The 288,358-nt window shown below is 38.2% G+C and overlaps 3 protein-coding genes and 1 long non-coding RNA gene across 8 annotated transcripts in view; 2 read left to right on the top strand and 2 right to left on the bottom strand.

Annotated features, from left to right (window-relative positions):
* Window positions 1-80,620: 80,620 nt before the first annotated feature.
* LOC135771348 (uncharacterized) lies at window positions 80,621-91,241 on the top strand. Of its 3 annotated transcripts, XM_065281550.2 has the most exons (6): window positions 80,621-81,142; window positions 82,697-82,829; window positions 84,056-84,290; window positions 84,411-85,490; window positions 85,587-85,755; window positions 89,945-91,241. In XM_065281550.2, exons 3-6 carry the CDS (start codon window positions 84,080-84,082, stop codon window positions 90,069-90,071), a joined length of 1,587 nt encoding a protein of 528 aa, XP_065137622.1. In that variant the 5' UTR covers window positions 80,621-81,142; window positions 82,697-82,829; window positions 84,056-84,079; the 3' UTR covers window positions 90,072-91,241. The 3 variants fall into 3 exon arrangements, with proteins under 3 accessions (XP_065137622.1, XP_065137621.1, XP_065137619.1); XM_065281549.1 differs by lacking the exon at window positions 80,621-81,142 and having other exon boundaries at window positions 81,149-82,829; window positions 84,074-84,290; XM_065281547.1 differs by lacking the exon at window positions 80,621-81,142 and having other exon boundaries at window positions 81,149-82,829.
* Window positions 91,242-115,528: 24,287 nt separating this feature from the next.
* On the top strand, window positions 115,529-118,061 carry LOC135770491 (uncharacterized). Its single transcript, XM_065280172.2, has 4 exons — window positions 115,529-115,999; window positions 116,262-116,333; window positions 116,434-116,568; window positions 117,267-118,061. The coding sequence occupies exons 1-4, from the start codon at window positions 115,693-115,695 to the stop codon at window positions 117,689-117,691; spliced, it is 939 nt and encodes a 312-aa protein (XP_065136244.1). The 5' UTR covers window positions 115,529-115,692; the 3' UTR covers window positions 117,692-118,061.
* A 4,840-nt stretch (window positions 118,062-122,901) lies between these two features.
* On the bottom strand, window positions 122,902-273,026 carry LOC135771347 (leucine-rich repeat and fibronectin type III domain-containing protein 1-like protein). Its single transcript, XM_065281546.1, has 7 exons — window positions 272,503-273,026; window positions 214,646-214,851; window positions 192,086-193,476; window positions 155,613-156,241; window positions 138,507-138,620; window positions 137,834-138,149; window positions 122,902-123,364 (listed from the first exon to the last, which is right to left on the bottom strand). Exons 3-5 carry the CDS (start codon window positions 193,462-193,464, stop codon window positions 138,553-138,555), a joined length of 2,076 nt encoding a protein of 691 aa, XP_065137618.1. The 5' UTR covers window positions 193,465-193,476; window positions 214,646-214,851; window positions 272,503-273,026; the 3' UTR covers window positions 122,902-123,364; window positions 137,834-138,149; window positions 138,507-138,552.
* Window positions 273,027-286,010: 12,984 nt separating this feature from the next.
* The window catches only part of LOC135771346 (uncharacterized), a 2,670-nt gene continuing 322 nt past the window's right edge, over window positions 286,011-288,358 (bottom strand). The window contains exons 2-9 of one of the 3 annotated variants that reach the window (XR_010542891.2): window positions 288,253-288,312; window positions 288,035-288,153; window positions 287,868-287,934; window positions 287,677-287,696; window positions 287,501-287,576; window positions 287,148-287,225; window positions 286,952-287,048; window positions 286,011-286,871 (exon numbers count right to left, since the gene is read on the bottom strand). This is a non-coding gene — a long non-coding RNA (uncharacterized lncRNA). The remainder of the gene's footprint in view (window positions 286,872-286,951; window positions 287,049-287,147; window positions 287,226-287,500; window positions 287,577-287,676; window positions 287,697-287,867; window positions 287,935-288,034; window positions 288,154-288,252; window positions 288,313-288,358) is intronic. The other 2 variants (XR_010542890.2, XR_012337170.1) reach the window with 2 other exon arrangements.

Genomic DNA, 288,358 nt, shown 5'->3' with positions numbered 1-288,358 from the left:
CTTTGTATTGTACTGTAAAATGGCTGCCAACTGAATTGTGGTAGCTGAGTTTTCATCTCCTTTGGATATTTCCTGGCACTGTGGCATTTGATTTTTGGAAAAGAATAAAATTTATTTTAGATGTCAAGTGTATAAAACAGGCAGATAATGACCTTTCAAATCCAAAACTCTACTCATTAAAATACATATTTAATAATTTCCCGTATTTACTCTGGAATCGTTTTGATAATTTTATAAGTTGGCATACGCACCGCAGCTAAATCACATTGTGTACACATACTGTTTGGTTATTCCCATGTGATCTTAAACTGAAATACCATAACATATAGACGCTCTTATTTAGACGGTGTCATTACTAGATGTGACCAAAGCGACAATCAATTAAAGGTATCTTTCCCACGTAAATATAATATTTTTCCTAACCAGCTGAAATTGTTTTTATTTCTGTGATGTCCCAAATGACAGCTCCGCCCACACAGAGATCTCATTCAATAAATTAATATTTAGAGTCTAATATGGAAATCAAGTTACTTAAAAAGAACACGCCCATTTTTACAAGATGTAATATACATCTCAGGTGTGCCTAGAATGTGTCTGTTAAAAGCGGAGTGCACAATATCTGAAAAACACTTTGGAAAAGAGAGTCGGGCCAACTACCAAAACACATTTGTAGCCAATCAGCAGTAAGGGGGGTGTCTACTAACCAACATCGTTGCCTGGGTTGCGTATGTGTGGGGAGGTTCTATCAACAGAAGGTCCAGATTCTATTGGGGTATGGGCGTGTTTGTTTAGGTGATTTTTTTTAATGTCAACATTGGCTTTCAGAGATCATGGACTCTGCCTTTAAGTTTCAGCTCAAAATACCCCACAGACAGTGGCGTATAGGGTCTGGGCATGCAGGGTATGCATGTGCAAATGTGCCCGGGCCAATAGGGGGCCCAGCCCTGGGCCCGCCCTAGCTTTTAATAAAACATTTTTTTTCAATTTAATTTTTATTTGTAGCCGCAATAAATATATTTTGTATGCATATCATGTGTAGTGATTTCTTATTTCTTCTCTTTGTCCGTCATTTCTTGTTTGCGTTATTTTTTTTTTTGCACTCTGTGGCTGGCGTAAACTACTACACCATAATTTTTTTACATGACGCATCGCCGCGCCAAAAAAAAAAAGAAAACACAGTGTGAGAGGTTACTATAGCGGCTATTGCCATGAACATTAAGGATGGACAAATATAAACATAAAAGTGGGGCCTTAAAGAGAAAAGAGAAGGCGGAGAAGTTAGTCACGAGTCAAAAACTACCCAAAACATTTCATTTTTCTTTATTTAAATCTACCCTGTAAAGTAAAAATATTTGACTACCTTATTAAAAGTATATGTTGTAAACAGACCTGCGCGCCACAGTTAACAGTGCCAACGGGCAAGGTTGGGGGGGTTTGGCTTAAGGGGGCCCGTAATTTTTTTTGCATATGGACCCAGGACTGAGCCGGCGCCAGACCATAACTAACAAGGGGGCATTTGGCTTCCAACGGGGGGCACGCAATAGCAACAATAACTTGCAAAAACAAGACATTAAAACAACAAATACAGTGCAAGCACACACTCATACAACTGTTACAGACTGTCAGCTCATTTCCCGTATAAAGTGCAAAAGACCACAAACTATGTGCAAAACTATTGAACTTTGACCGCAGCGTGACCGCAAGCTGAGCCCCGCTGCGCTCGCACTTTGCTCGACGCAACAACAAACCGCCCTCGCGCGGCGCAAACCATTGAAATGAATGGGTTTCACAGCGCAGCGCACACCGCGTCCTAGCTTTAAAAAAGCCGCTTTCCATAATCACATCGTAATGCTGTTAACAGTCTATAGCCACACTTCACATTTAAGCTTACGTAATTTAAAACAACGCTAACTTACCTTTAAAATAGCTGAAGACGGCGTGTACGAACATTAAACTTCCTTAAAACAGTGTCCTGTAGATTTGTAAATTCCACCTCGACCTCTAATCTCTGAGTTTGGGCCAGTCTGTGTTTGCATGAAGATGAAGCAGGCGGTGCTGGTTCATTCTAAATGTTCTAATATCCATATTTTACATGATCCATAAAATGCCGCGAAAAAACACGTTGCTAGTATCAAGTCACAAATATGCTAAAGACGTAAGACGGGTGAGACGCGGCAATACATCCAATCAGAGAAACTGGTCTATTTTAATTAAAGAAAATATATATCAACTATATTTTACTCATTTGATTACATTACAAGTCATGAAACATTCAATGTTTAATTTATTTTAATTATTCTTGATATATATTAAATTAATAAAAAATTTTGTAGGGGGGGGCACAACAACCTGTTTGGGGGGCACTGCCCGCGAATGCCCCCCCCCCCCCCCCCCCCGACGCCGGCTCTGGACTGACTTGCTACGCCACTGTCCACAGATCATTGTTTGTTTTCATGTGTGTACCTTTAAATGCAAATAAGCTACAGCTTCTCTCCGTCTTACCAACAAACAGTGAGCACTTTTGGTTAAAAATAGATCTGATCCCTCTAAATACAGTCTGACACAATAGGATATTTAGCAGCATTAACACTACAATGTGCTAACAAACACAGTTAAAAAAAAAGATTTTGGGTAAAATTAAACAGTCAGTCAGGCTGTGGGTGGGGCTTTGTTTGTGTAATATCACATTAACAATAGAATTAAAACAGCATTTCTAATTTGGTTTAATGGGTATTAACTCTTTCGCCGCCATTGACGAGATAACTCATCAATTAAGAGAAAACGCTTCCCTGCCAATGACGAGAACTTCCGGCTTTTCGCAATACCGCTATTATCCACCAGGTGGATAATAACTTCCGCATCTTATACAACCCCGGAAGTAGGGCCTCAAGTGAAAGAGAAAGAACTCTGTGTATGTTTTAAAGATCGCTCTGCATCTGATCTCTATCAAAAGTCCTTCACAAAAATGGAATTATATCAGCTTTTTGCTCAAAAAATTGTGTTTTTGAAGAAACCTACCCATATTTGAGAGGTGATAAAAAGAGAAATAATGAAGGTAGGATGAAAGGGTTTTTTTTAAAGCAGAGGGTCTGTTCTTTCATTTGATAATTTGTTTGTTTATATATTTAAAGAAGAACATTTTCTGGAAGGCATTAAACTTTTGTGAAAATCATGAAAAATGCTGTCGCTGGCTGGCAACTTTTAAAACTTTTTTTGCCACAATAAAAGCAGTAATGCAAAAGTTGCATTTGATCTCGAAAATCAATGACAACATGATGGTGTATTAATTACTCAATATGGATTCTTATTTTTTTTATTGTTGAATTTATTAATTTGATTATAGCAATTTTCTATGCTAGTACAGGAGGTTCTTTTTCAACCCCTAGCTAACATTGGCTTAATTTAGCACCCTCTTCTATGCGTTTCATTATAACTATGCTCACTAGTATGGTTTAATCTTAGCCGCTGTACTCTATTGCTTATAGTGTCCACTGATTGTTTTGTGTTTTCTCCTGCTTTTAAACAATTATGTACAATTAAACAATTATGTAAAGCGCTATAAGTAAAATTGAATTGAATTGATAGCAGAGCACTTACAGCGAAAACATTTTTAAAGCTGCTTTTGAATGTGTAAACAAAATATGCTGCCATTGTCACTACTGTTTACAAAAAAATGGATAACAACAATAATTTGGTTGCTAATACTAATGTATTACAGTCTTATCTACAGTATATTATAAGATGCTTTATTTTCTGCAGTGTCATGCTGGGTTGCCTTGCCCACACATAAAGCTCCTCAGGCATATTAAACATTAAACATAGACAGAAAAAGATTGTAAAAGATAAAAAAAAGTATATTAACCCTCTAGTTCCACAAGTAAAATCATAAAAAAGTGTCATCTTGGAAAGAATTGCAAAAGATATGCATTGTTTTATGCTCTTTGGTCGGCACGCCATTCTGATTGGATGTGATTTTGTTTGCCTTGCTCTCAGTGTAGACAGAAAAATTGCTTGTCACTGGAATCTTGTCATAACTGGTTACAACACGGTGCTAGAAATGGATTAGAGGAGTTTCACTAGTCTGAGGACAGGATAGTTTTCCCTAATCGGTTTTAACTCAATCACAAACCACTGCGGTTGATACCCGGTTTGCATATTTTCCATAATTCCTCCTACTGTATATGAGCTTGTCTCTCATGCTTCTCCTCAGGTGTCATCTTTTAAAAGCGGTTACGTATATACCTGAGTTCTTAAAAATTCTCCTGCCTACACTCCTGCTGTTTCCTTCATTCCACATAAGCTGTAGATGTGGTTTTCTTATGAAAATGCAAAACGGAGGCCTCTTTATTTTGAAAAATTCATGATTTCTCAAATTAGCCTTGTTAATAATTCAGCATTTGTATAAGCTGACTCTCGGAGGCAGGCAATGTGATTGTGCCTGCTATCCAGGGCCTGTTTGCTGAAATAGGGGCCACGTTTGCTCCACTGCACTGACAGCCAGTTTCTGGAGGTTATAAAGGGCTTCAGTATAATGAACTAGCAGAGGGAATGGCAGTCCAAAGGGCTGACCTGACTTATTCAAGTATGAATGCAAATGTACACAGACATTGACATGCTCACAACCCCTTGTTCACTTTCTTTGTACCCTTGCATAATGCTCTGTTGCCAGAGACCTCTTTTTGAGGGCATCTGCTAATGTTTACTAGGTGTAGAAGTTTCACAGACAAAGTGGTAAAGTGTTTCCCTCTTAAACAGTAACACATGACCTATAGACCTTAACCAGCCTGCGGCCAAGATTCCAAAGCAAGAGTATGAAAGATAGAAGTCCAGAATGTTCACTATGGAATGTTGATCCCAACATGGTTGTTCAGCCTACCAAAGAGAAAGAGAGAGATTCCAATATTCCATGTTTTTCAAAGTTATTTGTCCCGTGTAAACATTCTGGACTTTTATCCCTCACAGCCTCTCTTTGGAATCACCATGACAGCAAGTTGAATAAGGTTCGTTGTGTTCCTAAGGAGCGACAGAGAAACTATATTCATTTGCTATCTAATGTATATTGCACATAAAATTTGAGAAGCTGTCTGAAATCGATAGTTTGACTATTTGGCTTTAAGAAACAGCAGCCCGCAAAGTGGACCAGACTTCACTCCCAAAGTCAAAAGCCTGACAGTGAGACAAAGTGGGGTGCTGTGACTTCCACCGATGGCATCTACTGGTGATAGATCATAAGATTCCTTTTTAGCTCTAGGTAACTTGTCATGACTTCCCCAGCATCTTTCTCTAGGCCTAAACCCTGACAAACAGCACTTATCACTAGGCTAAACCACAAACACTTGTCTCAGCACTTGTTTGAGTATGTCTTCAGGGTTTGTTAAAGTGTTAACATATCATTCTTCTCTATAGTGAGAGAATAGGTGCTGTCAAAGGCGACCATCTGAGAAATGGACAGTCACATACATAGGTCAGTGCTGGCTAAAGGGAAAATGCATTGTTATCCTGTTTAGAAGCAGCAAAGGTGGCCTCATTTTATATTACTGTAAACTGGCTCTAAAAGGCTAAGGCCGGTGATACACTGGCGGTTTAGTTGTGTGGCGGCTGCATCACGTTTTCTGTGACTTTACACACCAGAACCGTGCCTGACGCGGCGCTTGCGAGCTCCTGCAGCTGTAGGTGACAAAGAGGGATGCCACCGACAGACCAGGCAAAAATATAAAGCCTACTGATAAAGATCACCATCAACAGTATTGAAGCAAAATCGACTAGGTTACACTTTATTTTGATAGTCCACTTTAGACATTCTACTAACTATAAATAACTTTGCAACTACATGTCAACTAACTTTCAATATTTTGCAACTATACGTCAACTAACTGTCATTAGAGTATTAGTAGATTGTAGGGGTTGGGGTTAGGGAAGAGGTTTGGGTAAGTGGAATAAGTTGACATGCACATGCAAAGATACTTATAGACAGTTGAATGTCTGTTGAGATATCATCGCAATCAAGTGTTAGTAGATATTAAGCAGACAGTTTACTAATTCTCTAAAGATAAGTAGTTGATAAGTAGTTGCAAAGTTACTTATAATAAGTAAAATGTCTAAAGTGGACTATCGAAATAAAGTGTTACCATAGACTATGTTTGACAGGTGCAATAAAAAAATATAATTTATTTATTTATTTATTAAATTACATTTACATCTGAATTTATGCCAACCTGTAGACTTTCAAACATCAAAATGTCATTAATTAATATGTATTTAAATATATTAAATATAAACATATTTTCTATTTTGCCTGGAAAGGCTTCCAACATGTTTGCGTGTCGCGTGAGAACTGGGCATCGCTTCTTTTTCTAGCATGCAAGCATTTTCCGTGCCTAAGACGTGCGTATCACACAGGCTGCAAGCTCTAACCTGCTTACATGGGAGCCGAATTAAAAACGGACACGCAGCTGAGACGCTTACGCCACGCATCCAGTGTGTCACCGGCCTAATGCAGTGGGTATATGATGTAAAGCCAGTTTAAATGTACTGTATGTGTTTTATAGAAGAAAAAAGCTACAAAAAATGTTTTGATCACTAACTTCGAAATATTAAAGGGATAGTTTACCCAAAAATGAAAACTTTGAAATCATTTATTCACCCTTATGTCATTTAAACCCTCAATGTCTATTGTTGTTCTTCAGAATTATTATGGGAATGGATGATGACCACCTGAATCACCATCCACTACCATAGTGACCAGAAAACCCTTGAAGTTTCAAAATGACCAAAAAGTGTTTAATAAAAAAATCCCACCCGACTTGTGTCATATATTTTAAGTGTTTTGAAGACATTTACTCTTCTACTTTCTTGTTGTGTGGATGTAGCTGTTCCAGTTGTTACACATTTTCCTACAACAACAGTGCAGACCTGAAGAATTCTAACACCCCCAAAACAAAATAGATGTGGTCTTCACCACACTTCATATCAAATACTGTATAAGATATGAGCTTGTAGTCCAACATGCAACCTAAGGGGCGGTTCACATTTTGTGTCTTTTGCTCGCAAATACATAATTTTTAATGTAGACCAGCGGCAAGCGTGCTTTTTTCCAGGCGGGTTGGCACAGCATTCAGTTGAAAATACTTCAACGTTTCAGAACGAGAAAAGCAGCGTGGTCACATCATTTGTGTTCATCAGAACAAAGGATTTAATAAATTTCAGTTTCTGTAAAACGATTTTACTTTAAAGCATTAGGCATTATTATAAACACTGAATTGGTTATTAAAATACCCAACATGACTGGAAGAACACGGATACGCCAAATATAATCCCAAATGAGTTTATTGTCGTCTTGTTTTATCTGTCAAAACTTCTTTATGTGCATGTTTTAGCAGCATATAAGGCTGTCTGATGACACTGACCCAACCTCTGGTTTGTCTGTCAAATCTGGACTGTCTCTGCACAAGGGCGCCCTCAGGCTTCATGTATGAATGAACAGACTATTGGAAATGTCAGTTAAACAACATCAGTGGCTAATATCACCATGTTTGGACTAAAAATGGAATAAATATTACTCCTTTCTTTAGAAATTTGAAGTAAACATATAAAATCAATTATTATTTCTCCAAACATGCACGCCTTTTAACCAAAATCCCCGAGGGATATTGTTTTGTGAAGTGCTTTCATGATGACCAGGCATTAGATTTTTCTCAATGAATGCGATTGAGGTTCATATTTTATTTTACAGGTATGAACTCCGATTTTTCTTTTCATAAATCATGACACAAATCTAAGCATTCCTGTCACTATAAGATTTTCTAAATAAAATAAATGTCAAATACAAATGCTGGAGCCTTAGACCTTTCTAATGATGTATTGTTTGTTGTGTTAAGTTTTTTTCTCCATTAAATAAGTAAACAATAACGATCAGCATGCATCAGAAAAGTTCAGAATGTTGCACAATAAATATATAACAGAAATATAACAGCTTGAACTGTTTTCGCATTATTGTATTATTTTAATTTCCGTTAAAGCGACTGTAAATATAAATATGCCTTTTCTGTAAAACCAGCCACTGTCTCCAAAACGATTTAATTTAATTTAGTGTTTGGGTTAGGATATCTAAAAATGTAAAAAAGTGATTCTAACCCCAAGTGAAAATGGTAAGAAAATAGGAAAAAACTATAAGAAAACGATACATAAAATGAAACGAAACAAACAAACAAACAAAAAAATAAATAAATAAAGTCATGCCATGGACACGAGAAACTATTTAGTGTCACGAAAAAGACATTCATGCTCAAGGCACGAAAAAACCTGAATTTCGTGCTATGGAGATGAATAAATTAAAACAATATTGCGTGACTATAACATAACTTTCTGTGAGATCAGTCTACCAGTTGGTATTTTCACCCCAAAATGGTGGATGCGCTACTAAAGCGCCACCTAGTGACTCTTTCCTGAAAATCATTAGAGTTTTAATGGAGATCTTTTGGGGTTCTATGCTCTAGGACAGGGATGGGAAACTTCGGTCCTGGAGGGTCGGTGTCCGGCAGAGTTTAGCTCCAACTTGCCTCGGCACACCTGCCTAAAAGTTTCTAGTATACCTAGTAAGACCTTAATTGGCTGCTTCAGGTGTGCTAAATTATGGTTGGAGCTAAAGAGGAGTTGCCCATCCCTGCTCTAGGATAACATGACAGCATTTTAATATAAAAGTGTGTGTTTGTGCTCAACTGAGGAAAGGAGGTCATCCCTACTGAAAAGACCAGCTAAACCCAACCAACCAGCTGGTCTCTCCCAGCCTGGCTTTATCTGATTAAGCTGGTTAAGCAGGCCGGTTAGAGGGGTTTTGGCCATTTTCATAGCTATTCAAGCTGGCCAAGCTGGATAAGGCTGGTGGGTCAGCATGGTCTGCCAGCTAAAAAAGTGTCCATCTAAAATTCCTCTAAAACCAGCTTGCTACACTAGGTTAAAACCAGGCTGGGAGACCACTTAAAACCAACCAACCAGCTTAGGCTGGTTTCAGCTGGTCTCTTTAGTATGTATAGTATATATATCTGAAATTGCATGAGAGTGAGTAAATTAAGAGAGATTTGTGTGAAAAGCTTGAACTATTTTGAGGCAAAACCATCTATGCCGATAAAGGAGCATTATGTCTGTACATGCTTTGTTAGTTTTAATGATTTTCCTTGTTCATCCAAGTTATCACTGTTGATTACTGCTGTCTGAACACAATCAATACAACCATTATACACAACGATTCACCGAATAGTAGAGTTACTTCACATAAAAAATAAATAAGATTTGGACTAACTTTAGTGCAGCCATTCCCAAATATAAAATAATATATATAATATGTTTTAAGAATCTGTTGTACTGATGTGATGACCAGTTATAGTTTTAGTGCTAGTAAGCCTATTTAGAGGTGCAGATAAATTTAAGACTTTGTGTAGACATATTTTATTATGAGTATTATGAGGTGGACCGCGAAAATTCTTGATTACAAATAGTGGTCCACACACACAAAAAGTTTGAAAACCCATGCTTTAGTGAATACAAACATTTACCTAGATTATGACCTTGACATGAGTTTTAAAGCAAATTGTCTTTCTTTTGAGCTGTCTCACATTGCTTAGACAGCTATCTTCTAAGACATAATCCCCTTTTAAACAATTTTATTTTAATTTACAATTTGGATATTTGTAATGGGGTTCCCGTGGCTCAGGTGGTAGATCACTGGGATTGTTTTTTTTTTTTTTTTGCAAAAGTGCCTTAGATGTTGAACAAAAATAAGATATCTTAGAATCCTAAGGATCCACAACTGTGTTCATTATCTTTTAAAACAACCATTGTGTTAAGATACACAACAACATTTGTCATGTGCCACTGCATGCAGACAAATAAAACACAAAAGAAACGTTTGTTCTGAGAGTTTGTTTAGAAATGAATTTCTTCTTCTGTTACAACAGGCCTTGGCATAAGAAACTGCATCAATAAGAGGCTTTAAACTTTAAAATGGTTTCTTTTAAAATGTTTTTCTTTTTCACACGCTTGCAGAGAAAGAGCAAGATGTGCATATTAAACAAAACTGCATCAGTGACACAGATGAAGATGCATGCTTAACTTTCTGTCACCAGCCACGAAAAATTGTCATTTTTTATCTGCTCCCTGCATACTATTTCTAACCCTATGTTGTGTGTGTGTGTGTGTGTGTGCGCGCGTGCGTGCGTGTCACAATGGCACACATTAAGATTTCAGTATATAATCCAGTCTCGAAACATTAATATTTCATCAAACTGCACAGAACAAAAAATACATAAAAAAGCTTTTATGAAATATGCATTACCTTTGGCAGGTGCGCATTTTATTCTGTCTATAAAATAAAACCACAAATTGGGGTCAGGGCTTTGTTACCTCTTTTAAACGTTTCAGACACTCAAAGCACTCGAGAATGAATTCATTAAAATGGTTGATGTTTTAAAAATGGATGAGGCATTATAAAGCTTGTACAAATTTACAGATATTTCTGGCTGTGAAAATATTCTGGTGCCACTGAACTTTTCTTTTGCTTTGTTTTACTGAATGGCTAAGAGGCAAGGCATATCTATAAATTGAATTTATTATATTCTTAGCTAATGACTTCTTACCAAAATTACACACTGGAAAGTTCCAGTTCCAGAATAGGTCACTAACAATACAGTTTAATTGGCTCAGGTTTGGTTAGTACAAAGAATACAAGATAAAAATACACTGATTCTACCACTGAGACTAACATATTATTAATCAGCTCTGTGGAATACTTAAAACTCATTTGCACATAAAATATGACTTTATTTCAATGAATAAACATGTTTGTTTTCACCGGCACAAGGCGAAAGCAAACACAATACATTGTCTTGTGTCATGTGTCCATGTCATATAAAAAAAATGACTTAGATCAAATATGAATAACTAAGTTAGCAATAATTAATGTTTAAAGGGGTCAAGGGCTCCTTTGTAGGTGTGAGCAAAAATTTGTCGTTTTGGGTGTGTCCTTTAAAATGCAAATGAGCTGATGAAATGCACACACTGATCGCAATGATGGTGGTTTGTTGTAATTGAAACTCAATTGTGCTGTCAATAATTTTTTCTTTCTCTCTGCACTAAATGGCAGTGCCGTGGTTGCATAATGCAAATTAAGGGGCGGTATTATGACCCAATTATAGCACTTAACTCATTCGCCATCAGCCTTTTTTTTGAAAAGTTGCCCGCCAGCATTTTTTGTGATTTTCACAAAACTTCAAAAAAAAAAAAAAAAAAAAAAATCTAAAAATATATAAACATACAAATATATCAAATGAAAGAACAAACCCTCTGCTTTCAAACAATTAAACAACAACAAAAAAAAAAAAACGTTTCATCCTATCTATACTTTTTTCTCTGCATATAAACTCTAAAATATGGGTATTTTTCTTTAAAAATATTTTTTTTTTAGCAAAAAGCTAAAATAATTTAATTTTTGTAAAGGAATTTTGTTAGATATCAGATTTAGAATTATTATCAAAACATAAACGCAGTGTAAAATTAATAATAATAATAAATTTTGCTTCAGTTTTTATAAATTAGGGAAGTGCATCTAGTGGATAATTGCGGTATTACAGATAACAATAAAACCTTATCAGTAACACATTTTTTTTTTTTTTTTGCAAATGTTTTCTCTTAAATGACGAGATATCTCGTCAATGGTGGGGAAAAAGTTAAACATGAAAAAAAAATCATATTTTCATGCTATGACCCCTTTAATATTGGTCATTTATTACATACAGTAATAGTTTGAGTAGCTTAATGTGTGAAATATTAGTGTTAAACTACAGTACTCCATTTTGTTCAGTGTAGCATACAATGCATCTACTGTATGGTCACCAAATTATTTTGTTGTGGACATTAAATATTCACTCGAAACATAAATATGTGCCATTTATTTATTTATTTTAAATAAAGACAAAAATAAGGAAACATAGAAACATTGATTATACTCATTATGAAAATCATTCTGTCCCTATTTTGTTTTTATTTCTAAGCTGGGCAAATAACAAAAAAAATCCCAGAAATGACCAATACATTTTTCCCGACCATTTTCCGACTACATACCAACAGTTACAAAAACTATTTTTTCCAGTGTACTGGAATAATGCATTACTCACTCACACTTTTCAATATAAAAGCCACGGCACTCAGCTAAACAGATTTCTAAAGACGAATTGAGTCAACACATCTAGAGTTTACTCTGTTACAGAACACCTTGTGTGAAGGTTAAATCACCTTCCTTCAATTTCCACCAACACAGACACCCACTAACTAAACTAAAAGGAAGTTTAAGGCCATCGTGTACAGATGATATACACAAAACATTTTGAGTGAATGATTTACGTGAAGGTCAGTGTACCGCGAATCAGGATTAAACCTCAGGAACGGTTTTATTTCTTAGTAAGAGCAGAGCAGAAGACCATTTTGCCCTCAGAAGTAGTTCACCAGATAAGATCACTTACTTAACAGGGTCCTAAGTCTGAATTAATCATGCAATGAAATGTACACCTCTCACCAGTGAAGCATAACCACTCTTCATCTCACCGAGGTCTATTATATGCACGACTTTTTGAAATAGAAGAACATTATGTTTCATAACCACCGTTTACAGGAGTCGTGATGTGCATGTGAAGAAATTTTTTTTTAAAGTGGAGCACAGAAACCAGGAAAGAATATAACCTAATTCTGTTTCGAAGCAAAGCACAAAGAAATACGTACGGCCTGGATGAAGATATAGCATAGCCAAAGGCTGGTTCATGTTAGTTTGTGGCCGGTTTCTTGAGACCCAAGATTGAGCCTGGATATTGCTTGCTTTCGGACAGAAACAAAATTTGAAGCCTGGAGGCTCTGCAAAACCCAAAGCTCGAGATTAAAATTGCTATAAAAAGTGGATTGGATACCATGGGATACACAAAACTGTTGTTTTGTTATGAAGAGAGCAAGGATCTGTGATCCTGGAGGACCACAGATGCAGAGGAGACATCGGATGCACGATGAGAGGGAAGATTTGGTTGTAGACAAATGCAGAAGCATTGAGGAGGATCTGCTGGTACTCTCCATGGGGCTGAAAAGAAAAGCCAAGTGTGTTTAATGGGTATCTCTTAGCCTGCTCAGGGCTTAAACAGGCTTAAACAAAACAGGCTAACAGGCTAACCGAAATAAACTTTACTGTAAATATATTCTGTACAAGTAACCAGCCAGAGGAAAGCGTTAATTCATTTAAAATGTAAAATATTGTAAAGCACAATTTATACTTCTGCGTCGAGTTTACGACATATAGTTGGGTACCTTATGCCGTACCCTGACATCCACCTCCCCAAAAATGTAAATAACATGTCTATACTGTAGTGATAATGGCAGATATGCTCAATTAATTTGAATTAAAAACGCTTTTGAATTTCTGGAGCCGCTCTGATTAGTGGATCTTACACGTTGTAATATCTACAATGCTTTGATAAATAAGCTGACAAAGGGGGGCTTCACATTTCACATCTAAAACCGGTTTCCTTCTTTCCAAAGTGTTTGGGTGCTCTCGTAGCATCTGCTGTTGTTAGGAAACCAAAGTGTTGCGTGATGTTGTGCCGAGCACCCACCGGTGGATAAAGAAATCAGCACCTATAACTGCCTCAATTCGTGGACCCCAAGTGCTGAAATTGGTCTGCCAGGACCCCTCCCCTCAGGTCAAAAACAACAGAGAAATAAAGCACATTTTTGTATACGATTTTCTGTTTACGTGCTCCTGTATAGCTCAGTAGTTGCACATTGCATTAACTTTGCAAAAGGACATGCATTCAAACCCAGGGAACACACATACTGATAAAAATGTATACCTTGTATAAAACGTCTGCCGGATTCATAAATGTAAAAACAAAGGCTCTTGCTTTATCACTGTGGGTTACACCAGTAACATGCCTGTTGAAACTGCCCACTAGTGGTCTGCATGTCGACGCGGACAACACAGAAATATAAATGAACATGGGCACGTAGCCTACACAGAGAGGGTTGGGCATAGATTAGACACAGAATTATAAATCAGATTTAATACATTGCCAAAAGCACATAGAGATGTAGCCATACTGACAATAAATATGCTCCAATGATTTATTGCAATGAAGCATTGCACAAACACTATTTTACGCAAAGCATAAGTTATTTTTAAATAAAAATAAATTAAATAAAAAAATACAAGTGCTGTTCGAAATAGACAATTTTTTTTACATTCATGCAATTGGCAGATGTTTTTATCCAAAACAATCTACAATGCATTACCAGGTATATTTATCAATGTATATGCGATCCTTGGGGATTAAACCCTTGGCCTTTGCGCTGCAATGCAGGGACATTTCATGTTACAGTTTTACACTTTATAGTTTATAGACTTATAGAAGGGATAGTTCACACCAGAATCAAAATGATATCATAAATCACTAACCCCATGTGGCTCCGAACCTGTAAGTCCTTTGATCGTCTTTGGAATACATTTTTAGATATTTTAGATGAAAACTGGGAGTGAAACATAATTTGTTGTATACACCACTTTTTAAATATATGGTAACAATTTATTATGGGGAACAAATATTCACTATTACCTATAAAATTTGCCTCAATAAACGTCTAACTTACTGCTTTAGGAAGGTAAATTTTAAGTGTAGGTATGGGATTAAGGGATGCAAAATATATGGTCATGGAGCATAAGGCAGTAATAATTTATGGAGCGGTTTCCCGGACAAAGTTTAGGTTAATCTAGGACTAGGCCTTGGTTATATAAGGACATTTAAGTAGCTTTTAAACACATACCTAACAATAAACAGTACTAGTGTGCATCTTAAGACAAAACAATGGCACTGATATGTAAAAATATGTATGTGGGCAAAGTATTTTTTCAAACATGCATTTTATTCTGGGACTAGGATAAACCCTGTCTGGGAAACCACCCCTGTACGTACTACTACAGTACTACTAATAATGAAAAACGTATCTAATGCAATTAAATTACTATTTATTATTGCCAAAAATGTAAATGCTTCGAAAAACTGCTCGAAAATATTACATTCACAATGAACAATTGTGCAAACAGCACATAATTGTTCTCAACATTGTCTCATTGAGGTTCACATATTTACTGTTAGTTTTGTTATTCGGTGAAGCAGGAGAATTTAAGGACCTAAATATTTATTCAGGGCATTTTCTAGGTCAAAACTGCATACTGTATATTCTCATGTCTCTAACTGAAGTCTTTGGTAAAACAAAGACATGGAAATAAAAAAAAAACATCTAGTGTGAACAGTTGGTTGTGTAAGATTGGAGTCGATGATGCGAGGGCCTATAAATACAGACTGGCAGCGGCGTTGCATCGTGGGCCAGTGTTTTCCCTCAGCCCACTCGGCTTTGTTTATTCCCAGCTGCTTGGCTTTATGTATGTGCCTCTGTACTGTTTCGACATTGCCAGTGAATCAGGAAACACAATGCACAGTTCTCTCCCCGGACCCTGTCATGGACACTAAACAGCGCTTCATTTCCCATAGAGGCAAACAAAAAATCGATTTAATATACAGTATTCCTGTTAGAGCATAGGTCCAACAACAACAAGGTTTTTGGTTTGATGCAAAAATTAACCATGGTTTTATTAATGCAAAAGTAAAGTAACAGTGGTTTCTTTGCATGTTAATTACGATAAAAAAACATGGTTTTACTACAACTTAGCCTGTAGCAAAAAAAAAGAAAAAGGAAAGTTGTGTTACCATTGTTTAAATAGTAACCATGTGCTATTGGTTCAGTATTAGGTGTAGTAAAACTACGGTTAATTTTTGTAAGGGAATTAATGCTTAAACTGACATACATAATTATGATGCTTTTTAGGTCAGAATGACAGTCGCCTTTTCAACAGCCTAAAAAAATGTAAAAACTAACATGCACTAACTGCATTTTGGCAAATATATACTATTAGAAAATGGTATGTGATAACTAGTTTATGTTTCTTATGTATAGTATTAATTTTATTTTAGATTATTTTAGTTTATATAGATGGTTTCATTGGATGCACGTGCATTGTCGTGGTTACGTGTCTGGACAGAACTTAACTTCTGTGCCCGGTTGCATGAAACTCCTTAAGTGAGGGTTTCCCTGAGGAAAACAAAATCCCTGAAGCAAGGGATGTCTTTTAGAGCGTTGCAACAAAGGTCTTAACTGTCACCCTTACCTAAATGTTTATACTGTACTAAGTATTTTACAGTAGTCTCTGCCAAAACACAGCAATAAAGAAGTGGTTGCTATAGTTACAAAATCTCAAAGCGTCAACAAATCAACGCACGCAGTTTAACAGACGGCGGATTTGTGTACAATGAACGTCACCAATAACAGACTGTAAAGTACCGCATTAAACCTCAAAGTAATTCAAACTTGAAGCACTTTGGATTGACTGACGATCAAACAGCTATTGTTAGAAATGCGCGTTGGTACTTCCTTTTCTTAAATAAACATAAAATCAGCCATTGGGTGTGATGTTAAGGTACCTGTTATAGTCCCTTAAGTTTTTAATGGAAAATGGGACTTAAGGATATAGCAGAACTTAAGGTAATACTTTAGCATTTAAGGGTTAATACTTATTGACAAGATTATGATTCCCTAAGTGAACCCTTAAAGGGACATTCCACTTTTTTGAAAATATGCTCATTTTCCAGCTTCCCTAGAGTTAAACATTTGATTCTTAATGTTTTGGAATCCAGATTCAGTCGATCTCCGGGTCTGGCGCTAACACTTTTAGCATAGCTTAGCATAATCTGATTAGACCATTAGCATCACGCTAAAAAATAACCAAAGAGTTTTTATATCTTTCCTATTTAAAACTTGACTCTTCTGTAGTTTTATCGTGTGCTAAGAACAAAGGAAAATTAAAAGTTGAGATTTTCTAGGCTGATATGTCTAGGAACTATACTATAAACTGGTGTAATAATCCAGGTCTTTGCTGATGTAACATGGCTGCAGCAAGTTATATTACTCACTGCCCGAAAATAGTCCCTGCCATTGAAAGTAACCAAGGGGACAATTTTCGGGCAGTGCGTAATATCACTACGCCTGCTGCAGCGATGTTACATCAGCAAAGTCACTGATTATTACGCCAGAATGAGATATGTTCCTAGTCATATCTGCCTAGAAAATCACAACTTTTAATTTTCTGTCGGCCTTAGTACACGATCTAACTCCAGAAGAGTCGAGTTTAAAATAAGAAATATATCAAAACTCTTTGGATATTTTTAGCGCGATGCTAATGGTCTAATCATATTTCATGGATTAGGCTATCATGGATTCCAAAACTGTAAGAATAAAATGTGACCAGTCACGAAAAATAGGGACACAAGTCGGATCTGGGGCATTTTGAGTTATTCATAGATTCTGAAAGTGCAGTTTCTAAGGCTGCGTTTACATTTTGCATTAACATGCGATCTCGGTGATCCGTTCACGCAGATCCGATCATCCGTATATCAGGACACGGCGCGTTTACATTTGTCACATAAATGTGGCTTCTGTATCTGGATGTGTGATCGGATCCCGTGCGGGGAGACGCGCGCTGGGTGGATAGCTGTCAATCAAAATGGGTACAGCTGTCTTTAGCCACATGATTTAGGGTTTTCGCGCTTTTGGTTCTGCCTGAACTTATGTGTATATTTATATTTTAACCATAAACTGTTGTTAGTTATGTTTCCTGGTAATTTTAATATGATTTAATTAAAAGAGCTAACAATTTCCTAAATTTCCTGTTCATAGTGCGTAAGAAGTAATGTAATTTACAAACACATATAAGTAACCTTGCATAAAACCAACACTGAATAAATGTATTTGGTTAATGTTATTATGGTTTGTACGTGTTTTAAAGTAACTTAAAATATGTTAAATGGGACAGAAACAGCCGATTGACCAGAAAGAAGCGCAACATTCACGTTGATATGTCAACATGGATACTCAAACATTATAACGATCCTGAATTCTGCCAGTAAATATTAAATCTCTCTATGAATAGGAACATATAACATATGCCTGAATAACTTAAATACAGTCAGCAGTGTTAAAATGCTTTTGAATATCGATTTATTAAGATACTTTTAAGCGTAGCTTCCATTGCTCCACAAATATGAATGCATGCGTCTCTCACCTGCGCTCCATGACCTAACGTCCTTTATTTTTGACAGCTGTCAGTAAGAGGAGATGATAGTGGGCAGTGTTTTTTGTGACGTTGACCTGTAAATGCAGATACGATTGCTGGATTGCGTTTACATTACACTGAGATCCGATCACAAAGCGTCCTCGACTACCTCTGCATCAGGACACACAGATCGGATAACATTCCGATCACAAACGCGTTTACACTTGTCTTTTCAATGTGTATGTGGACAACATCCGGATACAGGTCGCATGTTAATACCAAGTGTAAACGCAGCCTAAGCTGCACTTGTGTAACGATGTGTAACACATGGAAATCTGATAAGATTTGGAGAAGTTGTGGCCATTTGAATGTAACACATTCAAGAAAGAGAATGCTGAGAAATTTGAGAAAGAAAAAAGTTAACACTTTCCCTTTTCCCTGGCTGGAGAGACAATAGGGCTCATTTACATCTCATTTAGCTAAGCCATACCCCCTGTAAAGCCGTTTTGAGATACAGATGTTCTAGCATCATATGTAGTATTTTATTACAGAAGTCCAAATGAACAACATGCAAAAATAAAAATAATTTTTACCTTTGTGGGGATCACAAGTCAAATCCAGTCTGTTTCAGATGTGTGAATCATCCAATGATTTTTGTCCACAAATGCGCATAATCCATGAAATATGTAAGGGATAATGTAGAGGCAGCCGGTAGTTATTGGGAAATAAGCCCCGACAGTGTGATCAGGACCCGACGCGAAGCGGAGGGTCTTGTATCACACTGAAGGGGCTTATTTCCCAATAACTACCGGCTGTCTCTACATTATCCCGCTTATTACACGGCTACTTGCCACATAAGAAAAAAAAACTGGACATGAATATGAATTTGAAACATTTTATTGGCATATTTGTTTTAAATTAACATTTTTATCCTTCCGCGAAACTTTGCACAGATGCATAAAATGATCGTAATACCTTATTAAGATCCTCTGCTTCATACTTGTCTCCATGTTTTCTCTTTTAGCCAGTCTTTGAGAAGTTTTAATGCCGATTCTGTATTTTTTTGTGTGTTGGCTTCGTAGCTGTCATGCTCTATTTTGTCAAGTTCAGTCTCAGTAAGCTCTCTGTGTCTTGTCGTGGTTGTCGAGTGTTTGTCACAAGATGGCGCCAAACAGACAGTAATCTTTATTGATCTTTATTGGCGCGGAGCGATTTTACTCGTGCAAGTAGTCCGGCTATGCGTTATTATTTTGGAGCGGTTATTATTTGAAAAGAACGAACCTGCAAATGTCTCAACTCACCAATCAGAATCAAGCATTCCAGAGAGCCGTGTAATAAAGATATATATAGTCTATTGTTTACATCAGATTTCGCATGAACGTCTGGTAATACAATATAACATACAATCTGAGGACTATTTACATCATAACATGTAAGGGTATATCAGATTACACTCCGGTATTTGCGTTCCGTCAAACATGAACCCGCCTTCAAATTTTGTATTTAAAATAGGGAGGTAGTATAATAGATAATCCAAAAACAGCACCGTCGAAAACGTGAAGTCCTTAAGGGATGTTACCGATCGCTCGCTCGTTGCTCCATCAGCCAATGACTTCATGGAAAACATTGATAGACAAAACATGTAGCCAATTATATAAAGAATTCTACGATCTCTGTGTATTAAACTACTCCGTAAGATTTCTTGAAGAGCTCTCGCGGTACTTTGACGTCATCCGACTGCGGTGCCCCATAAAGTCAGTGACGCGGCTGACGTACGATGCGGCTGACTGTTATTTGTTCCGCCCCAGCTTCTTTTATTTTTCTTTTGTTTTGTGCGCCCGAGCTTTATTTACAGTCTGGGGAGACGCACGCTATGAGTAAAAAAACAAACAAAAAAAAACTAAGCAAGCATGTCTGAGGAACAGGGCAGCCACGTCACTACAGTCACGTGACTTCACGCTCGAGCCGGAAGAGAAGACAATCTGAATAAAGTCGCAATTCTTGCTATTTTTGGACCAAACTGTATTTTCGATGCTCCAACACAATCTCACTGACCCACTGATGTCACATGGACTACTTTGATGATGTTTTTATTACCTTTCTGGACATTGAAACCGTACATAGATTTTCAATGGAGTAGACAGAAAGCACTCGGACTAAATCTAACGTTAAAACATCTTAAACTGTGTTCCGAAGATGAACGGAGGTCTTCCGAGTTTAGAACGACATACGGGTAAGTCATTAATTACATTATTTTCATTTTTGGGCGAACTATCCTTATTTAGTAGTCACGCTGTTCCCTTTGGGGGCGGAGGCGAAAACACAAGCTTATCCAGTATGTAAATATACACGCAGACAATGACGCCCCCCGCTGCACGCTAAAATCTCCGGAAAAACAAGCCTATTTCAACCGCAAAATGTACGCTTTTAAATATACATAAACTGCTATCTCAAACATTGAGAGGCTTCTTCGTGATCTCAACTAACAGATTCTGCAATAAAACGAAAATCACAACTTGTGTCCCTGGTTTCCGTGACGGGTCACAAATGTTTAACTCTAGGGGAGCTGGAAAATTAGCATATTTTTTAAAAAATTGAGTGTCCCTTTAAGGTTTTTTTCTTGCAACCCAGTTTTTATTAAGGGTACCATTAACCTTATATTTAAGAGATTTCTTAACTTAGGGACTTTCATGCAACTGGGCACTGGTCTCTGTTTTAATGGTCTGACTGGTGGCTAAACTGAACTCTGAAACAAATAACTCATCAAAAGTAACAAATATTTTGTTTTTCTAAAGACGAGGGGAGATGGCGATCATGGATCACCTCTGTGAAGGGAGGTTTGACAAGCCAATCTGTAGTTAAAAGAAACAGTATGTAGGATTGTGGCCAAAACTGGTATTGCAATCAGAAAACTTGTGGCTAAAACTGGTACTGCAATCACACAACTGGTTGCCAACACACAAAATGACAACATAAACATCAGTTGAGGGCTGCAACTCCACTTTTTAAATGACAATATCCTGGCCAGACCACTGATGTCAGTGATATAAGTATTTGAAATGAAGATGATTTCTTAATGTCTAGTGACATATCAGGGACATTTTATGATTAATTGAAATAAACTTCTTACATACTGTTCCTTTAACATTGTATATATTATATAAAACACATTTTACACAGTAAAGTTAGTTCAGTTTTGATACGCTTTGGCTATGTTATGAACTAAGGTAATCTACTTGTTATTTATTTAGCTTGTAATCAGAAATAAACTACTGTAATAGGACTCTGTTGTTATTGATTCTTTGCTGAAGTTTACAGAAAGTTATGTTTGTTCCAAGAGAGCTGTTTGTTTATGTTATTACTGCTGAAACCCTCTATACAGTAGTTACCAAAAGTGATGTCCAGGGGGAAATTTTGTACAATATTTGCCTTTAATGCACCCCTAGGTTAGATTAAATCATCAAAATATGAAGTATTGGTACAAAATGGACAAAACACCAAACTATTCAGGTATGTTTTGGACACGAGAAGTTGGCGAAAAGGCAAACCACAGCATAGGGAATTGAAAAAATAAAAAAGAAAGGTAATAAAGTGTGTCAACTACAATTTTAGCTGTTATTAATATTTGTTAAACCTCTTTTGTGGTAGGCCTAATACTTTGTGGTCTTTGTGTCAAAGGTGAACATCAGTTTATACTCCAAACACAGCAATGCAATATGCATACCTCATTTTTAATGCATTTTTAATGAAATATTTGAAGCAAATATGTCAATTGTTCAAAATTGGCCACTGCTGTGTTGTGTGTATTATTGTTGTTGTTTTTATTAGGTATCATACATTAACTTTTTTAAGTGTAGTTATTTGCAATACATGCCCACGTGAAAATATTCTGTGGTATGCTTTAGTATTTATGGTAAACTGTGGTAAAAGTGTTTTAACCTTACTATATTAAAGAATACAGTATTTGCTATAGTTTATCAACTTATATACGCTGTTATTAATACTAAATAATACAGAAGTATATATACTACTATAGGGGACTACCATTTTAAATCACACAAAAGATTTCAAAGATTCAAACTAATATAAATTATTATAAAGCAATTCTCTTACTCAACATGTGACAACAATTTTCTGTGCGTCACCAAACTATTGTAATGGAAGTGCAAACAGTTGCACTGGCCAGTGCTATTTTCTGTGTACAGTGCAAATACAGTTTAGTTATCAGGAATAGGATACCATTGAAAAACAAATCTCACAGCTACTGCATCCAATGTACAAGATGATGCAATGATTAATTTACAGTGGTTGTACTATAGCTGCTCTGTCCAGTAAATCATTTCCCTCGGTCGCCTAAAGCTAGTGTTACCCGACACACCTCCACTGTCATGTATGCTTCATATAATCCTCAAGAATGCTTTCTGCACATCCCAGCCAATCCAATTTACTCCCAACTTACTTGTTAAGGTTTGGCCTGGAGTAGTTGAAGAATACGATGGTAATGATAAACACATACATGTATAACGCTGAGATAAGACAGGCGGAGCCGGGGCTTATCTAAATTGTAAGATAATGCATTTGAATCCAGCCTTTCCGGCGAATTCCGCAATGCATTTTCTAAGCCTCTAATGAAACAATATATCACCTCCTCTACCCACGTTCCTCAGCCCGGGTGCGGGCTTGCTAACACTTCAGCTTTCATCTACCAGACGTGGGAGATATTATTCATAAAGTGTAAAAATCAACTCAATCAGCTATTTACTTGCAAGCCCACCAAGTGAAGAAATGGCAGCCACAGGGAAGATATTACCAAGACCATCTATATAACCACAGTTTTAGAAAAAAACAACACTTTTTGCGCACGCTTCAATCAAACAAGCACATTATCACTCACTAGGTAATGCTTATGCACTCACAGATTTCTCTGATTTAATGGATTTCAGATTGCTCTTGCCGGAAGTCATCTGACATCTCGAAGAAGCAGGGTGGAGGTGATGTTTTTAAATAGCAAATAATAAGGAAAGTTTATGTAGAAATGACCTCAGTCATTACTGTCATGCAGTACTTTTATTGCTTTTAAATACAAATCTGCTGGTGATGAAATTTAATAAAGTACACTGTAAAAGTAGTAACATGCCATTGTTAATGTAGTGATTGTATACTATAGGCTACTGTAGTAAGGTTGATTTAAAAATATTAGGTAAAATTTTAGTTGCATTAAACCAGAAAGCTTAGATATTATTAGACGAAGCACATTTTAATGCATTTATCATCAAAGAATATACGAAACCTTCAAGAAATGTGCATTTCAACTTTAATAATTATATAATCTTCTTTATTTATGTGACTGAAAGATTAATTTGATTTGTGTTTAATTAAGAAGTCTCTTATTTTTTAACTAAATGTGGGCGGCGCAATCTTATTTTGTTATTTTGTGTAAGACTTCCTTTGAGCTACTGAAGCTAGTTGTATTGCGAGTGTGCCATTTTGACCGGCTAGTTAGTGTTTATTTTGAAATCCAGAAAGACCGGCATCATTTAGACAAGCATAAAACGGTAAATACAGTAATTTTTCAAAATAAAATAATAATATATGCTGATTTATTTGGTTTATTCTGCAGCTATTATATATTTGAACATAAATGTGATAACAGTACAGAATATATATGACATAAACTGCTTATTAAGTAATGTTAATAATAGTTCTCAATGTGTTTGCGCGTACTTTGATATGTTTTATATGTCAAATAAAAAAAAATCTTGGTCTTTTTCATGTACAAACACTCGACTGACTTTCATTTCATCCTCCCACTGGGTTATACATGGCAGGTGTAGTAAATATTTACCATAACTGCTTTAGTCATGTTTTTTGCGTGCTCCCACGGCACTGTTTTCTACTGGCCGGCTATTAAAATGAAAGTCTTTCCCAAAAAATGTATATACAGTATAAGAAGTGCACTCTGCTCTCCAGCTCTATACGTGGCGCTAAGAAGCTGGTTTGCCAACTGTTGTAGATAATAATGACATAAAAAAATTTAGGCTACGTCTGAAATTAAGGCAGCTGACTTGTTACCTCGCAATGACTTCGGCGGCATGAAAGAAGCTCCGGGAAACACTTCCTGACAGCCTTCTTAGGCAGTGTAACAGAATTCTGTTTAAAATATAAACAGAGGGCGCCTTTATGATAAGTAATCCCATTTTGGAAAACTATATAAATTTTTTACTAGAAATGAAATGGAAATGTATTAAAAGTGAAAATATAACTTTATTTACACTAAATTTATGGTCTAGCCGCTTTCTTGGCCACCATTTTATTTTTTCAAACTGGATCAGGCTTGAACAATTACATTCCCTGTGCACGCCCATGCATAGAATTGTGGGACAATACGATTAAGCTATCTCAGGAGATCAAAAGTAAACCAATTCGGACCGTGACTTGATGCCTTCATTTTAGAGATTTCAGACGCAGCCAATGTTGTAAATAAGTTTCAATTTCTTGAAAAAAAAAACTGATCAATTGGCTTCACAAGACGTCAGTATGTCACCAGGAGTTGTGTGGCTTACTTTCGGATTGGATATATTTGCTTTTTGAACTTTCAAAGTGGATAAAACATTGACTTGCATTATATGAATTTAGAGAGCAATGGGGTTTCTGCAAAATATCTTCTTTATTGTTTTGTTGAATAAATAATGTCACCAACATATCAGATGGCCAGAGGGTGAATAAATAAACAGCACATTTTCATTTTTGGGTATAATATACCTTTAAATAACACTTAAAGTAAAATAAAATGCTTTTAAAATGTTGCTAAATACTATAGTATTCTGTATTTCCCTTAGAGCATGTATCATGAAGGAAGTGAAACAATTAATCACTAAATAAAAAAAAAAAAAATAAAACTCTTACCAAAATATAGTAATTAAACAATATATATATATATATATATATATATATAATGATAATGTTTTACAAAAAGTAACACCATGTTAATTTAATTCTAATACAGTGATAATAGAAAGGTAACTAAGGTTCTTTAATTTATTAATACATATATAATGGACATGAGCATCTTTTTTGAATGCTGTATGACTGTATTGACTATTAATGTCCATATTGACTAATGTAGGGACACAGGCCAAGGTGACCCTTGAGATGTTACTGTTAGCTGAAAAATGCTCCATTCATGATATAAATAGTTTATTTATACTGTTACTATTTTAGCGTCCTGTGATGATGAGCTGGTGTAATCCCTGAGCTCGCTGTAAGTTATAGCTTACAGCACACAACCTAAAAACAGATGCTCTTTCAAGCACTAGATTTACAAGACCTGTACAGGACTGCGGTAAGTTAAGGTCTGGCAATACTAGGAGGTTCCTGTATTTATGTGGCACCACTGAACTGTGATTTGAAAAGAGCACAGGTAGGCAATTTATCACAAACTCAGGAGGGAGTTTATGCTTTGTGGTCACCTCAGGGCAAAAATGCTGGCCTTTGAAGATTTAAAATGCATATGGGAGTAATGATAATTCTAAGATTTAACAAATTCCTTTCAATGAATTTCCCTCATGCCACAATGTTTAGATAATATTTTGTCTCATTAAGGGTGTGTGATATATTCCTCTTACACACGGTTGGATTAGTCTTAGAGCGGGGTTAACGTTGAACCTAAGTTACAGGAGCTCCTGCTGAGGGTTGAGCCTCTGAAGGTTGATCATCTGCCTTCCTAAACGTGAACTAATAAACTGTTATTATGTATGATGACATTACAGCAATAGAGCAGCACTCTTGAGTGTTATATTGCTAAAATGATGTCAGATGTGCTATGACACAAATCACCTCATCTGGGACCGAGCACTTATTTGTTTCATGATTAAATTACAGATCTCTAAATGGACTTCATGGAGTGTAATTAAGTTCTTATTCCTGCATGTGTTTCTTTCTTTCCTATTCCTATTTCTAATCTGAAACCCATCAGATATTTTGAATGTGAAAAAGGTCATTTAAACAGTCCTCTTACAAGAACTGTGGCAGTAAAATGTTGTAGTGATGATATCAGATGGACAACAAAATGTAACTTAAAAGCATCAATGCTGTCAACTTACTATAAAAAATGTTTTAAAAGCATCACTATTGTTTAACACTTATACTGTTTATAAACACAATTAAGTCTACAATGAATTGTACTTCTGCTTTGATGCTTTAGTTTGCTATAGTATGCTCTGTAGCTCCCTTAAAGGGTGAACTGTGCCGCTTGATGCAGTAGTATATGCTCTAGTATACTCCACTTCCTCCAGAGCAATTAACGTGCTGTTTTGACGATGTAGTAGTGTTGTAGTCTAGTATACTAAAATATGCTGCAGTTCTCTCAGAGTGTTTACCGTCCCGCTTTGACACTTTATCATACTATAGTGTCACAGTGTAGTATACTACAATATGCCGCAGTTCTCTCAGTGTGTTTACTGTCCCGCTTTGACGCTCTAGTGTACTATAGTGTCACAGTATAGTATACTACAATATGCCGCAGTTTCCTCAGAGTGTTTACCGTCCCGCTTTGACACTCTACTATACTATAGTGTCGCTGTGTAGTATACAATAATATGCCGCAGTTCCCTCAGAGTGTTTACCGTCCCGCTTTGACACTCTAGTATACTATAGTATCACAGTGTAGTATACTATAATATGCCACAGTTCCCTCAAAGTGTGTGCCGTCCTGCTTTGATGTCCTAGTATAATATATTGTTGAAGCTTAGTATACTAAAATAGGCCGCAGTTCCCTCAGAGTGTGTGCTGTCCCACTTTGACGCTCTAGTATACTATAGTGCTGCAGCGTAGTATAGTAAAATATGCCACAGTTACCTCAGAGTGTGTACCGTCACGCTTTTAAGCTCTAGTATACTATAATGTCGAAGTGTAGTATACTATAATACTAAATGCTGCAGTTCTCTCAGAGTGATTACCGTCCCGCTTTGATACTATAGTGTCGCAGTTTAGTATACTAAAATATGCCGCGGTTTCCTCAGAGTGTTTACCGTCCCGCTTTGACGCTCTAGTGTACTATAGTGTTGCAGCTAAGTATACTAAAATAGACCGCAGTTCCCTTAAAGTGTGTGCCATCCCACTTTGACGCTCTAGTATACTATAGTGTTGCAGCGTAGTACAGTAAAATATGCCGCAGTTACCTCAGAGTGTGTACCGTCACGCTTTTAAGCTCTAGTATACTATAGTGTCGAAGTGTAGTATACTATAATACTATATGCCGCAGTTCCCTCAAAGTGTGTGCCGTCCTGCTTTGATGTCTTAGTATACTATAGTGTCGCAGTTTAGTATACTAAAATATGCTGCGGTTTCCTCAGAGTGTTTACCGTCCCGATTTGACGCTCTAGTGTACTATTGCAGCCAAGTATACTAAAATAGACCGCAGTTCCCTCAGAGTCTGTGCTGTCCCACTTTGATGGTCTAGTATACTATAGTGTTGCAGCGTAGTATACTAAAATATGCCGCAGTTAACTCAGAGTGTGTACCGTCACGCTTTTAAGCTCTAGTATACTATAGTGCTATAAGCTCTAGTATACTAGTAGTATACTATAATATGCCGCAGTTCTCTCAGAGTGTTTACCGTCCCACTTTGACGCTCTAGTATATTATAGTGTCACAGTGTAGTATACTACAATATGCCCCAGTTCCCACAGAGTGTTTACCGTCCGCTTTGACGCTCTAGTTTACTATAGTGTCGCAGTGTAGTATACTATAATATGCTGCAGTTCCCTTAAAGTGTGTGCCGTCCCGCTTTGACGCTCTAGTATACTATAGTGTCGCAGTGTAGTATACTATAATATGCCGCAGTTCCCTCAAAGTGTGTGCCGTTCTGCTTTGATGTCTAGTATACTATAGTGTCGCAGTGTAGTATACTACAATATGCTGCAGTTACCTCAAAGTGTGTACTGTCATGCATTTAAGCTCTAGTATACTATAGTTTCACAGCATAGTAAACTATAATATGCCGCAGTTCTCTCGGAGTGTTTACCGTCCCACTTTGACATTCTAGCATACTATAGTGTCGCAGTTTAGTATACTAAAAAATGCCGCAGTTACCTCAGTGTGTACCGTCACGCTTTGATGTCTAGCATATAGTGTCGCAGCGCTGTGTATTGAAATATGCCGCAGTTCCCTCAGAATGTGAACAGTATAGTACAGAATAATTACGTATAATACATATAATTCCCTCAGAGCATGATCTGTAAGGCTTAAGGATTTTTGATTCTTTCTCTTTTTGAGTTCAGGAACCAAGTCAAATTCTTTGTTTATGTCTCTTGCCTCTTTAGATAATGTGGTATTATTTGAAATAATTATTTAAATGTTTCAAGTTTCTGTTCTCCTTTGAAACGACTAAGTGATTGTTTTCTATTTTTTTACTCCTTGCATTGTGATGCGCATTTTACATGGGAATCATTTGTCCTGGGATTAAAGTGAGAAACTTGATCACAGAAATCAGAGCTGCTGTTCTCCAGCACGGCCTTTGTAGAATAAGAGGATTTAGGTTGCAGTTTAGCTCTGGATGATAGAGATTGTTTATGGTGACGGTGAACCTTCAGTAATCCCATTAAATACAAACTATGAGGAGGAAGTTAGCTCTGTTAGTTGTGTTTATTGTGTCCGGTTAAACGCGTTTTGTAATGAAAAGTAAACAGCTTGTAGTTAAAAGCTGGTCTCAGTATATGTGCAGCAGTCCTGTAAACTATGATCTATAGTGTTATAACATAGTAAAATAATTGTGTGGGGATTATGTTCTTGTGAAAGTGTGCAGCTTTTATGCGAGAGGCATCCATAAAGCACATTGTAAAGACCTCTTGTGAATTTGTATTGCAGAGCATTGAAAACGTGACTAGTTTGTCATCTTTACAGTCAATATTATAGTCATACATCAGGTTTAAAGCATGTCTATAGCGCATGTGAAAGTTTCAAACAACATTTCAACATATTTCTTTATAAGGGATAATTCACCAAACCGATCATAGGCCCCTATTTACTTACACAGTATTATGTTTTGTACTATGGAAGTCAAGGGGCCTCTGATCGCCATTTTTTGGGTGAACTATCCCTTTATAAAATGAACAAATGTTCAAGAAACAGAACAACAGTGTGACCCTGTTGAAATTTTGAGGTCATCTTTTGATTTTGGTTATGCTGTAATCCATAATCTATAGCAAGACGACACGAACATGAAACACCACAGATTGCCACTCCCTACAAATCCATTTCTTATTATCTCACCCACAACAGTTGTACCATGACAATCACTTCAGATCCCATTTTGGTGAGACAGCTTCAGCTAGCTCAATCTGAAATGTTTCACCCGGCACAGTGCTACAGAAAAGAACAGTCAGATCTAATCACGACCACAAAAGCCTTTTCAAAACTTTTCAAAGAGCAGTAGGGTTTTATAAAAGAAATTAATTTTCATGATTGTTCTGAAGACCTTATTAAGTTTAGGTTGAGAACGGTTATATTTTATATTTCTGAAAACACAGTTTAGGTCACATTTCAGGCCAAAAACAAAAGATTGGGTTTAGCCTAAAGAGAATCAAGCATTTTAAAATTTCCACGATAATTAAATAATCCCCACTCTGTACACTGCAGAAAATAATTGTTTCATATTGTTTTGTATGTTGTACGGTAGAGAGGTTTTGTATTATAGAGCCACTATTATTGGGAATAATGGAAATTACAATATGAATAAAACTCTAAAGTTAACTGTGCAAATCCAATACGGTAATCAAGATCTGAAAGGACAATGTGCAATAATGTAACTATTCAAAAATCTTAATGGACCTAAAAATTGACCTTTCATTTTGCAAAATATAATTTATCTTTTTAATTTTGCTATGAAATGTGACCAGGACATGCTTTAAATATGAATCATCCATGAAGAACCACAAACAGATTGACAAACTGCATTTTTTTCTTAAACTAGTATAAATGTGAAAGCGGGAATTGGCTAGCACAAAAGTTTATTGCGTGCAATTAGCTCTCCCTAATCAACTTCATGAATTTAATGACACTTGAAACCATGCGAGATGCTCTCTCAAGCAAGGGTCCAATGATCTGACATCAATTAGGCATTTCAGTTTAATTAACCATTACAGCGAAAGAAAAGGTGCAACCATTTGTCCAGAGATGAGCAAACCATAAATCAGGCTCTTAAAGAAACTCATCCACTTCGTTTTGCTTTATACATTTCGTCCAAACATGCTAAAAAGCTTGACGCAAGTAGTAATTAACCTTGTCGGTCATTAAAAGTAACAAGCATGAGGAATGAACAAAATTTGGCCCATTAAGTGTACTGGATTTAACTTAAAATATCCTTTCATTCTTCAGTCGGACTCTAGAGTGTAAATCTGTAACATTAAATGAACCGGAACCAAGATAATGCTGCTAGTATTTTGCTGTGTGTATCCGATGCAACCTTTTGTCTTTGGGAACTTTGATTGTGCTGTACGGGAAACTGGGAGACAGTCTCACAAGATTTGAAAAAGGCTTTACGGCAAGGACACTGTGATAGGAGGCATTGCTCACCGTGACAGAGGTGAATTTAGATGGCAGTGAGACGCTGGAGTTTCCCTCAGTAAGAGCCGTTACAAACCTTACCTTATTTCTGCTATAAAATATTGCATGTGATTATAAATTTGCTGTTAAATGTATCTACTCATACTGTAATGTCAGGCATAAGGGGATGGAAAGGTCCTCTGCGCCCCCAGGCTCTATTTTTCCAGTACACTAAATATCAACATCATTATGTAAATTTGGGGACGTGAAGTTTTGTTCAAGGTGATTAAATATTATTTACCGGATTTTTAATTAAAATAACCATCTATTTTTTTACCACAAATGAGTTACGTTGTGCTTAAAGGCACGATATGTCGAACTTTCAGCACTTGAGGTCGCTTTTTCCCAATAAAAAACGTGATGCGGTTGAGCTAATGAATTAGTTTTTATTTTTATTATCCACGTGAACGCGACTGATTCTCTTCCTCAATGGAACGTCAGAGCTTTGTTTTCCAGGGACGGAAACTAATGGCGACACTCGCATCTCCTGAAAAGGAGTTTTTACCTCAATGTTTGATCACATTATTTTATGCCATTGTAAGGTGCGGTTCACATCTCAAACCGCTTTCATCTTTCTTTCCAGTGAACTTTCAGACGCATCATTTTGAGAAGTGGAAATATTTTTAACTGGCTGTGGAGTTAAAGCGCCTGTAACAAAGAATGCGTCTACATTCGAAATAGCATATTTGCACGCGAAAGAGGCGAAAAATGTGAACCGCCCCTAAAAGGCACAACAGCTGTGTTAGATGATGTATTATAGCCACTTTCGCATCATGTTGCCATAGTTTCTACAACCAAAAGTTAAGGATAGCACAGATATTAAGTTACTAAAAGGGCAGTCTCGCTTGCCAGACCTTCAAAACTGCTGCTTTTTCTGGACAAAGCCCGCCCACGAGGCTGTTTAATCGACATGTCAAACAACCAATCACAGTTTGTTTAATCTATGATAACTGGTCATTATTATTCACATGAACACGACTGATTCTCTTCCTCAATGGATCGTCAGAGCTTTGTTTTCCAGGGACTGAAACTAATCGCGACACTCGCATCTCCTGGAAATCTGGTTTATTTCAACCAATCAAAAGACGACTTCGACATTCCCACAGGGATTCCAGGAAAGGGTACGATAAACATCAGACGTTAAGCCAACATTCTGTAGGCGTGACGTCTGAGGCTGAGGGTGACAATTACAAGGGAGACAAGGGATGAGCCATTATTTAAAACAATTTCTCTGGATTTACAAATCCTTGGGAACTTTTGGATTAATGTAAGTACACAACTGGTAGGAAACATATCACATGTGCTAGTGGTTTATGGATATTTTATTACAAAAATCTTACTTTGAGGGGAGATTTCATCCCTGCTATAACCTACATACTATAACAGAAGAAAAAATGTAAGTAGAAGAAAAGACATTGATGTTATCATACTGCACTAAAATAACAATGCTGCTGATAAGACAAAAGGTGTCACATTTCATTATTTTTTTCCAATTATTAATAACTGATGGGATTTTCTTATAACTTCACAACTGTTCGTAAAGGTCAATATGTTTTGTGAGGGTTTTGTAAGTTGGGTAAGATATTTTCATTTTATCTTGCCAAATGTGTTATCAGTTTATGACAGTTCGTGTCATTTTGCCGAAATAATTTCTGGCGAAATAATTAAACGAGTTCTCCAAAGACTTTTGTCAGAGAGGAAAGGTTATTTTACTCGTTAAAGTAGAAGCCATGGATTGTGATATTCACCAGAGATAATATAATTATAATTAGCACATATTCCTGGGTTTCTGCCAAATACGTAAAAGTTGTTTAATATTATTTAAAATTATTGATAATAATATTTGTATACTTTATTGAATTTTTTTCAAAATTATAGCAAAATTATTTCACTGCTTTATTCTGATTGGCCATCGGCAACATTCCCATACTATATTGCCAAAAGTTTTGGGACACCCTTCCAAATCATTGAATTCAGGTGTATCAATCACTTCCAGTGAAAGGAACTCTTAATGCTTCATCATACCAAGAAATTTTGAACAATTTCATGCTCCCAACTTTGTGGAGACAGTTTGGGGATGACCCCTTCCTGTTCCAACATGACTGTGGACCAGTGCACAAAGCAAGGTCCATAAAGACATGAATGAGCGAGTTTGGTGTGGAGGAACTTAACTGCACAGGAGTCCTAACCACATCTTTGGGATGTATTAAAGCGGAGACTACGAGCGAGGCCTTCTCGTCCAACTTCAGTGTCTGAACTTACAAATGTGCTTTTAAAAGAATGGTAAAAAATTCCCATAAATACCCTCCTAAACCTTGCAGAAAGTCTTCAAAGAAGAGTTGAAGCTTTTATAGCTGGGAAGGGTGGGCCAACTCCATATTAAACCCTATGGATTAAGAATAGGATGTCATTTAGGTTCATGTGAATATAAAGGCAGGTGTCACAAAACGTTTTGCAATATAACATCCAAAAGAGCCTGATCCGGGTACTGTGAATCATCACACGTGCAGTTAAAAAAAAAAAAATTCACTATATGCATATAAACATATATGACATGTTACAGTATTTACAAATGATTAAACCAAATGCATGTTCATCAAGTTTGAACTTTTTAAAATTCGTCTTAGATACGTTATTTTTCACTGGTACAGTTGAGCTATAAACATATAAAATCAATATTTTACATCCATATATTTACTTATGTGGCAAATTGCCATGTAATAAGTGTACATCTAGTGTACATCCACCAGTTGTTATCACAAATAAATCTCTTAAGGGTGATACAAGATCCGTCTGCTAACTGATTATTACCCTGTTGGGATTCATTCTGCAAACAACTGGCTGGCTGTACATTATCCCATACATTAAATTCTCCCATTATTTACTCCACAGCCTGAAGATTCTTCCTGAAAAACTTCATGGACAAAATAACAGCATAACATGTTGGTAGAAAATAATGACAGACTTTTGTGTGAACTATTCCTTGTGTCATTTCTGTGCCACTGGCGTGCTGTGCACCACATGTAATTGCAATGATAGTACCGTAGTCTGACACCTCTTCCGTCTAGACTCCAGATTTTGGTGTACAAAAAGGAAGTCCTGCCTCAGTGTTATGCAATTGCTTGAGAGAGAATTTGGGCAAGTTGGGTTTCTCAAAGAAACAGCGATGTTTACCACAATGCACTCTCAGAAAAAAGGTAAACAAATTTTTATAAAGGTCCCAATATGTACCATTTAGGTACAGATATACCTTTGAGGTAGTATGTACCTTTTAGGTACAAAAGTTTTTGAACGGGTTCCGCCCCAGTGACAACTATTCATGTACCTTTTTTCTGATAGTGTGATTATAGAGAAGTCAACCTCTTATAGGCTTACTTACTGTATAGATGTCTCTTTACATTAAACTTGCAAGATCGAGTATTTTAGCACTGGAAAACAACAATACAGTACAAAAAATGGCCATCCATTCCCTCCCTGCAAAACTGACAGGACTAACAGAGGGCCGACAGACTGCTGTTATTAATTGCCATCCCTGAAGAGAGAAACCAAACACTGAGTGAGCATTATAAATGTTCACCCTTTGCAAAAATCCTCCTTTTCTTTCCCATTGGACGTTACAAGTCGTTGCACAGCAGTATACTCCACTAAAAACATTTAGATGTCATTCTGAATTAATAAGAGCAACTACAAATAAAGGCAATGCTTAACAAAACATATTTTATTCAATCTTCTAGTCATTATTCATATATCCCAAATGTACTCACTCCACCTTTATACTCTGATAAGACCTAATAAAGTGGAACAGGGTCTCAATTGCAAAACTCACTAGATTTCGGAATGCTCCAGTTTATCAAAGGAGACCCAGCACAGTCTATTCAACTTCTGTCTAGTAGGTTTGAAAACGCTACAAAGGAAGTAATAGCGTTTCCTATTCTTTCAACCTATTAATGGGTTTCCTGTCATAGCCTGAAGTGTTGTAGAGAGGGAGGAATGGAGAAAGCAGGTCCATAATTACATCTGAAGTACCCCATTTCAAGCTGTATTCAATTATCTGGTTGTCAGTGCTAAGTTCAAAAACTGCCAAATCTAAAACTGTTATTAGCTTAACTACATTTACACAGGTAACAAATAGGTAATAGGTGTACTTTTGAGATATCATTTAGGGTCAGACCAGCTGAATTTAGAGTATCAAATTTGATTATGTCAGACAGGAGCAATTCAGGGATTACAGTATGAAGTGTGAGAGGTTGTGAATCAGTGACTAGCCAGTTTCTGATAAAATTTTGGTTTAAAGTTATTTATAAACTTGTTTTTACAATAAATTGAAGGTAAACTTTAAAATTGTGTCTAAACATATTGTAAATGTTCGAAATGTATTGCCCAAGCATGTCAAAAACACTGTGAACTATTTAGTACAAAATTGTGGATTTACACCGTAATTTTTTTTTACAGTATCCATTCAGGTTGTAGCTTTGTTTGAAAGTCAAGAGAGATGGCAGCTTTCACACAATATAGGGTGTTGTGGCAACGGGATGCAAAAATATTTATATTTTAAAAATGGTATATTTTTGCAACATGATCTCATGGCAAGCCGTGTTATAGTCACGGAAAATTGTATTAATTTATTCGTGTCCATGGCACAAAATTCAGCTTTTTCATGTCACTCAGCACAAATTTCTATAAATATTTTTTCATGTCCGTGGCACGACTTTCTTTTTTGTGTCATTTTATGTATTGTTTGCTCTTTTTCCCCCTATTTTTAAATCATTGTCGTTGGGGTAAGGATGGACTTATTTATGGACTTACTTATGTATTGTTTTCTACATGTTTTTCTTCTGCTTTTAAAACTATTCTCGTCTGGAGTTGGGGTTTGGGTTAGGATGTCTAAAAATGTAACAGAAAGTGATTCTAACCCCAACCCTAAGCGACAATGGTAAAAAAAAAATAGGAAAAAACTATGAGAAAACAATACATAAAATACTACAAAAAAGAAAGTTGTGCCAGGGACACAAAAAACTATTTATAGAAATCTGTCCGAGTGATACAAAAAAGACACAAAAGAAAAAAAGCTGAATTTCATATAGACACAAATAAATTAATCACATTTTCAATAATCAAAACTTCACGTGAGATCAGTCAGATTTTTTAAAAAGGTTTATTTTCACCTCAGTGTTGGGTCAGAAAGGAATGAACCCAACCCGTTTGGTTGTAATTCAAATTTTTATGGGTTGTTTTAACCCATTGAAAGTGTTACATGTTTTGTCATTGTAAACTATACTTAGGGCTGTCACAATGATTAAATAATCGTCTCATTACGATTATTTGACCTCATAGCTAGGGCTGTCACGATTATGAAATTTGGCTAACGGTTAATTGTCTGGTAAACTGTGACGGTTATGACGATTAATTGCCTCATAGTTGGCTTTGACGACTATGACGATACATTTTCTATTCTTTTTTTGACATTTAATTCTCTTTTTTTTCATGAAATAATTTTCACACATTGTAATTATTTAAATTAAATCTTCTGGCAGTAAATATTAATACGCATAACACATATTTAAGAGTAATTATTTAATGAATATATCTTTCAAAAACTAATATTTCGCGTTACACTGTCAGTTAAGGAGCGCCAACTGATACAGTCTCATTTATACACATGCTGCAGCTCCCCCTTGTGTTTTTTAAAGAGATGTGCAATCATTGCGGTGATCTGAAATCATTGCGATGGAGTCAAACAATTGCGATGATATAACTGATATAGCGTCTGCAACATTTAACAGTGTCCCAGAAGAAAGCCTTGCATTTGTTCTGTTACATCCGTGTAGACTGACTTGTTGTCCATAACATGAATTAAAGAGGCAAAAATCGCATATCAGATCAATTTACTTAATAATGTGTTTAACATTTAGTACCTAAAAATTTGGCAGCAAACTATCATATTCATGACACAATTATAAAAACTTTAACAAAGATGAAATTTTTATGTTTCATGTCTTTGTCAACTTTTTCTATACAGAATCCTTTGTTTGAATTTTAGTCTCATTATGATTAAAGTATCTTTGCCTTGATCATAAGTTTTACCTGTTGTTTGGCAGTTTCAGTGCTGAATTGCACTATGTACAATGTTTTTATTATGTATGTAAAACATCTTCGTTCAGATGCTGTGATGGCACTGAGAGGATATCCGATCTTTTTTTGAGCTGCATATCTTTTCATCCATTATCTGTATCAATTTTCTGCTTGAAGGAGCCCTGTTATCACAATAGCATGCTTACTTGACTTTGGGCCTCATCCAAGGACCTACTGACAGCATGTATGCACTGTTGAACACAGTAGGATCCTTTAAGTGTGATATTGACAGCATGGTGTGCTTTATAGCTTTGCATATGTAGGGAATTATGGTAAAATGTTTGGCAGGGATAAATAATGCTGTCTTTGGTGTTTAGTAAGTAAGCAAATGTTTACTTCAGTGTATATTTAAAGGATTTGTCAATTTTCTTAAAATAATCCAGATAATTTACTCACCACCATGTCATCCAAAATGTGTATGTCTTTCTTTCTTCAGTCGAGAAGAAATTATGTTTTTTGAGGAAAACATTCCAGGATTTTTCTCATTTTAATGGACTTTAATGGACCCCAACACTTAACACTTAACAGTTTTTTTTCAGTTTCCCAAACAAGGCATAAGAGTCTTATCTAGTATCATTTTTTACAATCATTATCTCCAGTCCTGTGATGCGCCAGTGCGACCTCACGCAATACATCATCACGTCAAGAGGTCACGGATGACGTATTGAAACTACGCCCCAGTGTTTACAAGTGTGTTGAAAGAGGACCGTTCCGACGTTGTTGTATGTTGAATGATACTAATTAATGTCTTTGTGTCAGTTTATTGTTTAAAATGGTCTGCAAATGTGCGTTTCATATATGTAACACGTGACCTTTCTACGTCACTACACAATTACGTGAGGTCGCGCTGGACTGCACAGGACCGGAGATAGACGAGATGTTGTGGTTTGAAAGTGCATATTTTTTATTTTTCTTGTCAAAAATGACAATCGTTTTGTTAGATAAGACCCTTATGCCTCGTTTGGGATCGTTTAGAGTCCTTTGAAACTCCATTGAAAAAAATGTTAAGTGTTGAGTTAAGTGTTAAGTGTTGAGGTCCATTAAAGTCCATTAAAATGAGAAAAATCCTGGAATGTTTTCCTCAACATAACATAATTTCTTCACGACTGAACAAAGAAAGACATCAACATTTTGGATGACATGGTGGTGAGTACATTAAGAAAATTGACTAATCTTTTAAGTAAACCGAGACCAACAAGACCTTTTGGTGAACTAGTCAACCACACTCATTCACACACTTTGTGTCTATAGCCTCTTGCTATTTTTTACTTTCAGTTAAAAGTTTGAGAAAACATATTCAATCTTTATTTATATATTTCCACATTATAAAATAATATTCAACTTATTGATAATATGGAATAGCACAATTATGTTGTGACTAAAAGCATCCAAAATGAATCAAAACTGTTTATAAAAGTGTAGTTATGCGTTAAAATTTAAAAAGTCACTCACATGGCATTTTATCAAAAAGTGTCTTGATGTTTCTCCTTGATATGCATTTTAAACAATACTGAAGTAGTTTACTTTTTTCTGGGCTCTTTTTGGTTGGTTTGTTTTTACTATTCAGTATAAAGCCCTTTTCACACAGACATTCCGTAAAATACACGGGAAAGGCATCCTGGATTTTTCCGGGATCGTTAGATTTTTTGTTTATTCACACTGCCAAGATTACCCAGGACCTGATGGTCCCAGAAAGACACGTGACCTGTTAAAAGTCCCGCCCTCTCTTCTACGCAGCATCTGAAGTTTGCATATTATTTATTATTTCTAAACCACTCGCGTGCATTTTTGTTCATGATAAGACTATAAAGGAGCGTGTGACGCACCGTTCTTATGCTGGCGAATGATCTCAGCTTCTGAGTGGATATTTGACGATATATCTTGTTGGGATGATGCGCGGGTATTTTCGTTTATTATAGCTCAAATGAGCACGTGACGCGGTATTCTTTTATGCTGCTGAATGATCTCCGTTTCAACGCAGTAAGTAACGAGCTAGCTTACCTGATATCTGCTTCTGTCCAGTTTGCTGACATTTCTCGTCGTGAATGTTGTAAATCCCTCATTTTAAAGAGTTGAACCAACTTCATGTTGCCATGACACGCCAGTCCTCACTACGGCACGTGCGTCATTGTTTATGCGTCTCATTTATCATTTCCTGATAACTGCTTCAATCTAGTTTGCAACATTTCTCGTGGTGAATGTTTATATGCATGTTATCTCTCATTGTAAGGAGCTGAACCATAACGCCAATTGCTGCATTCTTTCGGCTTCTTGTTCACACAGAGGGTTATCCGTGTATCTGACTAGGTCCTCTTTCCGGCAACGATCCCAGAAGATTATGGGGGACGAGTTTGTGTTCACACAGACGCTTGTCTGGCAATTTTACGGGTATTTTCTGGGACCAAAGGTCTGTGTGAATGGGGTTTAAGTCAACTTATGCATACCTTAATTAAAGTGTCTTGCCCAAGGGCATAGTAATAGCCATGCACGGTTTAATCCTCTGGGCTGTCTACCAGCCCAGAATTTTAACCACTATGCTACATCACCCTTACACAGCAAGGTATCAATAAACAATATGTTGCATTGTCATTGAATCCTCAAATATATCAAAGTTGGACATTTTAGGGAAGCACTTAAGACCACAATCCCACCTCTAATTTACATTTCACGTGTTTCCTGGAGAGCTACATTTCACAGACTTTAGGAGTTATCTTCTCAATACTGCAGAAATGCTTCTTACATTATACGAAGGCTTCACTCAGGCAGACCAGAAGTCTCTGTTCAGTTCATTTTATTGTTTGACCTCATTCTTGGATTCTGAACGCTAATAGACTACTGAGCTTTTTATGAGTCGTGCACTTTTGAGATGTTCATTTGCATTTTCTCTCTAAAAATGAATTAGCTGCCGCAAAACTCAGAGTGCAGAGGGGTTTGAAATTAATCACTCTATAGCCTTTAACTATCACAGTAAAAACTTGTTTTATTTTGACCCTCAACACTGAAACGAGAGTTCTTATCTTTCAATTTCAATTCTGCTTTTTGATAAGATAAGGCTAAAGTTTAATAAGTGATAGGCAGCACTCTCACTCTGAGTATTTCCACATTCTGGAAAGTTGGAATGTCCAGTTTCATACTTGAAAAACTGCGACATTTACATTTAGGTTTATGCATTTGGCAGATACTTATCCAAAGCGACTAACAGTGCATTACAAGGTATAAAACAGTAAATGTTTCTATGTAATAAAAAACATACGGGTCAACCTATGCATAGTCGCTACGCTACGCTGGTGCACACCTCCCCAAAAATGTAACAATGCATCAAATCTATGCGAACCACAAGCACTGTGTTTGGTATGCCAAAAACCCTCCCTCAGGTCAGAAAATATAGCGACCCATTTCCTTGCATGGGACAATTAAACAATCAAACGGACAGGGCACAGCTGTCAGGAGCAGAAATGTCAAGCACAACGGGTCGAATGCACGCTGCAGGGACCCGTCGAGAGTGATAAGGACTCTGATTATGAAGTCTTTCTGAGTCACAGGGTTCAAGTCCAAGTTAAGGCTCGAGTCATTGCTGTCAAAGTTGAGTCTCAAGTCTTCTTCAATTATGTAGAGTCGCAAGTCATTAAATTTGGGACTGGAGTCCGAGTCAAGTCGCAACTTCAAGTCATGTGACGGGTCACAAATAAATACTGGAAATGAGTCGGAATGCGCACTTCCTAATTTTAAACTAGAGGCAAAAGAAAATATAAATGTTGATTTTGGTGGAAATTGAGGTTTTCATAAAAAGAAGTACATTAAGCCCTTGTCTAGAGATCTGATGCGCTAAATAGTCATTTAACATCTTAAATGATCTTTATTTGTTCTGAGAGGTGTACACTGTCAGAAAAAAAGGTACAAAACTGCTTAATTTAATACAAAGATGTGTGTCCATACACTTGCGCGTCTGACATTTTGTTATCGTCTCCAACATAAATCTCTTTTCTTTGACTAAAACAAACATGGATTGTTGGTAACAGTTTACTTCCTGGGATTGTTGATGTAGACAAGACCGACATTATCAGCAGTAAGGGGCGTGTCTACTAACCAACTTCGTTGCCTGGGTTGCGTATGTGTGGGGCGGGTCTATCAAAAGAAGGTCCAGTTTCTATTGGGGTAGGGGCGTGTTTGTTTTTGTGATTTCAAATGTCAACATTGGCTTTCAAAGATCGTGCACCCCGCCTTTTAATGTTAGCATTACCAGTTTGTATATTTATTTCAGCTTCCAGGCATCAAGCAATGAAATGCCTTCATGATTAGAGTTCAGATATAACACAAAGGAATATCCGACACTCGACTGTGAATGGACTGATGAATTAGAAGCAGGGCCAGAAAATGATGTAGCATTTCAAAGAAGCCATACAGTAGTTCTTGAGGGAAAACCGTTCACAGCATGAGGGAAACCGTTCACAGCATGGTTTGTTGTGGCTTATTGCAGTCTATAGATCGTGTTCTGGGTAGACATTAGGAAAAAGTAAAGAGAGTGGGTGAAACCAGTGTTTTTCTGTGCGGCCATACCCCAGGGGGTTTCTGCAGGCCACAGTGAAGGAAATCCAATAATAAGCTTGCTCTGTGATGGGCACGCTATTGCCTATTATATTTGATCTCGGTCCAACAGCTCCTTAGTGTCAACCACTGGTGCAGACATGACCATCAGATCTCAACAGAGCTGGCCTTTACCTTCAAACCTGACCAAATCTCTGGGGAATTATCATAAAGTTACTCCTTTATGATAAAAAGTAGATGCAAATCTTAACATCTTATGTTTTCATCGGGATCTGTTTGAAGGTTCAAGGTGAGAAAAGAGTCAAAGAGGGATAAATAATGAACGTCATAGCAGATAATTCAATGAGATAAGACTTTAGATCTTTCAGGAAGCTTAAGATATCAAAAGTATGGAAATCAAGGAGACTTGATCTGTTGTTATACTGATAAAAACAGATGTAGAAATTATTCGAGAAGTGCACAGGATATTAAAGGCACTGTGAAGGAGTTTATCCAGAGAAAAAAATATCCTAAAACGACAATGAAGTCCCCTTAGAGGGCCATACAACTAAAAGTCCTCTGAAATCAAATAGCTTTGTGTGGTAAATAGACTAGGATTATGTACTTGCCCAATAACTGACTTCAGTTATATACAAAATATACAGATTGCAGATTATAACCTAAAGAGAATGTTCCCTATGGGTTATTTTTATTTTTATAACTTAGAGAGAACGTTCCCTTAACGTTCCCTGTAGGTTAGTTAAGATATAAAATATTTAAACATTTTTTTCATTATTAAATCAAACTTTTATAATGGATGGCCTTTATCCGGGCAGCACAGTGAATGCCCACTGCTCCATGTGTGTTCACTATTGCTGCTATCCATCTGATTTTTTAATTAAATTACCGGTAAGTGAAAACATCATTAACCTCCTGAGACCCGGGATTTGGTTTGATTTCTACCAGCTATTTTTGGGTTAGGAAAACCCAATAAATATTATTAAATATATAAACAACCAAATATTTTTCTTTGAACATGAAGCAGTGTATTTGTCCATATTTGTGTTCAACGGGTTCCAGTTTCACAGAATTAAGTATCATGGTCCAAACATAAAAAAAGTTTGATGTCCACATATGTGGTTAAATCCATTTTTTTCCTTTACTAATGCACAAGTCTGATGTGTGCGCTCCACTGCTACAACATCAGCTTCTGTGATTCGCTCTTCCAGCACATGCTTGCAAACTCGCTTCACGGTCGTTTCATTTTACCTCAGAGAGACTAACATTAATTTACCAATTTCTTGTCTCTCTTTGTCATTTAGTAGCTTAAATATGAGGGAAAATTTTTTAGTGGTTTTCAAATCAATGTTAACATCTATATGAAGAGAATATGACGTTAAAAGCTTTTGATTGATATAGCTAGGCGGCTAAATGCTGTGGTAAGATCAGTTAAAGTGAAAAAAAAATTATATGTAATTTTTGAGAGTAACATTCAAAATTGTTGTATCTAAAACCTAATTGGAAACGCTTAGGTTACTCACGTAACCCCGGTTCCCTGAAATAACGGGAACGAAGCATTGCGTCAGTTTGCTGACGCTATGGGGGAAACTCCTGTTTACTCCGTGATTGAAGCCTATTGGTTAACGTCTGTAGAAAATACAGACCAATGACGTTTGAGCCCGCGCGGGGGCGTGGCACACGTCCCTATATAAGCCGGTGAAATATGTCAAGAGCTCATTATTATTCGACTGAAGCGCGCAGCCGAATAACACTCGCTGCGTAGACGTTTGTAGCACGGCCAGCGACGCAATGCTTCGTTCCCGTTATTTCAGGGAACCGGGGTTACGTGAGTAACCTAAGCGTTCCCTTTCAATACGGTTCACTTCGCATTGCGTCAGTTTGCTGATGCTATGGGGGAACGTAATCCATTCCCGCCGTGCATACACAACGGACTGAGGTGCCCTTACCGGAGAGACACTGCATGTGGCCCTAACCCAGCATATACATAGCTCTAGCGAGCGCAAGTGTAAGCACCATATATGAGACAGTAATACGCATACAGTGAAGTTTCAAAACGCACCATGATGCACATATGATAGAGCACGAGACGGCGGGTTCCCTGAGCGCGCCGTGAGCTGTGCATGATTTATTAATAGGTAGCCATGACGGTGAGCTAGCAACGCACCGTGAAGGCATACAGAAACGCGGTCGCGTGAATCATTAAGCCGATAAGACCTGTGCTTGTAAGGCAGGGACATCCAGGCTATAAAATCTGACAAACGTAGACGGCGAGGACCAGCCGGCCGCATTACAAATGTCAAAGATAGAAATCCCCGTAGACCAAGCCCAAGATAAAGCCATACTCCTTGTGGAGTGAGCTTTTAAACCAACTGGACAATGTTCATTCAGGGAGGCGTAAGCCAAAGCAATGGCTTCGACGATCCATTTAGATAGCCTCTGTTTAGTGAGCGGCATACCCAAGGAATGTTGTGCGAAGCTTACGAACAGCTGATCTGACTTGCGGTATGAGGCAGAACCAGAACACGGACCGTGTATATTCTTAACGCTCTGACGGGGCAGAGCGTGTTCGGGGTTTGTTCGCCGTCCGCCGGCGGAAGGGCGAGAAGTGAAACCACCTGAACTCTAAATGGCGTGGTCAAAACCGGCGATAAGGGCGTGATTTGCCGTTATCGCCGCCACATACACTTTAAGCGTCGAGGGCGCGCGACCGCTGTCCAGCATTTCCTGTAGAAAGGAGAGAATATGCTCCACTTCACAGGTGTTTGGGTTTAAGTTTTTCGTCGTGCACCAGTCAGAAAAAATAGACCACTTTTGAGCGTAAAGGCGCCTGGTAGATGGGGCCCTAGCTTCAGTTAGAGTATTTAACACTCGTCCTGAAAGGCGTGATGGTTGCCGTTCAGAGACCAAACGTGTAGATTCCATAGCTCCGGCTGTGGATGCCATATCGTCCCTCTCGCCTGAGATAGGAGGTCTTTCCTCAGCGGTACTGGCCATGGTGCTGATGTTTTCAGCTGCCATAGGTCCGGGAGCCACGGTTGATTGTGCCAAAACGGGGCGACCAGAATTATCGCGCATTTCGTCTCTCTTATCCTCTGAAGGACCTGTGGTAACAGAGCCACCGGAGGAAAAGCATACAGAAGACACGCCGGCCATGTTTGCGACAGGGCATCGTGATGTCTCGAGAAGAAGATCGGGCAATGCGCGTTCTCGTCTGATGCAAACAGATCGATCTCCGCCCGGCCGAAGACGGTCCATATTCTCTCGACCGTCTGAGGATGCAGTCTCCATTCTCCCGGCGGCGGACCGTTGCGCGAGAGAATGTCTGCACCCGTATTGGCTACACCCGGTACGTGAGTCGCTTTTAAGAACGTACGTTCGCGTGAGCCCATAATAAAAGCCGTTTCGCCAGCCTGGATAGGGAGCGAGATCTCAGCCCTCCTTGGTGGTTTATGAACGAAACCACCGTCATACTGTCCGACCGCACTAGAACGTGTTGATGTTGGAGTTTCGGTCGAAAGTGTCGTAGCGCTAAGATAACCGCCCACATCTCGAGGTGGTTGATATGTAGCTGAGACAACTGGTTGTTCCACGCACCGAAGGCGAGCTCGCCGTCGCAGTGAGCGCCCCAACCCGTCGCAGACGCATCCGTAGTCACCACTTTCCTCCTGCTCACGGAGCCGAGCTCCGTGCCCGAGAGGAAAAGGTGAGGGGATGTCCATATCGAAAGCGCTTTCACGCAGCTGTACGTGATTTTGATTAATAAGCGGCCCGACAACCAAGCACGGGGCGGAACTTTCGCTTTCAACCAAAACTGAAGCGGCCTCATGAACAGCATTCCCAACGGTATTAGTGGGGATGCTGCTGCCATCAGACCCAGCATTTTTTGGAATCGTTTGAGAGGGAGATGTGAACCCGCTTTGAACGATGCCGCCTCGCGTCTGACCGTGAGCGCGCGTTCCTGTGTAAGCCATGCCCGCATTTTTAATGAGTCGAGCGTCGTGCCTAAGAACGCGATTCGCTGCGTGGGGGTGAGCAAACTCTTCTGGAGGTTGATTTTGAACCCCAAATTCTCCAAATGCTGGAGTACAACGGTCTTGTGCGCAGTAATTTCCCTCTCTGACTGTGCTAGAATAAGCCAATCGTCGAGGTAATTCAATATGCGGATGCCGCTCTGTCTGAGAGGGGCGAGAGCCGCATCCGCACATTTGGTAAATGTGCGTGGTGCCAGAGATAATCCGAAGGGCAGAACTTTGTACTGGTATGCTGTCCCGTCGAGCGCGAATCTTAGGAACGGCCTGTGACGTGGCGCTATCGGAATGTGAAAGTAAGCGTCTTTCAGATCCACTGATATGAACCAATCGCCCGGTCGAATTAACGCCATGATTCGTTTGGCTGTAAGCATTTTGAACGGCCGTTTGGCAAGAGCGCGATTCAAAACGCGTAGATCCAATATCGGTCTGAGGCCGCCGTCTTTCTTTGGAACGAGAAAATAACGACTGTAAAAGCCTGATTTGCTTTGATCCGCCGGGACCGTCTCTATTGTGTCTTTTAGTAATAAAGAACGCACCTCTTCCCTGAGGATCTGCATACGATCGTCTGGGACAGTGGTGTAGAGAACGCCGCGAAACCGGGGTGGTCTCCGAGCGAATTGAAGTGAATAACCGTGTTGGATTACGTTTAGAATCCAGCCCGGCATACCGGGGGTGGATTGCCAAACGTGAAATTTGACGGCGAGCGTTGATATGCTTATGGACGTTAAGCCGTGTGTGTGTGTTTGTGTGTACAGAGGAGGAAATTTGCTCTTTTTGTGAAAAGGTAAAAATTTGTGTTTCGCTGTTACAGCGAGGGTGTGTCCAGCGCCCGAGGGGACTGAAACACGCAGAACTTTCGAGGGCGGGCCGGCCGAAGCGGGACCAGAGCCTCTTTTCCTCCTCAGACTCTCTTCAGGGAGGCGGCGCCGGCGTCGGGTCCAGCGTAATCCGAGGACGGGGACCGCGGCGTCGAGGCGGGCCAGCCGGTCGTGCAGGACGCTGGCGCTTGACCTCCGGTTCAGCTCTCTGCTGGGGCTGAGCTGGTGCTGGCTTAGGGCGTTGAGCCGGCGGCGGTTTTGGGCGGCCGGTCTCAGACGCTGAGGCAGATCGTTTCGGTAGAAAATGCCGCATAGCCTGCGACGATTTCTGTGCCTCAGTGAAGCGCTGGGTGAACCCCTCCACAGCGGAGCCGAAGAGCCCCGACGGTGACACGGGCGAGTCAAGAAGGGCAACCCGATCCGTGTCCTTGATCTCCGTCAAGTTCAGCCACAGATGTCTCTCCAGAACAACCAGGCTGGCCATGGCTCTTCCTACAGCCTGAGTGGCGACTTTAGTGGCGCGAAGGGCCAGATCAGTCGCGCTGCGCAGGTTTTGAAAGGTCGACGGGTCCGGACCTGTCTCGTCCATGTCACGGAGGAGTTTTGCCTGGTATACCTGTAGCACCGCCATCGTATGGAGAGCGGATGCAGCGTGGCCGTCGGCGGCGTAAGATTTCGACGCCAGGGTTGATGTCAGGCGACAGGGCTTTGACGGATGGTTCAACTTCGCCCTCCATCCGCCGGCTGAAGACGGGCAGAGATGGGCGGCGACAGTTTCCTCGAGCGGCGGCATTTTGGAGTAGCCGTGTTCGTCAGCGCCGTCCACTACGGAGAGGACGTGGGAGACGGCGCTCTGAGCTCGGGTGGAGTGGGGAGCACGCCAAGATTTGGTGAGCTCTTGGTGAACCTCAGGAAAAAACGGCGCCTGCCGTTGGCGGGATGATTGACGGCGCCCGGGCTGCAGAAACCACTCGTCCAACCGGCTGAGTTGAGGCTCTGACGGCGGCGACCACTTGATGTTGAGCTCCGCCGTAGCTTGCGTCAAGATGCGGATGAGCTCAGAGTCGTGAGGACGCGACTCGGTAGGTTCATCAGCGGCGGCTGCGTGGGCGTCGTCATCCGAAGCCGCCCAATCCTCTAACTCCTCAGAGGATGACATCATTTCCAAGTTGTCACCGGACCCAAAGGAAACCATGCCGCTAGCACTCGGCAGGGGGCGTAGGTCCTCATGGGCGAAGGTGACAGGATGACGGCGGGGAGACAGAGCACGCGGGGGATGAGCCGGCGTGGACTCGGTCTCAGGGCGTCTTCCAGCTTCACGGCTCCGCTGCTGTTTAGGCGGGAGAGCACGGGAAGCCTTCCGTTTAAAGATCTCGAGGCGGGAGCGCAGCACCGCGATAGGAAGGAGCTCGCAGTGGGCGCAGCCCGCCTCGGCGAGTACGGCCTCGGCGTGGGCAGGACCCAGACAGATGACGCACTCCTTGTGGAAATCCTCCACAGGCAAAGGGGCTCGGCAGGAGCCGCAATGCCGAAGCGACATTATCTCAACGCGCTTCTGCTCTTTTAGATAACTCTCTTTAGGCTCACCGGAAAGCGGCAGGGGAACACGCTGGTGTGTTGTAGTCCGCTGCAGTGCTTGGATCGACGGCGAGTAAGGGCTTCTTCTTCGGAGCAGCGAGAAGGTTCGCGCTGAAGGAGAAAAGTAATGAGCTCTTGACGTATTTCACCGGCTTATATAGGGACGTGTGCCACGCCCCCGCGTGGGCTCAAACGTCATTGGTCTGTATTTTCTACAGACGTTAACCAATAGGCTTCAATCACGGAGTAAACAGGAGTTTCCCCCATAGCGTCAGCAAACTGACGCAATGCGAAGTGAACCGTATTGAAAGGGAACTAAGATCTGTAAAGTGTTTATTTATCTGTCAATAAATATCTGTTTATGTCTTCTATATCGTGTTGAAGTCACTATGTATTTATTTTATAAAATACGTTATCTAAATACAATATGTGATGCTAAGGTATTTTTTTAATAAAAAATAAGCTCCAGTTCATAATAAACACTGTTTAACGCATGATTTTTATTCTGATTATTTGCATTCAGGCATATCACAATAAAGAGGTTGTTATGTATGTAGTACTTTAATTTGGCATTTTTAGCAGGAACGGTACTAGGCATGCTGGACTGGGGGGCAGTCAGAATTTTTGGGTGGGCAGCAATTTCTTGACTAAAATAATTCATACACTAAAATGATGGATGTTTCAATCCAATTTGATTTTGCATCTGTATAATAATAAAGAGCCATTCATATGTCCTTTTGCACATTCAAATTTTAAATATAGATGCACTGCAAATGCGATTAGACTCATAATGATTTAAAATGTTATAATGATTACCCTTAATGTAGTTTTACACATTAAGTCACAGCTAATGTAATCAGGCAAGCAGGTGATATGAATGCAAAGCTTTACATATAGCTATATTTTATTAATGTGTACAGTGCATTTAATCTATTATTTCACTTATAGATAAATAAAAGCCATTCCTATACCAACCCCTACCCTACCCAACATATTATGCCTTTATTCTAAATAAACACTCGTTAGGCACTTTATTTCCACTTTTCAAACATTTTCTTCATTTAAAAATAAATAAATGCCTTTTCAATGTGAAATGTGATGATAAGCTATATTTTCAATCATTCTTGACCCTACAAGCTGCTGTTGTAACCATGCTCAAATATCACAACAAAGCACAACACTTGAAAGCAATGCATGACAAATTCGTCAAAGGTTTGCCGATAACAGCACCAAACAAAAGCACAAGCCTTAAAATACTGTAAGTGTGAGTTGCGACAAGACCAAAATCATACTGCTCATAACAGAGCAAATTAGATATTATAATATAACGCAACATTATAAATAGAAAGTTTTACCTTAACGATGGCCTTGCGGAGTGACAGCTCCTCCTGAACTTAAAAGTCAGTCGATTTTTGCATGTGAAGTTCTCAAACGCTGAATGACCTGACGAATTATGTTTATAAAACTGTCAAAATTTGATTTAAAAAAACAAAACAAAAGCACATTAAAAGCTGCTGGAGACTTGCAATTGGCTGTTGTATTTGAATGAATATATAATGAGGAGTCTAAGAAAGGATGAGGGGCTATTTTGGGCATGTTTTACTAGTAAAAAAGTTTCATTTTAATATGTGTTGTTACGTTTATGTAATACTAAATTGGCCGGAAATTTTTTGGGGGGGACAAAGGAAAATCTGGGGGGGGCAATGCCCCCCTAGACCCGGCCCTGATTTTTAGTCAAGAAAACTGTCCTTGGGAACCAGCAGGGAACATTAGGGTATCTGTTCTGGGAACCTTCTGGGAATATTCTCTGACGGTTGGCCAGGAAAGTTATCTTAACGTAAATAGAACGTTCCCTTTAGATTCCAGGAGCGTTCTGGGAACCCAACAAGGATGTTCTAGGAACATAACGAGAACATTCTATTTACGTTATGAAAACCTTTCTGGCTTAACCTGCAGGGAACGTTCTTGGGAGCGTTCTGGGAACTAAAAACTAACGTTCCCTTACTGTTCTGGGAACTGGAAATTGTTAGCTGGTTTATAGCTGAATCACCACACGTACGCATATGAGACAATGTTTCATATAGCCCTGGAAATAGAGAAAATATAAAGAGCCGCTTTGTACAGTACCCCATGCCAAAGAAAGAGAGCAAAGCTATTAATAATGATGGCAAAACCCATCATGCCTTCTGAAGCTCATTGCCTCCCTTCTTTGCCACCTCCCTGTGCATGCTGCTTATTCCTTAAGCAATCTCTGCCTCCCCAGAAGCCTAATCTGTGTCTGACGGAACCCAGCCGACCACCTTCACACGCCCTCAATGTGTCTTTCAGAAATACAGCCGTTTCCCAGAGTTCAGCAGTCTCGCTGGAATAATTACTGGCCCAAAGGTAAAAAGCTCCATTTATGTGCCTCTCATCATTTACACGGCAAGCAGTTTTGTGATACTGGGACGTCTTGACAGGCCGCGAAAACGGGAAGAAAGGTTCGCTCCTAAAACAGCAATCAAATCCCGGATCATCCCATTTTAGCATTAATCTCGGCATAAAACGTAGATCCAAGCAAATAATGAGATTAAGAGGTACTTTGATTGGAACTGGCATGTGATGAATTGCTCACAGCACTGCACACCTCTAAAGATAGATATATATGTATCTAAAGAAAATCCAATTACTCTGGGATCGTTGTTCATGGATAAGAAATTGGTATCAATGTTCAGCGATGATTAATGCTGCAGTTCGGACGGGCCAAAAAGGACCGTTTCCAATGGCATATCACACAGTCTGTATCTGATGTAGTATCAATTATTGACTGAGCCTCTGGCAGTTCAAAATGTTGTGCATTTCATTTTCGTGACTTTAGCCTTTATGGTAGCTGTGAATTTCACATGAGCTTTTATGGTGGTTGTGAATAGGCCAATGCGCGCTTAAAAAGCGCCTGCAGTATTATGCTGCTAAAAAGAATGTTATTTTGTGTATTTGGTTTGGATCAACCCAGTCTCACCCATGGCGTCAATATTTGATGACACTTGACCATGCGTCAATATGTTGACGCGGAGGGTATACCTTTCGCGTCATTTTTTGACGAACTGGGGACTTCAATACTATTAAGTCCGTTGCATTCTCTTTCCTATTTTCTTACCATTTTCGCGTCGGTTTAGGGTTAGATTTGCATAATGACATCCCTACCCAAACCTAACTCTAACCCCAACGCCAGGTGACAACTGTTTAATTTCGCGTACCTAACTCTAACCCCAATGCCAGGTGACAACTGTTTAATTTCGCGTACACTGTTTAATTTTGCGTAATCTAACCCTAAACCGACGCGAAAATGGTAAGAAAATAGGAAAGAGAATGCAACGGACGTAATAGTATTGAAGTCCCCAGTTCGTCAAAAAATGACGCGAAAGGTATACCCTCCGCGTCAACATATTGACGCATGGTCAAGTGTCGTCAAATATTGACGCCATGGGGTGAGACTGTGTTATTTGGATTGGTTAAGAATTGTTCTTTGGGCAGGCACGTATTGTGGATAGGGAGGACCGGGAGAGTTCCTGGTGGGCCGGACTTTTTTATGGCCACTAAGGCCGTTATTGTCATGCCACCAGGATGAAGGTTGCTGTCCCTAGGCTGCCAGCACTCACAGCAAGCCCACTTGTGTAATTTGCGGTTGGGAGATGTCCATCCCCACCACTTTATTTTGATTGTGTCCTGAGTCCTGAGCACTAATTGGAAGAATTCTTGCATAAGGGTCCATTAATATCTAAAGTGTATGGAAAACACAGGACACGCGCCGTTTTCTTCTGCTTCAAAATGTTTGCCTGTGAACACGACTTTTGTTTCAGAGGTGTTTATATTTGAATGCGCTTTATGCGTCTTATTCATTGTCTATTGCAAGAGTAAAATTAATCTATTAAACATTAACATTAAATTTGATGCAAAACATTAATCTATTCTATTTGATGCAAACTCATCAGTTTATTGGAAAAAAGTACATTTTATACCAATATGATGTTTTCTCAAGTAAAACAAAATTTTGAAAGTCTATTATATTTGTTATTTTTGACCCCAAGGTAGGCCTACCTTTGGTTATTTGGCAATATACATTGTCTAAGTACACAAAAAAAACAAAAAAAAACAAACAACATAAATAAAAAAAAGATTAATTGGATTAAATTGTGGGCAGGGTTTTCATCCAATATGAATGTGTGCCCCTAACTCATAAAAAACTGCTTTACACAGTAAAAATATATTGAGTTTGTCCAACTCAATTTAAAGTAGATGGCGGTACTCAATTAAGTGTAGTTGCCTCAACTCAATTTAATGCACTTTGAATAACTCTATTTAGTGTAGTCTGAATGAACAATTTAGTGTAGTGACAGAAGTGCAAACTTTACAACTTACCCCATAGTTGTAACAGGCAGGGGGTTAGTTGTTACACTTGCTAAAAATTTAGTTTGCAGGCAAATATTTCAATACTATTTTGTCTATATACTTGAAGTGGATATTGTTTATATATCTGTCTATAATAGACAGGTTTCCACACTGTAGTGCAATTATAAATGGATATAAATGTCTAAATATGTGAGAAGCAGCAGCACAATTATGACATTTTTTAATATGTGACCCAGTCTGTAATAACCATACATACTAGAGTTTAAAAAATCTAATTCTAAGATAATGAGCATCAAAGTCTGATTCAAGGCATTCATTTCATTATGATTTCAATCTTTGACGTCAACTAATTCAATCAATATTAAAGATATGAACAAAAATATTTTTTATAAGACAGGCACATTTATTTTGTTGGCAGCCAGCAATCATTTGTGTATAACTCTCTGGAAAACATTATACATTTCCAATAATTTGCGTGAGATTGTCTTTTGGCAGCGTGAAAAAAATACCAGAAAAACTAAATGCTCAACCTTGTGCAACAATGTAAACAGTCCGTGTTACAACTAACCCCACGTTAGTTTCTGCCCCGCGCACCCCTACATATACATTTTGTGTTAGACTAATTAAATATATATACTTATTGCTCTTAATGAGATATTTTAAATTAATTGAACACAATTTTAATGTGTCATTTCTAAGAAGGGTTTAAATCATGAATGAATATAAGGATTTTTATTTTTCCATCAGTTTCTCCTGCATACTCAAAAAATCTTGCTTGTGTATTGTATATCAGGGGTTTCCAAACCCATTTTTTTTTGCACCCCAACAGTAATCTAACGACCCACCATTTAAAAAACATAATAACAGAAATATAGGGAAAAAAAACACATTTGTTCCCTTTCAGTAGTTTTTGAAAAAGTTTATTTGAATAATATTAAAATACCTTATGGTAGGGCTGCATGATTATGGCAAAAATCATAATTGTTTAGGCTACTGTATTTGCATTGAATTGGAAATGATATATTTGAAAACCAAAACATTTGTTATTTTGGACGAGGTATTTGTTTCAGAGTTGAGTTTAGCAACTAGTCTGACCATTAAACCTATACAGACCGGAAGTTAAGATCCGCTTAGACGCGCAATTGCATCACCGCGCGTGCGTCTGATGAGACTGCTTAACCGAGGGGTGCTAATTCAAAATAAGTGGCCGGAGTGTCATGTGTGTGCTTCCTTTTATGTGTTCTATGCTCAAGAGATCCTGTGTGCATCACGTGTTTTTTTCAAAATAAGTGATTCCTGCACACACGTCAAAACCGTTTGATAAAAGAGATGCTGACGTTCACAAAATACACACAAGACACTCCCTTAACAGTACGCATGAGATTATGCAATTATCTGGCAAACACAAGCGTCTCTTTTATCATAAATCCATTAGACGCATCTGCAGCAGGCACTTATTTTGACAAGACATATGATGCACAAAGGATCTCTTGATGCGCAGAACACATATTTTGAAATTCCGAACCACACACATGATGGGCTACCTAAATGTTGTGACAAACTTTGCATCAAGCGTCCTCAAAAAAAGAAGTCACCGACCACGACCGGTCAGTCATGAACTAATGTGGGCCGGTCTAAGGCATGAAAATCCAGGGCTGGAAATGAGTCCCACTCCGGCCATCTACGGCTATGCATTAGTTTTTTTATATAGGCACACCTGACTGTTCAAATGTCTTAAAATAACCACTAGAGCATTGTGTTAGCAATATCTGTGGTAACCGTGGTAAAAGCATAAAAATCGACTCCGGTCCTTTGAATTATTTGAAAATAATGCACACAAGCAGTGTAACCTTGTGTGGATGTTACATGTACAAAACTCTGTGTAGCATGTTTAATTAAAACACAAGCAGCAGACTCTGACATAACCTTAGTGCACATCAACTCAAAACCGTCATTTCTCCCACTTGCGTTTAAACAAAGCAGAGGGACTCACCCACAGGCCATCCCCTCAGTAATCAGGACAGAAGTGGACAAAAAAGACGGATTAAAGTACCCGTTGTAAACGAGAACGTGTCTTTCTCGTCCACATGTGAGTCGATTGACCAAATACCAGGTATAAACAGTCCCTTATAGAATGCCTGTTGGGGGATCATCACAATAAAGTGTAAAAAGCAGACAGTCCACTAATACTCTAATGGCTGCTAGTTGGCAAGAAGTTACTTGTTAGTAAAATGTCTAAAGTGGACTATTAAAATAAATATTTTTTGCAAATGGCAAGTCTAAGAAATAGACAGAGGCTATTCACACTAAAGAAATATAAATGTATAATTAAAAGAATATTGTACAAAAAAAAAACACTCTTGTGATAAAATGTCACCTCATGCAACAGTGACTGCTTGTAGTCTTTTGTGCATGAATGATAATTTTTATGGAAAATCAGCATTAATGAGCCACTGTGGAAAAAAGAAAACGAAAGAATTTACAGCATGCCTGCTAGATTTTGACGAGATTCATGCACAAAGGGCTATAAACGGTGATTAAAAGATGATCTCATGGGAAGTCTGCATGCTGGATCTGAATGCTAACATTTAAAGGCCCGTATTTCGTGGCTAAAAAGCACATTACTTTGTGCATTTGGTGTAACACAATGTGTTCGCGTGGTTTATGGCTAAAATAAAGCATTATTTTATACATACCGTACATTTTTAGCAGCTCTGAGTCCCGCCCATCTGTAACAGGACGTTTTGTACAATGCTCATAGTTTTGAGAAAGCGCAGTGTGAACCGATTGGCCAGCTATACTATGCGTTGTGATTGGCTGAATACATCAATTACGTAAACGGAAATGTGACGCTCCTTGCCATGTTTTGAAAGATGAGCTCTCAAAGCAATAGTGAAAGTCATTCCTGCATGTAATTTCTAGAGAGCCACCATGCAGTATTTACAATTGTATGAAATTAAAGCAAAAAAAATATTTTTACTGTTAATATCATTAAACAATATTATGTATTGACCTAATTTCAAAATAAAGTAAAGTTGCATTGTTTATTTTCATATCTTAAGTTGTACTTTAAAATTAGTCTACATGTTGAGGTCATTCATGTTAAAAGCTGGATTCAAACTGTTGTCCCCTCTGCAAAATATGCAAGCACACATAGTTCGCGCTCCGGGCCACTTCTTGAGCATCCAAATTGCTTTTTGTAGCTTTGTCTCGTTTCAACAGCCTGTTGGTGTGCAAATAGCCACGTTGTGTGACTGTTTACACCCTCTGCAAACATTCACCTCGTAAACCCTGTAAACTCATTTCTAAACCTTTTACCTTACAGGAGATTTGATGTGAAATATGCCCTTACAAAAACAAACGATGCTTATTTTTTCACTTTTCAAATGAATCATGCCACCTTTGAATGAACAAATGGGCCACTACATATAATGCTTGAACCAAAGTGAAATTTCTTGGACGCTTTCCCCATCACCTTAAAGCCACTTTAATATCTACCAATTACCTTGATGTATTGCTGTTATTGGCAGCTTGTGTGAGCTGCACTTTTCTGGAATTTCATCAGGTCCGCAGAACATTACTTCTGCACCTACCCACATGTTTGATAAGGGGGTAAACGGTGTGACCAAATCAAAGCAGTCAGGAACTGTGGAAGATTGAGCGTTCTCATACCAAAACACACTGTACCCCACTTCAAAGGCGACACTTCATCACCACAGAGCATCGGTGAGGTGCGCAGAGCTCAGCAACTTCTACGCTGAGTGCAAATTTAAGAATCATCTCAAATGTCATCTTCGTGCTGCTAAGGTTATTTCTTTCTAACTCATTTCAACTTATTTCGTACTGTTTAGTGAAAATAACGTTAAAGAGCACCTATTGTCCAATTCATGTTTTTAATAATTTCCTTTGGTGTGTAAGTGTGGATTAGTACATGTTAATGATATGCAAAAGGTACAAACCCCAAAGTAAACAATGACGTGAGTTATCGTTTCTAACGTAAATCTCTTTTCTTGGAGTACAACAAACACACGGATTTTAGGCAACAGTTTTTCTTCCTGGGATTGATGATATAGTAAATTTATCATAATTCCTCCTGCTTCAGACTTAAAGCCTGTAAGTTAACTCCTGTTAGCAACTGAATCTTTCAAATTTGGAAAGGAGCTTCACATTTCCGGCTAACGTCAGAGGTATTCAGGCCAATCACAACGTACAGATTAACTGTCCAATCAGGGACAAATCCGTGTGTTTCAGGAAGAGAGGGATATCTGGGGCTACAAAAATGTACGGTATGTGGAAAATAATGTGGTTTTTAACCATAAACCATGGGAACACATTGTATTTTTACCAAATACACAAAAAAAAAAACGTTGTTTTTAGCAATGAAATAGGTGCTCTTTAAAGCTTAGTTACTTTTTACCTTCAACATTTACATGTGTGCTACTATTACTCTTCATTTATAAATTTTTTTTATTGTATTATTTCATTATTTCATTTTATTTATTTATTTTATATATTTATTTAAATTTGTTCCAGACACAAACATTCGATTTCAAAAAATTATTATTGATTATAAGATTATATAGTGTCATTAATAAAATAATATTACACTTTATTACATGGAACTCTAAAATGTTTGATTCTGATCAAGGTTTGTTATTCCGAGATAACGACTGCCTTAAATATTTACATATAACCTGGATGCTGCAAATTATTTTGACAGGTAAAGTTTATTATTTTACAAAATTAAATATAAATGTATTTTAATAACATATTTAACATAATATTTATAAATAATTCAACCAAATAGTTTGTTTGTGACATTTGAACCTTTTCTCTTATATCTTAAAACCGAAAGTAAACAGGTTTTCCTCGCAGAAGGTCTGCATTCATTAAAAATTGGCAAATGTTGATGAGTAAATGATGACAGAATTTTCATTTTAAAGTGAACTATCCCTTTAATGTTGGGATGTTTTAATCTATTGTTAGGTCAAACATAAACATTTCCTTATTTAACCCAACAGCTGGGTTTATCCCTTTTTGAACCTTTTTTGTATTGTGTACTGTACGTTAAAACCACTATACCATTTAAATATTTTTAGTATGAAAATGATTTATGTATATATATTTACAGAAATCAGTCCCTCAGTAATGTGTCATTTCACAATCGGCAGTTTAGCATTTAATAATGATTTTTTTTTTAGGAGTTTGTGCTTACCAGGAGATTATAAAGAAAACAAAGAAATAAAGTATGCACAAAGTCTGCCATTATGTTATGCAAATGTTTCCATCACAAAATAAATAATATTTTGAGATAGGATGAAATTGTGTTTGTTTATGATGTTTCAATAGTGAAAAATGACAGATTTTGTGATGCATCTCTACAGTTAGTAAACAGATAAAATTAGTGAGTTTGTCAATAGGGCCAACAGTACCCATGGTTGATGAAACATGCAAAATACTTCTCCAGTCTCTCTTAGTAATTCAATTTCCAGTTGTCTAATTGAAAATTCACACCATAGAGAACATTAAATGGGAAACTAAAACCGACTACAAACTTCAAAGTAGTTCACTTCATTTAGAAACTGTAACTCACTCCAGTCAGACATGACCTGAGCATCCTCCTCATAAAATCCTGAAGAAATGAAACAAACGTTGATATGGAAGCATCACAACAACCCATTCCCGTGAAATCTTCATCCATCTAATACAGCCCATTAGAGAGTCAGTGCGGTACCTTAATGCACAGAGCGGCTCTCATTAGACAGCCAAATGCAGTATTCTGATAAATTCACAGTAATGGCACATGATATTTTCTCAGAATCGTTTTTTTTTTTTGTGTGTGTGTGTTTTATTTGCCTTTAGTTAAAATAAAGAAAATATAAACCATAAAATCTAGGAAATGCAAATACACATTCCTGGTACACATCACAACCATTATCACAATTTTAATCTATTCGCTCCAGCAGACGGGTAATAAGCTTGGTCTTATTAAACCGCATGATATTTACCTGCTGTTAGTCACAGGTCTTTTAGAGGTAAATCATCTCTCTTTGACGCCAAATAATCGTGGTATAAGCAGCAAACTTCCCTGACTCATCCCCAGTTCTCTTTGACACAAGCCCTAAAGTTACAGCATGTCTATCATGTTTGATTGGCTTTGTGAATCCAACATTAGTTTGTTATTCAGTCTGGAGTCGAGTGAGTAATGAATGCCAGTGTTCTCCAAGGGCTGTGTACAGGTGAAACAGAAAGCCAATTTATCTAAAGAAAAAAATACATGAATTTTTCTTATTGCAAGAATCTGTAACTAACAAGATAAAGTCTGACATTTACAGGGTCAAAAGAGCTGTCGCCAACTTTTGAAAGCCATTAAAGGTGCAAACCATACTTTTGCCCGTAATACGGTGTACATTTTAGGACATCCTCAGACCTCAGTGTCAGATAAAACGCCATCGTGCATCGGACTTAAAAGCATCAGTTCTCAGAAAAACTTGGTCAGGACTAAAGTCTCGCAAATACGGTGAAACGGCCTCAGACTAAAAGGCATCACGTCTCCCTCAATCAGATATCAGGCAATATATTCATCTTTACCTGTCTCCATCTTTCAAAAAAGATTCTTATTAGGCTATAATATACAGAATTTTGTCAAACTTTTACAGCTTACATCAAATTATACAGAGGTATATGAGTGAGAAATGAAACAATTTATGTCAGGGCTACAATTAACAAAAAGAAAGTGAACTTTATTTACAGCATTATTAATGTAGTCACATAGGAAGTGTGCTTACACTCCCACTCTGTAGGTGGCACTGAGAGTATGGTTTGCCAACCGCAGGTAAAGCCAGCCTCTTAGCGCCACCTAGAGCGGGAACGTAAAGTGCACTTGATATGTTAAACTATATGGAAAAGCTATAGCCAAAGTGAAGTGAACTGACCCAACCTGACCCATGGGGAACTATGCAATGGAAAAGCTCCATACGGTATGGACAGAGATTTGAACCCTACTGTACATGTTTATATAGTACTGGCTCAATAACTGATTTAGTTTATTCTTAACCCAAAAAGTTATGGCAGCTTTAAAGCTATAAAGTGTTCGCTCTCAAGAATAAAAGCCTGGTTTAGAAGTTAGCATTAGTTTTTTTCTTTCATCGACCATAAAAAAGTTACAATAAGCCTCACTTTGATAAGCGGTAGGAGTACTAGATATTTAAAACATGTAAATACACATTCATTTAGCAGACACTTTTCTTATGAGGTAACTTAAAAGTAATGAAAAATACAACTACGAGTGATAAATCTTACAAACTCAACATTATTACAGTAGGAATACTTTAAATGTCACAGTGCACAAAACTATGTACAAAACTAAATTAGAGCAATGCACAAAGAGTCAGCTTGTGAATTTAGTTGTGCTTACAGATGAGCTGTTAGACTTACAGTAACAAATAAATACATTATAATCTCTGCATCTAAAATTTTCATTTAAATATGAAATATTAAATGTAGATTTGCACAGGGGTGTGGCAGGCACACTTTTTAAAAAAAGTGATTCTGTCCACTGCACACTTTTTTTTGTGAACCAGCGCCAAAATTTCCATCTGTGTTTTCTGGTTTGCTAGATTTGATTGTAAATCACAATTTTGAAGTTATGATTTGATAACACAAATATCCACATTTTATTTTAATCACTTATGATTATCAAAGTACTAAAATATAAAGTTATACATGTGTAGTGTTACTGAAACATTGTGCATATTTAATACAAATAAAGTATAGATGTGCACAGTTGTCTCAAAGTCCCACGTAATTTTTTATTTTACTTTGAGTATAATATCACAAAAATAATGGTTTATATACTGTAAGCTTTAAACTATCATGCCTTATTTCTAAAATTGCCCCACTTTTAAAATAACTTTTGAGCCTCTGGATCTACATGCTAAGTGTGAAATTAAGGCATGAAATGTATACCATTATTTAAAAACCGTACTTCATTTTTTTTATTTAAAGTAATAGCCTCATTTTAAAATTAGGCTGTACTACTCTGGATATTTTGGATTTAAATCTAGTGGGTTGATTTAAGTTTTCAAAATTATTCATGCTGGCATTTGTACAGCTTAATGTATTGGAAATCAAATTAACCAAGCAGTTTTCTGACTGTAACAACGTTTTACTCTAAGTACACTACATATCCATGGACATTTCCTCTGGATTTATGTAACAGTTTTATGTTTTATCAGTCTGAGAGGTTCATTTATAGCATTTCCCAGAATTATACATTTATAATCCATTACTTTTAGAATAAAGACGTAGAAAATCTGCTGAATTTTCTTAGAAGTCTTTTAAAAAACTCAAAGACATGAAAAACATATTCAGCCATTTTTAAAACAACCCATTATTATTGAGAGTGAATGAGATATGCGCATATACAGTCAATAACATCAGTTAAAGCTACGCTAATATATATATATATATATATATATATATATATATATATATATATATATATATTATATCTTTAGTTATAGAGGGTATGCACGTGACCTCACCTTCACCGAAAGGGACTGCGGTTACGCCCACTGAATGGCAAAAGACAGAGCAGCAGAATTTGGGAAATCAGCGAAAACACTGGAAAAACGCGTCTAAATGGGAAAAAGCTGTTGTGCAACAGATTTCACAAGAATTCTGAGCTATTGTTTAACAGACCAAAAAACACTTAAAGGAGAAGTAGATAGATCGTCCATGCCAACGTCCATTGACCACAGGTGGGTTGACAAGTTGCTAGGGTCACTATCAAGTCCAACTAAATGTAACCTCCTAAGACCTGAGTTGGGTTGTCTTTTTTAAGATTTTTACCACATATTTTGAGGTTAGGAAGAACCAATAAATATAATAACCAAATATTTTACAAAAAAGTGATGACATCCAGGTCCTAGGAGGTTAATTTTTGCTGAAAATTGTAAGTTATACTGACATTTTCACGGTCGCCGCTAGAACAGCCAGCGTCTAAAATTGGAAAAAAGTAGTTTGTGTGATTGACAGTGCTAACAAAAATTTGGAGACTGCAAAAAAAACCACTCAAAAGAGAAGATATCAGTATGTAAAATTATGGGATAAAAAATCCTATAAAAATACACCAATGACTACTCTTATTCTGTGTAATTGCTAAATTTTGTCAGTGAGCCTTCATTAAAAATAAAATAAAAAATACATCCATTATGATGAGCCTTGTGTTTTACAATGGTGGAATGGTTTAACAGTGTTAGGCAAGACAAGCAAATACTGTAAATCAGGAAAAGCAATGTCTGGCCATATGCCAGTGTCCACAGACTACTGGTTGTTTGACAAGTTGTTAGGGTCAACTAAATTCAATTTAAGCTGATAATAGTCAGTTTTACTGGCATAGCAGCTATGAAAACCAGCCATTTTGTTGAATATTTTGCCACTCAACAGGGTAAGCTCCGGCATGGTCACGTGGTAAAGTGACGTCAATGTTTACCCTCTATAAGATAAAGTGTCACAGTGGCTAGGTCAGGTGGCCTTTCTGTGTGGAGTTTGCTTGTTCTCCCCGTTTCTGCGTGGGTTTACTCCGGGTACTCCGGATTCTTCCCACAGGCCAAAAACATGCAAGTTAGGCAAATTGGCCAAATTGTCCCTCCCCCAACATATGTGTAACTTTTCATAAAGAAAGAAAGTTAACTAAAAATAACTAAAACATTTGCTGTACGGACCTGGATTTAAAGATTTGCAATGTCTGCATCTAGTCTGTGTTATTAGGATGGCAAAACAACCCACATAGCAATACATCTCTGCCAAGGCTGGCCCTGGTATCATTACTGGACCCAATTTACAGTTACCATATTGAAAGTCTACAACAGCACTTAATAGCCCATTGATTTTATGGCAGTTGGACCATGCAAAGACTGGAATAAAGGAGCCGATATAAACCGATTTGTTGCAGTAAGGCTCCTGTAGTGCAATGGGCTACTTATAGGTGCTACTGTATTCAAGATCACTGGAAGGCTTGTATGTCATTCAGCTCCACTTTCTAAACCTGGTGGGTAATATTGCACCTTTACTGTATGTAAGGTCTGCTCTTCACAGTTCACAGCTCATATGGATTATGGGAGTAACATTTACAAAATGTAATGCAATGAAGACTTGATATGCTAACTACTCATGCTGTGTTGTCAACTGATTATAAATTGTTTGTACGACAACTAATGTTTCATATTCAACGTTAAGTACACAATAATGCTGCATACACACCAAACATGAAGCATCACATTCCTCGCTTTGGATTACTCATGGGATTTAACTTTGTGTCATGTGAGTTTTTCGCTTGTTGCATGATTTTTAATTATTTTCAAACTTCGTGAAGATGCGTTTGAGGGGAATAGCGGTGTTTTTGCAGCAATCACGGAGCCCAATTCACATCATTCGCATTGGCCCGCGCAAGTTAGCATTTATGTTTGTCTTTGCATTGACTTTGTATGTAATCTATAATGAGATTTATAATAACAAAACTCCTCTTCTAACCCCAACTTCACAAGGGCAAAGTCAACTATTACAAAAATTTACTAATGTGGTTGTACGAATGAATAAAATTAGCCACCTCATAAAATACTTACATATTGCCATGAGTTAGCATTTTTGGTTATACTTTGTAGTGTCCTAGTTACAATGTAATTATAGATTTAAGTACTGAGTAATAATGATTAAAAAATATATACTTAATATAGGGTTTGGGTTACATTAGAGGACTAAAGGCCTTTATAGGCAGGCACAGGTATAATTAAAAACTTTACCTCTGCAGTAAGAAAAGAAAGTAAAATGTAAACCAAACCACACTAATAATAATAAGAAAACATGTAGGGGCAGTTTCACGGGCAGGGTTTAGATTTATCCCGGACTAAGCCTTCCAGGATTTTTTTTTATATATATAAACATACAAATATATCAAATGAAAGAACAGACCCTTTATATAAACTGCTTATAAACTCTTAAAATATGGGTATTTTTCTTCAAAAACACAAAATTTTGAGCAACAGCTGAAATAATTGCATTTTTGTGAAGGATTTCTGTTTGAGATCAGATTCAGAATGATTATTAAAACATAAACGGAGTGTAAACTTAATAAACCGGACCAAGTGTCGAAGTGTCCTTGAGCAAGACACCTAACCCCAGCTGCTCCCGACGAACTGGCTGGCGCCTTGCATGGCTGACACCGCTGTCGGTGTATGAATGTGCGCGTGAATGGGTGAATGTGAGGCTAATTGTAAAGCGCTTTGGATGGCCATAGGTCTGTTAAAAGCGCTATATAAATGCAGTCCATTTACCATTACCATTTAAATAATTTTTCACTTTAGTTTTTTTAAAAAGTGGGTAAAAGCGCCATCTAGTAGGTTAATCGCGGTATTACAGATTACTATAAAAACTCATCATGAATTGTTTTTTCATGCAAATGTTTTCTCTTAAAGGTAGGGTAAACAGATTTGACCCTGAAACATTTTTTGTTATGCTGGTTAAAAGTCTCATCACATCCTGATAGCAATCACTGTGTTAAGTTGTTTAAATGTATTTAAAATGTATCCAAAAAATGTTCAACAAATCATAGATTTCTGTCTGAACGGACGTTTCCATTTGTGTCCCTCATACGTAAGCGTAATTTTAATGCCCACTGCGCAGCGAGTCCACGCAGACACCATACGCCATCGGCGCGTTCACTTGCGCTCACCTCCTGTCTGTAAACAGCGAGAATGTGAGAAATAACTTTTCTGCTGAATTGACAACCTACACAGGAGGCACAAAACGAAAGACATCTTTTATAACAACAACAGCAAAAACTGCCGGCATTAGCAAGAGCAAAAACCCAAATTAACATCGGTAACTTTACTGCTTTACCACAAGATGAAACAGCTGCAGGAGGCAAAGGGTCTGAAAGGGTCGTTGCACTGTTTATTTTGGTAAGGTAGGTACGCGATATGTTTGTATTGAGATGGATTCAGATATTCTACTTTGATGAAACATTGTGTTGCTTATGAAATTTGTGTTCGCTTACGGATTAGCGTAACGATATAGTTACTACTTCTACACAACCGAACGTGTGCTTAAACTAATTCTGATGTAAACCAGTTGTTTATGTTGGCTATTTTGGAAGTGTTATTCACTTTGTACTGCAAAGTTTTCTCACTGCTGAATGAGACATGAGACGTGACCGTCTGATCTATGCGTGTTCATGTGTTTGGAAAGAGGCGTGACTTTGGATGGCGATTTGACTTGAGGGTGGGATCAGGATTTCGTTGCTAGGCGGCTACCGTTAGCATTTTTCAAAATGTGTTACCCTACCTTTAATTGACGAGATAACTTTTCAGTGGTGGAGAATGAGTTAAGTAGTTTTTACAAATATACAAACAAAAACCTTATGGATGTGCATCTTAAGACAAAAACAATGGCAAAGATATATTTTAAGATATGTCAGTGCAAACTAAATCAGTAACTTAAACACGCATTTTAGTCTTGGACAGGACTACCAGTCCCGTAGTGTTACTATCAGGACAGATTGGGCAAATAGCAAGGAATGTGGCCAAAATTTAGGGACCTATTAGTCAGAAATAAGATTTCAGAGAAATTAGGGGTTTTTTTTTTGGGGGGGGGGGGGTTAGGTTAATGGAAAGGAGAGTTGAGATTTCAAGAGCTCATGGTTATGGTTTTGTAATGTAATTATGCGTAATTTAATGTTATTATTATTTTAACTCATTCACCGCCATTGACGAGTTATCTCGTCAATTATTAGTTAATATTTAACTAATAAATATGCCTTTCTGGACGAATTTCAAAGTGAAAGTGTAATACCGCTTTTATCCACTAGATTTTATCAAAAACGGAAGTTAAAAAGATTTAATGATTTATTTTAACTGCCTTTATGTTTGATAGTCATTCTGAGTCTGATCTCTAACATAAATTCCTTTACAAAAACGCAATTTTTTAAGCTTTTTGCTCAAAATGTTGTATTTTTGAAGAGAAATATCCATATTTCAGTGGTTAAATTAAGTGGAAAAAGTAAATATATAATGAAACGTTTTTTCCCCATTTTGTTTGTTTGTTTGTTTGTTTTTTGTTTGTTTGAAAGCAGAAGGTGTGTTCTTTAATTTGATATAATTTGTATGTTTATATATTTATAGAAGATAATTTTTCCTGCAAGGAATTTTGTGAAACTTTTGTTAAAATCACAAAAATGCAGGTGGGCAACTTTTCTCAAAAAGGCAGGCGGTGAATGAGTTAATAACATGCAACGTGTAACAAAGACACTTTTAAATAAAGTTTCGCTAAGGTTTTACGTTTATAAAGAGAATACTTAGAGAAAGGAAATTTTTTTTGTTTTGGTCTATAATTATGTTGCTAGCTTACAATCAATGTTTTGTTTCATTGTCACAATATTTTCTGTTTTAAGGTATTTATGCGTCACCATTTTTCAATTCACATCTTTCATTCATGAAAAATCTATTGTTCGTTTGTCAGACTCTACAATACAAATATCTCATTTGGGTGTTTTAATCTTTTACCGGTAACTTGAGAAAAAAACAAGCCTTTATTTTTGTCACCCCAAAATATTTAGACTATAATGCGACCAAAACAAATTTCTGCATGAAAAAGATGATGTTAATCTCTTTGTTAAGCACCAGTTCAGGTTATAATTTGTTATAATCAAACCTGTAGATCAAAGGCATCTGTATGTTTATGTAAATGCAGACCTCCAGGGCCCTGGCAAAGAGAGGACACTTTTAGCATTAAGTATTTTTTATCTTCAATAGAAGAAATATCCTAGGTAGAGGTGTTACTGATCCAAGGCTTTGTAAATATCCTGCAAAGTGCATATGCACGGTCATTTAGGTTCTGGGCACCTAACTAATCAATTTTACAAATGACGGTCCAGCCGGTCTTCAGGTGCACTGCAGCTTTGATCAGCACAGCATTGATTTTTTATATTTAGGTGTTGTCTTTGCAGTAGGCATGCCAGCAGACTTTAAACTACTTTCCGAACATCCAATCAAAGAGCCTAGACTGCAGCGAATGCTGTTTGAAAGAAGCTCTGGAAAATATAGCTGCAGGCTTGGAAAGTTGCCTGCTTTTGCTTTCGTCTGATAACACCCTGTGTGTAGGACCAGTGCTCAGTGGACATCAGGCTAGTTATACTCATTTAAGGCAGTTATGTCTCTAATGGATTCATCTTTTTGTGCAAACTACAGTTCATAACCCTCGTTCACTGGCTTTCATGGCATGTCAATATTCTTTTAAGGGAAATCTTTGCATTTTTATGCATTCGTCAGACTCTTTTATTTAATGCGACTAACAGTTTATTTTCAATCGATTTATGTTGTCCCTTGGAATCAAACCCGTGACCTTGGCATTGTTGGCAGCAAGCTCTAGCAATTGAGCTAAAAGGCACATGATTTGAGGTCTAGCCATATCGGTTAATGTGTAAAACATCCAATTTGAGACTTGTAGCACGTAAACACAGTCTGTTCAGTGTTTCTCCATTCACTTAAGCTCAAAAATGCCATGTACATGTCAGCCAATTAACATAAACAAGCCATAGTTTTTTATAGCAAGTAAGCATCACGCAGACTCACCATATATAATGTATACAGGACAAAGCAGAGGACTGGGCGGTGTGAATCTTGTCAATATTAAACTTGAAAAACTGCTGAAGCAGGATGAATCACGCTTTACGCTGGCAGTCTGACGGATGAATCTAGGTTTGGAAGATACCAGGAGAATATTTGCTGTCCCGATGCATAGTGCCAACCGTAAAGTTAGGAAGCAGAATAATGATGTGAGCTTGTATTTGAACCATGAAACAGGTCCCATTGTTCCATCATGTTGAAACTTCGGAATGCTGCCAAATAAAATGACATCCCAAACTATTCTGAGCTTTCAACTTTCTGGAAAGTTGGAGGAAAACATTTTCCCGTTTCAAATTTATATATATAATAGACTGTCTTAATAGCCATACTTTCATACAGGAAGGTATCTTTGCACTGTTTATTTTATAAGTGATAATTTCATAGAGGTATGCTGTGTAACAACAGCAAATTGCAATTTAATATGCTGCAATCTCTCATCCATATATATTTATTATGCGGTAATTACATCATAATTTATATCTTTATTGGTTTATGTTTTGTGCTGATTGGAAATAAATAAGAAATGTCATAATACCACCAGTGCGCAAAATGCATACAAAGTAAAACCTTTTCTAAATATTATTATAATGCTAGTTGTGTGTAAATATACAACACTTTAGCCAAATTGCAATACTATAACATAAATAGATGTTTTATTTCGTAATTTGTATAAATTTGTACTTTAGGTTATACAATCTAAAGAGATATATTAAAGAGCCCCTATTATGTTGCTAATTGTGTATTGTAAAAATTTCAAAATAAAGCACTATTGTTATCATCCAGGTGGATGCTGCACATTGGTGGTGGTTGAGGAGATTCCCCCGTTCACATGTAAAGCGCTTTGAGTACTAAGAAAAACGCAATATAAATGTAAGGAATTATTATAATCTTTCAGTTTTTAATGATATCTAATACACTCTTAGGGCCCTATTTTAATGATCTAAGCGCAACGTCTAAATGGGCGTGTCCGAATTCACTTTTGCTAATTTAACGACGGGAAAAATGGTTTGTGCGCCGAGCGCATGGTCAAAAAGGGTTGGTTCTATTTTTTATGAGTAATGGGAGTATTTTGGGCGTAACATGCAATAAACCAATGAGAGTCACAGCTCTCATCCTCTTTAAAAGCCAGTTGGGCTGGCGCTATGTCTAATCCCTATTTAGATGACAGACTTTGTAAACTGAAAAACTAAGCGGAGGAAGAAGATCCCCAGTGTAGCCTCTTATGGAACGGCTGAAATTCCACAAGGGGGCGCATTTGTTCCTCAGACGTTGCACAATAAACATGACATCCGAATATATTCATTATAAATCATGAATGAAAAGTGAGATTCGAACGAATGTCTGTTAGTGAACTTATTGTATACACTATTTATATCGTAATTCGGTCAGAAACTTCAAGATTGTGAGATGAACAAATCGTTTTGGATTAAAAGGCTTGGATATTCCATTTCCTTGGACTTTTGGGGATTTATGAACAATTTGTTTTGGACAATTTCACCGAAGCGGATAAAGGAAAGATTTTGAAGGTAAGTAAATATCCTAAATCGGCGCCGCCCGGTTCAGGTAACTAACAACTAGATTACAGTTTTATGACTGCTAAAAATCATATTATGCTTTCTGTGTGCGCTTAATGGAATCCCGAAAGTCTAAGCTTTACAACGATGTGCCGCATGACCGTATATTTTGAAGATTTAATGCTTCAAAGTTACAATGACGTAATGCAGCCTCACGTGCAAGGGAGGGGGTGTGCCGTGTACGGCACAGTGTTCCTTATCAGGTTAAGATTAATGCTAAATAATTGTGTTGTTTTTCACTTGTATTGAAATTGTTATTTTTTTATTAAAACCTTTAAAACCCATTTTCTTTTAGTCATGGAAGTAAAAAAGCAGGCTTTTAATTGCTTTAAATGTATGGCTATCCAATATCATCAAAAAATAATTTACAAGTATGTAAGAAAAGGTTTGTACTCTAAAAATACTTTATTTGTAACAAACAGGAGATAAAGAATTTACAAACGCCTCTTCGCACGTTTCAGCACTTGGACAGCGTCAGTTTGTTTTAAGAATTAATTAAAAATGTTTCTCATCTCAGCATATCCACAGGTACAGAGTCATCATATACAATAAATCCGTGAGGTAGCATTAAAAAAAACATTTAAAAACAGATGCATTTGTTTAAAGCAAAGCATTTATTTACTTACCAGGCTGCAGGTGAAGCAGCTCTTTACGTCCTCTAACGTCTCATAATAAGTCCTCATTTATGTCCAAGAGACTCAATAATAATCTTTTACATTCAATCCTTTAATCTTTCATATTTAAAAGCGTTTTTGTGCTGCTGCGCATTCATGTATGTGATGAGCAAACAAGCTCATCACATACATCACATTACTAATGCGCTCTTTAAATAACAAAAAACATATTGTAGTTGCCTCAAAATAGCAACGCGCCAACAATGCGCCTGAACACATTTCGTTTCCAGCGGGCGCAAATGCATTTGCTATTTAAACAACGTGGCGCTAAACGTGAAAAGGATAGTTGCACAGGGTGGAAACTAGCAAAAGACACTTGCGTCGCGCATTGCGCCGGGTGTAAGATAGTATGGAAGGTTTTTTGGGTCTTTTTAAAATTAATTAATTAAAATATAAAATAATAAATTAAATTATAAAATAATTAATTAAATTATAAAATAAAAAATAAAATCGCAAAATATGTCCCAAATTTGAAAATGAAATGCTAAAATAAAAATTTAAACATTATATTAAATTATTTAATTTTCATTTTTAACGTGATGAAGCATCATTCCGGCCAAATTGAAAAATTAAATTAAATTGATGATTTCACATTTCATTTTCAATATAAGCTTGAGTCAAGACTGACAATATTAAAATAAAAAGGCAAGCTTGAAAAGGAATCTGTAAATCATTTTTTTTAAAGGCTTTTTATTCATGCCCAAGCAATAATAGGGACAAAATTAAAATGTAAAGTTCAGTTTTAATTCTATGTTCTGTTTTTCTTTTTCATTTTCATTTTCATTTTCGTGTTCACTTTTATTTTCAACTTGTATGCAAATTCAATGTTAATCAGTGGGTAGGGTTTACTTGCTAAAAAAAATGGGATTGGCTGAAGTGTTGCCAACTCAGCGACTGTGTTGCTTCCCAACTTAGCGACCTTATTGCTACATCTAGCGACTTTTAGACCCATTTAGACAAACTTAGCGACTGTTTGGATGAATCTTAGCTTCATATCTGTACATATAGGCTACTGTGTCGCTTGGACATGGTACTTCATGACAGGCACCGTTGAAGATAAACATATTTGCACTAAATGCTGCACAAAACGCTTCCAATACAAGAGAAAAGCTGAAGCCACTCGGCGATTTTGCCGCTTACCGCGTACGGCCATACGTGAGATGCCAGCTGCGGTGATGTCACGGCCGCAACCTTCTTAAACATGAAGCGTGTCATGCACAGGTGCTCTGATTTCTTGAACGGTACCGACTCACTCCCTGGTTTTAAACCTGCGCATTATTTCTCGTTCAAGGAGAAGCAGGCACTGTGTGTTGGTGATGATAATAATAGCATGATAATAATTTTAAACTATAATGGGCAAACATGACAACTATCGTTATGAAGGCAGGTGAGCGCTTACCGACAGCGCGACTCTTTATTTGGTTGAATGCTGTGTTTATATGGAGCTGCTGTAAGTGAATTTCTCCAGCTCGGGTTAAAAAAAAGTCTTATCTTCTTGATGATGTAAATGGACAGCTGAAATTGAAAGCATTGATTGGAGTATCCATAAGTTTTGCGCAGTTATTTACGGAATGATGCAATAGGCTATTTCGTTTTGTATCCACTTTGAAAAAATCGTATTAAACATACTAATCATAATAACATTAAAAACTATTTATTTTCGATATCTTTTGAGTTTAATATCAATTATGGAACCGTTTTTGTCATTGTTTTTAACCCATTTTTTGTACAATAAATTATTCAGCGTTTCAACAAGTTTGGAGAAGTGCGTTTCTATCCACGGACAGTTAACCGAAAAACAATGTCTAAAGAAATAGGAATCAGGTTTTGCACAACTCACCAGAAACAATCTTAAACTGCATATTCTTTCTACAGCTTTTCAGGTTGTTATTCTATGAAATGTATTGTATAAAATGTGCTATAAACGGTGACATAAAAGTTCTATAATCAATAGTATATTCAAAAGATATAAAAAACAAAAGTTAACATAAAGAAATACATATTATTTCATGCTGTTATTGCTAATATAATTTGTCGTTTTAATAATATATAAGATTACTGTCACGATCGGTATACCCGAAAAGTGAAAACAAAAGGAGAACCCAAACGCAGACCAGATGTAAGAAAATATAACTATGTATTTTAATTAAACAGAACAAAACAAACCCACGTGGGGGTAAAACAGAACATGAAATAATAACACTGTGATGGAACACAAAGCAGAACAAGAGAATGACTGAAACATGTAACTGAGTACATCAACCAGGGCCGGCGTCATGGGGGGGCATTCGCGGGCAGTGCCCCCCTGAACAGGTTGTTGTGCCCCCCTACAAAGTTTTTAATTACTTTAAAATATATATAGAATAATTAAATAAATTAAGCATTGAATGTTTCATGACTTGTAATGTAATCAAATGAGGAAAATATAGTTGATATATGTTTTCTTTCATTAAAATAGACCAGTTTCTCTGATTGGATGTATTGCCGCTCACCCATCTTACGTCTTTAGCATATTTGTGACTTGATACTAGCAACGTGTTTTTTCGCGGCATTTTATGGATCGTGTAAAATATGGATATTAGAACATTTAGAATGAACCAGCACCGCCTGCTCCATCTTCATGCAAACACAGACTGGCTCAAACTCAGAGATTAGAGGTTGAGGTGGAATTTACAAATCTACAGGACACTTTTTTAAGGAAGTCTATTGTTCTTACACGCCGTCTCTAGCTATTTCAAAGGTAAGTTAGGTTGTTTTAAATTATGTAAGCATAATGTGAAGTGTGGCTATAGACCGTTAACTGAATTAAGACGTGATTATGGTAAAGCGGCTTTTTTAAAGCTAGGACGCGCTGCACTATGAAACTCATTCATTTCGATGGCTTGCGCCGCGCGAGGGCGGTTTGTTGTTGCGTCGAGTGAGCGCGAGCGCAGCGGAGCTCAGCTTGCGCTCACGCCGCGGTCGAAGTTCAATAGTTTTGCGCATAGTTTGTGGTCTTTTGCACTTTATACGGGAAATGAGCTGACAGTCTGTACCAGTTGTATGAGTGTGTGCTTGCTGTATTTGTTGTTTTAATGTCTTGTTTTTGCAAGTTATTGTTGCTATTGCGTGCCCCCCGTTGGAAGCCGAGTGCCCCCCTGTTAGTTATGGTCTGGCGCCGGCTCTGACATCAACACTAAATTACAACAACGCACGCACACCACACAGAGAACGTGAGGGCCTAATAAAGACAGCACATCAATGGGGAACAGGTGAACATCATTAATCACTTAAGACCAGTGGCGGCTGGTCACTAGGGGGCGCTGGGGCGCCGCCCCCTTAAAGCTGGCCAGAGAGGAAAGCTACTTTAACATGTTACCAAAAAGTTTAATATATAGTGCAAATTAATACAAAATAAATTCATTTAGTTGTACTATTTCACTGTTAGTCATGTTATAATTTATTTAAAACAATTAAAAATCAAAACTGAGTTCGTTGTGTGTGTGTCATGTTTGTGTGTCTGGGGCGCACCCCTAATGAGTGTCTATGTAGGTCAGGAAAAAGGGTAAAAACATGTGACCTGAGGCTGAGCTCTAAATGGCTGGTTTCGGATCCGCCCTGGGGCGCAGGACTGTGCGTCCCAAACACTCCCACTTATGTTGAAAGCGAATCAATATTGCTTTTAATATTTTTTACCTCCTGTGATTGGATGGTTCGAAGAGTCTCATAACCGCATTGGAGATTGCTGTGTTAACTGATAGCTACAGTACAGATCAGTGAAAGCAAGTGAAATATCTTGAGATGAAGGAAAATATGCTTTTATCCTTACAAAATCACCCTTTACAAGGTATTTAATTGATGAATAAATAAAGGATTAAGAAGCTTGGATTAGATCGACCAACGGAGTCAAATGATGGCAGTCTGTGTTCTCCACCACTTCTCATGGCAAACGGAGTTGGCTAGCTGGATATTATGTAAGTCTTCTTGAGTTTTATTTTTTCCCTGTTTGCTGTTTTAAAGTCTGAATGCGTGATAGACGTGCACGTCACGACATGAACTTTTGTGGCGCGTTTGAGCTTGTGTTGCGTGGACATAATGAGAGCGAGTGCTGCTCATATAATCCGGTATATTTCGTGGCTTGGTCAACTTTGTTGTTAGTTTTGTTGTTGTACAGTGTTGTAGAGTTTAAAAAGCACCCACGAGAAAACTACTGTTTTTAAGGAAACTTCACGAACCGTGCATATTGAGCTGATGGACTGTATGTACTCCCTGTTGTGAGGGAAAAATGTGCTTGTGCTATGGCTATAAAAGCAAAAAGAAACATACGAGCCTGTGATTAGGCAACTTTAGTGTCTCTTTTTGTGTGTATTCGGTCGCGTTAAACGAAAAGTCTTTGACGGAGAAAATTTAAGCAGGATAAAGAAAATATGAGCGCCATTTTGGCAGATGCCCATACAACTCAACTTGAGAATGTAATTCCTATGTATGTCCAGTTGGTGGCAGTGTGTTGCTCAAATGACGCCCTGGTTTCTAGATATTCTCGCGATATTTTGATGTCATACACTGATTGGTCTGCGCATGGCTGCTGAAGTTAAACACTACAGGTCAGGAGCGCTGCAACAAGACGCCTGTCTAAGGTAAAGATACAAAATCTAATGACAAGAGTCTGCATTAATCTTTCTTCATGCGTTTATTACATAAGATGGTTTCAGATGAGTTTAGTTTAATTAAGATTTTTACATGTTTATTGATATTTTAATCGCAGTAGTATTTTGTTATTTGATTTGTTCATATTTGCCTGTTCAGCATAAAGCTCCGTGTTTTATTGCCTCCGCTGTCACTGTGAGAAAAAAAACATTAATTCATCTGCTTCGTGTGATGGTAAAGTGATGCACTGTCTCCGTTTATCTGTTCTCTAAACAAATGAATAAACACATTTGACTTGTATGCTCGTCTTGTAAGTTTATGATTAGAAATGGACATGTGAACGAAAATGAAAATAATTAAAACATGAAATGACGGATAATAAATGACTGCGAAGGACTCTTTACAACGCTGTTTTCAAAAAAAAAAATGACGGAGATTGAAAATGTCTATTGCAACCTCTCTCTCTCTCTCTCTCTCTCTCTCTCTCTCTCTCGTTGCTCTCTCTCTGTGTGTGTGTGTGTGTGTGTGTGTGTGTGTGTGTGTGTGTGTGTGTGTGTGTGCGTGCGTGCGTGCGTGAGTGCGTGCGTGCGTGTGAATGATTACCTTGATATTAGTTAATTACAGATTCATAGTACATTTATTTCGTACGTTTGATTTCAACTGTAACATTTTCAGCATTAAATGCTAATGATACTCATCACCTGATAAATGGCTATTAAGAGTACTGCATTACTAAAGTAAAAGTTTGATTTTTAGTGTGTTTGCGCCCCCCAAATTTTTTTAGCACCAGCCGCCACTGCTTAAGACACGAGTACATAAGGGAGTAGGGTAAAAGTGACAAGACATACATGATGTGAAAACACACGTGTTCCCACAAAAACACAATGCTGCCATAGCCTTGCCCTCTAACATCCAACCTGGATAATGACCAGGGTCAGGCAAGACCATGACAGCCACAAAACACTGGGAACATGTGGAAGCCACACAACTATATGCCTCCACATGCTCCCACACAGAACATAGTACTGCCATGGTCTTACCAGATACACTCATACCTTAGTCTTAGTACAAAAGATCTGGCAAGCCCATGACAATTACTGCTTTCCTGGGGTGGGTTGTTGTGCTTTAACCGCGTGATTTTGTTGCTTCTTCACCGCGGTAAAACAAAATCCTGTACGGTCACAGCCCTACTCACAAATCAGCGTAACACATGAGGATGAAGGGTTTAAATTGGGCCGAAGCTGAGCCCCGTCACAAAGGCTGAATGTCTGTTCTGTACCAGTGTGCCCGCTGCAAAAGTAAGTGACGTGTCTATGTATGTCCATTCTCATGAAATGCATACAAATAACACGCAGTGTGATTATCGTGCTATACATAAGCCAAATTCCAATTTTGCGAGCATATGATACGCCAATACTTTCCGGAATTTGGCATATGTATTGCACGATAATCACACTGTGCTATGTGTATGCATTTGATGAGAATGACTGACGCCTCACCGGATCAAATGTGTGAAAATACGCACATATATAACAGTGGACCAGCCCCTTTTTATTGTTTGTTCCTCCTTTGACATGTAAACAATGTTCGCGAATCTCATCCACGCGTCAGCTCGTACAGTCTAATATGTTGCTGCTCAGCTCCATGTACAGAGACACCAGACGCACATTTCACCGAGACAGCGCCACCCAGCACTCGTGGGCCGGTACATGCGACACAGTAGCTTCTCTGTACAGATGTGAAGCTAGGATTAATCCAAACAGTCGCTAAGTTTGTCTAAATGGGTCTAAAAGTCGCTAGATGTAGCAATAAAGTCGATAAGTTGGCAAAACAGTCGCTGACTTGGCAACACTGCTTCACATATCTATGCTGCTTCAGCCAATCCCCTTTTTATGAGCAAGTAAACCCCACCCACTGATTAACATTGAATTTGCATACAAGTTGAAAACGAAAACGAAAATGAAAAAGAAAATGAAAACCAATAAATAAAAGAGAACATAAAATTAAAACTGAACTTTATTTTAATTTTGTCCCTATTATTGCTTGGGCATGAATAAAAAGCCCTTTTCAAGCTTGCCTTTTTATTTTAATATTGTCAGTCTTGACTCAAGCTTATATTGAAAATGAAATGTGAAATCATCAATTTAATTTAAATTTTCAATTTGGCCGGAATGATGCTTCATCACGTTAAAAATGAAAATTAAATAATTTAATATAATGTTTAAATTTTTATTTTAGCATTTCATTTTCAAATTTGGGACATATTTTGCGATTTTATTTTTTATTTTATAATTTAATTAATTATTTTATAATTTAATTTATTATTTTATAATTTAATTAATTAATTTTAAAAAGACCAAAAAAAACTTCCATAAGATAGAGCCCTTAGTATTTTTGTGTTAAGCTTTTAACGCATTATGTGTAATTTTAACACATAATGTGTCATTTTGTGTTAAAATATAACACAAGTTGTGTTAAAAGTAACACAAAATGTCTTTTTTTCAATAATAACACACAGAGTGGTGGATTCTGGGACAACACATTTAGTGTGTTGTCCCAGAATCAACACTAATGTGTTGTTTTTAACATATCCGTTCTAAGAGTGTATCTTTGTTTATTGTTGGCAGGTTTAGCATGCTTCCAGTCACACTTGTTGTCTTACATGACAAGGCATGCGATGCAAAGCAGGAGCTCATGTTCATGTCATGTGTCTGAAGTGTCTAGTGTCTGATGAGCCTAGAAAGAGAAAGGAAGAGAGCAGAATAGAGGTCTCTTACAGCCTTGACAGCAGGTAATGATCCACTTAATGAAGTCCAGGGTAATTTCACAACCACAACAAGAGAGAGATGCAAGGCGTGCGGTGTTAGGCTGCAGCAGCCTTTAATCAAATGGGAAAGGCTGGCTGAAACCGATAGCCGTGGTCCGCCGGGATTCTGACGGCAACCGCAGGTAGCAGGTGCTTCTTTTAACCTGTTGGCATGGCAACTACAGCACAGGTTCTTCCCCAGCAGCACATTTATGCCATATCCTAAAGGGTCCTCGTACGAGAAAATATGTTTGTTTTATTTCTGTTCGTCAGGAAATCTTTCAGTGACGCCTACACATCTGGTGCTGTTGACTCTTCCTCCTCCAGGTTGTTTTTCATTGGCATGTTTTCAAGATTTCTGCTGCTAACAACATGACTATTACCTTTTCATCACAAATAATTCGCAAATCCCAGGTATCAGTGGGATATTTTGTTATTAAATCAATGCTAATTGTTTGGATACTGTGGACATTACTGGGGTGATAAACTTGGATGGTACTTGTGGGACATTAAGCAGGATAAAACCAAATACTTTTTAAATAATAAAACAGTAAAATAAAGATGTTTTTCACAGCTTAATCTTAATAAAGCCAGCCTGATCTCATGGGAATCGTAAATATTTGATGAGGTGCCTAAGTTGCATGATTTAGTACAATGTGAATTGTATGAACATGTACAATTATTACATTTAAACTGATAAACCCTCATCCAAACTTTCCAACCGATCCTACAAGCCATAAGATTATTTAGGTGGTTTTTATATTCCCCTACCGGCAGCAGACAAGACTTTGGCTTCCGATCTTAATGAAATTACACACTGGGGTATAATTTTGCACTGATGACATGTACTGGAATATGATTTCCAATTTAAACTGCCAGGATTTATTGTATTTATATTGCACAATACACTATTCAGGTATTTTGAGCAAACAACATAACGCATTTATTTGTTTCATAATATGAAACACCGTATACAAAACAAGTTTTCAGAAATCACAAAAAAATCAAGTTTTTTCAATCTTAGATCCGTGTACAATTGTTCAAAAACTGCTTCCAGAAGAAGCGATACAACATCTTTGATCGTGAAATAACATTGGCTGTCATGTGTTTCATGACCGATTGTATCATTACAATGTCTATCGGTCAAATTGTGTAATAAATATTCATGAGTTTACTGTAAGTTGTGTGTTGTGTTTAATATGGTTAAGAAGTGGTTGGGTTAAGGATTACACTGTGTCTTAACTACATTCGCCACAACACAGTTTTTGTCCTAACCAGCTGCAAAGCGATGCTACGATGAGCTGTATTTATTGTCGCAGCTGACAGCTCTGCCTATGACGTTTAAAGCAGAAACATATAGCAAATCCCCAAAAATGTACAATAAAAGCCATAAAAGCGGAGGGATGTATGTACGCTCTTTAGTTGCATTGGGAGAAAAAGTGTTCTGCTTGGCTGTGTTTTGTGATTTATTGCGTCATGCCATGCCCCTTTATTGCATTCAGTATGGACAGGCCTATCGCCAGAATTATATTGATCATGTCTGGTTAGGATGTGGTGTTTGGTTGAGGGTTATTTAGGGAGTATAGTCTTAAACTGTCATTTGCGTGCAAGCTGATTGTATTAAAACATACAAATTAGATTATACAAAAAGCTACAAATTGCTAGGAGACTGTGCTGCATAATGCACATTGCAAATTAGAGATTAAAATGTGGTTTTGTGCAGTCGCCACCAAAAGCACACTGTAAAAAAATAACGAAAAATTTACTGGTAATTTTATCCATGGCATACTTTTCTGTTAACTCTAAAACACAGCACAAGTGAAAATATAAAAACAAATACAAATAAATAGGTAGAACAGCTGTAAAAACAATACAGATTATTCCTTCAAATTAAAATGATACATTGTGCCCCTACAATGTACCAGTTAAAGGTTTTTTGTGATGTATTTTTTATAAACTTATCTTACATAATATAAAGAACATGTTGTGAAAATACAACCTCGTATCAGTGTTGTAGTCAAGTCCAAGACCAGAGATCGAGTGCTGAGTCTAGGTCAAGACCAAGTCCACATCCAGCTTTATATGGACTGGTTCTTGACTCGGACATGACACTTGATCTCAGGTATTGAGTTGGACTCAACGACAAAACAGCTTGATATCTTTAATATTAACCCAGTAAGGTCATTACAAATATTAAAATCAATGTGAAACCAGTAATTTCAAACTTTGAAGCTCTTAATCTTCTTTAATTAGATTATGAGACTTCAGCCTGGATTTCACACACAGAGTTATGGGTATATTTGGACACTTTTGGACAAAACCTATAGTATTCTTTGCATTAAAACAAAATATAACAAGCAACACGCTGTATTTCTTTTAAATGAAACCCTGTCTGCTTTAAAATGGATTATATTTCTTTTAAGTTTGGTTTAGGTGTCCAGATACTAGAGCCACTGTGTATGCATGAATACCTCAGAGGATACAAACATTGAGAGTCATTTGCATTTTGATGTTCCAGTGGGCCCGCTGTGAGCGTCTTTCATTTCCGAACACAAATAGATTGTTTCAGAATTCCTAATTACCTCTCTTATAGCATTCTTGATTACCCCCTGCCCTTCATCCGTACTGCCCCCACTGCGTCCAATCAAACATCACATGGCCATTTCTATTTGTTTTCTTTGACTGAAGCAAAGAACAAAATGTGTCAGCAACCAAAGCGAGTAAATATTCAAAGGCTTTCTACCATGTTATGTTAAACACAGCCAGGGAGACGTTTGCCTGTAAGAAAGGTTTCCACGGAATCTATGCGTTACTTGTTTGTAATAATAAATCGGTTGTTAGTTGTGTTATTGTGTAAGTGTTAACAAAACCCCGTCTTATTGTTTTACTTGATTGTGATTGGCCAATCACAGCATTCTGTGGTTTAAACACTGAGCCTCTTCCTCAGGGAGAGCCTTCAAGGTTAGCTAACATATATATATATATATATATATATATATATATATATATATATATATGCGATACATTATTGTTTACAATGTGTGGAATGGTGCACTGTGATTGGTTAAGCGGATTTATTGCATTCTGCAGAGAAGGAGGACTAGCGTTTATCACATTTTGGCAAAAAAGGGAGAAAAGATGACAGAATAACATGGCGGATCACAGATTTTGCGTTAAATTAAGAATCTACTTTTTAATATTGACCTTATACAATATGATTTTGGTGGTTACATTTTTTAATGGCATTTAGCGTGTTTTGGAACCAAACTCTTCACTGTAAAAAATGACCGTGAAATTTACAGAAAAACTATGTAAAATCCCTACAGAAAAGTATTGTAAACCACAAAACATATATTTTTTGTTTAAATCACAGTGAACTTTTGTAAACTATTAAACATAATGTTTTGTTATATTTACAACAACAATATGTGATTATAATCAAATGTATTTGTTAAAACTACAAATATTGGTATCAAAAACAGAGAAATACTGTAATACTCATAACAAAACAATTTTGTTCATTTGACCTGCAAATATTGTAAAAACTAAAGTTTTTGTCAGTTGTTCTTAAAAAATACAATAACAGTAAGTTACTTTACAAGTTTATGCTGTACTTTTAACATGATTGATGCAAATTGAGGTAATAAAAAATGCTTTAAAAAAATTATATATATATATATATATATATATATATATAGTCTACAATTATAATAACATTGTTTTTATAATACAGGCTATTTGTAGCATATTGTAGAGTGTGTATAAGAAATTTTTATTATTGATATGTAAAGTAATACTATATTGTTCAGTCTCAATCCTTATATGTTTCTTTTAGTCTTTAAATGGTAATGTAATTCTTAGCCCACTAGTTTTCTACATAGGCTTATTGATAAAACAATAGTAATAATTTGAGCATTGTGCCATTATCACAGTGCCTTCACTAACATCACTTTATGATTTATTTGTAGCCTACTGTATTTATAGAGTATGTGTATAAGGAATTAAAATTTATGAAACCTGTGCAAAGTAAAATTTCTGTTCAATCCTAACCATAATCCTTGTATACTTTGTGTCTTTTAGTTTTTTAATTGTAATGTAATATTTAGCCTTCTAGTTTTCTATTTATAAATTATTTCAGCATAGTTTTGAGCATTGTATCATTATCACAAGCTAAACCATTAGTGCATCCATAGACTTGTACTTGTCCCCTCTCATTGTGCACTGTCTGAGTCTGCAAATTTTAAATTTCATAGTTCACAGAAAGGCTCGTCTCTGATTGGATAATGACATGAAGGCGGGAGACGCACGAGCTCATCGTACACCTGCGGCTGACGTCAATAACGAGCGAGCCGGAGAGGGAGCAGCGTTTGCTAGGAGAAAACGAGGCACAACAGAAGTCTTCGGACCATTTTTGTCTTTTAAAAGTTTTATCTGCAATTTTAACAAGTTTTTAGAGGGTCTGCTGTTCATCGGAAATTTTAAAGTTTGCACGGTAAGGTTCTCAGTGTTTAACCTAATTTTTTCGAGACCAAACGAAAAAGTGTGCTGAAAGCACGTGGTGTAAACTAGTTACCTAGATCAATGCGTGTTAACGTAGTTTAGCTGAAAAGCACAGGCAAACACTTGAAATCCTAAAAATGATCACCTGTGTCTTTTGTAAAAAGAAATTGGATACATTAAGAGGCTATGTACTACATTGCAAAGTGCATAGGAATGAGCCCCGTTGTCTTTTTAAGTGTGTTGGCGCTAACTGTAGTCAAACATTTACCACTTACTCCGCTTTCAAGGGCCATTTTTATCGGGTGCACAATGCTCCCCAAGCTGCTCCTATAGCTGTTGTTGCGGATTTAAAATGTGCAGTTTCATTATGTGTCCGCCATTTTCACACGGTGAAAGAGCTAGTGTCTCACTTAAATGATCATATTGGAGAGGGCAGGTCTGTGTCGTGTCCAGTAAGTGGTTGTAAGTACGTGTTTACAAAAAAATCGTCATTTACTTCTCACATGTGTAGAAAGCATAAATCATGCTCCCCAGATGGTATCGATAACATGTACCGGGAAACTCGCCCTCAGCCCCCAGATGTAATTGACAGTACAGATGATTCAGAAAACACACATGAAGCCATGCCAACAGCTAGTGCAGCCAGTGATATGCCAGAGAATGATAGTCAGGCTTATCTCAGAAACATGTCTCTCTTTTACCTTAAACTGCAAGGACAGCTGCTAATTCCTGCTTCTACTATACAGACTATTGTTGAGGAAATGCAAAATGTGCACGAGTTAGGTCAAGCCTATACAATAGCTAAAGTAAGTTCTTTTTTAAAAAATGATATGAGCCTATCAGATGAAGCAGTCTCTAAAATCTGTGACTGCATTAAAGAGTCAGATTTGTTCTCTGCTTGTCATCAGGGACAATTAAGAACAACGTACTCTAGAAATCAGACATTCACAAAAATGTTTAAATACACAGAACCCCAAAAAGTGCCATTGGGAACGGATGACAACATGACACAAAAATGTGCTTACTACATACCAGTGGCAGAAACTCTGAAGAGTTTTTTACAGTCACGTTTAGGGAGGAATACACAGTCACAACAGTTTGGAGATCCTGATGTAGAGGTTTTTACGGATTTATATGATGGACAAAATTTCAAATGTCACAAGTTCTTCAATGAAAACCCTAAAAGCCTCAAACTGATTTTGTACCAAGATTCATTTGAAATTGTGAATCCCCTGGGTTCTGCTAAAAAGAAGCACAAAGTTCTTGCAGTCTATCTTTCATTAGCAAATTTACCCATTCATTTGCGTTCAAATACTGATAATATGTTTTTAGTCTTGTTGTGTGTTGAGGATGACCTTAAGCGTTTTGGAGTAGCCAAAGTTTTCTCAGAGTTGTTGGCAGATCTGAAATCCTTGGAAACCGAAGGAATAAATGTAGATGGAGAAACAGTAAAAGGGGGGCTTTTCTGCATTGCTGGGGATAACTTGGGTTCTCATTGCATAGGTGGATTTACAGAGAACTTCAGCCGCTCTCAATATTTTTGCAGGTACTGTGAAATCACCAGAAGTGAGTTTGTGGCTGATCCGAATGTCTGTGGTCCTCCACGCACCCCAGAGACGTATGACGCAGCTGTTGCTGATCTCCAGGCAGAAAACATCCAAGACGTCAGAGGGATAAAGGTAAACTCTATCTTTAATGCCCTTGAGTCTTTTCATGTTTCCCAGCCTGGTCTCCCGCCCTGTTTAGGTCATGACCTCTTTGAAGGAGTCTTGTCATATGATCTAGCACTGTACCTGAAGAACTTTATAAAAAAGAAAAAATGGTTCACATACTCGCTCTTAAACAGGCGCATCAAACAGTTAAAATACAAAGGATCTGAAGCACTCACAAAGCCATGTGCTGTCAACCCGGACGGAGCCAAGTTATCAGGGCAAGCCATTCAAAACTGGAACCTTTTGAGATTGCTACCAGTTTTGATTGGTGACAAAGTGCAAAATCATGAGGATGAAGTATGGCAGTTAGCTCTCCAGCTAAAAGACATTGTGGATCTTATTTGTGCTCAGAACATTTCCTTGTCCCAGATAGCATATCTTGACATTTTGATCCAAGAATATTTGGAGTTGAGAAAGCTGTTGTTTCCTGAAATTCAACTAAAACCCAAGCACCACTATTTGCGCCATTATTCAGCACTGATCTTGAAATTTGGTCCATTGATTAGGTTATGGACGCTTAGGTTTGAAAGTAAACACAGTTATTTTAAAAGATGTGCCAGACACTTGAAAAACTTCAAAAACATATGTCAGACTTTGTCAGAGCGTCATCAGATGTATCAGGCATATCTTTTAGCTGGGCAAGAATGCAGTAAACTACTTCAAGTGAAGGACAGCTGTGCATTTTATCCCAACCTTTACAGTAACACTATTAAACATGCAGTCAGGGAGCTAGCCTTTTCAGAAAGCAATACCACAGTTTCCACAGACATTCAATACAAGGGCACTGCATATAAAAAAGGACAGTTTCTTGTGTACAGAAATGATGAGTATATGGAGTTTGGTGAACTACTTCTCATCTTGATTCATAATGACAAATCTGTGTATGTTTTGATGGATATCCACAAAGGCACCTTCCTCTCAGAATACCATCTGTATTCTGTAACAAAGGACAGTCTTGGGTTACAGTGTATCAACATTAATGACCTGCCCGATTTCTATCCTTTGGTATCATACATTCTTGATGGATACCAAGTCATTCCACTAAAACACAGTATTGTGGCAAAATAAAGTCCAATTAAACCTCACTTCTTACTGTAAATAGTTTTGACATTAATATACGTGTTACCTGATGCATGTCTCTGCTCTGTTAGGTGTATGTACTGTATATATTTTTTTTTTTGTTCTGTCTGAAGGTGCCATTTTTTCTTCAGTGCAATATGACTGACTCAGAGCGAACCTTCCTAGATGTTGCCATCATGGACGCCCTACCACAACTTCAAGCAGTAAACAAAAACATCCTGGAAGAGCACTTGCAGTCCATTGGAGTTGAGACGTATGATGATTTACGCTTCGTAACGGAGGCAGATTTAATGACAGCGTTAAGACCTGTAGAAGCCAGGAAGCTGCTTGCTGTTTGGAAACGGAAATGTAAGTAAAAACACTGCACACACCACACAAATATTCAAAATCAAAAGCAGACATGGACATTGTGCAATATTGTACAGCGTGAATCATAATCTTTTTTTTTTTTTTTTTTTTTTTTTAAAGACCACACTCCTGAGAACAGCTCTCTGTCATCTGTGGAAGCCTCGCCTACCCAATCGCTGCCATCGCTCTCTGTTTCACCCCAAAGTTCATCGTCAAGCACCTCCAGCAGCCCAGGACTTGACACACAGTGGGATGAAAACTTTGAAATTCCATGGAGTAAATTTCCTGAGGAAGTGATGCAGGCTTTAGAGAGGGGGAAAAGGCCAGGCCCAAAACTAAGAAGGCAAATGGTCCGAATTGTTGTGACTGAGATGATGGAAAAATGCCCTCATGTAGGTAAAAAACATTCAACTGACGTTGCAACAAAAATGGTTGCAAAATATCCCAGTTCTCTCCAAGATGTAATAGAGGGCGATATTGTTGGAAAAGGCTACCATTCCCTTGTCAAACAGTTGCAAAACAGAATTGAAAATGTCAGGCGCACTTCAACACCCAAAATAAGAAAAAGAAAACATCAGACTGATGACTCGGACCACACAGACGAAATCCCAATAGAAGAGAGAGCAGCGATGCAGGACACGTATGGATGCATTAAATGGAATGTCAAATTTCTGCCCCTTGAAGAAACTCAAGAGACTCAGCGGCAAAAGATGGAAAAACTCAAGGTGATGTTCCAACACATCGATGTCAATCCAGAGGAGGTAAAATGTCTAATGAAGTCCACATTTTACACACAGCGTCAACATGTCAACCAGGGAAAAAGTATCAAATGCCTTAGAGAGCAGTGGCCGTTTTGGTTTGATGAACTTGGCATGTCAGTTCACTTTATGGAACTCACTGGGATTGACCTCAAAGAGACATTTACACGAAATTTGGATTTGAAGGGAAAAAGACTTCTCGACTACATGACCACAGTTTTTGTCAACAAGAGCAAGACTTTCCTTCAGAATTATGCAAGGCTTCAGAGGATGCGGGGACTGCAGAGTGGCTGTTCAGATGATGTGATAGAGATGACCCTGCTTCTACTCAGTTACTTTGATGAGAAGGAGGAGTCCATGTTCTTCCATGTAGAAGATACATGTCTTGCAGAAGAGGTCCAACTGGAGCAAGTGCCTCTGACACCCACTGTTATTGTCTGTGGTAAGTCTTTCATATCTTTTTTTTGTGACTGTTTATAGAATTTGTCATGTGAGTGCAGCGCTTATTAACATAAACTGTTAAATAATTTGTTCATAGGACAATCCTGCTATTCCTCCACAAGGTACATGCTGAGTCTGGATCGGAACCTTATCAACACAAACATCTCCTCCTTCATTTCTGCATTGTGCCTCATGTTTGGGAGCTACTACTGTTTTAATATTCATTATCCATCTGAGCTGGCTTCAACTCTAGAGTTTCTTCAAAGGTGAGTAAACATGGCTTACTCATTTCTTAGACCTGGAGTCTGGCTGTCCCTTTGTTAACCTGGACCTTAACTAAGGCTGGGACTCAAGACAGAGAGGAAGATGCAGTGTAAGACGCAAACTAAGAGCCGGACTTGAGGGACAACTACACAGTTTTTCAATATTTTACTATGTTCTTACATCAACTTAGACAAAATAATACATCTGTCTTTTTTCAATGCGTGCAGTTTATCTTTGCACAGTGTGTTGTGAATGTGTTAGCATTTAGCTTAGCCCCATTTATTCCTTAGGATCCAAACAGGGATGAATTTCGAAGCCACCAAACACTTTCATGTTTTCCCTATTCAAAGACTGTTACAAGAGTAGTTTCACGAGTAAGTATGGTGGCACAAAATAAAACATGGCCAGTGGATAAAATGAACTATATTGTGTGGCGGAAGAGCACTTGTTTGCAGCATTCGACCTCGGGCGCAGTAACAGCATTACTCCCCCTCTCACTGAGTTTGCACGAGAGGTGGGAGTTCACAGGAGTGATGATGTTACTGTGCCAGAGGTCGAAGTGCTGCAAACTAGTGCTCTTCCTTCATACAATATAGTGCTCTTATTTTGTCTGCTTAAAAAAATCACCACTTTTTTGTGCCACCATACTTGTGTAGGGAAAACATGGAAGTGTTTGGTAGGTTCATCCCTGTTTGGATCTTAAGGAATGAATGGGCTAGACCAAATGCTAACACACTCACAACGCGCTGTGCATAGATGAACTGCACGCATTGAAATAAGATTATTTATTCTAAGTTGAGGTAAAAACATAGTAAAATATTGAAAAACGGTGTAGTTTTCCTTTAAAGAGATACTTCATTGTTTTGTCATATTAAACTATATTATTACCTTAACTAAGAAGAGTTGATACACACCTCTATCATCTTACTGCGTGCACTTAATCGCTGTGGCGCGTGGCGACACTTTAATAGCCCTTAGCTTAGCCCAGTTCATTCAATGGTACCAAACACATCAATGTTTACCCTATTTAAAACGAGTAGTTATATGAGCAAGTATGGTGGCACAAAATAAAACCTGGCACTTATCAAAGCGGGTTAAAAGGGTTACTATAATGTATGGCGGCATAGCACTTTTTGGTAGTACTTCTCCCTCTCATTTCGTCGAAGTACTCCCAAAAGTGTTATTCCGCCATACATTATAGTTACCCTTTTTAACCTGCTTTGAAAAGCGCCAGGTTTTACTTTGTGCCACCATACTTGATCGTATAACTACTCGTTTTAAATGGGGAAAACGTTGATGTGTTTGGTCATTTCTAACTTCCTCTCTGTTTGGTACCATTAAATGAACTGAGCTGAGCTAAGTGCTATCAAAGTGTCGCCACGCGTCACAGTGTTTAAAGGGATAGTTCGGCCAAAAATGATATTAAACCCATGATTTACTCACCCCCAAGCTGTCTGAGATGCATATGTCCATTTGTTTTTCAGACAAACACATTTTCAGTTATTTTTGAAATTGTTTTAGATTTTTCATTTAGTTAAATGTGAAGTTACGGGGTCCACGACCTTCAAGTCAAAAAAATGCGCATCCATCCTTCACAAAATAAATCCAAACGGCTCCAGGATGATAAATAAAGGTCTTCTGAGGGTAATCCGCGCGGTACTGTTGTAGAAATATCCATATTTAAAACCAAAATAACTAGCTTCCGGTAGCGCCGCCATCTTGGACTCCTCTGTATTCAAGAGAGAGTATTAGCGTAGTGTACGCACTTTTCTTAGTGACGTATGACAAATTCGGAGGGCGGGGGGACAGAGCAACAGCAGAGTAACCTCCGTAAGCTGCGTAAGCTCTCTTCCTGAATGCGGACGGGACTAAGATGGCGGCATTACCGGATGCAAGTTACTTTGGTTTATAAAGTTTTAAATGTATAATTAATAACAAATGTATATTTCTACAACGAAACTGCGTGGATTACCATCAGAAGGACTTTGTTTATCATCGTGGAGCCGTTTGCATTTATTTTGTTAAGGATGGATGCACACTTTTTGGGCTTGAAGGTCGTGGACCCCATAACTTCACATTTGATCAACTGAAAGATCTAAAACATTTTCTAAAATAACTGAAAATGTCATTGTCTGAAAAATTATGGACATATGCATCTCGGACAGCTTCGGGGTAAGGAAATCATGGGTTTAATATCATTTTTGGCCGAACTATCCCTTTAAGTGCATGCACTAAGAAGAGAGAGGTATGTATCAACTCTTTTTAGTTAAAGGAATATTCTACTCATTTTCAATATTAAACTATGTTATTACCTTAACTAAGAAGAGTTGATACATCCCTCTATCATCTGTGTGCGTGCACGTAAGCGCTGGAGCGCGCTGCGATGCTTCGATAGCATTTAGCTTAGCCCCATTCATTCAATGCTGCCATTTAGAGATAAAGTTAAAAGTGACTAAACACATCAACGTTTTTCCTATTTAAGACGAGTAGTTATACGAGCAAGTTTGGTGGTACAAAATAAAACGTAGCGCTTTTCTAAGCAGAATTAAAAGAGGAACTATATTTTGGCGTAAAAGCACTTTTGGGAGTACTTCGACTCGGCGCAGTAACACCCTCCCTCTCCCATTATGAGAGGGAGAAGGGGAGCGGACTTTTCAGGCGAGTCGAAGTACTAAGAATATAGTAAGAATATAGTTCCTCTTTTAAATCCGCTTAGAAAAGCGCTACGTTTTATTTTGTACCACCAAACTTGCTCGTATAACTACTCGTCTTAAATAGGAAAAACGTTGATGTGTTTGGTCACTTCTAACTTTATCTCTGAGTGGTATCATTGAATGAATGGGGCTAAGCTAAATGCTATCGAAGCGTCGCAGCGCGCTCCAGCGCTTACGTGCACGCACACAGATGATAGAGGGATGTATCAACAGTTCTAAGTTAAGGTAATAACATAGTCTTCTCATTTTCAATATTAAACTATTCCTTTAAGGTAATAACATATATTTTAATACAGGGGTGGGCAATTCTGGTCCTGGAGGGCCAAAGTCCTGCAGAGTTTAGCTCCAACCCTAATCAAGCACACCTGAACTTCATTTGCAAGTGATACTGAAAACATTGATTAGATTTTTCAGGTGTGCTTGATTAGGGTTGGAGCTAAACTCTGCAGGACTTTGGCCCTCCAGGACCAGAATTGCCCACCCCTGGTTTAGTGACAAAACGATGGAGTATCCCTTTAAGTCTGGTCTGAGTCTCGGCCTTGCCTCTGGGTGTGGCATGAGTCTCGGTCTTGGTTCGGTCTTGGACTGTTTTTTTATATATGCATGTCAAAAGTTTAGAAACTGTACTATTTTTATTGTTTTTAAAAGAAGTCTCTTCTGCTCAATAAGGCTGCATTTGTTATTAAAAATACAAAAAAGCTGTTATATTGTGAAATATTAAAAGGTAAAATAATTGTTTTCCATTTTAAAGTGTAGTTTATTCCTGTGATGCAAAGCTGAATTTTGAGCATCACTGCAATGTTAAAAATTCAGAGTCACGTGATCCTTCAGGATTCATTCTAATATGCTGATTTGATGCTCCAAGAAACATTTATTATCAGTATTGAGAACATTTTTTTTTTTTTTAGGATTCTTTGATGAATATAAAGTTCAAAAGAACAGTATTTCTCTGAAATGGAAAGCTTTTGTAACATTGTTCTACCCTTTTGGGTCTGTGAGTGTGGTGTTTTTTGTTTGTTTTGAAAGAACTTTAATAAATGTATTCAGCATGGATGCATAATACATGTCTATACTGTCACTTGAATATTTTAATGTTGCAAAAGCTTTAATTTCAGATAAATGCTGTTCTTTCAAACTTTCTATTCATTAAATAATACTGAAAATTGTACACAACTGTTTTCACAATTAAGACTGGAGTATGATGCTAAAAATTCAGCTTTGAATCACAGAAATAAATTGCATTTAAAAAAAAAATTGAAATGGAAAGTTATTTAAAATTGTAAGAATATCATGACGTTTTTTGCTGTATTTTGGATCACACAAATGCAGCCTTTGTGAGCAGAAGAGACTTCTTTCAAAAACAATTAAAATAGTACACTTTCCAAACTTTTGACTGGTAGTGTGTGTATTGTTTCTTGTAGTCTTTTGTTTATATAACTGATCAATTAAAATGCTTAATATGGTTTTTATTTAACAGGTGTTTCTTCTCGATAAACCCAGAAAAAGGAACCAAGGTAGAGAATAAAAACTCCAAGCGTCGTCTCACCGTGAACCCTCGAGTCCTCACCCTGATACAGGAACTCTCCGATCACGAGTGGCGTTAAGCCTAAATATGGACTCTTTCTGTGGACTCTTGACTGTTGTTTGAGCAGAGGTACTGTCATTTTTCTTTGTTAAATACACAATGTGTATTCTGTTTATTAAGGTACTATATCCTTTTTTTTGTTTTAAAGTCTAAAAGGTGCACTAACCTCTCTGTTTGAAAAGAGGTACTGTTATTTTTCTTTAATTACACAATGTGTATTATGTTTATTAAGGTACTATATCATTTTTGTTTTGAAGTCTTAAAGGTGCACTAACTTCTCTGTTTGTTTGAGAAGAGGTATTGTTATTTTTCTCTTTGTTAAATACACAATGTGTATTATGCTTAAGGCACTATATAATTTTTTGTTTTAAAGTCTTGAAGGTGCACTAGCTGCTTCTGGTCGAGAGTCCGCCACCTGCTTTTTTTCGTGAAAATGTTCTTGCTTTGCGGGAATGTTCCACAGTATAATATGATACTTATCTTGCATGTATTCAATTAGAACAGTTTTTATTGCAAAATAATACCTTAACAAATGTGCATTCTTACTGTGAGGGGGCTCGCCTCTCCACAGATATGACCTGTAACTTGGCCTTTTGGCATCACAAATTTGTCTCCATGGAGATAGATAAGTTTTATGCCATACTGTGGAACATTCCAGACAAGGTTGTTGTGAATTGGGTTGTTGTTGTGCGCCAGGCACTTAAACTTTGTGACCGGTAAATGTATACATTTTAAAGAGGGTAATCTACTTGAATATTTCAACTTTTATTCGGTCAAAGTTTAAATAACTATTACATGTAGCTTCTTTGCATGTTGTATACAGGTAGGTTAAAGAAAAAATGTGTTCAATTGTTTTATGCTACACTGTGGAACATTCCAGACAAGGTTGTTGTGAGTTGGGTGGTTGTTGTGCGCCTGACACTTTAACTTTGTGACAGATAATGTCTAGATTTAAAGAGGCTAATGCACTTGAATATTTCAACTTTGATTTGGTCAAAGTTTAAATAACTATTACATGTAGCTTCTTTGCATGTTGTATACAGGTACATTGAAAAGAAATGTGTTCAATTGTTTTAAGCTGTACTGTGGAACATTCCAGACGGGGAGCGTGTGGGTTGTTATGTGCCTGGCACATAAACTTGTTCCAAACTTTGAATAAAAATTCATCCAATTGTTTACAACTCTTGACAATGGCTGTTAAATAAATTTCTCAAGTGATATTTTGCTTCCTTGTCTTTTCTCAAGATGTGTTTTTGAGATTTAGCACAGCATATTATAAATAGATTTTATGTATAATATATAGAACATCTCCATTTAAAATGCAAAGTTTTACTGTTACTTTACCAGTTTTGATTGATATTTCCCTGTTAATTTTATAATTTATTGATGCATAATAAGCAAATATTACATGTTAAAAATACAGGAAATGGGATATTAATATACAAGACAGTTATGCAAAATTAACACATTTTTTCGTAGACTTTACAGTTTTTTAATGTGATTCAGTCTGTTAATTTTATAATTTATTGATGCACAATAAGCAATTATTATATGTAAAAAATACAGGAAATAGTATATTTATATACAACACAGTAATGCAAAATTAACAAATTTTTGTGTAGACGTTTACAGTTTTTTAATGTGAATCAGCTGTGATTTTATTCACTGTAAATCAATTTACATATTTTGTCAGTAAAGTTATCTACTGTGCTGCTGTAATTTTTACAGGAATTCTCTGGTAACCACAGCTGCCAGCGTTTTCCTGTAAAAACAACAGTTTTTTTTTTACAGTGTTCATATAGGGATGTGCCCAGTGAGGAATACTTTGCTTTTAGAAAAAAAAACAAATAATGGCTTCAAAGTGATTAACGAATACTTCAGAAAAATAAGAAAATTATTTGGCAGTATCACTGCTCGTGTTTGACCTGGTCAAACCAAAAATTAAGTACACACCAAAATTAACTCGCTGGGAAACCTGCTCCAGAACATTGCATTGGATAAGCTCTTTGTGCATCTCCGTCTCTGCCAGACTCCTGCTGGCTTATCTGAGTTGCTGACAACAGGAGGGCGCGGCAACAGGACAGGGACACGTGCCTGGAAATAAAAGAAGTCTTGTGGCTATAGCATGTGCTCGGCCAGCCATGAAGGTTAAAACATCTCATTTTCACCCACAGTCGACCTCGCTTCATGATTTGTGAATAAGGATGAAGGAATTCGGCCCAGGAGCGGGACAGGACAGCTGCATCTGTGTATGCTGTCATGGGTCAGCAGGTAGACAAATGACAGAGGTCGTGTTGTGGGTCATAGCACGTTTAAACATGGGGGACTGGAAAGCTATTGATAGATTAAAAACGTGTGTCAGGCGTCTGAATTATGGCTAACACTTGCTCCACTCGCACAAATAACAGGGTGGCCGAGTGCACCGTACACTAATACATCCTTGTCCTGCTACTTTGAGGAGTTATTGATTCGGTCCCTGCTGATCCTGGATTGTTTGGTTTTATGAGATACACCATAAAACTATCCGACGGTGCATGAATGAGCTTATTGTAGTTCTGCAGACTTAAATAAAACATAACAGGGAAATCTATTAAAAACAAAATGTTGTTTTTTTGTGCTACTAGTATCACCAAATGCAACAAAAGGACCTGAACATTCCCCCTTTCTACCATTGGTTGTTAAATAAAAAATGGTTGAATTGATGATAGTGTGATGGATCTCTATGCTTTTGTTTGTATTTCTACTGTACAACAAAATATTTTATGCCATTATAAAATCTATATTCTTAAGGATAATAAAATCTTAACCTGATCTCATGGGAATTCTTACATATTTGGCTATGTTGTGGCAAATTTGCATAAATCTGTACAAAGTGAATTGCACAAAAGCATTAGCCTGGCTAACACCAGACCAGTCTCAAAAAGAATAAGACATGGTCTGGGAACCACATGCTCATTTTCTTGTATTTGAGGCGTGGTTTACGAATGCCCAGAGCTGTTACGAATGTCTATCAAATGGGTCTGTACATAGCTCATAGGCAATCGGTTCAATTATACCAGATGACGTATGTAGAGCGACATAAATTGCGTCAGCAACTTTTATTGGGTACGTTTGCGCACAGCTGAAAGCTATGCAACTAAACCAGTAGCTGTAGATAGTGTTGGATAAAAACATGAATTTGGATTGTACAAATGTTTAACAAGACAGCAGACAACTCCAGGCCGAATTCACAGCATATCCACATCGAGGTCGGCAGCTTCGGTGCAGATCCGTTCGGAGTCATCTGCTGTCTAGGTATAAATTAGCGTCATTGTAAATTACATACAAATGGAAAATTCACATACATGATGAAAAATGGCAAAACCTGAAAAGTTTATGTGAATAGCATAGCATAAATTATCTGGTCTGAGAATATTTTTTGTATCTTAAAATATTTATCTTACAATACTTTTGAATACATGGTTGTTTTGGCCCATGGTTGGGTAAAATACGAACAAACCCAAACGTTGTGTTAAATAAACTTAGAAATGATCCATCCTTGACACAACCATGGGTCAAAACAAGCCTGTTTTTTTCTCAGACAGCAAACGATGCCAGTACGGATCCGGTGCAGATCAGGCCCGGAGTCGTCTGCTATCTGGGTTGGGTTAAAACAACTAAGCATAGATTAATTTAAACCAATGGTTGGTTTTTTGATCATTTTCCCAGCCACGGTTTGAAACAGCAGAGTATAGGGTGATCTAAAGAAGAAACATTCAAACATTTAAGCAAAGGTCTCAATTTGCTTTCCCTTTAATCTCATTTTAGCTCTTTAGGAGTAACACCTGAGATGCAAAAGGGGATCTTATTTGGTATTTTTCTTTGTTACAGGTGCAACTAAATCATTTCATCACAACAAAGTAAAGAACCTTACATTAGTTACGTTACATCTCATGTGTTAAGTCCTTAAATCACAAGGCTTAGATTTTCAAAACCAGGGCGCTTTACATGCTGTTCACATCACAGAAACAAACACTTTCTGTCAAGCTTACACATTGTCTGTCAGAAATAAAGGTACCAAAGCTGTCACTGATAGTACTCTTCAAAAAGGTCATAATACAGTATGTACTATTTAGGTACCAATATGTATATTTGATGTACCAAAATGCACCTTTGAGGTACTAACATGCACCCTTTAGGTACAAAGATGTACTTTTTGAAAGGGTACAGCCCCAGCTTTTGTACCTTTATTTCTGAGAGTGCACAACATAGAGTACAGAATCTATTCGTGAAGGGGAAATAAAGCATCACTAGCCATATTTTCAAGAGGACACTATTAGATTCTCACAAACCAGCATATGCAATTGATTCAATAATACGGCTGAGCTGCATTAGCCACCAGTCTGTGCTGGGATATGTTCCCTGATGGCCATATAATCAAGGAAGTGCTCTTTGCATTATGTCCCAGTTCAAGTACGAATGATTCATTCTCCATCAGCGGACATCTGTGCGGTCCCGCGTTTCACTGATAATGCATCCTGTGAAAGTGAGTCCAGTGAGCCGCGGAGGGATGATGGCAGGAAAAATATACTTTGTTGAAACAGAGACTGCACTCCATGGCTACATTAAAATGAGATTATTTAATAGAGCTCTAATCAAAGGGAAGCAGGGAAAAAAAGTAATTCCCTTTATATAAAGAAATCATGTTATCAAAACAGCGGGCGTTTAGTGTTTAAAGGGGTCATATCGTGACGGATCAAATTTCCTTTTATGTTTTAGGAAGATAAGATGTGTGGGTTTTAGAACTCCAAACTTTCTCCCCAGCCAAAAAAAGACATTTGCAATGTTTGATAAACACACTGTTCTGTGCAGTTAATGTACACAGCAAACAAGAGACGTCTACCAGACATGTAGACCATGTGTATATGGCGTCAGCTGGTCCAGAAGCAGTATAAATTGTCTTATAATGCAAAATGCGTATACATTTTAGACTAAAGATGTCCACATTTGAAGTCCATATTGACCACATTTTAACTATAGTTACCTTTGTACCGCGGTCGGGAGGATGTCAATGTCGCCCTTTCAGAAGACGTCACGCAAATTTAAAATCATCAATCTGGCTCCACTTTGACCACAATTGAACAAGTCACTCATAATTTGCATAAAGTTAAACATTTCTCTTTTTTTTCTCATTTCACAACACTTCTAGTGTTTATGCCCCATAAGTCTATTTAAAATTAGACCTCCATAGACTTTAGAGAACGGCTAAAGCCTGGCGCACAGCAACTGTTGCTAAGGCAGGATCAGACAGTGATGTTTTAACTCTTTTCCCACTATTGACAAATTAACTTGTCAATTAAGAAAAAACGCTTCTCTGCCAAAGTTTTTACGGCAATCCGTGTTTCCGCTATTATCCACCAGGTGGCATTCTTCCCAACATATCCACCTTTTTTTACATAAATGTGGGTGTTGCCATCTTTGAGCGCTCTTGTTTTATGACTTTAGTTGAGCCACTAAAGCTAATGGTAGTCTATTGCAAAGGACACAAGTGTGCCGTTTTGACTGGCTGTATATGTATATATTGCATGTACTTTTGTTTCGTTTAAAATGAAAAAGCAAATAATTTAAAAATAACCAAGTAATTTCATAAGCTCATGTCTCCATCTAGTGCATAAGAAGCAATGCAATAATATTTTCATAAAATGAAAACAATACTTAATACATGTAGTAGTTTAATATGTTTATTATGGTTTGTTCAAATAACTTACAATGTGTTGAATGAGGAAGATGCTGCTGACTGTCAGACCTTGTGAAGGTTGACGTGTCGCCATAAAAACTCAAAGAAGCCCACTTCTTAATTTCATCCTCACACTGGTTCGTACATGGCAGGTGTAGTAAATATAAACTGTTTAAATCATGTTTTATGCGTGCTCCAACTACACTGTTTTTTACCGGCTGGCTATTGAACCGGACGTCTTGCACAAAGAAGGGAAATATGTCACATCACTTACCACGTTTAAGAAAAAGGTGGATAAAACCCGGAAGCAACCCCTTAGGTTAAACAGTAAGAACTCCGTGTATGTTTTGATCATCACTCTGAATCTGATGTCTATCAAAAGTCCTTTACAAAAATGTTTTTTTTTTTTTGCTAAAATTTTGGTATTTTTTAAGAAAAAAAATAAATAAAAAGAGAACAGTTGAAGGTAGGATGAAACTTTTTTGTTTGAAAGCAGAGGGTCTGTTCTTTCATTTGATATATTGTATATATTTGATCAATTGATATATTATATCATTTTGGAGCAGTCGACATTTCAGTGGGTGACGTCTCTCACACTTTTAAATTCCTGAAATAGTGGGATAATCTTTCACAGGTGAGAGGATTGTTTTCATAAATGCATTAACTGAGTAACATTTTAATGCTGTGATAGCTAACGTCTTCATAACGATAGCAATTTAAACGTTGGGCCTACAGTTGGTTGCAGATGCACAGTCAGATTGCGCTCCAGTGTTCACAGCAGGGTTGCCAGATCTTGTTAGAATCCCAGCTCAATCAAAACTAGCCCATTCCTTGTGAAAACCATGGACTTGGCAGCACAGCATCACAGACTGGCTTTAACCGCTCCAATATGGCAGAAAACCTGGCCCACAGAAACAGACGATACTTAGGCATTTATGGCGTATACTGTATATCTATAGTGTTTACAACTTACCTCACTACTGGAATGTGTTTTAACACTAGTTGGAATAATATGTCACACCATACACTCCAATAATCCCATTTACCTTTTCAATATAATGGTCATGCTGTCCCCCATCACCAGACGTGTCATTTGTAGTGATTTTATGTCTTTAAATGACACACAGTGCCAGTGCTTACAAAAAAGAAAATCCTATTGGCTGTTTAACACACTTCATCCCTTATGCACGGTGCAAGCCTGCGAGGTAGATGCATCTCTGAAAGGTTTGAGTTACTGTAACCACATTACCCATGTTCTTCACAACAGCTAAGTCTCTTAGAACAATCCAGACGGGAGATCAAAAGCTCAGTGCCGGTCTGGCTGCCCATCCAATGCTACCTACTCCAAAGACGGGTTTCTGCCATCACACACCACAGCTTGGAGTCTTTCCCTAAGTGTGGACGGCTTTGATGGCCAGTTTCTGCGGCTGAGACCCAAGGGTAGGCTTAGGAGATCTGAACATGGAAAAGGGGGATGAATATAAGGCCAAGAGAAGAAGGAAAATCTTCTTACCAATTGTCAGCAAAATCCATACTTCAGAAGAGATTGTGTGTTTCATGTTCTGTATCACTGGAGATGGCCCAGGATCAGTGGGTCATGTGTGACTACTATACGACTGTATATCTTTTTGACATACGGAGGAATTTGCTATGAATGACTTGAATTATTTGCACACACTGTCTGTGTGGCTGTTTTTGTGTTGTTAACCTGCAAAATTAGAAAAGTTAATCAAAAGGGAACAAAGTATGTGCTGTACTGCACAGTTATTGGTTTAGCAGACGGGACTCTACAGCTTCACTTATACGCTACTCTTAAAATGCGACAGACTATGCAATGTGCCCGCATATGTTATGGTTTGGTGAAGGATGAACCCAAATGCAGACTGAGATGAACACTAAAGACTTTTATTGAGACAAAACTGAAAACAAAAACCCACGAGGGGGCAAAACAATATAAACAAGATACTAACACAGGAAGTGAACACTAAACAAGACTAGACTATAACTACACTTAACTGGGTACACTTAACAATAAACTAGACAAAAACACTTAATATATATAAACACTAGACTTGACTTTTAACAGAGTACTCACAGGTAAGGGCACAATGCACAAGCACAGGACAATGAATACAAGAGGATTAAATAGGGGAACAAATCAAGAGGGGAACAGGTGATATAAGTCAAACAATAATGGGATAATTAATGAGGAAACAAGGGGGCGGGGTCAAGAGACGAGACTGAGAGCACATGGCTAGGAATAAACAAAGCCAGTGCTCTCACACAAAACATGGGTCTGTCATGGTTCTGCCACAAGACTAGATTAAACAAAGGACAAAATGGCAGAACCATGACAGAATCCCCCCCTTAAGGAGGGGGGGCGGAGGCAAAACAGAGTTCACGTGAGGAAGTCCAGGTAGGGTGGAGCTGGGTGGGCAAGGGGTCTTGGGTTCAGGAGTGGTGGAGGGCTTAGGACGAGGAGTCCGGGCAGACTTGGTGGGGCTCTTGGAGGGTACAGGCTTGCTTGGGGATGCAGACTGGGTAAGGGGAACAAAAGGAGGCAAGGTAGGGTTCCAGGGCGTGGTAGGGGAAGACAAGGGAGCAGATGAGGGCGAGCCAGGACTCACAGGGTAGGGGAGAGAGTCAAGGGAGGACATGGAGACAGTGGCAGGGGACCAGGCAGACGAACAGGATGACAGTGCTGGGGAGGAAGCAACAGAAGGAGCTGGAGAGACAGGGGGCGCTGCGTCCGGCAGCGGAGACGAGACAGGAACAGAGACAGGGGGCGCTGCGTCCGGCAGCGGAGACGAGACAGGAACAGAGACAGGGGGCGCTGCGTCCGGCAGCGGAGACGAGACAGTGACAGGGGGCGCTGCGTCCGGCAGCGGAGACGAGACAGGGTCCGTGACAGGGGGCGCTGCGTACGGCAGCGGAGTCGAGACAGAGTCCGTGACAGGGGGCGCTTCGGCCGGCAGCGGAGACGAGACAGAGACCGAGACAGGGGACGCTGCGTCCGGCAGCGCAGACGAGACAGTGACAGGGGGCGCTGCGTCCGGCAGCGCAGACGAGACAGTGACAGGGGGCGCTGCGTCCGGCAGCGCAGACGAGACAGTGACAGGGGGCGCTGCGTCCGGCAGCGCAGACGAGACAGTGACAGGGGGCGCTGCGTCCGACAGCGCAGACGAGACAGGGACAGAGTCAGTGACAGGGGGCGCTGCGTCCGGCAGCGCAGACGAGACAGGGACAGAGTCAGTGACAGGGAGCGCTGCGTCCGGCTGCGCAGACGGCAGGGGCTGCAGCGGTGGCTGCGCAGACGGCAGGGGCTGCAGCGGTGGCTGCGCAGACGGCAGGGGCTGCAGCGGTGGCTGCGCAGACGGCAGGGGCTGCAGCGGTGGCTGCGCAGACGGCAGGGGCTGCAGCGGTGGCTGCGCAGACGGCAGGGGCTGCAGCGGTGGCTGCGCAGACGGCAGGGGCTGCAGCGGTGGCTGCGCAGACGGCAGGGGCTGCAGCGGTGGCTGCGCAGACGGCAGGGGCTGCAGCGGTGGCTGCGCAGACGGCAGGGGCTGCAGCGGTGGCTGCGCAGACGGCAGGGGCTGCAGCGGTGGCTGCGCAGACGGCAGGGGCTGCAGCGGTGGCTGCGCAGACGGCAGGGGCTGCAGCGGTGGCTGCGCAGACGGCAGGGGCTGCAGCGGTGGCTGCGCAGACGGCAGGGGCTGCAGCGGTGGCTAAGTTAACCCCCTCCTCTTCTTTTTCCTTCTCGGGCGTGGCGCAGATGCTGTGGCAGGTGAGGTGAGGACAGTGGTGGGAGCAGCCGGCTCCGAAGAGGACCCCTCAGACGGCGACTCCCATGATACCCTCCTCTCACGCTTACCACGAAGCGACATTGGTGGGGAGGAGCTCTCTGGGGCTGGAGGGGAACGTTCTGGGTCGCCGGGCGCCAACACTCCCAAGATAAGTCCCTCCGGGATAGATGGCAGCGTGGCAGATGGTAAAGCCCTGGTGGGAACCTCAAGCTCCTCCCGACACAACTGGTCCACGACCTCACGAAACGTGCGTCGGATCAGCCCCTCCCGTTCAGGCAAGGGAGGAGGGAAGTTGAGACCCGCGATAAAGTAGGAGTTGAGGAGGGTCTCTGGCAACAAAACCCTCCTCGCTTCCACATCCTGGGCATACCCCCTCAGGGTCCTCTCCTGCTGGGGAGGAAATGGGGCCCTGCCCATCTTCATGTCGGCGGCAGTCGACTGCCACCACAGTTCAAGGTCAGCCGACTGCCGCCTGGCGGGACGACAAATGCTGTCTGCTGGGTTCTGTTGTGGCTTGTGCATTCTGTTATGGTTTGGTGAAGGATGAACCCAAATGCAGACTGAGATGAACACTAAAGACTTTTATTGAGACAAAGCTGAAAACAAAAACCCACGAGGGGGCAAAACAATATAAACAAGATACTAACACAGGAAGTGAACACTAAACAAGACTAGACTATAACTACACTTAACTGGGTACACTTAACAATAAACTAGACAAAAACACTTAATATATATAAACACTAGACTTGACTTTTAACAGAGTACTCACAGGTAAGGGCACAATGCACAAGCACAGGACAATGAATACAAGAGGATTAAATAGGGGAACAAATCAAGAGGGGAACAGGTGATATAAGTCAAACAATAATGGGATAATTAATGAGGAAACAAGGGGGCGGGGTCAAGAGACGAGACTGAGAGCACATGGCTAGGAATAAACAAAGCCAGTGCTCTCACACAAAACATGGGTCTGTCATGGTTCTGCCACAAGACTAGATTAAACAAAGGACAAAATGGCAGAACCATGACAGCATATGTGCTGGTTATTATGCTCTTCTCCATTATTTGATAAATGACTACTGCCATGGTCTATAGAAAGCATGAAAAACATTTCTGTTTAACACCTGCTTTCACAGATGGTAATAGTGTGCCATAAATACATTTACGTTTTAAGAATCTCAATCTATAGAAAGTGCAGGTGTGTTTTTGCTAAAAAATGACTCATATTACATTTAAATACAGTGCAGTGCTGTTTTAGCGCATTTATCACCAGGCTAATTTAAATTGTGGGCTGTTGATGCATAAGAGGCAGATTTTTGTGCAAATTCAACCATTAATCGATATTGTTCAGTATGCCGTATGTACTGTATGTGCCACAAACCCATAACTATCATTTATTCTTTTTTTAGTTAAAGCAGATGGGTCTCGACTGGACGTCACAACCAATACTAATTATTGATACACATTTGTCTGGTTTGCATCAGCCTGCTCTGTTATCTTGGCTTATGAGCTGCGATTATTCAGGCCGTTGTTCGCAGAAAGACTCAATGGGATACGCAAGGCTGTTTGTGGATGCTGCTCAGCCTTTTAAATAATGGATTTTTCTTTGCCCTGCATTTTCCTTTGCGTCTGTTCACTTTGTTATTTTTGCTTCACTTATTTTTATTGAGCAAACAAGCAGACTGTTTTTCCAAACCAACAGGAGAGATGAAAAGAAGAGGACTGGAGTGGAGGGTTGTAGAAAGGGTAGCATTAAACATTTAACATTTTATAAATCCATATGTCCAAGGCGAAAACAATGTACATGTTTTTTCTCAAAATTAGATAGTTAGCCACTTTCTTGTGCAAAATAATCTTGATTCTGAAACAATCCAACAGGATGTTATAGGACACACTGCTATGGGCATTGAGGTTGCTAAGCTCCGCCCCATAGGTTGCTTTTGGTCATCAGATTAGTTTAGGAAGAGCATTACTGAAAACAGTGAATCTCTGGCCACTGTCCGGGTCACAAACCGCATTTATACAAAACCAGATTTCTTTTTTTTCAGATCATGACATTTCGAATTCGATTTACACTGCAAAAAATGTTTTTTTTTTTTTTTTTTTTTTTTTTTTAGAAAAAAAAATATTAGTATTATTAGTATTAAGTTAACCCCCTCCTCTTCTTTTTCCTTCTCGGGCGTGGCGCAGATGCTGTGGCAGGTGAGGTGAGGACAGTGGTGGGAGCAGCCGGCTCCGAAGAGGACCCCTCAGACGGCGACTCCCATGATACCCTCCTCTCACGCTTACCACGAAGCGACATTGGTGGGGAGGAGCTCTCTGGGGCTGGAGGGGAACGTTCTGGGTCGCCGGGCGCCAACACTCCCAAGATAAGTCCCTCCGGGATAGATGGCAGCGTGGCAGATGGTAAAGCCCTGGTGGGAACCTCAAGCTCCTCCCGACACAACTGGTCCACGACCTCACGAAACGTGCGTCGGATCAGCCCCTCCCGTTCAGGCAAGGGAGGAGGGAAGTTGAGACCCGCGATAAAGTAGGAGTTGAGGAGGGTCTCTGGCAACAAAACCCTCCTCGCTTCCACATCCTGGGCATACCCCCTCAGGGTCCTCTCCTGCTGGGGAGGAAATGGGGCCCTGCCCATCTTCATGTCGGCGGCAGTCGACTGCCACCACAGTTCAAGGTCAGCCGACTGCCGCCTGGCGGGACGACAAATGCTGTCTGCTGGGTTCTGTTGTGGCTTGTGCATTCTGTTATGGTTTGGTGAAGGATGAACCCAAATGCAGACTGAGATGAACACTAAAGACTTTTATTGAGACAAAGCTGAAAACAAAAACCCACGAGGGGGCAAAACAATATAAACAAGATACTAACACAGGAAGTGAACACTAAACAAGACTAGACTATAACTACACTTAACTGGGTACACTTAACAATAAACTAGACAAAAACACTTAATATATATAAACACTAGACTTGACTTTTAACAGAGTACTCACAGGTAAGGGCACAATGCACAAGCACAGGACAATGAATACAAGAGGATTAAATAGGGGAACAAATCAAGAGGGGAACAGGTGATATAAGTCAAACAATAATGGGATAATTAATGAGGAAACAAGGGGGCGGGGTCAAGAGACGAGACTGAGAGCACATGGCTAGGAATAAACAAAGCCAGTGCTCTCACACAAAACATGGGTCTGTCATGGTTCTGCCACAAGACTAGATTAAACAAAGGACAAAATGGCAGAACCATGACAGCATATGTGCTGGTTATTATGCTCTTCTCCATTATTTGATAAATGACTACTGCCATGGTCTATAGAAAGCATGAAAAACATTTCTGTTTAACACCTGCTTTCACAGATGGTAATAGTGTGCCATAAATACATTTACGTTTTAAGAATCTCAATCTATAGAAAGTGCAGGTGTGTTTTTGCTAAAAAATGACTCATATTACATTTAAATACAGTGCAGTGCTGTTTTAGCGCATTTATCACCAGGCTAATTTAAATTGTGGGCTGTTGATGCATAAGAGGCAGATTTTTGTGCAAATTCAACCATTAATCGATATTGTTCAGTATGCCGTATGTACTGTATGTGCCACAAACCCATAACTATCATTTATTCTTTTTTTAGTTAAAGCAGATGGGTCTCGACTGGACGTCACAACCAATACTAATTATTGATACACATTTGTCTGGTTTGCATCAGCCTGCTCTGTTATCTTGGCTTATGAGCTGCGATTATTCAGGCCGTTGTTCGCAGAAAGACTCAATGGGATACGCAAGGCTGTTTGTGGATGCTGCTCAGCCTTTTAAATAATGGATTTTTCTTTGCCCTGCATTTTCCTTTGCGTCTGTTCACTTTGTTATTTTTGCTTCACTTATTTTTATTGAGCAAACAAGCAGACTGTTTTTCCAAACCAACAGGAGAGATGAAAAGAAGAGGACTGGAGTGGAGGGTTGTAGAAAGGGTAGCATTAAACATTTAACATTTTATAAATCCATATGTCCAAGGCGAAAACAATGTACATGTTTTTTCTCAAAATTAGATAGTTAGCCACTTTCTTGTGCAAAATAATCTTGATTCTGAAACAATCCAACAGGATGTTATAGGACACACTGCTATGGGCATTGAGGTTGCTAAGCTCCGCCCCATAGGTTGCTTTTGGTCATCAGATAATATCCACAGGAAGGAATATTGTCAGGAAAACTGTTTATATAATTATAAAAATATGTAATAGAAATCATCCTCAAAGGGATATTCCAACAAAAAAATATTTACTCAGACTCAAACCATTCTACATGATTATCTTTATCAAACAAACACAACGCACTGGAAGCTAGTTAATATGGTTCATAAAGTTTTAAAGTTGAATATTCTTCTAAATAAAATTACATTAATTGTAACATTAATTATGATCATTCATTAATTCCCTCGAGCCTTTATTAAAACCCCTGAACTGTCACCCATTTCGTGTAATGAATGCCTGAGTTTACTTCAATATTTTGGATGTAATTTCATCTAAACATGGCTTCATGTTTATAGCATTGTCGTAAAACATTTACATTTGTATAATTTTATTTATGATGTTATTGCATTATTTTTATTTATACTATGTACTAAAAATTTTATATATATATTCATTTGAAGGTGCACATCAACTTTTCACCCAACACTCAATAAGGGGGTGACAGTTAAGGGTAGGCTAACCCCCTGGAGCCGTGTGGATTACGTCTGTGAAAGATTGATGCACTTTTGGCCTTCAAAGTTAGAAGTTGTTCCCTGATCCTTGTTTATTTCAGAGGAGATTCATTTCTAATATAACTCCGATTGTGTTCGTCTGAAATATAGATAATCATGTACATTGATGATGGCTTGAGGGTGAGTAAACCATGGGGTAATTTTCAGTTTTTTTTGCCAGGGTATCCCTTTAAGAATAGCATGGAAAGCCTTTTTTATCTGCCTTTTTTCAAAATTGTTAAATGCTGCAGTAATGTGATTAAACAGTGTGAAATTGCACAGGCAAGTGATAAGAGAAAAGTCTCATTCGGCAATTGAAACTGATAACATTTGTTTAAGTGAAATCTTCCTAACATCCTTGCAATATACTCAACCACGGTACCATTTTATTACTGTCACCTATATTAAGACCCGAATCAATGCGGAAATTAATTATTAACATTACCTTATTAACATCAATTTAGACTGGAGCATATTTGATGTCCCTGTGGTATATATGCGTAATTGTAAAATAAAGCTGACATATAGTGTAGTTCAATATGTGTGGGTGCCTTGTCTGCCTATAATAAGTGGCCTGGTTACAATGTTTTATTGTGTCTGACAATCATCATGTTAACCTGCTGGAGTATAACAATAAATACTGTACATGCAGTTGTTAACGGAAACCCCATTCACACAGCATTAGTTCCAGAAAATTTCTGTAAAATTTGGCAGAGAGGCTTCTGTGTGAACACAAACACGTCCCGTAAATGTTCTGGGATCGCTCCCGTAAAGAGGACCTAGTAACGTTGCCGAAACATTCACGGAAAGCATTCTGTGTGAACAAGAAACAGAATCAATGCCGTAATGGGAGTGCCGTAGTGAAGATGTGCGCGTCATCACAACCTGAAGTTATGGTTCAGCTCTTTGACATAGGGGTTTGAATGCAGATCAACATTTGTGACGAGAAATGTCGGCAAACTGGACTGAAGCAGAGATCAGGGATCTACTTATAAACAAAAATGCATGCACAAGGTTTTTCTAGAGAGAAATCATGAATAATTAGCAAACTTTAGATGTTGTGGAAAAAAGTACCAAGTTTAGGACTTTAAATACATCACATGTCTTTATGGGATCTTTACGGTATGAATGTGAACGCATGCAGATTACGGAAAATCATTGGCATTGGTGTGAATGAACCAAAACTCACATGATCACAAACAAATCACGGACGAATTTTCCGTAATCTCTGTGTGAAAGGGCTTAATACACATTTTCACAGTACAGTAATTATTGGTTGTGGATTTTCATCCATGACTGTGTTTGGAGACTGCGTCCAGGAAATCGTCCATATGGTTTGACAGAACCATGTTTCCCCTGAGTGTTTGTGTGGGGACGTTCTGCCTCTGAGTAGGCTGTGACAATGCAAGTCTCCAGATAATCCAAAATCTGTGTTGCAAAATACAAATGGAGCGATATCTCCAGACGCACATGGAAAAGAGCGCCATACCCAGTCACTCAGTCTCTAATGGACAAATTGTGTCAGTCTGACTAAAAAGATATGAGTCTGAACTCTGAGGTACATGTTGTGTCAGAAGAACGAATTGACTTTTAAGAGCAAACCGAGACATGTCTGCTCGAAAGGGAAAGTGGACTGTAATGAATGCAGAATCCTCTGGTGATGAGAGTGTCCCAAATCCATAACATTATAGAATTTTACGGTAGTAAGTACTGTAGCTGTCCTATATGCTTTTCTGATGTACACTTTATATATATATATATAATAATTATCGGTGCATATATATATAATTTATACCAAAGTGTGAATATGTAATAGTGTTGACTTCACCCAAGATACCTTTGCTAATTCTTATATTAGCTTTGCTTTCATTTGATGACGAATCCACACAACTAAATGTCTGCACATATGGTTGTTATCCTGCACATATGTTTCTAAGTCATTAGTATGGGAACAACCAGCCAAGACTTTTATGTAAAGTGCACGAATACAAGAATTTACCATGGTAACCAGTTTCGGAAATAAAATACCAGGGAGTACAGATACTGGCCCGTACACACAGTAGAAAAGTTAATGTGTTTGTAGACAACTGAAATTGTGTGAAATGTGTAAAAGTGAACAACTAGTTATTGATGTTGCATTTAAACATGCTTCAAATATATTAGGGTCTCTTTCTGTATGCGCTACAGCATGTTTGTCAAATCAACATATTATTTATGTTGTTACTTTAAATGTATAGCGAAAGATTTTCTCTAATTTTTGAAAATAACCGCCCCTCCACTTTAAATAAAAAGCGCAACACTCTACCTGCTCCAGAGTGGGAACGCCTATTAAATGTGTGCACGAGAGAGAGCATGCAGGAGCCTAGTTTTTCTCTTCGCTCTGTTTACAAGTTGCTGTTGGAATATTTACCGTGTCTGCGCAGTTTGTGACTTGTGCCAGGGCTAGCATAGCTAATCATAGCTTACATCAACTTTTACTAGCAGTGATTTTAAATGGTTTTCTCCAAATTGCATGCCAAACTTTCCTGTCGAGTAGAAACTTCGCATGGGAAGCCCAACCTGTGTTTTTAGCGCACGTCAATATGTGAAATAGTCTCCCAAAAACACCCTGGTCTTGTTTCTTTCTTCAGAGGCCTTTCTCTTCTTGTCATACAATTCGTAGACACTTTTCTCTTGCGAACCTCAGACATTTTGAAAAAAAAAAACACAATGAGAATGCAAGCTTCAATGTATGGCTGAAACCATAGCTCACACATATACACCTGAAAGTGTGCATGTGCAGAAAGCGAACCTGGGGATGAGCACGTACGACGGCCGTACGTCAACATATCATCAGAATGATTGACAACAGGGATGACCAATAGTCTTGATGATCCAACCGGAAAAAGAAAATCTTCCGCTATACCTTTAACTTAAAAAATTAAGTCAAACCATTTCAGCTTGCTTTTATAAGTTTTTTATGTCAAGTTATCACATGTCAAAACTTAAAATTGTTGTAGGGCAAAAGCAAATTGTTTTAACATTTTTTTTACATATATAGTGTAAAAGGGTTTACTTTATTTGTGTTGCCAGATCTTGCATAAAAAATAGTCAACTAGAATAAGCACATAACAACCCAAAATAAATCCAAATGCTTTACATTGAAAATAAGACCAAGATATTGCGAAATGCGCCTACACACTTTAATAACACAGAAAAACGTAATCGCTTTATGAGACAAGCAAAAAACAAACCCAGTTATAATCCATATGGATATGGCAACACTGTCTGAAATTGTTTGAAGGATATCAAAAGATAACAGATTATGGTTTACAGTAACTATGGTACATTGGTGAAAACCGAGGTTACCATGGAGATTTTTTCCCCAAAAAAGCTTAAGCACATGTTCACCCATCCTACAATACCATTATATAGGTGTTTAGGGTGAAAACTTGTTTATTATAAATATGACTGATAGCAGAATGCAGCTGAAAACTGGCAGTGTGCATCAGGAAAATGCCATGGCCTGGTAAGATGGGCAAAGCTTTGCTTGTGTTACATGTGGGGAGTGACTTCATCCCAGGTGTGGACTGATAAATGTATTTAGGTGCAAGCGAGAGATAGAGGAGATCTCATTTCAGCTGACCACTGGGAGGACTTTAGAAGTAGGACAGCCGGACCACCTTCTTTTGCTCCAAAATACAGCCTCTATTTCTGCCTTACACGGTTAGCTGAATGCTAGATTTGTCATTGCTGTCCTGTTTCGTATTTATATATGCTGCAAACATCTGGGCTTGATAAAACTGGATAGTGTGTATAGAGTATAGTGATAATAATGTAGACCTTAGTCAGGGTAGAATTCTGGACCTTTTTGTTTTCTGACGGTCACCAGTGGTAATCATGGCTCACTATAGGTCTCCTAGACTTTAGTACATGTATAAAATATTTGATTCCCTTGCTACAGTTTCTATCTAGTATGAAATGGGATATGTGTGTTGATCCCATAATGTCTCAAAATATGTGATTTTTCTAATGAACAAAGTAAAGCTGCAACAGAACTTGACAGATGGGGATGATTAGACATTTTTATTGTGTGCAAAACAGAAGCTTTGAATAATAAGACTAATCCTTTGGTGTTTCAAGGGAAATAAGTAATGCAGCTTTTAGGTGATATGAGGCTGGATGGATCATCACAGGGCTTTCAGTTTAAATCAGTTTTCGGAAGTGACTTGGACAGACTAAATAGAGTGCCGGAGGGATGATGTACTTTGGTAGGCCAAGCCGGAAGTTAGCGTGACACTGTTTCCCTCACCATTAATTTTTCCCATAGACTTTTGGATTATCGCAAAAAATAAGCTCTGTGTTAAACCAAAATTTATGACACTTAAACATTTTGTCCAGGAAGATGATATAAGATGACGAACAATTGAATTTTAAAGCCTAAATGCCTTTCCTAGAAATAAAAAGCTAACCTAAGGCTACAAGCAAACTACACAACCGTCTCTTGACCTCAATGTCATCACCACCAAGCTTCTTTCAAACTTTATTAAACACCTTTAATAACATGTTGCTTTATAAGGAAATACTGGATGAATGAATCTTTGTTAAGAATTGTGCCATGTTGCGATGTTTTTGAGGTCTTCTTGCGTCATGACGTTTATATTCCCTGACAAAGTCTGTAGTCTGAGGCCCTGTTTACATTAGAGCATTTGCGTTTAAAAATGGTATTTTAAAATGAAAACGATCCTTGTTTATACTGGCATTTTAAAAAGAAACTTCATCCACACTATACACGACCATAAACGCATGAAACGTATCGGTTACGGATGTAACCCTTGTTCCCTGAAGGAGGGAACGGAGACGTCACGTCGTGACCGACGAATTGGGAACTCGCTTAGAGAGACCAATCTGCTTCGTATACTACTAAAACGCCAATGAACTTGGCCTTGAGATATTTGCATAATGCTGGCACCGCCCCGCCAGGTGCCTATATAAGCAGCAGGTGCAAATATGGAAATTAGCTTATTTTCGCTGAGAAAGCCGGGAGAAAGAGACCGGCCGATAAACAGCAGGGGGCAGCCCTGTGGCGACGGGACGTGACGTCTCCGTTCCCTCCTTCAGGGAACGAGGGTTACATCCGTAACCGAGACGTTCCCTTTCAGTCGGTCACTACGACGTCATGTCGTGACCGACGAATTGGGAATCCCTACCAAAACGCCACTGAGGGCTGACCTCTTCCAGTGACTGCGTAAAGCCCTCCGGTTCCACTTAAGGAGAAGGAGAATAGGTTTTAAGGCAGAAGGCCGGGCACTAGATGTTCCTTAACCCCACAGTAGTGCCAGCGACTGGGAAGCGCCCTATCTGAGCGGTATAGGAACGCTGCGGAAGCCACCACCCTGTTAAGGGCTAATGGTGGGTGAAAGTCAACCGTAGTTGAGGAAAAAGACAGCCGTGGCTGTGTAAGCAAAGCAGTGCTCTGCTAAGGGAAACGTGGGCTGGTAGGATTAACCCCACGGAAAAATACTCACAAAGGAACCCGGTGGGACACAATGTGGAGCCCGAGCCAGACACGTAGGTTCGCGAGGATCCAGCTAGTGAAAGGCTGACAGCCAATGCTCCGCAACAAAGGCTGCCAAGGCAGCGGAGGAAGAACAAATCAAACCATTACGCATTTTTGCTCTGAAGGCCTTCCATACTGACACAGTTATGAAGCATTAGTTGGAGGCTGCAAGCCGACCTGCGAGACTGCTCTCCGTGCTCCCCCTGATGAGGAAAGAACACGAGAGGATACAGGCTCGATACGAACACTGTAGAATCTAATGAATGTATTAGGTGTCGCCCAACCAGCAGCTCTGCAGATGTCTGTTAGCGAGGAACCACGAGCGAGAGCCCAAGATGAGGCAACACTCCGTGTGGAGTGCGCTCTCAAATTAAAGGGGCAAGGAATACCCTGAAGATAAGCCAGGGCGATAGTATCAACTATCCCAAGAGACTTCCTCTGCTTAGTGACAGCTTTCCCTTTCTGCTGGCCACCAAAACAAACAAAGAGCTGGTCTGAGGTCCTGAGGCTTTGCGTGCGAATTACGTAGAGTCGCAGTACGCGTACGGGGCACAACAAAGCCACGGTTGGGTCTGCCTCCTCCGGGGGCAGCGCTTGCAAGCTCACCACCTGATCTCTGAAGGGAGTGGTGGGAACTTTGGGCACGTAGCCTGGTCTGGGTCTCAGTGAGACAGCAGGACCAAACTAAAGGCACAAATCGTCAACAGAGAATGCATGTTAATTCCCTACTCTCTTCACGGAGGCCAATGCTAGCAGGGTCAGAGTTTCATTGACAGAAACTTCAGACTCGCAGACTGCAAAGGCTGAAATGGGGGACCTGAAGGGCTTCAGCACCATGGACAGGTCTCCGGAGGAATAGAGGGAGGGCGCCTCTCAAAATGTAATAACCAATCATGCTGGCCAACTGATCTGCCATTGATAAGTGAGTGAGTGACGAGCAGAAATAGCGGCGATATCAACTTTAATGGCGGAGGGACAGCCTACCATCTAACCTATGTAGAAGATATAAAGCACAATGTTAATAGGGCATTCTCTGGGGTCCTCGCGTTGCGAAGAGCACCAGGTGACGAAAAGGTTCCATTTAAGCGCGTAAGCCCGTCTTGTGGACGGAGCTCGTGCCGCGTCGATTGTGTTAGATACCGCTTGTGGTAAATCACCTAAACCTTGCGCGCGCTCAACTACCATACATGGAGATCCCACTGGTCGGGGCGCGAGTGCCAAATGTGCCCCTTCCTAGAGAAAGAAAGTCCTTCCTCAGGGGAATCCGCCAGGGAGGGCTGTCGCGAGGAGCATTAACTATGAAAACCAATTCCTGGTCGTCCAGTACGGACGATTAATAAAAAGGCTCTCCTCGTCCTGCCTGACTTCGCACAGTGTCTGTGCGATAAAGCTCACTGAAAGGAATGCGTATTTACGCATCCCCCGCGGCCAGCTGTGTGCCAACGTATCCACGCCGAGGCTGCCCTCGGTTAGTGAATAAAATAGGCGACAGTGGGTATCGTCCGGCGACGCAAACAGATCCATCTACGCACAACCAAACTTCTTCCAAATTAGCTGGACCGTCCGAGGGTGGAGTCGCCATTCGCCGGGGGCGCAGCTCGGGAAGCGCGTCTGCCGCTGTATTGAGCGACCCGGGATGAAAATGGCACGAAGGGACCTCAGATGCTTCTGACTCCAAAGGAGGAGATGACGAGCAAGATGCGACAGGTGACGAAAGCGCAAAACCGCCTTAACGGTAAATAACGCAACAGTCGCAATGTTGTCGGTGTCGGCTAATACATCCTTCCCTCGCATCTCCATAGCGGAGCGTACAAGTCCCAGATATACAGCGCACCGCTCGCGGCAGTTGGGGTGCTATGCACACCCCTGAGACTGCAAGCCCGTCATACGTGGCGATCATCCCGTGCTAAGGGCATTGCATGCTACAGAATGCCAGGAGACCCCTCAGGGGCATATCTTCTATCGGAAATGCCGGGTCTACCACGGGGAAAAGTTGAAATGACACGCAGGTGTAATGTTTACACGGTGTATGCCGGTGCGAATTAAACCGAGGCAAGTCAGAACTGGCTGGTTGCGCGCTCTTGCAAAACACGCCAATTAGTCGACCGAGTCTATTTCCATACTGAGAAAAAGGATCCTCTGCACGGGGCAAAGTTGCTCTTTCCCAGCCGACCTGATGACATAAACGAGCGAGATGCCGAAGCATTAACTCTCTGTGTTCGCGCACGTCTGCCAAGAACGGGCTATTATAAGTCGACGTACATAAAAGCAGAATGCGAACAACGCTCTCTCTCTCTTATTTTAATGCCGTGACCAGCACATGGAGACACGGAGAGAGAGAGACAGCTCGAATGGTGTACTTAGTATTAATATGCCCACCCCACGACGCAGAGCGAAAACACGGTCTAAAGCGAGGGGAGATGGACACATAAAGTACACGTCTTACAGGTCTAAGGCTGCAAACCGATCTGAATATTGAAATACGAGCCTCGGCGTTATCATCCAAAAAGAACACCTTTGTAGAGCCGGTGCGTAAATCAAATCGATCGTAACCCGCCGCGTATTTTGGGTACTATGAGATAAAGGCTGGAAAACCCTATCATCATCATCTCGGTAAGAGGGACCGGCTCCTTCGCCAACAGGACATCGACTTTTGCACGCAGTACATGTGCATCGGACGCTTTCAACACAGTGAAACGAAAGCCCGAGAATTTTGGGGTGTGCCGGATTTGTAACCGAGGCGGATCGTGCGTAAAACCCAACGAAACGGGCTGGGAACTGAAGCCAAGCACCCAGGCACCGTACGAGGAGAATTAACGACACTACCGAAGTACCCGCGGTGGGGCAGCGAAGCGAGACAGGTGGGACTGCCGGTGCATCTGCTGTGACAGCATAAACATCCACAGTATGTGTGTGTGACACTGACCTGAGCCCGCTGAGGGTGACGGTCGTCTGGTCTCCTCTACGGAGAGCGCAGACTCCGATGAAGGTGCTGGTGGTCCGGTCTCCTCAGCGGAGAGCTCGGACTCCTCAGGTCACCCGCTGGCGATAGAGGAGAGGTAGGGGAGCTCTTTCGATCCTCCGGAGACCTAGAGAGGGAAGAGGAATGCACTCTTATGTGTGGTTAAGTGGGTACCGGCCGAACAGCCGGTGGAAGATATGCAAACCAAGGATTTTCCACCTGACCCTCTATCGGGGGAAGGAGCTCCATCTCCTGAAGAGTGATCCTCTGCCAATCCGGGTCGCCCGTCACTGGCCACTTAAACTCCCGATCTTCACGGGAAGCGGCTAAGCGGGCGGGGCGAGCTGCTGACGACCGGTTCCCCTGCGCTGCCGAGATGGGGTCTGAGGAGGGGAACGGAGGTGGCCGCCGCAGGACGCCAACGGCGAGCGGCAGACTGAGGAGCCGGCATGGTGGACCAAGGGCAGCTCTCTTTCGCCGGGGCATGACCTAGGAGATCGCCTCAGTCTGCGCAGCGGAGCTGTACGACTCCCCGGGCTCGCCGAAGAGGCCGGTCTGTGATACAGGAGCATTCAAGAAGTTGTTCTCGTCTGCGTCCGTCATGTCAGCCAGACACAGCCGAAGGTGGCAATCTTGAACCACTGTGGTGGACATCGCACGACTGAAGGTCGCGGCCTCCCTCGTAAATCCTTGTCTTGAACCTGTAGCAACGTTATTGCGTGCAGGGCTGAAGCCGCCTCTCTGCATGCCTGATGGGCAGCGCCCGTAACCGGACGACTGTCTACAAACACGGGAGGGAAGGGTTGGGTGGTCCCTCCAGGAACGCAGCTGCATCGCAACACACCGCTCCACGAAGAGGTCCCCGCCCTTAGCGGCTCCGTTGGTGAGGGAGGTGAGGGGTGAAAGCTGAACGGCCGAGACGGCCGCAAATCACGTCAGCTCTTTGTGCCGTCGGGAAGAAAGGCACAGGAGGAGAGGACCGAGAGGCCCGAACAGCTCCGAGTACCAATCATTTGGGCAGTACGGTTCGGGCAGAGAGGGGTTAACCTCTCCAACTCTACCGTTTCCGCCGCTCGAGCGGGCACGGCAGCCATCTCCGGGACGACTCCGCCTCGGAGGAAAAGATGGACACCCCTCTGATGCTGCAGAAGTGACGGGACCAGAAGGAGGTCCAATGGATTCGGCAGAAATCGTAGAACACGACTCTGCAGTCTCCACCGGAGCCTCAACCGGCTGAGGATGAGAAGGCCGGTAGGTGGAGGACGTATCCTCCGTCCTACTCAGCGTAGTGATGCGAAGAGCGTCCTGCGAGCGCTTGACAGCCGCACCCTGGCGGCGCCAGCACTGCAAAGGCGCGGACAGCATTCCCGTAGAACGTCAGTCGTCTCCGCAATCCAAGAGGGTTATGCTCTCACAGAGAGAACAAAAACTCTCCACGAACGCAGTCTCGGAGTGCTTGATGCCTAAGCACGAGGACAGCGCTCGTGACCGTCACTGGAACCCTTATACCTCTCGCATCCAAGATCGCATGGGGGAAAAGCTATCCTGAAAAGGACGCTGATCTCCGAATATACGAGAGAGTGGCTGTCTTTAAAAAGACACAGAGCTCTCACGTATCACTCTTTTAGGGAAATCACTCTTTAGGTGCTCAGCTGATGATGCGCACAGGGAGAGGCAACGCACACACAAAACTCAAAACAAAAATATGCAGAGCAGTGGAATACTGCGAGCGTCCGCTGTGTTAGTACTGCTTGTCAATCAACTTCAGCAACCGTTCCCAGAAGAGCAGAGAGTAGCTTCTCAGAGCAGATAATGCCGGCTTTCGAAGCGAAAAAGCTAATTTCCATATTTGCACCTGCTGCTTATATAGGCACCTGGGGGGCGGCGCCAGCATTATGCAAATATCTCAAGGCCAAGTTCATTGGCGTTTTAGTAGTATACGAAGCAGATTGGTCTCTCTAAGGGAGTTCCCAATTCGTCGGTCACGACGTGACGTCGTAGTGACCGACTGAAAGGGAACATGACAAATCACGTAACTGGGCATGCACATAAAAGTGTAAAATAACTTATTACTCTAAGCTTACCTTAAACAAAGTTTCATACCTGGATCCTTTGCTGGCAACAACAGACACTATTTTTGAACCTATAATAATGTGTAAAGGAAAGTCTAATGGTGTTCTAGCTCCCCCCTACAACATATTAATATGGTTAATTTTGATGTTATAAACCAAACAGAAAGGTCTTTATGATTTTAAAAGGAAGCCTTCAAGTGAACAGTATTAAACAGTTGCGAACTTGAAGCAAAAATAAACTTCAGCAAATGCAAACTTCAATCAAGCATAATAAGAGGTGAAGTATAGCTTTAGCCTACAGAAATGCTTATTGCGTTAATTTTTAAAAGTTTTATTAATGAATATTCACAAAACTTAAAATTAAGTGACAAATTATATGAAACAAAATTAATTTTAAAGTAGCAAACAAAACTTAAATTAAACTCGAAAATAATGTCTGACCCATTACAATTCTCCCTTCATATTGACCTTTACAACGCCCTATATGGGAAAATTACTATATTTCGTAATAAGCCAACTAAATTTAAACAAAACATAAACAACATTACAACAATATTCAAACCCAACAATACTCAAACATAAATATAAAACAGACATTAGCCCTATTCGGACGGGATTAGTTTTCCAAACGACCTTTGAGTTTCAAAACGTCCCCCACGACGTCTGTGATTTTATGAGTCGATTCGGACGGGACAAAATTTTACATGCTATTCCAGAGGTGGGAGTGTCTGTTTCATGCGTTTGGGCGTTTCTGAAGATCACATGCTCTGGATGCGCGCTCATATGACGTAGCAGCAGCGCAAACATGGCGGTGAGAAAGAAAGCGAGACACTGGACTCGGGAGGAAACTTTAGCTTTAATTTCGGTATGGAGTGAACCTACATTCCAATTTCAATTTGAACACTGCGTACACAATCACAAAGTTTGGCACGAAATCTGGAAAAAAGTTTGTCAGGTTTGTCCTTCGATACAAAACACGTTCGACTCCATGAAATGCAAAGACCGCATTGAATATCTCAAGCGACTTTATCGGGACTGCGTGAAGCACAACAACAAGACCGGGTCTGACCCACAACGTTGCCCATATTATGATGAACTGGACTCTGTTCTTGGTTAGTAACTGCTTATGTTTTTTATATTATTTTATATTTATTGCACAATATAAAGCTCTTTGCAGTTTACTAATATTGAACTTTTGAAACTGTGTTATGTACAAATGTATTTCACGATAGTCATAAACATTGTTATGAATAAACATTTATATAAGACCAAAATGTAAACTGGCTAAAAGTAGATGGCATATTACATCTGTTTGTGTTCGTATTTCATCATTTCTGTCAATATTAAGTTATTAATTTTCATGCATTTCCTTAGCATGTCGTCCTATGACTAACCCTGGGGATGGACATATGGATATGTCAAGCTCAGATGAGCAAGAACATTCATGTAAGTTTTCAAAAATGTCTCATTTTACAAATTATCACTGTTGCCATTTAAATGAGATATTGCACCTCTCAAATGTGTCAAATCATATATCTCATCACAGCTAGCAGTGCAGACACATCTGGAGTATCAGATAATGTACCAGACCAGCCAGCAGCAGCAGTGACAGCATCTGAGAATAACAGCAGTGTTATGTCTCAGCAGACCTCAAATCGTGGCCAAAATCCCACCACTACAAGTAAGTTGCTTTGAAACTTTTGTTGTTGTTTTTAAGCAAGCATTCATAAGTAATGAATAAATCAGAAATATTAAATCTACATTAGGGATGCATAACGGTTAATTGCGATTAATCTATAGCAGAATAAAATGTTTTTACATGATATATGTGTGTGAACTGTGTATAATAGTTATGTATATATAAATATGCACACATGCATGTATAATTTTAAGAAAAAAATATATATTTATCTATAATATAAATTACACAGAACTATACAAATGTATATACACATGTAAACATTTCTTAAATGTATACATGCATGTGTGTGCATTTATCTACACAGTTATTATACACAGTACACACACATATATGATGTAAACTTTTATTCTGCTATAGTTTAATCGCAGTTAATCGCTATGCATCCCTAATCTACATATGAAGAGTTTTGCTGCAAAACAAGACAACTTCGTTTTTAACATTTTTGTCAAAACATGTTTATTGTTATGTTATTATTTTGTTTTTATGGTGCTACTTAGCTGTATTTTTTAAGTTATAAAAGGTTTTAAATTAGTTAAATTGTTAAATTGATATTAATTGGAATGCACAACCAAAAAACGAGATTTCAGAAAAAACGGAGTAATGTAATTCTCTGTGACTGCCAATACGTATGTGTTGTTGATGCAATGTAATTGTGTAATTATGATCTTTCTCATCAGGCCGCAAACGCAAAGGCAAAAAAACTCAAATCATGGAGGCTATGGAGAGAGGGATAAACATGCTTATTCAGCATGATAAAGATGCCACTGAACAGCGTCAGGACAAGGATCAGATGGCCTGGGAGAGACAATTCCAGCAGGCCAGACTAGATCTGGAGAGAGCACGTTTTGAGTTTGAGGTGAAGCGCCAGGAAGCTGAAGATAGGCGTGCACGAGATACCCAGCAATTCATGCTTCAGCTTATGCAGATGATTAGACCTACAGTGCCACAGTATCAGCCCCCCACTTCATTCACACAATATCTGGGTCAGCAGTATTATCCATCTGACAGTTTCTGTGTTCAATCGGAAGCTGTACAACCAAACCCATCACTAACGCAGTTCCATGAACAACGTTCCTTATCTGACCAAAGCCATGACAAGTAAAGCTACAGTTCATTAAAAGTACTTTGTGTTCCTTTGGTTAATTTATAAGCATTTTTGTGCTGTTGCATTTGTTTGCACAAGTTTAAAGTTATTGCAATAGCCTTTTATAAGACATAATGATGTCATTATCGTGGAGGTTATGTTTTTGCACTTTGCAATGTTTACATTTTATGTTTTGATGTGTAATAGTACTACTTGAAGATGAAGAATGCAGTTTATTTGAAATGTACAAGTGAACAGACAAGAAGTTTAAGTTTTATAATGTTGTTAAGAAACATATTTTTGAAAAACAGTACATATGTTAATGCCAAAACACATTTTTGAGAAACCGTACATGCTTAAGCAAAACAAGCATTTACAAAAGTGCATAACACAAAAAATGAAAATAAAAGTTCACTTAAAAGTTCAGATGTGTGCGTGTGTGTGATGTTGCTTTACACATAAAAAGTCACTGGTTTTCAGAAATGTGTAGGACTAATGCCTCACGGATATCATCAGCAGTACAGATGACCTGGTCATGCTGTGGTGTTACAAGGGTGCCTTCACCTGAATCTGTATCTTCTTGCTCTGTGTGTTCATCCTCAGGCTGCTCTGTTGTGTTTTGTTCATGTGTGTGTATTGGTTGATCAAAGAAATTCAGCTTCAAAGATTCACAAAAGTTGTGCAACACAATGCACGCTGCAACAATAAACTTCACATTTTTAGTTTCACTGTCATTGCGCTTCATTAGACAGCGCCATCTGCCCTTAAGACGGCCAAAGGAATGTTCCACGTGAATCCTTGCCCTGCTCAGAGATTCATTAAATTGTAGTTGGGGCCCTCTTGCAACTCCTTCTGGGTATGGTTTCATGACGTTACGAGACAGGCAGTATGCAGAGTCAGCCACAATCAAAACGGGTATGTCAACCCCTTGTATGTTTCTGGACAGTGGTGGAAAGCAGGTGCCATTTTCCAGCTTTGCATGCAGCTTTGAGTTTTGAAACACAAAAGAGTCATGGCACTTACCAGGCCAGCCAACGTCAAAATCCATAAACATGTACTGATGATCCACCAGGCCCTGTAACAGCACACTGTACCATCCTTTTCGATTATAGTAATCAGTGTGAAAGCTGGAGGGGGCTATAATTGGAATATGTGTACCATCTAGGGCCCCAGCACACATGGGAAACCCTGACTTCTCTTCGAAGCCTCTAATAATGGAGTTGACCTGTTCTTCTGATGTTGGCATCTTAACAAACTTACTTTTTAGTTTGCAGAGACCCTGACACACCTCCCAAAACACATCACAGGCAGTGCTCACCCCAGTGCCAAAAAGGTTGGCAACGTCATGAAATTCCACATTGCTTGCTAATTTGTAAAGTGTCATAGCAACCCTTTTTTCAATGCATACTGGGGTCTTCATTGTTGTGGATTGCTTTGTTATGTGAGGACGAATAAGGTCACAAAGATTCAGGAAGGCATCCTGTGGCATTCTGAAGTTTAAGTACCACTCAGTCTCCCCAAAATTTTGGAGGATGTCTGTGTCCCAAAAGGCATTTGAACGCTCCTTATTTGCACTTGGTGTTGTAGTCATGCTGTACACTGTAGAAAAGTTACAAAGTTAAAACAATCAATTGATTTGGTTGATGAAAAGTGATGTTTGAAATTTTACTTTAAGAGTATTTTTAAAATTATTACATTAATAAAACATGTAATTTATTAACTTAATTTTAACTAATCAACAAATCCTGCTATAGCAACCTATGTGTTTTATATAACTTGCTGCTTATAATAAACCAATAGAAATAAAGAAATCATGAACAATTTATTATCTTCATTAATTAACATTTCTATTCCGGAGTTGAACAAAATAAGGTTCAGTTTCTTACCTGATACTGATATTACAGTGGCCAGTCTCAACAGTGTACGGGATTTGGCTCGTCTTGATTTATTTTTTATATTCCGCCGAATGGAGTAAATATCCATGTCTGAATGAATGGAAATGCAGGAAGTACAATATACGCGCGTTAGTAAGACCTTACGGCAGTTCACGTTGGCCAAAACACGAAATGAACCGCGTTTTCAAAAGATAATGCGGGCAAACACAGACATTTGCATTCGGACGGGATTACATTTCTCAGAGGACCTCTGAGTTCGGCGAAAAACAGTAGGTAAATTGCTCTGGAATTCTTACGGAGGTCGTCAGAGAAAAACACAGACATGGCCGATTCGGACGGGATTAAAAACACGGAGGACCTCTGAGAAGCACGATTTTCTCAGAGGTCCCCCTGTAATACTAATCCCGTCCGAATAGGGCTATTATCTATAAGGATACATGTTAAAAGAATCTGATATAGCGTTTATAATAGCTGGTTGGTAGATGTTTACTATTTTTGGCAAAACCTCTGTTGCAAACCTCCATTTAGCTAAATAAAAATAATTTTTACTTTGAAAATGATGCGCTGTCACGTTAACATCAGATGTTAATTTACATAAGACTCCAGCGCAATGTCTGAGTTCTCAAACTAAAACAGGGTCTTCAGTGTTTACGAACGACTCCGTTTATGAGGGTCGAAGCACCCTTTAAAAGACATGAGTGGGGGTGCAGTATTACTGGTGCATTTTATGTAGTAGAATAAAACATGAAAATATTTTGTTCTTGCGTGAACCCAAGATCTTATTTAAAGGTGCTATAAGCGAATTCACGCGTTTTAGGCAGTAAACATTTCCTCACTATCTGCTAGCTGCCTGTCCCCTGAACACACTGTAAAAAACGTGGTTTCTGTAGACAGCCCCGGCTTCACAAACTGATACAAAAACAAAGTGGTTAAACCTACCACCATGAAACATAACAAAGTGTTCCAGCCAATAAACGACAAGAAGGATTTGGGAGTGGGGGTTGGGCGCGTTCATTACTCTTTCAAAAAGCACAGAAGGAAGGGGGAGGAGTTAGCTACGCTCTGTTTTGTTTAACAACACGTGTGTGTTATTACTGGTATTTGAACCATTATTTAACACAGAAAGAAGCATGTTTTAAATTATTTTGTGCTTGAGATAGCTGAAATTGTAGCTGATAGAAGAGGAATCCAAGAGTGCATGGTACAAGGCAGAGGATTATTTTTTTAACATGTAATAGTTTATTTGGAGAGGAACATATTATTCAAAAAATATTGTTTGCCAAGCCATGTTTTTTATTATTTGCTGAAGTAAATAAAAGAGGAGTCACTAGAAGAACTTACACAATACCAGGTGTTTCAAAACTTATTGTAAACATTCACTTTTAGTTTAAGAGTCTAATAGCTTTGTTAGCTGGGATTTCTGTGGTGCTGGACTCAAGCGCATCACACGTTAAAAGATGACCCGCAACTCATTAGCTCTGCTTATTTGTGATTCTGAACTAATTTGCGCTGATTTTGGTAGATTGCTTTTGTCATTATGGAAATCAGCTGTTGCACCTGCAGATATTACCACTCTCATCTGCACTTTTTTTGGAATTGCGCTCTCGCACTAATTTGCGCCATTTAGTATATCTGGCCCAAAATGTTAAATGCTCCCTTATTTGGAGGTCGCTTTGTATTTAAAAGTCAGTTAAATTAGTAAATAAAAAAAGTATAAACTACACTCCTAAAAGTAAAGGTGCTACAAAAGGTTTTTCACAGTGATGTTATAAAATAACCATATTTTTTTGTGTTCCCCAAGGAAACATTTCGTCAAAGCTTCTTAAATAAAACAATTTCTTTCTTTTTTGACATGTTCTAAAGAAACTTTTTTTACCACAAACCTTTTATGAAACAAAATATTTTATGGATGAAAATGATGTTTTATGGGGCCATCCAGCAGAAAATGGTTCTTCTATGGCATCATGTAGCACCTATATTTTCAGGAGTGTACAATAATCATGCAGCTTTTCAATAATTCAGATCATTTATATGAATGAAACGTGTAATGCTGTGGGCAAAATTGGAGCTATAGGGCGACACTATAGTAAAAAGTCTCGACTTGAAGTAATATCAAAATTTTATTCCCTTATCTCATCCACTGTTTTTTCTTGTCTATTAACTCTTTCACCGCCAGCGTTTTTTTAAAAAAGTTGCCAGCTAGCGCCAGCGTTTTTCATGATTTTCACCAAAGTTTAATGCCTTCCAGAAAATGTTCTTCTTTAAATATATAAACATACAATATACCAAATGAAAGAACAGACCCTCTGCTTTCAAAAAAAACAAAAAAACGTTTCATCCTACCTTCAGTGGTTCTTTTGTAATCAGCTTTTGAATATGGGTAGGTTTCTGCAAAAACCACATTTTGAGCAAAAAGCAGTGATAATTCCATCTTTGTGATGGACTTTTCATAGAGATCCCATTCAGAGCGATCTTTAAAACAGACACGGACATGCAGCCGCTTGCCATAGGGCAATACTTCCGGGTTTAAAAAGTTGCGGAAGGGGGCCACCTGGTGGATAATAGCGGTATTGCGGAAAGTCGGAAAATCTCGTCATTGGCGGGGAAGCGTTTTCTCTTAATTGACGAGATATCTCGTCAATGGCTGTGAAAGAGTTAATGTATGTATGTGAGTATGTATGTGAAGTTCTAGCTCTAAATACCATATCGATCATTTATTATCACACATTAAAATTGACACTTTGAAGGTGTGAGCAAAAATATGTTTTTTTGGGTGTGTCCTTTAAAATGCCAATAAGCTGATCTCTGCACTAAATGGCAGTGCTGTGGTTGGATAGTGCAGATTAAGGGGCAGTACAATCCCCTTCTGACATCACAAAGGGAGACAAATTTCAATTACCCATTTTTTTCACATGTTTGCACTGAATGGTTTACCAAAACTAAGTTACTGTGTTGTTCTTTTTCAGATTTTTTTAGGTTGATAGAAGCACTGGGGACCCAATTATAGCACTTAAACATGGAAAAAGTCAGATTTTCATGATATGTCTTCTTCAAAGAATCATTTCTTTCTTACATTGTTTCATAATTATAGTGAGTCCTTTAATCCCCACACATAAAGAAATTGAAAGGTTCTTCGAATGTTAAAGATTCTTCATTTAGCTAAAATGGTTATTCTATGGGATCGTGATGCACCTCTGATTTTGAGGGTGTAGTGTATATGTCATGCTTAATTTTTATGAATAAAACCAGAGCCGTAAGCCACAGACGTACGTTCTGTTTTCAGTGTTACACTGTTGTTTATGCAGTAAAAATACCTGTTAGGAGTGTAAATGTTTCTGTAAAACACCTCGGGACGTTTCCAGAATGATGGAATAAGCACTGAAAAAAGAAACGCTGTTAGCCAACACCTGCTGGGATGAATCACAAAATCAGCGTGTTAGAATCAATCCTTTAATTTTATTTAAAAAAATCACACACCATAAAAATTACATGTACAAAACTATAAGATTTTAAATTGATTTATGTACAGTTACAAAAGAAAATGGCAAAATAAAAAGTGACAGGTCAACTTAAAACAGCTATAATTGTGCTCCCAGTTGGGACTGTTCACCAGCGTCTTTCTGTTGGTTGGAGTCCCAATTCAGTTCTTACTGGGCGGATGATGCTGCAAAGCTGGCGGAGGAGGGTGGATTGATGACAGTGCAGAAGAACAGAAGTACCGTTTGCTTTAATCCCATCTGAAATCTCTCTCACTGGTGCGGTTTGCATGATTGAATGGGTGGAGGGAAATGCATATCTAGAGGAAGCAGAGAAACAAGATCAGACCCTTTGGCAAATGGTGTAGAGCTTGAAACAATACAAGCTTTAGCCTAGTCATTGTGGAATCACTTACAGTTCATATCACCCACAATGTAAAGCCTAAAGCCCTCAAAGACCAGAAAGGTTTTGATTTTAACAGCTAACAATTGATCTAATATGAATAAAAGAACAAAAGGAATCAACAACAGCACAGATCCAGTATGGTGGTCTCCTATCAGGGTTTCTAAAACCTCTGGTTGGAGGAACAGCTGATGTAAATGTTAATTTGTTGGCAGGAGCAGTGGATTGCTCCGCCAAGCTCTGGAAAGCCGGAGAGACCGTGCAAGCAGCTGGAATCGGACAACATGGTGACTCAACCCAGTTCCTGTTCTGGTTCTGATAGATAATTTGTTCTGAACATCTCCAAGATCACGTTTAACAACTCAATACCTGAACATAAATTCCAGGCAAAGGAGAGACCCAGCAACTAGAACTTAAAAACGGCTCCATTTTACTCAAAAGAAACTCAAGATTTTTGGTTATTGTGTTTATGGATCTGGGACGTTTACATTTTGCTAATGTGGATGGAATGTAATAAAAAATATAAGCATCAGATCAATTGACCCGATTATTAAGAGGAAATTTGTTAATGTATTATTTTCCTACACAGTTAAACATTGGTTGACTTTTAAAAAGTATTATTAAATTGGCAGACCACTAATACATTTTTTGCTGCCTTTAAATTTTAAAGTAGGCTACACTTTATTAAGTCATTTCAACTATTTAAAATGTTTACCACAGTTGCTGTAAAAAATTTTAACTTTACTGTAAAAAATGAAAAGTTGTATCAACTTAAAATAATAGTTTAATTTGTAACACTTTGAAAAATGATACAATTTTTACCTAAAGTGAGATTTTAAGTTGAAAAGTGTTACCAATTGAAGTAATATTTTAAATTGATACAACTTTTCACTTTTTATAGTGTTTAAGTAATGTTAAAACATTTTAAAATGTGAAATAGTAAGATGAAATGACTTGTTAGGCCAATATAAGTTTACTTTAATATTTAAAGAAGCGGTGAATCAAACATTCAATTTTAACTTAATAATTTGTTAAATAAGAGGTCATCATACTTAAAGGCGGAGTCCACGATGTTTGAAAAACGGTTTGGAAAAGGAGACGGGCCGACTATCAAAACACACTTATAGCCAATCAAATCAAATCAAATGCCGGGTTGCGTATGTGTGGGGCGGGTCTATCAACAGAAGGTCCAGATTCTATTGGGGTAGGGGCGTGTTTGTTTAGGCGATTTCAAATATCAACACTGGCTTTCAAACATCATGGACTCTGCCTTTAAATGAACATCCTGCTAGTTTCAAAACTGAAAATGTCTGTGCTACTGAAATTTGCCACCAAGCCAGGAAAATGGTCGATTCAGGAATGTGCCGAAATATGACGTCAGAGTAGAATTGAAACAACTCCCCAAACCCAATTACAATGACCACTTTTGTAGCCCTGCCCACAGATTCGCGTGGCACACGTGTGGGTGTCTCCATGCAGTGTCTCAACAATCAGTAAACATGTCTTTAACGATTGCCAAATGTAACCAAAATGACTTTTAAATAATTTTTTCTTGAGAGACTTTTATTTTGGCATGGTGTTCTGTTATGAGTACCCAAGGAAACGGAGTGGATCTGACAAAAATGCACAGCAATATACATAGTAAGTAAAACATTTTACTTTATTTAGGTTTACGTCCAGGTCTACAATGCGGTCCGCCACTTCAAACAAAGCTATTCTCCAGACAGCATCAGAACCGTTACAAAATAGCCTATTGCTTTTAATGTTTTTGATTGTAAAACCTACGCAAACATCATAAGTAGACCTCAGACAACAGTATAAAACAATAAAATCGACAGATTTATTGCCCCTTTAAGGCAGCAAAAAAAAAAAAAAAAAAATAGTGTTCTGTCAAAATCTGTAATTATACTAAATAACACTTTGAAACTTTCACATTTATGATGGCTGTGAATGTAAAAAATTATAACAAAAAATTTCACAATTCTATAAAATAACACAACCTTACTTGAACATTACTAAATCGTCTTTAACAGAAAGAAACCAGACTTGTTAAATTCCATGTGAATGCCATATCCAACATTTCGGCCTATTGTAAATCAAACCGTATCCATCAAATCTGATTATTTTTAGTTATGTTTTGACAAAAAAAAAAAAACTCATGCCCATGTATTTGGCCTCTAGAGCAACCATATGTTACAGCGAAACGTGCTCGGTTCAGACTGCATGTGGGCTGGGAGACGGATCTGTCTGAAGCCCCGCAGCTTTCAATGATATAGCAGACACGACACATGAAACACGAGCAAGATCATTCAAACGCTGCTAAGATCAACAGCTCCGGGCATGTGCATATTAAGTTAAGTTTCTGTTTTTGTTTGTTTTTAATTTCAGCCGTTTTTTTCCTTATATCGACCAAAAAGCTAAGAGGTTTCAGTATTTATTCTGGTAAGGTGAAAAATAAATGTTTACAGTTTTCACTGTGAAAGGATGGGATATATAAGCATTCACATAAAGAGATAAGATATGCTTGTTGTTCCGGCGAGAGGGATATTTTGGCAAAAAAAATCTCATTGTGTTAAAGTCTGATCCCTCAGCTATAGAAATGATTATCCAAAAATGGATTAGTACACTGCCAGAAAAAAAGGTTAACAAAATGGTCCTAAGCTGTCACTGGGGCAGTAACCAAAAAGGTCCTGTATAGAGATATGCATACATTCTGCATCAATATGTACCTTTGAGGTACTAATATGCACTCTTTAGGTGCTAAGATGTACTTTTTGAAAGTGCCCACTTTTTGACCATTTCTGACAGTGTAATTCACAACTATTAAGCCTTTGAGGAGGTTAACAACTCACTGGAGGTAATGGTGACTAGTAAATAACCTAAATTTCAGTCTTGCGCAGAACCACTTTTATAATACTGAGGTTTGAAAGCTCTATTTATTGGAATTGCATTGAGGAGCGACCAGTAATCTCTCGTTGGATGGTTGGACAGGTCTCACGCCAAAGTGTGTTATTATTCACTACGTAATGTTAATTCACATTCTTTCCGAGTTTTAATGGTAGAGAAAAGCTTAAGCCAAAATACATTCAGTGCTAATCTCCTATATGAATTCAATGACGGCATTCAGCAATCAGAATCTTATTAGTTGGTTTGGCCGTCATTATATCTCTCATTATGAGTTATATCACCACACCCTGTTTCTCGTCAGCACTTTTGATTTTGCAATTAAATCCTGGTCCTTAGATATCAAATGAAAGAGTCTTTCAATGGATTTTGTGGAAGCCCATGGGGCAAACAGTGAATGACAGTCGGGCATAAATCACAGAAGCTCTTTAATAAAACAGCAGTCTGTCATGCAAACGGCGCACTGGGGATTGCCAGCCCAACCACCTTTCAAAAGCCAGAGATAGGTAAAGCTTTTTATAATTTCTTATCTCTTTAAAGCCAACCTTTCTGCATTTTATGACTATTTAATTTTAATATGTTTTTTTTTTTTGTATGTAGCTCAGTGAAAATACCTCAGTTTCCATACATTTGAACAGATGCAAATGTAGATTTAACTATATGGGTGGTTACATGGATGCTAATGTAGTAAATTGGGTATGCTAGCCTATGCATAGAATCTTTTACTTTTACTGCATGCTAAAATGAACTCTGACTTGTGAATTTGCATAGCGAAAACACGCTTCATCATTAAATATCTAAATGTCACAGATTGACTTCTTGACCTGCCTGGAAATAAACTATGAAGAAAGCTCATTTTGCAAGTTTAAAGTAATGTGGTTTTTGCTGCGAAAACAGAAGTTACAGTGTTGGAGAAAAGTGCATCATATATATATACTGGTATATTTTAATATATTAAATTACTTAGAATCCATGATTTATTGCAACCTTCATTGGTCAAAAAATGCATTAATAAATTCCCACTGAAGTGCCTTGGAACCCTCAGCATTATTTCACGTGGTGATGTCATGTGAAGTCAGTGCGAAACTATCAAGAAGACCCTCCCCCTTTTTAAAATAACCAATAGCGTTGTGTTTATGGCACAGCCTGCATTTGACAGCTTGTGGATGCTATAAATTAGATATAATATAAACTGTTATTATAGAATAAGAACAATGATAACAGTGACATGCAATTTATGTTTGTGTGTATGCAGTGGCATTGTCTCCTCTTCTACTCGTCAGTGGTGTTTATAATGTCGACGCTGATGTTTGATCTCCTCCACAGTGCTTTATTAATCATTTTGTGTAGAATCTAAACGGGTTGGATATGTTTTGTTTTTTGCAGATTCGCACATATGATCCACTCTGTGTGTGACACTGACACGATCAGACGCGGCTGCCGCTCACAAAAAGATAAAGGGGGAGTTTTAATCGAAAGTGATCTTCCATATTCCATATTTCCTTCGAAGATCAGATCTCTTGATGTATAAACTCAAGAGAAAGTTGCGCAATTGTGTCTCATAGTGTGGCTAATTAAACACACTTGGCAAATAGAGCAATAAAATACAGTGTTTTCTCTTTATTCGGATCGACTGTTCATGCGACATCCTCTCTGTGAAGTGCCCTTCAATGGCGCAAAACGGCAATTAAAATTCACCCCAAATAATTTCTTATCGGCTTGTGAAACCATTCACGTTTTGACGCTTTCTGCTTGTCTCCGATGAACTTGACACCCGTGACTGGCGCGGCCCATCTCAGGCCAATATCAGCCGAAGTACTAATAAAAACATTAGTGAGGTAATAGGTTAGCAAATTCTCTAAAGAAATGTTACCATATTAGCAAAATAAGCTGTCGTCAGATAAATTGCGAAATTCACGCGCTCCTCTGAGGATCTCACTTTCCAAATTGTTCTTTTAGGTCAGAATATTAAAATAACCTGGACATATGTTCTTACAAAATTTGTTCGATTTGTATTATTGGGGATGTGCATATGAGGATTTTTTCACATTTTAAACTTATTAAACACAGCGCATATTTTAAATGAAAATATATTTGGCAAAGAAGTTCAAAAGTTTGCTACATTTAATCTTTAACATTAGATTATATAATATTTCCATTTATTAATAAAATAAATTTTTAAAATGTTTTTTCATTATTACTCTTAACGAAAAACTCAACTCCAATAAAATAGTAGCTCCAATGACAAACTTGCTTATATTAAACAGGTTGTTTATTAATAAAATGAATTTGACGGATGGTATCTGCGTTAAAACACAAATAAGTGAAAGACATAATTTTTCATTACTACGTATGCTTATTTGTTCACTATTATTTTTTATTAAAACAGAACAACAATAAATGAGTAAAATGACTCGCTTATATTAAACAAAACATTTAACAAAAATGAATGGACGGAAAACATTTTACCCGCCCTATAACATAAATACATCTAAAGATCCTTAGATTTTTCAAAACAAATGATTGGTTTCCGTTTTTTATCACTATAAAACTACAACAATGCAAAATATAAACAAACTCACCTAAGTTAAGCGAAGAAATCAAACTTGAATCCTATGTATTATCAAAGCTTTCCGAATTTCACATTCATGTGAATTTTGTAAGTCAGGAAATTATTTACACCATATGAGTGCAGTATAATTTAACTAGCGATCATGCTGTGCTGGTGTGATTATGCTTTTTGTGCTACAGAGAGCAAAATACTTAAGTCTACCGTAAGAGACACCGAAATGAGGCACCGAAATCTGTGTTCTGATTCGGTCCGGTAGGTACCGCCCATATAGACATCGGTACCCAACCCTACTGAAGTGTAGAACGACGTCATAAATATTCTACATTTTTGGTGCATGTGACGAACTGTACGGCTTAAATCTTCTGCATCATGTTTTGCACCACATCGGATCATATATATATCCTTCATAAATCAAACGTATTTATCCTAAAAGAAAAAAATAATCTTAATTCCATTGGGCAATTAATTCCCCCCAAAAAATGAAAATACAAGAATCGCCCTTGCTCTCCATCATAACATGTCATGTGTGTAATATGTAAAAAAAAATCACATGAAAGGCATACCGGATGTCTAATTTACTTTTACAGTGTACGTCTAGTTGGTCACATGGATAGTTCATTTCGAGTTTGGAGTCAACATTTGAGATGACATGGGAAGACATATCATGCAATTAAAACAAAAACTACTAAATTAATTAAATATATTTAAAATTAATAGCTATCTTGGATTCATTTGCACACTTTTCTGCCCTTGTGATCGGAAATTCCATTAGGTGTTGTAATTCTCAATTTCATTTTCGGCAAACACATGCAGAAGTGTCTTCGAGAAACAAAACAGAACAAACAAAACCTGCACTGAGCCGTTACTAAATATCGAGGAGTGTAGCTGTACTATGTGATTAACAATGTTCTGGTAATTAGTAATTAGGGATTTCTTATCTCAGAGAGGTGGAAGGTGGAACAAAGCATTAAAGTATCAACAAACATCCCCTCTGGGTTAGAAGACAGAAGCCAGATAACATTGCTATAGACCCTTTAACTCATTGTTTACAGATAAAACTACAAGAAGCCCTAATTAAACCTGTGGCAGAATATACAGCTGTATGTCAAAGCTGTGGTGTGGTGGGCTGTTCACATGCTTATAGGGCAAATAACAGCCGTTGACTCACAGGCATCCAGGCTTGAGCCCATTAAATATGTTTTCCCACAATGCACTTGTGTAATTGCATCTATAGTTTCCATGCAAAATATGACAGGGCTTCCTTCATCTACAACAGCAGCGATAAAAGACATTTCAAGGTCATTGCCTTGGGAGACGTATGTTATGTAATGCTTTATTGTTGACGTATAAATAGTTGAATTCCATAGTGTTGGTGGTATTTTTGTATTTCTGTTCCAGTTACATATCTGTTATAAAATGGCAAATGAGCAATCAAATCGGACGACCTGCATTAGCATGTGGTGGCAGAATCTGCTCACGGAGCTCATCGCTGTGTCATCAGCATGAAGAAGTGATTAGTCACGTAATGATTTTTTTTAATTGGCTAAGAAATGAAGCTTGACAAGTCGAAACAAAATGCTAAGTGTGGCAAAGGGGTGCCAACAACCAAACTGCTCGGTAATTGCAGTTCTGTTGGACTGTTACTAACGCATAGAGATTTTTTAGCAAGTTAGAAGGAGTGTCAAAGGTCAGAGCTCAGTCAGTTTTTCTACGACAGTCGGTAAAACTTCTGTTTGGAAAAAGCAACAAATTATGAATGTTAAATGAGAGGAAAACTTGTCATTTTGGCTCTTCGAAATGCAAATTATGACTTTTTCTGGTGCATTTAAAAACAACAGTTACTTGGGTGACCTCATTACTCTGATGGTTTGCTAAGAATTGTGTTTTTTTATTAATGCAATGTGTGTGTTACTGTGTTACTTGAAGTGTGTTAGTGGCCTGTTTTAATATATTTACATTAAATATGTCCGTAAGGTTTTGCTGTGATGAACATGAAAATACTGTATTGTTATGCATCTGCTGCTGTGGATGTTTAATGGAACAAGCCCACATTTTGGAAATTTAGCTTATTCACCGTATCCCCCAGAGTTAGATAAGTCCATACATACCTTTATCATCTCCGTGCGTGCTGTAACTCTGTCTGACGCAGCCCCCGCTAGCTTAACTTAGCAGAAAGACTGGAAGTGAATGGCTCCAGCTAGCAAACTGCTCCCAATAAGTGACAAAATAACGCAAACATTTCCCTATTTATGTGTTGTGATTTGTATAGTCACACCGAGTACAAATAACAAGGTGATATGAGACACAGCCATCTTTTAATAGTATACATACTGGGAACTATATTCTCAGAAGGTGAAGCACTGCTACTGGGCGAAGTGATTTGCTCGCAGCACCCGAGAAGCCCCCTGGTGAGGAGCAGAGAGTTCGGACAGAGTTGGGCAAATCACTCCGCCCAAGTAGCAGTGCTTTGCCTTCTGAGATTATAGTTCCAAGTATGTATACTGTTAAAAGATCGTTGTGTCTCATATGACCTTGTTATGTGTACACGCTGTGACTATACAAATCACAACACATAATAGGAAAAAAATTGTGTGCATTATTTTGTCCCTTATTGGGAGCAGTTTGCTAGCTGGAGCCATTCACTTTCAGTCTTTGTGCTAAGCTAAGCTAGCTGGGGCTGCATCAGACAGAGTTACAGCACGCACGGAGATGACAAAGGTATGTATGGATTTATCTAACTCTGGGGGATACGGTGAATCAGCTAAATTCCCAAAATTCCCAGAGACTGGTGGCAGCGAGTTGTGTTTAAAACATTTAGTGATTCAGAATGAAGGGAAAACGAATTTTGGTAAGTATCTAGTTTTAAATAAAACACGTGTTTCATATAACACAAGAAACATGGTATTTATTTATATTTATCATACATAAATATCATTTATTTAGCTATACTGAACAACAATACATATATTACTTAAAAAATATATGCATTTAAATATGATTTTATCTTATTATTATTATTTTTTTATAAAATAATTTTAAATTGAATACAGTTAACAAAGAATCTCTGTGTCTTTTTTATTTATTATAAAACAGTTATAAAATATTTAAAACTAATTTTGATTTGAATACATTTATCAAAATATCTTTGCTTATTTTATTTATGTATTTTTCAAATATAATAATTTTTAATTGAATACAGTTAACAAAATATCTCTGTGTCTTTTTTCATTATAAAATAGTCATAAAATATTTATAACTAATTTTGAATTGAATTAATTTATCAAAATCTCTGTTAATAACTTTAAAAACAAACACTCAACAGCATACTTAACTGTTTCCCCACCAGCATGTTTTTTTTTTTAAGGTGGCAGCTAGCCCAGCATTTTTTATGATTTTCACAAAAGTTTAATGCCTTTTAATAAAATGTTCTCATTTAAATATATAAGCATACAATATATCAAATGAAAGAACACACCCTCATAAGTTGGGTAAGAGCGCCATATGGTAGATGGTGGATAATAGCAGAAAATGGATTTCCAAAAAAATCGTCAATGGCAGGGAAGCATTTCTCTTATTTAGTTAACTCATCAATGGCGGCGAAAGAGAGAGTTAATGGTCATTCATGTTATAATGACTATATATAACTATAACGTTAAATATAACAATAACTATATTAGTGTCCACACCACTGGACAATAACGCTACTTTATGCTAATTCGCTCGCAAAGGCACAGTACTCACACAAGTCATTTACCATCAATGGCATTAACTAATATTGCACATTTCCTTGTAATTGTTCACATTTCATTTTATGTTTAAATATACTGTTCTTGTTGCAATTACACAATTACACAGTAACTCTAAACAGTCAGTTTAGTAGTTAATATTTTACATTTTGGCATGGTCAGTGTAGTAGAATAAAAGCATTACATAATCAATTTCACAGCAACTGCATCAGCGCTGGATACCTGAGGTAAAAAAAATGTATGGACCTCAGCAATGAGCTTTTCCATCATGTCATCTTTCGTTTCAAATGCGTGTGCACTTGAAGTTCTAATAGATTTGATTGGCTGTCAATGTTTTATCAGTTAGCTCAGAAAGTGATTCCAACCATATCCTTCATTAAATCTTTATCGATATAGTTGTGGTGTGAACACCACTATTCTCTTTAATATAAAATGATTTTAAAACTATATTTTTTAGTGATCGTTATCATTATGCTTTGGTTTGTGGCTGCTCAGATTATCAGGTTATTGCAGAGATGCGTCTCTCAGGACATCGCATTACAGATACACTGTATGTGTGATTCTCAGCTTTGAGCGCTCAAAAGATTAAATAAACAACTCAATACGTCTTAACTTTGTCTTTCAAGTTGCACTGTCAAACTTTTAACTACTCTCATTTCTCAAAGTCATGAACAGCAGAACCTTTGATTTTCTGATCGATAGACAGGTGAAAACTCAATCGTTGATTTTCTTCGCCGGCTCCTTAACCGAACAAAGACCCACCGATTGTATGTGACATCAGCAAACATGTTTTCTGATCTCACACATACCCTGGCCACACACGTCTTCAAGCTCAGTCAATATTTCATCTGCCGGCTCACAGCTTAATTGAAAGTTTCTGAGTATAGTTTCTCAATATTTTCTAACAACAAACAGCAAGTGCACGTCTGAAAACATCCCTCTTTCTTTGAGCACTTTGTATGTGTGCCATATCTCCTGATGGAATTTATTTGCGTGCAGCATTCCTTACTTTGACGTATTTTGGTCACCCTCGGTTCAGACGTGACGCTGGTAAGGGAATTTTAGCAGCATTTAAGACTCTAATGGGAAATATCATAAGGTCAGTTATTCGCGGAAGTGTCATGCTGTTCCTGAGCTTGAATATAATGTGAACGTCTGATCGTACGATGTAGCGTAAATTGTGCATTACTCTATTATAACCTCTTACTGACGTTAAGCCGTGATTGAGGTAAACTTTTACAAACTTGACATTTACTATGGCCTTATGTTGGCATTTGTTTGCAATCTGAGCCAATATGTGGGGATGAAATGCAGGTGGTGATTTCTGATTCATGGTAATTATTTTTCCACACGAGTGAGCATGAATTTGGATAAAGGTCTGGTACATATGGTTGATGTGCAATCACACAATAACCTCAGGACAGATACGCCAATGTCAAAAGAGGAGAATGTTGCTGAATTATACTGAGCCCTTCCTAATCATTGATTCTGTTGTCGATTTTAAGGTGTACAAATGTTGTATTAATCAAAAAACAAGGGCATGCAATCAATATTTTGCATGATATATCAAAGGAAACCATCTGAAGTATTGTTGTATCTGTTTGGATGAGGTTTACATTGGAAGATCTGCTGTAATGTTATCAATTCGATAAAATAAACCACCATATTTCGAAAGCGAATGGCTTTTGATATCAATTTGTAACATTGACAAAGCTACAAATCTGGTGTTTTTTTATATTTATATTTTATATTTAGTACAAAAAAATATATGTTTTAGTCTATAGACGGTTTCATCCGACGAGCCCGCGTTGTCGCAGTTATGCACCTGAAATGATGTAAGCTATTGGTCTGTATTTAGCTATTGGTCTAGCTAGTGGCAAAACTGATCTCTGAAACAAATAACTTGTCGAAATAAAATATTTTGGTTTGCTAAAGATGAGGGGAGATGACGAGCATGCATCACAGCTGTAGGGGAGAGGTTTGGCACTCTAAAAATGGCTGGGTTATTTTTAACCCATAAGGAGTAAATATTGGACATAACACATGCTGGGTTAAAAATTACACAATGTTGGGTTATTGTTATGCAACCATGGGTTATAATGACCCAATATTTACCCGACAGGGCTTAAAGATTACCCAACCATTTTTAGCGTTTACATTGTATACATTAATTTTACACAGTAACGTTAGCTCAGTGTTATGGTTGACACGTGTTAGATATGATACTTTATATGAACAAAGGTAACTTACTTTCCATTTAATTCCCTTGTTATCAAAAAATAAACTACCGTGAAAGGACTCTTAGTATGTGGAAGTCTACCAAAAGTTGTGTTTAGTCTACAAAAACCATTTGTTTGTTGTTGCTGCTGAATCCGTCTATATCAAGATCATCATCATATGGCACAAAAAAAATCACTAAATGGACTGGAATGTTTGTGTATTATTGGTAACTGTTTGCTTTTTGGCTGAATGCCATTTGCTAATTGTTTTTGATAAAGGCAATAATTGTTCAAAATAATAATGCTTTTAAATAACATTAGCAAAAATGATTATGTGTAAACATACTATTAGCTAAGGCTTATTTACACAATTTGAAATGTCATAAAACGCTGATTTATGCATCCAAAAAACAAACAAAAAACAAGGTAAAGGTAAAAGGGGATGAACCCAATCCATTGGGTTGAAATGTTTCCTAGGGTATACTGGATTTTTTCAACCCAACATGCCAAGTCGTTTTAATCCATTGTTGGGTCAAACATTTTCTGGGGAATCTTACCCCAACGGCTGGCTTTGTCCCTTTATGAGCCAGCGCTGGGCTTAAAATAACATTTTATTGGATTTTGAATAAAATATGAAACTGCTATTGAAAAATAGAATGTGTGTTTGCCAAATACAGCTTTAACTAAACACAGCATTGTTTGTGGAACTGTGACCTAAGTCTGTAAAAACCCAGCTCCTAATCTCATAATTAGATAACAAGACTAGCTGGAATTTCACAGACAATTTGAATGTAACTTATTACACGGCGCTCTAAAATGCTTGATTTTGATTGGCCAGTCGTGACATTCCAAGATATGTTACAGCGCTTTTCCATTGCATAGTACCCCACGGTTTGGTTTAGTTTGGGTGGGGTCAACTTACTTTTGGGAGCTTTTCCATTGGGTGCAATACGTAGTACCCGATACTTTTTTTCGTACCACCTCGGTTGGGGTTCCAAGCGACCCGAGCTGATACCAAACGTGATGCGAAAACACAGTAGATCACTGATTGGTCTGAGTCACTACAGCGTCCTCGCTATAATGTAGATTCGCTTACCTGTGCTAGATTGCGCTGTCTCGAGCAAACATGTTGTCATCTGCTCTGCTATAAGTTCCCAAACTCCCATTTAGCGATGAAAAACATCCACAGGTTGTAAGGGTTAGGGTTAGGTGGTGGTCTATTTTAATTGTACAACAACGCTCTCACTTGTATGATGTCACAGCAGGCAGCGCAAATATAACGAGACGCCTATAATCCCTCCCATTGCGAAGTGATACTAAACTCGATGAAAAAGCTAACCACGCCAAAGTGAGGTGAGCTGACCCGACCCAAACTAAACTAATCCGTGGGGTACTATGCAATGGAAAAGCGCCATTTTTCCAAGATAACAACTGCTCAAAACAAATAACACACAGTAACCTGGGTGCTGCAAATAATTTTGACAGGTATAGTTTAATATTAGACAAAAAAATATATATAAATGTCTTTTAACTCTTTCCCCGCCATTGACGAGTTATCTCGTCAATTAAGAGAAAACGTGTCTCTGATTAATTTTTATGCTAATCTGCAATACCGTGATTATCCACTAGATTACCCAATTTATGAAAAGACTGAAGCCAAAACGTTATTTACTAATTTTAAACTCTGTGTAAGTTTTGATAATCGTTCTGAATCTGATCTCTAATAAAATTCCTTCACAAAAATGCAATTATTTCAGCTTTTTTGATAAAAACATGTATTTAAGAGTTTATAAGGAGAGCAAAAAATATTGAGAGATGAAATGTTTTTTTCCTGTTTTGTTTATTTGTTTGTTTGAAAGGAAAGGATCTGTTCTTTCATTTGATTTCTTTCTTTCAGTCTCATGTAGATGCGTATAAATAGCAAGAAGTGTAAAAATCGTGCAATACATACACCAAATTCCACTTTGGCGTGCATATGATACACCAGTCCTTCCCATTCACCTAAATGGCGCATCTTTTTTTGTCATTTTATTTATTGGTTTCTCAATTTTTTTGCTCTTTTTAACCATTTTCACTTGGGTATAGGGTTAGAACAACTTTTTGTTATATAAAAATGACATCCTTACCCAAACCCCAATTCTAACACCAACTCCAAGGGACCATGGCTTAAATATAGACCAAAAAAATGGATAAACCTGTATATTAAATAACCTCCTTAAGCAAATCTCAAATCTAACCCTAAACCCAAGAGAAAATGGTTTAAAAAACAGAAAAAAATCAAGAAACCAATAAATAAAACAACAAAATGCACTGTTTAAGTGAATGGGAAGGACTGGTGTATCATATGCACGCCAAAGTGGAATTTGGCATTGGAATTGCACGATTTTTACACTTTGCGCTATTTATACGGATCTACGTGAGACTGGGTAGCAACATATTTGTATGTTTTATATTTTTAAAAGAAAATTTTCCTGAAAGGCATATTATAAAATTTTTGAGAAAATTACAAAATATGTTGGCGGACAACTTATCAAATAATGGCTGGCGGGGAATGAGAAATTACATTTATATTTACACATGATTAATCCAAGTAGTTTGTTTGTGACATATGAACATCTTGTCTTATCTTAAAAACGAAAGCAAATGGGTTTCCTCGCGGATGGTCTGCATTTGTTAAAAATAAGCAAATAAAATATTTCAACTCAATATAAAATGTTTCTTACCTTACTTATGAGGCAAATAGCCCTGTAGTAAGCGGTACAATGGGGAAAAGCAGGAAAATAACAACGTGGTGCCTTGCTACATAATCCCTTACATATGTGTTTGAAATAAACCTGTGTCCAGCACGCTTTTATTTTGTGCTGCAAATCGAATTCGTATTTGCTTATGCTACTAGACAGACATCGGTACAAATTCTCAATGTAAAAGTGCAAGTGTGTACTCACCTTTCTATTATAGCATTATTCTTCAATCCAGATCCAGTAAATAACACATACTGAAGTTGGCAGCAATCACACAGACAGTCTCGGCCAAAGGGATTTAAAAGGCAATGCGTTCCAAAAGCCAGCAATGGAGAACAAATATGTGCCCCGTTTCCATTGGTTGCAGAAGTGGATTGAGTCCTTAAATATGTCCCTGTAGGAAACGGTTGGATAGTCCTTGGAATACAGTGAGATGAGTGAATACTCAGGAGAGAGAGTCCAGCGGGTTTCGGACAAATTATTTCATATTCCTCCCTATTATCAGATGACCTGGTGTGCTCTGGAGGGGTTGAGAACAGAGAAAAAGACATCAATGATAAACAAAACCCAAATGAAGTGCAGATGTCTCAGCTGGTGCTACTGTACAGACTTTTTGGAAACACAAACCAGAATGCAGAATGAGAGCATCTGTCACATTACACAGCATTGAGATTAAATAAATTGGCTATATGTAGCAGGCAAGACTGTAATATTTACACCAGTGGCCTGTAAGGATAATAAAATATAAGGAATAACTTCCCTGTCCTCATAATTTCATCTCAAGCAACCTGTACACTTTTTTATGTCATGCACTCTCATTTTGTCACGTTGCACGTAGCAGAACAGATGAAAAATAGGGAAGGAAATATGCCATTACTTTTCAGGGTTGATGGCTGCCTCTTGCGGGACAGCAAAAGGAGTCATCAAATTTTAAAGTCGCTCCAATCTCGTTGAACCTTCTTCTCGTCGCTGACCTGGGGGCTCACCGTGTCTGTGGTGAAAAGAAAAATGGTTGTGAAGGATGGGCAGGGCTGTGGTAGTGACATGAGAAAGCTGTCTCATGGTTCACTCGTAAGACCACTCAAGGGCAGCGGGCTGTCAGGTAAAATGAAGGACAGCACGCAAACCTTGGTGGAAGATATTGCCTTTGACTTCAATATAGCTTTATGAGACTGTAGGAAACAAGTATGTAATGTGTCATAGGTAATGTGGTAACATAAAGCTGCAGGGTTTGCATCGATAGCGCCTTGTCTGAGTTTACTTTATGGCTGTGTGATAATGATGTGATAATTATGTGATAATGTTAACTATACGTGATTCTATTTATTCAATGCCACAGTTGAACATTACTAAAAATAAAAATAAATACTGTATAAAAGGTTCTTAAAATATTTGCTCTAAGGGTTCTTCACAGGGTTTGCTTCGAAGCATCAATGTTGGTCCTCCGAAGAAATGTTTAGTCAAAGGTTTTTAAAGGAGGTGTTTCTTTCTTACACTTTTATTTTGAACATAATTGTCACTACAAAGTACCTTTGTGTGTAACAGAAAGGATGTTAACTTATTTCATAGAACCAAACAACATTTAAAGAACCGCTAAAAGCATCAATTTTAACCCAATGCTCTCGGCGTGTATTATACGTTAATCAAACATTTCTGTTTTAAATCTGCTTAATCCCGGCATCAGACCATTCAGAAATACTGGTTTGTTGGCAGAATCCATTAAACACCACATTGATTTTTCAGCAAAGTCCTCTAAGTGCATGGAAGATGAATGTGAAACATTCAAGCTGTATAAAGACCTTACATAATAAACTGTACTAATTTCATTACCTTAGAATGAGGTGTTTTTTATCTACATACACCGCGTGGTCCCCTTACATGGAAGTCGCCGTCTTGTTTCTACAGTAGCCCTAAATGGACAAACTGTTCTACAGAGAGCGATTAGTCCATTTCTCAGACAATGACATGTTTGTCCTGTGGAAACTACCGTAGCTTTTCACTGCGTTTCTAAATTTAGGTTGGTTGCAATTCGCAATAACCACTAGATGCCGCCAGTGGCGGCCTATGACTTCTTTTTTCGAGGGCGCTCGTTGCAAAGTTTGTGTATGTAGCCCGTCGTGTGTGGTTCATAATTTCAAAATATGTGTTCTTTGCATCGAGTGATCCTACTTGCATCACGTGTCTTTTCAAAATAAGTGCCTGCGGCAGACGCGTCTAAAGGGTTTATGATAAAATAGACACTTGCGTTTGCCAGATACTCTCATAATCTTATGCGTTATCAGAGTTTACTGTTAAGGGAGTGCCTTGCGTGTATTTTGTGAATGTGAGCATCACTTTTATCATAAATGGTTTTGACGCGTGTGCAGCAGGCACTTATTTTGACAAAACACAGGATGCACATGGTTCACATGATGCAACAAACACATATTTTGAAAACACAAGCAACACACATGACACTCCGAACACTTATTTTGAATTTGCGCCCCTCAGATGAGCAGTCACGAGCTGTCACTGGATGCTGCTAAACCAATACTGTACACTGTAAAAATATGCAAACAAATATTTTTATCAAATCAACATATATTTTATGTTACTGTACTTTACATTAACAAATTAAGTTAAACAATTTCAACTTGTTTTTACAAGTTATGCCAACGTTTCAAAACTTTAAATAGTACTGTAGGTTGAATTGACTTGCAAAAACAAGTTGTTTTAACTTCATGCTGCATATTTTTTTACAGTGTACCTTTAATTTAGGAGATTTTTATATGAAGAGTTTGGTTCCAAAACGCAATAAACGCCATTTTTGAAAAAAATGAGTTACTGCCAAAATCAGTATTATATCAGGTCAGTAGTTAAAAGTAAATAATTAATTTTACGCAAAATCCAATACCCGCCGTGATATTCTGTCATCTTTTCTCCCTTTGTTCCCAAAATGCGACAAACGCCAATCCTCCTTTTTTACAGAACGCAATAAATCCATTCCTGATATTACAGCGGACCATTCACGCAATGTAAACAAACATGGCGGCGCGCTGAGTACACGGAATCCTAATTTTCCTCATCTATTTTGTACTTCGTGATCAACAAACAAAACAAAATAATACTTTAATAGCATTGCTAAACCTGTGATGGTTTTCTGTGACGGGAAAGAAACGTAAGCCATCAACATCTAATAATTTACACAAGAGGCACTCGGCTGCTTGTTCAGACAGCATCAAGCTTCTCATGCTAAAACATTGACCCCAGAGGATCTTATGAAAACTTTACATTATTTTACTCAAAGTCAACGAAAATCGAGCGGGACCAAAACATTTTACAGCTGATCGCTGTGAAAATGTAAAGAGACGACGTCAAATATAACCGCAGCAATGTGTTCTTAATATAACAAAGTAAGTGTTTTGGTTAATGCCATTAATGTTTATTTTTTAATCATTGTATACCACTAGTCAACTAAATAAATACAAAATGGTAAAGATGAATGCACATTTATACATTGATTTAATAGATTTATAGCATTTTGAAATAAAAAACTGTCATGGATTTATTGCATTTTGTGGAAAAAATAATTAGTTTTTATAATAAATCTTTGAAAATCAAGTTATGGATTTGAATTTCTTATGTTTTTATAACCTAAAGATGCTATGTGAAAGTTTGTAACAGAAAAAAGTGGTTTTCATCTTGTCACTTTCTTGGTATAGAAAACACGTTTTTACCGGAATTTGTCAAAATGGATTTATTGCGTTTTGGAACCAAACTCTTCATATATTATAGCGTAGAGGTTCTGACATGCATAATAATTTATTGACAGCATAGAATAAATGTAGCCTACTTTATGTACAGTACACTTTTAAATAGGGATGCTTTGATCGATAGGCCAGTGATGCTTGCTATGCTTCTCAATGAATAAGGGTGAAATGCTGCTACATCCAAAAGCCAGAGGGCGCTCTTGTGCAATTTTTTCAAATGCATGTTATAAACGACTTAAACTAACACTGATTTCAGATTGATAAGGACTTACTGATCAAAAGCCTTATGCTGCGTTTACATCGGCCACGGTAGAGGCGTGAAGCGCAATTGATTTCAAGGTTAAGTCAATGTCTGGAGGTCTTGTGGCGCGAATGAGGCGTTTAGCGTGGCGCGGTAGACACAATTCCGCCTCCTGGCGCGTTACGCTAAAGCCTCATTCGCGCCGTGAGACCTCCAAACGCATCTTCACATTGACTTAACATTGAAATCAATAAAATCAAATTGTTTGAAAATGAAATCGTTTGACGCAATTTGCGACTGACACCCGAGTTGAAAAATTAGAACTTTGTCGGATTTTCGCGCCATGTAAACCAATCAGGAGCCTGCTTGCTGCTGTGGCGGCAGCCCTGTCAGCAGTCACCCAGAGCTATACGACACAAGTTCTTATTTCTATAGAGACAAAAAAAAAAGGACCTCGCTTGGAAGAGTGTCAGTGAGCACATTGGGCAACCTGGTAAGTTGTAATACACAGTTCACTTTTAAGTCACGTGACGTTTATTTACCCCCTATAGTAATGTTACCAAATACAAACTGGTAACTCTCTCGATAAATGCACAATCAACATCAGTCATCTTACAAACAGACAACCGCATAGCACTTGCCCCTCCAACAAGAATCAGATTTCGCCTCTGACGCAGTTCAAACGCTTGCTTCACATCTAGAGCGAAGTAGAATGCATTCAAACTGTTCAAGGCGCAAACTATGCGTGGTAGACGCCGTTTTGTGTAAACGCAGCATTAGTACATGAAATAGCTGTGAATAATATCAGCTGTGCGATTCAGAACAGTTATCAGCCACATATTATAAGTGTATATCGGCATTTATCGGAGCACCCATACTTTTAGAGATGCACAAATATTTTAAGATTGCTATTGGATTAATAGAAATCTCTGTAGCGAATCAGCGGGAGGAGGAGAACGGCGTTATTTAAAACACCATAAACCTCCAACCGAAACACTACGGGAATTTAAGGGAATTCGGGGAAATTCCCATATTTAGCTCAAATGGAATAATAAGTACAATTAACTAATTAATTATACAAATTATTAAGATTTTAAACTGATTTAGCAGAATAATAATAACAATTAATTAATGTATTTGTCCAGCAAATACTCATAATTGTTCATTTAAGAAGTTAATTCTGTGGCCTTTAGAAAATAACCTTCTTACTGCTATAAAGTATTTTTAAGCATGTAGCTTTAAGATCTTAACGGCAGATTAAGTGACATTTATTTCATGAGCATTGAACACAGAAACAATTCAATTGTGAAATGCAAAACCGGTTTATTAAACTACGTTACACTACAAAAACACACAAGACTAACTATACATACAAACAAGAAACATATGAAAGAGAAAGAATGGAAAATTAAGAGAGAGAGAGAGAGTAAAGGAAGGGCAATATCACTATAGACTTAACTTCTGCACAAATCATCAGAACTCTACGAATCACCTTAATTAAAAGGGGCAATAACTTTTACAGCGAATGAACAAGCGATACTTGCGTTTGGCTTTTGTGAGGCACGTGTGTACATCCAGCTGTATGGGCGCGTATGCGAGGAAGAGAGTTCCTGAGTTTGTGGTCACGTGACGGAGTCCTTGGAGGTGTCCGTAGGAGTTGTTCCTTTTTGGGTTAATCCGTCGGTCTGGTTAATCTGTGGCGATTAATTTGTCCAATTTGTTAAAGTTTGTCCAAGTGTCAGGGTGCCCGTGAAAATAGAAGGATAGGGGTCCCACAGCAGGAAGCTGAGCTGGGAGCTGAGCTGGGAGCTCAGCTGGGAGCTCAGCTCCACGCCGGGAACGGCGTGTCGTCGAGAACTGTAGGCCAACTGTGTGCTGATGAGCGTTGATGAATTGGGGTGCAGGCCTCTTAACCTGAGTTTAGACCAACCCCTTGAAGTTCAGATGACCAATCCAAAAGGGTGTTGATAGAGTAGGAAAACTTTGTCTTTGTTTTACCAGACTCATTTGCATAGATGGACTATGCTAAAGTTTTTGTTAAATAATAATTTTGATTAATATTTAACAAGTTTGATATCAGTCATGGTCAGATGATGCACATCATTGATCAGGAAAGGAAAAGGGGATTATTAAAAGTGTAAACAAGGTATGGTTTGAAACACACATCAAATAGTAATCTCATGAATGTGAATTATGAGACATGCTAAAATGAACAAAGCATCCCTATAGTGTTACAAGAAAATGGTTCATTACAGATACAAACATGCAATACAAGGATATATAATATATACAATTTAAACCAATTTATTTTGGTCTTAGCTGATATCTTAGACAGAATCATTTTTGTGTCATGGCTGCTTCGTCTCTGCTCACGGTTTGAAGTTTGCTTTGAGGTGTTAATTTGCTTAGATTGGGCCAATAAAACAGCCAGAGACAGTCAATAGGTCTGGAAATGTGTGTTATCAGGAGATAAGGATCTTCTGATGAAAGTGTCCGAGCAGACCTGGTGACAAAACTCAATCTAGGGTCACAGCATGAAACCGTTAACGACCCAGACTGAAAGGACCTCTAGTTGACGTCCAGCCAGATGTTACATATTCCCCCCTTCACGACCGTTAAAGTCCAGGGAGACTTTGGCGGGCGATGATCAGGCAGGTCATGAAGTCTGGATGGCAGGTGTATCTTAATTGTCTGCAGCGTTCTGTCAAACAGGCAAAGGGTGATTTGAATGAGATTGGGCTCTGGCTCCGCCTGGGTGTGCTGCCTTCCACGGTTCCATTTGAATGTCCAACAGGAGGACAGCTGTGCACCTGTTCACTGAACTCTTGCATCCCGTTAAATCTTCGTTATGGGATGAAGGCTAGGCTGAGAGTAAGGACGTATCCTATTCCTGCGGAGAGGCACAGTACCGTGTCAGTGGCGGTCCAAGATCAGACAACACAAAGGCTGTCTGTAGCGGGCATCCGAGCGAGTCTCTGGAGGACAGTGTTGAAGTCTGTGACATCAATTAGTTTGGGTCCTCCCTTACGCAATCCTGATTTCCAGTTCAGGGTTTACGATGAAGTGGTGGTCCCTGAAGAAAGTTGAGATTTCCAGTTTGATGTGGTACTACTCACTGGGAAGGTGATCAAGTGCCAGGTCATCAATGTGGAGAATCACATCCTTTGGAGTTTGAACCCACTTTGTCTGGTTGTGCAGACTGATGTGGGTGGTTTGTAGGTTAACGTGTTTGTGTAGGCTGGGGTGTTGAACAGCCATCAGTCACCTACGAGCGTTAGTGGCATCGGCTAGTGGTTTAACCGAAGCTGAACACTGGGAGTCGATCTTCATGGGCTGCAGCCCACAGATGTCATCAGTGTTGTCCCGAGGAGAAGGAATGTTTGGGCTGAGATAGTGAATGTCTTTAGTGCGGCTGCACCTGCGCGGGTTTGATGCAAGATGCAGCTGCTTGTTTGGTGGTGAGGCAGTAAAGAGGCGATTTGGTCTAGTTGGAACTAGTCCCCCCTTTTCTGTTATGCCTCAATGTTTAGTGTGTTGGTTGTGTTATGATGGACCCATCTGAAGATTGTTTCTTTCTGCTCCCTGTTCATCCTGGTCTGGTATGCAACAGCAGAGATTTTGTCCACAATCTGATGGGGTCCTGTCCAGCGTGGCAGAACTTCCTTTGACAGTCACTGGTGAGTTGTGTGAAGTGGCTGTGCAAAGCTGTTGTACCAAACATCGTCATCCACGTCCAGTTCCTCTCATGATGACTTCCAGTCGTAGTATGCCTTCTAGCCCTCAGCCATCTTCTGTAGCTGTTCCCGGGCGGAAGCGAAGGGTTCCAGATGCCTGTGAAGTTCATTGGGATTCTGGTGAGTGGTGTTGGCTGTGATGAGATTGGAATCTCAAGGTTGGTACAACAGGTGTACTGGCAGTGTCATCTGCCATCCCGTCAATGGTTTGAAGGGAGACATACCAGTAAAATAATTTGGGGTCGATCTGATAGCCATAACACTAAAGGGGAGTTTTCGATCCCAGTCCATCTGATTTGCTGAGACACATTTCTTTGACATGCTAGCCACAGTCTGCTTGGTTCGATGAGGAGGGATGATGCTGATGTGGAGTTGGGCGTGTGCGCCTAGGGGTTTCCACACATCTTTAATAATTTCAGCGGTGAAATGGGTACCTCTATCTGAGTTGACTCTCAGTGGCAGTTCGAACCTGGCGAAGATGTGGATCATGTGTAGAGGTGCTGTGTTTTGAACAGTGTCATTGGGTGCTGGGAGGCTCAACCCACTGTGTGAATTGGCAAATGACCATGAGTAAATGTTTGTTGCCCCTCGTCGACCTGGGTAGCAGTTTACCCAGCCTAAAAGTCTTAAAGTCTGACCAAAATTAGCACCTGTTCTTTGCAGTGGTGCTCTGTGGTTTGGGTTAGCCGATTGTAGTTAGCAGCAAACCAGGCATCCTTTGATGCATTCTGCTAAGTCCTGCTGCATCCAGGGCCAGTATGCCACCTGTTTCAGTGGTTTGTACGTGGCTCTTGCAACTTGGTGTCTGGCACATGCTGTGTCATGCACATACATCTGTAGGACCCCCCTATGTCAATGAAGATCCACAAGCTTAGGTGAAGTGCGGTCGTCAGGGACATATAAGAGGATGTTGTGTTGTATATGCAGCAGGTGTTCCATGTCATTAAGACATTTAAAGGCTGGTGTAGCAATGAGGTCAGAGTTCATGATAGGGCAGGTGGAGGGGTCTGAGAGGTGGTTGACATAGCTTGTATGGTGGTGTCGGAGGCATGTAATGCAGCTATGTCACTGTTTGAGATATGTGGAGCCAGTGTAAGTGGCTATGTGATGGGCACTGTGGTGGTGGGCGTGTGTTGGCCGCAGGTCAGTGCAATCACAGTTGGGCGGGTGGGTGGGTTGTTTGTAATGTGCACAACAGTGAACTTGAACTTTTGGTCTGAGACGATGTTCTCGCGACTGGCTGCTGGGTAATCCATAACTTTGTGACTTGGCAATGTACTTCAGATGATTTTCTGAGTGAAAAGGTAGAAGTTCTCTTACCTGAGCCCAAATTTTTACTTTTTAAAGTCTGTTAAAGGCTCAAAACTATCTAAAAAAGTCTTTGCCAATGAAAAGAGGATATGTGTCCACTGGTGAGATTTACACAGGATGCAGAAGTCTCATAGGACTGATGGTCAGGTGGATGGAAAGCACCTGTTGCAGTTTGGCTGTGAGACTGCATATTCAGCATACACCTTTGTGGTTTGAGGGTCAGATCTTGTGCTTCATCTTTGTTCTGGAGTCTTGTGAAAAGCTGGAATGACATCAGCATTAGATCAGCTCCAGTGTTGGCGAGGGTTTCCAATCTGACCTTGTGTTTCACGGTGGTTGCTAAATAGAGTCTTTTAGCTACTCCTCTCTCATTCAGGTTTCCCAGGGCCTTAGTACCAGGTTTTGTGTGGTAACTGAAAGGCAGTTAAGGCTGGTCTTCAGTGATTCTGTAGGGAAACAGATGTCTAACACAGCACTTTTCTGGTACCTGCTAAACCTGACTGGTTGATGTTTGAAATACAGTTTGTGTGCCAAAGTCTCTGATTTTTGCGGTGACTGGATCGATGGTAACGTGATGAGTGCCAGAGATTTAAGTGTTGCTTGCAGGAGGGTTTTCTGGAAAGTTCTTGCTGTATTCCAGTGCTGCTGCTAGTGATAAATAGTTCGGTTCATCCTCGCGGTCCTCCTTGTGAGGCCTCCTTTGGATTTGACTTCTTCACTATTTTCAAAATCTCTGCTGACTCAGATGTGTATGTGTCGCTTTGCTTTTGTGACAGTTCAGACTTAGCTTTGTTCACTGTGTGTCGAACCTGGTCCATCTGTTGACTGTTTGGACTTCTCATTCTGACAGGGGCAGGATGGTTTCCATGGACGCTGTCCTCTGGCTGTCTGATGATCTTGGCTGTGAAGTCCTTCGACCCTCTTGGCTCTCTGCTGAAATGTCCTTCACTGTGGCGCTGTTGTTCGCCCTCCAGTCGCCGTTTTGGGGTAATTTTCAGAGAAAGAAAGGATGACAGTCTTTTCAGAGGTGGCTTTTGTTTACCGTAGGCTTTATGGACGAAGTCCTGCAGCTGTCTGGTTGTCGTCAGGTGAGGGTAGGCCATAAATCCTAAGTGTTGCATTACGGTAAAATAAAGCTTTGCAGGGGGAGGATCTTGATGTTTCCTCCATTCTTGGCTCGTTTTGTGAGCTGGAGTAGACTGAAAGTCAGTTGTAGTAGTAGGCCTGTGGAGTTTCATTTCTGCTTTGTTTTAAGTCCATTGCAGCGATTAGTCCTCATTGTGATTCTGGATCTGAAAACTCTTCTATCAAGGCCATTTGCAGCTCCTTATAATCCAACTTGACACTTTCTGACTGCCGGTCCAGGAAGCTCCTCACCTAATGGCTGGAAGTAATCCATAGCAGATACAGCTGGTCTCTCGTGGTTACATTCGGCAGCGTGTGCACATAAAAGTCAATGTTTTGCAGGTAAGCGTGGATGTCATGGACACCTGCAGTGTTTGGACTAAATGTTGGACTGTTTCTAGCCAGCTTGTCAAGGTCTTTGGGCCACGCCATGTGTCTGTAGACATCATTGGGAAAGGTGTTGGCCCCACCCCCCTTGTGTTCTTGTGAGAGGGTTGTGGACGCTGGCTGGCAAAGTTCTTAACAGTGGGCTCTCACCCCCCTCTTTTTCAGCAGGAAACTTTGGTGGGGGAGTGCAGAGACACTGATTGGATGAGAGGAGAATGATGCTTTCTCTCTCAATGGTTCAGCTTGCATTCTGAAACCATATACAAGTTCTTTTTGGACAGAATCACGTTCGTCCTTAGGTTGGTGATGTTGCTGAACAAGAACTTGAATTTCAGCTTGAGCAGCTTGCAGGTGGTTTTCGTAGGCCTTGGACTTGGCATCACGTTTTTTCTGTTCTGCCTTGGCTCTTACCAGAAGACTTTTGGCCTGCAGGAGCTTTCCCAGCTCCTCTTTGGCGGTCTTTTCCTGCTGCTCTCTGTGCTCGGTGTCTGTGTGGAGTTGCGAGATGGCCTTGTGAAGTTGTCCCGCCTCATTCTTTATCCTCTTGTGTTCCTCCTCAATCAGCTGCTGCTGATCCTTAGATTCCTGTGTCAGCCGATCTAGACGAGTCTGCGCGTCCTCCTGATTCCTCCAGGCTTCCTTTGCTTGGAGCTTTAGCGTTGCTGCATCCTGTTCCAGGTGGGTGACGTTCCTTTCGTCCCACTTTAGCTGGATGATGAGGTTGTGAGCGATGGCACCTGTGATCCTTGCCATCTCCTTGTGGCTGTAGCTCTGCGTTGAATCACGGGCTATGATCTCGTCCAGGTTGCCATCATGTTGCTCTCGGTCTCGGCGCTGCAGATCGTTGGCGACATTGGGCAGGAGGTCAGATGTCGGATCGTTGAGCCATGCCTCCAGCTGGTCACAGTGGTTGGCAGGGCTGGGTGATCTGGACACGTTGGCGCACTGGTGGGTGACAAAACACAAAGAGCCAATACAAGTCCGCAGAATTTTAACGAGCTAAAATAAATAAATAAAAATACGGGCTATGTGGTTCTAACTGATGTGATCAGCTAGTGGCACAAATAAAAACTATTATCGGGGCCTTGCTTCGGTGGCGCAGATAATTAGTGTGGGTAAAAAGGGAAAAAGTTTAGTGAATGGACGATGTGTTTTAACCTATTGGTCGCTTCAGACATTTGGTTAATCGGTCGCATTACTAATACATTTTCTCATGGTTTGTGCAGATATGGTCTTTCAGCCCAAAAAATAAAAATAAGATCAAAATAATTAAAGTTAATTAATTATAATGATAAAATAAAATACAAAGCAAATAGAAGGTGAGAAAGATAAATTGCTGAAAATAAAACAAATAAAATAAAATGGATAAAAATAAAAGAGATTCAAATAAAAATAAACTGAAAAGAAAATAAGACAGCCAAACAGACAAAGTCAGAAGGCTGAGAATTGAAAAGGATGTGAGAGGAAAATAGGGATGAGAAGGGGATCCCTGTTTTAGCTTAGCAGGTTCTCTACCCTAGATTTAATGACAGGGCCTTACAGGGAGAGGGCACTATGAAGTCATGCGAGCTAGGGGAGTGGCTTAGCTAGAGTGGCTGGGCTAGGCCCAACTTGCGAGGGACAGGGGGCTTATCCTATTGCACCAGTTAAAACATAAATGAATTCACTGAGAATGGGACTTATGGGGCTAGATTCTATTCACAGTAAAGAATTAATTCAATTAAAATTTAAAATAAATCAAACTGCATTAAATTTTAAATTTAAACTTAATTAAAATACAATCTCTACAATAGAAAAGAAAATAGGAAAGTAAGGAGCGGGAGAGAACAGCAAAAATGAAATAAAATAAATCAAAATAAAATAAAAATTAAATAAAGAAATAATAACTTAATAAAGGCATAGCAATATTAATTATTATTTATAATTTAAGACCATAACATTCAATATGTAGGAAATAAAACTACAAAGTAGTAGAATAACCTAGTTATCAAAGTAAGGTCAAAAATCCCAGTTTGACTCCTGTCATACACTCCCAAAAGAGTTTATGAGAGGACCAAACGAGCTTTCCCCACCAGATGGCGATATTTCGCCCAACAAACAAAGAAAGCGGAAGTCAGGCGTAAAGTGAGAGAGAAGGAGAAGTGTTAGACACTCAAGACTGACATCTAGTGTTAGAACTAGGTAGTACGCTTTAAACTGACAAAGATTCGCTTCCATACAATAATTACATCGGCGACCGCTGCGTTGCTAAGACGACGGATGTAATTTGAGCTGTGTTCATCCGGTGCCAGTTTTGGCTTACGTTACCGGGACACACAATAAATAAAAGTCTAACGGGCTTTCTTCTCCGTTGACATAAGCTACTTGATCAAGGTTTATCTCCTTTAAAATTGAAAAGTCTTACCCTCGGGGCTTACAATTTTAAAAATCCGCGTACGTGAATAAAAATGGAAACATACAAATAGACAGCTTCTCTAATTGTAAATCATTTCCTGGAGATTTAACAAAAAGGCCTTATCAGATGGGAGTACTCACTCGACCACCGCTTCGCAATTCTAAATAAAGGAATTATCATCTTTATTAGGCGGAATTAGACGGTAATGCAGCGTATCAAAGGGTTTTTAATACGGTTACCTTAAAGACTGCAGTTAACTATACATAACAGGGGCGCGAGTCTGTTATGTCCTGAAAATGATACAGGAAATTACATTTTCATTCATACCAATATAAGAACGGACACAGTTATAGCTGATAGTTCTTTTCATTCACACAATGCAAAACACATTTGACTTGTTAACTGTTTTTGCTCAGAAATAATGTTTAAATCTGCCCGCGCATTCTCCACCATTAATATGTAGCGAATCAGCGGGAGGAGGAGAACGGCGTTATTTAAAACACCATAAACCTCCAACCGAAACACTACGGGAATTTAAGGGAATTCGGGGAAATTCCCATATTTAGCTCAAATGGAATAATAAGTACAATTAACTAATTAATTATACAAATTATTAAGATTTTAAACTGATTTAGCAGAATAATAATAACAATTAATTAATGTATTTGTCCAGCAAATACTCATAATTGTTCATTTAAGAAGTTAATTCTGTGGCCTTTAGAAAATAACCTTCTTACTGCTATAAAGTATTTTTAAGCATGTAGCTTTAAGATCTTAACGGCAGATTAAGTGACATTTATTTCATGAGCATTGAACACAGAAACAATTCAATTGTGAAATGCAAAACCGGTTTATTAAACTACGTTACACTACAAAAACACACAAGACTAACTATACATACAAACAAGAAACATATGAAAGAGAAAGAATGGAAAATTAAGAGAGAGAGAGAGAGTAAAGGAAGGGCAATATCACTATAGACTTAACTTCTGCACAAATCATCAGAACTCTACGAATCACCTTAATTAAAAGGGGCAATAACTTTTACAGCGAATGAACAAGCGATACTTGCGTTTGGCTTTTGTGAGGCACGTGTGTACATCCAGCTGTATGGGCGCGTATGCGAGGAAGAGAGTTCCTGAGTTTGTGGTCACGTGACGGAGTCCTTGGAGGTGTCCGTAGGAGTTGTTCCTTTTTGGGTTAATCCGTCGGTCTGGTTAATCTGTGGCGATTAATTTGTCCAATTTGTTAAAGTTTGTCCAAGTGTCAGGGTGCCCGTGAAAATAGAAGGATAGGGGTCCCACAGCAGGAAGCTGAGCTGGGAGCTGAGCTGGGAGCTCAGCTGGGAGCTCAGCTCCACGCCGGGAACGGCGTGTCGTCGAGAACTGTAGGCCAACTGTGTGCTGATGAGCGTTGATGAATTGGGGTGCAGGCCTCTTAACCTGAGTTTAGACCAACCCCTTGAAGTTCAGATGACCAATCCAAAAGGGTGTTGATAGAGTAGGAAAACTTTGTCTTTGTTTTACCAGACTCATTTGCATAGATGGACTATGCTAAAGTTTTTGTTAAATAATAATTTTGATTAATATTTAACAAGTTTGATATCAGTCATGGTCAGATGATGCACATCATTGATCAGGAAAGGAAAAGGGGATTATTAAAAGTGTAAACAAGGTATGGTTTGAAACACACATCAAATAGTAATCTCATGAATGTGAATTATGAGACATGCTAAAATGAACAAAGCATCCCTATAGTGTTACAAGAAAATGGTTCATTACAGATACAAACATGCAATACAAGGATATATAATATATACAATTTAAACCAATTTATTTTGGTCTTAGCTGATATCTTAGACAGAATCATTTTTGTGTCATGGCTGCTTCGTCTCTGCTCACGGTTTGAAGTTTGCTTTGAGGTGTTAATTTGCTTAGATTGGGCCAATAAAACAGCCAGAGACAGTCAATAGGTCTGGAAATGTGTGTTATCAGGAGATAAGGATCTTCTGATGAAAGTGTCCGAGCAGACCTGGTGACAAAACTCAATCTAGGGTCACAGCATGAAACCGTTAACGACCCAGACTGAAAGGACCTCTAGTTGACGTCCAGCCAGATGTTACATCTCCAATATAAAATCCAAAGGTTATTTTTTTCTAATTTATATCAAATTACTATTAATTATATTATAATTAGCAAAAAAATAATGACATCAAATTTGTTTTACATTAATTTCACATAATTATGGTTTTAAACGTTGGTAAAAACAGCTTGTTAAAAAAAGCTTTAATAATAATTAAATTCAGCAATACAAAAAGTGCTTTATTTAGCTCCTCAGGATTTAACTTATTTATGAATATGCATTTAAAAATACTGATGAATTACTAGGTCACCCCTGATGACACCCTTGCAAATGTCTCATCAACTATTCATCAAATGTTTCATCAGCTGTAAACGTATTATTTATTTAATCGTTGAAGTTTATAATCAGACCCTTTTTAATATTGTTTGTTTCAGCATCTATTCGAGCTTACTAAGTATGTGTACACAGTATGTACTAACCGGAATGAGATCACACCCTGGCTTGCCAAATAATTAAAGAGGTCAAAATGCAATTTCATGTTTTCCTTTGTCTATAGAGTGTTAAAAGCTCTTTGTGCATGTAAAAGAACCGCAAAGTCACAAAGACTAAACATTAAACAATCAAACCCAGATATTCATCCATGCCTTTCTAAGACACCTCAGAAACACCCCCCCTCGCATATATACATCAATATGTAGGACGATTTACATAGCACCACACAAATCTATATGCTAAGAAAGGAGTCTTAACTTATATTCTCACTGTAGCAATGTCGCCGCCACCACCATGTCAGATGCTGTGCTTTGGTAGCTGATATTCCAACATTTGTTAACATTTCTGTCACACGCTTAAGGTACTTGATCAATCACAATGCACTGGATAGCTGTCCAATCAGAGCACACCGTGCTTTTCATAATGATGAGCTATGTAAAAATCAACATGTTTCAGAAAGGCGGGGCATAGTGGAACAACAATAATGTACGGTATGTGAAAAATATATATATATATTTTTTTTTTTACCTTAAACCACGTAGACACATGCATTATACCAAGTACAAAGAAAAACAATGTTATTTTGAGCAATGTTATGTGACCTCTTAATAAAGATAACCATATTAAAAGAAAATGGTAACACCACAATAACATAAACTAATAGTGAGCAATGTAATTTTTCAGTATTTATTTTATATTTGTTCAAATAAGTTAAATACCAATACTTTTGTTCAAGTAAGTTCATTGCGCATTAACTAATTCTAACTGTTACACCCTTAGTTTTTTTTAAATGTATTAACTGAAATAAACATGAACTAATTTTAATAAATACTGTATAATTGTTATATATATTATGTATATATTAGCATGTTTTTAGTATATTGCTAGTATATACTAGCATATGTATTAACCAATGTTGACAAATACAACCTTGCTGTAAAGTGTTACCAAAAAAGTTGAAATATTTGCAGAAATCAAATTGACTACAGCATGTGTCTGGCTGACCAATCAGAATCAAGTATTAAAGATTGCAAAACATGCCTTCAAAGTGAGAGACATGCAGATGGCTCCCTGGCATGTATGCACTACCAAGGGAAAACAAATTGTCTGCCGGTACGGAGACTTTTGTTTCACAACAAGGATTTTCTGATGTTGAGATCTGACGCTGGCTGTTCACAACTAATCAGACTATTTGTTTTGCATCAGATTGTTCTGTACAGGTGTACAGATTTCCAACCCTATAGGGATCTCTGTTAGAAGCAGCAAGCTTGTTTAGTGGGGTTATTATTGTATCCTAAAACTTTGACTGATAATGAATTCAAAATAATGAATACATAGTAAATGAAAAGTTAAAATCAATCTAAAATAAAATATTTTATAGGAATACTAACTTATAAATACTAAGAAAATTAATACATTACTCATACATTAATTGTATTTTTAATGCCACACCGTCAGAAAAAAATCCCTTAGCTGTCAATGGGGTAGGGCCCTTTAAAAAGATCCTATACCACTTAGGTACAAATATGTATACACAATATGAACATGTGAAATACAGTAAAATTAGACCAAAGGTGTACTTTTTGAAAGGGTACCACCACAGTTACAAAATTTTTGACCATTTTTTATTTAAAGGACATTATGTTGCTGGTAAGACACATCAGTCTTCATTCTATTATAAAGTGTTTGTGTGCACAGATTTGGTTCATCTCAAAGCATTCTGTGTCGACCTTGAGAACAACCTTAAACTTCGCCGTTGTCATGGCAACCAGTCGAAAAGCTGATGCTGTACATCATGCGTTCCTGTGCAAATACAGGTGCAGGCCTTGCTTATATTTAATAGAAATCTAAATCTGTCCACGAAACAAAATGGAACTGTAACTATCGAAACCATTGCTGAAAACTAATTGAAACGTCAATGTTCATTTGAACATGCAAAACTATAATAACTTTGTTCTGCAGACATAACATATTTTATTTCAAATCTGACTTAGTTGACTGATGGCTGCTTTCAATTCCCAGCTGCTTGATGACTGACGGGATCGAGAAAAATCATGGAAGTTCAACCTTCTGCATCGCCAGCTCTTGACTGAATGGACTTTATCGATTTAACGATTTAAGGTTTAGGTCCATGACCATTCATCTAGAAAGTGCAATTACCTGATTGGACCCATAAATCTAAATTCCACAAAGGGAAAGCTCTTTAAGAAATACTTGGATGTGGCTCATTGAATCAGGTGAATAGCTCTATTCCTGGCAATTACAGAAGTCTATATAGATGCTCTCCGAACAGCAATAAAGAGCCATGGCATTGTTAAAAGCCACTGGCTTATGTGAATGTGCAACTGGCTGCAAGCAACCTTAAGCATTTTGAATCACGAATGGGATTTCAAAGTTTTAATGAAACATTCTTTTCTTCTGTTTGCTTAACATTTCATTTCAAACTCTTTGACATGCTTTTACTCACCTCCTGATGTTTCAAAGCTTGTTCCCTCTTTGGACGACATCGAATTCCGTCTCTTAAGCTCTATAGAAGTCCTCCGATGGTGTCTTTGCGTGGGAGACACTACGTCCTCTGAGGTTACTTCCGATATCTGCACGGCCCTATCGGGCTCCGCGACCTGCACCGTTACAGTGGAGTCTTTTAAACAGGCAGCGGCCCCTGTGGCCCCACCCAAACCCACTGCCGGGCCCTCCTGACCTTCCACGATCTTGGAGCTGGATCGTGGGACCTGCCCCGACGCTTGCCCCCCATTCGACTGTGACCGCATGTTTGTCATCGCAGTTCCCTTCCCTGGATCTACTCCGTGATGGTTGTAGACTTTATATCGAATCATGAGGATGATGATGAAGACGAGGACGGAGGCCACGATGATGCCACCGATAATGATGATCATGGTCCCGCCCAGAAAGTGGCTCCGGAGCGACTGGCATTGGCTGTATTCAGTCTCCGTGATAAACGTGACGCAACCCACCTGCCTCGTGGTTGTCAGGGATGTCACGCCATCGTCGTAAACCGCCAGAACGCATAGGTCATATTCCCGCCCGGATACCAGGTCTCGCACCAGGAAGTCGTAACTCGTGGAGGGAATCATTCTGTAAGGGAAGAAGAACGGAGCTCATTTGTAAGTCGCTTTGGACAAAAGCGTCTGCTAAATGACTGAATGTAAATGTAAATGTGGAACTGAATGTTATTCACCAGATAATACAAGGAGGGCTTGACATTAACACCCACCAACTCGACAAATGCAGGTAGATATTAGCTGCGCTGGGTAAGACAGCCACTCTCACAAGACTTTTTTAAAAGTCTTGTAGAATAATAAACAATGGGCAATGCAACTACAAAAGTACAACTCCCATGAGCACTCCATAGACCCAGTAGGAGTTATTTACAATAAAGAGCTTGATCGCTGAACTGGACACAGCATGAGCACACACACATATTTCAAAGACATCGGCACATATTTCATATTGCTTTGCAACTAAATATATATGGCCTGTAGTGTTATACCAGGTATCCCAGACAGCAGAAGACAGCAGAGCTGCTGACTTCAGCTGGGATCCGGGGCAGATCCGGCATGGAGTCGTCTGCTCTCTGGAATACCAGCTGATATATATGCAGACCTGCCAACCTGTATGCATTTTGACCTCAAAGTAGCCTGCTAGTCTTAATTTGGGTGGTCAGTATGGCTAAATAAAAAGAAATGTCTCTAAATCAAGCATGCCAAAATCAATTCTAATCATATAAAAAAATGCATTTTCCCAATCATGTTTTGAAGAACAACTGTGGCTGGTGAGCAATAAAATTTGAATTTAAATTTGAACAAACTGTTGCCAGTAAATAACATACACTCACATAAAGGATTATTAGGAACACCGGATTAATTTCTCATTAATGCAATTATCTAATCAACCAATCACATGGCAGTTGCTTCAAGGCATTTAGGGGTGTGGTACTGGTCAAGACAATCTTATGAACTCCAAACTGAATGTCAGAATGGGAAAGAAAAGTGATTTAAGCAATTTGAGCATGACATGGTTGTTTGTTCCAGACAGGCCAGTCTGAGTATTTCACAATCTGCTCAGTTACTGGGATTTTCACGCACAAGCATTTCTAGGGTTTACAAAGAATGGTGTGAAAAGGCAAAAACATCCAGTATGCGGCAGTCCTGTGAGCGAAAATGCCTTGTTGATGCTAGAGGTCAGAGGAGAATGGGCCGACTGATTCAAGCTGATAGAAGAGCAACTTTGACTGAAATAACCACTCGTTACAACCGAGGTATGCAGCAAAGCATTTGTGAAGCCACAGCACGCACAACCTTGTGGCAAATGGGCTTCAACATCAGAAGACCCCACCGGGTACCACTCATCTTCACTATAAATAGGAAAAGAGGCTACAATTTGCACGAGCTCACCAAAATTGGACAGTTGAAAACTGGAAAAATGTTGCCTGGTCTGATGAGTCTCGATTTCTGTTGAGACATTCAGATGGTAGAGTCAGAATTTGGTGTAAACAGAATGAGAACATGGATCCATCATGCCTTGTTACCACTGTGCTGGCTGTTGGTGGTGGTCTAATGGTGTGGGGGATGTTTTCTTGCCACACTTTAGGCCCCTTAGTGCCAATTGGGCATTGTTTAAATGCCACGGCCTACCTGAGCATTGTTTCTGACCATGTCCATCCCTTTATGACCACCATGTACGCATCCTCTGATGGCTACTTCCAGCAGGATAATGCACCATGTCACAAAGCTCGAATCATTTCAAATTTGTTTCTTGAACATGACAATGAGTTCACTGTACTAAAATGCTCCCCACAGTCACCAGATCTCAACCCAACAGAGCATCTTTGAGTTGTGGTGGAACGGAAGCTTCGTGCCCTGGATGTGCATCCCACAAATCTCCATCAAGTGCAAGATGCTATCCTATCAATATGGGCCAACATTTCTAAAGAATGCTTTCAGCACCTTGTTGAATCAATGCCACATAGAATTAAGGCAGTTCTGAATGCGAAAGGGGGTCCAACACAGTATTAGTATGGTGTTCCTAGTAATCCTTTAGGTGAGTGTACATTTAAATCTACAATAAGTTACTGGCAAACAGCATGCTTTATCCACGATCACAATTTCTGACTACAACGAATTATGTGAGAAATTGTATAATTAAATAACAATCCAGAATTTAACCTTCAATCTGAATAATAAATTGGAAATATATATTTAATTAATTACTATTTTCTAAAGAACATTCTGTGATGATATAACCTTGATATCTTTAATATTGACTGAGTAAGGTCATGTCAAAAATTAAAATGAATGTGAAATCTATGATTGAAATGAAACTTTGATGCTCCTAGTCTCATAATTATAATTATTACTTTAGTCTGGATTTCAAAGACAGGGTCACATACAACTTCCATTTATTCCAGAGGAATGTGCGCTTTATGCCACAATGTAATCTTTCTTGCAGGAGCCAATGGAGAAGTATTTCCCATCATGGGATACGTTCAACATGCTGTTTATTAAAAGGCTCCATCAACATTAGCGATGTCAAAATCGATGCCCCGGACATTACATTGATTTACACAGGAATTTACAACATGGAATAAGTGCACAGTAAGTGAAACGAGAGTCTGTAGGTGAAGTGCTAATAGATATTAAAAAAGTATACAATATAAATATGTCAGAGAACGTTCCCTCTGGGAAACACTTATTTTTTTCCGCCTGACCTCGACTCATCAATCACCTCACTTTAACTTGAGCATTCTGGGAAGAACTCCGACTTTAATTTCCAGAATGCAATTTGGGGAATTATTCTTTCTCAGACCAAGTGGCAAGTATAAATTGTTAATAGAAATACACAACTTACACTACACTCCAATGCAAGTTTTTCTTTCTTTAGAGTACATCTCTTAAATAAGACTTATTTATACGTATCTTATTTACTGGTTTGGCTATTACAACTACACCTATAACTAAAAGACAGGGATGTAGTAAGCGCTGTGTGGGATCTGGAAAGGACTATGGGGGTCCCAAAGCAATATACAGTCAGGGATCACAGAAATCTTAACTATGATCCTGCTGATAGGTACATAAAACCAAACATCCATGCATTTTCCCCAGACAAACATTTTTAGAGACTTCCCTAAATGACCTTGTGCCATCCCAGCAAGGTCGATAATTAAGTGCTTTACCAAGTCTAGCGTGGAAGAACTTATCTTGCCTTTATGACGCCAGGCCTTGCTGATGCTCTTGTTTCTGAGCGCTATAGCACATCTTTAACAAAAATTGTTGTAGCAGCCAAAAAAAGGACCAACTAATGTCAATTATTGAATGTCTTTAAAATGGACTTTGTCAGTTAAGCGCAAATGATTTTGCTGTGGCTCTATCCTGAGGGCAGAGCGCTGTTAACAATGAAAAAAAGGGATTTCTTTTTAGACACATTTTCTGATTCAATTAAACGTACATTAAATATCCTACTGATGCAAATGAGAATTGGAAAAGTCATTAATGTCCATTACGTGTAGTTATAATTGACCAATTGTCAAAACAAGTACTTTAGTGAATCAATAACAGTTCTCCGAGAGACGTTCAAATACTGAAGCCCATGATATAGATGTTGACAGTCACATTGCCTTTGATTATCAAAAAGCCTGGATCTTAAAATAAAGGTACGTGCTTAGAAGAACTATTTCTGGCTGTATGGTGCCATAAACAACCTTTCTGTTTCACCAAATGCTCTTTGCAGGGGAAAATAGGTTCTTTAGACTGTAAAAATTCAGAATGAAATGGTTCTTGTACTGAAAGTTTATTTGGGGAACCAAAGCAATGGTTCTTCTGTGGCATCGCTGAAGGACCTTTGTAGTATATTTGTTGTGCATTCTAACCACTCGCAGATTTTAATCCGGTACACAGTGACTACAGATCATACAGTAAAGAGTATGCATTACAGCTGTGTGAATTGCATGTAAATGCATTGATATTAGGATAATGTGGCGTTCATGCTTTACTTTTTGCCCAATTTACTTCCATTCATCAAATTGTGAATGCAAGACACCACAAACTCAAGCTCATTCAAAGGAGGGAAACTCTGACCTGGAAATTTGTATCACTTGAAGATGTTTCACCAATAAAAGACCGAAATGTCACGGTATAACCTTTTCAGAAATCCAAGATGGAGGAAGCTCTTATAACAGTGGTATCGCACAATCCTATCTTGTACAATACAGCTTTCAAAAAACAAACAATAATAGTGCACGCAGAGTCCACAAGTGACATAATGGCAAATTTATGGTAACCCATACTTGAAAAGTGACTTCTGCATATAACCCATCCCACTGAGTAGGGAGCACACACGCTAGGAGAAGTGGCCAGCTATCACTTTAGCGGTAAGGAGGTGAGGTGTCTTGCTCAAGGGCACCTCGGTCGCTTCCTGCCAGTCATTGAAATCGAACCAGTGACTTTCAGTTTACAAGCCTGAGTCTAACCACTTGGTTTCAACTGCCCCAAACCCTTGACACATGATATCACATCTAGTTGGCGCTAATATGTGCTGGGTTCTCTACTGTATATAAATTTCTCAAGATGAAAGTCTAGTTACTAGTTAGTTTTAAACAAACTGTATGTGCATTAAAAAAAGATATTAGGGTTTTTTTAAATACTAAATGAAATGTTGTTATCTTTCATATTTTTTCAGACAGAGCTGATCTAAAAAAAAAAAACAAAGAAAATGCATGGAATAAGTCAATCTTGTACACAATAAGGGGGTGTTGATTATATAATATTACCGTGCGAATTATAAACATTATTAGTGATGTCCCACTCATTGTATCTGTGGCTGGCAGAGTTGTGATAAACCAATCCCACATTTGTGAACTCGCCTGACTGGGAGCACAGAGCTCACACTAGTGTAAAAAAACAACACATTTTACTCCTAATCTGGGTTACTTTCCCAAAAGTGTCTTTAGCCAACTATGGCCACAAGTTCCGTCATTAACAGCGTAGTTTAAAAATGTGTTTATTTTGTTTATTTCAACGTCCATTCACATACTGGAACACACGCGCGTTGTGATGGATACATGCCTGGCCGAAGTTAACTCTTTCCCCACCATAATTTAAGAAAATCACAAGAATTTCATAAAGTTTAATTCCTTTACAGAAAAATTTCTTCTTTAAATATATAAACATATATATATATATATATATATATATATATATATATATATATATATATATATATATATATATATATATATATATATATATATATATATATATATATATAAACTGTTTCATCCTATCTTCATTTGTTCTCTTGTCCTTTCAAATAAGGGTAGGTTTCTTCAAAATTGTAAAATTTTGACCAAAAAGCTAAGATAATTGCATTTTTGTAATGGACTTTTGTTAGAGATCAGATTCAGAGCGATGATCAAAACATACAGTTTTTACTGTTTTTGGATCAGTGGATGCTTCAGTGTTTTATAGGGTGGGTAAGAGCACCACCTAGTGAATAATAGCGGAAATATGGATTGCCGTAAAAACTCATTTATTGGTCTAGCTATTGGCTACTGACCTCTTGAACAAAACCCCAGCAAGCAAAAACTGAGACAGTGAAATGATGGCTAACTATAAACCAAATATAGACCCCAGTGCTTCTATTAATGTAGAAAATGTGAAAAAGATCAACCCAGTAACTTCGTTTTGGTAAACCATTCTCTGTTAGCATGTGAAAAAATAGGTCATTGAAATTTGGCTCCCCTTGTGATGTCAGAAGGGGATAATACCACCCTTTAATCTGCACTATCCTGCAGAGATCAGCTTATTTATATAAAAGGACACACCCAAAATGGGCCATTTTTGCTCACACCTACAAAGTGGTAATTTTAACATGCTATAATAAATTATCTATATGGTATTTTGAGCTTAAACTTAAACATACATACTCTGGGGACACCAACGATATATTTAACATCTTAAAAAAGTTTTGTGAAATGTCCCCTTTAAATAACCCCTTGTCTTAGGCCTTGTCCACACGGACACTGGTATTTTTATAACTGTGACTTTTTTAAGCGGTTTGGCCGTTCGTCCACATGTAAACGCAGTATCACGACATTTTTGAAAACCAGTACCAGGGTGAGGTTTTTCAGAAACATTGGTTGCATTGTTGACGTGTAGACAGTACAGGGTTTTTGCTTCTGATTAAGGCTTCCGATTGGCCAACGTGGCTTTATGATTATATCACCACCTGCTGGTGTGGTATGCTCTTGACAGCGCGTGATCACATGTTTTTGTGTGTTCATGTAGGCGGAATTTTTTTTAAACCGCAGGAGGAAAAACCCCGGTTATAAAAATACCCGTATCCATTTGGACTTGGCCTTAAGCTTCCACATCAGTGAATTCAGGGACTTTTTTACTACATTTCATCCGTTTTTCATCCCTTTTGATAGTATTTTTCATGTTTCCCTAAAATGGTGCAATGATTAGCCTGGGGTTAAAAGCAGGGTTTAGAAAGAAAATAACCGTGGGTTAAGGGCATTGTGAAAAGCCCTAAAGTTACAAAGTTTTCAGGAAACAATCATGACTAGGTAGTATTCTTCAACAATGCATCTTACTGTGGTGGTTAAAAAGTGAGGGATGCTGTTGTACAGGAAAATCGAATGAAAGTAAAATACCAATGAAAGTCACCTGCTTTTATATAAAGCCAGGAAGGAAAAAATAGTTACAGTATTCAAGCATCATGTTTGTGCATCTCTACAACAGAGGGCAATACTGAAAACTCTGCCGGTACAAAGGAATTCTTGCACTTAAAGAAGTGTTGATTGAGTAAGCCTGCAAGTTCACAGCACTATGAACTGATGAACCTGAGAGCAGGTAAACTATCCCTCCTATAATTCCACAGAGGTCACCTTAAAGTCAGAACGGAAGATGTTTTTGTTTCCTTTTCTTTTTGAACCGATGACATGGAGGTTTTAAGGCTCTTAGAATTTCTAATCTCAAAAGAGGAACAGAAATTGAGAAATCTCTCCAATATCTTACAACGGCAAGGAAAAGTGTTGCAACTTTTGGCTATTGATTTTAAAGCCTTCTTTGAAGAGATCTTTTGAAGAGGTCTTTGCTTCTGTTCTCTTTTGAAAATGGAACACAGCGTCTTTGTTTTTTTTTTCATTGAAGATGGTATGCGTCAGATCTCTCTACACCTTAATTCATTATTCCCCCACACTTCACGTGAGCTTGCTTCATTTGCATGTGGTCAAGGGCTTTTCTTACTGCGTTTCCTTCCTGTATTATATTAGAAGCATCATTGCTAAGAATATTACAGAGGTACTTCAGACCACCTCATACGGTACGCTAAAAAAAATGAAATCAAAGAGCTGAAAGAAACAAAAAGATAATACAATGAAGAACTATGCATAGCTGTCGCACAATAAAAATGTCACCAATAATGTAGCACATAAATGAAAATTGGTCTTTCTGGTATATTGGTAATTATTATAAGGTAAATATATTGATATGGTGAGTTATTTACAATAAAATCAACCTTAAGCAAAGTAAAACCTCTTGAAGAGAGTAAGAAACTCACTTTTCATATGTTTACAGATATAGTAAATGACTCACAAAATGCAACCTACAGTGTATGAGACTTCTAGATTGCCTGGAGATTGCAGTAAAAAGCCAGTGATGGATTTATATAAGCGTATACTCTCTCAACTGCTCAACCAGCTAAATGAGCTATTTTCCTTGTCCATGATATTTCAGGTCTCTTATAAGGGTTTCCAGAAATGTCCATTTGTTACATGAAAGTACCTAGTTCTGGTATCTGAGTCATATCACTAAATCTTTGTACTATATGCACCACAAAAGTAGTGGGTATGCAAAAAATACTGCTTTCTCATCCTCTAGCGACTAAATTAAATAAATATATGACATATGCACTTACAGCAAACCCTTATGCCTCCCGTAAAATCCCATCTGTGCTTTTGGACGGTGCAACACAAACTGCACCTGTTCTAAGGTAGATGTAGTGACCTAAAACTCGACAACACTGCACACATTGCAGATTTTCTGTAGGTAGGGAGTCATTTTACCATACGTTAGCATCCACTAAGCTTATTTATTTGTAAAATAAGGAGGGCCGTAGTCTCCAGCGAAGCTGACCTGTTTGTTAACAAGACTGCTTTCCCTGCACATCGCTGATCTTAGATTTTCTGCAGAAAGATCCAAGCTGATTGTCTCTTACAGCGAATAAGTTAGTGCTGCTCAGTTTCGTGGACCAATTTATTAAAGATTTGCATGGAGGGTTATTTTACACTACAAAAAAATGGAGTTAGTAGCATCACTACTCTTTGTTAGTTACTCAACGCTGCATTAAGCACCTTAATTTATGTTTTAGAAGGACGAATAAGACAGAAGCCAAAATATTAACAGCTATTTGGTTATTTGTTAATGTGAATTTAAAGTCCAGGCAACCTAGATGATAAAAGAAGTGTCGACTTCAACTTTTAACAGTTGTCTCTCTCTTATTGATTTTGCAAAAGTTGTGGGAGGAAAACATAAGTTAAACCAAACCAAAGTCTGAAACTTTAACTCACATGGAGTTACGCTTCATCAGAGATATTCAGAAAGGGTTGGTGTTTGGTTGTCACACATCTGGCAGGCCTGCATAGTTGGGGGATGGATCGAGGTTTTGTCCCATTCCTGACTCCCAGAAGAGACTCAAGGACAGCGTGAGCCTCAGGCAATTGAGGTTCTTCTCCATGTCCATTCCCAAATCCTTTTTCCAAATAACACAGATCTGTTTTCCAGTGTAAACGTCTTGGAAAGAGGCGAAGTACAAATATGGTTTTTGAATGCAAAGACGTAAGATAGAGTCAGCAGGCAGTGAAATCTCTAGGCCTTATGCTCTTTCATAATACCTCATTATCACTGGCTCCTTCCTCATTTGAATCTCATCCTATTAATTTTATGTCTCTGCATAACAACTGCCTCATTACAAACGCTTGATCGGGTGAAACCTGAGCACTTCGTCCCAAATGTGCAGTTCACAGCGGCAAGCCTCTGGGTGTCTGTATCTACCTCGTGCCCTGCATCAGAGCTTCCATTATTGATGTGCAGTAAGATCTTTGCAGAGGTTTGCTGGTGGGCGGTAAACACAACCTCTTTCTTTAAATCCCCAATGATGATCTTCTCCACGTTACTGTATTAAAACAACAGACGTGACCGGGTACTGAAAGGAGCCCAAAAATATTCATATGCCACTTATTCACAAGCTCACATCAGTCTTTACCTAGCACACATATTCTCCGCAATAGATGCAGGTCTATCAAAACTGTAAGCCATAAGGATCTTCTCATCATGCAGTTTGATGCTTGATGCTAACTTTGGGTCCATGGACCACAACCTTTGGGCTGCAAATATTTGCTTTATAAAAAAAATCAAGGCTGCTGGTGGAAATGTAAATGGTTGTTAATAATTGATGAAATACATTTCCACTTTGCCCGGACACTCCCGATTGTAAATGGACGCCGCTGCTAATTCGCAATCTCGTCCCAAGGTGCAAACCAATGGATAGCATCGGTTTTAGTAGAAGATCTGAATAACCGCATGGTGAATCGTGCAGCATGTGTGCACATAGAAATATAAGCCATGTATATATATGAGCAAATATAAAATGTGCTGTAGAGTACTAATTTACAGTCATGTAAGAGCTCATTACAGACTCTCTATAATCTCTGAACTCAACCTTACAATTAAGGAAACAGTCCCTATATATATATATATATATATATATCATCATCATGTGTTCTTCAATTACAGTGTTTACAGTTTGCATTTATTTCAAATAAAACATGCATTTATATATGAATATCATCCCACACAGTATGATTTTACAGTTTGCTTGCTTTTTAGTCTACTGTACTGTGCTCTTTTAATATGCTCAACATTAGCCGTGTATTGTATGCATATAGATGGTCTTTTTTAGCCTTGATGTATTCATGTTCATATAACCATTACAAAATGAGAGGTAGACTATTCCCTGTCTGTGAAATCCAGGCTAAGGTCTCATGATATAGTGTTGAGATAAGGAGATTGATTTTAATTGATTTTAATCTTTGACATGACTTTACCTGGTCAGTATTAAAGACATCAAGGATATATTTTCACAGAATGTTCTTTACATTATGTAGCATGATAATATATAGACAACTGGGTTTTCACAGACAGGGTCATTTTAATGATGTTGATACCCAGCAAAACCCTCAGTGTTAAATTAAAGCTGGTTTCTATTTGCATGTGTGAGCAGCCCATAGGTGTGGCCATTGTGCTTACCAACAGTAAAAAAAATCTCAAGTTCACATTATTTTATTTTACATACATTTATGAGCAAAACCTCTTTAAGACGCTTTTTTGAGTGTCAGTGTAATTTATATAACTGTGATTTGTTTAATCCACATTGTTTTTGTGATGTCTGGTCCGTGTAATGATGGATATATTTACACAGTACACAATAATAGACATAAAAAGCCTATGGCACATTATCAAATCAGTTTTTCTGAAGTTTACGATAAAAGATCAGTGTTCACAGACAGTGATTGACACCATAATGCAATCGTGTTTCCCTCCAACAGTATAAGCATACGATTTAGATTGATAGTTTTACTTTCCTTGAAGGTTATTAAGAATGATGAGGATTCATTAAGTGCTGAGCAGAAAGTGAACGACAGTGCAGTCTTCTGGCAAATGATAGCTTTCTTTTAAATTGCTCAAAGTCATGTTGACTATTTAAAACATACCTGGCATTACAGTCATGATTTTATGTTAAAATGACACTTTTTCGCATTAACCAATGACCATTTAAACCATAAACAATGCACTGTCACTTTAACTGAGCGTAAGCAGTGCAGTATAAATAGAGCCAACGCCGATGGACATGGACACCGAAAAAACATGTGCCGCTTACATGCTACTCAGGCGTGTGGTGTGACTTCTGCACTTCTGCAATTTCTTTGCCATAACAAACATGTTTTAAACACACCCAGTTATAACAGCCAAAAAAGTAACAAGCTAAGAGTCAATAGTCCAGCTAAAACAAACACTGATCACCATAATAGTAACTGTAAATGAAACAAAGTTAATACGTGCCGCTTATGCACTGCTCACACATGCGGTGAGAAAGCTAGTTAACACTGCTCAGTGTCTATATGTGTCCACACTACATAGTGTTAAAAAGTAACACTAAAGCAGTTCTGCAATCTGTAACTTTCCCCTGCAATATTAACATCTCAGTTTGATATAGAATTGCACTGCTGTCTTTTCTTTTCCATAACAAACACGTTTTAAACACGCCAAGTTATAACAGCCAAAAAAAGTAACAAACTAAAAGTCAAGAGTCCAAATTAAACAAACACTGATCACCATAATGGTAACTGTAAATGAAACAAAGTAAACATGTAAACCTACAGTAAGTAAACAAAAACTCTACGAGTAAGAAATGATAAAAGAGAGTTACATGCATTTTAGGGGGGCGTGCACACCAAAGCGTTTATGCCAGCGGCCGGCGTATATTTTCAATTGTTTTAAAGACACACTATGCAGTTAATTTACCTTAATATAACAGCTTCAAAGTCATTTCGATGGTAAACGAAGTCATAGTATGGCGAATCATCCTCCTTTTGAAGCTCGGGGAGGACGCCGCTAGCAAAACCAGCAATGCAAGCTTGAGAGAACCGCCCCTGACAAATCTCGCGAGAATCACGACTTGCTTTACGGCAACGACGTCACACACGTTAGGCTTGTTCGACTTCGTGCAGCACTGCAAGAACCGGCAGTCGGATGACGTAAAAGTACCGCGAGAATGATCCGAGACGGCACTTTGACGTCATCCGGCTGTCGGTTCCTGCAGCGCTGCATGAAGTCAAACAAGCCTATAACAACAACTGCACGCGCGCATTTGAGACGTGATGCTCGATGAGGGAAACAGCTAAGAAAACCCGTTCGGAAGAGAGTAGAAAGCGAAAAAGAGAATCTGACCGAGTTAGGAACTGGACAAGTGTCCCACGCGGTCAGGTTTTTACTCGTTGGCGTGAGCTAATAGACAGCACTGGATGCAAGAGAGATGCGGATCTGGCGATCTTGTTGATGGACAAGTAAGTAAATCTCTTATTTGTAAATTTGTTTGCGGTCTATGTTGTATGTGGTTGCGCTTGCTTGCGTATTTTTTTGCTGTTCATTCATCCAGTGTTGATAATTAGACCAGTAAAATAACTTCAACATGGGTCTAGCTAGCTTACGATCATAAGAGCATTTAGCAGACTTGCTAACAAACACTCGTTTCTCTTACATGGTTTTTTTTGCCATCTAAACTTGAGTGTTGTGTTGTGTACTTAGTCATTTGTCTAATTTCGATTTCTTATGGCCAACGAATAATGGCCAATGTTATGAAATAATGCAACGTATACATTACAATTAACTTTGTCAATGCATTTTGTAATGTTTACAATTAAATAACAAATGAAATTATACAGTAGACATAACGTTAGACTATAGACTGTTTACTTGTGATTAAGCTGCAATCTTGTAAAAACGTAATAAGCCAGCAAACGCGGTAGGCTACTTTATTATTATATGCCTACTCTACACTTGGCATAAACTTCTTATTATCCTATTACCATCATCTGTAGTTTAGTAGACATGCAGTAGCCTAATATTTGTATGAAATTGTGAAACATTCCCTGGTCATTATCTTCGGAGTCCATCTCTGCATATTCACGCCCAACACTATCCTTACAGGTATGTACAGAGTGGGGGTGCGAAATTACGACAGTTGCAAGTTTTCCCCAGTAACTCTAGGGGTCGCTGTTTGACAAAAACGTCAAACTGCATGGAATGCCTTTAAATGAAGGCCAGCAGCTGGTGTTTTTTCTGCACTGAGCCCCGGCACTCTGCAGTTTTTCCGCACTCAACGCTGAGTGCAGAGAGTTGAATAATATTCAACTTTGGGTGAAAAGCTCAGCTTGTCAATGTCAGCTCTCACTCACCCATCCAATCACAGTGCAGGAGGGGTGGGATAAACATCACAACAACCAACCGACGCATCATTCAGCGACTTATAAACAAAGCAGAAGTATCACAGCAATCAAAGCGCCCAGCTGAAAATGCTTGCCATTTTCAGTCTTGCTGTGCAGTATGTATTATGATTTTTGTCTTTGTTCATATTGCACTTTTTGCAGTTTCAATGTGACAATAAACCATTGTCTTTAAATTTGTCTTTAAAGTTATGTTTATATTATGATTATATTGTTACATTTTTCATCATCGCAATGTTGTTGAAAGTGTTTTGGATTGTATTCATGGATTGTTATCTTCAACGGCTGAACTGAATTTTTTGTCTAACTATAAATTGCATTCATGGCCATTAAAAACGGCGCCACCACAGGTCCACTTTGTAACTTCCTGTAGAATTAAATGGATAAAACAGCTCTTTAGAAGTTCAATATTTTATTTTCTGGTAGCCTTAAAAGTCAACCAAAATAATTGCTTTGTTTGCATTGTAACCAATGTGATGCATATGTTGCACCACACTAGCTCACCTCGCCTCACATATTCCTTTTTTAGCAACAAGAATAATAATGATCCCTATGAGTGCTTGTTTCCTGCAGGCAAACACTGGCTTGTGTGACATCAATCTGACAGTCGCTCAAAGCATTTCCCTCAGTCCAATAATCACTGGAAATGAAGGCGTAACACCAGCCCATACATGAGAAGATGCCTGATTTGTGTACGATTACGTTCAGTCAGAAAGAATATCTTTACATGACGTGAGAATTTGTGTCAGACAGGAGGAGATGGGATGTGTTGTTGCCGTCCTTTGAGGAATGTCGATTCGGTCCGTCCCTCTGGGTGCCGTCTGTGCTGGTGTGAGTTAATGCCATCCCTGAGCTAATGCAGTGTAAAGTGGACTGGGCCTAATAAAGCTTGGCTGAACAGGAGTCGACAGACTCTGGATGGCATCAAGGAGTGGGCAGAGAAAATGAGATAGAGGGGAATTGTGTTATATTAGTCTGGAAGGACAATGTCTCTGACCTGAACTCATTTGTGTTGATAGAGGAGCAGTTCAACCAAAAATGAAAATTAGATCATTATTTTCTTTGCCTCGTGGTATTTTATATTTTAAATTTTGAGTCAATTTACAGTCTCTTAAATTATAAGGACACTTCCTAAACACAACTGTTAAACATCTATATTCTGTTGTACTACTAATGCAAAACCCTCTAGGTGTTTTGCATTAGTGACATGTTTACTTGTAAATGAGCATTATTTTAATCAGGTTCTTATGTTAAAGCTCTACTGTGTACTTTATTTAGTTAATTCTTTACAAAAACCCATGTTTTCTTTCAAAAGTATGTGCTCATTCATGTGTAATTACTACCCACCCACTAATCAAAGTGTTCTCGTAAGTGTAGAATCTGCTATTTAAAATGCATACCGTCGAAGCGCTCTCTGGCTGAATCCATCTTGTGCCTCCATCTTTGAAATACATTCGCCGACGAGGGACATTCCTGAAATTCAAGCTCCGCCTTTCGCGCTTTCACTCTACACTCACGCTGCCCGATAGCTGAAGCCTTCGGAGGTTGCATGTGTAGGCGCTATACGTCATCAAGACAGTCTTATTTCAGAATATTAACAATTATAAAGCTGACAATTATTCTTAGTTAATTGTAAATTGATGTAATATGCGTATGACTTGCGAATGTAATGCTCAGTTAATTTAAATAAACCAGGCTTGATGACGTATCCAGCCTGTGACCTGCGTAGCTGAGTCCTTCGGATTTTACAACAACCGCACACCGTGATGAACCTGCGATCTAATGCTTTGATTTGAAAGCCTGTTGAAGACATATTCTCGAGGACATTAAAACAAATCGCCAAGATTGCGAAACGGGGATTTTAAACGACAACGTGACAAGAAAAACATCAAGACCAAAGTCACTATTGGAGTTAGTTTTCCAAGATGGGGCTCAAGGGACACTGAAGTTGCACTTTCTATCTTCTCCACAGGTAATTCAGCATATTCGTTTACATCTACACAGTCCATGTTGTAAACTTGAAGTTTTATAGTTCCTTGGCTAACTTTAGCATGATTATGCATAACACTTGTTAGTGTAAACATGCATGTGGTTTAATGTGTTGGTACAGACACACGCCGTCTCTCCGCCCATTTATGTAATCTGAGGTACTGAGATAAATGTTTTTCATCTTTTCAGACCTCTAGCACAAACACACGGTGACAGCGCTATTTTTAGCCTTTCATTGATAAAAGCGTCTGATCTGCGCGTCTTTCGTTTCATTTTACAAGCGTGTGAATGTTGCGCGATCTTTTTTCACCAATATGAGAGAAAGCTCTTACATATACACGGACATGTAACATGTTTACTTAAAACATAAGCATTGTACTCTGACATAATGTCTGACATAATACTCTGATAAAAGCGTCTGATCTGCGCGTCTTTCGTTTCATTTTACAAGCGTGTGAAAGTTGCGCGATCTTTTTTCACCAATATGAGAGAAAGCTCTTACATATACACGGACATGTAACGTTTACTTAAAACATAAGCATTGTACTCTGACATAATGTCTGACATAATACTCTGATAAAAGCGTCTGATCTGCGCGTCTTTCGTTTCATTTTACAAGCGTGTGAAAGTTGCGCGATCTTTTTTCACCAATCTGAGAGAAAGCTCTTACATATACACGGACCTGTAACGTTTACTTAAAACATAAGCATTGTACTTTGACATAATATTAGTTCGCGTCCATTTAAACCCGTCATGGTTGCTTTTTGTATGTGATTTTAAGCGGACATATCATGACAATCAGACTTTTTTTCATGTTAAACATAAATCTGTGTGCTTTGATGGATCACAGGCAAAGGACATTGCAAATTGTTCATTTTTTCTCATTGCTTTTGCTTTGTAGCTACTGGAAGCCATGTTAACCTTGGCATGACACGGCCGGGCCACCGTACGAGTTAAAACGCGTTCCGAATGGGGAGGGCTAGAAAGTAATATTCAGTTGGTTGTCATATAGACTTTCACCGCTAGATGGGAGTAGATCTTACACAGTGGAGCTTTAAGGTTCACTAAATTTACTATAATTGCAATTAAACAGTTATTAGTCAGTAACTGACATGCCCTATTTTACAAATGTCCCTTTAGACGCTAAAAAAATGTCTTTTGCTGCAAAACCCTCTAAGTCCATACAAGCTTTTTTGGCAAAAAACTCCACTTCTTCATACAAAACATTGTAAACAGTTGCAAAATCACTGCCATAAGAAACACTGCAAATTATGAAAGTCACAATTCAAGATGTAACACTGCAAATGATGAAAGTCAGATCAAAAAACCAGTTGAGCTTCTTGTGACAGAGTATTTCTGGGCCAAACTCACGCCTCCTTTTTCCTGTTTTGTAAAGTTTTTTTTTCAAATGGGGGTATCCGTTATGGTTGATTGACCCCATAATCCTTTTTTGGCCTTTACCCCCAGAAAAGCATGCCTGCCCTGCACATCAAGTTGGCGGTTTTGCATGTGAGGAGAAGAAAACCTTATTTAGCTTTCCCTGTCTTAAGACAATGGTGGATGCAATTCGTTTTTCCCGGACAGCAACGTTATTGCGAGTTTGTTTGTTCCCTGGCTGCATTCCGGAGAGGACTGCTTTACATACAAGGCTTAGTTTGACGCTGGATTTTCGACTTGTTTAAAACTGTTGGAGTGGTCACAACTTAAAAAGACCCTGTTTAGGAGTCACAACCACAGGCGTAAGTAAATCAAAATCCCACGTGTTTTGTTTGCAATCACGCATACGTCCACAGCAAAAATTTTTGCCTCAGTTGGCACTGTACTGCATTTACAACAATTACGCCTTTTAAAACGGGCAAATGCAGTAAAAAACACATCAATAATTACATTGCTTTTTTATTAAAATAGCACATAAAAAAAAAGAACGTAACAAAAATTAAGTTTGATTTCCATCTATGTCAGCTGTGAATCCAAAAGTAGTATCCAAAGTTGCGCATAATCGTAACTATTCAGCTCCACCAACTGCACCCCCTTAAGTGTTCGTCTTTTTCTGCCAAAAATCGGAAAGGTTGTTCACGAAAGACTCTTTGGACATATGAAGGATGAAATAATACTCTGTAGGTAAGCAAGATTAACATTAGATTGGTGTTGTGTGTTATGTCAGCTTTAACCACACACTAGGGGGTGCTGTGATGCATGTGGCTGCCACAACTGACCCAAGTTTAAATGTCAAGCGGGTTCTGGCTAGAGGGGATATAGCTATGGCCAAATCTTGCAAGATGTTGGGTTTAGGGTTAGGTTTGGGGGTAAGATTAGTGGTCTGGCTCCGCCCTCTTACGTGCTTCCGCTTAATTTTCATTTCGCTTCAGTAGTACGTCTGGGACTGCTGTGTAGAGTTTAGTTTTCTCCTGCAAAAAATCTGCAGGTCCAATCAGCGAACAGATGGGGGTGGCTAAGAATACTGACGTTAAGGTCGTGCATCAGTTTGAGTTGTAGTTCAGTAATGGCAGTGGAGAAAGACGTGAGAAAAGCTTTTCGGTCCGTTGTTGCAAAACTGCCGAATATACAGAAGTTAAAGCCGGAGCAAAAACAATGTTTGCTATGTTTTGTTGGTCTGATCATTCGGACTTGTTTTTCCGGCCGGTTTCGGATGATATACGCATGATATACGTCACGACCACACGTTAGCGATTGGCTATGGCAGATCCTGAGTGACTCTGGGCAGATCCAATAGTTTTAAACTTCAACAGAGGACCCTCCTTAACGGAAGTAAGTACGAGAGTCTGGTTGGACCAGGCTAAGGATCAGGATGAAAACAATGCTCATCCGGTGAGATTTCACAAGATTTTGGATGTAGTTGTTTCCCTTCTAGCCACAACCAAGCAACTGCCATTGAAATGAATGGGACAAAGCATGCCCAAACCAATTCATATTTTTTTGTAACCAAAATGTGTTTCTAAAGCAACAGTAATACTACATCGACATATTCCTTATACTGTTAGTGTCTTTCAATATTTCCCATTTATTTTCAGATATGTTCTTGTTTCTAAAACGATCTCCACATGCACAAAAACTACAATGGTGGGCTAAACAACTAGAGGTTTGTTCGTTTTGTTTCATTAATCATCTCACCTTTCCACTTTAATTGAACCCTATAGGTGCATTCAGTATTTACAGGAATTACCCTCTTTCAACATGAATCGAATGGGTTTGGTTTTTCCCCTGTCTTAAAAAGGACCTGGATATAATTGGAAGAAACACTGAAGATGGGAGGAGGGGGGGCAGAGTTCTATGAGAACAGCGGCAGTCACACCGCTGTGTCTCATCTTTTTGTGTTAACGCTGTGGGCGATCAGGCAGCACAGGGAAGAATCCCCACAATTAAACTGGAACATGCTTAAACAGTCCTGCTGAGTGCTTGCTGCATTTTTGAATGCTATCTCCTTCCCAGACGGCCAGGGGATAAAACTTCGCTGTCCAGAGAAGAGAAATGTTAAATTGTGCATCACAACAGCATCTATAACAGCTTTCTGTCATAGTGTTATGGATAGATTGAGGTTTTGTAGCAAAGCTGGCGTCTGACATTGAGCATCAAAATGGCTTCTCGACTCAGAGACCTTGAAGAGCCCTTAGGTTGGCGGTGGACAACATTTTATATTTTCGTATATAATTATATCCACCACAGCAATCTTATAATCGCATTGGATAGCAAAAATAAAAGACCTTTTGGATTTGGGTCAAGATCGAATGTTTAACAAACCGCTCTGAAAATCCATCAGTTCTGAAACAGAAAAGGATTTCGAGTAACCTTGAACATTTTAATCTCAATGTCATCAAAAGATTGTCAGTAACCGCTTCTTCTCTTTAAAACATTGCTGCCTTTACTGAAGCAAAGACAGACTGCTGCTCAAAAGCGTGCAATAAATAAAATCCCAAGGAAAAACGTGATACAGAAAGAGAGAGAGACAGCGAGAAAGAGCAAAAGGCTTCTTGAACAGAGAGTACAGCCTCAGCCTCATAAATCTCTCCTACGGATCGATTGATTTGATAAACGGGGAAAAATAAGGTGATGCTAGTCACTTCTTCAAATCTGCCTGGTTTCACTGTAAGCGCATGGTCTTTAAGTAGCTCTAGAAGGAGATGGTCTGGCTTAGAAAATGCTTTTATTGCATTAAAGTGAAACCCCAGTCACACTTAAAGGGCTCGCTGTGCAGCTTAAGGGAATGGCTGTACGTACATTACAACAATACATTTTGGCCTGCACAGCGTTCTTTTGATCACTGAGCTACAGTATGAAATTGAACGCATTGATATCAAAACCTCAGTGAAGCCAAGTATTTATTGCAAATAGTGATTTGAAATGGACCAGGCTATTGGAAAATGCATTTTAAAGTTGTAGCTGGTACATTCTCGGAAAAATGGAACAAAAGTTGTCACTGGAATGGTACCCTTTTAAAAAGGTTCTAATATGTACCATTTTGTACATTTGAGGTATAAAAAAGTACTTTTTGAAAAGAAACCTCCCAAGTGATAACTTGTATACTCTCTTGTAGCTTTATTTCTGAGAGTGTATCTAATACATGATACTGGTTTGGTTTCTAACAAGTTGTTCCAAAAACCAGCCTGACCATATTTCTGTAAAAAAAAGCTGTTAAAAAACAGTAATTTACTGGTCTTCATAAATACAGTTCAATACTGTAAATGACAATGAATTTGATGAGGAAAAATAACATCAAGTTACTGTTCAGTTTTACAGGATAAAAGTATTTTTGTTCTAGTGAGACATAGCCTTCTCATAACTGATGAGAGGAAAATCACGACAACTGTCAATGGGCAAATAGATTTAATATAACATATTGAGTATTATTATATGAGAAGGGAGAATAAGGAGCTGTATTCAAGAAGACGATATTTGCTTTGACTTTGACCATGCTAACATTAACTCTTTTGCCGCCATTGACGAGATATCTCGTCAATCAAGAGAAAACGCTTCCCTGCCAATGAAGAGATTTTCCGTCTTTTTGCCCTTCCGCAACTTTTTAAACCCGGAAGTATTGCCCTATGGCAAGCGGCTGCATGTCTGTGTCTGTTTTAAAGATCGCTCTGAATGGGATCTCTATGAAAAGTCCGTCACAAAAAATGGAATTATCTCTGCTTTTTGCTCAAAATATGGTGTTTTTGCAGAAACCTACCCATATTCAAAAGCTGATTACAAAAGAACCACTGAAGGTAGGATGACGTGAGAACTATGAGGGGTGGCAACACTAAAGTAAGCATACTTGCATGGTTCTTGTGGATTCAATAAATTAGTAGTCTATAGTATACTTTTTCTGATGTGATGCTCAACTTAATCAACGGACAGCAGAAAATGCATCGTTGTGTTTGATTCACCTAAACAAAGCTGTTTAAACGGACTACACGGTAATAAAAAGACGTGTTTCTTGTCATTATTTACGGGTATATGGTCTTTCTGTCTCATCACATTGAGCATCGCTGCTGTAAATCAGTCAAGGAACCACATTCAATTTATATTTAACACATTGGGATACCAATGCTGGGGTGGCAATGCTTTTTCTTAGGGTGACAGACTGGGCTGTTTTACTGTACCATTTGTTTTAGGGTTTGTTGAAATGTGCACTAAAGTTAGCTATTTTATGTAATGAAATTATTATTCCTATAGAGGTAACTTAAAGTCTGTGTTGAAATGGTAAGGAATAATTCATACAATGTTATTGTTCTTTGCATGAATTGCTGGTGATGAGAACACACTATGAAGTTGGATGATCTGCACTAAAACAACATAATCTGTGAAGGCATCCAGTAAAGCTTCATCAAGCGTTTGCTGCAGTTTGTACAAAGGTAAGTCCTCTGCTAGTCCATAATGTTGTTTAAATATTTTATCCCACTTATCAGCTTTGCTCAGGAATTGTGTAAAAAGGTTGAATTCTCTATCTTGTTCCTATATAGACTTTATGTTTACAGTAGTTCTTTTAAATAGCCTGTTTAAAGTTAAGCTGGCATGTTTATTCACACAGGGTTCTGGATAAATGTATTATTACATCATATTTTTGGAAAGCAGTTGTTGATGTAAGAGACTTGGGTGTTTGGGAGAAATAAAGAGAATTTTATTTTGCATTTAAAAAACAGTTCTTAAAGGGGTAGTTAACAAAAAAATAAAAACTGTCATCATTTACTCACCCTTATGTTGATCTAAACCTGTATTTGTTTCTTTATTCACTTAAATTAATATAAAATAAGGTATTTTGATATATGATGGTAAACAAACGGTTGACGATACCCATTGACTTGCATAGTATTTGATTTTCCTACTATAGAAATTAATGGATAATTGTGTGCTTACCATCATATTTCAAAATATCTTCTGTTGTGTGCATTATTATAAAGAAACTCATATATCAAAGCTGTCTACAGTACTAAAAGATGCTCAGGTCTCCGAAGCTGAAATACTTGTAATGTTGAAGCAGATATTTGGCAACAACCTACATTTATATTGTGAATGCAGTGGGTATTGCCTGTCTTAGGTGTAATTAATCTTTACTTCTCTTATTGTATATTCTAGATGCCTAATTGGTGTGAACATTGAGAGGTGAACAGAAGAAAGCCAGGTAAAGTTTCCAAGAAAAAAATGGAAGCTTGTGCAGGAAAGGCAAGCAACTGTGACCACCCCATGTGGCCACCCTTTTTAAAAACCTGATGGGCTTTAAAACAAAACTGAGGATTTATTAAGAACTGGTGTCAGTACACGATTTTGTTCTGCAATCAGATGTTTGTTAAGTCACATTGTGTGTTCTCTAACAATTTTTTATGTGAAGTCACAGCATTGTATTTTGCATTAAAATCATTTTATATTCAGCCCAGTCTCACTTGTAAAAAAATTGTGTCATTTATTGAATGCATTGAATATTTTAACAGCTTTAATAAAAACTAATTTATTATTTAAACTACAGCACGGACAATAAAATAACAACATGTGGGCAACCAAACACCTGAGAGTATTATCCTGTGCAGCTGTGTATTTTTTCTGTAATATTTACAGTAATAAACTGTTGTTTCCAATTTTATTAGGTACACTAAATAACAGCTGTATGCTGGCAAATCTATCTGCCAGTATTTTACTGTAATTTATTTTTTTTACAGACTGGAAGTTGGTTTTTGGTGGTACGAGGTTAGTCTCATAGTACGGAAGGTCTGGAATTCATGGCAGCTTTTCTTGGCCAATGCCCGCCCACAAGGCCATTCGACCTTGACAACTACCAATCACAGTTTGTTTTGTCTAGAATCACATTTTGGAGTGTGGAAATATCCCCACAACAACAACTCTGTCATCGAAATAACCAGCCGCAACTGAATAGCATCTACTGTAAATAAACAACATTACTCACCATACAACAACGGTGTGCACTTCATCAACAGCCACACCAAAGTGATTTAGTTGAAAATACATAATCTCATAACACAAAATACCCAAAATCTAAATAGAAATCCTCAGTGTCGCAACTAACTAATCTATGCTAATAACACCCACAAGGAAAATTAATTTTATGCTTCATCAACTGTGGTTAGGAGAACGGAAATAGACATAAAAGACTGAAAACAAAAGCTTTTCCTGTAATCTTCAATAGATGGGTGATGCAGCAAAAGAAACAGGCAAGTTAAAAGCTATTTATTGTTTGAACATTTTACAAGCAAAGAAAACATTCAGAGGAAATTGTTAGACTGCCGAGTATTCAAGAAAACAAAATGATTTGAGGCAATGAGTCTTGTCTTCTCATAAATAGTCTACGTTCTTTTGTTTTGCATCTTTTATTTGAAGCTACCTGTTGTCATCTATCATTAAGATCATTACCGATGCCCAAGCACTGTTTTATCTGCTGGGCTGTGGCTTGTCATTTGAATTAAAGCGTGCAGTCTCACTACGGTAGAGGGAGGGGGCACAGCAACGTCCATAATTAAAAATTGATCTGGGGCACAGCAGGAATAATGAGATTCAGCTGAGGAAAGAGGCAGAACGGTTCGAAATGCAAACTCAACATTTTGACAGTCTGCATTATTAGTTTGCACGCCAGGGCGTATGCATTACCCTTTGTGCTAATTCAGACTTACTGAATATTCACATTGTCCCACATCACTTTTAAAAAAATTAATATGTCCAAGTTTGAATTTTATGTGTGGTTGCCCAAGGCAATCATACGAGCTAAAAAGCTCAACCCCAAATCTATGATATTCTGGGGGCGTATTACAGAAAAGTCCTAACTTTAAAATCTTATCTTAACTGTTTGGTAACCATGGTAATTTCAGTTAGGACCTCATTTAAGACAAAAGGTATTACAGAATGATGTTCCTAAATGCATTATCTTATCTTAACTGCAGATAGGAAAGTGGTATTACAGAAGCATCATAACTTGATAAAACATCCTAAAAACGGTCTTAACTTTAGGGTAACCTCACAGGTGTCCTAACTTAAAACTTCAATGAGAGCCAGCTGAAACAATCACATTATGATAGAGCTGCGGGAGAATGACATTACATTTTTAACAAAGTGGAGGATGAAAAACATCAATGTTTGTTTTTGGATTACTCTTTGAATGTTTTTTACCTTCACACATTCACATAATCACAATGTTTCTTTCAATTTCTGCCATCCCTCATTATTAAAAAACAGTTATCTTATCCGTGAACACTTGATGGGATTATAGTGAATACAGTACACACTTGACTCAGCATCTATTTCTTGTCATGTCTCTATCAAATGTTGAAATGTACAGTAGTATCCTAGCACTTAGGAACAATAGTTTTTTTTAATTTTTGTAAGTCACATTTGCTAAATGTTTAAATTGAATGGTAACTGATAGATGATGTGCTAAAACACTAATACAAAAAACACAGACTAGGATTACTATGAATTTAATAAAATGTATTTTTCTGGCCCATTAAAATTAAAAGGACAATTCTTTTGTTTACTGTAGCAGCAGCTCACGCATTGCTGGTTGCTTGGTAACAGACATGACAGTTGATAGCCGAACATGATTAAGCGATTTGGGATTTCCTAACTAGAGATGAGATAAGATTTGGTGAAATAAGATGAGAATCCTAATTCAATTTAAGATTTGCTTCTGTAATATGAATTTGTGAAAAATCTTAACTTAACACATCATATCTTAAGTTAAGACCTAAGATAGAAAGTTTCTGTAATACGCCCCCTGGTCTCTAAATTTTCCTCTGCTCCATCCTTCAGTGTGGGCCTATGGGATGCTTTTGGCCTTTTGTTATACTATCAAATTTAAAGGTATAGTTCACCCAAAAATAGAATTTCTGTCATTATTTCCTCATCCTCATGTTGTTCTAAACATGTATAGGTTTTTATATTGTGTACAAGAAGTAAGCATGGGTTGCTTAAAACGTCATTGGGTCTCATTCAGTTACAATAGCGTATGTTTTTTGTATTTATAATCCACCTAATTCACAACACGTGCATACGCACCTGATTTTGTTCTTTTACTTTTTCTTACGTCGTGAATGTACGAGGTTCGCAATTTGCATGAAGCATGCCCAAACCAGCTCCATATAAGGGCTTTTTGCAGCGCAGCACTTATCCACATAAAATTTTAGAGCAATTTGTCACCGAAGCAAAAAGCAATTGAAGATTATATTTATTATCGGTAAAGTTTGCGATTTCTATTTGCGAGGTTTTGTCGTCGGTGGAGGAAGCCAGGTGTGCTGTGTAATACAGTAAGTATTGGTAAAAATAATTATATCTTGACATGCGATAACAAAGACTTAATATGACTTTACCAGAGACGTACATTGGTGTCAAAAACAAAACAGATAGGAGGCCTGGATGAAAGTGATTGACTTCTCATTACATTACATTACATTACATTTACATTTAGCATTAAGCAGAAGCTTTGATAGAGATTTTAAGAAGTGAGGAAACAAAGCGTGAAGAATTGTCATTGCATGCACCTGCTTGTGCTTTGTCCACCAGGTGTAAATCCTTAATTCGATCACAACAAAACATCTCTCGTCAACAAGCCACATGACCTGAAGTATCATTTATATTTGTAAGATAAACTCTTCGGGTTAAAGATTTCTGACTCTGAGCCATATTATTGATGTAACATGGATGTAATATTGAGTAAAACTGATGCTTGCTTGCTTCCACTATAACTAGATTACAGAGAATGCGCACATAAGGTGTGGAGGAAACACAAGCTAGCAGCACACCGCCGAGAACTACTGACAACTACATTATTACCTGACTAGAGCACTGCCAAGCTGTTAATCTTGTATACAAACACAGCATTTGGATTGGGATTTGTAAACCAAGCAGTAATCCATATGATAGTCTTTAATCTGTGCCGATAACGAATAGCCTTTGGCACAAAGCTGCGCAACATTAAACCGAAATTGGTACCGCACCTCCATAGCAATGCTTGGCATTTGAACCCGAAGAAGCGATGCATTTTACAGCCACCACGTGGGCTTTATGTTCTCTTTTCCACTGCAGTCTGGATTTGCCCTTGCTTGCTGTGAGACATTTTAATAAACTCATCAGTCATTCATGATGGAGGAGGCATTAGCCCTTCACTGCCTCCCAGTTCACACATTAACCATCTGTTAATCAGGACTGATTGAGCAGAGCTACTCGTACACCTACCCAGGGTATACGTGCATGCGACACACACCTACCCTTTCAATCTCAGCCATCAACGTCTATTATCGCTACGTGGGCTGTTTGTTTACATGTGCAACAACCACAAGCACTGACCTTAGCCCGATGCATCATGGGAAGATCCTGTGGCTCCTTTTCTTGTAACCAGTAGTAGTGTTTTTAGTCACCACCGGTTAGCCACACACATTATGTCCAAACACCTTTATTAAATTTAACAAAAACTCTCTTTTTACTAGATATTTAAATACTTCCTTCAGTTTAATGTCCAGCAGAGTCAACTATAAGTAAAACTCCATTCACAAAGTATGTTGATCCTATAAGTCCCATAAAATTGCCAGCGCAACTTCTGTGTGAACGCAAACACGTTCCTTGATTGTTTGTGGGATCGCTCCATAAAAGGGACCTAGCAACATTGTCGCAAAATTTACAGAACGCGTCCTTATGAACAAACGTCAGAAACAATGTTGTAAGGGGCGTGATGTAGTGAGGATGCGTGTGTCATCGCAACAAGAAATTACTGTATGGTCTTTGACACTGAAGTTTTCAATGCTGATCCAAAAGCACAACCAAAATGTCTGCAAATTGGAATAAAGCTGAGATCACAAAGCTCCTCACTATCCACGCAGAAACTGAGATCGATCGCCAGCATAATAGGACTGCACGGCACGGAGAGAAATGGTGAATAATAAGCAAACTTGAAATGCTGCGGATGAAATCCTCCAAGTGCACGATTGCAGATACAATGGACGTCATGTGTCTAAGGAATCTTTGTGGCTTTTAACACTTTGTATCAAGATGTGTTTTCATCGATCGGATCATAAGTGGATGAGAGAGACGCATCACGTTTACACCTGGTATTTAAATCCGTCTCTTTTGTCCACTTTTGACCGCTTCTGTAATGAATAGTGTGAGGGGGTGGTCTGTTGAGACCGTGTGCGAGTCTCTCCGCTGTCATTCAAACGCGAGCGGGAGTAATAATGAGTTTATATGGACGCAAACTAATATTATGTCGGAGTCTGCTGCTTTTGTTGTAAACATATTGCACAGTGTTTTGTACATGTATATTTCAGAGCTTTCTCTGATAATTCGGTGCAATTGATGAAATAGGATCGCGCAACTATCAGACGCTTGAGATCAGCCACATTAGTTTTATCAATGAAAGGCTAAAAATAGCGCTGTTCACCGTGTATTCGTGCCAGATATCAGAAAAGACGTTAAACATTGTGTTCAGTACATCAGATTAGATAAATGGGCGGAGAGAAGGCGTTCACGTGTGGCTGTTTGAACACATTAAACCACATGTGCGTACACTACAAAAGCAATCCGATCGAAAGGGGTTTTTCGACTACCTCTGAATGTGGTTGAAAGTGGACGAAAGTGGACAAGCTCAAAAAGTATTGAACACCGTTTACACCTGGCATTAACATCATCCACTTGTGATCCGATAGATGAAAACGGATGACAATGCCAAGTGTAAACAGCCTCTTTGAAGGATGTCTGTTAACGCACGTGCAGATTCCGGAAAATCATTGCCAGTGTCCCTGGACAAATCCTGAAGAGATATTTTACGTTTATTTTACATAATCTGCGTGTAAAAGGCTTTAGCTATTTATACGGCTGCTCATACACTTATGTATGCCGCATTCAACTACTGCAGACATGTCGACACTTCTACAATCTTGGAAAGGTCAACATTTCAGTTGACTGTCATGCAGTAAAAAAAGTTTAATTTTCCAAGATTCCACAAAAGTATACAGCCTATGTTTGAGTTTGCGTTTCACAACAGCATGTAGCATTTGATATTCATACATGTGTATAACACGGTTGCAGAAACACAAAAACTGGCACAGATCGGCTTTGACTAGTATGGCAAATGACTTTCTTCCCATAAAAACAGATGCTAATGAGGCATCTACGTATGTTATATCTATGGTTGAACATAGCTGTTGAGGTAACACATACAGTAGGACATCTGGGTTCAGTCAAATAGTAGCATAGGCTTCATTTAAATACAGAGACTCTTTATATAGTACTTTTATCAGATCCCCAAAGTAACCAAACTAACTAATTAAGTTGATTTGTTAACAGTGAGTCTATGAAACTCAAAATACATTAATCGATGCAGAGAAGTCCTTCTCCAAAAATATTTGCATAATTGTCATATTTTTTTAACCAAAGGGTCTATTTGGTGATACAATCATGCATTAATGGATCACGAGGGGGTATGAGGCAGTCAGGTAGCAGCATCCATCTGTCCTGCTGTTTGAATAACAATCAAATTCACCTTTTCATCCAAAGACACAATTTACATAGCCAGCTTTAAAAGCATGCAATCTAATTAAGGTTTCAGAGAAGCTCTGGACTTTGGTTTTGTCTGACTGTGAAGTGGATAATTGCTGTATTTCTTTAAAAGCATCTGCCGGGGGTCCGGAGGTAATACAAACCTTGAATTTCTCATTGTTGGTTTAATATTCATTATAAAAGCAATTAGCAGATTGTTAAAAGAAGAAAAACCTTTCTGTCATTTTTATTAGCAGAACACTCACATTCTGTGGTAAAAAATTTAAAGCAACGCTATACAAACCTTACAAAATTTCTCTGCATCGTGGCACTACAGTAACCAGTTATTTTTGTATAGGTGTTTGATTAGGATTGGACAAAACTCTGAAGGTGCAATACAGTATAGGAGGTGCAAAAGAGTTCCAAAAGGAGGGTTGTTTACCGCGGTAAAAAGAAAACAGAAAAAAACTTGGAGAGACTTGAAGGTGAAAGTAACAAAATAATTTCCATTTCAAAGCAAATAATCTGCAGAATTTTATTAAATTATGTAATTGGATGATTTCTGCCACAACATTTTAGACAAACAACATGCATTACATACAACAATCTTGAACCTTAATCATCAAGGTTTTTTATCATTAAACGTTTTAACCTGTGCACCAAATGTAAATTTGCATCATATACTTTGACTGTTCGTCATCTATCCAATCTCTATACTACTTTTCATATATTATTGGATGTAACGTCATTGGATGAGCTGCTGTTTTCCAGATAACTCAGAATTAGGATATTTTCAACTTCAAAAGTTGTCTGGAATGCAGCACACCTCAGCCTAAAATGGGCCAAACTGTCAATCAGTTTTGGGCTGTGTTCGAATTAGGTCAAATAGGTATTACTGTTGCCTCACAGTAAGAAGGTCCCCGGCTCAAGCCCTGGCTAGGTCAGGTGGCCTTTCTGTGAGGAGTTTGCATGTTCTCCCTGTGTCAGCGTGGGTTTACTCCGGGTACTCCGGTTTCCTCCCACAGGACAAAAACATGCAAGTTGGGCAAATTGGAAATGCCAAATTGTCCCTCCCCCTACCTGTGTATGGATCAACTTGTCTGAATAAACTTGTGTATGGATTAACTTGTTCTTGCCATGAATATAGCCGTAGATGCTGGAATGACGTAAAGAAATAAAGGAAGAAGAAGAAGAAGAATTAGGTCAAAGATTATGGGATTCCCCTAGCTAAGCGCCAGCCCCCCATTATAGGGTCTAAAAATGCAAGTGGTAATATATACCGTATTATACTTGCATTGTTCTTACTATGAACGTATTTGGAAAAAAATCACATGTAAGTCAGTAAAAGTACTGTACATTATTAATTGAAACTGGAAGCAGTGATGGAAGGGCCCTCGCACACATGACACCACCCAGTGCCATAAGAACAACAGGGAAAATGCATTTAGCAGGTAAACAGAGGTGAACTATTTAAAAGTCTAATATAATGTGCCACATTTCCTGTTGGTAATTACAAATGACAGAGAGCTACCACCATGAAAATACAGTAGCAAGAAAGCAAGACTACTGCATATCAAAATTATACAATACCTTAATAACTTTTCAGCTATAACACAAACGCTTATTCAGTATTGATTAATTCAGTACAACAATCCTAAATCAAAAAAGAATTGAATCTTTCTGTCAACAAGGTAAAAAATAATCCACATGCAGAGACAATGACTCATCGTTCATGTAGTATTTTAATTTTACCCAGGGGACCCCCCAATTTATATTTTTGCGCATAGGGGGTCCCTCAATGCTTATAGGAGGTCCGGGACCAGCCCCTTCAATTCAAACACTGGTTTTGGGTACAAATTAAAGAAAAAAAGATTTTCTGGTGGAATCAAAGAAAGGAAATCATAGATATTCTGCATTTTTGCTGATAGGCTTATTTTTATCTTTCTTCAAAGATCTTTATTAGGGGAACACAGCTGTGCAATTTTCTTTTCCAAAATAATACACAAAGAGAATAAAAGTATTACCAATGTACTCTAAAGACAGACACACCATGCTGCTCTAAATATAGTTATTTCACAGTTAAAAACCAAAGCTGAACTAAATTTGTACTTGCTGATAGATGTGCAGCCGACATATCTATGAATGAAGCCACTTAATCAATGCTTTGATGGTTTTCAATGACAATTAAGGCACATTTTCATTATTCTTGCTTCAGTTTTTAACATCTGCTTAAAATGACTGTACCAATGACTGTTCAACAAGTGGAACAAGTGTAGTTAAAAGAACTGTTCATCCTTAAAGTTGGTTCTGGTCGATGTGAACACAAAAGTAGATGTTTTGAAGAAGCTTATGACCATATCTGTCAAGCTCCATAAAGGACAAAAGCATTATAAATGCAAAAGGAAAAAAATGGTACACATATCTCGTGTGCTATAATCCAAATCATGTAAGGCCATGAAAGGTTTGTGTGAGAAACTTAAGCATTTATATACTGATAATCCTCAAAAAAAAATTACATTCTGGATCCAACTTCAGGGGTGATGGTTATCGGTGGAAAAGAGACTTAAATTGCATTCTTCACAAACCTATCAAATGACTTCTGAAGACTTTGAATTTAGTGAGCGTGTCATATGAACTCCAGTATGAAAAAAGCTTTTAAAAGGTTGATACATTGTCAGTTGATTTCCAGCATGAGATGGGTGACAATTCTTAAGAAGTATAGCATCAAGGTTTTGGTGCAAATAGAGACAGAATTGGTTAAACTATCCCTTTCAATGTGTAAATAGACAGGCAAGATAATACAGTAGCAATCAGCCAAAATGTACTCATTACAGTACATAATCAGAAATCAGATCCCTGGTTCTACCTCAAAATCTGATTATGTTCTTCTCATATACAATCTCATAAGCAGTCATTTAAGGAGAAAATGCATAGGAAAGTGTGTTGGATCAGAATGTGCTTTTCCTTTCTAACTCTCTATTCTCAGGTACATCCTTTGGTGTGAAAAGAAAGTAAAGCCTATTTTGATATGTCTGTCTCCATTGGTCTGCTCTTTTGGAGAGGCTGTCCAAGGTGTTAGAATGAGCTGACGGTGGTACATTGACATCCTGTTACATCCAGTCAGAGAAAAGTGTGGCCAATACCAGTGTTAATAGATTACAAGTACCTGCCCAGATCCAACAAAGACCATACAGAGCTCACAGAGTGTTACTGTAACTGTTTACATAAACCTATTTAACCCAACCCTATTGGTTTTTATACTGTTTTAAACCATGGTGCAATCTGCTGTATGGTCCCAGCCGGAAAATCCTATTGACATGCTTATTAAGTCAAAAGGGGGGTCACTAGACATTTAATTTTGTGGTTGGAAGGATGAGAAGAAAAAGCAATGTAACGCCTACTTTAGAATTAATGTGCATTGGGTTTGGCTAGCTGGACTTCTGCTTGCATTGACCCAGTTTCTCAGAGTTTTACAATAATTCACTTTTAATCATTTGAAGCCTCTTTATATTATGTGCACTGAGCTAGTTTGGATGTTTGGAATGTCATTTAAATCAAGGGCTCGAGGTCTGGCTCATTAGCATGTGCCAGAAACCCCACTGATAGATTCGCAACTACACTATTTCGCTGCCAAAAAGCATCAGCCATTCACAAGGAACTGCGTATTCTGATGAAACTACATATCAATCATCAAAATATTTTTTCCACTGACCTAATTTGTTTTTTGTTTGTTTTTCCCTGATGTCACAGCTCAAGACAGATGCTAGTGAAGGTTTTGGGACTGAGCATGTTCTTGTGATGCAATCATCCAATCAGAACTGTCAGATTGTTATTGTCATCATTTATGACTTGGGTGATTGGTTCAAAAACATCTACTGTATGTCTAAATAAGGGTCAGTGGGCACTGATGACTTCATACCTTCAGGGCTCCTGTCTTTGAGATTGATGTAGAAGCAACAAACAGCTTTCCGCTATGAACCTCATTGATTTTAAAGTATGCATACATTTAACCTAGAGACGCACCGATATATTGGCCAATAATCAGTTATCGGCTATCGGCTGATATATATATACTGTCAATCAAAAGATAACAGGAAAATGAAATGAATTTGTGCTCTGTGTGTAGAAAATGTAAAGAAACATCACTACTTAATTGTCCAATATTAATGGTCAGTATATGAATGAATAACATTCAGAAAATTTAATCTTCAGAATTTAGCCCGAATAATCGGTATCTGTAGAATAATTGAATAACTGATCTCTAATTTAAACCTTAACTCATTCATGGCCATAGCCAGCTATGAGGTCATCAAGATCCAGACCGTAACTTGTTCATATTTAGAACTAAAATTTGAATGTTAAATTAGGGATGGGCATTCCTGGTCCTGGAGGGCCACTGTCCTGCAAATTTAGCTCCAACCCTAATCAAACACACCTGAATGTCATTTCCAAGTCATTTTGAAGCCTTTGATTGGGATTTTCAGGTCTGTTTGATTGGTGTTGGAGCTAAACTTTGCAGGACTGTGGCCCTCCAGGACCAGGAATGCCCCCTCCTTTGTTAAATTATGAAGATTGACTTAAGTTGCTGCGAGACACTGATGAAATGATTGAGGCTTGAGATAGAGCGTTAGCTGTGTTGCGTTGCCAGATCCCATTATTATGTATTTTATTTATTTATTCAGGACAGTGCACATTAATGAACAATACAACATTATGCTAATTTTCACCTGTAGTCCCACAACAGAAAAACAACAACGTGCGTCTTTAGACTTGTTTTTAGAAATTAGTAGGCATAAGTGAGAAGATGCAGGTTAGTGAAGTCTTTGTCTCATTCCTAAAAGGCAAGGTTCATACTGTCACATATTTAGCATGGGCAATAATCATTGTGATTATATGAAAAAAAATGGTATCAGCACAAAAAAACACTCTCATATTTGTCTTCTCTAAAATTCTCAATAACATCAAACACTGTGCTCAGATTTTTCTCCTTAGCTAAAGACTCTGCCGCTCTCACATTTGTCTTCTTTTAATTTTAGAAGTGTGAGAGTGTTAGAGTTTTTGTCTCAGGAGTCTGAAGCAAGTCTCCATTTGATGTTAAAGTAACCCTTTTGATTTTTCTTTGCTATGGGATGGCAAAAATACAGGCAAAACATGAGATTGCATTTGATATTCTTAACACTCCACCATAAACCTCAATAAATAAACCCTGGCAATGGCCATGCACTCATTTACTATTTTCTTTCAGAAATGAATCATTAGGCTGTTTTAATATTCTCTGTGTCTTAACAAAAACAAAGTTCTCTTCATAACCAACATCTGTCAAGAAAGAATGGACCGTAATCTCTGACCTACAGTAACAACACATCTGAAAATACAATTCATTGGAAATTTTAGTCACTCACAATAAATAATGCTCCAAATAATGCTCCAAAACTCCATTCCACGTTTTAGCTACAGCCTTGACTTTCATGATGCTGCTTCCTCAAATTCATTTCACTTGGTTAATTTAGAGTCCATATAAATTAAACTCCATACTGTTTTCACTACTAGCTCGATGAGGCTCCTGCAACACAACAAGGTAGGCTTAACAATGCCTTATAGGCTATAAAGGCAATTATTTAACTAAAAGGCAGCAGTATACAAGACAATAGAAGTCGACCGATTTATGGGCCAGGCCGATTAATTGGCCGATTTTTGGCATATTTAAAAAAATCGGCTTTGGCCGATTTTGCTGCAAAATTAGGCCGATTAATAGGCAGGCGCATCTGCAGGCACCTAAGCGTTGTTGTAGAGCTCATGACGCTGCCTCTTGCTGCAAGCAGATTGCTTCTGTGTGTGTGCAGCTCTGCTCTTATTCACAAACAGCTTTAGTAAACGATGGCGGGATCGGGCGAATTAAGCAGCCAGTACAACAGCGCAACGGGCTTATGTCTCACGGTGCACTGTCCGTGCAAAGATTAGGCTCATTTCATGTGATTAATGAGTGATGATGAGTTTTGTTTGCGTGACAGAGAGAGCAGAGCCGCGCACGTACGCTTTCTGTCTTTAAACTGTCTCCCTGCTTTTATTACTCAAAACAAAACTGACTCGATGGCGAAAGGTCGGAAAACCAAATCATATCCACAGAGGAAATGTTTTTCGTGATGTTACAGAAACACTTTGTTTACAGCTTGGCGCTGCTCAGCCTGGATTAGAACACAACGCGTCCGATTCGTGAACTGACTCCTTTGAACGGATTCGTTTGAATGAACGGTTGTAACAACAGATCTGTCCCAACACTAAACTCACAGGACGTCACTGTCAGCACAATCAGTCACTTATAGCGCCTCAGAAATGAGAATGTAAATGTGTTTAGAAAGATTTGCCCTAAATAACAGTCTCAACTAAAAAACATAGACATTTACTATGTTAACTTTATGATGAATAAATAAATTATCAGGTCTACCAAATAAGGATTTTATCCTACAAAGCAATAAAAGCCATGGTAAAAAAACTGATCAAAGATGATGACAGCAGTGTCAGGTATTATCTGTGTCTGATAAATGCATGGTGCAGAAGAGGTTGTAAAACTCTTCAGAAAGACCAGTCATCATTTTTTTAAATACTTTGACTTAAATAGTGACGTTTTTACATTTAAAATATCTGCTAATGATGAGAACATTTTGATTATTATGTACATATAGAAAGTCAGCCAAACATATCGGCCATCTGCTGCCATGATTTCTAAATATCGGCATCGGCCAGAGAAAAAGCCATATCGGTCGACCTCTACAAGACAATTGCATCTACTCCAGTAAATGTTATGCACCCACCCACATTTCTTTTGGGGCTCCGACGACCATGGACAATACCAACTGTTTAACCCAGAAAATGTTTATATATGGCCATTGGCCAAACAATCGGTTAAACAACCCAGCATTTTGGTTAATTTATAACATAGCGGTTGGGTTTGTCCATTCTTGACCCAACCATGGGTTTTTGATCTCCAGCATGCTGAAACTCACATAAGAAGATACTGTAACATGATTGCATTTTAATATAAAACTATTTGTTTGTGTTCAGCTAAAGAGAGGAAGTCATATGCATGTGTGATGGCAGACGGTGAGGAATTTTCATATTGTTTATCAAAGACAAATTAATCAGATTTTTACAGACATTGATGTAGCAATGTATTTATTTATTTTATACAAGGTTGTTATGTGGATGCTTATTCATAAATGTCCCCAATGCCCAGATTAATTAAACATACCAGACAGCTGTGAATGCAAAGATATCACAAAGCGTCTGGATTCCAAATATAAGCAATGACAAATTGGTTTTGTGTCCACCTCTCCCAGCACAGATTTTGCCTCAGTCTTTTATGTAAAAAAATCATCTGTTATTTCTGACTATAGAGCCGTCATCTTTGATATTTCCATCTCTTTTCATGAATAGCATTTCTAAACTCAAAAGAACTCACTGTGCACAAATACTTTGAATTGTGGATATCCCACAGCTTTAGAAAAGTGATCTGGGAAAATATGGCCCACAAACAACACAACTTCTGACAGATGAGGCAAAGAGTTCCTCTTTCATCGTGACAAAGACATACTGCGGTGCAAAACAGCTAAAGTTTCAGATGTTGGTTTTTGTCATTCCAAAAAGTAAGCTTAAGCATAGGGGGGTCCAAAGCAATTGATTGTAGATTGAACAATATGAATGACAATAAATAACAGTCCGGTACTGCATATTGATGCAGACTGCTGCTTAACAATATGAGCAAAAGATCATTCTAATAAACCTTTATACTGTAGAAGATGACTGGATACATTATTGAATATGTGACTTGTTGTGTTAGCAAAACCAATTAATACAGTTGTAATTTGATTTTCAATTCAATAAATACTTGCACATCTTACCTGTAGACCAAGGTGTCATCTGATGAGCTGTTATATTGAATCTGATACATCCTGATTCCAGGAAATTGTTGTTGTGAAGGCCACCTGATGAGTGCAGAATTTGCTGTGAGCTCAGCAAGTACTATCTTCCTCTCTTGAGTCCTGGTCTCATTGCTAGCGGATGAAGTCGACTTAGCAGAGGTTAGAATATCAGATGGCCCCGGATCAGGTTCTCGGACTCGGTTAGTGCTGTTAGCTAAGTGAGGCAGTGGATTGACCACCAGTTCCACCGTGCCAGTAGACTCCCCTGCGGCATTAGATGCGATGCAGGTGAAGACTCCTGTGTCCTTCAGGGAAGTGATATTAATCTCTAAGCTCCCATTGCTAAAGCTTAAAGTACGAGAGGTGTTCGCAATTAGACGGCCCTCCGGAGAGATCCAGTGAACTTCGGGGTCCGGGTCGCCGTTGGCTTTGCATTTCAGACTGGTGGGCTGGCCCTCCATGGCAAAGGTTTTGGGAGATTTCCTTGTAATCACAGGTGGATCACAGATAAACTCCTCCTCCGGGATTGTCCAGAAGTACTTTGCTGTAAGATCAGAAGGAGATGCGCAGGTTTCCAAGTCATCCTCACGCGTTACCCTCCGCAACCAAAGCAGCTCACAGTTACAATGTAGAGGGTTCCCTCCAAAACTTAAGACGAGAGAAGAAAGAGGTGACCCCTTTGACTTGGCGTAAACTGGTATCCTAAGAAACAAAGGGTCGGGGGGTATTTTCTTTAGCTTATTGGACGTCATATCAAGACGGGCTAATTTGTGCAGGTTGGAGAAGACTCCAAGTGGGACGTGCTCTATGAGGTTATGGTCCATGTTGAGAGTATTGACGTTGGTAAGTCGTCCTATAGTCTCCCACGGTATGTCCACAAGGTTATTGTACGAGAGATCCAAGTCTTCCAGGGTCCCCAAAAAGTCATCGAAAGCATGTGGTGAAATGTTATGCAGTTGATTGTTGGCTAGGATAAGGTGCCTCAAATTGGTGAGACCTCGGAAATGGTCGTCGGCGATGACGCTCAAACGGTTGCTGTCTAAGTGCAACGCCCGTAGCTTCTTCAGGTCGCCGAAAGTGTAAGGCATGATCTGGCTGATGGTATTGCGGGACAGCGTCAAGTGCAAGAGGCTGGTCATGTTCGCGAAGTCCCGCCTCCTCACTGCCGTAATGAAGTTCTCAGTGAGACGCAGTTCCACCGTACGTCGATCAATGACCGTTGGCACAAAAAGCAGCCCTGTCTTGGCGCAGAGGATGGCCAGAGATGGTGACAGGTTCTGGCACATGCAACGTTTGGGGCACAGTTGCCCTGACGCAGACACGGCCAGCACCAGCAGGGAGAAGATCAGCCGCTCCATCTCTCTGGGTAACTGCAAGGCAAGCAAATACAGTGTGACAATATGAAAATACACTCATTGTGTGTTCAAGGCCAGTGATTTTGTATTTGACTAGTAGTGCTGAACACTATTAATATGAATGGTTATTTTATTTCCCTCAGTATGTTTTATAGCTCAGTGAATACAATTATGTTTAATAAGTAAGAATTATTGCTAATATATTATACGCATATTACGGTTGCACGCATACCCACCACGTTATTAGTGTGGGGATGATGCAAGGTGACAGAAATATGCAACTGCTTCTGTTCATTCAAATGATGCTTTGTTCCAAACCTGTACACTGTTATTTTAAATGCTGTTGCATGGACAAAACCAAAAATCTGTTTGGGTGGTTAATGTTATCGCACAATAAATGTGGTTCATATGACTCGTACACAATATTACAAGTCGTCTGAAGGCACATGATAGCTTTGTGTGAGGAATGGACCAGATCATGTCTATGTGTCAGACTGCTATCTTAAAGTAAAACGAGCAACATTTTCATTTTTGGGTGAACTTTAGCCTGCATTAAATCCCACAGTGTTTTACTGTATACTGTTTGTTTTTATGACATGCATAACTCTCACAAATTCAATTACCATGTCCCCCTCTCAATCACAATACAATCCATTTACAAGCTACAGATAAGGATCACTGTGAAGTATGGGTCCTTCATGTAATTGGTGCATCTCAGCAAGTCTTGAGGTAATCTTAAAGACAGATGAATCTTGCAATGCTACGAAGCTAAAACCACTTACAGAAGCAAATCAGTCCTGCTGAAACTTTGAAGTTCTTGTTTTGATCAGAGCATCTGTATAAGATAGATGTTATTGTGTGGTTATGTGATCAGGCCTGGATTGTTTAATTGGGAGCACCGGGAGAACCCCCGGTGGGCTGTTCTGTTATTTTAGCGACGAGTGGCCGGTGTTGTCATGGCACCGGTTTGGAGGTTATATGCTGTTATATGCGAGTGGTATATGTCCCGACCTCTTTATGCCCAAGTTGACTGTGTCCACTCCTGACCACTTATTGGAAGAATTCTTGCATAAAGGTCCATTAACATCTAAAACACATGGAAAACGCAGGGCGCGCAGTTTTCTTCAGTGCTTGCTGTCCGCCATTGCTACCGGTCCCACTCGCTATACACACAAGTTTTATTTCAGACGCGTCTATATTTGAGTACACCTCCCGCGCATTTACATTTAAAATTAACTTGAGTGCAACTTAGTGTGAACGACTTTTAACAGTAAAAAGATTTACAAATCATATTTTTTTTATAAGTCTTAGATATAACAATAAAGCGTCTATGAATCATCATATAATCTATTGCAAGGGTAACAAAAATCTATTTGATGCAAAACTCATCTCAGTTTTTTTTGAAAAAGTAAGTTTTATCTGAATATGATGTTTATATGAATATGGTGTGCACACATTTTTGAAAATCCATTATATATTTGTTTTTTGTTGACACAAAGTATGCCTACCTTACATTATGCCAATATACATGATCTAAGTAATAAAAATTTAAGATAAGGATTTTTATTTTTTCATCAGTTTCCACTGCATACTTGATAAATCTTTCTTTTGTATTGTATATCAAGGGTTTCCAAACTTTTTTAACCCGATCTCAAGACCCACCATTTTTTTAAAAAGGAAAAAAGGGGAAAAACACATTTGTTCCCTTTCAGTAGTTTGTGAATAAGTTTAATTGAGTAACATTAAAATACCTTATTGTAAGGCTGCATGATTATGGCAAAAATGATAATTGTTTAGGCTAATGTATTTGCGCTGAATTGGAAATGATATATTTAAAAATACAATAAATTGCAAGGCTGCAGCGAACAGTGCACTATTGCAGACTTATATACAGGTAGGCTACTGTGGATTTAATTATAATATTTTAATATAGTCAGTGAACTAAAGTGGGTCGGCCATGAAACTCCAGGGCTGAAAATGAGTCCCACTTCAGCCCTGGCTGTGATATCATAAAACTGAAGCACTTTTTGGTTATATATATGACCTCGTTTCTCCAGGTACTGTACAGTCATTGGCTCTACAACGTAAATATCTGTGTGAAATTCATTGAGTGTTTGTTCTGGGTCGGGTTTTCAGAAAGAAATATAACAGGGAATTGTGTAGCCGTCTGTAATAAAATTTCATGGAATGTGACATAATTCCATGGATGAAAGGCCTTAGAAGAAGATGTGGTACACAGAAATGACTCAAGCTGCTAATAACTACATTTTTCAGTGATGTGATAGTAGTTCAGCAGTTCAAAGTAATGTCGTTTTTCCAGTAACAAGCCAGTTTTCCAGTAGCAGTGTACTGTGACAAAATACCACATTGATGTTTTTAGCATCACATTGAATTGCACACTCAGTCTGAGGCAATATCCACATGCATTTTTCTTAAACTGGTGTTCATTATTTTTTGACCCGGTTATATAATTGGGGTTGTTTATTTTTCTGGCCTTAAGTGGGTTCATGCATACATAAACATTCATTGCTTTTGTGCTTAATGACCTAATTATATCACTTTTCCAAACTTTTTTGTAGTTTGTAGACCTATTTCCACTACAGAAAAACTTTTGTTCACCAGAAAGGTTCAGTGGATGTTAAAGGTCCTTAATGGAACCATACAGCCTGACAAAGAAACTTTGATTTTAGCTTTATTTTTAAGAGTGCAGGATGTAGGAAATGGCTTTTTTAAAGAGCAGCTTGACTGTGGTGAAATTGCTTTTAATTGCTAGTAGGTTATAGCTTGCCAAGTTACAGCTACAAAGTAGTTTTCCCAACATCAAAGCTAAACTCCACTCAAAACTTTAAAAATTCTTCAATCACTGAATTAGGCCCATTCCTTCCTGTGCACTGGGGCCCTGTCCCAAATGGCAATGGGTTACCTCACAGTCCACACTTTGATAACAACATGTAATGCAGACCTTAGAGACCCTTGACGCAAGTCCAAGAGGGCGCACCAGAGTCATATTTTGGGACAGACTCGAGCGTATTCCTGTGGGTGGAGATTAGTCAAAAACTCTTATTTTGGCCCTGTCCCAAATGGCACACTCAGGACTTGTGGACTTCTTCAGAGTCCACACTTTGATGATATCGTAGTGCAGACCTTAGCGACTCTTGACGTGAGTCCAAGAAGGTGCATCAGAGTCGTATTTTTGGACAGACTCGAGCGTCACACCCAATCAGTGTGAACTCCTCCCCTCCATCGTCTGATTGGTCTGATTGCTGTTTCGCAAAGACTTCTGGGTTGGTAAAGTACGCAAAGCCTGCTTCATTGTGGGATTCCCCAAAGACCGCATCAAGGATGCAATGGGGATGCAGATGAGCACACTTCGAAGCGTAAAAATGACAGATGGGACACCCTACAGACTCCTAGACTAAGCGAGCATATACAATTTAAGGCCACGAGACCAAAAGTCCATATGAAATGTGCCGTTTAGGACAGGGCCTGGAACGTTCTTTCCCTACAAATTCCAACAATGCAACACAAAAACCAGTATGCATCGATGGTCCCTATGTTCCCACATGACCTTTTATAAAGCTCTCCAAACAAAATCGCACTAGCCAACTCAATAAACGTTTGTTTTAGTTTTAATATAGACACACATTGGTAGACAGGAAGAGACCACAATCTACTTAATATTTAAATGTAATATTCCTCCAAATTTATGCACAGATATGTAAGAGAATAATGAAAGTGTTTAATGAAAGTGTTTATCCAAAGATATATAAATAAATATCCAAATATATATAATTTGTTTAAGTTGTGCAGAATATTTAGAAGTGGTTGGCTATGAAATTTTCCAATAAACTCAAAAAATTGACTTCTGCTGGTTTTTAAAACTACCCGAGGTCATTTAAAAAAAAAAACTTTATTTCCTCTTTACCCTGATAGCGAGAGCCAGTAAGTGACTTTTTCATGCCTTGTCTACAGTACCAACTGAACCTTAAGCCCTGAGAGCTCTGATGTAGCGGAGATGGATTAACACATCTATGTCGACTTTTACAGGAGTGCCCATGGGCCCTGTAAGTCAGAGGTGCGGTGAATCAATGTGAACTTTTCCTGAAGGGAATGTGTGAAGAAGTACTCTTTTTCGAAGACCATTTTAAATTTACTATCAGCTGCAACCAGCTGCGACGTGCTTGGACGTGGTGTGATGACATTATTTTGCCTGTTTTGTTCTCGTTCCTTTGTCAAAAGTTGTTGCATGCCAGCATCCTTATTGCGGTCCATTGTTTTGTATTATGAAGAACCTGACTCAAGATTCTTTATTCTTCAATCAATGTCATCCAGCGGCGAACTCTAAAATCAAGCAATCAAAGTAATCACATGCTGTCTGCGGTTTGAGACGTGACCCGCAGGGCGGATGTCATAAACTTCTGTCACCCGCAGTGTGCGCTGAATTAAGATCCGCACTGTAGGCTATTGTATAGCGCATTTCAATTAAAAATTCTCAATAGATTTAATTTGCCACAAAAGAGGCTCGGCTGGATGTCCCAGGGTTGGAAACATCTAAGACACAGCAAAATGAAAGAATTAAAAATGCCCAGCAGAAACCAACTTCCTTTCAAGAGTATATATGAGCATCCCTAGCACTAATTTATCTTGTGAAAAATTATTCCCATTAGTTCATGTTACTATGACAATGCAAATCAGCAAGCGCATTAATCATATATCAAAGGTCTCTGCTTCCTTCTTAATATCGAACACTGGCCTGTATCAGATCATCTACGCAAAAAGGCGTTTTAAACGTCTCTTGCAAGTCAAAACAGATGCTTGGAGTACATTATGCATTTTCAAATAACAGCAGTTAGCCCTTTCCACTGTTTCAAAGGCCTCTGTACCCATTACAATCCACCTAGATAGGCCTCATTTGCCCACAGATGTTCCTTGGCCCATTTAACAGGGCTCCAGTTTTCAAATGAAACACAGGCACAGTAAATTCATAACTAACCCACTTTGCTAGCTCACAGTATGAATGTTGAGCTGCATAGAGACGTTGTCTCAGTAATCACAGACATGCAAGATAAGCTCTTATTTGTTTGTGCTGAGTTAAGTCTCATAGGGAGAACCACAGCGAGATGATGCCCTACATATCCTTCCCACTTAAATATTAGTGACTTGCAGAGTTTCGTATGTGAAGACGTTTCTTTACCATGTGTAAAGTACCTTTAATAAATATCATTCAATGAAAGTACCATATTTAAAGATCGGTCAATATCAGTCAGATCCTCAAACCTCTAAAAACAGCACATAATAGCATCACATTTAGTTATTTAGCGAAATTAATATTTGGGCTAACATCATCACTTAAAGGGAACAGTTCACCTTAAAAATAAAATATTAATTCTCATTATTCGCTCAAAATAATGTTTCAAATAAAAACATTTTTTGTTACTTTAATAAAGAGGTATATTTGGGTCAAAAAGAGACGAACACAGCTGTTGGGTTAAATGAACCTAGATAATGTTTATATTTAACCCAAATATGAGTTAAAATATCCCAACATTTGGTTGAAACAACCCGGCATAGGTAAAATCAGAGGTGTAAAAAGTACTCAAAAATATTACTCAAGTGAAAGTACAAGTACTGAGTGTAAATTTTACTCAATTAAAAGTAAAAGTATCTGGCCAGAATTATACTTGAGTAAAAGTAAAAAGTACCACATTAAAATTGTACTTGAGTATTAAAAAACTAAAAGTAACAGGAATAATGAAAAAGAGAGATTCATGTTTAAGCTTTTAATCTCTAAAAACATGAAGTGAATGAACCACATACAAGGTTTTATCTTTCTTTACAACTGTTTGTATTAAATTGTATTTCATCATCAAACTATAAGACTACTACCTAATTTCCAACATGATCTCACAAATTCCGTGGTATAGTCACAGGATTTTTTGCTCAATTTATCCGTGTCATTATCACGGATCTCCGAATTTTTCCGTGTCTGTACCATGGACTTTCTTTTTCGTGTCAGGTTCACGTATTGATTACTCAATTGTTTTTCCTATTTTTAAACAATTTCGCGTGGGTTTGGGGTTAGATTTGGGGTTTGGGTAAGGATGTCACTTTAACTATTGGTTTATTTTTTGAAACTGACACAGAAAAGAAAGTCTGTGGTACAGACACAGAAAAATGCAGAGATCCGTGACAATGACAATTAATTTCAGTATGCAACATGCTACTCAAAATTGTAAAACCTTGAATTTAACTTAAATTTCAAGCTCTATCAAGCCTCTCACAGGCAACCGATGCAGGAAGAGGTGTATAAGACCTTGTTCACACTGTCAGTCCAAATCCGATTTTGGTGCAAATCCGATAGGAATCCAATCACATTTATTACACGGCTCTCTGGAATGCTTGATTCTGATTGGTCAGTTGAGACATTTGCAGGTTCGTTCTTTTCAAATAATAACCGCTCCAAAGTAATAACGCATAGCCCAGGGGTCGGCAAGTAACTTTGGCCGCGGGCCAATATTTTTTTTAGCCAGTAGATGGCGGGCCAACTGCTGTTGGCACACTTACGTCTTATTTTGAATTAGCCTAGTATAGGCTATCTGATCTTTTGTCAAGAAACATTGTCTTTATTTCCTATTTAAAATACGAAAGACGGCATTAAAAATGGCTAAAAACATGGTTATGGGTCTGTGTATCATTCGTTCAATCGTTTTTTTAATTAAAAACAAAAATGAAAAAATTAACCACCACGGGTTTTCTGATTGTGTGCTCAGATAAAAAATTAATTACTGGATTAGACAATTTTTTTATTTAACACCTTTATAGGCATAATATATAAATGAAATCATTTTAAACAGATCAAGTACTATTAGTGGTAACATTACAGGCATTTATGCTCTCATGAAAGACTCTTACAGTCCGACTTTTGAACTGTATTCCTTTTTTTTATTAATATTTATCCGGTACACACACATACACACCTAAGGTTTAAGGAGGTCTCCGCTTTTTGTCCAGCTCCGACAAGGTTCTATTCAGTAAACCGCTTAAAATACACTCTGTGTTCACCCGCTTTATTTCCCGACCTGACTGGTCCGCAAAACTTAACGTTAGATCTCGTTCCCAGAATCTAAAAAATTCAATGTCTCTAACGAAAAAAGAGAGATGAAGTAGCCTATAACAATTATAAATGTTATACAAAATTGTGTTCGTGCCAATATAAATATTATTTTAACATTGTTAGCAGAGAAAAAATGTCACAGAAAAAATAATAAAATATAAATAATAAATTAAATAGGACAAAGCCTCTCACTCAAACCGAAACCATTGGTTGCAGAGTTGCTGTTCAAACAAATTGCTGAAAATCCTCCTTTGCCAAATTTATTTTTAAAAGGAGGTAAAGATCAAAGAACTATGCGTTAGGAAAATTAATAATGGCTTTATTTTAATAGACATGTAAAACCATATTTTGGCGGATTACTTTCATTTTTTAACGAATTTACCTGCCCATTTAGTCTTAATAATTAACGGTAAACGAACTTGACTTGCTGTCGAACCTAAGGTCGGGCTCGAGCCCCAAGTTCAAGTAACAGAACAGAACAGTAGATTCCTTTAAAATCTACATTAAAAGTGTAATAGTTAAAATATTACTGCAGTAAAAGAGATTATTTTATTATATTTTGTGTAGTGGTTTCTAAATGCCTGCAATTACTTTTCAGTAATTTGCAATGTCACGGAGTTTAACGTCTTCACGCGTGACGCATTGACATGATTTACGAGGTAAATTTGCAAATGATTCATGAAGTCAAACCTCTGCAATTATTTGATTGATTGTGTTTTAGAAGTATGTTCAAAATCTAATGACAGTTATGATCGCGGATGCGCTGGTAGAGAAAGAGAACGAGAAAGAGCGGCCGGTTAAGATTAAACTAGCTATTATACCCATTTTTTTCAGGACATTCTTGCAAGCCGGTGGCAACTTGTCCACGACGCAAATATTTTTTTATCAGGTAATACATATTATTTGTCAGTGTGTTATACGCGAATAAATAATAATGAAAAAAGTTCAAAAGTCGGACTGTAAGCGAATGAGACTTACCGGAAAGGTTTCTATTCAAACCCTTATTAAAACCCTTATTAAAATGTAATCTGTTAGTACCTGATCTGTTTAAATTTATTTCATTGGTATATGTCTGCTAAGGTGTTCAATTAAAATTTGTCCAAACCCGTTTTCATTCATTTTTGTTATTTTTGATCTGAGCGCACATTCAGAAAACGAGTCGTTTGATTTTAGTTCAGGAAATAAATAATAGAAAAACAAGTCGTTTTTCTTTATTTCTTTTTTTTGGTTTTGATTTGAAAAAACGAATGAAGGAATGATACACGGGGCCATTTTTGTAAACTGTTATTTTAAAATAAAAAAGTGTGATTAAAAAAAAAACGGATTTCAAATTAATCCGACGGGCCAGAAAATATTACTGGCGGGCCACTTTTGGCCCGCGGGCCGCCTGTTGCCGACCCCTGGCATAGCCGGTACTACTTGTATGTTTAAAATCCCTCCGCGCCAACAAAGATTACTGTTTGTCGCCATCTTGTGACAAACACTGGACAACCACAATTAAGAATGGAAAATTTTGACATTAATTTTAACATGTACGGAAAAAAACAAAACATTTAAACAGTGGATAGAAGAACGACAAGACACAGAGAGCTTACTGAGACTGAACTTGACAAAATAGAGCATGACAGCTACGAAGCCAACACCAAAAAAAAAAAAAAACAGAATGGGCATTAAAACTTCTCAAAGACTGGCTACGACAGAAAAAAATGGAGACAGACAAGTATGAAGCAGAGGATCTTAATAAGGTATTACGATCATTTTATGCATCTGTGTAAAGTTTCACTTCGCGTCGGGTCCTGATCACACTGTTGGGGCTTATTTCCCGATAACTACCGGCTGCCTCTACATTATCCCTCACTTGGAACGTGTGAACGGCTAAAAACCACATGAAATCAGTTTTTTTCTAATCCATTTCAGGCTACATCCAAAGGTGGTTTGAAATCATTTTCAAATCGCATTTCCAGAAATCCATTTCAGTCTGACGGCCCTGATCGCATTTGTGTAGCTTTTCGGTTACGTCATGCTTTCACGTCACATAAAACACGTCAGACGTCGAGGCAGATTGTCGTGCCAGAGCGACATCAATGCCATATAAACAGTGCAGATAATCCGGAAAACGGCTACAGGATGCACAGATCGGATCTGAACAGTTGTGATACACAATGTGGACAGTGAGTCTGTCAAGTTACACTTCATGTGTTGTCGGTTTTAAAGAAGTGAAAAAATCTTCATCATTAGATGAACTGTTGGCCAATTTCTTAGTGTGGTCCAAATGCTCCAGAATAAATAACATTTAAATTAAACTGGCCATCAGCGCAATTCAATTGGTTTGATAGAGCAAGGGAAAATAGATCTCTAAAATAGAAGTACTTTTTGACTGTAAATAAAATTGTAAGGAGTAAAAAGTAAATTTTTTTTTTTTTTTAATGTAATTAAGTATAAGTAAAAGTATTGCTTTTTAATTGTACTCAAATAAAGTAAAAATCCCCCAAAATAATACTTAAGTACAGTAATCAAGTAAAATTACTCAAGTACTTTACACCTCTGAAGGCACACTTTATGACTTAAAGAGTTGTCTTCTTTTCCTTCGCGACAGTGCTGCGGCGCTTGTGGCCTCAAGGGGTGCTAGAGGTGAAAATACATGTCTGGCACCCCCTAGTGGCCAAAAAGTTCCATGGTGTGCCTTTAAATTATATTAAGATTTAAAGTTCTGCATAATTAAGGGCGTGGCCACTTAAGTGAGGGGTGAACAGCCACTGCTGTCAATAGAGTCAAGCTAGGCGGCCGTGGTTTCAGCAACCAGCCACGTCCCGCGTCTTAACCCATTTTCGGTTCTCCGCGAGTGATGCGCGGTGACGGCCTGCCAAGGTGGCGAAGACAGGCATCGCCTACTTTAAGCTTCAAAAATGCCCTTCAGAAATCTATGGGTGACGTCATATTTTTTTCCAGTCTATGGTCATAACACTGCATTTATACTAATTATAATAAAAACACAAGTATCCTGTTTTAATCAGTCTACCACATCACTGCAGGACACGACTGTCACTCTGCACTATTAAGCTATTTTGGCACATTGTTGCCAACAGTTGACCCATATAAGTGTCAAGGCAAATAAATGCTTTTACTTGCTTTATCCATACTAATGCTGAAAATGTTTTATTATCTAGAGGCATCAGACTGCAGGACTGAAATGACCATGAAAGTAGTTACACAATCATTACAATTTTCTTTTAATCGTAATCGTAAATGCTTCCTTAAATTTAAAGTATGCTGTATTTATTTAAAGGAACAGTATGTAGGATTGTGGCCAAAACTGGTATTGCAATCACAAAACTTGTGGCTAAAGCTGGTACTGCAATCACACAGCTGGTGGCCAATATACCAAACGACAACATAAACATCAGTTGAGGGCTGCAACTCCACTTTTTAAATGACAATATCCTGGCCGGACTGCTGTTGTCAGTGATATAAGTATTTGAAATGAAAAGGATTTCTTAATGTCTAGTGACATTTCAGGGCCATTTAATGATTAATTGATATAAATTTCTTACATACTGTTCCTTTAATGCCTGTCTCAAACCAAATTTTGTGGGATATCAAAAAGTAGGCCATTTCATTAATTGTAGTGACATTCAAAGTATTTTTATCTTAGTATGTTAAAATGTGAGACCACACTGCTTCTTTGCTCAAAGTTATGTTTAATAGGCCATGAAGGTCACGTTCTTCCTGATCCCATTCTTCAAACTTTAGTTAGTGTGTAATGTTGCTGTTAGAGCATAAATAATACCTGCAATAATACTAATTTTCTTGAACAGAAGTCCCTTTCAAAGCTTACAGCAAATGGCCGGTTTGGACTACAGCCCTCTACTTCCTGCTTTAATGATGTCAAATGCTGAGTCCCAATTCGCCTACTTATACTACGACCTAAAAGTATGTACTGTTTTTGTGAGGAAAATGTACGTACTTTTGAGTGTGTATCAAAAGAGTATGCACGTTCTGGGACGTACTTCGATGACGTCATGCAACGTGAACGACAACGTGGTTGCCTAGTTACGCACACCAAACGCAGGTCGTTTGTGAGGCGGCTGGTTATGATGTTCATCATGTGCAACAATGTGTGTAACGAAAGCTACTTATTTTAAAGTCAAAATAGTTAAAGTTTATAGTATAAGTATTGTTTAACGTATTTCATGCTTATTTTATACTTATGTATGCAAATCAAAAATACCGCGATGAAAATGAACCATGCTTTTACTATAGTAAAAGTTTAGTAACCACATTTCTTAATAAAGTTAACATTTGTACAGCCACAGTATTACTACAAATAAGTCAGTGTGGTTAAACTATGATTAGTGTAGTAAAAGGTGTTTATTTTCATAAGGGTTTATAATAAGGTATAAATCTAAGACAGAAACATAAAAAGAAATACATAAAAAAGACACATGCATGACACAGTACTACAGCCATGGTACTTTATTTTCACAACATCAACCGAATATTACGAGACAATGAAAGATAACTTTAATTAGGGTTAAACATTTGAATTCTTACACTTAAAAGCTGAGGGCGCATCTCCGCTGCTGCGTCTGGCTGCCATATTTACATCACCACAAAGCTCCTCCCTCCCGCACGCAATGGGTTGTGGGCAATATTAGCCGTTAGAGTGTGGATCGATCTGCACTTCGAAATCTAACCGGAAATAGTAGACCATCCGGGTATCTTTGGGATACTCATTTCAACATACTACGTTTTGGGACGTACTAATTCTAGTTTCGAATACTATTTAGGACGGATAGTATGCGAATTGGGACTCAGCTAATATTAGAGTTTTTGTCTAAACTCCGCCAACAGGAATACATCAGTCGCCAGCTTTGGCTCAAACGACTCTGCTAAGCTAAGCTGCTATCGAATCACAACACACTAAACAAACTACACAATCAGAACTCGATACGTATTTCTGAAAAAGAGACTTCATAGATCAAGGAAGACATCAGCTCGTTTTTAGGACAGTGAAAACAGCGGTATACAGATAAGTAAATTGTGTGAAAAATACCGTGTTTTTTACACCTGAAACATGAACACGTTATATTGCGCACTGTAAACACAACCAAAAACACAGAAAGAACGGGACCTTTCAAAATAGTGGTCATTACTACAAATGAAAAATCAAACATTGCCATAATATATTTTTTCGAAAAAATTACACCTAAATGAATTTTAAAATGCCAAATTAAATGCAACAATAAAAATATGAAGCTTGGTCAAACATTTATTTTGCCATTTTTATAAAGAAAACTGTCATTTGGTTTGTTTTCTTGTTTGATGACCCAAAGTGAATTACAGAGGCTATTCTTAAAGAGCTCTTTAAGTGTTGAGGGAAAACAAAACACGTAAACAGCGGCACATTCAGAAACCCATAATTGGCCGTGACCTTTGCGCAGGGCTCCAGCAGAACCGGGCAGCTCTTCAAAAGAGACAGGAAAGCAGTGGCATATTTCGTGAAACAGACTTCTATTCACGATCGCTGCATGCAGCTGCCCCTCTAGGCCACGTTCTTTGATGTGATGAGAAAAATTATTTCAAGATATGCTGCTTGTTGAAGATGAGTTTATATTTGCATTTAGAAATGTTTCTTTTGCTCACCTCACTAACTTAAATGCTGTTTTTATTTTTGAGTTAAGTAACAATTTTATATAAAGTCTTTCAGGTATGAAAATTCTGGACATTTTTCGTCCCTAAAGATATGCATTATACAGGTGGAGTTTCGCGTTTGCGCTTGGGAGGGGCACCTACTGGCAAACAATGGTACTGCAATACTTTGAGATTAGTAAAGTTTTCATGTTTTTAAAATATGGTTTAAATAAATTAATTATATTTTAGCCTAAATTACTCAGTCTACATATTAAAATATTAAGATTAGACCAATAAAATATGAATAACTATATCCTTATATATCTCAGGGGAAATCATAATTGACTGTGGTCTGGGGCAGTGCCCACCTGGCCCCCCAAACTCAGCCTTTGGTTTTCATGCTCATATTTTTTTTTTCAGAATTTCAAATTGTCTTTGCTCATATTTCCTATTGACACTTCATGTTTTATTCCTTAATCCTGATCAAAATTCTGACAAAATCTTGATTTAGTTATTTTCTAAAATATTCCCAATATGTCAAATTTTTTTATTACTTTTGCAAGAAAGAAATGAAAGTATTAAACATAGTGCTACACACACACAAAAAAAATGTTGCAGCTGCAGTTCATCTTCATCAAATAGTAGCAATAAATGTAGTAAATGTAAGTGTATAATACAGTACTTATATTGGGATAATTTTCTTACAAGCTCCAAAATATAAGGCGGTTTTAAAGGGATAGTTCACCCAAAAATGAAAACCTGTATAAATTTCTATGTTCTGATGAACAAAAAAGAAGATATTTTGAGAAATGTTTGTAGCAAAACCACTCGTGGACCCCATTCACTTCCATAGTAGGATAAAAGAATACTATGGAAGTAAATGGGGTCCACAAACGGTTTAGTTACAAACAGTTCTCAAAATATCTTCCTTCATGTTCATTGGAACAAAGAAATGTATGCGGGTTAAACATGAGAGTGAGTAAATGATGACACAATTTTCATTTTTGGGTGCACTATCCCTTTAATTAACAACCGTTATATTTCTGTGCTAAAATGCCATTTCAGTATATTCTTCTTGTGCATAATCCATTTAATTGCAGATTTCTCAAGTCCCATTAAAGGTTGCACAACATTCTGCTCTAGCCACTGCTTTCTTACGGGCAAAGTTGAAGTACTAAACATATGGTATATTCCCAGGTGCGTTAACTTTGCAAATATTTCCATATTTGTAGCTTTTTAATATGTAATATTATTGCAAATTACCTCCCCATAGCCACGCAAAATTCCCATGCCCTCTTTTGAAGTCAGACTTGCAAATAAATCTCTCTAATACAAATGGAGTCTGCCGGCTTGAATTATGGTTATTTTGGGCTGTTCTGTAGTGATATTCAACATCCCCATTGTGTCATGTGTCCCCATTTTTTTGTCATTGATGTCTAACTTGTTTCCTCAGCTTTGCCATTTTAAAGAGAGAGGCCTATTTAAACTACAAAACAACCTAAAACTGATATGAAACTGCATGCCGTTTGGCATCTTTTTGAAATTGACTTTAGCCTGTTTTACTTTAGAAGAATGATCTTGATGTAGTATATAGATTTGAAACAAAGCTGGGTAGACCGAGTAAAAAACTCACACATTGTTTGACCATATGCAATTATTAAATAAGTCTGTTCAATGATATTTAAAAAAATCAATTTCTAAGTAATTGTGTGTAAAATGCATGATTAGACCTTGTTATGTTTTTGTAATGACCACTAATGTAATTTTAAAAATTGACATTATGATGTATAGTGTTATTATTGAAAACTAAATTCAGGAGTCAGGAGTGTGTTCAACCGTTAAACACGGAGGTCAAACATCATTGCACACACAAACACAAAAATAAGATCATATCTACTCTTGAGACAGTAATTCAACACTTCACAGCCCACACTGATATAAACCCCCAACAACCTATCTTTCAAACACATTAATCGTTCTCTCCGTGTCCACTGCCAAAGTTATTGATTTAAAGCCAGGCACATAAGAAGAGCATTACAGTAAATCATTAGAATGGACATACAGTGATGTTTAATGTGAAATTTGGAACTTTATGTACTTAAAATAATTATAAGACGTAACCAGTCTGATCTCACGGGAATTCATAAATATTTTACGAGTTGGGTAATTTGTATCAATTTGTACAAAGTTAATTAAGCAAAAACACAAGATTTTCATAAAAAAAAAAACAATAACGAAATCCCACCCTAACCCCAACATCATGGGGCAAAGGCAAGCGTATAAAAATGTAGGTCTACGAATAAATACGAATTAGCCACGAGACAGTGTTGGATGTAACAGTAATACTAGTCTATAAAATCACCCATGAACAACGAATACAATTTTCTTTCATGTGTTGACACTGTAATAGAAACAGCAAGTTTAGGCATGTCAAATAAACCTCTAGAGCAGTGGTCTCCAACATGGTTGCTTGCGTGTGAGTATGAGTTGCCTGCCAAAGCACATTCCATTAATAGCCTCAATTTGAATATGTATCCGTTTTTATATTAGCTTGGCTTCGTTTATGTTTGTTACAATTTTAAACAATGATAAAACATATCGACAAGCAAAAAAATAGTGTTAAGTAGACTACTGTATATCAAAAAAGTAGCGCTCCAGATTGTTTTAACCTACTATGTGGTAACCCTTTCTTATAAAAAGGTTGGAGACCCCTGCTTTAGAGAGTGTTTAATTGGACAAAAATCTGATTCAACTTTTAAAAACAAAGCTGCTTCACGATGGAAAAATAAAGGTGCATCGGGGAACCAATAATGGTTCTTAATGGCATCGTTGTAAAGTACCTTTCAGGCACCATTTCTGTCATACCTTTTTATAAATTAAACCTTTAAGAAGCTTTTTTAAAGCAGAAAGGTTCATCAGATGTTGAAGGTTCTTTAAATATGTGTGGCTACTTATGTATGCATATGTACACTCACCTAAAGGATTATTAGGAACACCTGTTCAATTTCTCATTAATGCAATTATCTAATCAACCAATCACATGACAGTTGCTTCAATGCATTTAGGGGTGTGGTCCTGGTCAAGACAATCTCCTGAACTCCAAACTGAATGTCAGAATGGGAAAAAAGGTGATTTAAGCAATTTTGAGCGTTACTGGGATTTTCACGCACAAGCATTTCTAGGGTTTACAAAGAATGGTGTGAAAAGGGGAAAATATCCAGTATGCGTCACTCCTGTGGGAGAAAATGCTTTGTTGATGCTAGAGGTCAGAGGAGAATGGGCCGACTGATTCAAGCTGATAGAAGAGCAACTTTGACTGAAATAATCACTCGTTACTACTGAGGTATGCAGCAAAGCATTTGTGAAGCCTCAACACGGACAACCTTGAGGCGAATGGGCTACACAGCAGAATACCCCACCGGGTACCACTCATCTCCATTACAAATAGGAAAAAGAGGCTACAATTTGCACAAGCTCACCAAAATTGGACAGTTGAAGACTGGAAAAATGTTGCCTGGTCTGATGAGTCTCGATTTCTGTTGAGACATTCAGATGGTAGAGTCAGAATTTGGTGTAAACAGAATGAGAACATGGATCCATCATGCCTTGTTACCACTGTGCAGGCTGGTGGTGGTGGTGTCATGGTGTGGGGGATGTTTTCTTGGCACACTTTAGGCCCCTTAGTGCCAAGTGGGCATAGTTTAAATGCCACGGCCTACCTGAGCATTGTTTCTGACCATGTCCATCCCTTTATGACCACCATGTACCCATCCTCTGATGGCTACTTCCAGCAGGACAATGCACCATGTCACAAAGCTCGAATATTTTAAATTGGTTTCTTGAACATGACAATGAGTTCACTGTACTAAAATGGCTCCCACAGTCACCAGATCTCAACCCAATAGAGCATATTTTGGATGTGGTGGAAGGGGAGCTTTGTGCCCTGAATGTGTATCCCACAAATCTCCATCAACTGCAAGATACTGCTATCCTATCAATATGGGACAACATTTCTAAAGAATTCTTTCAGCACCTTGTTGAATCAATGCCACGTAGAATTAAGGCAGTTCATACCATTAGTATGGTGTTCCTAATAATCCTTTAGGTGAGTGTATATGCATGCATTTGATAAATGGTTGAAATGTCCAAACTTTAATGCTCCAACTTGATGTTCTTTGTTTCACAATATGCGTTTAGGTTTTTTATTATAATACTGACTATTTTAATGTTTTATTTTGTTTGTTTAATTATACTTTAATACAGTTTTTTTTTTGCTATCTGAGGTCGAGAAGGGGGTTAAACATTTTCATAATTTTTCTGTATGTGTATCGTGTTATTTTTGTAAATGTTCAATAAACAGATAAAAAAAGGTTCTTTATGGAACCATTTAGCCAAATATGGTTCTTCTAGTGCAAGATGATTGTTCCTTAAAGGGGATAATTCATCCAAAAATGAAAATTATGTCATCATTTTCTCACTCTCATGTTGTTATAAACCTGTATAAATGTCTTTGTTCTGATGAACCTGAAGGAAGATATTTTAAGGAAAGTTTGTTATCAAACACTTTGTGAGCCCCATTCATTTCCATAGTAAGAAAAAAGAATACTATGGAAGTGAATGGGACTCACAAAGTGTTCACATTCCTTAAAATATCTTCCTTCAGGTTCATCAGAACAAATACATTTATATAGGTTTATAACAACATGAGAATACGTAAATGATGACAGAATTTTTATTTTTGGGTGAACTATCCCTTTAATTTTGGGGTTTTGTAAAAGTTTATTGGAAAAGAAGGTCAACACATATTGTAAATATTTGTAAAAAGATAATTTTGTCAGTTTGCAGCATTAGCATATGCTCAGACTGTGAGATAACACTCATGACATGAATAAGACATAACTTTTCAAAAGTCTTTGTCAAAAAAGCTTATCTTCATTAATACAACCAATCATGGAAGAACCAAATGAAAATGTTTATGATTAATCCCAGAAAAGAAAAACGAAAACCCTAACATTAATTACATTGAATATCAATGGTTTCCCTCAATATTTTATAGTGGTTACTCTCCTGCTTGAAGATAACACTGTAGGTCTATCGACACCTCACAAAATGACACTATTAATATGAATTATTACAGATGTTTTGTATCTTGCACAAACACAACGTACTCAAGCTGTGTACACCTGAACGAGTTTTCCAAACTAGTGTGAATTATATTATTGCATCTCATTCAAAACCTATTCTCGATTCAAATTTCATTTTGAAATCACTGTCGAATGAGTTCAAGGACTTTGCATAGTGAGAAAATCACTGCAAGAAGCAAACCATTGTTATGATTGATTACTTATATAAGTGTGCTCAAACATGAAGCGTCTATACCGAATGGTAATTATATCAACTCGACTGTTTCATCATAAAGGCTGCGATAATTTAATCCGACCCAGTTTGTGTGATTCATTTTTCTAGGTCTTGAACTCAAACTCCATGCCGCAAGTAAATAATCCATTTTAAGATGCTTAGCGATTCTGCTATTCCGACATATTCTGTTCTGGGTTCAGTCTGCAGTATGTTCTCTTGGTTTAGCTCTTTACAATTTGCAGTTTGGGACTTTATATAAAATATAAAGCAGTTAGGTACAGTCAATCATTCTGATTGGTCAATAGCTTGGACTTGATGAAAATCAGTTCAGTAATTCATACAGGAATCGTTCTTGCTGGACACAACGCAACTGGTTGTGCGTTGTGCAAGATTCAATCCAACGACCAAAGATGTCCCTATTTAGTGGTAACTCTATATGAAGCAACAATGCAACCCTAAGCGAAATTGTCCGGGTTTTATAAGTTGTGTCCACCTGGTGGATTATAGCGGAAAACAAAGTGCCGGAAAAACTCGTCATTGGTGGGGAAAGAGTTAACATTAACTGTGTATCTAAAGCAAACAATCAATTTGAAGACATGTTAAAATCCCACCGACGTCCTCTCTTCTACATTCAGTCTGCGTTCTCGTGGTTACGCTAACTTTTCGTTGCATGCCATTTTGATAGCAAGATTCAACATAAGGAACACGTAACCGGCGGATGCAAATCTTCTGCTCTTGAATGATTAAACTCTGCTGGGTGTTCTGCTGATATTTGCCTTAATTAGTGCTGTGGCACATGGATGCCCTCAGGAAAATAAACTTGGCCGGGTTTGATTTGCGGGCTGCTCTTTTCTAAGATAACCTCTCTCACTCTGTCTGTTTTCAGCTCTATAGGACGAATGACCATGAAATGGTGTACCACCCACGCTCTCCAGATGCCGTCTTTGCACTCCTCTATAGCGACTGGAGGAATGTGTGAAGAGCTACATGCTGAATAAGGTCAACTTGGCAGATGTGATCTTGACACATTACTGCTGGTTAACACAGACAGCTCTTTATATCCCTGCTATTCATTCGCTGCATTGCTACATAGCCCTGATGTGCAGGTTAGCTGGTTTTTAACCTTGAACCCACTGTACATATGTCAATAAATTGGAGAATCTAAACAAATGATGTTAGAATTCTTAATTGATTTTAGCATATTTGCAAATAAAAGCCACCATGGAGAGTACTCAAAGATATAAGCATTGAATAGAAATTAAAACGTTAGCATAATTATGCAGATATAAAATGTATACCTTGTCAGGTACTGTAAGTCGCTTTCAATAAAAAGAAAACCAAATAAAAATAATTAGTCAACACCACTTTGAAAATATATTAAATCTTATTAGACATTTTTTTGTTGTTTGCACCATAATACTTAATTATGTGTAACTGGAACATGCTCTACACAAACGTGGACAATTACACTGCTTCATGTTCAAAGAAAAATATTTGGTTATGATATTTATTGGTTCTTGCATTTATTATATATATATATATAACCATACCTGCCTAGAAAATACAAATTATACTTTTCCGTCGGTTTTAGTACATGATGAGTAAAGTTTTAAATAGGAAAAATATCAAAACTCTTTGGTTATTTTTTTGCGTGATGCTAATGGTCTAATCAGATTCAATGGGTTATGCTAAGCTATGCTAAAAGTGCTAGCGCTAGACCCGGAGATCAGCTGAATGGATTCCAAAATGGTAAAAATATAATGTTTAACTCTAGAGGAGCTGGAAAATGAGCATATTTTCAAAAAAAGTGGAGTGTCCCTTTAAAGTCATCTCTTACATCATCATCTCTCCATGGAGGGACATAAATAGAGCAACTTTCAGGTGATGTCACTTCCTCATTCTTCACCCATTCAGAGCGGCAACATCCTCTTCATGTGTGTCTGTGGCATTCAGGTCATTTCAATCCAAACAGAAATGCTTTTATGGTCTATTGATGCGACATTTACAGTCTGCTGCTATTGAAATGCTGTCTGTTACCCAATGTGCTTCATGAGCCAGCTATGAAAAACTCTCTAGTGTATTGGTTCTTTAAAGGACCTCTATTAAACCAGGCATGATGTGCGCTAGAGCGTGGCAGGACATGTATACTTCCTGAGTTTTCCCCTTTAGATGACCTCCGACTGTAGCTGTGACCTTGATGTACCAGGTGCAGCGTCTTGTGCAGGGCAGAAAGTTTCAGATCTGTGCTGTTTATTATACTGTATCTCATTTTAAGACTATAACAGCAAAGATATTAATATTTGTGTCTCTAAATATAAGCTATGACTAATGACTGTGGCAAAGAAACAGTCAGAAACAGCTGTGAAATAATATGTAATAAAAATATGAAAATTAGCCAACAGTTCCAGATTAATATTACACATGGCTCTTGTGCAACACGCAAATCTAAAAGATAAAAACCTTTATATGAGAATATGAGCGGGGTAGAATGTTTTTTATTAGCTTTCCCCACTATTCTAATGGCAAAGTAGAGTCTAACAGCAATTCCTTGTCTTTTCGTCCATGATATTGCAAATCGTAAACAACATTATGCGCTGAGTCAAATCTAAATTGAATCATGTGTGGAGAGCTGGTGTGCCTTACAACTTGATTATGTAAACGCACCATTTCTAGATGATTAGACGCCAAGAAAACAATGCTTGACATTGATGCGCTCTGAACCACAAAATCATCTTCGGATACCCTGAGAAATATGTAAATTATAAACAAAGCACATAAAAAAAGAATAATCCAGAAGAATGTAAAGCTTTCCTCGCATCTGATTCAGTTTCCAAATGTGATCTTTAGAACTGATCGTTCTCGTTATTTTGCGAGGAATGACATCTGCTTCATTTGTTTGGATTAATTTGTAATGAATACCGTGCATTGTGTAGGATGTTTGTGTAACACATCAACGCAACTTATTCAATCTGATTTAGTTTTTACTGTTTAGACTATCAACAACAATTTCTGTTGTGCAAATCTTACAGACCAATAAAATCAATCAGGTGAATGGTGACTGCAGTGATATTCGATCCGTACCTCTATCTGAGAAGTGAAGAATGGCTGGAGATGCTCATGAAGGCTCCACCGGCGGCGTCTGAGCTGAAGATAGATGTAGGCTCGAGCTGCTACATGTGGACAGGTTGGCGTGGAGCGAATATGGGGGGTATCGGTCCAGTAACATGAGAGTATCTGGCGTTCAGAGCCAAGACTGACAGCACTGCTGATTTTGGATCTCCATCCACCTGTGAAAGGAGAAGCGGGGGAAAACATTTACATGAGAAACAAAGCATGTCTGTCTCCATTCTTTGCCTCCCGGGACAAGAAGGCCATTGCCTTTTCAGAAAGAAAACAAGAGGTTGACAGCAGATTTGCAGTCTTTTTTTAAATCGTAAAACAAAAGATTAATCGAATGCAACAAGAAGGAGGACATTAATAACAAGCCAGAAGTGTCGTGCCGTTTCGACTTCCCACATCACTCTTGATAATAGCTGCCGTGCACAATATATTTAGCTCCACTCTCTTTGGAAACAAATCCTAGTATTTATTTTAAGCCTTTTTTATGCCTGTAGCGATTGGGTTATATTTCTCCCCCCGGACTAAAGCACATTTACACTTTGTTCTTTTTATTTCTTAAATCTGTGCCACAAACAAACTAAAGCTGCATTAACTTACATGATGCTTTTCTTTTGATTGCACCATTTGTATTACTTGTTTTAGGGAGGTCTTACAGTGGAAATTTTTGATTACATTGCAAATTTTGTTTGTCAGGCACAAGACCTCAAGGACATGTCAAGGTTAGATTTCACAGAAAAGAAATATGTTATAAATCATACATTCTGGATTATTTTCAGCCCAGTGTTGGGTCAAAAAGAGATGAACTCAACCTGAGGGGTTGTAATTTAACCCAACAGCTGTTTTTGTCCCTTTTTGACCCAGAGGACGAGTGTAGTGTCCAACGCTATCTCACGAGACTTTACTTTTCTTTACTTATTCATTTACCTGATGCTTTTAACTTACAATTGCTATATATGTCAGAGGTCGCACGCCTTTCGAGCAACTAGGGGTTAAGTGTATTGCTCAGGGACACAATGGTGTGTCACAGTGGATTCGAACCCGAGTCTCTCACACCAAAGGCGAGTGTCTTATCCACTGCGCCATCACCACCCCACAGTGGATAAGACATCAGTCTTCATACATATTATACAAGTAGTACCGGCTATGCGTTATTACTTTGGAGCGGTAATTATTTGAAAAGAACGAACCTGCAAATGTCTCAACTGACCAATCAGAATCAAGCATTCCAGAGAGCCGTGCAATAACTGGGAATAACAAACCTTCAAATGTGGCCAATCAGAATAAAGCATTTCAACGAGTTGTGTAATAAGTAAAGATGAACACTGTTCTTGGACAATATAATACATGATAAACATCAAATACACATCAGGTCCACCCTAAACTCTCAGAAATAAAGGTACAAAACTGTATCTCTTCAGTCACTGGGGCAGTACCATTTTATAAAGTAAAGCTTTGCACCTAAGGATTTCATTTAACTACCCCAGAGGTACATACTGGGACCAAAGAGAGCTTATTATTACCTCAAAAATACATATTAGTATCTCAAAGGTACATATTAGTACTATATCTGTACCTTACGGTCCATACAATTACCTTTTTAAAGGGTGCTGCCCCACTGACAGCTAGGGTACACATTTTGAAATTCAGACACATTCAGCGTTTTAAAAAAAAGTTGCCAGCCAGCGCCAGGGTTTTTCATGATTTTCACCAAAGTTTAATGTCTTCCAGAAAATGCTCTTCTTCAAATATATAAACATACAATATACCAAATGAAAGAACAGACCCTCTGCTTTCAAACAAACAAAAAAAAACGTTTCATCCTACTTTCAGTAGTACTTTTGTAATCAGCTTTTGAATATGGGTAGGTTTCTGCAAAAACACCACATTTTGAGCAAAAAGCAGAGATAATTCCATTTTTGTGACGGACTTTTTATAGAGATCCCATTCAGAGCGATCTTTAAAACAGACACGGACATGCAGCCGCTTGCCATAGGGCAATACTTCCGGGTTTAAAAAGTTGCGGAAATGGATAATAGAGGTATTGCGGAAAGACGGAAAACTCGTCATTGGCGGGGAAGCGTTTTCTCTTGATTGACGAGATATTTGTCAATGGCAGGGAAAGAGTTAATGTGCAGTAATCTACCCCAAAATGGATTCTGTTTTGCATTCATGTAAAGGTACCAAACTGAAACTTGGGGTACAGCCCCAGTGACAGAAAAGGTACAGTTTTGTACTGTACCTTTATTTCTGACTTTGTAGGTTGTATAATAGGTTGGTCGGCTTAACGGGTTAAACTTATCAGTTATCACAAAAATAATGTCACAATGAAAGTGATAATGATTTAAATGGAAAATATGTTTTGTTATTTATTTATTTATTCTATACATTTGAGGAAATATTTGGGGAAATATGACCTTGACATGTTTTTTTTGTGTGTGTGTGTGTGTGTGTGTGTGTGTATGTACCCTGTAAAAAATTGCTGTAATTATGCAGCTGGTTGCCAGTAACTTACTTTAGTAGAAGATAAAGACTGAAAATGTTTCAAGTTCATTTAACTTGTATTAAATAACATAAATTTAAATCTACAGTAATTTACTGGCACCTAGCATGTGTAGAGTATGCATGTGCATGGTATCGTTTCAATATGAGAGTTAAAACATTGTCTGGTTTGTTGGCAGAAATAAATATAAAAGCCATTTTCTATTGTGCCTTGTGGATTTTCTGAACATGCACGCAAATTTGATTTATTCAGCCTTTCTCTTTCTCTTTTTCCCTTAACCCTCATGATCTCTCCACTCTTTAAACCTCATTAGAAGTTCTTAATTAGACATTTATGTCCCTTACTGGGACGAAAGCCAAGCCCGCAAAATCCTCTTATTCAGATATCATGTGATTGTGTGCATAAGCAGTCATCTGCACATACAGTATTGTTCCTGCAAAACTACTTCTATTATGCTGTCTCATACAAGCAAAAACATGTTCATCATTGATCTTATCTCCAAATGTAATGTCTCCAGGAGTAAGACTACATGCTGACTGTAAAGCTGCTGTATCCTCTCATCATACCAGCTTTAGATGACAAAGCTCTCTCTCTCTCTCTCTCTCTCTCTCTCTCTCTCTCTCTCTCTCTCTCTCTCTCTCTCTCTCTCTCTCTCTCTCTCTCTCTCTCTCCTTTTCTCTCACTCCTTCCCCTCCATAGTATGACACAGGGCTCAGATTAGTGTCTATGTACATGGCTGCTCTTCCCCAGTGCGTCGTCAGAATGAGCCCAGCTGCCTGGGGAGAACAGACGACGCTTTGTTAAACCTCTGACTCACTTTTGGCCTGGTTTAAGTGACTCTGTGTTATCCGCCAGTTTTGTTGAGGCTCAGCATCCAAAGATGTGAGACCAATATTCCAGTGAGGTGTCACAGCGCTGTTTGATCGTTCCATTACTCACGCAGCACTTATCTGTTTATTAACTGCGTTACTAGGCTGTTTTGGAGACAAGGATCATTTTTTTCCTGTTAGTTTATCCTTACATTCAAGCGGACGGTGTTTGAAAAGTTACTTTTGTGTTTACAGTAACATTGGTATCATTTTGATGGTTCCCTTTGACATTCTGGTGACTATTAGGGACACTGCACCTACATGCAAACGATCTCTCATTAGAGTATTAGTAGACTGTGTGTGTAATATTAACACTTTTTATGATTTTCCCATAGACTGTAAAAAAGATGGACGATGCGACGTTGCTTCCTTCTATTGTAATGAATTGAAGCCAAAAATGTCCGACCATATGTGCTGCCATGTTTCGTAAAAACGTCAGTTTGGAGCAAGGCCATGCGCAGAAGAAATCGTCCGTGGAGCCAAAGTATTAAACTTCCGCCCAAACACTTGGAAGCCAAATTCAATTACGCCAATCATAACGACACGGCCTGTTTCTATAGCATCATATTACAAGTAAGGGATAATGTAGAGGCAGCCGGTAGTTATTGGGAAATAAGCCCCGACAGTGTGATCAGGACCCGACGCGAAGCGGAGGGTCTTGTATCACACTGAAGGGGCTTATTTCCCAATAACTACCGGCTGCCTCTACATTATCTTGCTTATTACACGGCTACTTGCCACATAAGAAAAAAAACTGGACATGAATATGAATTTGAAACATTTTATTGGCATATTTGTTTTAAATTAACATTTTTATCCTTCCGCGAAACTTTGCACAGATGCATAAAATGATCGTAATACCTTATTAAGATCCTCTGCTTCATACTTGTCTCCATTTTTTCTCTTTTAGCCAGTCTTTGAGAAGTTTTAATGCCCATTCTGTATTTTTTTGTGTGTTGGCTTCGTAGCTGTCATGCTCTATTTTGTCAAGTTCAGTCTCAGTAAGCTGTCTGTGTCTTGTCGTGGTTGTCGAGTGTTTGTCACAAGATGGCGCCAAACAGACAGTAATCTTTATTGATCTTTATTGGCGCGGAGCGATTTTACTCGTGCAAGTAGTCCGGCTATGCGTTATTAATTTGGAGCAGTTATTATTTGAAAAGAACGAACCTGCAAATGTCTCAACTGACCATTCAGAATCAAGCATTCCAGAGAGCCGTGTAATAAGCTAAAATAAAATTTAGCACAAAAATGAACAATTGAACATATATCATTGTGATAACAACTACCATAAAGGACCAAAACCATCTTTCGGAAAATTTTAATAGAAGTCCTGTTCGTTTGCATGGACAGGGTGGGGTTTATGACTTGTACTGCAGCCAGCCACCAGGGGGCGATCAAAGAGCCAGCAGGTTCACTTCTCAAGGTGTTTAAAGGGACTGTAAGTAGGATTTTAAGTGTTTTATTGATCAAAATCAATGGGGCCCTATCTTGCACCCAGCGCAATTGACTTTGTCAGTGACGCATGTATCATTCGTATTTTGCACCGGCGCACAGTGGGTTTTTCCCATCACAGACGCACGTCGGCAAACTAGGGAATGAACTTGCGCTCCCTGGGCAGTTCAGCGCAAAAAAAGAGCCGTGTTCCGGCGCAAACCATCCCTGATGCTATTTTGCAGTTTCAAAAAACAATTAAGCCACTGACCAGAAAAAAAGGTTTAAAGTCAGTGGCGCGTTGCGCGTTGTTCATTATGCTATTTTAAGGGCGCATGCTTGAACATAATGTATAGCATGCACAACGCGCACACACTTTGCTTATCTAATCTACACAGATGCAACAGTTATTGCTTGCATTTCTTGGGTCCGATTTCAAAGCCCAAAACTCCCATTGTGACATAGAAGTAGCAGCATTACAAACGCTATTCCAGGAAATGTCTACAGGATTATTTATATCGCTAGTTCTTCAAATAGTTTCAGGTATTTTCATGATAATAAAGAATATTTTGAATGATTGTGTTTATTCGAGTTTGGTTTTTTAAATGCACGTTATAAACGACTCCGACTCATAATGATTTTAGATTGATTAGGACTTCCTACTGACCAAATGCCGTAGTATACGCACAAGCTGTGCATGAAACAGCCTTGCGATTCAGATTCGGTTTCAGACAGGCATTTTAATGGGACACACGATTAATCGTTACATCCCTACTCACAAAAATAACATTTGATATAATTACAGTAGGAAACTATCTTCATGGATCATGATCTTCAGTTAATGATATAGTAAAAAAATAATTTTGACCTATACAATGTAGTTTTGGCATTTGCTACAAATATATCCCTACTACTTATTAACTTGTTTTGTGGTCCAGGGTCAAATTTATGGGTAAAAACTAGCTGAAAAGTCTCAGTTTAGTGGCTCAGTTCAGCCCACTTAGCAATGCATATTCAAACTTTTTCAAACTTACGCCCAACCGACGTAAACTCTTGAAATCACACGGACTCCCTCAGTAGGGACGTGGGCTCGGTTTGTGATGCCAGGCTGCTTTGATTCGAAGAGAATGCTTCACGGTCTGCATCCAGGCACACTGCATTTACATTTCTCCCTTTATGAAATGTGAGAAAATCTATAATTGAGAGGATTCGTCCTCCAACGACAGAAAATAGCGGTAATTGGCGAGTAAACATGGCACTCAAGTCTCTCCAAGGAAATAATGGTGGAAGAGCACCAAGCAGAGAGTGCATTAAGCTGGGATAATGATCCCAGTTTGACTTAGATATTTAGGGTTTGTCAGCGCCCACCCACACTTCAAGCCTCAACTGAATTGGTCCACTATGACTATGGGTGTGAAGTTCGGTTTTCTTTAAGAGATTTGTGGAGACGTGGTCCTCCCTACAAACTAGTCCATTAGATGCTGGGTCGATACAGCGGTATGTGGGGAAGAGAGTGTGTTTAAGTGTGCGTCTAGTTGTGTCATCTGCTGTTATTGTGTGTGTTTGCACACATGCATGCTCTGAACTCTGCACACTACTTTTGAAAGCAATCACAATGGCTGTAGGTAGCATTTATGTTTTGTACATGATGATGCAAGACAGCCAAAAAATGCACCTTAAAAATGGTACTGATACAACACTTTTTTACCATCAGATAACAGTCCTGCCTTTAAAGTCAGCGTCCTTCAAAGAATCCAGCCTTCGAATTAGGATGCACCCTAAAAAAACACTTCTTCACTGCAGTTTTCTTCCAGTTGGAGTTTACCACATTGCAATAAAAAACTGTTTTCTCTTTTCAAGATAAATAATAGTAAGTTGACAATGACTTGTAAATCTGAGTTGATTCAACAAAAAAATTTAACGCAGCAAAGATTTTTTTTAAGTTTAGTATTCTCGGCATAGTTCAGGATAATGTTCTTAACACAAATGTTCTGCCTTAACTTACAGCAGCACTTTCAAATAGGCCACGATAAAAGCACTCATAATGTTCAACTCAGCATTTGAAAAGTCCATTGTTATTGCTATACTTTTCCTCATTTATTTGGGTTCCAGGCAGCAGGCGGGCTGTGGTTGATAAGAGGCATGTAATAGGCATAACGTTGGTCAGATAAGATAGCTTGGTTCTTATCAGAGAGGTTTTAATGGGATATAAGTGGATAGAAGAAAAAAAGGCTTACATAAGAGAAGATTTTACCTACATTTCAATAGAGCTATTAAGGTACTGTATGACACCAGGTTGTCTCAAGAATTCTTAATGGGTTTTAAGAATAGTGGTGGTATATTTACATTATGAGATAAATATGGTGTGTGGTTAATTAGCCTATATGAAGTGCTCAGATGCAAAACCCTATAAATGCATGTGCACTATCCAACCACGGCAATGTTATTTAGTGCAGAGAAAGAAAGACACAGATAAAATAATTGAAATGTGTCCATTTGAAGAGACACATACAACAATGGCAAATTTTTGCTTGCACCTATAAAGTGGCATTTTTAACATGCTGTAATAAATTATCGATGCAGTATTTTTAGCTAAAACTTTACATACACACTTTAGAGACTTATTTTACATCTTAACAGTCTCATAGAATGTCCCCTTTAATAGATTATGCTAACAAACCGGTACTTCTGAATGGCCTAAGGCCGGGATTAAGCAGATTTTAAGGTAGTTGATAAATGTATAATGTGTGTCGAGAGCAATCAGTTAATATCATTATCTCATTTTTTGACAGAGGTGGCGTTTATTACAGAATACAATCCATCACGTACACCACAATCACAAAATTCTGGCCACTTATTTATCCCTATAATATCAATAGTGTCTAAAGGTGGTAGATCCTTTTCCTACTTAGCCCCTATACTGGAATAATTTAAATAATGTTCGAGAATCAGACACAGTCGATCAATTTAAATCTAAACTTAAGACATTCTTCTTTAGAAAGTAAAGTAAATATTTGTCCGCCATATATACTGTATTCTACATTTTTTGTTTTTAATTTTCTGCTTCTTTTAAATCTCTGTGTATTTTTTATTCTTGTTCTTTGTAAAGCACCTTGTGATTCTGTATCTGTGATGGGTGCTATATAAATAAACCTTACTTCTTTAACAAAGCATTCACATAAAATGTCCATTAAATGTACTTATCCCGCAATAGTCAGTTTGTCTAGAACAAAGCATTCACATAACTCATCTGGGTAATATACTTATGCCGCAATAGTTAGCCTGTCTGGAACCAAGCTGATTTAAACCACACTACTGTATGACACTTGCATTACATGTGAACGGCCCCTACGCTAATAGGATTCTGTTTCTCTCTCCCTGTCTCGTCCTCGACCCCGAGGACAATGAGACAAACAGACCCAGTTCCTGCTGCTGTGAGGGTCATCACACCACTGATCTACTGACCGTCCTTCAACGTGATGCCCAGCCGATGCCTGACCAATGACCACGGGCGAAAGCAGTTTAATTCGCTAGACTTAAACTAGATGAGAATTTACCTTCATAACAACAAAAAAATCTTTACTATCTTTACAGCATTATCTTTACTAAAATAAAAATATCTGAGGGGACCCCCCCCCCAAGTATAATTTTGACTTCTTATAGGGGGTACCTAATGCCTTGTGGGGGGTCCTGGATCCCCCCCTCAATTCGAGCCCCATCAAAAGATACACATTATACTGGTAGCTCAAAGGTACATATCTGGACCAAAATAATACATATTAGGACCTGTTAAAAGATACCATACCAGTGTTGGGAAAAGTTACTTTTAAAAGAAATGCATTACAATATTATGTTACTCCCCAAAAATGTAACTAGTAGGCTTAATCTCTTTCAGGCCTCGCAGGTGTTTTATATGACTGAGAAGTTCTGCATTCAGAAATTGCACATTTCTATCGCAAAAATGCCACGCTCTGGCCATCTCCGTTTCTACCACATAGAGTGTGACTATGTTCATGTGACTATGTTCATGATAATTTACTACATGTTTTTTTTATCAAATTAATTTAAAGAAAAGTTTTTTTTTTAATTAACTCAAATATTAATGTGTACTTATATATACCGTAGTAATGCTTTACTTTACACGTTACTTCAGAAAAGTAATATTATTACGTAATGCACGTTACTTGTAATGCGTTACCTCTAACACTGGTAACAACTTTTGCACTTTTTTCTCAGAGTGTAGTTGTAGTCATACTATTCGTGAAGCCCATGAACTCAAATCCTTGTGGTGGTTAGTCTTATGTAGGTTGATAGCAAATTATGTTAAAAAACTGAAGCTCTTCAAAATCCATGTTTGAGGTATGACTGTGTGTAATTGATGTTGAACAGTCAAACTTACTTTGACCTTATTTTACCATTACATTAATGCATTATTCTATAGAGATGGGAACCAATGGCTCTCAAGTAAACATGTTGCTTAATTGGATGAGCATTGACCAAAGTCTGTGGGTTTGATTTCCAGGTAACAAACATACTGATTAAAATAATAAAAAAACACTGCAAGTCGCTTTGTATAAAAGCTTTTGTTAATTCTATTCTAGGTTTTAGATCTATAAACTGCAGCTCGGTATTGTAAACATATTAAGCATTTACTCTGTAAAGACTGCAAATGTCTTCAGATGCATTGTAGAGAGACTTCTTAGTATCTGTAAGGTTTTTATCTGTTTGGTGTTTTCGTCTTTTTCTAAACCTCAAAGGAGAGAGCTTCTTCTTGTAATTGAGCAGCTGCTTTCCTCCACTATCCGAGCCCAAGCTCCCTCCTCGCGCAGCTAATCATTTACTCTATATTTAGCTGGAGTTGTGACTGCCTGCCCATGTCTTTGAGTTTAGCCTTATCCCTTGGCACACAGTAATTGTAAAACGTGTTTCGTAAAAACAGTTCCACTGGAGGAAAAATAAACAAGTCCTTCTGTAGCGTGGGGAATAAGGCTAAAGGCAGCAAGCCAGCAGGTGGTCACGTTTCATAATACCAGGGGAGAACCGGAGCGAAATCACCTCACAGTCGACTGCGATGGGCTTACGGATGACTCAGCGAATGTTTGTGAAGAAATGCTGGTGGCATTCGTTTTTTCTATTTTTTATCTTCCGTTTTACTAAGCACATACTGCTAAAGGCTTGCTTCCTCTAAACCTCTCTATTCCCCTGAAATCCATTTTCCCTGTTATGCTAGTATGTAAAGTTAACTAAAAATGTTTTCAAAACAAACACAAATGCCACTTCGGGACATAAGACTCGACGTTGGATTTTTTCTGTTTTAATAAATACATTTTTTTAGTCATATACCCATGCAGCGACCACTTCGGTGATGCCGTCTTCACATGGATCCGGTGCAGAACTGGCCCGGAGTCGTCTGCTGTATGGAATACTTTGCGTTCCTACTCTTTCAGTCATCCTTTCATTGATTTTTTTACTATTTCAAATACTATTATTTAATCTTATTATTTTCGAAATGGTACAAGTCATTTTTAATAGTGACGATAAATGCCAATATACACTAATAATACCTAGCCGATAACTACTCTGAAAAAAATATTTATTCAATTTACAATTTTTTTTTTTTAAGGTAAGTTGTTGCAATCAATTTTTAAGCAACATTTAATCAATTTTTTATTTAATTTAGTTTTTTAATTTTTTGTATAAATGTAGCTCAAATAAATTTATTGCAACCATTTACATTGAAATTAAGGATATTGAATGAATCGTTGTTTTTTCAGTGCACAGCTATTTCATGTACTACGGCTTTTGATCAGTAAGTCCTTATCAATGTGAAATTACTGTTAATTTGAGTAGTTTTTAATGTAAATCTATACTATTTAAAAGTAGACACATACTGTATATGTGGAAAATTACAAAAATAAAAGGAAAATAGACTAATGCCACAGTCACAGTAGACTTTCGAAGCAAAATTTTTCACAGCAAAATTTGTATTGGATATGATACCAGGCACCTACAGTAAGTGTTGTTTATGTATTCACACCATGAATTTCAAATTATTATTGCTTTTGTTTTCATTGTACAAGACAGGATTGTGTAATACTGTTATTTTCAGTGTTTCTTCAACCTAAAGTGACATATCAATCATCTATTGGTCACACATTTTCATGTGATATGAATTTGCAGGTCAAAGTTCACCAAACTCAAACTTTGGAATTCACTGAATGGGAAATTATATTTTTTAGCATCAGCTTGCATACATTTTATGAACTTGTTTCTTGTCTTTCTTCATATTGCAAGATCTATGTGTATGCATGCATAATTTTTCATTGTGTGTATAGTTTATTCTGTATAAATGCACTTATAAGCGGTGAAGAATGATGTCTGCAACTGTACAATAAGAGGAAAAAGCATCAATGTTTGTAACTGCTGTGGACAAACTGTACTGTAAAGACAGGCTGTGAGTCGTCATGCTAATGGAGGCTTAGAGAGACTGTTAAATGAACCCCCCCTCCAGCAGTCCCCTCATCATTGCTGTGAGGAGACCACAGCACACTCCTAATGGTCTCTCCTATTAGAAGCCATCATTCACAAATCCCTTCATCACATACCACCGCAGAACAGCACAGTTGTACGAAGATCCAGCACGAGAGCTTAAAAGTCCAGGGATCAACGTGTAAATGCTAATGAGACAGCGTGTGGCCACGCAAAGACGTTTCTCTGATAATGGCTAAATAGTCACCCGAGAAGTATATAATGGTGTGATACCGCAGTGATGGGGTTGCAAAATCCACAAAATTATACTTTTCATGCTGTAACAAGCTCAGATCTTCACTGTTGGTTGCATCCTGGGTTTTTAAGTAAAATAATGAAGAAGAAATATAATGGGCCTTTAGATTAGACATGAAACTCAAATAAGTTTTGTGGAGTCCGACAGCTCACCCATCGACTTTCTGACTATCTAAAGAACAATGGGCACTTTCTGAAAGCCGGAAGCGCTGATCTGATTGGCTACTTTTGCACAACAAATGGTCGATATATAGCTGGCCTATATGTAGTTTAGGCTCTGACAGCACATATTATTTTTTTATGATGTGGTAACTAAAAAAGCTTTTTTACTGTAGACATAAAAACAGTAGAGTTTTCTTGAATTGCATTGCAAAAACACTACTTTACTCTTCAACATCATCTATTATAAGCATAAAGTGCTCTGCTTCCATCATCGAAGCTGTGCTTCTAGTCAAGATTGAAAGTGGACGTAGTGAAAAGGCCTGAGAAAGTAGCAAAAACAGACAGAATGAATGACAGCCTCAGGAATTAAAATCATACTCAAACCATTGCTGTACACATACAGGTGGACAGCCGTCCTTGTCAGGCTGTCAAAAATGGCTGTGGAAACATACAAAAAAGTAGTACAGAGGTCCAGTACTATACACGGAGTTCCTGTATACAGTAGTTGTTTTTAAACCAATGTCTGACCATGTGCTTTATAAGACACAGGGAATAATGTCATTCATTTCTGCTATTGTTTTGTATTGTTACATAAAGTGCAGTGTCAGGTATACATACTTATATCCATACAAACAAGTGGAAACAAAGCTATAGTCAATTATCCATGTGTTTATTTAGTAAGTGTCCATGTACTGTAAGCAGGACAACATATACTAAGTCTTTATTGTTAAATAAGGAGGGCACTTGTGGTTTATTTTGTGCCAGACCGCCTGTCTGTACATTATCTTCATTTAGATCTTACCACATTAAGTACGTTTTTAAAACGACAACACATTTAACACAGTGTAGATTTCAAGAAGGCCTCTAAACATTCCCAACATCCTCCTAATGTCTCATTTTATATGGCACGGCTGAAAGATGAAACCAGCTGATGTTAGAGGGAAAAGCATCCAGGATACCACAGAAGCAAAGAAGAGACACAGACATTATGGACTATGATGGCAAAGGGTTTTTCTTTTGTCACTCAAAGGATATGAGATATTAAGGGTCACCGCACAGAGACCCTCAAGACAGAAGAAGAGAAAATATATCTCACATAGACCTTTCATCATTCTCTTCACACACATATGTGTGGAGAAAAATGTTGGTTAAAAATGTAACCAACTATAGTTTAAACCGCCAGCTATTGCGATTCATGAAGAATGCGTTTTATGTCTTACCGGGATCTCATATATTAAAACTGCTTACATCCTATATGCATTTATTTATAAATCCGCAACATGATCTCACGGAATGTCGTCTTATAGTTACGCAAAATTTGATACATTTATTTGTGTCCATGGCACGAAATTCAACTTTTTTGTGCCTTGAGCCCAAATGTATTTAATGTATTGTTTTTTCATTTTTCCCCCAATTTTAAATCATTCTCACCTGGAGTTGTGGTTTGAGTTGGGGTTTGGATGTCTATAAATTTAAAGCAACACTATGTAGTTTTTCGACCTTTAAATAATGTCTCTAAAATTATTTCAGTGATAGAACACCTTTTAACTGGACAAATTGTACTGTTGCTGCAACCTGAGCAGCCTCCTAGCTGCTACAAGCACACTCTGAAAGTGGCGGTGGAGGGTAGGAAACACAGCCCCACCCCTTCCCCTGCCTGCAGAAGAGTGTCTGATACCAGGCACTGTTGCGCTTTTCAACCACATGGGGGGGCTGTAAGTCATTTTACAAGGAAACTACATAGTGTTGCTTTAACAGAAAGTGATTCTAACCCCAACCCCAAGCAACAATGGTAAGAAAATAGGAAAAAACTATGCGAAAAACAATACATAAAATGAAACAAAAAAGAAAGCCGTGCAATGGACAATAAATATATATATATATAAAATTATTGAGTGTTTGTGCTCAAGGCACGAAAAAAGCTGAATTACGTGCCATGGACACAAATAAATTAATACAATTTTGCGTGACTATAACACAACCTTCCGTGAGATCAGTAAGTCTGCTAAATTTTGACATTATTTACTTAATTTAGCTTTAAACAGTATGCTTATTTTTCATCCAATAATAATTTGTAACCACATACAAATGAAACAGCATTTAACATTTTTAACGTCCAACTGTAACCTAAAACGTTTATTTATGATAAGTTTTAAGGTTATGTAAATGCATAAGACAGTTTCTTTTAATTGGGGAAAGAACATAAATGTCTAAAGCTAAATTAGAACTGACAGGTTTCTGCCCATTACCCAGATTTTACGTTACATGTAAATGCCATATCCAGCCTTTAGTTTTGTTCATGTGCGCATGTTTTCGTGCGTAAATGATAAATGTCACAAACAGAAGTAAGAGTAAGTAATGCATAAGTCTTGATTTATGCCATCAACAGAGAAGCTGCGAAATTAAAATCTTGTGTTGCATTTACAGGTTCTGCGGACATTAGAAGAGATATAACAGAATTGCTTTTTACTGATTTTCTGCAGGCTTTTTGAATGACTAAGCGGACTACAGTGACGTCACTGCCTGATAAACCTGACAAATCTCTTAATCCTGTGTAAATATTTTTTAAACAACCCAGCAAGCAATAACCAAGACGCTCACTAAAGATCCTAAATTACCTTGAATTTGGTTACATGCCATTTTTGCCAAAATAACTTGCACGACGTACAATATTCCACCATGTAAGCAAATTCAACAGCTGTTCAAGGTGTTTGCTTTCATTTCTTTTACAAGTTCTTTAACTCTTTCACTGCCAGCGTTTTAAAAAAAAGTTGCCAGCCAGCGCCAGCGTTTTTCATGATTTTCACCAAAGTTTAATGCCTTCCAGAAAATGTTCTTCTTTAAATATATAAACATACAATATACCAAATGAAAGAACAGACCCTCTGCTTTCAAAAAAAAAAAAAAAAAAAAGTTTCATCCTACCTTCAGTGGTTCTTTTGTAATCAGCTTTTGAATATGGGTAGGTTTCTGCAAAAACACAACATTTTGAGCAAAAAGCAGAGATAATTCCATTTTTGTGACGGACTTTTCATAGAGATCCCATTCAGAGCGATCTTTAAAACAGACACGGACATGCAGCAGCTTGCCATAGGGAAATACTTCCGGGTTTAAAAAGTTACGAAAGGGCGCCACCTGGCGTAAAGACGGAAAATCTCGTCATTGGCGGGGAAGCGTTTCTCTTAATTGACGAGATATCTCGTCAATGGCAGTGAAAGAGTTAACATGTTTACATGTCCATTGTCTATTCTTGAGCTATGGTTAGATGCTCTTATGAGGCATTCACACCAGACACGGAAGAAGCGACAAGCGCGAGTGATTTTAAAGTCAATGCAAAGACGTGAATAGGAATTCTGCGGCACGGAACGTACGAATTGCGTGAAATGTGCAGAAGGCACGGTACAGATGGAATATTCTGCGCGAATCGAGCATTGCCGCGGGAAATGCACATGTTGAAAAATCTGAACTTTGGCAGATATTAGCGTTAACCAATCAGGAGCTTGCTCTAGTAGTGACATGATAACAGGGACTGAGGAAAGTCGCAGAAGCGCCTCCCATGACTAAAATTTCACGCGGGGCTTTCACTCTCAAATAAAGGGAGTAAACTTAAAATGTTCAAGGGTCCAACTATGCGCAAATAGCACATTTTTGCCGCCTCTACCGCGGCTGGTGTGAAAGTTAGACTTTCACTGACAGCTCAAATTTTGCCTTGTTTTAGCCAACCTAGCTTGCTGGGAAGCCTGTTGTATAACTTCAGACTTTATTTTATATACATATTTATGACATATTATACAGAAAAAATGGCGCTTCAAACTCTCCTTTTGTGTTCAACAGAAACACCCACATGGATGTGAAATGACTTGACGGTTACTTAATAAAGAGACATTAAACAATTAGGGTTAACCCTAGCCTAACCATAACCCCTAGCATTTTAACATAAACCGATCAACCATAACATTATGACCACTGACAGTTGAAGTGAATAACACTGATTATCTCGTTATCATGGCACCTGTCAGTGGGTGGGATACATTAGAAAGTAAAGGAAGATTTTTTTTTCCTCAAAATTGATGTGTTAGAAGCAGGAAAAATGATCTGAGCGACTTTGACAGGGCCAAATTGTGATGGCTAGATGACTGGGCCACAGCATCTCTAAAACTGCAACTCTTGTGGGGTGTTCCCGGTCTGCAGTTGTCAGTACCTATCAAAACTTGTCCAAGGAAGAAAAAGCAGTGAAGCGGCGACAGGGTCATGGCCGGCCAAGGCGTTGTTGCAGACCATATACTCCCTTTTCATGGAAACAGTATTCCCTGATGGCATTGGCCTCTTTCAGCAGGATAATGCACCCTGCCACAAAGCACAAATGGTTCAGGAATGGTTTGAGAAACACAAGTTCAAGATGACTTGGCCTCAAAATTCCCCAGATCTCAATCCAATCGAGCATCTGTGGGATGTGCTGGACAAACAAGTCCAATCCATGGAGGCCCCACCTTGCAACTTACAGGACTTAAAGGATCTGCTGCTAACATCTTGGTGCCACAGCACACCTTCCGAGGTCTAGTGCACTCTCAGAAAAAAATGTACATGAACGTACAAAAGTTGTCACTGGAGTGGTACCTTTTCAAAAAAACACTTTGTACCTAAAAGGTGCATATTGGTACCTAAAATGTACACATTGGTATCTTATAAGTACATATTGGTTCCTCAAAGGTACACATCTGTACCAAAATAGTACATATTGGTACCGTCCCAGTGACAACATTTGTACTTTAATTTCTGAGAGTGCGGAGTCCATGCCTCAACGAGTCAGGGCTGTTTGGTGGCAAAAGGGGACCTACATGATATAAGTCATAATGTTATGGCAGATCGGTGTGCATCCAGATGATTAAATCATAACACTCTACTGTAGTTTACTCGTATCAGTGAAAGATCTGCTAAAGTACACCAGCTCAGTGTTCCAGAAAAACATTGAAATGGCAGTTTCAACATGTCGACTTAAAAGTCAGTGGAGGCTTGAATTATGAATTCAGCCCTTTAGCAACTTGCCCCAGAAATAATAGCAGTTTTTTGGGGTGGGGGGGAGTGAAGTCAGATATATAGAGCGGAGTAAAATACATCTCTTTGGGCAGATGTGATTCTACTATAAACCAGCATAACCTCATTCTCAGCTTAGCATGCTCCACTAGGAGCAGATGAATAGCAGGAGGGGGGATAGAGACGCCAAAAGACGGGAAACACATTATCCACGCACCTCTTCCTGAGGCATTGCCGCATGGGATCATGTTAGTAATTTATTTCATTATTTCGACATTGTCGCAACCGAGAGGAAAGTCTCTTCAGGCACATCGGAAAACAATCTCAGTTTTAGGCTTGCACTGCTGTCAGGAAAACTGACAGTTTTTTATTGTTTTATTTTAAATTATGCTCTTTTATTTGCTTTTTACAGTTATTATCGTCTCTGTTGAGAGTGATAAATGAAAGATTATGAATTGCCTATTGCCATAACTTACATCCCACTGTATTACAGTATGTAGTATTTCGATTGTGTGCAATGACACGTTTAATTAGTTTTCTCTGCAGTTAGCTTAACAGTTCATCTGGGTGGAATCTAGTCGATTGCTAGACATTTTGCTTTTGTACAAAACGTTTTTTAAATGGTCCCAAAGTACTTGTAAGAGTAAGAGAAACAGCACTGCAGTGCTTAGTGCACCTGACCTTATTTTACAATTGACAGTGACACAAATGCTGTCAGTAGTTGCTTGACTTAAGTGACACAAGCTGTGTCGACATAGTTCATGTGACATTTTTTGACCGGCTTTATACTTATATTTTCCAATGTTATTTAAAACAATGTAATTCTATTTATGTATCTAGCATCCAGCTAGCAATGACCTAGTAATGTAGTGTGTCTCAGTCAGCTACATTATAGGTCCCCAGTATAGTACATCATGTACATGGGTTTGGGTACTGGTAAGGACCCTGGTACATTGGGTCACTGATGACTTATTTTTCATTGATGTAACTGCTTCAGCGCATTATAAAATATGTGTGATCAGAACCCGACGTGAAGTGGAAGGGGCTTATTGCACAATAACATCCAGCTGCCTGTACATTATCAAGCTTATAACACGGCTTTGATTCGCTCTCAGTACTTTGATTTCCTACGATCGCCCTGCATAGCTCTGCATGAAGTACCTCAGTTGTGTGTGTGCATCTAACCTCCCGACCACACAGAGATCTTATCCCTCACTCTGGTTTTTATTCGTTGACAAAAATGTCAATAGATTTTCGCATTGTTGTCGTCATCATGGATTAGTTTTTATTTAGTTATTGTCTTGTTTTCGTCAGAAAAAAAAACGCCTCGTTAACGACAACTGACGAAAATGATTCATTAACGAATCACCATGCCTGTCCCTGTACCTAAGCTGGCTGTCACCATGACTGCCCCTGTTTTTAAGCTGGCTACCCCCATACGTGCACCCAGTTGTTAAGAGGTGCGTCGCCACAACCACACCTGCTCTTCAGAGGGCTGTCATCACACCTGCACCTATTCTCAAGATGGCTACCACACCCGAGCCACTTCACATAATGGCTGCTTCACCAGTCTGTCCAGTTCATGCCAAGACCCAACTATTGATGTCTAGCCTGATGAATGCCCAGATGATGTCTGTACGGGACGGAGGTATGTCCTTTGAATTCTGTTCTTCCTGTATTTGCCATGGTCTTGTGGTGTGCTTTTCTGTTTCCTGTGTTTCTCAAGCCCCTGAAACTGAATCATCTGATACACCTCCTGTCACAGCTAGGAGGTCCGAACCTGTGTCTCCTGCACTTATTATAATGACAAGAAGGTTTGAACCTGAGCCTCCTGCACATTCTGTCAAAAGTTAATCGTCTGAGTCACCTGTATCACCTAGCTTACCTGAGTCGCCTGGTTCACCTGGGTGACCTGAGTCACCTGCTTCACCCAAGTCGCCTGGTTCACCTGCTTCAACCGATTCGCCTGCACTTCCTGTTTCAGTTGGAAAGTCCGAATCTGAGTCCGCTGAGCTTATTGTCCTGACCACATCTGCTGAGCCTAAGTTTCCTGAATTTCCTGTCATGACCATAAGGCCTGTTTCTAAGCTTCCTGAGTTTCATGTAAATGCTGGGATGGTTACCCCTGAATTCCCCGTGTCCTGTAGATCAGCTAGTATGGTCATTCCCATAGACTCTTGGCCCTATCTAAAATGACCGACTCTGTCCATTTTGAGCAGGACAGAGAGTTCAATCATAAACACTATGAACTCTATGTCTGGCTCAAGGATGGACTTTATTGAACTCTTTGAATTCTCTGCTTTTACTGGCCTGTTTTCTGCTAATATGGCTATCCCAGCCTCTCTCTCTCTCTGCTGTCTCTATCTGCAGGTCTAAAGTCCCACCAGTGCCACCCTGGTGTCCAATGTCTCCTGTTACCAGGATAGCTGAAGCTCCCCTTAAATATTTTTGGGGGGTAGTACCCAGATGTACGGAGGAGCCAGAGGACACAGATGATGTGGCCGAGGTGCATAATGGTCCACGTCTGCCTCATAATTCTGGTAAACATCTGCCTCATGATCCTGGCCTGCTGCTGTCCCATGATCCTGGCCTGCTGCTGTCCCATGATCCTGGCCTGCTGCTGTCCCATGATCCTGGCCCCCAGCTGCTCCACAACCCGGGTCCATCCTTGCCTCACAACCCGGGACCGTCCGTGCTTTACCTGTCCGTGTCCTTTTTTTTATACTTTTTATCCAAAGCGACTTACAATTGCTATATATACAGTATGTGACCAGTCACGGAAAGTAGGGACACAAGTCGGATCTGGGCATTTTGAGTTATTCACAGATTCTGAAAGTGCAGTTTCTAAGCTTTCCAACGATGTGTAACACATGGAAATCTGATAAGATTTGGAGAAGTTGTGGCCATTTGAATATAGGAACTCAGAAATACTCAAACCGAGAAAATCGAGACGAAAGGGACTCTTCTTTTCAGCTGGGGGAGACAATAGGGCTCATTTACATCTCATTTAGCTAAGCCATACCCCCTGTTAAACCCTTTTTGAGATGTTCTAGCATCATATGTAGTATTTTATGACCAAATGACAACCCGCAAAAATAAACATGACTCTTTTACCTTTGTGGAGATAACAAGTCGAATCCAGTCTGTTTCAGATTATCCAATGACCATATTTGTCCACAAATGCGTATAATCCGTGAAATATAGATTGTTTACATCAGATTTCACATGAATGGCTGGTAATACAATATAATATATAATCTGAAGACTATTTAAATCGTAACATGTAAGGGTATATGAGCTTACACACCGTTAAACACATGAACCCGCCTTCAAAGTTTGTATTTAAAATAGGGAAGTAGTATAATAGATCATCCATACAGCGCCGTCGAAAACGTGACATCCTTTAGAGAGGTTACCAATGGCTCGCTCGTTCCTCCATCAGCCAATGACTTCGTGGAAAATATTGATAGACAAAACATGTAGCCAATTATATGAAGAATACAACTATATCTGTGTAACTTCTGTGTGTTTGGACTCATGCTGCGCTGCAAGAACTGACATACAGATGACGTCAAAGTACCGCGAGAGCGAGTCGAAATTAAACTACTCCGTATATTTCTTGAAGAGCTCTCGCGGTACTTTGACGTCATCCGACTGCGGCGCCGCATAAAGTCAGTGACGCGGCTGACGTACGATGCGGCTGACTGTTATTTGTTCCGCCCCAGCTTCTTTTATTTTTCTTTTGTTTTGTGCGCCCGAGCTTTACAGTCTGGGGAGACGCAGGCTATAAGTTTGAAAAAAAAAAAAACTTAGCAAACATGTCTGAGGAACAGGGCAGCGCGTCACTACAGTCACGTGACTTCACGCTCGAGCCGGAAGAGAAGACAATGCTGAATAAAGTCGTAATTCTGCTATTTTTGGACCAAACTGTATTTTCGATGCATCAACACAATCTTACTGACCCACTGATGTCACATGGACTACTTTGATGATGTTTTTATTAACTTTCTGGACATGGAAACCATACATAGATTTTCAATGAAGGGGAAAGCTCTCGGACTAAATCTAACGATAAAACATCTTAAGGCTCCACCAGACGGGACGAATTTAAAATCGTCGGCCGATTTTCCAACTCTGAGAGACCCCACACACGGCGATAAAACATCGCGGGTCTAACAGTTTTGGTCGTACAGTTAGTGGTGCGCCGCCACATGGCAAAATCAACACATCACACACGAACCGATTTGACTCCCGAGCAGTCCCAGGTCAGACGGGAAATCTCGCAAAATCTCTCGAGATCAAACGTGATTTCAGAGTAAACAATCATGGCGGACGAAGAGGATGCTGTGGCGATAGTTTGCAGTTTGTTTTTATCCGAAAAAAAAAACGTTCTCAAAAGAAAAGGCGATGGTCAAAGAAGTGGAGACAAGACAACGCGAGCATGGACTATACTTGCTACATCATGATATGGAGGTGAGTTGTTGTGACCCGTGATTTTGTTTACATGACACCGGTACATCCTCGCTTCCTCGTCACCTCGCTTTCTGATTGGCTACACGTCACAGTCCACAGGCTGCATGCTCGTTTGTCCCCGGGAGACACCACACACGAGAAGAAATCGGGCCAAAAAAATCCAACATGTTGGATATCCCCGATTTGAGATCGGAGCGGTCCCGAGGTGCTTCCGAGTAGACGAGAGCAGTCTAAACACACCACACACGGCAAGAATATCTGATCAGTTTATTTTACGATTATCGGAGCATCCTTAAGATTGTCGGAAGGGGTGAATCGGGGCTAAAATCGGCCTAATTATCCTGCCGTGTGAACCAGGCATTAAACTGTGTTCCGAAGATGAACGGAGGTCTTCCGAGTTTAGAACGACATAAGGGTGAGTCATTACTTACATTATTTTCATTTTTGGGCGAACTATCCTTATTTAGTAGTCACGCTGTTCCCTTTGGGGGCGGAGGCGAAAACACAAGCTTATACAGTATGTAAATATACACACAGACAATGACGCCCCCCGCTGCACGCTAGAAACTCCGGAAAAACAAGCCTATTTTAACCACAAAATGTACGCTTTTAAATATACAAAAACTGCTATCTCAAACATGGAGAGGCTTCTTCGTGATCTCAACTAACAGATTCTGCAATAAAACGAAAATCACAAATTTCGGAAAAAAAACTTTGTTTCTCATTTTCTCGAAACTTGTGCTGCCGACTTGAGTCCCTGGTTTCCGTGACGGGTCACATATGCCAGAGGTCGCATGCCTGGAGGAACTTGGGGTTAAGGGTCTTGCTCAGTGTCACAGTTGATTCAAACCCGGGTATCTCACACCAAATGTGTGTGTCTTATCCACTGCGCCATCACCACCAAAGTTACCAAGGTTATCAATATTATCATGGTTTTGTTAAAATGAGATGGAAATGTTCAAAATGAACTGATACACATACTGAAAACATTTGAAAAAGTTTTATTTTGAAAATCACAATTTAATATTTAATGTCCCTGAAATTATTTATGTGGTAAAAAATAAATTAATCTGTCTTATAAGTTTACCGTGAATGAATACAATACATTATCCCTTAAATGCAAAAAACTATGTTGCATGTGCGCGCCTGCGTCAAACTGATTCTGGTTGCACAGGATTTATCGCGAGTTTTCAAAATCACGGTAATCAAACACGTTTGTAATGATAATTAAATTTTAAATGATAATACTAACCGTCAGGACATTTTATCGTGGTTAATCGTGAAACCGGTAATCGTCCCATCCCTACATCCTACGAAACAGAACTCTCCACTTAACTTCATTCAAATCCCTTGATTCACTAAACAGGATTTATTTAGTCTAATGTTTCTTCTGCTTTAATTTTTCAGGCATCAGCAGCTCTGGCTCTAGCTCCCTATATCCTTAAATGGTGGATTATTTGAGGGAACATCTATTTTTAGTGGTGTCTGAAATTATAGTGCCAATGAACAGCCAATGAAATCATTGTATAAAGTACCATCATTTTCGATCCTTCAAAAAAAGCCAATAACTCAGTTCCCATCTTTATCTGGTTTGACATCGATCTTTCAACACACATTAAATCTTCAACTATAAGACAAAACAGGAAGCCTACTGTATGGTCCCTCTCCAAGGGCTCCTTTTGAACTAAAATCTACATGATTTGACTAGATGTGACATTAATATCATGCCAGTTTCTCAGTATTAAAGATTCTGTAGCGGCTTATTCCACATAGACAAACCATACTTTTAATCTAATGGATTTAGCTTTTGCTTGTAACCAAAGCATCTTCATGTTTCCTGTGTTGTGTTAAAACCCTTTACCCCTAACCTAATACTCTACTTTATAGCCGGAATACCCAAGACACCACTTAGCCATGACACTCTTAACATCCTCCTACATTTCTGCCTGCAGATATACAGTAGAAAACCTTCACTTAAGGACCAACTATCTGCTATAAATGAAACCCTATTACCTGTTTATTTGATCAGCTCAGCCATTTCAATGGAAAAAACACCCAAGTAATATACCAAATAATCTTGTACAATACCAAATAACAGTGCTTCACTTAGCAAAAAGAGGGTATTTCCAAAGAATAGTATACCGTTTTTAAATGACAGTCTCAAATTTCTCATCGCTGTGGCAAATGAAAGGGTTGGATAGGCAATTGTGAATAAACGTGATAATCTCCCCTGATGATGTTGAAAGCCAATGGGAATAAAGTTTATACCGCATTTCTCATCACCCAGCAATTGCTTTTTTTCTGTTTGCCCTTTATAACAGCTTCTGCAGTGTTCGAGTGCTATTTTTAGTCTGGTGCAGTCAGTTTGTGATGTCTAGTGCCTGCTTTAAGCACAGACTTGCCCAGATCTGTGAGCATGCGTCATTGATTCTATTGAATCTTATTGGCTGTACTGTATATAGGCTGAAATTAATTAAAATGTCGTGAGTCACACCCTGCATCACAATTCTCATTATGTCAGTACTAAATATTATTCTAAGTTAAAATGTTGAAATCCATATCCTTAAAGTACCTGGATGCTTTACTTTTTTCAGTAAAAATTTGAAGTGCACATCAAATATTACCCACAGTTTACAGCGAGAGGGATGAGCGTAAAGGCGATGACTGATGCTATTTTATGCATTCTGACTTATTAACACCGTAAAAGAGTTTCAAAAAAGAAGTTGGACGTATTTCTGTGCCAAACACACTCTGCTAGGGTTCAAATACGTTTTGGAAAGTTTTTATTTTAAATATGGCCCTTTATGAAGTCATAAAGGGTGGAAGTCCTTGTATGGGCACGTATCAAGGAATAGCACAAACATCCACCAGAGCAAGAGCACGCCCATCAACGCACTTCATTCGGGTCACAGAACTTCACAGACTTGCCTGAGAAAGATTTGTCATTTTGTTTTTAGATCACGACATAAACAATGTCACCAAAAAAGTGTTTTTTATTGTGAGAGAAATATATCCTTGTTCAGATTCCCATAGGACCCAGCGTTAGGGGAATAATGGATGCAGTTTGTTTGTTGTTAACTTTATTGTGTGTTAGTATATTCCAACACTTGTATACTCTTTTGCTAGTCCCAAAAATGTATTTACTTTCACATCACAAAAAAATAATATTTTAGTCTTTTTATGGCATTGTAAATAGGAAAATTGGGATACAGGAACAGAACAACCCTATATCACGGAATTCCGTGACTATTTCACGCATGGACCAGCGTGAAAATGTCACACTTTGCCGCGTTTGAGCGTGAGCATGTCACGCTTTTCTGTTTGTGTCACTGTCACGTATTGGTTACAAACCATTGTCGCTTCGGTTAAGGGTTAGATTTGGTGCTTGTGTTATATGTCACTTTAAATATATTTGTCACTTTGAGTATTAGTTTATTTAAAAAAAGATACAAGACTTATTCTTTTATATTTTCTAAACTTTAACCAGATGTCACCTGACGTTGGGGTTAGAGTTTGTTTAGGTAAAAATGTCATTTTATGTAAATCTAACCCTAAACCGAAGCGACAATGGTAAGAAATTAGGACAAAAAAGTTGAGTAACCAATACGTGAAAGTGACACAAACAGAAAGCGTGACATGCTCACGCTCAAACGCGGCAAAGCGTGACATTTTCACGCTGGTCCATGCGTGAAATAGTCACGCAATTTCGTGATACTGGGTTGAACAGAAATACCAACGTTTGCAAATAAATTTAATTCATTTTGTGGTTTGCTTAAAACAAGCGACCATAAAAATGATGTCCCAAATTGGTAAGTTGAAAATTGCAAGATAATAAAATTCAAGCCTGTGACATCGCAGTTACATTGCCAAGTACTAAGTCATGACATTTTCAAAAATGTGCTCGTAAAATATTTCCTGTGTTGGCCGGGCTATTGACTCTTGAGCGGATTCACTTAATCTATTTCTGCCTGTCAGTTTCCTGGGTAAAGATGAAGGCTTTAATTTAGTTCCTCATCACAAATGATTGGGACACAGGGTTATTTAGTGCTGCTGTTCTCAGGGTCTGTGATTTACCTGTCGTGTCTTATGAAAAATTCAGCAAAATGTCTTGAGTGGAGTAAACAACCGCCTCAGGATGTTGATTCGACTGAAGTGCATTATAAATGTATCTACATATCACAAACACCTGAACCTTGCATTCATTTCAATATCATATTCAACAGACACGCTCGCCTAGTTGTGGAAAAGTCTGTGGTGATAATGCAGGTTAATTAAGTGAACTCACCCTTTGAACTGCATGAATAAATACAGTATTCTGCCATATGTCTGGAATATATAATATCTCTTGTTTTTTTTCAACAAATAAAAATCTGATCATTCATTATTAACCAAATAATAATAATAATCTAAATAATCTAATTATACTTTCTATATTAAACAATCAGCTCTTTGTGTAACATTAAGATTTCATCCAGAACAAATTGCTTTGAATTCTAGCTATACATTTTTTTATCAATATGTGTGTTCCCTAAAGGGGTCATGGTATGAAAATCTGACTAACCATTCTCTGCAAGCACATGAAAAATTAGGTCATTGTAATTTGGCTCTCCTTATGATGTCATAAGGAGCTGTTTTTATAATAATACTGCCCCTTAATCGGCACTATCCAACCACAACACTGCCATTTAGTGCAGAGAGAAAAAGAGAGAGAGAAAATAACTGACAGCACAATTGAGTTTGAACTGCATCAAACCACCATCATTGTGATCAGTGTTTGCATTTCACCTGCTCATTTGCATTTTTAAGGACACACCCAAAACGACACATTTTTGCTCACACCTACAAAATGTCAATTTTAAGATGTTATAATAAATTATCTAAATTATATTTTAAGCTAAAACTTCACATGTGTACTCTGGGGACACCAACGATTTATTTTTCATCTTAAAAAAATTATTGTGACATGTCCCCTTAACAATTAAACATGACTTTTGCTCTGCTATATCAACTTAGCTACAGAAACACATCAGACCAACCTGATATCTCTCGTAAACGTAAGAATTTACATGATTGCTATCAATTCATGCGAAGTGAATCATTCAAAAATGTAAAAAGCAAGAATGAAACCCCACACACTTTCAGAAAAAAGGTTTAAAAGTTGTCACAGGGATAGTACCTTCTAAAAATTTTCTAATATGTACCACCTTTGAGGTACCAGCATATCTCTAAGGTACCAATGCGTATATGCACCTTTAGGGTACAAAATAGCACTTTTTGAAAAGGTACTCCAGATAGCTTTTGTACCTTCTTGTACCTATTTTTTCTGAGAATGCATTAACCCAACATTATTGGAAAGAAAGTCGATTGTACTAAAACATACAAATTCGATTCATGTTGTTGTGCCATGTGATTGTGTTGGTCAGACTTTAACTCAAACAATAAGGCATCATTCTAGTAAAGCCAGTTCAAATATTATGGTCAATGCACTAAAAATATTATTCTGACCCTAATTAAAATGGGCTAATTGAATCCATTACAGTATCGTTTTTTTTTTTTCTTATTTTGAATGAACAATTTTAAGCTGTTTCTAGTCTAGTTCATTTTAAGCTGTTTCTAGTTCATTTAAGTTGGGACTACATTAATAATTTGTGTTGTATTAAAGTTATTTTGCTAAAACTGGGCAGGTATTTTCATTTCCTAGCATGCTTTGCATGAGACTGAATAATGGGTAATTATCAAAATTTTTAGTTATTAATGTTTAGTCTATTTTTTTCAGTGTGTAACATGTTGCTTTGGGTAAAACTGTCTGCCCAATAATAATGCATAAATGTGAATGTTAGGTTGTGCACCCTCCAGAAAGTTCTGTTTTACACATTGCAGGCCGTTTTGCAAATCTGACTGGACATGTTTGTTTAACCTTTGGGGTATTATTACCTCTCCTGCCTCCTGTATAATTTATCAGGACATTAAAAGAAAAACACTTTTTAAATCGTAACTCTCATTGGGGCGGTTTCCCGGACAGGGATTAGACTAGTCCTAGACTAGATGTAAGAGCTGTCCAAACTGAAAACAACTTGCACTGACATATCTTTTAGTAAGGGATGTTATATTTCCTAATTAAACTAATGCCTAGTCCTTTTTTAAGATAATCCCTGTCCACCCCGATAAGGATGAGCGGATCAGCACGAAGGTAATACTTTAGCTCTTAAACTCCACGAAAGACATTTAATCAGCTGATGTGTGCCACAGCTGACCACTTATTTGTTTAACTGGCAGTTAAGGCTTCTAAGTGATGGCCCATGGGTCTTTTTGGCTTTATGCAGAAATAAAGAAGAAGCATATAGGGCCTTTTTGGATTGCAGTACCTCATATTTTCCCCTGTGGCTTCTAACATCTGTCTCTGAACACTGCTTTAGCTGGGCGTTCAACCGCACTAACCCTTTATATACCTAGTTTCTGTCCTCTAGAGAGAAATCTGCCAGAAATATCTTTTGATATGTTGTAGATAATGGATAAACAATAACGGTTCACTACACAGCAGTGTCAGTATTTTAGCACAGAAATGTTCAAATTGAAGTTTGAAGATTTGCTTCTAAAAATAGCTACAGATACTGTAGGATCAGATTATTAAGAGCAGAGCTTTTGCCTGATATATGTATGTGTATGTATACATTTTCCCAAAATAAATTTGGTTACACTTTATTTTGATAGTCCACCTTAGACATTCTACTAACTATAAATAACTTTGCAACTGCATGTCAACTAACTTTCAATATTTTGCAACTATACGTCAACTAACTGTCATTAGTGTATTAGTAGACTGTAAGGGTTGGGGTTAGGGAAGAGGTTTGGGTTAGTGGAATAAGTTGACATGCACCTGCAAAGATACGTAAAGACAGTTAAATGTCTGTTGAGATATCATCACAATAAAGTGTTAGTAGATATTAAGCAGACATTCTACTAATTATCTAAAGATTGGTTGTTGATAAGTAGTTGCAAAGTTACTTATAGTTAGTAAAATGTCTAAAGTGGACTATCGAAATGCATTTAGATGCTTCATGCTTAAAGGAGAATTCTGGATTAAATACATCCTAAGCATGCCACCAGCATATAAAGCAAAAGTACCAAAAAAACAAATAAATAAAAATAACTTGAACACAGCCTTGCAAAGTATAATTTATTTGACTTGTACGTGTACACAGACATTCGACACATGCACATTGCGACAAAATGCAATGCATCTCCTGAGCTACATACTAACCCTTACGAAAAAGAAGTATACTTCAAGTTCATTTTATTAAGTATACTTAAGTAATGTTGGAGTATAGTTTTAAGTATACTTTATGTAGTAAGTGTACTAACATTTATGTTCTAGTAGTATACTAAGTGTACTGCTTGAAAACCGCTTGGGACTAAATTGGCCCACTTTTAGTATATAAAAGTATACTTCTAAGTGTACCATAAGTGTAAGAGTAGTCAACTTTAAGTGTACAACTAGTGCACAAATAGTTCTTCATTTGTACTGCAAGTGAACTCATGAGTATACTAGTAGTTTTCTAGACTTATACTTCAAGTGTACATGCAAATGTTCTGTTAGTGTACTCTTAGTAAACTAGTAGGTTACTAATTTTGTGCTGCAGGTATACTTCCAAGTGTTCTTTTAATATACTTTTAGTTAACTAGTAGTTTACTAGTCATATACTGAAAGTGGACATGCAAGTGTTCTGTTAGTGTACTCTTAGTAAACTAGTAGGTTACTTATTGTGTGCTGCTTGTGTAACAAAGCACTTTGACACTGAGGATCCATCTGCAGGTTTTTATTAAACACACTCATATTCCAACAGACAAGGTCAAACAACAGCAAACACAGCAATGTAGGGCGGCAAATATCGTAGTCATGAAACAGGCAAAAGGCCCAGGGCAGGCAACAAACAAACTCATAAACCGGGTAAAAGAGATAAAGATCAATAAATACAGATAGATATGCAGGCAGGCAAACCGCTCAGCAATGACAGCTGGTACAAATCAAGACTTTGCACTGACTGAATGTTTCCAGAGAGTTTATATAGGCTGTCCAATGAGTTTCAGGTGGCAGAGTAATCAGTCCAGGTATGCGGGATTATGGGAAATGGAGTCCAGAATGAAAGTTAATATTCAGGGTATTCAGCCATATATGTAGATATATATGCAACCTCAAATCAGAAAAAGTTGGGACACTGTAGAAATCGTGAGCAAAAAAGGAATGGAATAATTTAAAAATCGCATAAACTTATATTTTATTCACAATAGAATATAGATAACATATGAAATTTAGAAAGTGAGACATTTTGAAATGTCATGCCAAATATTGGCTCATTTTGGATTTCATGAGAGCTACACATTCCAAAAAAGTTGGCACAGGTAGCAATAAGAGTATAAAAGTTAAATGTACATATAAGGAACAACTAAAGGACCAATTAATTGCAACTTAATTGGCAACATGATTGGGTATAAAAAGTGTGGCAGTGTCTCTAGTTAACTAAAAGTATAGTAAAAGAATACTTACAAGTATACCTGCAGCACACAATTAGTAACTTACTAGTTTACTATGAGTACACTAACAGAACACTTGCATGTACACTTTCGGTATGAGTACACTAGTTAACTAAAAGAATAGTAAAAGAATACGTGCAAGTATACCTGCAGCACAAAATTAATATGTCAGTAAACAAGTATAGGCCAAATATATATAGACATTTCGGTCAGTATAGGTCAAGTATACTTTAGTACAATTTAAGTATATTTCTGAGAAGTACCTAAAGTACATTTTAGAGAAGTACATAAAAAGTAAACTGAAAGTATACTTTCTTATTTTAAGTTAAAAGAAGTATACTTATAGCACACTTGAATAAACTTCTTTTTCGTAAGGGAAATTCTCATGTAGGCACATGCACGACCTTTACGCGTACAATGTACACAGGATTTCAAAAAAGTGGCGGTTCATGTACATGTAAAAACTGTATATGATATGTACATGGCCGTAGCCAGCTATGAGGTCACAGAGGTCCGGACCTCTGTAATTTTTTCATATAAAAAAATAAAATTTGAAGTTCTATGAATGACTAATTAGTTTTTCAAAACGAATCTGCATATATAATTAAGTTTGGACAGTTTACTGTATAGTTTAGTGGAAAGTGGCGAAAATTGGCTTAAGCTGCGATGGCGCGGGTACAGAATTTGCAGTGTTGCCAGATCCCATTGTTAAAAATCCTCTTTAGGTGTAGTGTTTTAGCAATTAATGTGACACTTTGACATTATCTATAAAGTGATTGTTAGGTGTAGGTTACTATAAGCGATTTATCTGATTTATTTCTGAAATACAAGGTTTGGACGAACTTTGTTTTTTAAGGCCAATTATTTTTGCCTTTTTTTCGTACTAATATCTGGCAAGATGGAAACTGAAAGTTATCAAATAAGACGCATCATTCAGCACGATGAGGTTATTGCTGACACAATTTGGTAAGATAAAAGCAGTAATCATCATAATTGTGTCTGTAAGAGTATCAACAGTATCAACAACACTATCGAAAAACAGAAAATAACTCTGGTACAAAGATGTAGAAGAATTGGGTTTAAATAAAATATGCCAAATTATGTTAAAACACGTAGCGTAAAATGGTAAAGCTAATCTCAACAAAACATAAGCATTAAGAATTCGGTTATTTCTTTTAATTTAGAAGTTAATCTTTAAGAAAGTCATGCTGAAAACAATAAGAGCACTAAACAAGTTCGTGTTTAAAATCTTGTAACGTTTTTGTTATTGCTTATTAAAATGATTACAAAAATAAACATTGTTGCATGAAAAAGTAATAAATAATCCAGCAGTCCCAGTCCATCCCCCAAAACAGAGTGTGTCCCAAAGTGTAAAAAGGTTAAGACAGAATATTTCAGATCCCAGGTAAAAATAAAGTATGCTTAAACCACTTAAATACTAGCAAGTACATTTGTAAGTTATGTAAAGTTATGCTACAAATATACTTATTAAAAGTAAAGTTCTACTTGAGCAGTATTTCAGTTTACCTGAAAAAGTAAGAATACCAGTACCAACTAGATTTTTATTGAAATAAATGATGTCTTAAAATAACACTTCGATGTTCTTAACTTAATTTTAAGAAATACCAAAAACAAATGTGATATATCAGCCACAAAATGAGTGCACGAAAATAGTACATTTGCTAAGTTTACTTAAAAAGTGTATTTTATTTATGTGCACTTTTTTTCATCTAGGATAGCATTTGTTAACTCTTAACACCCCACCCTGGACCTCGGTAATTTTCAAACCCTGGCTACAGCCATGGATATGTATGATATATAAATTCATACAAATTGACCATCTCGTAAAAAAAGGAGATTAAGTAATTTATTTTAAAATAAATCCCATGAGTATTTCTCTTAGTGGTAACCAATCTTATGTAATCAAAGTAATGTTTGCTATTTTTTTCTCTCAGTTGAAAGGCAATTCAATTCTGACAGATAATTTTCCTGTCAGTTGTAAATGCATCAGAAATTACCTATGATGTTTGTAAAGTAATTGCATGTAATGCTATTGTACATTTCCATAACAACTACGCATGTGTTATTTTTCATTTTAATGTCAGTGTTTTTCTTTTAACAGCTATAAATATGTCAATAGATTCTTGACATCCTGTCTTAAAACGTTTCGGTTACTAAAGGTCCCTAAGAAATCTCTGACAGACAAATTACAGGATGAATAACAGCTGTTGTGGGTGCACATCCACAGAATCATTCTTAAGATGTCTCACAAAAAACTTGCCTTTCTTTTTGATGAGTAATACTGACCAGCTATTCTCTTGTATGCTCGTTAAAAAACATACAAACCACGCAACGCTTATGCAATAAAATCTGATACCTGCCTCATCCTAACCAAATCCTTCTACATACTTTATGAACGTTGAGGTTTTTTTTAAGCAACCGTATCTTTTCGTGCTGATTCTTTATTTTCCAAGCTTATTTTATAAACTAAATGTTTTTTGGTAATGTTGCCATTTTCGCAATCTTACAATGACCTACTGTAAACACACAAGAGAGACAAAAAGAAGAAGGTTTGCTGCAAAGACTATACAAATGATACACTTGTTTTTCATGTTTACCCTGCATCCTCATTTGCTGATACAGTATAACACCATTTACTGTTGCTGCGTCCGAAAACCGCCTACTTATATAGTACGCGAAAAGCAGTAGGCGAGGCAAGTAGTATGTCTGAATACATAGTATTCGAAAAACAGTATGAAAAACAGTTTTGTAGTGTGCATACGATGGACGCTTCACTATCCCATGATGCCCCGGAAGAGGAGTTATCCAACGAAGAAGAAGAGGCATGCGGCTGTTTTCGCGTTGGAATGACATGACGTGATGACGACGTATGTCCCGTGATGTAGCAACATGGCAGATGTAGTACGTCTGAATCTCATTTATACTACCAGGATTCATACTATACAGTACCTACTGTTTTAACACCAAGTAAGTAGGTATTTCATCTCATTCAGTACCTACTATACAGTATGCAGTTTCGGACGCAGCCTGTCTGTCCTCGTTTTAAGTGGAATAAGGTCTTGACTAACATATCCATTGTTATGATACAGATATGATCTATGCTTTATCTATACATATCAACACATTACATGAATGCGTTTAGCAGATGCTTTTATCCTGGCTTTATCATTACAGGCTTTTCTGTGAATGGGACCAATAACCTTGGTGTTGCTAGCACAGTGTACCAGTACACGACACACATAAATTAAAGTCAACCAGATTTCTAGCAGAAAATATTGATGTTTGACCTTTCTAATAAAATAGATTTTGTAAACACATTTGTGTAATATGTTGTGACTGAAATGTATCTTAAATGGTTCCCCTGCACTTGTTAAGTACTATTTAATCATAAAACATGCATTGATGAATCTTAATTTATGCGTTCTTGGAATCAAACCCATTACCATGACGTTGCCAGCGTCAAGCTTTACCAGAAACACAAATTGTGGAAGTGGTCTTTATCCTCATATAAAATGAATAGAAAAGTAAAACGCCTCATATAAAATTTAGTTTGACCTTCTGAGGTTGAAAATAAATATTTTCTGAAGGTTAAGCTTCAGCTTTCACTGAGCATTTGTTGAAAACAACATACCATATAATTATTACAGTATATATTATATCATTATTTCATATAATATAACCCCAGAGGACAGATTAACCATTGAGCTAACAGAAATATAAAGCTGGTTTCTGTCACATTCAGGACATGCATAATTAATCATCAGTGTTGTCTGAGGTCCTGTGTGTGTGTGGGGGGGGGGTAACTGGTTAGCATTTAGTAGTAACTGACCCTGTCTGTCCTTGTGAGTTATCCCCGAAGGGGCTAAGCACTAAATTGACATGTTCTTTTGTATTTGCTCTGACAGAAAGAGACATGTAGAAGTATAAGATTACAGCAACCTGATCATAAAATCTTAGATGAGATGATATGAGATGAAGTGAGCATAAAATATTTCATGTGTTGGGTGCGGGAAAATGAGAAACACGTCAGACAGATGTCTGATGAGGAAACCTCATGGAAACTGGAGAGATATCCAAGGACATCTCAAAGGTAGAACTCATGAACATATTCGCCCGTGGATGTAATTATATTCCTTCGAACGGTGCAGGGTGACGGTGAGAATATCTAAAGCGAATCCATGAAAAGCACGTGTTTGCCTGATGCGGGCCACTTTCCCCGAGAGTATTCCTAAATGGGGATTTGTCATCGGCGTGCCCTTGAAAGAGTGTTAAGGTCCCTGTACGCTCCGTAAAAGCCTTTCAACAAAACCCACTGATGGCGCTTGAAAGCAAGTCAATTATGCTTTTAAACAAATCTCTCTAATTATCACCTTATTGCTTCAACAAAGTGATTGCACGCAACTGAAAAACAAACAGAAATCATTTTTATTTTCCCTTTGTTCATGGGCTTGGTAAGCAAGAGTGATTTTTAATTCAAAGGGTAGCAGGTCTCGGAGGGCTTCCGCCCACTTCTTGCCCTTGCTCCCATCAAAAGGGCTTTAACTGAATGCGAGTTTTGTCCTGTTGTTGGCCGGCAGGTAATCCTCAGGGACAAGACTCTGTAAATTTACTGGACCATTTATAACCCCAGTGGAATCTGATTTCATGTTTTCTCTTTGGGGAAAAACAGCATTATAATTTGAATATTGATGTAGCTGAACAAGCAAGTCAGTTTAGCGAATTATGAGATTTGGAGCATCATAGTTTGATTTCAATCATTGATTTCACATTGATTGAAATTAATCATTGACATTACCTTATATTTAAGGGTGTTTTCACATATAGTTCATTTTAAAAGAACCAAACCCAGTTTACTTTAAGTGAACCAGAAAAGGAACTAGCCGAATGTGATCTCAGTCCTTTTGGTGTTCACAATATAGTGGACTCAAAAGAGTACCCAGTTCTTTTTTTGGTCCTCTTCAGAACTGAAGTGATCTCAGACCCTTTCTTGTTCACATCACAACTTCATAAGAACTCAGATCCCAGCTTTCTGTGTAGCAGCTGATTTTGATACAATGTCAAAACGACATGCAAATCGGACCGGGACCTCATGATTTCACATATCAAAAAGAAATTCAACCACAAAAGAACCCAAAAGTAAACTGGACTGAGACCACCTCCGGATGTGGTCTGAGTTCGGTTCGCTTTTGGGTCCTTTTAGGGGGGTCTGAGATCATTTGGTTTGTTCACATATACACCCTGAACTGCTCCGTGAGCGTTTGGAGGGCTCAAACGAACTAGATGTGGAAACACCCTAAGATATCAAAGTATTTTTTTCACATAATGTTCTTTAAATTATTTTATCTAGAAAACAGTAAATCACATACAGTAAAAAGAGTTGGGTTTAGCTGGGTTTTCTTAATAAGTAGTATTAAACATTTACCCCACCTAGGTGATAACGTAATACAATTCCATAATTTACTTAAAATGCTTTATTTTTGTGCACTTGTTGTGTTCTAAAAGTGCACCTGTTTCATTGCTAAAAGCAACGCTATTTTGTGTATTTCGTATTATACAATGTGTTTGCATGGTTTATGGTAAAAAAACACATTATTTTCCACATACCGTACATTTTTGTGGCTACAGATATCCGTGTTTTCCTCAAACACATTGATTTTGTACAAAACTCATTGATTTGAAAAGCGCTGTGTCCCTGATTGCCCAGCTAATCCGTACGTTGTGGTTGGCCTCAATATTTCTGACGTCAGAGGGAAATGTGACGCTCCTTACCAAGATTCAGTTGCTAACAGGAGTTAATTTACAGACTGTGAGTCCAAGCGGGAGGAATTATGATAATGTCGGTCTTGTCTACATCACCAATCCCAGGAAGTAAACTGATGCCTACAATCCGCTGTTTGTTGCAGTCCAAGAAAAGAGATTTATGTTGGAGACGATAACTCGCGTCATCATTTACTTTGGGGTTTGTACCTTTTGCATATCGTAACATGTACCGATACACTTTTACACACCAAAGGAAATGTAAACTTGTGAATCGAACCATAGGAGCTCTTTAATATACTGTACTAAAAATTTTTCTTTAGTACTACTTAAGATAATCTTAAAGCGGACGTTTTTCGTGACTTTAGTTGATGTGTAATGTTGCTGTTAGAGCATAAATAATGCCTGCAAAATAAAATAAAAACTCAACGTTTAATTCCAAGCGATTAAGGTCTAAAAAAATGGACTAGAGTCCGCTACTTCCTGAAAAAATGATGTCAATATAAGAGTTTTTCACTAACCTCTGCCCACAGCAATAAGCCAGTCGCCAGCTAGGCTAAGCACTTTAAGTACATTATGAAAGTGTACTACTTTTCAAATGAGGATGTAAGAAGTTCAGCTCAGCCTCTAGTTCAACGTAAGCCACCTTTTCATCTTTAGTAGTGATCCCAGTATTACTGATCAGATATTCAATCAGTGACTCTCTTTTACTACAAGCCATGCCCTGCTGTCAGTACATTCGCAGTTGCCCTCTGCAGGGAGCATCTTCCTCTTCATTATGCATGATTATGGGTGTCTTGAAACTGGGAAGTAATGAGGACCACCAAATCTCCAGGTTCTCGGTACGAGAACTCTTTTTCTCTTCTGTAATTTTAGTTCCTCTACAAAAATAGGAGCAGCTGTCATAGTTTCGTGTGTGATCATGATTTTGACATACAAGCTTTGACGCAACGGCAGCCGTCCTGTTTTCCACAAGTGTGATATCATCAAAACTTCATGAACAATATAGCGCCTGCCTTCAATAATGTATACGATAAAAGGCGGATATTCTTGAACGTAACACGAGGGACTCTGCATGCTGCTTGTTTTTGCTTGAAATGGTACAATGGGCGGCACCAGCTTCCACAGAGGAGTGCAACTTAGGTAAACATGACGAAAGCAGGTAGCACGAAGACATATGTTAGTCCAAACATGACAGTTTCCCATCCACTCGGTAAGCAGAAAGACATCAGATGGTGTCAGTCATTCAGGTAGCAGTGGCAACAGCTCACAGTGGTTCTTGTGATTGCTGTGGTGTTGAGGGAATACGGGTCTTGAGGGTCTGTGATCCAAAAGCTGTCATACTCAGACACTCTTGTCACAACATCCCTGGTCCTTTGATCAGCCAATGGAAACAGTCAATCCTGCATTTCTTCAAGGCTAGGAGCCCTGGGGAATCTTTGAAATCCAACCGTGACAACAGTAGCAGTGCGCACCGTGACGGTAAAGCAGTTTGCAACTTTTTGTGAGTTTAAAGGGGAATGCATTCGTGAAATGTCACCTCCCACATTAGGAGATATGTGCAGAGCGATACAAGACTAACAGAAATGTTCTTCTGTATGGTGTAATAACATGAGAAAGATGAGTACAGTGTTTGGAACTAACAGCAAAAGAGTCAATACTAAAAGTATCGACATTACTAGCATACAACTGTTTAATTCAGCGGCGTGACAGTAGCTCATCGGTTTTCCAAATAGCTTTTCCACTGATGAGCTACAATATACATTGAGTACCATAGCTTGACGAAATATTGCTGTTTTTGTTGTATGCAGAGTTTAGAGCTGAACAGCCTGATGCAATAAACAAACACACTGGATTATTAAAACATTCTCACATTGTTGAAAAGTACAGATTTGTTGATCAATCCATTCTGATGGTTGATAAATAAATGCTATACAAATCATATAATCAGTACCCTTTTAGAGGTTTACGTCTCTTCTTCTGTTTAATACTTTGTTAACGACTATTTATTTATATGTTTATTTATTGCATTCTGTGTAAAATGCATGTGGTCACAAATTACGCTGTCATCCTAATAAAAATCCTCTTCGTTTTTACATGTATATGGACGGTTTTATCCAAAGCGACATACAGTGCATTAAAGGTGCTCTAAGCGAATTGATGCGTTTAAGACCATAAAACATTTTTTGTTGCATACAGAAAACATCTCATTATCTGGTTGCTGCCTGTCCACTGATCAAACTGTAAAAAATACGCGATCTCTATAGACAGCCCAGGCTTCACAAACGGCAATAACAACACAGTGGCCAAACCTAGCACCACAAAACAAAGTGTTCCAGCCAATAAACGACAAAAGGATTTGGGGGTGGGGGTTGGGCGTGTTCATGAAAGCACGGAAGGGAGGGGGAGGAGTTAGCTACGCTGCGTCTGTTTGAAAACAATTCAAACGTCAACAAAAACTAACGTCTCGCAGATTTGCTAAGAACGCCTTTATATCTATATATTTTATTAGTATGTTTGAACTTTTGGATTGAACACAATCTGTTACCAATTGGAATACAAAATAATTTTCATGGAAGTATTGCTTCAGCAGTAAAATAATATTACACAAAAAATAATCAGTGATTGACAGCTGAGGAACAAAGGAGTTGAATAATGAGCCACATAATGAGCCTTGTGGGGATGTTCAACAGGAATGCAACTTTCTGAGACTTGTGGATTGTGGATTGCGTATCCATTGACTGCAGGAGGCACGAGTCATGCATATGGATGTTTCTGCTCGATCACTTCAATGGTGTGGGGTGTGGCGATCGCTTCTCATTACAGATAATGAGGTAAGTGGAGAAATACGGTACTTCTCCTCCTTCTCATACAGTTTACACCGAATGACAATATCTGTTTTCAATCTCACTTACATCATTTAAAAGCAGACATTCCAAGCATTATGTAGACATTTATCTTTTGTTTCTACAACAAGTATTCGTTAAGTTACAGTTTATTTTTCTGACGCGTTTCTGAAAGGACTTCACTGAGGGAGAGAGAACAAAATGCGCATCATGTTTATTTTCTTAATTTTGTGAAAAGCACAACATTCTGTTTTTATTAGGAGTGGACAGAAAAAAACTAGACACTTTAACGTTTTAAATGATGTATAAATCATATCTGTATGTAAAAAATCAGCAGAGTAATTTAAGTCTCTTTGCGGAGTGATTGAAAAATAAAGAGTTTGCGGCGCCCGCGCCGCCGTCGACCCCAGAGTATTAAACATTTAATTTTTACCATTTGGAATCAATTCCAAAGTTCCAACTTTTAGCATAGCTTAGCACAATCCATTGAATCTGATTAGACCATTAGCATCGCTCTAAAAAATAACCAAGAGTTTAGATATTTCTCCTATTATAAACTTGACTAGTTACATCGTGTACTAAGACCAACAGAAAAAATTAAAGTTGCAATTTTCTAAGCAGATATGACTAGGAACCATACTCTCATTCTGGCGTAATAATCAAGGACTTCGCTGCCGTAACATGGCTGCAAGGGCGCAATGATATTATGCAGTGTCTGAAAATAGTCCCCAGCTATTGAAAGTTACCAAGGGGACTATTTTCGGGTGCAGCGTAAAACTATAAACTTTATAACAACGCCATCTTGGACTATCTTGTGAATCGTCAATAGTTTATAAAGTTTGAAATATGGATATTTCACTTACAATTCGCATCAATTACAAAAAGAAGACCTTTATTAACCCATTAGAGCAGGCGGGTGGATTACTTATGTGAATGATGAAGGGGTCAGAAGTTGTTCCCTGATCATTGTTTTTTACAATTATAAAGCTTGGAAAAGCAAGGGGATTTACTAAAATAACTCCTTATTGTGTTTGTCTAAAAGATGATAGACATATGTATCTTGCATTGCTTGAGGGCAAGTAAATCATGGGGTAATTTTGATATTTTGCTTGAGTATTCCTTTAAATACTTGGAATGTAGTTTGCCAGGCTAAGGTTTATTATTTAAAACACTCTTAGGGGCCAGTCACACCAATAGCGTTTATGGCAGTTGCAGGCGCCTTTTTTGAATGATATTCTATGGGCAGGGCGCGTTTGCGCGCTGTTTATGCGCGCCGAGCGCCTTGCGGTTTTTTGCCGCCTGCCGCGGACGCGTTTTTGAAGGAGCGCTGAGAGCGGAGAAGCGCCCGACGTCATTCGTGTCTTTCCATTGTCCAATCGAATGAGGGGAGAGGCGGGCCTTACGTTGTGGCGAGGGAAGTTTACAGTTGCTTTGAAGAACCGGACTCCACTCGCTCACTCTCTCCTGCGTGTTTGTGCACCTCTCATCCTCAAACAAGGTCAGAGCAAGCGTCCTCTTTTTAAAGTTTCTGCTGATATGACAGTTAACAGCAAAAGAGCGCTCACGCTTCAATATTTGATTGACAATACAGCTGACTCGGTGGTTGCTTAGCAATATGAAAAGCCGCGTCGCACTGCTCTTTTTTTAAAAAAGGCAGTGCGTCGCGCCTTGCGTTTGCAAGCGTTTAAAGCGCTTTTGGTGTGACTGAAGCCTTAGAATAGATGTGTTTAAAACAACACATTAGTGTTAAACTAGTGTTAACTAAATGTGTTGTCCCAGAATCCACACATCTCTGTTTTATTATTGAAACAACACGTTTTGTATTACTTTTAACACAACTTGTGTTCATTTGAATTCAAAATCAACACAAAATGACACATAATGTGTTCCAAAACAAAAAATGAACACATTCTTAGAGTGTAGCTTCTCCACCCAAAACCCTTCCAATGGCCATATTGTGTGTGGTACAGGCAGTAGCACAGAATTTGTAGTAGCAAAATGATGATGGAAATCTTAACACCTCCTACATACACTACAAGGACTTTCAGTCTCGAAAGGAAATTGTTAAGGATTGCTCGCTGTGTAGGAGACACATTTTGCACTTGCACACAAAACCTTATAACGCACATAACAGGTGAACTGCATGAGCAATTGTTTCATAACACAATGGTATCGTTTTTTTTTTTCTTTTTTTCAAGAGCACCACTGCTCAAATTCTTCATAATGCTATGACAAATTCAATGAATATGCTTAGTGTCAAAAACTAAAGATATGTGTTGCCATATATTGTTATGCATCATGCAAAATGACTAGTTCATTTCATATGATTGTTGCTCTGAGCACAACCAATATTAGATGAAGTGAGTCGTACTGTTTTTTATCCACTTTTAAAGGATTAGTCCATTTTCTTAAAAAAAAATCCAGATAATTTACTCACCACCATGATATCCAAAATGTTGATGTCTTTCTATGTTCAGTCCAAAAGAAATTATGTTTTTTGAGGAAAACATTACAGGATTTTTCTCATTTTAATAGACTTTAATAGAACCCAACACTTAACTCAACACTTAACAGTTTCAAAGTACTCTAAACAATCCCAAACGAGGCATAAGGGTCTTATCTAGTGCAACGATTGTCATTTTTGACAAGAAAAATAAAAACTATGCACTTTTAAAAAGTGCATGTTTTTTATTTTGCTTATCAAAAATGACAATCGTTTCGCTAGATAAGAACCTTATGCCTTGTTTGGGATTGTTTAGAGTTAAGTTGAGTTACTGTTAAGTGTTGAGTTACTGTAAGTTTTAAGAGTTGGGTCCATTAAAATGAGAAGCATCCTGAAATGTTTTCCTCAAAAAACATAATTTCTTCTCAACTGAACAAAGAAAGACATCAACATTTTGGATGACATGGTGGTGAGTAAATTATCTGGATTTTTTTAAAGAAAATTGACTAATCCTTTAACTTTAATATCTGGTATGTCCAGATTTTGCAGCAATTACAGCAGCACATCTCTCTGGCACAGTGTGAATATATTTCCTCAGAACTTGAGCAACTCAAACCAAAAGCTTTCCTTTGAATGTATAGGTACAGTTTATTTTCCAACTCACCTCAAATTTTCCCGATGGGGTTGAGGTTCGGACTTTCAGTGTACCAGTAATGAAATGACTTAATCTACTTAACCTAAATCTCTCTTTAATATCAAACACAAGTAGGGCCACAATGCAACGCCAAACTACCTCTGTGTTATACCTGTATAGTTCCTGCCTATCATTTCCACCATCACAGTCATTTCACTCTATGCGCAAGGCCCTACGCAAGCCGGTCACATGACTAGCCTCTCACACTTCATTGCCAGCTCCATGTGAGAGTGAGAACAGGGAATCCAAACTGTTTGTGCTCAGAATAAATGACTTAATGACTGCGAGGTGTTCTTTGGGAGATGCCACACAAATTGTAGTTACCAAGCAACCCACCCATTATCATCCATCCAATTGCGAATGAAGAGAACTGGAGGCACGCACCTAGTGAGCTGATAAACACGCAGATCTGAAAACAGTTAGTTGCCTCATTGATATTACAATTTTAGCAATGAGGCTCGAAAGCTGAGCGAAGCCAAGATCTAAGTGCGTACTTAATTTATACAGAATTGGCATAATACAAAATGGCAAATGTGAATTTTTCTACAGCAACTTCGTACGCAATAGGGATACAATATAATGATTGGCTACAAATTAGATTACTTTTAAGTTGAAGGAATGTTTGAATAAAAACAGCTGCCTTTGCAATCCTATCTACATTAACATATATTATGCATTGCTCATATTACTCCCCGTGCTATACTAACAAACTAGTGGCTGCACTAAAAATAACACATGATCATCTCATATGGATCCACACTGTGGCTTTCTCAAAGCAGATGTGACCCTACAGAGCTGAGTGGTAACTCAAAACAAAGCTCCCGCAGTGAGAAAATTATACCTTGTGTCAGATGTTTGCAAACTCAGAAATAAACCTTTGTCCGGACCTAACAGGCACCCACAGATCTGTACAGATTCGGGCAGCGCATTTATTCTGATGCCTTTCTAAAAAGAGACTACAAGATCTATTCACCACAATTCACGCAGTAAAGTCACCTCTCACCTCTGTGAATGATGCTCTGTGTAAATCTTTGTCAATATAAAGACACTTTCGCATTTCCTCCGCCTTGTAAATGCCATGTCTGACTAGTGGCAATTATTTAACAAGGAACTGCGTGATTTGACTTGGGATCACAAAGGACAATTAATTTCATTTAACGCTAGGCAACAAAACAATCAGTTACAAATTAAGGGGATGTTTACATGACAGCCATTTCAACTGTAAACGGGAACGTTTTTAGCTGTTCATTTACACAACAACAGTGTTTTTAGGGTCCTGAAAAGCTAACTTTTGAAGACGTGTTGTAAACTGGACAAAGTTTTAGTTAAGTGCAGTTTCACTTGTAGTAATAAACCTACCTCATCGTCTATCTAGACAAAAACGCAAACGCAATACGAAACTATGGTAGCTGCCACAGGACAAACATGTCATCTTCTGAGCAACCTAATCTCACAAAATTCTGTGAAAAAGTCATGCATTATTTTGTTCAGTTTGCGTGGCATTGTCACGTATTTCCACCATTTTACATGCCCGTGCCAAGACTTCTTTTACGTGTCAATTTCAGGTAGTTACTCAACTGTTTTTTTCTATTTTTAACAATTGTCGCTTCGGTTTGGGGTTAGATTTGCTGTTTGCGTTATGTCACTTTAAGTATTGGTTTATACAATTTTTTCACAAGCTTTTTAAACAATTTTTGCCTGACGTTAGGGTTAGAGTTGGGTTTGTGTAAAGATGTCATTTTATGTAACAGAAAGTTGTTCTAACCCCAAACCGAAGCGACGATTGTAAGAAAATAGGAAAAACAGTTGAGTAACCTATATGAAACTAACAGGGAAAAAAAAGTCGTGGCACGGGCACGTAAAATGGTGGAAATACGTGACAATGCGACGAAAAACTGAGCAAAATAATGTGTGACTATTTCAAGTATTTTGTGAGATCAGGCTGCCTCTGAGACCACAGCTGCGTCCAAAAGCTCAAAAATTCTGCCTTCGGGGTCAGCATTCCAAGGCATGAAAGCATCAATTTCCTTCAAATTCAATGTTAGGTTTACTTCCTGTCTCTTGAGATACCTTCATTGTCCTGTCCCACAATTCTATGCGTGGGCATATGCTGGGAATGTGATTGGTCGAGCCTGGTTAAAAAAAATTAAATGGCAGCCAAGAAAACGTCCGGATTTTTAAATTTAGTGTAAATAAAGTAATATTTTCACTTTTTTAACCCTTTTAATTGCATTTCTAGTGAGAAATTAGTATTATAGTTTTCAAATATGAGATTAGTCATCAATAAGGCGATTTCTGAATATATTTCAAACAGAAATTCATTACGCTGCCTATAGGCTCTACGAATGTATTTTTCCGAAGTACCCTCATGCCTCCAAAGTAATTGCCTCATGACATGTCAGCTGCCTAAGCTTTGGGACACAGCCAATGTAGGGATGAAACACTCTCTGTAGAACGGTTTGTCTGTTTAGGGCTATTGTAGAAACATGAAGGCAACTTCCAGGGGACCCACGGTGTATGTAGATAGAAAAAGCTCATGCTAAGGTAATTAAAACAATTAATTTTGTAAGGTCATTATACACCACTGATAATATTGTTATGCATATATTATATTTCAGTCAAGAGATATTTCTAAAATATACACATTGCCGCTTTAAAGGGACATTCCACTTTTTTTTGAAAATATGCTCATTTTCTGGCGTAATAATCGAGGACTTTGCTGATGTAACATGGCTGCAGCAGGCGAAGTGATTTTACGCACTGCCCGAAAATAGCCCCCTTCGCTACTTTCAATAGCAGGGGACTATTTTTGGGCACTGCGTAATATCATTGGGCCTGCTGCAGCCATGTTACGGCAGCATTGATTATTACGCCAGAAGGAGAGTATAGTTCCTAGCCATATCTGCCTAGAAAATCACAACGTTTAATTTTCTGTCTGTCTTAGTACATGATTTAACTACAGAAGAGTCAAGTTTTAAATAGGAAAAATATCGAAACTCTTTGGTTATTTTTTAGCGCGATGCTAATGGTCTAATCAGATTCAATGGATTGTGCTAAGCTATGCTAAAAGCGGTACCGCCAGACCCATCAAATCTTTAACTCTAGAGGAGCTGGAAAATAAATGTCCCTTTAAATGCAACCTACCATGCAGTTAGAAAGTTAAATTTGATGTTTCTGGTTAAATTATGTGATCCCGCTGCAAGCACTGTTGGTTACTAGGCAACATGGATGCACGGCACGCACACACACACACACACACACTGAATGGAAGTTGGAAGAGCATGATCAAAGATTTTTAGTTTTTTATCATATTTACCATTATTGCCATAATATCTGTTCGTGCTGGTTTTATTATGAACCAAAGGTAAAATTGAACTGCTAGCAAAATCTTGAGAGAATTGGGTGGGGCCTGTACCACACTGGTCAAGAGAAGCTTTAAAATACAAGTTAATGTGTCAGATGACACTAACAAATAAATGTATAATGTACAGTACAGCACAAATAGTATGTGTTGTTCCTGAATATGCATCATTCCTTTAATAAATTGGGTGCTAAAACAATGCATGAATGGTGCTGTAAGCGAGCGAGTGAATTCCCTCTGAGTGATATTAGAAAGCTCTTGGCTATGAGAGGGGCCATTTTAGCTGTCAAGCATGTGCTTAATCTAGCATTAAATCATGTGATCAGCATTAAGTAACCAGGCCAGACAGAATATGATTGAAGAACATCTGTCAGCTGTCTCTCGCTCACGTCACCTCACTGTATTCACCTCCCACATCTCTCCTCTACTTAATACTTCATCCTCTGACATTGGACCTCATTTTATGTATTTCTATTGATGGAGCGCAAATCTGCTGACAAATACAGTACCCAAAAATCCCATAAATACCATCACATGCTAACCACGATTGGATTTAAGAAATTTCCTCAGCTTAGAATTGGAGTTTAACCCTTCTGTTAACCTAAAATCTGATTTTAAAAAAATTACCCACTGGGGTCAATTTGACACCAGCATTATAAATCTACAGAACATGATAATTTTCACCAAAATATTTGTATCTGGTAATTTATAAGTTTGTTGACTACTTAAATAACTATCCACCCACCAGCCCTCACTCCCCACCCCTTATACATCCAGAATATCTACTGCTCAAGGGGAAATGTGCAAATTACTATAAAATCTCACTGATTGATCTAAAATTTGAATAAGGATATTACACGGATAACACAAATTTGTCCCCAAGAAAAACAAACTTCTAGACTCTGCCAAAAATGAGCAACCCAATGTAGGCTTTTAAGTCACATCAATCTTTCCAAAGTGTCTCCATACACCCCCCTCCCCTCTAAGTTTGTCATTTCAACAATGTCCTTTTCAATTTATGGTGTAATGAAAAGCTCAGATGCTGATATTATATCTTGGACATGGCTGACAACATATCTGGTGGGCCCTGGAACCATTTTGATGAAATTAGCAATAAGGGGCAGTTCATATTTCACATCTACAACCACGCAAAAATGTGACAGTGATGCTGTTCTCCTACTTTCCAACACGCCCTCCGATGCAACATTCTGAAAAGTTGAAGGATTTCCGCTGCAACACTGACTGCCCTGGATCTGTTTGAGCGTGCTTTCCGCACCTGTACATTAAAAAACAAATGGTGCCCCCGCACTGTACATGGACCTTCAGGTAGACGTTAAAAATATACTTTTGCCTTTAGTTTACCATGTCATTCAAGTGGGAAGCGGGACCATGATAACTTTCCATTTTTGAAAGGTAATGTGTCTGCTAGTGGTTGAGAAACAACAGGAGGGTCAAGACTAGGAGTCTCATTCTCATCTGAGGAGAATGACTGATATTCAGGCTCGACATTATCATCGGTCTCAGACACATTCTGTATGTATGTATGTAAATTTTGATATTTCCTATGTTTTATACAGCATAAAGAGCATGGGGTCAAACTGACCCAAAGAACATCGATGCTACTAAATGTGTAGAGGACATTGAAAAAATATAATCATGTAAATTTTACATTTACCAACTTAAATTAGGAAAATTCATTCAATATGAAGCAAAAATAGAGGAAGTAAATCATGTATTTACAGACTTTAACTTTAAATGGGGTCAAATTGATCGAAAAGATAATAGGAGAGTTAAGTATAGCAACAAATTGAGCAAAAATAATAAATGTCTATTTTTCAATGGTTTCTTTCCATGGTAATACTTTACAGTAAGGTTGTGCATGTAGCTCAACTGGTAAACAATAGCATTAGCAGTGCAAATAGTTGTGGGTTTAATTCCCAGGGAGCATGTATACCGATAGAAACTTATACTTTGAATGCACTGTATGGATGCTTTGAACATGTGTCTATCACATGCGAATATCTAAGGTTCAATTAATTAACATTTGTTTATGGGTTAGCTAAAATGAACTAACAATAAGCAACACATAATTAATTAATCTTTGTAAATGGAAATATAATTGTTTAGTATTTGTTTGTGTTGTTTACTGTGCATTGACTGTTTTAAAGGAATAGTTCACCCAAAAATGTTGTCATCATTTACTCACACTCATGTTGTGCAAACAAACAAAATAACTGTAAAATAACTTTTGTTTAAATGTAGCTTAAATAAATTTATTGCTACCACACCTTAAAAAAAATTAAATAAAAAATGTTGTAAATTGAGTAAATTGAATGAATATTTTTTTCAGTGTATGAGTGATTCTCTTGAAAGAAAAACATTTTGATTAATGACGGTAACCACATTTGATGGTACCCATTGACTTCCATAGTAGGAAAAACAAATACTATAGAAATCAATGAGTAACGAGAAATGTTTGTTTATCATTTATCAAAATATCTTTTTTTGTGTTTAACAGAAACGTATGGAGGTTTAGTACAACACAAGGGTAAGTAAACAATGACTTTAAGAGATACAGGTTTTGTTTTCTGAAAAATGTACTGTATTATCTATCGCTGAAACTAACAATATTATAATTCTGAAGCAATATTGTTTGTTCATGTTAATACTAATAAAGTAATCTAGTGTTAACAAATACAACCTTACTGTAAAGTGTTACCTTTTATATCTATAGTTTCTATCTTCAAAAACGGTTTCATGTTGTTTTCATGAGTGTATAATCTCTCAAATTTGATTTCAGCTCCGCTTCCTGAAATTCCCATTCAGAATCAAATTTTCCATCCTGTTCTCTACCTCATTTCAAATTCAACACTCGAACATGAGAAAAGTCACATTATCCTGCTTTGCTATCACAGCTCTGTCACTTTCCATATCCGCACTCTCTGGTTGCGACACATCTGTATGCACATGAACAGAGGAAGGACTTGATGAGACCCAGGGCCCTCCTGCCGGGTGTCTGTATGGATCCCATAATCTGACCTCCTGCACTTGTGACTGAGCGCAGGCAGATGGCCACTGAGAACTTTCTATTTATACAGTACAGAGCAAAGAGAAGCATATGAGAGTGAGAGAGAGAGAGAGAGAGAGAGAGAGAGAGAGAGAGAGAGAGAGAGAGAGAGAGAGAGAGAGAGAGAGAGAGAGAGAGAGAGAGAGACGTTTTAGTCAAGGGTCATGGAGGAGTGAGTCCATCACTGTGCGTCCAGAGAGTGTGTCTAGAGACACCGTTGATAAACACAGCTCTCTCTGCTGTTACACGTCAGCTGGTAAAACACAAAAAGATGTTAAAATCTATTTTAGGGCACTGTATTTTGGGTTTGCAATGTCTATGACAGGTGACGGGTAGCAAGTTTACTCCTCACTGACCAACACAGGTGAAACCTATAGTCACTAGAAAACAAATGCATTTCAAAGGAAATAAACTGTTTTAAAATCTGTGTTGTTTTAATGCCTAATTCCCTAAAGGAAGTATGAGATTTTGGATGATGCAGTTTGACAGCTTGCAGGCTGGTTCTGGCGACTGCGACCTGGCATTGCTCCAACACTGTTTCCGAGCATTTGAATGAAATCGAACAGAAAACTTCGCCCCAAACTCACACAAGTGGTACAAGCAGACATGGAAATAGTAGACTTTATAAACAAGAAGATGTATGCTTTTAAACACTGCATGGCAGTTTTTAACCACCAGCAAGATGTCAATCTGGGCATGTCAATTTAATTGGATATTAAACTGGGATAGGGTGTTTAAACAGTGACAAAATAAAAACACTTTCTTTCACAAGACACATCTGATATTTATGAAGAAAACATGGGTTTGTGGCCAAATAAGGGGGAGGTAAGAAATACCATATATCATGAAACAGGAAGTCCCACTCTATAGATTCAAATCATATTATTTCAAACCACTAAAGCATTTAAACCCTTTCTGCTGCAGGGGCAGCCTATGGCTTATACTCTTATGAAACCGATAAAAGAAGAGCTGGAGAATTCACCTCTTTGTCTGGGTTTCATACGGATAAGGAGATGAAAAGACCAGATTTCTTTGATTCAAGCCAGTGCAAACTAGAAAGGGTAAAGTAAGGTCTAACTTGTATGACTGTTTCTTTAAGACTAACAGTGGCACAAAAGCCTCAGATTGATAAAACAGTTTCCTTTTCGGCATGGTGATTGAACACCTTAGTTTTTCCAATCTAAGACCCAGATAACAAATATTTTTTATGTATTAATAAAAGTCGCATAAACACGAAACTTAATTTAGAATCTATTATAGAGTAATAAAAAGCAAAAATGCAATGCCAAAATGGGCCATACATGTATGTTTGGAAGACAAAAGTAATTAAAATTAATTAATTAGTTATTCAACTAGCTAAGAATTCAATATATTAATTTATTTCCAATAATTTAATCATTTTGTAGTTAAGAAAGTAATAATTGCATGGATCAAATATATATATATTTAAATATTTATTTAATTTAAATACAGTTGGTTACTTTTTAAAAAATATTTTTTCACAATTAAACTTTGCATAATAAAAGGCTGAATATTATGACTACTATTTGACAAAATATATTTTCAGGGGCATGATATATTCAAGTTTATTTCATAAGAATATTTCACTTTGGCTTTTCTTTTGTGAAAGTTGTTGTTGTATTTCTTAAAAAACACATTAAGCCCTTTTAAAACTGTTAAATATTGTTTTTGTTTGTCTTTTTGGACATTCTTTAATGAAGTATAAAGTCACAAAATATGCTATATTAACTCTTTCCCTGACAGCGTTTTTTTTTTTTTTTTAAGTTGCCCGCATGCATTTTTCATGATTTTCACAAAAGTTTAATGCCTTCCAGAAAATGTTCTTTAAATATATAAAAACACAATATATCATATGAAAGAACAGACCCTCTATTTAAAAAAAAACATCCTACCTTCATTAGTTCTTGTTTTATCACCTCTCAAATACTGTATAGGTAGGTTTCTTCAAAAACACCACCTTTTGAGCAAAAATCTGGGATAATTCAAGTTTTGCGAAGGACTTTTGATAGATTCAGATCTGACTATCCATCATTTTGTCTGGCGAACAGTGAAAGACCACCTTGTTTTGCTTTCCAGATTTCCAGCCGTACCTATAAGGTTGTCATGTCACATGAAAATGATGAACTGGAGAAAGTTTGCATCTGTTTTCTTTGGGCTACTGTTTGGTGCTAAAATGGTTTCCATAAAGCTGCTTTGCAAAAATACACATTGTAATAAGCGCTATAGAAATATTATTGAAGGGCAAAGAACTTACTGTACTTTCACAAAGGAACATACAGTAGTACAGCTCCATTCGCCAAGACAGGAAACTTTAACAAAGACCTTTATTGCTTATGAGAAATATGAACTCGATGTATTGATATTTTAGTCTTTATTTAAAAAAGCTTTATTTTTCTCATCTGAGGCACCAAGTACTTCTCAAAGTAAGTGTATATATAAATAAATAAATAAATAAATATGTGCCGAATTTATGTATTCATGGACACTTAATTGCCTATCAAGTCCACATGAAGAAGGCTGTATATTTGCTCAGACTTAACCAGGCCAGATGTCAGTCAGACTACAGAGTCTCTGTCATAAAGGTCTCAGCTTCACTGATTTTCAGTCAGCCGGGGAAAGAAGAAGTCAGACAGTGGGGTTCGGTCATCCTTGAAAGGCCAAATAGGAAGTGATGGTGTCCCACAGTGCTGGATCTGTTTCTCCGCAGGAACCCTAGAATGGATTAGTAAAGGCTTTGGCTGTGGTTTGACTGCCTGTAACCATAGATCAATGGACGGTGCTTTGAGTGCAATGGACGGTGCTTAGTGTGCAGGACAAATATATAAAGTGCACTTAAGCACACCTTTATTATACAAACAGACATAATAGTAATAGATATACTGAAGTCTAGATCATGTGATCTTTGGTGAGGACCAGTTTTACATGATGTCTGGGTCAAATTTCGCATAATTATTACTTATTTTGAGTTGTTTTGGAATTTTGGTGGGAAACAGCTGAAAAAATTTTGGCATTTTGGAATAAAGTCAAGAGTAAATTTAATTGTACATTCTGTAATAAATAAAATTAGTGCCAATAGCCTCTTTCACAAAGTAATTTTGGTTAATTACTATTATTTAACCAGAATTAATTTACCAGTAAAGCTTAAATGTGCTGTTAACACATGCACTATTGTTCCATCTTTCTACCAGTAAGACCCCATTCACACATCAATACCAAAATACTGGTAAACTCGATAAGAAAGTGGAAGTGACCTCTAAACTGCCGCGCAACGAGCTAAGCGTTGTATTTGTAAACAATGGCGGGTTATGACTTCATATCCACGGTCCCTATTTAGTAGTATTCACTTCTGTGGCAAACGCTGACAATTGCGCAGTTGCTCGTTACCAAACAACATTGCATGAGGTGACTTCAAACAGAACAATCTGCATCTTGAACGGCAGTGATGTTTACACATTAGGCTTCACAGTGAGTGTGCTAAGGACATTTTAAACAACTTTGGTGAAGAAATGTGGACATTAAATTCAGTTGTGCTTGTGGAAACGTTGGTAAACAGTGCAGGGGTTAATGCATCAATTGTATCAAAACGTTATGATTGGCCCGAAACTGTCAGCGCGTTCTGACATCATCCGTTCTTTAAAGGTCTTGTAAAATGTCCCATTTAGTGCTTAAAGGTCCCGTTCTTTCTGTCTTTTTGAAGCTTTGATTGTGTTTACAACGCTGTATTTTTCAAACAATTTACTTATCTCTATAGCGCTGTTTTCACTGTCCTCAAAACGGGCTGATGTCTTCCTTGTTCTATGAAGTCCCTACTTCAGAAATACGTATCAAGTTCTGATTATGTAGCTTGTTTAGTGTGTTGTGATTTGATAGCCGTTAGCTTAGCTGGCGACTGTCGTATTCCTGTGAGCGGAGTTTAGTCAAAAAACTGTTCTACTGACGTCATTAAAGCAGGAAGTAGAGGGCTGTAGTCCAAACCGACCATTCGCTATAGGCTATGAAAGGCGAATTCTGTTAAAGAAAATATACAGCCCAGTCTCACGAAATTTCGTTATATAGTCACATATTTTTTTTTTTTGATTCTTTTTTCGTATTATCACGAATTTTCGCATTTTTTTCGTGATCATAAAACGAATTCCTGTTTTTGTGTGATTATCACGTATTAGTTACTCAACTGTTTTGTCCTATTTTCTTACCATTGTCGCTTCGGTTCAGGGTTAGATTTACATAAAATGACGTCCCTACCCAAACCCAACTCTAACCCTAACGCCAGGCGACATATAAAAAAATAAAATAGTATAAACCAATATATAAAGTGACATTCTAATGCAAGCACCAAATCTAACCCTAAACCGAAGCGACAATGGTTTAAAAATAGGAAAAAGCAGTTGAGTAACCAATCCGTGATAATCACACGAAAACAGGAATTCGTTATACGATCACGAAAAAACGCGAAAATTCGTGATAATATCACGAAAAAAGAATCAAAAAATATGTGACTATCACGAAACTTTGTGAGACTGGGTAGAAAATATATTGCCTGCCAGTGAACTTTGAGCTTTATCATTGTACATGTATTATTTATGCTATTATAGCAACATTACACACTAACTAGGGTTTAAAAAATTGAATCAGAAAGAATGTGACCTTTAAAAGAAGTCCCAGATGACCATGTACTTATATTTCAATACTAGTGTACATTCTCTCTATACAAGTAAACACCACTTTGCTTCTCACTTAAATTTATCTTGGTTGAAAGTGGTTATACTCAACATTTTTTTCCCCTGAGGTCCACTTACATGAACTTAAAGTTTTTTCATTTTTCATGCATACTTTGTTGTAACATTTTAAACAACTAATGGCTTTTTGTTTTAAGAGAAAGTTTTAGGTTCTGACACTTACAGTATGTTTAAAATTGTTAAATTACCAGTTTGGCAACCTCAGCAGTTTAAAGACAAATTTAAGGAACTGCACAATATCACCATCCTTTTATAGGCCCTTTTAAAGATGTTTAGACATTGGATTTCTCTTCAATGTTTGGTTATAAATACCTTTTAACGTAGCAACATACAAGCTTTAGCGGCCTCCTGAGGGCCATTGATTTTACTCAGGTTTGATTTTACTGATGTACCTTCAAACCATGGCAGAGGAGGCTGGACCCCTTCCCTCTCCTTCACTCCCCACCCATACTCAAACCCTTCCCAACATCTTGCTTGCTTGTGTTGTGCATTCATTGGATTCCAAACCGGATCAACTGGAAAATTACATGTCTGCCAATTTAGGCTCCATTGGCTAAAGTCTGTTGTTGAGCAAGTGGCGGGAGTTCATTTAGAGTAGCGGCCAGCCGCCATCAGCACCAGAGAGTGGGCGGAGGAAGAGTAATAGGTAATAGAAGATAGCAACACTCTGGCTAATACATCGCTGCAATTAGCAGCAAGCCGCAGCAGCTGTGGCGTGACGGAGGCCTGAGGGTAATTGCGGACCCCACTCATCACTGCCTCTCTTTAATAATACAGGACTCTGCACCCCGAGGAGAGAGAAAGGAACTTCCTCTCTCTCCCTCTCTCTCTCTCTCTCTCTCTCTCTCTCTCTCTCACCCTCTCTCCCTCCTTTGCTTCCATTGCAATCATTTCTGAGCACCTCGTTGTGAGCCCTCTCTCTTTTTCTCTCTGGAGATCAGAGAATGCACTGCGGTCGTACCGCATGCTGAAAAATATGACAGTGTATTTGAGGTGCTTGGGATGGAGTGTTAAATCTTAGGCGACACACAGTCAGAATAAGGCCTCGTATGCATATTTGGTGTGCTGAATGGCGTGTGATAGATGGCAGATGGCAGTCTAAGGAAAAAATATTGAAATATTTCACTCAAACGTACTGCGCCTTATGGAGTTATGCAACAAACGAAAGTTTAATCACACTTCCAACATTTTTTTTAAACCAGAAAATACGCCTAACTCTTTCATTTGATGATTTAGTCAGGTGATATATTTATCTGGTTATAGGTGTATTTATCATATGGCTCATAAAAAGAATATGTATAATGAAGGGAGATAACCAGAGAAATATGAAAACCATTGTTAAAGGAACAGTTATAATTATTTTAACCGTTACAAGGGGCAAAATTATAGCAAATTATACAATGAGAAATGTTACAAGGGTATGCATTATTTTTCGATAAACGCACACCTAACCCGTCAAATTTCTTAAAATAACCACCAGAGAAATGTCTTAGGTAACCGTGGTATACAGTGTTGTGCCTGAACGAGTTCATTGAACTGAACATACTATATTACTGCCTGATGAACGTTACTGTGAACTCGTTCATTCTGGTGCTTGTGAGCGGCACCTCAGTTTAACGTCGTTTAATACGGTGCCAGATTTCTATAAAGTCTTCCAGGCGAAAATCCGGATAAAACACACTGTAAACAGGCCTTAATGTGCACCGGAAAAAAACACCCAATCTGGCAACACCCGTGTTTCAGGGCTGCATGCGTCATCAAAAAAAGAGCAGCATGGAGGTGACGCACTGGACGCTGCTGAAATCCCTGCCGCGCCACTCACATAGTTTAACATTAAATAACATCATATTTGTCCTAAACGGTTAATGATTAACATAGGCTGCTAACGCATATTCTGGATCTTGAAATAGACTCTGACTAACCTCACGCTATTTAACGTGCACGTGCGGTGTGCAATACCTGCGAGTTGTCCTACACACGACGCCTCACAGCGCTTCTCGCCCGGTGTGAGACCCCCTTGAAGCACCCGGCTAGCCTTTCAAGGTATGTGCAAGCAAATACAAAAATTAAAAGACAGTCAATGCTAATGTAAACCCTGGTTGGATAAGGATTTAAAGTTGGATATGAAAATGAAATCTGACGCATTTAGCTTCAGTGTTAAAGGTGATAAAATAATTGCTGTCTGTGGGTTCTATATGAGCTATAATGGCAATGATTAAAAAAATAATATGGGGAAGAATAACTATAAATTAGTTCATTTTTGGAACTGTGAACTAGTTCAACATTTTGAAATATGAAATATGAACTGAATTTCTCAACACTGGTGGTATAAGCGTAAAAATTTCCTCCGGCCCTTTGAATTATTTGAAAATAATGCATAATACAACATTGCCGCATTACCGCCTTGGGTGTGCATTATTTTCAAATAATTCATGCCACGTCTCTTATCATTCATTACGAATATATTTATGTGGACTTATTTTCTTCCACTTCTACCTGCCAATACTTTAAATTGTCTATTTGTTTGAAATAAAGTCATACAACTTTCAAATGACATGATGGGTAGACTTTTCCTGACATAATTTAATATTCCTACTACAGTATTATTACAGTCTTAATAATGATAATGTAACAAATGAGACCAACAAGTCTTAAAGGTGTAGCGGAGGATTTTCTCTAATTTTAGAAAAATGCTGCCTTCTCTACTTTTTTAAAAAATGCAATTGCGCAAAACTCCTGATTGACAACTAAGAGGACCAATAGTCTTGATGATCCACCCGGAAAAAGAAAATCCTCTGCAATACCTTTAAGTCGCTCTGGTATGTTTGTAGCAATAGCCAACAATACATTGTATTTTTTTTTTGTCAAAAATCATTAGGATATTGTGCAAAGTTCATGTTCCATGAAGATATTTTATTTATAAACATCAGGTTCCTCTGCTGCCATATGTCGTATATCTAAGGGAAAGTTTAAGGTTTTTGCTTTTTATGTGTTTGCTTAATGTTTCGAACTAAGATTTTGGCCTAAAACCAAGTCAAATGGGTCATGTTTGTTTATTTAATGTTTAGAAGACTTTATTGAACATTTGGACACTACTGTGCAGAAAGCAAGCTTACAACCTGAAAAGTAAAGTCTATTAAAATGTCAAATCAATGTTTGTTATAAGCTTATAACCACATGCTCCTCCTCTGTGCGTTTGCCAGATCATTTTACAGCCAGTGTAGGCTCCTAAATGCTAAATTAAACACCAAAAGATCTTGCAAATCAATCAAATGCGAAGCCGGTTCTTTAAGATGCAGCATCATGCAGCAGATGAGATGCAGACAGAGATGAGAGAAAAATAGTCTCGCTGTGGTCGCCCTAGCAGATGCAGTGAGACCAGACTGTTCTGCCAGCCCAGTTCTCACAGTTAAATGATGACTTCTTAAACAGATGGTCATGCCATGTGCCTGTTATTAGGACGTGCTGGTACCAAATACAGCTTCACATATTTGTAAAACATGCCACATGGAAGCATAGATGCTACAGTCGTATATTTGCAACGCTATCATGGCAATTCGTACATATTTGACAAGGTGGCTAATTCGTGCGACCACATTCATACATTTTTGCACAATTTGCCCTGAAGCCTGTGATGTTGAGGTTATGGGTGGGGTTTCATTATTGTTTTTATGGCAATTGTACAATTTTGCACAATTAACTTCTTACGAATACCTACAAATTAGCCAACTCGTAAAATATACAAATTCTCGTGAGATCAGGCTGATATTTGATATTTACTAACATGTAAGCCTGCTGATATTAGCCACCAAACATCTATCCATTGGCATATAACCATGAATTTAAGGTGTATGTGGTTGGTTTGGGGAAAGTGCATTATTGATTCTTGTATTTTGGCTAACTGAATAGAATTTAAATTGATCCAGTCTGGCTGAAGGATTGGAATAACTTGTCACAGCCAAGTTAACCTCACATGGTTGAAATCTTATCTTGTATCACAGGATTTAGTCAATAAGTATGCTAAAATGGTGATCATGTTAAAAAGGATTAAAGAAAATAAGACATTTGTTGCTTGCGGTGACATGAGGATCAAATTATTATGGTAATGAAATATTTACCAGCACCTGACATGCATTCTGGCTACAGGAGCTATAAAGCACCTGCACTACAGCATCTTCAGGCCCACCATGGCCCCCTACCTGTGGCCAGGAATAATACATAATGAGTTTTGCAACTTGACATTCAAAACTCCTCCTTCAACGTTTGACATTAATCGATACCTGGCACCTATTTGGAATATATCACAATAAGCACGAAGATGGATACAAAACCATGATATTCTTTCTGCTTCAGAGCAAAAATGTACATCTTTCAAACCAGAATGTGTCGATGTATAATTTGAAAGCTACAAAATCAATGTTAGAATACAACTGAACGATGTTCAATAGTTCAAACACATCTCGTGTCAGATATGTGGCACACACGGATGATGGTGATGCGCACGAGACATCCACTTTTGGTCATTTGGCATTCAAATGCAAATGTAAAGTTGCATATAATATGCATATATGTATGTGTTAAAGACGTTTTGTTGATGAGGCTTGTAAAACTGAATTTTTATTTTATCCACGGACAGGACATCGTTATCGCAAAGAGCTCCGCGCATTTTTCCCCATAAATATTTCATACATAATTCAAAATCTTTACTTTAGACCTCCCGAAACACCAGACGAAGTCTTTGCCCCGTTGCAAGATGAATACTAACGCGATGATATTGAAGTGTATCTGCTTTTACAAATAAAGATGAGAAAGTGAGCTATCAAATTCATGATGGCTTTAGGAGAATCGTCGCTCTGGTGCATTGCTGACCATTACTCAGCATGCAGAGAAACCTTATTATTGCATCTCTTAACAAATTACAACAGTATACAATAACAATCACCACTTCTCTTTAAATCAGTCTGAAACCATCCACATGCAGACATGTTCTGATGTAAAGAAAAGGAGAAATAGTTGCAGCCAAATCTGCTTTTCCAATTAATTCAAGCATGATTTTCTCCCGTTGAGTCCTTAATAAGAAAAGGTTACCTGTATTTCCTTTACGATCCTCCTTTTCCTCTGGTGTGAAGTGACAGCTGGTGTCGGTTTGATGGGGATAGGGTGGGATCCCTCTAATTAAAGCAATATAATGGCCGGGGTAAAAAGCAGCTCAAAGCGCAATGGGTTCAAACTCCGGTAGCGGACTGTCGCGATGGCAGACTCGAATCAGTACGGTCCGCAATGTCTTTTCCTCACAGGTGAGCTTATGAAGAATATATTTTCATTTCTTCTCCCAAAGCGATTCGGGTACCTATGCCTTTACTTTTGCTCGCCCGCGCTTTGTAGAAATAGTTTCCATTCTTGTGCTCGACCCTTCCCAGGTGCGATGAATCAGATACCGAGTTTCCTTGGCTTTTCAGTTTCGCCTAATAATAAACAATACATATCCATAAGGTACTGAGGGTGCAAATACAATCCGTAAAAGGTGTAGATCCCGGAAAAGCGACCCTTTCGCAATATCATCCTGATAGATTGGTGAGTTAGGAGACAGATACGCACGAAGCGTCTGCTCGTCTTGGACCGTTGTAAAGAGTGGGCGTTATAGGGGGAGATCTTCACCGTTCACTCCCAGTCCGCATGAAACGCTCTTGCTCTACATACATACATAACATCAGGGTTTCTTTCAATATACATTTCACTTGGTTGTAAAACTTGTGACTTTGAGGTTGTCGTGAGAATAAAAGACACATACAGTGCTATCATATAAATGTATGGATATGTGGTGAGTAAAGTAAGTGTTTGAATAAACTACAGGAGTGTGAGTAAGTGTGTATGTGTTCAAAGTAAAAGAATAAGATTGAAGCAAGACCTGCCCATCATAAGACGGTTAATTAAACGTATAATTACAACGTGCAACTGCTCAACATTTACCTTGAGTGTGCGAGTGCACACGCGTGCCCGTTTTATAAGTGAACCGACATGCAGCAATATAACAACACGAGCAAAGGGGAAAGTCGTGCAAGCGCGCGCTTTGATTGGTTTCTTTGCGCAGGTGTCGTTTCAGCACCAAGGACAGCGCACAAAACCTCCAGTCGGCTTCTTTTATTGAGGATTCCTGTTTCCTAAGAAACTGTTTGCAAGATTTCTCTCTCAAAAACAAAGCGTTTTCTTTAGTTTATTCAAAGCCATCTGTATCTTGTTTTGAATATAATTTAACTCGTCAACCTTGCTTTGTATAATGGTGGCAAATCGGCTACAGGTAAACTTGCAGCTCAGTGTCACGAAATTTCGTGCTATAGTCACGTACATTTTTTATGCTTTTACCGTGATATTGTCACGAATTGGTTACTCAACTGTCTTGTCCTATTTTCTTACCATTGTCGCGTTGGTTTAGGGTTAGATTTACATAAAATGACATCCTTACTCAAACCTAACATTAACCCTAACGCCAGGCGACAATGGTTTAAAAATCAGAAAATAGAATTAAAAAATCAGAACAAAATGATTAAAGTGACATCCTAACGCAAACACAAAATCTAACCCTAAACCCAGGGGCGTTGCTAGACATAAAGCTCTACTGGGGCACAGGCCCCCAATTTTTTGCTGACATTTTTTGAAAGCCTGCTGTGTGCAAGAAGTGTGCAACACTTCTATACAACGTCCTTTGCTTAACCCACTATTCTACAGTGCAACAGTTACTGCGAAAGATACATATATACAAGTGTAATCTTCATCATACCTAACATTATTAACATGTTTGGAGGCATAAATGGCATAACATGTTTAGAAATAATGACAGCAGAGAAATATTTTCTACATTATACAATGATAGCAATGATTAATAACTTATTTTTACAAGAATATTTTTACAACAATATTTTAAGAAACCAGTCATTTTATGACTGCTATACTAAATAATCTCAGTCATAGTTACTGCTAACTGTTATGTAAGTTAGTGTCCTAAGTTAAATATTAGTAAACTAAATATTAATTTCATATCTCAAAATACAGAACAGTATATCACATACATCTGTTGATTTTCTCAGCAACGATGCAATTCTATAGACTTGACAAGAGGTTTTCCTGAGATTTGTCCTCTAATGTTTGAGACCTGACAGGGTGAGGCACAACTTAAACTCATCATCTCTCCTTTCTGCTTCCCTTACTCTGCTTTGCACAAAACATTTCTTATGTCCATCTACAGAAGCCAATAATGATCGAGTCAAAATAAGATTAGCATTATTATTTAGAAACTTACTTTATTTTCGTTATGCTTTCATAAGCACTTGCGTGGCGGCACCTTTTGAATGCGTTTGTGCGCGGTGAACGCAAACGCGCGCAGCCATGGATACGTGCGTGCACGCGTCAATGCGACCGCTACGTCGCTTTTACAAGCCTAAATCGGGTAACTACTTTGCATAAAGATCCGTTTTTGCCGCGATTGTCTTTGTAAAGGATTGCACTAGTTAACTGCAAAAATTTAAACTTGAGATTTACACCGGGGCACAAAAGATTTACACTGGGGCACGTGCCCCAGTAAAAGGGGTCTAGCGACGCCCCTGCCTAAACCGAACAACAATGGTTTGAAAAAAAGGAAAAAGTAGTTGAGTAACCAATACGTGGCAATGACACGTAAACAGACATTCGTGATACGCCGTACTGAAAAATCCAGCTGAGACTAGCATAAGCTGGTGAGCTGGTTTTAGCTGGTCTCCCAGCTTGGTTTTAGCTGGTATTGCTGGTGTAGCAAGCTGGTCTAGCTGTGTTTTGGTCACTTTTTAGGCTGTGTTTTGATCACTTTTTAAGCTGGTCTTGCTGAACATAGTTGGTCATGCTGGAAGACCAGCTAACCCACCAGCTCGACCAGCTTTGACAGGCTGGGAGCACCAGCTTAGACCAGCTACTGCAACCTTAAACCAGCTAAAACCACCAGCTTATGCTGGTCTCTGCTGGATTTTTCAGTAGGGCGATTACAAAAAAAACGCAGAAATTCGTTACAATACCACGAAAAAAAGAATAAAAAATTTACGTGACTATATCACGAAATTTTGTGAGACTGGGTATAAACTTGTGAGGGGCTGCACGATTCAACAGTGTATGAGGTGTTGTAATTCTTGAACGAAAACTGTAAGGATAACTGTATTACTGTATAATACACTGCAGTTTCTCATTTTTAATTTCGAAAGGAATTTTGATAGGCTGTCAATGTTTTATTTTTCATCATCTGGGAAACCAAAAGCTGTGAGAGTTATTGCCATTCTGTATTGTACTGTAGTTATGTTGTTACTGCCCTCTTAAATTTGAAAAATTTGGCAGTAAAAATTAGGTGACAATTTCTACTACTCTTACTACTATTATTATTACTACTACTACTACTACTACTAATAATAATAATAATAATTTAAAGAAACAATAGGGCTTTTCACACCTGAAATTGTTAACCCTGGGTTATTCTAAACCCAGGGTTAACGGAATCCTGGGTTATTTTTTTCATGTTTCACACTGTTCAAACTTAACCAGGGGTTAAGAGATAACCCTGGGTATTCATAATTTGACGTTTCACACTGTGCATTCCTAAACCCTGGGTCAGGAGTCTCCAACCCAGTTTCAACACACCTGTCTGTAATTATCAAGCCTTGATTAGCTACTTCAGCTGTGTTTAATTAGGGTCATAACATTCTAACGCTGCTTCGTTTCAAACTGCATGCGTTTGGCACCACAATGCGGGGTTAACACCACAAATGCGGTGCTAACCCTGCTCCAGAGCAGGGTTTCATAACCCTGGGTAAAAAGCGGTGCTAACACCGCTTTCAAATTACAGGTGTGAAACGCTCCCTAACCCAGGGTTAAAAGCGGGGTTTAGAATGAAGATAACCCAGGGTTAAGCGCAGTGTGAAAACCCCTAATGTGTAGGGTTTCAATGTGCATTATTACACTCATTGGAATGCTTAATTCTGATTGGCCAGTCACGACAATTGCAAGTTTGTAATTCCCAAATTACCCATTTTTACCTACATTTTAATTTAATATTACACAAAATTAAATAGAACTATTTATTTTAATAACATATATGACATTATATTTACAAATAATTAAACCAAATAGTGTGTTCGTGACATGTCTTGTAAGTAAACTGGTTTTCCTTGCAGAAGGTCTGTATTCATTAAAAATGAGCAATACACTATTTCAAATCAATATGTAATGTTTCTTACCTAGCTTAAGAAGTAAATAACTATATAATAGGCAGGATAATGTACAGTCATCCGGTTCTTGTTGCTTAATAAGCTCCTTCAGTGTGATATAAGACCCTTGTGTCGGATTCTGATCACACTGTTGGGGCTTATTTCCGCGATAACAACCCGCTGCCTATACATTATCCCTTAGGCCTACTAACAAAATCCTAAAACCACCAGCACAGTGTCATCCATTTTGTTCATTGTGTACTCACATTATCCCAAACATAAACGTTACATCTCATTGCGTTGCCTGTCAATGGACTCATGTCCGTGTTCATCTTTCACTGCTGTAGAAGTCATATGCTTGATTACATGCGGCATTGTGCAGACCAATTGGCATGACATCAAAGTATTGGAAGTGCAATTACACAAAAGCTCTCACAATACTTTGATGTTATACACAGATCTGTCTGCATAGCGCCACATGAAGTTAAACAGACCTCATGACAAAACAATGCATAATATAATGCAGAAGTACAGGCAACTTTGTTGTTGTTTCAATGTTACCAAATGTAATAAACAACTTCATTTAATTATCATCCATGAACAAAATTTTTGAATCCCATTGGATAGATTTCAATGAGCAGTAGAGGTGAAGACATCTCCCATCATTACATGCTCTTTCACTGTTTTATTACTTAGATATAGTGGTGAAAATTACATGTTATTTATATTGTATCTTCTTATTGTAACAATTTATCATGAGATCCCTTTCGGCAAAGTATGGTTATTGGGTGGGGGGGGGGTGCACCTAATATGACCTGCGGTAAATAACTGGGGACTCAAGATATCTCAAAAGAATAAAGAAAAGGGGATGTAAAGTCACACAAAATGGAAAAAAGAGAGACAGAATGCTTGCAGCAGCTCTCCTTAGAGACATTAAAAGCGATTGGCGGCTGATAAAAAGAAGTAGGAAAGTCGATAGGAGTCTGAGTGAGAAGAAGGCTGAAGGGCAAGTCTGAAATGCACAGAGGCGCTTTAGAAACAAAGCAGGTGTCCAAGAGTCCGATCACTGAATCAAAAAGACAGCAAGACAGGTACACATGAAACATTTCCTGTACCTTATAAATAATAAACATAACTGACAGACAGGAAATTGCAAAGAAATCCTGATTAAACATAATAATAAAATGTAACATGATGTGGGTTGTCACATGCTTTTTTGTGAGGTCAGTTTACTATGCATGTGATTAATTTAGCAAATCAATAACTTCTAAATGAATCATTTACAGTAAGTGCAAATAATCTTAAACAAAAATAAATAAGGTTGGTTAGATGATTACATACATATTATGTGATGTATACACCCACCTAAAGGATTATTAGGAACACCATACTAATACCGTGTTTGGCCCCATTTCGCCTTCAACCTTAATTCTACGTGGCATTGAATGTGCTGAAAGCATTCTTTAGAAATCTTGGCCCATATTGATAGGATAGCATCTTGGAGTTGATGGAGATTTGTGGGATGCACATCCAGGCCACGAAGCTCCCGTTCCACCACATTCCAAAGACGCTCTATTGGGTTGAGATCTGGTGACTGTGGGGGCCATTTTAGTACAGTGAACTCATTGTCATGTTCAAAAAAACAATTTGATATGATTCAAGCTTTGTGACATGGTGCATTATCATGCTGGAAGTAGCCATCAGAGGATGGGTACATGGTGGTCATAAAGGGATGGACATGGTCAGAAACAATGCTCAGGTAGGCCGTGGCATTTAAACGATGCCCAATTGGCACTAAGGGGCCTTAAGTGTGCAAAAAAAACATCCCCCACACCATTACACCACCACCAGCAGCATGCACAGTGGTAACAAGGCATAATGGATCCATGTTCTCATTCTGTTTACACCAAATTTTGACTCTACCATCTGAATGTCTCAACAGAAATTGAGACTCATCAGACCAGGCAACATTTTTCCAGTTTTCAACTGACCAATTTTGGCGAGCTCGTGCAAACTGTAGCCTCATTTTCTTATTTATAGTGGAGATGAGTGGTACACGGTGGAGTCTTCTGCTGTTGTAGCCCATTCGCCTCAAGGTTGTGCGTGTTGTGGCTTCACAAATGCTTTGCTGCATACCTCGGTTGTAACGAGTGGTTTTTTCAGTCAAAGTTGCTCTTCAATCAGCTTGAATCAGTCGACCCATTCTCCTCTGACCTCTAGCATCAACAAGACATTTTCGCCCGCATACTGGATGTTTTTTCCCTTTTCACACCATTCTTTGTAAACTCTAGAAATGGTTGTGCGTGAAAATCCCAGTAACTGAGCAGATTGTAAAATACTCAGACCGGCCCATCTGGCACCAACAACCATGCCACGCTCAAATTTGCTTAAATTGCCTTTCTTTCCCATTCTGAGGTTCAGTTTAGAGTTCAGAAGATTGTCTTGACCAGGACAACACCCCTAAATGCATTGAAGCAACTGCCATGTGATTGGTTTATTAGATAATTGTATTAATGAGAAATTGAACAGGTGTTGCTTATAATCCTTTAGGTGAGTGTTTTAAAGAGGCTGTGCTGCATCATTGAATAAATCATGGCTGTAGTGTGTTTTTAGGCACAACACAAAGTAGAGTCAATACAACCCCTTTATCCAAGACTTATTCACAATACAGCATAAGCTTCTTGCGTACCTTAAAAAAATGGTTACCACACACAACACAAATAATAAAGCAGCAAAAAAATATGTATTAACGCAACTTTCATAAGTTAAAATCTCTAAAATACTACCTTCCACGGGAAAAAAATAGTCCCTGACTTACTGCAACCAGCAACAGAACAAAATCATTGGGTGCAACAGTCCTAAGTGTGTTTATTGTATATAAAACAGCCATTGACCAATCAGAATGAAGGACTGGAACTATTCGTTTTATAAACACTGGTTTTATCAGTGACCTCGCAAAGCTTTTTAATTCTTCATAAAGGTACTGTAGTTGTCTCCTAAAGGCAGTCATAATCCAAAAATATACTGTGAAAAAATGCATGCAATCACTGTTGTTGTTGTAAGCCCCACTTTTTCATGACATTATCAGTGCATTGTTCTGTTGCGTAATGTGTTTAACTTTGTTTATGCAAGTTTAGGAAAGTTTCAGTGTTGTGACGCAGTTCACAGCGTGGGGCAGCCTTTGCAAATCACTCCGACAAAAATCGACACTGCAACTTTGCCTCGGGGAGTCATAAATATCAATCATTCGAAAACACAGGATCAGCGAGAGAGGACAGGTGTGTGTGAGGTGCTCTCTGCCGTATTAGTAATCTGTCTGAACAGTCTGAATCCTTAGGGGGAACATCTTGTCAGAACAGCTTTTGTTTTACATATAATACTCGCACTGCACCAGTCTTCAGATTTGCAGTCTGGAGCAAACAAGTTTGGTTTCTAACCAAAATCCAAAAAGCATTCATGTTTTTTTTTTCCATACAGCATCAAGATTTTTATATTTGTTGTAGTTATGAGAACCACTGTGCAATCAAATCATTATGTTTGCATTAAAACTCCTTCACGAGTGCTTTCTCATCCAAACCTCTTGCAATAAACACATTTCAAATTTTCTAATGTTGTAATTTTTCTCTTTAATTTAGTCATTAATGGTTTTAGGGATGCTAAAGCTGTTGGTATAGAGCGACGTGTGCTAAATGCTGAAGCAGCCACAGTCCCCTACTAGTAAGGCCTGTTGTTGTCAGCATGAACTTAACTACCCTATTGGATGCCATTCAGCTGATAGTTTCAGTGTACTGAAGGGCAGACTCAATCTGTGGTGCTGCATAACAAGACTTTCTTAAAATCCATCTGATCGTACAGGGATGCATATTAAGGCCAATACAATGCACAGTTGTTTGTGTACAATGTACAGTATGCCATGCATAGTAAAACACTATTACTACCCAGAGTATATGTTGGTAAACACATAACAATCTTTGAACGTTTATATTTTGGCAGGCATGATACAATGGCAAGCAAGCAATGCATCTGACACATATTTGCTCCCTAGTATCCAAATTTAGCCGCTTTGGCACTTCACACGACATTTAGATGCAACCTTCTAGTGGCGAATAGACTTTCGGTTTAAACATAAAACCACGGCAACATGAAAGGCAAGCTCATGGCACCATATGAACCTTCATCCTGTGAACGTTGATCATAGTGGAATGAATAAATAAATGCCAATGAATTAAACTATAAACAGATATGCATATATGACACAGAACTGCCAATACTGATTGTTTTAAATGGATGAAAGTTTTCTTGATAAATTTAAATAAGAAAGAATAAATAACTTTCACCTTGCACAGCGTTTCAATTGGAATACACAGAAATACATCACTTAGTCAGTGGATCGCATGCGACCAGTCCAATTTGTAATACTTCCAAAGCTTTTATTTGAAATGTTTATTAAAAATCCCAATATTCCTGCCCCACCAAATAATTTTTAAACTTGGAAATCATGCACGTCGTTGACAATATCACCCAGTCGTGCCATTTTGCTGCCATTCTTAAAAAGGGTTTTACCAGCTATAAAGGCATTCAGTTTTAGTACTTTGATGTCAGCGCTTACATGAAATGTCATCTTTCCAGACACTTTTCAAGGGACGGAGGTCTGTTTGAGGTACTAAAGACCAAAGACATAAAGACAGTAATCATTACTTCAGGGGATGCTTTGTCCTTTCTCAATTTCCTCAGCAATGCCCAGTTTGATGCTCTCAAAGCATCTTATTTTTTTTAAAGCCCATTGTTTCCATAAGGGTTTATCCATGTCCTCTCATACAATCCATTTATGTAATCACGGATTCTTTCTAAAAATATATCTACTTGTTCTTGAGGCTCAATTGTTAGAACATTGTGTTAGAAACTGCAAAAATTAAAAGATTTGATTCCCAGGGTTAAAATGTATAAGTTGAATGTACTGTAAGTCACCTAGGATAAAATTGTTGATTAAAGGGCAAAGTACAGTCCATTTTTTACATGTACGCAGTGCCGGCACCAACCGAGCGCTGATGGGGGACCTCTGAAATACAGAGGAGGGTGATCACATGAATGCATATAAAAAATACATACAGCTTTGGTACCTTTCTTAAAGGTGACAGAGAATGTAAAAACTTTTTTTACCGTGTCTTAGTTGAATAACGGTAGTCTAATCACATTCACGAACATACGAAAAGTGCAAGACATTCTGAACATCTCCGTTTTATAGAAATTCCTCCCTTCGAAATGTCTGCCAGAAAATGGTCCAATCTAAACAACGGATACGCTACATAAAATGCATTTCACTTTACCCCACTCTCATTCAATTCCCTCCCCTTCAAAATAATTTGCATACATTCAGCCTCTCGGCTCCAACCGGACGTAAATTGCAGAAGTGTTTGCGAATTTCAAGGCGAGTCGCGTTCCGAGGTGTTCTCTTCTATCTGTACATTTTTGGTCTCAAATTTTTAATTTCAAACGTACACCAACGGAAATGGAAATGACACAAATATTTTACGTGGCACTCAAAGAGCCAATGAGCTTTTGATATCACTGCCGTAAAGTAATGTGTCGTAAAGCTTCTTGAGGCAGAATATTTGAATTTACATTAACAAACGTGCAATCTGACTACGGTTGCTGATAAGAACTCACATCAAGATCGCTGGATAAAGAGCTGAATTTGGATCTGTTCCTCGCAATCGTAGGAATTTTTTAAATATGTCAATTACAGCAAATGAATAAAAGTAACATCTTTTGTGAATTTATGTTGTATTTTGTTGTAATTATCGCTTAGTAGTAATAATAATGTATTGCATAGAAGACAGCAGGAGAAAATCATGGCAAACAAACTAAACATAAATACAGAAATGTTATTCATTTTGAAGTTTTAAAATGTTAAATATTGTGAAATTCTCTGAATATCATAATCATTTCATTAGGTAAATGGGTAAACTGTCTTAAATAAATTTGTCAGAAAATATGACTGAAAACATGTCATTAATATGAGTAAGAAACCCCAATGCCCGCGATTTTAATATTTATGAATAGGAATAACTTACGTACAAATTTGTAAGTTTGTAAAGCTGTAAATACGTAAATAAAAAAACGTCGATATTGTACGTTTCAGTGTGTTTTAAACGTAAGTAAATGTAAGTATTGTACAACCACACTGAAACATAAAAATACACACGTATTCTCATGAGATCACGTTGGCTTTACAGACCCAACCAATTTTTTTTTTGTCTACATGTCACATCTCAGAACAAGAATAAATAACCTGTTCGATCATTTTATGTCACCTTTAAATAACATTGCACCATTGACCTACTAAAATCAAGTTGAAAGTCTATTGCACAATATTTTTATTATTATTTAAAGTTGCCATTTTCAGTTACCTCAAAATAGCAAGGCACCAACAATGAAAAATAAATCACTGTCCTGTTCGATTAGTGTTTGAATCATTTAGACTGTAGCTTTGCTCTGGTACTAATCCATATATCTCAAAAGCTTTACTGTTGAAATGCTTTGCACCCACAGCCCTACAGTATGTAGCGTGGCAAGTGCCAGATGGTTTAGTGATCCCCGACTGATGCAACTGTGCTGCCCAAACATAAATGTTGACCTCTAAACACAATCCCTCTCAGATGAACAAAGACAAGAGGGTGGAGAAAAACTACTGTAAATAATTATGTTGCACAACTCAACACCAACAATTACTGGTTGTTTTAGTTTGGTTGACAAAAAAAAAAGAAATGCACACATTATGCTTATAAAAAGCTTTCCCTTCCCTGTAAACGGCACTGCTAATAGAACATTTATGCAGTGCATTGCTATCGTGTTGTTCGTGTTGTGAGGCAAAGCAACACCAGATGTGCAGGCTGGGGTGCAACCAAACAAAAGCTTTCAGCCATGGTGTAACACATCTACAACCTTGGAATATTTTCTTACTTGACCCAGTGTGATATTTCTTCACAAGTTCACCCTATCAGCTGTAATGTAGAGGCATTGAAAGCATATACATATCTGTATTGCATAACGTACACCGTACCATGGTTAAATCATATTGATATCGTATGTAATATGAGGTCATTTCCTAGACTCAGGAATTGAGATGATAATATGAAAAGCAAACCTCATTTTAGTGATCTGATTCAACGGTTCCAAATAAAATTATTGCATTTCTGCAGTGGGGGTGAGCAAAACCTTATATCACAGTATGAGTAATGTATTGGTAATTGAATATAACTGTAATTGTATATTATGCCACATTTTTTGGTGGGAAATTCAACCCAAAAATAGTTTATAAAGCATTGGTAAAGCATACAGTAATTGGGTAGTAATGAAAAATAACATTTTGTTATTAACACCTTTTTTTCCCATTTATATATATTTCTTAACTGTTTCCCGTCTCATATCCTGAACACCTAAGTTTACTTCAATATTTTTGATGGAAATTGTAATCTTTCATGACAAAATATATATCATTGGAAAGGTCTAAGCCTCTAGAATACGAATTTCAACAGTATTTTGTGAAATAAATTATGTAGGGAGAGTAATTGATTCATTTATGAAGAGAGTGTGCCTCAAAACATTTATATCCTGCTAAATGTCACTTTCCCCCTAGCGAGACGCCTACGCTTACTTCAGTGTTTTGCATGTAAATTCTTATCTAATTGTGACAAACTATACATCATTTGAAAGCTCTAAAAGTGTAGGATTCATTTATCATCAGGATTTTGGGAAAGGAATGACATTGTGAGAGCCATGTTGTTATTATATACACTAATAACCTATTCTAAACCAAAAAAGCTTGACAGCTATATATCATTGGAAAGCCCTGAGAATGTAGTTTTCATATTTCAAGGTGATAGAAATAATCTAGTGAGTTTAATTAATATATATGCATAACGCTATATCCTAGTATAAATCTACAAAAATATTTATATACATAGGCTACACTGATACCCTCTAAACCTAAAAAAAGGTTTGACAAAACTATATTTAATTTGAAAGCTCTCAGAATGTAGTTTTTAAATTTTCAAACGTTTTAGCAGTAATAATAATGCAGTGACAGTAATTTATTAATTTGTTACAAGAGTATGCAGCAAACCGTTGACACCTAGTGGCCATTGTTGGTAAAATCACTAAAAGGGTCACACAAACCTATTTTTCTTTTTTTTTTCTTTTTCATTTTAACTTGAAATTTGGATCACAACTACTTGAGACTTATGTCTAAAATTTTCTGGTGTGAAATATTTTCGTTTTAATTTTTTTTTTTCATTTTATGCATAAAATTTACTTCATTTAATTATTTTTATTTATTTTCTTTCTACTCCAGATACTTCAGTAAAAACCTTGAAATTGTCTTCTTTAAAACAATACCAAGGTTATGCTTCTAGACCCCCAAAAATTCCAGAGTATTCATTTGAAGATGCACATCAACTTCTTTTGTTTATAACTGTTTAATTTTCATAAATTATTATATTTCAGGTATTCAAAACATATTGCCAGTCTTCTCCTTATGGCTTAAATTGCATTTCATGTTTTCTTTTTCACATTTTAAAAATATAGGCTAAACCCCCTTTCCATTTTACACTACATTCAGACATGACTGTCGGAGTTCGCCCCCCTAGTGGCAGTCTTAATGAAATGTCAGTTTTATCGTAAATCCATGTCAACATGGGAGAGAAATTCATTGCAGCACAAGAGCCTTTAATCTACAAATATATTTATAGTTAATAATTCACTTATCAGTCATTTTTGAAGGATTCAAATGTTACTGATAAAGTTAAACAATTGTTTTTTTTTATGCATATAAAGCTCAAATTGCATCACGCAGATGGCTGGCACCCGACACAGCCCCTTTCCGATTCTCTTTCCATTTTTTCATTGTCATGTAGGCTGCAGTTGAAAGGTAAAACCAAGCTGATTTTAAATCAGACAAAGATGACCGACAGGCCGGATGAAGATGTTCGGAGGGCTGCATTTGGACAGTTGACTAGCCCTGCTCTAAAGAATAAGAGCTTTTTCTGCAGATCTTGTGTAGCTGGCAAAGTACAACCCAGCAGGCATCGTCTTGTACAGATAAAGGTGGTACTTTATTGGAGTACAATGATGGTAGGAAACCAACACCCAGGAGGAGTAAAAGAGTCTCGAACTTGAAAAAAAAAACATTAGAAGCGAGTGCTGTAAAAAATCTAAAGATAAGTAGAGCTTTTCCACCTAAAAAGATGTAGCTTAGTTGGTTGTGCTAACAACGCCAAGGTCATGGATTGTTTGCCAGCGAAAAGACATGCTGATAGAATACTACTGTACATGTAAATGCACATACTGTAGTAGAGTATGCTACACTCTCAGAAAAGAAAGTACATAATTGTACCTTTAGGGGTACAATGGCTTGTCACTGGGGCTGTACCCTCAAGGGTACAGTTTTTGTACCCTTGGCAGAGGGTACAAAATTGTACCCTTGTGATTTGTACCTTAAGGGACCAGTTTTGTACCTCTAGTGACAATTTTGTACCTTTATTTAACAGTACAAATATGGACCCTTCAAAAAGGGTACAAAATTGGCTTTGACAGGGTACACTCATGGTTTTAAAACTTATACATATATCTCAATCTAAATATTGTAAACTTTAAATTATAAGTGCATATGACTCAGTGTATTTGTGTTGGTTTAGCCAATTGTTTAGAGTAAAGGTAAATTTTAAACATTAGTATAAAAAAATGATAACAGAAAAGATAAAATACACAGTGAGTTTAATGAACAATCATTTATTTTACAAAAGGTTCAGATATAAAACAGAAGTGTGCTGTTCAGTCCAAATCATTCACAACATTGTGTTCAGTCACAACATTAAAAACTAATTTTTTCATTTACACTTTACTTAGAAATATATCAAGTATTCCTTTGACTTTAACAGACTGTCCAAACAGGAATATTTTAAAACAAAATCAGTGTGCTGTTCCTTAACCAAACAACATTTAAACATTTTTAACAGGGCCACATCTGTCCTTGCCAAGCAGTGAGAAAACACACAAATATAAATTTTTTCACTGATAAAACTGTGGTGTACTCACAGCATAATGAGTAAATGAATAGGTCCATATGGAGTAACATTTCTTTAGTTTTTGTTGTGTTAATGACGGGTGGAAGAGGATAGTCAGTCAGCCTCCTTAATGGTAAAGATCGAAAACTGCTCTGGGCACGTTCATACTTATCTGTGAGAAAACACAAAAATATGAATAAATTTTCCAATGACAGAACTATGGTATACTCACAACATAAATAAATGTGGTACCTTTAAAGTTTTTGCGTGTGAATGATGGTTGGTCGAGAACAGTCAGCCACCCTCAATGGTAAAGATCCAAACTTGTGCTGGAAACTTTTGTGCTAAACTGAGAAAAAACACACAAATATAAATTTATTTTCCACTTACAGAACTGTGGTGTACTCACACAACATAATAAATAAATTAATAAATGTGGTAACGTTACCTTTGAAAGGTCTTGAATGACTGTTTGGTTGAGAGCAGACAGACAGACAGACAGACAGTCAGTTAACGTTAGTCATTACTGAGAGAGAAACACACAAATATAAATTATTTTTCACTTACAGAACTGTGGTGTTCTCACTTAACATAATAAATACATTAATAAATGTGGTAATGTTACCTTTAACAGGTCTTTAATGACTTTGGTTGAGAAAAGACAGACAGACAGACAGTCAGTCAGTTTACGTTAGTCCTTATTGAGAGAGAAAACACACAAATATAAATTATTTTTCACTTACAGAACTGTGGTGTACTCACTTAACATAATAAATACATTAATAAATGTGGTAATGTTACCTTTAACAGGTCTTTAATGACTTTGGTTGAGAACCGACAGACAGACAGACAGACAGACAGTTAACCTTAGTCCTTACTGAGAGAGAAAACACACAAATATAAATTATTTTTCACTTACAGAACTGTGGTCTACTCACTTAACATAATAAATACATTAATAAATGTGGTAATGTTACCTTTAACAGGTCTTGAATGACTTGAGAACAGACAGACAGACAGACAGACAGACAGACAGACAGACAGACATTCAGTTAATGTTAGTCCTTACTGAGAGAAAAACACACAAATATAAATTAATTTTCCACTTACAGAAATGTGGTGTACTCACACAACATAATAAATTAATGAATAAATATGGTAATGTTACCTTTAACAGGTCTTGAATGACTTGAGAACAGACAGACAGACAGACATTCAGTTAATGTTAGTCCTTACTGAGAGAAAAACACACAAATATAAATTAATTTTCCACTTACAGAAATGTGGTGTACTCACACAACATAATAAATTAATGAATAAATGTGGTAAAGTTACCTTTAAAAGGTTTCTGTATAAATTACTGTTTGGTGGCGTGTAGACAGTCAGTCAGTCAGTCAGTCAATCTCCCCTGACTGAGAGAGATTCAAACTTGCGCGGGAAACGTTTGTGCTAAACTGTGAGAAAACACACATAAATATGGATTATTTTTCACTTACAGAACTATGGTGTACTCAAACAACATAAAAATACATTAATAAATGTGGTAATGTTACCTTTTACAGGTCTTGAATGACTTTGGTTGAGGACAGACAGTCAGTTAATGTTAGTCCTTACTGAGAGAAAAACACACAAATATGAATTATTTCTCCACTTACAGAA

The sequence above is a fragment of the Paramisgurnus dabryanus genome, chromosome 8 (assembly GCF_030506205.2).
Source record: "Paramisgurnus dabryanus chromosome 8, PD_genome_1.1, whole genome shotgun sequence".
Classification (NCBI taxonomy): domain Eukaryota; kingdom Metazoa; phylum Chordata; class Actinopteri; order Cypriniformes; family Cobitidae; genus Paramisgurnus; species Paramisgurnus dabryanus.
Note: the sequence above shows the minus strand (reverse complement) of the source record. Positions and strands in the feature narration are given on the sequence as shown.

Excerpts from the sequence above, each read along its gene's own strand:
- LOC135771348 (XM_065281547.1), top strand. The coding sequence starts at position 81,288 with ATGATCACCTGTGTCTTTTGTAAAAAGAAATTGGATACATTAAGAGGC. Across the intron at positions 84,291-84,410 it reads TGCTGTTTGGAAACGGAAAT|ACCACACTCCTGAGAACAGC; the intron begins GTAAGTAAAAAC and ends TTTTTTTTAAAG. Across the intron at positions 85,491-85,586 it reads ACCCACTGTTATTGTCTGTG|GACAATCCTGCTATTCCTCC; the intron begins GTAAGTCTTTCA and ends ATTTGTTCATAG.
- LOC135770491 (XM_065280172.2), top strand. The coding sequence starts at position 115,693 with ATGGCGGTGAGAAAGAAAGCGAGACACTGGACTCGGGAGGAAACTTTA. Across the intron at positions 116,334-116,433 it reads AGATGAGCAAGAACATTCAT|CTAGCAGTGCAGACACATCT; the intron begins GTAAGTTTTCAA and ends ATCTCATCACAG. Across the intron at positions 116,569-117,266 it reads CCAAAATCCCACCACTACAA|GCCGCAAACGCAAAGGCAAA; the intron begins GTAAGTTGCTTT and ends CTTTCTCATCAG.
- LOC135771347 (XM_065281546.1), bottom strand. The coding sequence starts at position 193,464 with ATGGAGCGGCTGATCTTCTCCCTGCTGGTGCTGGCCGTGTCTGCGTCA. Across the intron at positions 156,242-192,085 it reads GATGACACCTTGGTCTACAG|AATGATTCCCTCCACGAGTT; the intron begins GTAAGATGTGCA and ends CTTCCCTTACAG. Across the intron at positions 138,621-155,612 it reads AAGCTTTGAAACATCAGGAG|ACACGGTGAGCCCCCAGGTC; the intron begins GTGAGTAAAAGC and ends TTTTCACCACAG.